At 46.1% G+C, this 288,358-nt stretch overlaps 1 protein-coding gene and 1 long non-coding RNA gene across 4 annotated transcripts; both read left to right on the top strand.

Moving 5' to 3' along the window:
- The first annotated feature begins 52,895 nt into the window (after positions 1–52,895).
- On the top strand, positions 52,896–188,025 carry LOC119399628 (2-Hydroxyacid oxidase 1). Of its 2 annotated transcripts, none has more exons than XM_049417798.1 (10): positions 52,896–53,136; positions 68,606–68,725; positions 69,587–69,764; positions 166,204–166,355; positions 172,276–172,531; positions 176,907–177,070; positions 178,782–178,873; positions 180,598–180,756; positions 182,427–182,496; positions 187,745–188,019. In XM_049417798.1, the coding sequence occupies exons 2-10, from the start codon at positions 68,644–68,646 to the stop codon at positions 187,876–187,878; spliced, it is 1,287 nt and encodes a 428-aa protein (XP_049273755.1). In that variant the 5' UTR covers positions 52,896–53,136; positions 68,606–68,643; the 3' UTR covers positions 187,879–188,019. The 2 variants fall into 2 exon arrangements, with proteins under 2 accessions (XP_049273755.1, XP_037522362.1); XM_037666434.2 differs by lacking the exons at positions 52,896–53,136; positions 68,606–68,725; positions 69,587–69,764 and adding exons at positions 159,500–159,783; positions 163,606–163,722; positions 164,906–165,083 and having other exon boundaries at positions 187,745–188,025.
- A 42,847-nt stretch (positions 188,026–230,872) lies between these two features.
- LOC119400798 (uncharacterized) lies at positions 230,873–261,995 on the top strand. 2 transcript variants are annotated; one of them, XR_005185235.2, is made up of 4 exons: positions 230,873–231,092; positions 239,259–239,368; positions 247,603–247,714; positions 261,737–261,995. It is a non-coding gene; the product is annotated as an uncharacterized LOC119400798 (long non-coding RNA). The 2 variants fall into 2 exon arrangements; XR_005185236.2 differs by having other exon boundaries at positions 239,237–239,368.
- The last annotated feature ends 26,363 nt before the right edge of the window (positions 261,996–288,358 follow it).

Raw genomic sequence — 288,358 nt, 5'->3', positions numbered from 1 at the left:
CTGAATGCATAAGGCAACGTGTGACATTTTTCTTTCGTGGCTAGAGAATGCAGTGTACATATGTATATGTATCGTAAAAAAAAAAGAGCCCCAACGACGGGGGTCAGCTTTGGGCCTTTCAGACAGTTAATAAAACGCACACACACGGTACATTCACACACGCACACACGCACCCACACACGTACAGCACTCACTTGAAACTATTTATTCATCGCACGAATGCTTGCATATGTATGACGTGTGACACATGCGTGCATTGACACCAACGAAAACGTCGCCAACTGCACATTTTATGAGGGACATACTTTTCTCCCGCAGCCTAAAAATGTTCATTTGAATTTCACCGGGAAATAAAGATAGCGATGGTGCGCTTATACAGCGGTGCTCATCCTTTTCTATGAATAAAAGACTCTAAAACTCTACGTGCTGTCTTGTGCTTCCGAGAATCTTCGTCTGAGAAAATTGTGCTTCACCTCCACACAACATGGCTTGCGCAACGGGGTGTACAAACTTCTCGTCTCTTTTACTTAATTGATTTGCTTGATTTGCTTTATTTGCTTCGTCACAGTACAGTGTAACAGGAGGCGGAGGGAAAAGCCGTAATGACGGCTGGAGGGATCCTCCGCCCCCTTTGAGAACAATGGCAGCAGCTGAAGGACATCACAATGTCATACACGTTTTTAAACTGTCACATTGTTTTATATAAAGATCATGCCATAAGGGAAAACTGAAAAGGTGGTTTATACATAGCCTATACAACAAAGAAACCTGCTGCAATCTTCTGCACCTAAATAAATTGCTACATAATTTATACAGCAAAAAGAGCCGTTAATTCTGTGACACTTAAACGAGACACATCTATACCTTTGCTAATGTAATTATTTAGAATTCGCGGAAGAGTATATCGAAGCATCTGAAAACCATAATTAGTACGAAAGTAAGGAACGTTCCACATTTCTGTATTTCTTGTTTCATACGCCTTTTCCTTTAAGCAAAGATTCGCGATCTCCGTAAACAAAGAGTGAGCGTTTGCAGCTGAGAGAGTACTCTCTTAGTAGTGCGTATTTATATAGGTCATTCACTTTGATTATCTTATATTTTTTAAACAGTGGGTCGCTAGGTGCTACAATCATAGCGTTGTCTGTCAACCTTAGTATTTTCTTCTGTATTCTCAGTAATTTTGTTAAGTGTGTTTCTGTAGTTGTTCCCCAAACCAAATAGCAATAGTTAAGATAAGAACTAAACAGCGATTTGTATATCATTAACTTCACCGAGTTGGGGATGAGGTACCGGATGCGGCTGAATATTCCAGTTATCCGGCTTAATTTGATTTGAATATTATTGACGTGGTCATCCCATTGCAAAGAACTGGAGAAATGTACCCCAAGTAGTTTCACTGACTTCACTATTTCTATATCTGAGCCTCTAAATACAATGTTATTTTCCAAGGTCACTTGTTGACCTTTCTAATGAAAAACTACGGCTTTTGTTTTAGTTGCATTTATTTTTAACTTATTGTTACTTGTCCAGTTGTCTAACTTCTGTGAGACGTCATTAGCTTTATTAGAAAGAATAACATCTGATGCTGAGGTGACAAATATACTCGTGTCATCTGCATAGATAATAAACTTAACTTCTGGGGAGATATGGATTATATCATTAATATATAAAGTTAACAATGAAGGGCCAAGAATGCTCCCTTGTGGTACCCCTGAAATTATATTTTTCTTATCTGATACTAAATCATTTATTGAAACAAATTGACATCTATGCGCCAGATAGCTTTTAAGTAACATGAGTGGGAGCCGGCGAATGCCATAATGGTTTAATTTTTCAAATAAAATACCGTAGTGAATGTAGTCAAATGCTTAAGTGAAATCCACGAAAATTCCGACCACTTTATTTTTTTGTTCGAACTGTTGTAGAATATATTCTTTTTGATCCAGTAGGGCGAGTTCTGTAGACTTATGTTTTTTGAAGCCATATTGCGATTTTGCAAGGACATATTTGGTGCAAAAACAGGATAAGCGACTAAAAATTTCTTCGAAACCTTTAGAAAATACGGGGAGAATAGATATCGGTCGATAATTTGCAACGTTACGTTTGTTCCCCTTTTTGTAGAGAGCTATTACACGTGCCGTTTGCTTTTTCGAAGGAAAAACCCCTGTCGAAATAAAGAGATTGAATATGTGTGTTAGTGCTGGACTGATCTGATCGATAACATATTTCACTGGTTTTATTTGTATGCCATCGGCGTCGCAGCTGTGACTGTTTTTTAAGCCATGGAATACTGTGCGGACATATGGTTCAATAGTACCTGCTAGGAAAAACCTGTTTGTAGTTTCTGGACCCAGAGTTCGGCAAGCAGCGGGTGATCTGTCGTTAAAGCCTCGGTAAACGAAGTAATCATTAAAAACATTGACCATAGCCTCTCCACTGACCAAGTTTCCATCATGGAGTACCTCCTTAATTTCTTCTGTTTTCGGAATGCGGCCCATCAAAGAGTTTATTCTATGCGATAAAACATCCGCTCGTTTTGAGCACACAGTAAATGCCTGTATATGATACAGTTACTTTGATTTCTTCATTTCTTTACTTAAGGCATTTCGGAACTGCTTGAAAGCAATTAGGCCCGCCTCGTCGCGCGTACGCATGAATTTCTGAAATAATCTGTCTTTTTTGTCTATTTTACGCAAGAGTTCGCGTGTCATCCAAGGTTTCCGACAACCTTTACGTTTTTTCCGCTGTTTATAAGGGAAGTGTTTTTTGTATATACAGATAAAGGATTCTAAAAAAGCGTCATAGGCTACATTCGCATCATTTGAATGAAAAACATTGTCCCGATGCAAAGTGCCAATCTCTGAACGGAAGGCATCTAATGCAGCTGGCGAGACATGCTGATAACTAAAGGAATGTCATTCTGAATTAACGTAGGTGCACCTGTTTTTACAGAACAATATATCGCCATGTGATCACTAATAGGATACGTAAGGACAGCACAGGTCACACACGACAGATCACAGTTTGTAATAAATAAGTCTATGGTGGTCTCCGAAGACAGAGTAATTCTAGTGGATCTATTTATAATGTTTTCGCAACCGTTATATGCAACAATAGTTTCAAAGTCACACTTTTTCGTGCCTTCATGCCCCATGTCAATATTGAAATCATCACCCAATATAACAGTGTATTGATGTTGATTTACAAATGTCAAGAAAACATCTAAAAATGCAAAAAAATCAGACGAGTTACCATCAGGTGGCCGGTAACTCACAGCAACTATGACATTTTGAAACAACGCATAACATCTCGTAATGAGCAGTAACTGAAGTAAACTTTTCGAGCAATACGGCTGGTAAAGAATTTTCAACTAGCATAGTGAGACCACCCCCTCGACGACTTGGCCGAATAACAGAGAACGTTTTCATATGAGGTAGTTCAAATTCTTCTGAAATACCCGATTGCCAAGTTTTCGTTAGCATAACTACATCAAAACAACCTTTCATTTGATTAAACCGACACTCGAGTTCATTTACTTTGTTTCCCATTGATTGTATATTTAAATGGAAGCATCGGAGAAAACCTCTTTGTACACTTTGAAATCGCTTCGCTAACTCACGAAGGGCGATATATCCGAGGTCATCCATTTTACAGAGCAGTAAAAAAAAGAAACCAAGGAACAGTACAAAAACAAACATCAATTGCTCAACGCTGAGAAGTCATCCTCACACCTGATGACCTGTGCACGTTCTCCACCCTTCCTACGCACCAAGACCTTCCCGGTGGAATGCCATGCAAAGTCATAGCCAACCCTCCTAGCCCACGTTTTAGCTGCTAATAAAAGAGCCCGGGAACGCTTGGTCATATTCTCAGTTATGTAGACATTTTCGTGTTCCTGCCTCAAAGATTTTCTCCTTTCAAGCCATGTATCTCGAAGGTCCTGATGAACAAAGCGAAGGATCACTCCACGCTCTCTACCTGGCCTCGATGCCATTCTGTGAATAGCGGAAATATCAGCCGGAGCAAGTTCCGTCAAATTCAAGGTTTTCGCAAGATCATTGACCTTGTTTAAAAGATTTTCACCTGCAGTCTCAGGAATTCCATGTTTTTCCACATTCAGACGTCGGCTGCGCCACTCGAGGTCATCAAAATCAATCTGAAGCTGTGCGAGACCCTTAGCTGGATCCTCCTTTTCAAGTTTGTCGATCTTGCATTTTATGTTTTTTATTTCCCTGTCTTGCCCACTCAAGCGTTCCTGAATTTTATCAAAGTGATCCGACAGCAACTGAATTGACCTGTCTATTCCCTCTACCTTTTCATTCAAAGTAAGGAGAGAAGTTAATTTCTTGTCTATGTTCATGATCGTAATCTTAAGCTGAGCATCTCCTATTTGATCAGCGGACCGTGTGGTACTCTTGGATACCCCCGGCCTGCAGGCCTCACACTTCCATGCTCTTTTCTTAAACGGCTTTTTCTTTTCAGCATACTCCTGTTCACTCATGCCTGAGCAAATTGAAGCATGAAAACAGAATTCGCACTCACTGCAAGCAATAGCACTCGCGGCATCTTCAATTTCAGCTCTGCAACTGCAGCACTTAGTCATGTTTGAGCCCCAAAGTCATTCGTCCCCAAATCAAATCACTTGGCAGCAGCGACAGCGAAGGAAAAGTCGCAAAAAAAAGAACGATAAGTTTAACCAACCTGTAAAACCCAGCAGAGGTTATCCGACGTGCTTTCCTCGCCGTCGCCGCTGCCAAAGTGCCCTGCCGAAATCACGCCCCTGCGCAAACTCTCTTTCTGTCGTGGTGCCGCTGCTGTTTTCTGATAATCTGCGCTGTAAAACGACGCAGTGGCAGTTACGTCCAGGCAGACAGGTAGCATGGGCGCGGGAAATTTGAAGTTCAGTTCAGTCGATTGTAGGCACAGTCTTGGGTCAAGGCACCACAGGAAGTTTTCGAAGTCAGCGCATGTAAAACACAGCAGAGGTTATCCGACGTGCTTTCCTCGCCGTCGCCGCTGCCAAAGTGCCCTGCCGAAATCACGCCCCTGCGCAAACTCTTTCTGTCGTGGTGCCGGTGCCGCTGCTGTCTGCTGATAATCTGCGCTGTAAAACGACGCAGTTACGTCCAGGCAGACAGGTAGAATGGGCGCGGGAAATTTGAAGTTCAGTCCAGTCGATTGTAGGCACAGTCTTGGGTCAAGGCACCGCAGAAAGTTTTCGAAGTCAGCGCCTGTAAAAAACAGCAGAGGTTATCCGACGTGCTTTCCTCGCCGCAGCCGCTGCCAATTGTTGGGCATGCTCGGTTAACTGGTCATCAACACATCTCTCGGTTTCACCAAAGTACACGTTGCCGGAGGACAAGGGTATGGAGTTTACGACCCCTGTGGAAGATTTCACAAATGGCCTCTCATGCTTCTCTTGTAGCCGTGCTTTTTGCTATTGCAGATTCGTTGACACACCTTCCCGAATTTCTTGGGCGCCGAAATCACCAGCGGTACTCCGTGCCTGCCCGCTACGTCCTTGAGATTATGCGCGAGCTTTTGGATATATGGCACAACTTGTGACCTAATCCTTGAGGACTGGGTAGCATTCATCACTTACCGCGTTCCACTTTCTAACTTCTGCAGGAATGTTTCGGCAACAGCTCACAGTAATGACCGATCGAGAGAAACCAGGAGCCTCCAAAAGGTTCACTGATTATTAAAACTAAGTTGCATGATGTGTGGGCCCGACCTCCTCGGCACCGATTCCAAGCATGTAGAGGCCACACACCCCTTGACAATCTTTGAATGCGCGGAATCGTGTGACAACAACTCCTCCTTAATACGGCGATGAAAAATCCAGTAAAAGCGTTTATCGTTGCGGCGGCTAGGCTTAGTCTGCCCGTCCCAATATAGGAGGAGCCCACTACGCGCTAGTCGCGTCTCTGACCAACAATAAAGTTTTACCAACCAACCAGCACTCAGCTTCGTCTGTTGTCGTGGTTGTGATTTTGAGTACTGCGTTCGACAATACCAGTGAAACGCTACCCCGACTGCTATTGCGACATCCGATAATATCGAAGGAGAGCTTGCCTTTTCCGGGTATCAGCCGTAGCTGAGGCGTAAGGTCGTGCTTTGCTATGTCGAAACCACGTTCGGGGGTTCCGACAAGGAGCCGGTACATGGTGTCCTCTGAGGTTGGCCATTTGCAGCGTTGGATGACAGGTTCGAAAAGCAGGAACAGAAAATAAAAAATAAAAGAGTGTGAGAAGGCAAACAGAACGAGTTAGAGGATTCGTTAAACAACTGCTCTGGATTTGTGTAATGGAATTTGTTCAATGAATATTCAGTGTAAAACAATCAGGTGGGTTCGATATACTAAGCCCATTATCGGCAATGCACAAAGAATGCGAAAGTTACTTGAGCAGTACATGGGAACACAATAAAAAATCTGTGTTTTATTTTGTGTCTGAGCAAGATGGAAACGCATATATGTTCCATTGGTTTAATGTTGTAGATACGGTAACATAACGTCAGGATATCTCGTCACTTTTCACTAGTCGAATAAAAAAGTAATGATATTCTTTTGCAGAATTCATGTCATTTATTCGTGATTACCTTTTTGCAAGGCGAAGCGTTGCACAAGGGTAAGGACAAAACAAGAAGATAGTTAACCTCCTGACGGTGTTTTTGTCGCGCCGCTTGGCGCAAGAGATCGTTAGGAGATTCACAATCGCAATAAACAAACGTCTGGAGATTTGGAAGTAGCAGTTAGATTTTTTTCATAACAATATAAAGTGATAGAGCTCATTCTATTCACAAAAAATCAAATCACAAGCATTAACAATTACGACAGATGGACACAGTTGCCGCAGGGTGTACAATTCTGTTGTGAATAATTGAAAAATAGAAAAGCTGGTCACTTTAAACTGTGCCCATGTTTCAAAGAGCTGGCCAATAAAGAGCAACAACAGCGACGTCCATAGCAACGCCGAAATCCAGGCGTTTGGATCAATGATGAATTAACAAAACAAATATTGGGGTGCACGTGAAAGATAAAAACAAAATGAAGAGGCTTTATGGCGCGGTGAAAGTGAACACCTTTGTTCTTTACAATGAAAGACGGCATGCAAAGTGAGAATTGGACCACTGGGGCTGGCACATACGAGCGCTTGGGGCTGCTGCATCTGCGTGTCATTCTCCTTATTTATAGGGGTTTTCTTAATGCACGGTTACCGGATCTGCACGAGTGATGGCAAGCGCATGCTTCCTTCTAGGGAGGATCACTTGTAAGTCGACACCGTAATGCGCCTTCAGGTAACGTACGTAACGCCAGTGCTTCTTGAAGAAGCAAATGGTGGGTGCTCCAGTATACTGAACTGTTCCATAAATTAAAGAACGAAAGATAGTTGATATTTACACCGTAGGTCTGGTTCACGCTAGAGATATAGCAGGTATTTGTGGGTACTTGTCGCAGCCCTTTATTTTTGCAGCGGAAAAAAAGAAAAAAAGGTAAAAGAAAAACGCCGGCCCTGCGCGGGAAGCGCAGCACAGTCACAGCTAAAGCTGGAAGAGCGGCATTTCTAGAGCCCGTTGTAAACTCTCTTCGGGCTACTAAAACAAGTACACTGGAAACGTACCCATTATGCCATAAATCATAATTTTTGTGATGTTGGGAAACATCCATTGCGCCATTATTCTTCATTCTGTGGAGAAGCGAGGTGCCAGCTACACACCTGTGAGGCATTATGTGCACTTTGTTGAAGCGAAGGCTGATGACGACGAATAATTATGTCTGAGCCCTTTGTAATGAGTTGGCAGATTTAAAGGACCCACTAGTTACATAATTTGCATTGTGTGAAGCCCGGTCGCTATTTCCCTCTCCCACCACGCCATATAACATACGTTAACGTGAGAAAGAGAGAGAGGGGGGGAAGAACATTACTACCCTGAGGAAACGGATAGTGGGGGCCTTATAGGCTTCCTTGGCAACCAATACAAAGGCACTTGCGAGGAATGCACTACGCTATAAATCATTGTAATTTTTGTTAAGTAGGGAAGCAGCCACTATGCCATTTTTCGTCATTCTGCGGAGAACTGTGTACCCGCTAAGCACATCTAAGGCATTATGTGCGTTTTGTTTATGCTATGCGTGATGACGACGAAGAATGGTGGCAGAGCCCTTTGTCAGAGTCCTTTGTGATGGGTTGGAAGCATTGAACAACCCACTCGTTGCGCAATCCGCATTGTGTGACGCCAGGTTACAGAATTCGCGTCGTGTGACCACATGGTTGTTATTCTCTTCTACCACTCTATATTACATATGTTAATGTGGTTCCTTCCGGACATGAAGCCTGAATAGAGTCTTTTTGCAAAGGAATATCAAGCACTGGCATGGTTGTGGTAGAATACTGGGCTCCGGCGCAGAGGGCCCAGGTTCGAACCTCGTTCCATCCTGGATATTTTTTCTTATTTCACGCGATAGCGGTTACGGACACCGTTGGCGGCGGCGGACAACTACGGCGCCAGAGACGGCCGTTGTTGGGATCTCATAACAGCTTTCGCTGCAAGAAAGGACGGGGCAAAAGAAGAGATGCTACAAGACCAGCGCTGATCTCCTTCAGCTTCAGCTGGTCTAGCTTCTCTTCTTTTGTTTCGTCCTGTTTTGCGATGTAAGAATGAACGTGTACAAACTAGCCCGCATCTCCACACTTCTGCAGTCCTTCATGAAAAGAACGTTTACTCCTTTTGATACAAAGAACTTAGGGAGAACTGAAAGCCAAAGGCGTGATGAAAAGCACAGCTCTAAAGTTCTGACACGAACTATTCCTGAGCTTTAGGTTGCTATTACCAGGAATTATGTTAAATATTTTCACTTCTTACCCGGTACTTCTCCACAAATTGGCCCTAAAAATAAAATTAGGAAACACAATGAAACAAGATACTGAGCTAGGAAAGTTGCAACACTTCAGTCGTGATAATATCTATCATCCTAAAACCACTGAATTCTTGTCACACCTTTGTTTCGTTTTGCTGTATCGTTTAATTCGCTAACTGCGATCACAAATAATGAAACAGCAAGTGTTCGAAATGTGCAAAAAGGACACGGCTGTTTTATTCGCGTCATATTGTTGTATCTGTGCACCAGTGCCCGTCAGTGAGTTAGGATATCTCATATTGAAAGGAATGAAGAATTCTCTGATAGTTACATTTTGTTTAACTTCCGGGATTAAAAAAATATAAATTTTTCTTTGGTGAAGAAACTTGGAGCGCTGGATGATGTTATTAAAGTGTTCAGTTCTTTTAACCCTCTTTATGGCAGTTTAGTTGTCATTTGGTCACCTTTAGACTTTTTTGAGATTGTTTTGGCCTTCTTTATTTCTCTAGAACATCGAAGACAAAGGTAGTTCTACTCTTTTAACCACAAAAGAACGGCCCAAAAAAAGCGCAATTGGCTTACGAAAACGGGCTGTTACATAGCCACGCTAGGCTTTCTTAATAATACCTCGAACACTCTTGCCGTCTTTAGCCATAGACGTCAACTTTATATTGTTATCGTTGCTGGATTGGTCGCGTAATTGCCGCTTTAAGACAGGAGCTCAAGATTCGAGACATATGCATACTACTGCAGATATCGCCCAAATGGCCCATATATTACGGCTGCACACGGTACACGCGCTGCGTAGCGCTATCTGCGGTGTGTCTTCGCATCAACTAGCACTGTGAAAGATGTGTGTAAAAGAACAATGTTGGATTGCGGCACACGGTGGTAAAAGCTTATGTCGTAACCACAGACTACACACTACCTAACCACACACTACATCAGCCCTGTTGCTTATATCAGCTCTGGAGCTTTCAATGCCTGTTGGAAGACATCCTGGCTTCTCAGTCGGGAGAATGACTCGGTATTATTTAGTGTAGACTCATACGCACACCGCTTTTATGCTACGTATATTGTTCAGCGAAGTGGGTTATGATTTTTCGACAAGATTTCTAGCTTATAAGTGTATGACTGTAATATTCTAATGCTATGGCTTCTTTGGGGATAAAAAGCCGTGTAGTAAATGTAACGCCAGTGATCAAGGTTGTAACATTGAACTGGACCATCAGGAATTGTGAAACACTAAATAGGGGCAAAGCGGTAACATCAATCATATAGTGGTTTTACTGCTTCAACGATATTTTACACATAAAAAGAATGAAAGAGAACTATATAATAAGCAGAACATCAAATCAACAATAAAATGGGACGAAGTTCGTGGAATGTGATTAAGAAATAATAAGAATGAGGAGTGTACAATGCTAAGTGCGGTACATTGAAAGGCTACTTAAGAAAAATAATGTGACCACTACTTAATTTCTGGCATGTAGTAAAAGGCCGCTTGATTTCACAGCTGTTTCCGCACTTCTCATCGTTTTCATTCTGTCTGTTATAGAACTGCTTTGCCAAAAGTAACTGGAAAGAGGTCGGCAAGGATGGACGAGCAGTAACATGAAGTGGCGGCATTACTCAGCGCGCAATCTGCATCATGGATACACAGTACGGCATAAGCCCGTTTATGCGTGAGTCGCTCGATAAAGGTAAGTGTTCACTTTACGCAGGTGAACAACCTTTAAAACCAGACACTCCAGTGCATTTTCATTCCACATTTTCTGGCGAATGGAACGTCGCAAGTCTTTCGGTAGAATACACCGCTACCCTGCGGCTACACTTAAACATATTACATCTTGTATATATAATCGTCTGTGAATTTGCCACACTCTTTCATTGCATCCTCTGGAATATCAGCGCGGACAGGACGAAGCACATGACGAGAAGCAGCATTCGTACTGTGTCGTTTTCGTCATGTGCTCCGTCCTGTTCGCGCTGATTTTTACAAACATGCATCGTTTCCAACTCGCCCACCTCTCTACCCTACTGCAATTTCTTTGATTGCGTGTGTCATGCGATACGTAACTCGCAAGTTTTGCTAGGTACTGAAGGTTGCTGATTTGAATTTTTTGTACGATATTCAAACCTGTAGTCGCGTAGCTATTGTTGCGAAACATGTTCCTCACTCTCCGTCACGGCCACGAGCAGCGCTGATTAACACTCCCACGTTTAAATGCACAGATATACCTTGTATATAGCTTTGCCTTATAGTTCAGCAGCAGGACAAACTCCATATCAGTAAATCAATATTTCAGGACGCCGCAAACAGTTTGGTAATTAGTAAATTCCTGAGCAGCGTGCCAATGTCAATTTTACCGTGTTCTCTCAGGGCATACTTACAGAAGGATTCATGGTATTGTTCGCTGAGCGGAGCTGACGCAACAAGTGAGAGAGAAGTGAGCAAGTGAATAAAACGGCAACGTAAATGATAATTAGTTGTTGAGAGTAAAAAGGCAAGAAACAAGGTTCCTACTGCCATACAACAAAGTTTAAAAATCACCCAAATATGTCAGTAATGGTGATACACGTAGGAATGACGTCCAGGAAAATAGGGAGGCTTGAAAAGAAGGAAAATTGTCAAGCAAGAAATCGCACCAGTACCAACGTTACCAAAACGAGACGTGTGTGTGTCAGCGCTCAATCCTCTTCTCGAAACGTTGGCTCTAGCGGCCTTCCTTTTTCAACTACTTCTTGTCACAACAATGGTGCAGGAAAATCGTACGCAGAGCTATATCTACCAGACCATTCAATCAATGCAGTGAATATAGATTTCTGGGACATAGGCATAGGAGGTGATGTTCTATCCGCCTATGTGCTGAGCAATGAATTACAAGAATTACAATTACCCCAAAAATGAACCCTTATACTTCCCTTGGTCTGATTGTCTGTTAGTGCTCATTATTAATATGTCCAACAAACACAAACGAGCCCTTAAAATTGCCCCCCTTTCGTTCATTCCTTGCGAGGGTCTCGTTCTGGCAGACTTTATGCGTTCGGGTAGTATGCGAGGGATTATTGGTGAGCTGCCAGTTGGTAAAAAGATCACGTGCTACGTGACGCCAGCATGCAGAAGAAGAGCGTTCCTCACTCGCCGTCACGGCCATGAGCGGCGCTGATTAACACTCCCACGTTTAAATGCACAGATATACCCCATAAAGTTGACGGGAGGATGACCGCCGCCGTAGCTCAATTGGTAGAGCATCGGACGCGTTATTCGATGGTTCCAGGTTCGGTTCCTGCCGGCGGCAAGTTACCTTTTCATTGACGTTAGTTTCTTCACATTTATATTAGAATTGCTACAAATAACATCCCCTACACTTTCCTTGGATTGATAGCCTTTTAGTGCAAATTAAGCATTGACCCTAGCAGCACGAATTGTTGGCGCAATGTTGCCGCAGCGTCGTGAATGTTCCTTTAACCTTGCAGACGTAGCTTCAACGTTATGAAAACAATGCGTATCACTACAGTAGATGTCCGATAGCTTTGTCAGTGCTCGGCTCTTAGACGTCGTTGGCATTTGTGCGCGGTATCGAAATTGTGACGTAATTTACAGTGAAAACTCGCGTAGTTGACCCTCTTCCCGTTCTGCAAACATGCGCTGGAGTAAGGGAAGAGATCTTGATACTCGCTATAGGACTCACGATCACTTATTTCAGGAATAGATGACACGTTGCATGCCAATAGGAACTGTATCTACACCAGAAGAATCTTCTGATATTTTGCAAACAATCATGCGGGACAGATGGTTCAGCAAAGTATTAATTGACTTTAGAGATGCCGGTGTGGCTTTCAGTTTAAATACGGACAACATTTCCCGATGCCTAATTTTCACTTCTGATATTGGATGAGCTTCCTTTTAGCGTAATAGAAATAGGGCTACTACATTAACATGCACCTACTGTGGTATCTCTAAGTCGCCCAAAAATAATACATTTATTTATCACCACGTCGTTCGTAATGAAAGAAGCAGTGAGCAAATCGGATCGACAAAGAGAGGACAGTAAAACAGCACGAGAACGCAAAGAAAATAAAATGCTTGCATTCATGAAAGCTTAAAATTTCGTGAGACTTCAAATATGATGGCCGGACAATTCGCTGTTTTTGGAAGAACAGCGCGTTCGCTTGCTTTCATATTTTCAGCCGCTTTCCAGCGATGCACTGTAGTTTATTACTTCGAATACAGAGAGTATCTTTCGCTGATATCAAACACACTATTTATTGATTCGCTTCGTCTTTATAAGGTCCTGCTTTAATGTGGCAATTGAAAAAGGTGAGCAAAGCATATGGAATTGTTCCTCTATAATAAATCAGTAAGTGAACATGAATGCAGGTAGCAAGACACCGCATGTTATATTATGCTACTGATATACCAAAAATATTTTGCTTAAACAAGATCCTTTTGGCCGGAGACTTGAAATAATTCAGGCTGTGAGCCTGTCAGCTTCTAATCCTCGATAAGTCAATTATGGCATGTTAGATCCTTAATATAAAATGCGGATATGAATAATATAAAATAGAATTACGAGAAAATATTTTGCGGCTACTTACCTGGCTCGTTACCGCACATTGCTTCTGAAGGATAAATCAGCAAATTTAGGAAAACAGTAGATTGAAAACATCAAATTTTATCTGTCAAAGGGGTAGTTGGTTGAGGATTTAGGTAGGGTATGCTGGAGCCTTGCGCGTTTGAATATGGAGGCAGAAGGATGTCAGCCACTGAACAGTGTCCAATATCTTCGGTTATTGCTTGGAATACCACCGTACAGTGGTTCGGCGAAATAAAGCACTGAAGTCAATGTCAGATTCAGAACGGCTTAAAGTACTCAATAAAAGGCTCGGGAATTTGACGAGTAAATAATGGAATGCAGATTCACTGAACAAATAATGTGGCGGTGAAGGGATATCATATAGCGGAGAAGCGTTAAATATCTTCGGTTCTTACCTAGCATACCAGCGCAGAGCAGATATACAGAATGAACTTTAAAATTATTGTCAACTTTATGATACCGAAGTGCACTTAATTCTGCGCTTAGGGCTTTGACGATCTAATTATGGAATGCAGGAGACTTAAACGTTGAATGTGGCAGTGGAAGGATATCATATCAAAGAGTTGTTTTAAATATCATCCGTTCTTACCTGGCATACCGCCGTAGAACGGCTCTGTGAAATAAAGCACTGAAGTGAATGTCAACTTCCAAAAATACTCAGTCGAAGGTCCAGGGCCTTGACCAGTTAGTTATGCTATGCAGGAGCTTTCAAGGTTGAATGTGGTGGTGATATATGACACAACCAAATGGTGCCAAATGGTTTTGGTTCCTACCTTGTGGGCCACCGTAGAATGTTCCTGAAAAATAAAGCACAGAATACAGTGTTAATTTCAAAGTATTGATTCTTTTTTTATGGCACATCTGCTTGATGATCTATGTATTGCACGCAGCGAACCCTGAACATTCAACTAGACGGTGGATATATGCATGATACGGAATACTGTCAAGTATAGTGGGTCCTTACACATTTATCACGTATCTCGATTGAATACATGACTGCAAATTTTGCCACTTCAAGTACGCAGCGGCCTCCACGAGGCTCTTTAGAGAGCAGGGGGTTATCTAGAGGTAATCGCAAACTTACCCCTTCCCAAACTGCGCAATGCTAGCACGCATCTATTCGGCCCTAGTTCCACCAACCGCAAGCTTTGTGGCGACCGATCCACACTCGATACATAATTTGCAATGCACGGCGGATCTCGCTCATGTAGACTTGATCAGGTGCCATCTGCAGGGGCCTTTGGAGGCATTGATTAGTCCTGACCTGGAAGTGCAACTTCGCGCTGTATTGCAGGCAGAAGACGTCGGCGTGAGACACTATACTTCCGACCAGCCAGCTCAGACCACCTAATCTGAATGACTAGGCCTTTGCTGCTCCATAATAAACTTTTTCTCCTTCACTCACTCTCTCTGTAAAGCCCGTTTACGCTCTGTCGATTTTCGGCTAACAGGTAGAGGGACAGTGACCAAAAATTACAGAGGCCATCTTGGACTTCATCAGGACGGCGGTTTGGTTTATTTGCTCTACAGACTCTCTCGGTTTGTTTGCTTTTTCTAAGGAAGAATCAGCCAGCCGAAAATTCTACGAAAAACAAAATAATACCACTGGCATGACAAAGGACACCACGCTGCTAAATGAACTTTCACCCTCTGCATCGCGCACTTGTTGAGACACGACGCTTCTGTTCACGAATAAAAATCTTGCACTTAGTATAGTGTATTACAATGAAGTTATATTTAAAAACATTTGTTTGGCATAAAATGAGGTGAACAAATCTATGAAACACTTGGGGTTACAAGTAAGAACAACTGAACGCCTAATGTTACAGAGTGTCGCCTATATTTTACCGTTATGATGCATATTCTGGTGGCACACGATTCGCTTCAACCGGAAACGTGGAGAAAGTTGCTGTTTCCCGTCATGGTCAAAATCTCTAACTACAGCATGATACATGAAGCTCTCCTTTAGGGTCAGCACTCACTTAATTTGCAAGCAGTTATTTTAGTGTAAGGACTTCACAAGGTTCCTTTCTTTTCATGAACGCATGATAAGTGCGCTCACACTACATAGATATTGTCATTTTGCCGCACTGAGCGGTGCAATGCTGATAGAATGAAAATGGCAAGTCCCCGAGGAGCTCCAAGTCTTTCGCTAAAAAAGACATATATAGCGTTAATTTAGCATAGATGTGCTACTGAACCTGCGAACATGCGTTCGAAAACGCAAAATATACGTTATTGTTTTGACACAGAACTGCCAATCTGGAAATGTCGGACACTCACCCATGACATAGCCCATCCGAGCAGCTTGATCAGATCTTCTTCCTTCTCGAATCGTGCTCTTGCATTCGAACGTCGAGATACGCAAATTGCACGCCAAATAATAAAAGAAAAAGAATAAAGTAAAACGAATAATTTCATGTTCGGCTGACATCGTCCTAAAAAAATCGACGTGTTATCGGTAAATATTGATTCTAATATTTTCTGTGTGATCTTTGGATTGTATTCACAATGAATGTCCCTGTATCGTCCTATGGACGTAATCATGCATAAATGGAAAGGCTTAATTTCATCAATATTTCTAAGAGTTACGTAGACACACGAACGAAGAGTGGATGCCTTAATTAACAGAGCTTTGTATTGTTTTGTGGTCAATCCTATTTCAATGATGTTACCTTTCACTAACCAACCTTACGTATTAGTGATAGACAATAAACGTCTCTGTCTGAGAAGGGAGGTGACAACCCAGCCTTTCATTTATTAATTAGTTTTAATGAGTACACGTTTATAGTACATTTATTTATTCTTTTTGTATTCAATAGTGCTAATAATACAATATACTTATTGTTCGCGGAAATAAATATTATACCTTATCAATGCTTTATGCCCGCCTCTTTTTCATGCTGGTTATACCTCTCAAGCAAGAAGACTTCTCAGAGTCGTCACTTTTAAAAGATTACCGCGAGCACTCCATAGAGATGGTTAACCAGTGACGCTTGAACGGGCAGCCCCCAGGTTTATTACTGGGTACATCCCGATGGCTCATCAAAGTATTTCTCAAATAATAGTTATGTGTGTCACGAAATCTTAGTGCTGGTTGCCCCTATATTCCGTTATTGATATTTAGTGGACCAGTGATGAGTATAATGGGGCTTGCCCAACTTCTGCGGCAAGTACGCGCTACGAGCTTTACAAAAATAACAGCATATCCACGAGGTGAATGATGATGAGTGGGGCGAAGCTCCGGAGGATATCATCGGTAAACCGTGAAACTTTTCCGTGAAATTCCCCCAGTACATCATATAAGTAGTGTGAAACACCGTGTATATATTAAGCATCAAACCTTTATTGTATTGTTGGTTTACGTGGTCCCTTCATTATCACCGCTTTGCGATCGGTGAAATGCAGGGAAAGTGTCCGCTCCCGAGCGAAAGAGAAATCGCGCCAAGAGCGATCGCGATCCCCGCTCGCCCTGTGAGAATTAACGGCAAGGCTAGAGGCAAGACACGACGCGCGTAGCGTTCCTCTTCGCGTTCCACGACGCGAGGTCGGTAGCATGCCCAACGAAAGCCAACGGTGCGCGTTCGTGCAAGTGCTCCGGCTTAGCGAACAATGCACGGCGTTTACTGCACATAAAGCGTGTACATATTCCTCTTGCCGCCGTTCTCGTGCCGCCTCGGCCTCGCGCTCTCGTACGGCAGGGTCCTCGCGCCGTTGTCGTGTCGCTTGGGCCTCTCGTTCTCGAACGCTGGGATCTTGGCGGCGTCGTCGCGCAGCCAGACGACACGCTTCGGCCTCCCGCTCTCGTACGGCAGGATCTTGGCGGCGGCGTTGCACAGCTTCACGACGCGCTTCTGACAGCGCCATCTCGCATCTGTCATAATCAACTACAAGAAAAACATACCGCCATCTAGTGTTGTTATATGCAATTTTGCTCGTATACTCACAGCGCCATCTATTGTAACATTCATAAACTAGTATACTCACAGCGCCATCTATAGAGCAATTCATAAACTAGAGGTGGCTACATACTACTACTACAGAGGAGGGAACGACCCACACCATAAGGAGCTTCGCCCCTAAAATTAACTGGTTCTCGGCCAATCTCCCAGTGTGGGTATGAGCCACGTGCTTCTAGGGTCTACTCTGCTCTACTCTACTGTTCTTGTTCGTGCCTGTCTAAGTGGCGTCTGACGAAATATATAAGTTGTGGTCTCACAGCATCGACGTCTCTCCTGCCTGTTTCCACAAACTGGTGACCTCGACCTCGCCTGATCGTTCTCGCTTCCTGAATTGCGTTTGCCTCAGCCGCTTCGCTTGGCCTCCACCTGCCAGGACCTCGAGCACAGCAGTTTTAGCATTTATTCGCAACGCCAGAAAAGTCATGACATCTCATCAGGCACCGTCATCATCGTCACAACCCCGCGGGCCCGAGGTTTCCGCTTTTCAAGATCCCCGAGTTCTGGTCGCCGGACTCGGAACTTTGGTTTTATCACCGTAGAGTCATCGTTCCGTTGTCATCGGCTAACTTCGCAGTTGAGTATGTATCACCATGTCGTTGGAGCGCTTCCACTTCATACTGCTAGTGTAATTCGCGATGTTCTACTCACTCCTCCAGCCGATCACCCCTATGATAATCTTACGGAGACGCTCATCAAGCGCACTACCGACACCGAACAACATCAATTGCAGCAACTCCTTACATTAGAGCACATAGGACGGAGGAATTTCGGTTTCGCCGAGCCATACAGAGCCTCGCTGTAAAACTCCCAACCATGAATAGAGATTAGTCAATGAAAACGCCCTAATCAATGAGGATGAGAACACCATAAGCAATGGCGATGAATCACTCAAGGGTTGAATGGTTTTATAACAATTGTGAATCGCTTAAAATATTAGTCTGTTTCCATAATAGTGGTATGTGATCAGAGCAGTACTGAATGTACAAAGAAAGAGTTGACAGGTTCCCTATATTCTGTAACATTATTAATTATTAAAAGTACATGAAAGCAGTATTGATAACATCTCCAAGTAATTGATATTGTATGAAGCTGCATGCGCGAAAAATGTAAGGCGCCTCAGTAAAGCGGTGCCACAAGCTCCGAAATGCTGCAGCAAGTTATTCCCCAATTACTCGTAAGACGTTACGCTTTATAAACGCAATATTAGAAAGAGCATCTCATTCGTACTGTATGAATTTATAATGTAAAATTTGACATTCTGAATTTAGATAGCATTTGATTATCTGGGTGTCGAAACGCCATTTCGAAGAAGTGGGTTGGATGTGTGGGAGTCTTTGTGGGTTAGATGTCTGCTTACAGGGGTGGCCAGATTAGTTCATGCTATACACAGTGACACGATCGCGAAGAAAATAACTTTGTTAGAAGGGTCGCGTGTGTGTGTGTGTGTGTGTGTGTGTGTGTGCGCGCGCAGTCTGGTCCTTTTGCGTGCACGTTTTCCTTGCGCTTTTACCTTTCTCGAAAACGAATTTCAAGCCTGCCGAAACTATCACACACGCTCTTTCACCGCAAGGTGGATGTCTCCAACAATCTCGCCAACAGCATTGCTAACCAACGCCCAGGCTTCGTTTTATGCCGAAAGCAACAATCATCCTGATCGTAATATTTTGCCGCCTCATAATGGCCGCCTCATACACTTATAAAGCAATCTTAAAGCAGTTCTGATTGAAAAAACACAGGCATTTCATCAACCATGTTTCTCACGGCACAATGAATGAAATATACTGTAAAGCAGTTTGATCAGATATTTATTGCACTACGTGACATTTATTATGCGTACTATTATAATCATTAATAGATGCGGACGATACATACATCTTTCGAAACTCAGAGTGTTGAACGTTGTCAATTCGCTGTACTAGATATCTGTTTGTTTAGGTTATCAATGTCCTCTACGGCAGGATCGCTCATGCAGTATATGTTGCAGTAACATAATTTAGGACCACGTACACTGGTTTGGATACCACAATACAACGTATAGCAAGCTTTTGCGATAATACATGAGGTAAAACAAACAAAACTGGCATATTATTTTAAATGTCCCACCTTTGAATACAAAATTACTTATTCAAATCGGAAGTTAATATTGAGTAGGGCTTCACTTATTCGAGGCATATACTATACATATGTTTTCGCTCACGCAGTGATACTCACTACTGATACGCAGTCAACAGTAAAGTTGCACTTGCCGGACAATCTGCAAAAATAGTTTGAACGGCAAGTTTGCTGACAGCAAACGGAGATTGTCTTGAAATATTATTTGCAAAGTGAATAACATTTCAACTCATGCGAAATTATCGATATCGCATACTTAAGCATATATAATGAAATTGAATTGTCCTGCATTGTCCATACTTTTAAATTAACGCGCCTAATGGTCTAGGTTACATCCTGTGGACTACACGTAGCCATAAAACCGTTCAGATGAAAATAACAGCACTAGTGTAAAGAAGATTAGAGCGATCAAAAGCTGCTATAATATGCGGTGTATGCACAAATGCCGGCACCATTTTTCGTGTAGTAGCCACCCGTCGATTGTTTCTCTAGTTCACCGAAGATACATTTAGCCATTAACCGATGTATACTTTCCTGTATTGATTTAAGGGGAAATTCTTTCCTGTCCTTAGAAAACTTGTTGCCCTCGCCTTGGGATGGTTACGCCTTGTCTTTTCTTGGTAACAAGACAATGATTCGAACACGTGACATCCCGGCGCCGCGCAGGGCAGTTGTTGTTTGCGAACAAAACGAAAGTCTATTATCTGTCTTGGAGATGTCAACGCGTTCATTTCTTGCTCAAGCAAAAGCGAGTTCATTACAAGCGTATACATAAAAATATCGCTGTTTTCCTTTGTGGTGTCTTCAAAGAACTTGCGTACACCGGAAACGTCATTATTGTTACTTTGACGTTATAATATATGACTATGCGAAGTGCGCTTCCGAGAAGTAATTTCCTCTTCAGAGAAATGCATCTTGATGCAGTGTCAAACCATGGAGCCGCCAATGTTAGATGCACCAAAAATATTTACGTGCCCTTTATTAACTGCAGCCGAAGTCCTAAACATTGTCGCTGTTTGCACCACACAAAAAGCATAACATATGACTCTCGAAGCATTCGACGTCAGAACTTGGGCTGTTGTGTTGCCATTGATGTGACAGAGTGAGGAATGTTTCGAATGAGCTTGAAATTTGTAGAACGTCAAGGCACTATTCTTCATTCACTTGTGATGCCGATCTCTTTCGCAAATGGAACTTTTGCAGGATAGGAATCTTGTTTTTTTTCTTTGGGAATATAATAAATTAATAATGGAAATCAGCATGCTTCTGAGAAAAGTAGGCATCACTGACGTCGTTTTCGTGGTTTAGCAGAAGCAAACATGGTGCGTTTGCATTATGAGGAGTGCTTTCTTGTTCCATTGTAGCCAGGAAGTTTTGACGCCTCTGGCTCGCATGCGAGCAGCTACCTACACACACACACACACACACACACACACACACACACACACACACACACACACCACACACAACACACACACACACACCACACACACACACACACACACACACACACACACACACACACCACACACACACACACACACACACACACACACACACACACACACACACACGCGCGCGCGTTTTATTTATTTTTTCATTTGTGCGACAATGCAAGAGTCTCATGGTGCTTGTAGCAAAAGCTGACGTTGAAAGAAACGTCACCTGACTAGGCCTCCATTTATATATAAGTCAGTGTACATAAAAAGGTCAATGGGCGGTTGCCTTCGGATAGGGCGTTATTGCACAGCGGCTAAGCAACACCTCGTTCCATAAGCTAACTGATACCGATGAGACTGCATTTCAAAAACGCAGTAGGCCAGAGATCGGTGCCGCTTGTCAAACAGAAAGGACTGCTGAAACAAACTGCAGTTTCACTTGAAGCTTTACTGCCAGCTCCTGGAGGATTCTACATGGCACATAACATACACAAAGCAGGCAGTCCTGTCGTCGAGATGGGGGAGAAGCAGCGGCCGGCACGCCGCACCTTCTTTCTCCCCCCCCCCCTAACCACCGTTGTCGAACTTGCCCTCTCGTCCTCTTTTATTTGGGGAACATGGTACGAAGCGTACACATACACAAGCTAAGGTAGGCAGTTGCGGGTTTAAAGAAGACTAGACCGCTTGTCGAAACGCTGGGTCCAGCGACACTGCCTGTTCAAGAATTGTTCATGCGTTGGGGCTCCCATCTTACCCTAAAGTTCTGCCTTATTACGACAGTCTGCTCGTTACACTCGGCGTCGCTTCTCTAAAACTAATGCACCTTCAGAGTGCATCAGATCTGTTGCAGAGGCGTACAAAAGTTCGCCCCAGCAAAATAGAATTAATGGCGCTACCCTCAGTATACTTCTGAAGCTGGTCCCGAAGATGAACAACCTCTAGTTCAAAAACGCGCATTATGTACAACTTCATAAAACTTTAATGGTAATAAAAATATTACTAATGATGCTAATATTTTCATGGGCCCACTATAATATCTATATATATGCAGCACCCCGTTCTGCCCTCTTTTTTTATAGAAGATTCACCGACGACACTTTTCTCATTTGGTGCCACGGATAAGACAAACTTGTAGATTTCATCACCGCTTTCAAGAGCGCTGACAAGAACATTTATTTATCTCGTTCATATTCGGCATCTACCCTTAACTTTCTTGAAGTCTCAGAAAAATATGGGACATCAAGCTGGGGACTTCGGTGTGGAAATTCAGTGTGGCGTCATGGCATGTACACCGTCTCACCATCCGAGTGAGCGTACAACAAGGCTCCTTACCTTCTCCCCCTTTTACCGAGCCTCTCTCTCTCTAGCCACTCTCAGCGAGACGTAGCCCTTTACCCTTCCCACCGAGCCTCACTCTCGCCACACCGCAAGTTCACGTGACCCGGAGGGGAACCTGTGGGGGCACTAGCTGCGTGCTCTGCGTGACAACCATGTACACCCCGCAGATGCGGCAAGCCCCTAAAGAGCTCTGCTGTTGAAATACAAACTCGCAACAACTGAGGGATCGTTGTCCTGAAACTTCCCATGTATGCAGTCACGTGCCCAGTGAACCGCAAATATCGCGTGGACCTTTATGGTATGTTTCTCGTGGACATAGCGAATGCCTTTTAGATATCCATATAAATCCATGTTACCAATATTCGATGTACCCGCAACCATAAAATCCGCCGTGTTAAGTTGCAAGTATGTTGCACTTGGAAGTCGAGTGGACATGTAATGGGGATACATAGATATTGTCATTCAGGAATGTAGCCTTTGTGCATTATAGAGTCACACATTGAATTCAACAAGATAAGGATACACGCAGTTTTCTAAAGGCGCCGTGCACCTAATTCAGGACTAGAGTTGTCAGATTAGGTTTATGTATCCGTCACTAGGCTCGGCTTTTCGGGCACCGGCCACTGAATGTGTGTACACTCAACCTGAACACCTCCACACAAATCTATTATGACAACAACAGCAATCAGGCCAGCTTCAGGACTTCGACGCTTTCTGTAAACTATAGCACAGCGGCAATGAGCAAGACTGCAGTTGGACCGCATGTCTGTATCTAACACACCAACTACATGCAGCAAGTCTGTGAAGTGCATGGCAAAAAGTTCTCATCTACAAATGTATAGGAATGTTTGGAAAAGGAGCCCTAAACAGCCTGGCGTAACCATGAAGCGTAAGCTGTCCAACCTGCATGCTTATGAAGAGCCCTTAAGACCTGCAAGATTTACTGCAGCAGACGCAACGTATTGCTTTCTAACATATTCTCACGGGGTCGTTACGTTGACGAAGGCAGCAGTCGGCGTGTCCAAGATGAAACTCTTTATTTGGCCGTACTTGTGGCCGGGAAACGGAAACTCAAACTACAGCAAGCGATATGCACGCTGTGCACTGATAGCGTGAGCAGAGCGCCCAATCTGATCATCGTTGGGACACGGCGTCTTTTATGCATCGCGCATCAAACTTTCCAGCCTTATCGCTGGTAGTCGCGCAAGCTCTGGAATAATGACTATTCGCGTCCTGCGCGCAATCTTAACATAATGATCTGCTACAATCGCGAAGCTTCCGGCGCAGCCTGTGTCGAGCGTTGCTAATAGTCCTTGCGGTTAAAAACCCGCATACATCAAAATGAAACAAGAGGCGGGGCGTGGCAATATTTATTGAATACTACATTTTTTAGTTCTTTATTACCAAGTGAAAATTTTTTTGAGCATCAATCTTTCAAGAACTTAGAAGTTTAACTGGAGAGGTAGAAAAGTCTTGGTGCTTCCGTCTTTGAATGCTAGGGTAATGATATTAAAGTTATATGCTTAAAAATTTCATGAACAGAAGTTGGTTTTCCAAAATCTTTCCCTTGAAAGCTTCGGTCTCCGGCAGGGCTATTCATCACAGCCACTTGCTTCTAAGCGTACAACCAACAAGAGAGTCAGTACAAGCTATCCAGAAACAGCCAACAAAGATACTAGCAGGCTTCCCAAAACTAAATGCACCAGTGGTACTGTTACTCAACTTTACTAGGAAAAAATGCTTGGCTTGGGTTATAATACTACACTCTTCAACATAACAGAAGAAATTGAGCCAGATTGTATATGCTTCGGAAACATTGCAAATGCAGATGACTAATGCATACATGAGCAATAAAAATGTTACTAATTCAGCATACCGAAGTGTGGCTATTCCGAGCAGCTAAAGCACTGTCGTAGTGGAATCGCCAGAAAAAAATACAAGAGCAGGAGTGTTCACTCTTATCTCTAAAGAATAAGATGCGTTTATAATGCTTCAGCGTACTGAGTGACCAAAGAAATATTTACCCAGGGGTCAATAAAGAATCTTACTTGTATTAGTAATTTACTCTCTAATGCCATTGGGCCTTGAGAGTATAGATAAATAGATACATATACATTCACTAATTTGTGCTCTGCTGTAAATTTTAGTTTCAGAATGTCATACTACAAAAGGTTATGATATACATGCTAAAGTGCAGCAGACAAATGGGCTCGACCAGCTAAACCAGACACACATCTCTGTTTCCAGTCTCTGCCTGATTTGCTCAGGCGCGTTTTCGGGCTTGTTGCTTGGGAATCATAATTAATATGGCGTTGCGCACCACGACAGGGACCGAGAAGAGGGACACACACAACAGTGTGCGAGCGTCGCTCTTCTCTGTCCCTGTCGTGGAGCGCTACGCCTCATGGATTATGCCTAATTGTCTGCCAAAATTGTGTCATAAGGTTATGGGATAACAACTAACTTGCTGGGAATTCCTCAGAGGCAACTTAACGTCAAAGTATGATGTGAAACATAACTATTAAAGGGACCCACAACCATTCAGGGCACGTCACAAGATTATAGTGGAAATGAACAGAATGAATGTTTTCGAGAACGTTGATCATGTCTTTTTTTGTGATTTAAGTAGGAACTATCATTTGAAACTTCCACAGAAAGTTCAAAAGAAACATGCCACGGCTTCCGCAGAGAAGGCTTAGCACTATATAATAGAGAATTGAGATCGCTATGTAATCTCCTCTCATTTAGTACACCGTACGTCTTCCTTAAAGATGTACTCTTTATGTTATGTAGCCATGTGCACTTTATTTATTACATAAGCATTACGAGGTAAAAAAAGAATATTCTAAAAAGCAAAGCTGTCGTCAGGCAAAAAGAGGAACAGCACACCTGCTGAGAGCTGGGGTGTTCCGCATTGCGTGAAGATGCACTGGAGTGCTTTAGTGGGCGCATTTACGAGTGAGTAGGCATAGTTCGTTGGTCTATTAGTAAGACACCAAGGAGCATGTGATAAATTTATCGTAAATGGTTGCTAGCCCTGGATGAGCAGCACTAGTCATGTATCCTCCCACCTCTCGGAAATGCTGGCATATGATCGTGATCATGCTCACAGATCACAGTTTCAGGCTTGTTTTCCAAGCACAACTTAATCCTCACAGCAAAAAGAAAAAGTCTGATAAATGTTCCGCGGTGCTTACCCTTTACAATAGTACAATAACATACTCTAACCAATGTACTTCGATCGTAACAGAAAAAAAACCCGGCTACTGCAGAAACTTGCTGTCAGTCCCTCTAAGTTCATTGTAAAATGCATGCTAGAATTATTGCATTTTGTTGCATTTCTGCGCCGTACTGGGCATGACGCAGTCATTCTCGAACTGCTGCCTCTACGGCAAATTCATTAGCAGCATGAACTTTTCTACGTCTCCTTTAAGAAAGTCAAATCCGTAATTGATACACAACAGGAGACACCAAATGAGTCAGTCGATCAAGCTCGCAGTCTGGTTTTCTTTATAGTGACCGCACTCAAAGGCGGATACAGCATTTTGTCCAAGGAGGAGGGGTCAGCTGATGAAAAGTCCGATACCTAAAGTTTACATTTGTAATAAATTTGTAAACGCGAGGGACTCATTTACTAATATTTTGTGCACTGTGATTAGCTTCCACTTTTTGTTCCTTCATCGGTGTTAGCTCTAATTACATGTTCGAAATGATGTATCTACTGTTAGTATTTTTTAGTTTTTTGAATGGCATGAAATATGCAGTTGTGTCTGCGCTGCCGTGAACCATTGTGGTAACGGCAGCTTTTCTCGCCTTTCGCCGGTCTGTTTTTGAAATAGAGCAAGTAAACTTGATTGAATGATGGTATGGGGTAGCGACACCTATACTGATCTTTCAAAAATGAAGGGGGGGGGTGGTAAGAGTGAGAAAATCTGGACTTCGGAACGTGATCCGAAGGTTGCAAGTTCGGTCCCTGCCGGCGGCAAGTTGTCTTTTCATCCAATTTACTTTCTTCACGTTTGTATCGTAATTACTGCAACATAGTTAAAGTAGTACAATTAACGTCCCTTATACTTTCCTTGGCTTGATTTTCTGCTAGGTTCTCATTAAGGTTGTGTCAAACAAACGAGCCCTTAAAAAATTCTGTTCTTTTGTACATTCATGTGTACATTCACGTTTGTGTACAAAACATTCATATTTTGTACGCAGGGCCTGTGCCCCACCCCCTCCCGAATTTTTTTCGCCATAGCATACAGAGCTCAAATGACACTCGATCACATCTGCCTGCCCGACCCCCACTTCAGATCAAGGAGGTGCACCCCACCGAAAAAAATTTCTGGCTACGACCCTGCCGAGAACCGAAGCCAGGCTAGCAATTGAGAAAGCGATGCGCTTGGGGCCCAATTACGCTATCACGTTCTACTCTTCACGGCGAAGCTAAAACGTCATCCAAGCTTTTTTGTTTATGCAAGTGGTATAAACCTTGAAATATAAAGTTCTGATGAGAGAAGAACTGATAGGAACAAGTGATGATAAAAAGAAAAGTCCATTTGGAGCGGACATTCGCTCGTCCAAAAACAGAGATCAAAGACATGAAGCGCCACCTGCTAGAAAAACAAAAAGACGCTAAATGCTATTGTAAACGTCTTCGACAGAGGACGGAGCCACCTGTGAAATCCTCGGTGGCGGCCAAGGAGGTTGTGGCGGCATACGCAGAGGAATACAATTGTTACATCCTCTTTCATGACTGCCTTATGGCGCCCCTATCTTTCATAGTGCTGTCAACAGCTTGTGAGATGGAGTATAAACGCATGTGCATTTGGAATAGCACATTGGCTCGTGTGAGCCATGGAGCTAATAAATTTATTAGATGCGAAGTATCTTAAGGCGGAGCTCAATCCGGTGGTGGTGGTGTGCGGCGTGACCACCCTTACTGCGCATGCGCATACCCTCTCCGCACACCTCCTCTCCACTTTCCCTCTCCCCTTCCCTTCCTCTACATTCCCTCTCCCCCTCCAATCCCCACTTTCCCTCTCCCCATCCCCTCTCCACTTCTCTCTCCCCTCCCCTTTCCAGCTTCTGAAACGCGGGCTAGACATGCCGAAATTCTCTCCTGCGCAACGCCGCGATCGAGCTCGAGCGCATGCCGTGTCCCGTCGCTTTTCTCTCCTTCTTTTTTCTCGCGCCACGCGGGCACGTGCAGGGAGGCACCTTCCAGATGGTTGAACACTCCTATTCTAGTGCGCGTAGTTGCACGTTTTCGGCGCCGCTTCATCGTCATCTCAACAGGCGTCAGGGCACTTCATCACACATCGCTTCTTTTGCGCTGCTCTAAGTCAGTCGCAAGATGGACTGACCCGCCTAAACCAAGAAGTTTTTGCTAGCACCTGCGCTTGCACCGGTGGTGGCACAACTTTGATATTAGAGAGAGCAAAATTGAAACAAGACGGTATATTTTTACGTTATAGTGCCCCCAATTACTCCGCTGTCGCACTTTTCGCAGTCATTACGCACTGTCCACGCTATCTCACCACTGGCAATGCTTTGTTTTGCTTTTACTGGGCGCTTACAGACCTCAGCTGGTGACTCAGCTGGTTCATGACTGAGGTGATAAGCGCCTACGAGGCTGAGCTCTTCTAATTTTGTTTGTCACTGTCTGAAACAATGACATGTTTCCTTGTCATTGGTTTACACGTTTGTGGTCAGTCCACACTAACACGGCCTCCACACGTCCACTTCACGTGCAACGTTACTGTGCTTGACATCTAGAGTCTATTAGACGTTTCTCGTTTGCATTTTTAACACCCAGAAATTATTTTCTTGTATATGGCACGTTAATCAGACCTGAATATCTTAAAATAAATTATATACTCTGAGCACCCCGTTAGTATATTGTGTGGCATCATGCCCTGTAAATAAGAGAGGAAGGCTTTCGCAGAAAGTGATAAAACCCCAAGGAGAGTTTTGGCCTGGAAGGACACAAATGCCTTTCGAGCTTTCGCTCAGACAGAGTGTACCGGAAAAAAACAAACGCTGAAATACAACTTTGGACCTTTCTCCAATTGCTCTTGCCTTACGGTCAAAACTTCAAGACACGCTGAAACAAGTTAAAACGGTTACTTGGCAAAATGTCAAAATGGCTGAGTGGGCTGTGATTCATTCTGCTTGCTTGAAATACGAGCGCGTAACGTAGACGAGGACTTAATAACACACGGTTATTTGGGCTAGTTAGTTCATACTTTGGAAAGATATAAACAACGCATAAAAAACAGAAAGCCCAGGGAGACACAGACACAGTGCTGACACGTTCCAGTAGATACATGCTAGTTAATTAAGAAAATCGTGTTATTGTGCAGTGTATTCTGTACAGAAATACCTGTCTGTTTGTCAGTGATATTGTCACGTGGTCGTGACGTCGACGAAGACAGCAGTCAGCACGTCCGAGATGAAACTGTTTATTTGGCTGAACTTGTGGCCGAGAAACGGAAAGGTAATTTACAGCAATACACACTGTATTCACTGATAGCGGCGAAGAGAGCGTCGACCGTCGATCAACTGACAAGCAGTCAAGCGCGTCGGCTTTTATACAGGCGCTATCGAACTTTCCAGCAATATCGCTGTTGACGGCGTTATCTCTCGACAAAGCTGGAACATTCTCGTGCGGCGCGGAATCTTAACGGATTGTTCCAAAACAATCGCGAAGCTTCCTACACATCCCGGCGAGGCCTGCGCAGCGCGTTGCCCTCAGTCTTTGTGGGTGAAGCTTCAACTCATGAAATATAAGACTCGCGGCAATATTGTCACGTGGTCGTGACGACGAAGACAGCAGTCAGCACGTTCGAGATGAAACTGTTTATTTGGCCGAACTTGTGGCCGGGAAACTGTAAGTCAATCTACAGCAACACACTGATAGCGGCGGACAGAGCGTCGACCGTCGATCAACTGACAAGCAGTCAAGCGCGTCGGCTTTTATACAGGCGCTATCGAACTTTCCAGCGATATCGCTGTTGGCGGCGTTATCTCTCGACAAAGCTGGAACATTCTCGTGCGGCGCGCAATCTTACGGATTGTTCCAAAACAATCGTGAAGCTTCCTACACATCACGGCGATGCCTGCGCAGCGCGTTGCCCACAGTCTTTGTGGGTGAAGCTTCAACTCATAAATATAAGACTCGCGGCAATGCCCCCTCTGAAAAAGCATCGTCCCGATGCTTAAAAACAGAACATGAATACATGCAATACTAAAGAAAACTAATAAAGAAAGCAAACATTACAGTCCTCAGGTGCGTTAACGAGCATAGTACGGTTTAAGGCGCACCACATGCACGACCTCGGGTCGAGCTCGGCGCCTCTGAGAGTTCGTGATGCCGTCGGGGACAACCTCGTAGTCGAGTGCGCCGAGATGTCGAAGTACCCTGTACGGTCCGAAGTATCGTCGAAGAAGCTTCTCGCTCAGTCCGCGTCGTCGTATTGGCGTCCAGACCCAGACACGGTCGCCGGGCTGGTACTCGACGAAGCGTCGTCGAAGATTGTAGCGACGGCTGTCGGTGTGCTGCTGGGTCTTGATGCGCAAGCGGGCCAGCTGTCGAGCTTCTTCGGCACGTTGTAAGTAAGCGGCGGCGTCGACATTTTCTTCGTCGGTGACGTTGGGTAGCATGGCGTCGAGCGTAGTTGCCGGGCTCCTTCCGTAGACCAACTTGTACGGCGTCATCTGCGTCGTTTCTTGGACGGCCGTGTTGTAAGCGAAGGTCACGTACGGAAGGACGGCGTCCCACGTCTTGTGCTCAACGTCGACGTACATGGCGAGCATGTCGGCGATGGTCTTATTTAGACGCTCGGTGAGGCCATTGGTCTGCGGGTGGTAGGCGGTGGTGCGGCGGTGGCTCGTCTCGCTGTACTTGAAGATCGCCTGAGTTAGGTCCGCAGTAAAGGCGGTACCTCTGTCTGTGATAAGGATCTCTGGGGCGCCATGACGCAAGACGATGTTCTCCACGAAGAACTTGGCTACCTCGGCGGCACTGCCTTTGGGCAAGGCCTTCGTCTCCGCGTAGCGGGTGAGGTAGTCAGTCGCTACGACGATCCACTTGTTGCCGGAAGTCGACGTCGGGAACGGCCCCAGTAGGTCCATCCCGATTTGCTGGAGCGGCCGGTGAGGTGGTTCGATTGGCTGCATAAGTCCCGCTGGCCTAGTCGGCGGTGTCTTCCGTCGCTGGCAATCTCGGCAAGTCTTGACGTAGTGGGCGACGTCGGCAGCAAGGCGTGGCCAGTAGTACTTTTCCTGTATTCTGGCGAGGGTGCGGGAAACACCGAGGTGTCCAGCCGTCGGGTCGTCGTGTAGGGCTTGGAGGACTTCTGGTCGCAATGATGAGGGCACGACAAGAAGGTAGTCCGTTCGAAGTGGCGAGAAGTTCTTTTTCAGGAGAACGCCGTTCCGTAAGAAAAACGACGACAGTCCTCGCTTGAATACCTTCGGAACAACGGCGGTCTTGCACTCGAGGTACTCCATAAGGCCCCCCAGTTCCGCGTCGGCTCGTTGCCTTTCGGCGAAGACGTCGGCACTTATAGTTCCGAGGAAGCAGTCATCGTCGTCGTCTTGCGGCGGCGCGTCGACGGGGGCACGAGAGAGGCAGTCGGCGTCAGAGTGTTTTCGTCCGGACTTGTACACGACGGTAATGTCGAATTCTTGAAGCCTCAAACTCCATCGTGCGAGACGACCTGAAGGGTCCTTCAAGTTAGCTAGCCAGCATAAGGCATGATGGTCACTGACAACTTTGAAGGGCCTGCCATAGAGGTAGGGGCGAAACTTTGACGTAGCCCAGATGATGGCAAGGCATTCCCTTTGTGTTGTGGAATATTTGGCTTCTGCCTTGGATAGTGACCGGCTAGCATAACTGATAACCCTTTCAAGCCCGTCAGTCTTTTGCACAAGGACGGCACCGAGTCCTACGCTGCTAGCGTCGGTGTGTATTTCAGTGTCGGCGCAATCGTCGAAATGCCCAAGTATGGGTGGCGTCTGCAGGCGTCGTTTAAGTTCCTCAAATGCTTGCACTTGCTCCGTTTTCCACCTGAATTCCACGTTAGTCTTCGTGAGAAGCGTCAGTGGTTCGGCGATGCGTGAAAAGTTTTTGACGAAGCGTCTGTAATAGGCGCATAAGCCGAGAAATCGGCGCACGGCCTTCTTGTCGGTGGGAGGCGCGAAGTCGGCGATGGCCGCTGTTTTCCGCGGCTCTGGGCGCACTCCAGACTTGCTGATCACATGGCCCAGAAACAAGAGCTCGTTGTACGCGAATCGGCACTTTTCTGGCTTCAGGGTCAGTCCAGAGGCCTTGATTGCTTGAAGTACTGCCTTGAGCCGCCGGAGATGCTCGTCGAAGGTCGAGGAAAACACGACGACGTCGTCCAAATACACAAGGCACGTCTGCCACTTCAATCCGGCCAGTACAGTGTCCATGACGCGCTGGAACGTCGCAGGTGCCGAGCAAAGACCGAAAGGCATGACCTTGAACTCAAAGAGGCCGTCGGGTGTTATAAAAGCGGTCTTTTCTCGGTCTCTATCGTCTACTTCGATCTGCCAATAGCCGGTCTTGAGGTCCTTCGATGAAAAGTACGTCGCGTTGTGAAGTCGATCCAGGGTGTCGTCTATCCGTGGGAGAGGGTACACGTCCTTCTTCGTGATTTTGTTCAGGCGCCGATAATCAACGCAGAAGCGCAGTGTCCCGTCCTTCTTCCTCACTAACACCACGGGTGACGCCCACGGACTCTTGGACGGCTGGATGATGTTGTCGCGTAGCATCTCGTCGACTTGTTTCTTTATCGCGTCGCGCTCTCGAGTCGAAACTCTGTAGGGGCTCTGACGGAGTGGTCGAGAATTTTCTTCTGTTATAATGCGGTGCTTAACAAGGGGCGTTTGTCGGACCCGCGATGACGACGAGAAACAGTCCTTGTATTGCAGGAGCAGGGTTTTGAGCTGGTCTTGCTTGACCTTCGGAAGGCTCGGGTTGACGTCAAAATCCGGTTCGGGACCTCTATTCGTCGAAGCAGGTTCGGCAGCATCGAAGAGGGCGAAAGCATCGCTGGCGGCTACACATTCGTCGATGTAGGCAACCGTCGTACCAATGTTGAGGTGCCTATATTCGTGGCTGAAGTTTGTCAGCACTACCTTTGCTTTACCGTCACGCAGTTCGGCTATACCTCTTGCGACGCAAATTTGACGGTTCAGGAGTAGTTGCTGATCGCCCTCGATGACGCCTTCAAGGTTCGCAGGTTTTTCTGTGCCGACGGAAATAATGACGCTGGAGCGGGGCGGAACGGTCACCTGCTCTTCTATCACATTCAATGCATGGTTCCCTGGCGTCGCGTGGGGCGGGAGCGCTTTGTCTGAGGTTAGCGTTATCGACTCAGATCTCAGGTCGATGACGGCGCCATGGTCACTTAGGAAGTCCATTCCAAGTATCACATCCCTAGAGCAGTTTTGTAGGATTACAAAGCTCGCAGGATAAGTCCGGTTATTGATGGTGACTCTCGCCGCGCAGACACCAATCGGCGTTATCAGGTGGCCTCCAGCTGTCCGGATTTCGGGTCCACTCCAAGCTGTCTTTACTTTCTTCAGCTTGGTGGCGAACGGTCCACTGAAGACAGAATAGTCGGCTCCGGTGTCGACGAGAGCTGTGACGCTGTGGCCGTCGATAAGAACGTCGAGGTCGCTAGTTCGTCGTCTCGCGTTGCAGTTAGGTCGTGGCGTGGGGTCACGGCTACGTCGGTTTGTTCCGCTGCTTCCCCGTTGCGTCGTCAGGTCTACTTCGGTCTGCGAGGTTTCGTCGTCAGGGGTTCGCGTCGTGTCCTGAAGCCTTCGTCGTGGCGGCGGCGTCGGCGGCGGAGGGTCTTCGGTATTTCGTCGTACAGCAACCGCACCTCCATCGGTTGCTGCCCTTACTTTTCCGGATACGGGCTAGGCGACCGGCCCCGGTTTGGGCCAGTGTACTGCCGGCGGTGCGGTGACATGTAGCGGCCGGGCGACGGCGAGCGGGAAGGTCGTCGTTCTTGCCACTGTGTTCCGGTGAGGTAGTCGTCGATGTCGCGAGGCCGTTCGCCTGGCTGCGGGCGCGGCGCGTTGACGGCGAATCCGCGTAGCCCCATCTGACGGTACTGGCAGCGGCGGTAGGTATGGCCGGCCTCCCCGCAGTGGTAGCAGAGGGGGCGGTTGTCAGGGGCGCGCCAAACGTCGGTCTTCCTTGGGGCGTAGCGCGGGGCATAGCGCTGGGGCGACAGGAGGACGGTAGGGCGTTGGTGGTGGTGGCGGCGGCGGCGTCTGGCGGCCGAACTGCTGCGGCGGCGGCGGCGTCTTGCGGCCGAACTGCTGCGGCGGCGCGGCGTCTTGACGTGGACGAGGAGCGGGGGCGTTGCGTCGGGCTGCTGCAGCATAGTTCATTGCTTGCAGCTGCGGCTGCGCTGCATCGGGGGTGCCCAGCGACTGCTGGATTTCCTCGCGGACCATGTCGGCGATCGAATCCACTTGAGGCTGCGCTGAAGGCAACAGCTTGCGCAGCTCCTCCCGCACTATCGCTCTGATGGTTTCCCGTAGGTCGTCGGTGCCTAGCGAGTGCGCTTCGGTGTAGCCTGTCGACAGGGTTGAGCGGTTGTATTGCTTCGTCCTAATCTCGAGGATTTTTCAATTGTTGTAGCCTCCTTTAGGAATTCGATGACAGTTTTCGGTGGGTTCTGCACCAATCCTGCAAAGAGGTCTTGTTTCACTCCCCGCATAAGGAAGCGGACCTTTTTTTCCTCAGGCATGGCAGCATCAGCCAGGCGGAAAAGTCGCGTCATCTCTTCCGTGTAGATGGTGACCGTCTCATTCGGTAGCTGTGCTCTTGTCTCCAGCAAAGCAGCGGCCTTTTCCTTGCGGACGATGCTCGCGAAGGTATTAAGGAACGTCGTCCGAAAGAGGTCCCAGGATTGAAGGCTCGATTCATGGTTTTCGAACCACGTCTTCGCGGCGTCTTCTAAGTAGAAGTAGACGTGGCGCAGCTTCTCTTCAGTGTCCCAGTAGTTGAAGGCGGCGACTCGCCCGTACGTCTCCAGCCAGCTCTCCGGGTCTTCAAACGACGATCCACGGAAAGTCGGTGGCTCCCTTGGCTGTTGCATCACTACCGTTGTAGGTGGCAGGGGGTCTGTCATCGTCTCGGCGGTCGATATGACGGTCTTCGGCTGCCTGGTGTTTTCGGGAAGGAGCGCGTACTCTGGTTGTAGTCCCTTCTGCCGGCGGCTGGTTCGAGGATCCGGGTTGTCCTTAGCGTCGTCTTCTTCTCGGCTTGGGCTTGGGTCAGCGCCCCGCGGTGGCGTCCGGATCATGAAGCAGCACCTCCACCAGATGTCACGTGGTCGTGACGACGAAGACAGCAGTCAGCACGTTCGAGATGAAACTGTTTATTTGGCCGAACTTGTGGCCGGGAAAGTGTAAGTCAATCTACAGCAACACACTGATAGCGGCGGACAGAGCGTCGACCGTCGATCAACTGACAAGCAGTCAAGCGCGTCGGCTTTTATACAGGCGCTATCGAACTTTCCAGCGATATCGCTGTTGGCGGCGTTATCTCTCGACAAAGCTGGAACATTCTCGTGCGGCGCGCAATCTTACGGATTGTTCCAAAACAATCGTGAAGCTTCCTACACATCACGGCGATGCCTGCGCAGCGCGTTGCCCACAGTCTTTGTGGGTGAAGCTTCAACTCATAAAATATAAGACTCGCGGCAATATACAGTGTAACAAGGTGCTGGGGAGCCAGATAGTTCCTGCAAAGATGGTTAGCTCCAGAACATTGAGACGATCTCTTTTATATGACCCTTGCGTCAAATAATAACAATAATAATATCTGGGGTTTAACGTCTCAAAACCACAATATGATTATGAGAGACGCCGTAGTGGAGGGCTCCGGAAATTTCGACCACCTGGGGTTCTTTGACCTGCACCTAAATCTAAGTACACGAGCCTCAAACATTTTCGCCTCTATCGAAAATGCAGCCGCCGCGGCCGGGATTCGATCCCGCGACCTTCGGGTCACTTGCGTGAAAGGCGAGATCGGTAATACGAAGTTGAGCACAATGAATGAAGATGATTGCATGCAGTAATATCGCAGCATCAGCAAGTATCTTTCATTTGAGTGACCATATTTAATTGTATTCGTTTCTAAGCATTCTTCCATGGATAGTTATTGTACTATGAGGCCTCGAAGTGGTACAATCTCTGTAGTATTTTTTACTTGCAACAGCAGTTTTCTTGCCATTTATGAGTAACTACAAGAGACTGGGTTTTTTGTATGTCGGGTTCCATGAAATGAGTAATGAGAGATTTCCGCGGTGCCCCTAAAGCGTAAAATAGCAGCTTTATATAGAGCATACAGAAACAATAGTACACTAGCGAAAGAAATGGTTTGAACAAAAGAGTAGGGAATTTAAAGGCATGACTTTTGCTTTTGTTCTACCCTGGCTATTCCTTTCGGTTTTTTCTCTTCTCTTTTTTACGTTCTGTCGTACTACGGCCAATCTATTAACGCGTAGCGTTATTTTTTTTCCCCACGTTATCGGCCAGCCTGCGATTCGGTTTGAATTTCCGTACTCTCTTGGCATATTCAACAACAAATTTTTGAACGCGCACATGTTCACGTATGAATGATAGCCTTTCCACATGATCGTTTAGAATAGGTTTGAACGTATTTTTTCTCATTTGAACCTACCTTTCCGAATTACATATGCATATACAATAACTACGCGACGCCGTGCACTTTGTAGTGATAAGGTCCGAACCCCGGGCACCAGTTCCATTTGGTGTTTAATACGCACTTTTATTTCGCAGGTTCACTGTACGTCTGCAAGAACCGATTACAAATGCTTCAATAAAACTGAAAAGCGGGCTAGTTTATTTGGCTGCATAGTGGAAAATTTGCGCACACCACACGAAGACCCAATGAAAAACGTTCACATGTACCAGCCCAGCGTACAAATGCTGGGCTGTTTCGCCAAAAATACTGACATTTTTAAGAGGCCATGATTTTTGAACAGTAGTGCGGGCATGTTTATAACGCTGTGGCATAAACGTATAAAGTTTCGCACAATTTATGACGTGTAATGTGGCCATGGGTTGTGCGCTAAGTTTCGTCAGAAGTTGCATGCAGCACATAAACGTAAACTTAGCCTTTTCTGGCGCATTGTCAGTTAAGCGGGAATACATTACAATGGTCAAGATTGCAACTAGGGAGCTAAAATGCTCACAAATGGAGATATAGCGATTTAATTTACTTAGCTCAGGCAGCATTGAAATGAAAATTGAAGAGTACATCGAAATATTCTAGAAGTTGAGCTAAGTCTACCATCGAAACACCGTTCAAAATCCCTACATCAAAATCCCTCGTGTAGGTAAGTGTCTGAGCTATAGCGTCGCTGAGCGCAAAAAATGCATGTTCGACTTCGGGTTCTAGCGGCCATATTCTGATCGGGTGAACAGTAATGACGACCGTGCAGATAATATACGGGTGCCTTAAGTTACCGCGGGGGTCAAAATTCAACCGGAGCCCTCCACTGCGAGTTTTTTCATGATCATGTCATGGTGATGGCAGCGATATGATTTCATCCAAGTTCAGTCTCTACACAAAAGGAACCTGCCTGCGATCACGGCGTGCGCCTGTAATTTAGTCCTGAAAAAGAGCCTCCGTGTTGCTTATGTTCTGAAGAAGAATGGTGGGTCATCGTGCTGATCTTGATTAATGTTCCGCGCGTGAATGCTTAAAACATTATATCGGTATTGTAGCAGCAGTCATGTTACGCTACTTGATATACCGGCCTGACTGTTATAACATAAAGCTTGATAACACCGAAAGAACAATTATATCATTCGACACCCTATACCCCTTCAACGCAATATGGAGTCAATGGGAACTTACAGTATGGCCCGCATACATTTGTATTGGGTCGATATTTTCGTATGATTGCCGTATTTTTCAATATTACTTCAGAAATGAAGGCGATAACAAAAAACAGATGATATTGTTGCTTATAAATATTTGAGGATAGAGTCCACTTCATGAAGGAGAATTACCAACGAAGATCTGGCATTTCATACGTAGTCAAGAGGGTGCATGCATTTATTTTTGTCGTTCGTAGTGAGAGTGGCAATAGCTTTGGGATTACAGTGAGATACACCCCACTCTAAGGCAAAATGGACTTCAAAGGGTGTGTGGGTAATCTCTTAGGGGACTACTGCGGCTGCTACAGCCACCAATTCCTCTATGGACTCAAAGCACCTGGTTTAGCAATCAATCCCTATGAAGTTACACTTGAGCAACCTAATTTTTTACTCGATAGAAACCAGTGACTACAAAGTGTTTCATTTTTCCACATACACACTTCGACAAGTTGCACAGAAAGCTAAAAGTGGACGGGGAGATGCCGCCGCCGTAGCTCAGCGGTAGAGCATCGGACGCGTTATTCGAAGGTCGCAGGTTCGGTCCCTGCCGGCGGCAAGTTATCTTTTTGTCCACTTTACTTTTTTCACATTTATATTCTAATTACTACAAATAACACCCCATATACTTTCCTTGGCATGGCTGTCTGTTAGTTTTCAATAATTGTGTGTCTAACAAAGAAAAACGAGCCCTTAAAAGTAATCTTCTTTCCTTTATTCATAGCGAGGGTCTCGTTCTGGCAGACTTGATGCCTTCAGGTAGTATGCGAGGGATTATTGGTCAGCTGCCTGTTCGTAAATAGATCACGTGCTACGTGACGCCAAAAAAGGGCAGAAAAAAGAGTGTTCCACACTCGCCGCCATGGCTGCGATCGGCGCTGACTAACAGTCCTACGTTTAAATCCACATATATACCCTATAAAGTGGACGGGGAGATGCCGCCGCCGTAGCTCAGTGGTAGAACATCGGACGCGTTATTCGAAGGTCGCAGGTTCGGTCCCTGCCGGCCGGAAGTTATCTTTTCGTCCACTTTACTTTCTTCACATTTATGTTCTAATTATTACAAATAACACCCCCTATACTTTCCTTGGCATTGCTGTCTGTCAGTTTTCATTAATTGTGTGTCTGACAAAGAAATAACTTTGTATTTTTCATTACATATAGCGTTTCTGCGCTGCTTCTGGGAAGGAACTACGGAAGGTCCAATATAGAGTAAGCCACGTTGTCGTCAAGGTAGCTCACCCTAGCGCTTCTATTTCCGAAGCTGCTCCGGTGAAGCTGCTAGATGACAGGCATTGTGCACGCCACGCACACGCCAGACACATTGTACACTATGGATGTGTCATGCCAAGCACGGGAAGATGGCAAATAATTAGTGACAGATGCGTTGAGAGAAGTGAACGTACATCCGCATGGTAAATATGCGCGAGGTGAAATAATATTATACGTCTCAAATATCTCATACGAACAACCATACTGTAACGTGCATCCTTCTCGAATTACTCGTTTCGAGAGGCACAGCGATGCAGTTCAAGGGCGGCCGTGCCAGCGATAGCACCGAGCAGCCGCTGATAGCGGCAGCCAATTTTCAGCCAGCGGCAGCTACAACGAGGCCACAACTCGCGATATCGTTAAGCGCACCGGCGGTTGCCGCCACCAACGTCGACGAACTTCGAGTGAGCGACAGGGTAGCAAGCGACAAGGAGCCCACTATATACCCAGTTTCGCGCCGAGCACAGCGCCGGCAATTCCGGCCCATTTCAGGGAAGTGATATGGCTTAGTTGATGTGCCTAATCGTGATAAACACCAGGCCGTGTCGGGCTTGTGCTTCTCGTTTCTTCAATTCATTCCTCTTAAAGAGCGTGGTGAGGCATGGGGGGCGATCGGAGGTCTGTTCGTTCCGCTTGTTCATTCTCCTGGGGAAGAACAAGCGCACTGATTCGCTGAAGCGGGAGATGTCACTCAAGGACGGGGGTTGTCGCCATTTCTTTTTTTTTTTTGCTTGATCTTTTCTTTTTTGGTGACGTCATAGCACGTCATAACGAGTAGGGTGATTGGAGATCTCTGTTCTGCGCCGTTCGTTCTGCACCCATTCTGGCGGCGCACGCGAATAGCCGAAGCCGGAAAAAACCACGTCTCTGAGGGGCGTAGCTATTTTTCTTTTTGCTTGATCTTTTATTCTTTGGTGACGTCATCCGCGTCATAACGAGCATGTCAACTGCTACAAACGAACGGATCGCGAGGCCGTTCGCACGCGTTCTCTCGAGTGAACAAACGGCTTCGCACGGCATGATGCGGCGGTTGCGGCTGCCGCAACAGCTGATTTTCAGAAAATGGCGCTTGCGACGTGTGCTTCTCTTGCAGTTGGAGGTGCGAGATGCGTTTGAAGCCATGAGCGAGTGCGGCGTCGCTTTCGATTCTCGAAACGAACAGCGCGAACGAAATGAACGGGTCTGCTACTGGGCTGTGGTCTTACGCGCAGGGACTTCTTAGTTCAAAAGCGCTACCAGCTCTTGTCACGTGTCGTCCCGGTCCTCACTCGTGAACGACGGCCCCAGAGGCGCGACGGCGTAGCTATCTGTGGGTGCTCTTTTATAAAAGCCACCAGAAGCTCCCTTTGACGATCCGACACCCCGGGAGCCAAGCCAGACATTCCGGTGGGACGACATTTTGAAAAACTGCGCCAACCGCTAATTTTTTTTTTTGTTTCGCGTGCGCGACCTAACATAACAAGCACGTGTTTCGCGTGCGCGACCTAACATAACAAGCACGTTAGAAAAAATAACACCAATAAATATCAGCACTCAAAGCTATTGCTGTTTCAGAAACTGCTTCAGCTTGAAAAGAAAAACGATATCTCTTCGTATAACAACTGTATTTATTAGAAGGCGAGAAACACTTCGTTTTGAAATATTCGGTCCCTTTGCCGAGGACAAACGATGCGCGTCTACTTCCGGAAAGCTCGCCGCTCACCGCTTGACGATTGGCTGTCCTCTTCCTCTCGGTGGAAGAGAGCTGCGGACCGCCCACTTTTGTGACGTAACACCGCCAGAACGAACGCGGAACGAACAGAGATCTCCAATCCCCCCCATGGTGTAATTCGCATTTTCTTTTTTTCGTGTGTTGCCTTCAGCCGTTTTGGCAGGGGCCGGGACCACCGGTATCGCCACAACAAATGTCTCCGAGATCAAGAGGTGTTTATTGATTTTTTCGTTAAAGAAAAAGACAGATTTCATGTGGTCCTAGCTCTATTTCATATGGATTAGCACCATTTTTAGAAATTAGGTCACTGATGAACAGAGTGGAACAGAGGGATGAAAATAGATTAGATGCTAGTGAACTTAATTCAAGTTTTTGATTAAACACGTTATGAATCAAGGCATGCACTATTTACAAGACTGGGCAAGAACCGCAGGCTTACACAATAGTTTCCAAGCGAAAAATTACTTTTCTGTTCCTATTTTCTATGCTCGTCTCAACTCGGATGTCTTCTGAGACAATCAAAGTCTGATATTCTTAGCGGCTTGTTTTGCTTCCTCTTCTTAAGCTTCCGAAAGTGTCTGCAAATGATTACAAGGACAATTCAATATCGGATTTTCCTGATTGATGATTTAAGTTCAATATGTTTGTAGCAGAGTTGTCCTCGGCCTTTTAGGCACATAAAAGCACAAAACTAGACAATCAGTTAGTAAATATGTCAGTAAATAAGCAAACACCACCAATGTGTCCCAGAGACAATCATTAGGACTGTAATTTCAATGACGAATTCACATGACAAAAAATGAAATAAACGAACCTAAATAAGGGTTACACGAAGTGCACTGTAAAAGCTACGAAAAGGTCATACATATAAAACAACGACTCAAATAATGGCGACTGAATATTTGAAAGCAAATAAAGAGGGTGAGGTTTTATCATAAAAAAGAAGTATTCCACACCTTCATGGCAGGGAAGGGTATGTTTTTTTTGTGTGCGTAGGCAGCCCTTTTTCTAGGCAGTAATTATTATTTTCGAGGGAGAAACGTGTAATGACCTGGTAGCGTTAAAGAGCTCGTTTCGCAGAAATTTCGGTGTTGGTGTCGGCATCGTTGGATGTTAGCGAAAAATCAACGTTGTCCGTGAGCGAAAATTCGAGATAGATGCAAAAAAATAAATAATAAATATCTCTGGTTCGAGTGGGAATCGAATACAGGACCTCTGCTTGGGAAGAAGGTGTTCTACCACAGAGCTACGCCCGTTCTTGGAACTGTTTCAGGAATCAAAAACCTTATACGAATGTCATGTAGAGCGACGAGTGTCCTTAGCGCATGTAACATTGCGAGGCAGAAGCGTACAATCGCACCACACGTCAAAACATGCGAATTGCGCGACGAGTTGGCGAATTAAAGGCCCGTGAATTACATAGCGCGTGCATATTGTGCCATCACCGTCAGCAAGGGCGTTGTGGGTACTTCGCAACAGTACTTGGAGTAGGCACTCCAGGATTGTTTGGTACGGCCGATGCTACTCACAGGAACGTTGCTCTCCTTGCGGCGCGGTTGAGGTGTCCACCGAGAAGCGAAGCCAGGGTAGCAATGGAGGAGGCGAAGTCAAGGAAGACAGATGTAGCGTCATTCTTGATGGCAGCCACATTTTTACACGTAACATCTGTGAACGCAGTGACTAGGAAATGTCGGTAACGTGTACATCTACTTACACACTTGTCTGACGTGTTTATGTCCCGATTGATTACTATGAAAGCATATACAACAAAGCAGTTATAGCAGCGAGAGCAATACGATTCGGACACAAGCCTTCAAAATGGCGCGGCATCGGTAGCTTCGTCAAATGCCCCAACAGATGGAAGCAATTTCGATTAATTTTTAGTTCAAAGGAAAATAAAGGAACGCTAAATATAGAGAAGGTAGAGTAGGAAGTGTGAAATAATTACGGGCTTTGAGATGAACACGGATGCCATAGGCGGTCTTCCTTTTTATTTGATTAATGTGCAAATGAAAGTTACAAAAATTGTCAAGTTCGACACCGAGAAATGTGCATTTGTCAAATGGGAATATTATATAATTATTGATATACACGTAAGTACGTTACACCGTTTTTTACTCCCAGAGCTGAAGATAGCAAACTTTGTCTTAGATGTACCGATAAGGAGATCCTTTTTATGGCACAAATTAATAAGGCTCTCGACATTTCGCTGTGAAGTGAAGGCTGTAAGTTGTAACGGTATCATGAGCAGTGAAAATGGCGGTGTTATCTACGTAGAGTAAGGATTCTGTGTCAGGCAACAAACAATCTGATTTGATGAAGATGAGGAACAGAATAGGTCCCAATATAGATCCTTGTGGGACCTCTATATTGATAGCTATGGTGTCACAGAATACGCCTGATATAGATATATCCTGAGTACGGTTAAGTAGTTAGAAATTATTTCTCGTAGCGTGCCAGCTATACCAAAAGAAAGCATTTGTCCGAAAGAATGGTGTGATTGGACGAGTCAAAAGCTTGACTAACATCAGTGAAGACTGATCAAAGGAACTTACTGTCGTTAAATGTTTCTTACATTTTCAGTAAGAAGAGGCAATGCGAGATTAGTGGACACCTTTTGACGAAATCCAAATTGCATTTCGTCATTCATTCGTGCTTGCCTCTCGGGTTAATGAAATATGAAATATGTTTCTACTCTCTCATATTAGAGCGCATCTCTTAGCCGTCCGTTCCTGCGCTGAGCGGCGCCGCCATTGGCGTGGGTGGCGTAACCGATAGCGTGAGCAAAGACAAAATCAAATCAAATCAAATCAAATCAATCAAATTTTATTCATTCATAACAAAATGTGCAAGATAAGAATATAGAGAAGGAGGTCCCGTAGTGTAAACTGAAATGGGACCTCCTATGCAATATTAACATAACAGTTTGATTAGCAACGACAGTGGCAAAAATAGTAAGATTACAAAATTCAATAATAATGAGACACAGATAGAACGAAAAGACCATGTTATCACCAACTATGTGTCATCGGTAATATAAAATATAAGTGCAAATAACATAAAAAGAGAAAAAGTAAAACAAAAGTTTGAGGAGAGAATGACAATTCCAAAAACCAGTTATACAGAAGAATGATTGTCACATAACAAGAACTTTTTCAATTCATGGCGAAATTTGTGAGTTTTTTAGATTTTTATTAGAAATCGTAACGTATTCCACAATGATATGGCTGCAAAGTGAACTGTTTGTTTGCCATAATTAGCTCGCACTGTGGGCAGAATGAAGTTATTATGCTGCGCGAAACGAGTTGGGTTAGTATTAAGAGAGCGAACGCGGAGTCTGCCGATATCACGAGCCACTTGCCTCTAACCTCGCTTTCTTCCTCCGTCACGCAAGCTGGCCCCTCGATCGGAGCTCGTGCGCATGCGGGTCTGGCACGAGCAGTGTGGCTAACTTCGCTTGTCGTAACGGGGTTGTCAACGTTTCGCATGGTTCGCGAGGCCTGCAATGCACAGAGTGGTGTGCGCAACACTCGAGGGCTGGCAGTTTCTGTGACATTCTGTAAGGAATGTTACATTGCTACAACTTCGGATAGCCAAAACTTCAAAAACAGTTGGTACGGCCCCAACACGAAACGACGCTCAGAATTCGCAAATAGGCAGTATCGTAATCGTCGGTCAATTTTCTGTCCTTCCTTTTTTACGCGCTCTTACGTTTACCTAACAGCATATATCATAGAGGGCCCGTTTACAGCTCCTACAAAAGCTACGGGGTCCCGCTTATATAACATTCAATGTATACCCCTTCATACAATAGAAAAGTGCAGAAGTTAAAGAAGAAGATGAAGGCTTCAGGGTTTCCAAAATTCATGAGCACGGCACTGGAGACGACGTTTCGGCAGGCGGACTTGCCATCTTCAAGGCTGCAACTACTTCCCTCAGCGCGTGTGTGTATATGCTTCGTACCCTGTCCTCCAAACCAAACAAAAAAGATGAGGAAAGGGCAGGTGCGAAAGAGGGTTTTCCTTTTGACTCACCCAATTCGGCACTTCGGCCCCTTGTCCTGTCTTCTCTAGCTTTTCTTCCTCGTCCTCAGTTATGCCATGAATATTTCGTTAAGCTATGCACCAATTCGCCCAACGCTACGCTCTGCTTAAGGCCCTCCCCGAACTCTCCCACCAGCTTAATAAAACATGTTCTTGGGCTAGTTGGTTGATGCCGAGGAAAAGGTAAGAACGCAACCCAAGGTGAAGAAAAACAACAGGACAGGAAAGAGGCATGGGGGAACCGCTCTTTCGTGTTCTCACTTGCCTCTTTCCTTTTCACTCAACCAGTTAGTTCAGCACGCCGGCCGCTCTTTTCTCCCCCCCCCCCCCACACACACACACACTACTCCTGCTTTTTTTTGTTTGCGTTTGAGGACAGGGTACGAAGCATATACACACACGCGCTAAGGAAAGAAGTTGCAGCCTTGAAGAAGGCAATTCAGCTGGTCTAAACCTCGGCTCCACAGACACCCCGTGCTCACGAATTTTTCATCGCTTCATGCAATGGAGAACTTGTGAACTTGAAAAAGTATTCATGTCCTACACAGAACAATTGAAGTTCTTGAACAATTGAAGGTTATGGGGCGTCAGTGTGTGCTATTCCGGCATTTGCAGCATTCGCTTTATTGTTGGCGATTCCAAACTGACTATACTTAATGGCGGTGGTAATGAAGTATGTGCTGATTTATCGTTGCCAAGTGCGCATTTTTCTCCGGTGAAAAAAAGTTACGCCTCGCCCACACTAAGGAAGCGGGAGAAGAGGGACAATGAGAGAGAGGGAAAACATTTTTTTTCCGTGCTTGTTCATTATGTTAACGTTTGTCCTGCCGCAGCGGCCGCTTTCGCCAATTCATATGCACTGTTCGCAACAAAGGAAGTGAATCCATGACGCTTTGGCTTTTTTTCTAGGAATATGTAGTATTGAATTTTAGTTACGCATGTTCTCTCGACCAGAATAAACTTAATTCAACAAAAACGCACACTGAACACCGAGCAGAAATATTTTTAAGACCTTTTCAACCAGTTTTTTTTCTTGTTTTCTTTTTTAGGGTATGCCCCAGCAGGAGCTACAAATGCGGACACCCCGACAGCGGCGGCGGTGTACTCAGCCGGCTCTGCAAAAGCGAAATATCTCCGGACACACCAATGCACTGCTGCTGCACGTTCTACTAATTCTCGTATCCTCGGCAATCTCCATCTTAACCAGGCTTTTGAGGGACACGTCCTTGCAGAGGGTGAGTTTTGTCGTACAGCGCGCGGTAGTTGTTGATTACGTTGTGGACAATCACTGCAGACTCCATGGCCACTATTTTGAATTTGCGACAGGATGTGGTCTTTACCGATAGGGGTTGTATCTAGTAGTTTCTAGGCTAATGCAACCACATAACGGCTTCCGGTGAAGCGAAAGAAAATAACATTCCCCTATAAGGCCTATAATATACTTGCTAGTGTGCTGAGGACGCGCGCTGGCGTCGTCATCGTGCTGATGCCTTCCAACAGCCGCCGCACAGTGGCGCCTATGATTCGCCAAGCTGCCACCCGCGCGTACCCGGCATACGGCTGCCATTGGCAGACATACGTTCTCGGGGTTTTGTCGGGTATTGCTAAGACAGTCTTCCTGCCGGCATAGATCTGTCCGCAGAAAACTCACAACGGAAGCTGCACTACAAGACGACGAAACGTTCAACGCGTACGTATGTTACCAGATGCAGTCTGCTAGTTTCCATCACTGCGCTCAAGCAAGTGCTGAAGTTGTAAACCAGCAAAGTCAAATGGAATGCTGAATACACCATGAGAGAATCAACCTGCAAATCTCAAACAATGAACGAAGGTTGACGTCGTTTTGCAAACACGAGGCACGTAACTTCTCTGCGTCGGGCTGTTGAAGCCCGGGAAATAGTATGAAGTCTGCTCCGCTCTAGTCGTGCGAAGCTGACAGGATTCCTGAAGGAAGTGCGGAGCTGGGCAGCCTTCTTTGTCTCTCTTTATATTTCTCTTTCTTTCTCTCTCTCTCTCTCTCTATATATATATATATATATATATATTCCTCTTTCTTTCTATCTCTTTCTGTCTATGTACTTCTCTCTCGGTCTTCCTTTATCTTTCTGTTTTTATTCCCTTTTTCTCTATTTTTGTCTTTCTCTTTTATTCTATGCTTTGATTTACTCTCTCCCCTCATCCTTTCACTCATCCTTACGTCTCTCCTCTTCACCCTCACTTCACTTTTCCTCCCCTTTGGTATACTATCCCATACAAGGCTACGTTATGCTCTGCAAGGGTGCCTGGATAGCCGACTGGTTACGATGCTCGCCTTCGTATCGTGGGCACAAGGGTTCGAATCCCGCGTCATCAAGAGCTTTCTTTCACCAAAAATCTCTCTCTTCCTCTACATTTCTGTCTCTCTTTTTCTTTCTTTCACCCACCATAGTTATTTCATCACACGCCGGAGAAATCGACGCACGTGTTCTGGGATCGAAGCAGAAGATGAAGAAGAGGGGAAACAAAGCACGTGCCGGTTCACGAAGATGATAGTTCCCTGTTTGCGGATTGCAACCAACGGCTGGCATAAACAACTCCGCTGTTAAAACGTTATTCAAACGAAATGTGAACTGGCGTGGCTGGCACCATCACCACAATCGGCGCTGCCTGTTCGGCCGCAGTCGGAAGGTATTCCCGACGCTGCCACCTCCTCGCATGGGGAGACCCCTCCGCTCAGCTCATACAGTTCGGCCTTCGGTGTCCTCGTTTTCCGCCTGCTAAGGCGGTAAAGCAAGCAGATTTTTTAAAGACTTTTGTCATTTTCGCCTGCTTCTAGCTCTAGTGCGGATGGGGCCTTACAGTATTAAAAGGGGTCACGAAACACTTTTCCGAGTAATCAGCGAATGACCTCAGAGCCGGAGTTTAATGCCTCACCGATCCATTGCCACGAATATTTCTCAAATCTGTCAGGAACGAGCCGAGTGACAGAGATTTATCTCTCGCTTTAAAGGGGACCAGCAACACTCTTCTGAGTTATAGTGAAATAGTATCGCTAATAGCGTATGACGCTTCACGAATCACACGCCGCGAAAATTTTTAGAATCCGTCAAGTACGAGTGTAGTTACGGGGATTTGTCGCACGTTTCAAGCGCTTCCTCTCTCCTTTCGTACCAGCGAGCGCGCTGAAAGCTACGCAGGGAGGAGGATGACAAGGGGTCAAGAAGATGCGGCCCTTCTTCAGCTTCCGTCACGACCTTGAGCACTTCTTTTTCTTTTTTTTTTCTTCGAACGCGCGGCTGAGTTTCAGTGTGATCGCGAGCGCGCGCGCGGGCACGTGGCGGCATCCCGCGGCGACCACGGTAACTATTCCGCTCAAAATGCTCAAATGAGCCAATGGGGTGGAACTTGAGTACATGACGAAGCGATTTTGAGTATATAGCATCATTTGTTGAGAGAAGATGGAGCTATTTTTAGCTGACTTTGAGAATTAACTGTAAATTTCAGGCCGCATGCTGCGCTATAAGGTTTGGCTCGCGTCTTCTAGGGAGCCTCAACTGCCGACAAGCAGCGTTTTCTGACCATGCTCAAAAATTGCTGCAGGACACCTTTAAGCGCTTTCTTCTCTCGTTATGACCAGCGTGCTGGAAGCTACAAAGGGAGGAATGGCACGGGAAAAAAATGTTCCCGAAGTCCCGTCGAAGTCCCGTCGTCTTGTTGTCCTGTCTTAGGTGCGGCGCTATATATTCTCATTAAGCCCTTCAGTTGTGATTCCTCTAGTGTGGCTACTGTGTAATGTTAACAGACTATGGAGAGCGGCGCTGTCACGTGACGTCACCCCGTGTCAAGAAGCGCGACTGATCGAAACTCTGCTCTTGATTTGTATCAGTTTTTCCAATAGCCTACTATCTGGTGTATGACGTCAAAAAGCATGCGCCCGCAGCTCCGAAGAGAGTGAGCACGTGTCCATATATGAAGAGAGGGTGCCGGCAGAAAATCGCAAATTCGCACTTCGCTTCTAAACGCTCCTTGTCGGGCAAGACTGCAAGATATGGCTGAGCTGTTCATAGCAGTGTCTCCTTTCCGCAGGGTGTGTTGTTTCACCAAGCACGAGGGTTGTTTCATGTTAGCTTTAACGCCCGAAGCAAGATGCGCTTTCGTATATTGCGGCATTCTCTAATGTTATCCGCGATTCCACAGCGCAATGAGGTTGCCTGTGTTAAGATTACATGCACTATACACAAGAGGTGGTGTACAGTGGTCATCACTATATGAGACTAAGCTGAGGCACTTAGTATCGTCCTCCACAGGCAAGTCAGCGCTGACACAAGATCTGAAGCGAGAAGAGCTCAACCGTTCCCTTTATTGCCAGGTCGACCGGGGGAAGCAGGCGGTAAATTATATTTATAGCCTTTAGGAGTGAAGAGTCCAACCATGTGAGGTGGCTAAGGAAGAGTTCTTTACTTGCTTTTTTTGTCAGTTTGGGAAAGCTTCACTGTTTAAATAAATAGTTATAAATTGATTATTTCACTTGCTCTTAAATTTTAAATTAGTTTTTGTGTACCTAGGCGCAGCTGGGAATTCAATAAACCAAATATAGGCAACATTTATGAAACTTACCTGACACCAATGAAAACTGCAATGAATTTCAATTTCCGCCCGAAAAATAACTTATGTAGCGAAGCCTTTGAGATGAGCAATGGGTGGCGCTCTCTATAGCCTTCTAGTGGGACGTCCTCTTTGGCTCTTCGCGCTCGCGCTCTGAGTCCGTGTTTTGCCTTGACTGTCGCCATTGTATATCGTCGTCGACTACCGTCAAATAAACGCCTCAACACTTACACAGTATAGAACCCTACACGATCCTGGGAGAGTTGCACCAGGTTTCCGTTTTCCTTCCTCATTTGTTTGAGTGCCTATAGAAATCGGGCACCAGTTGTTTATTAAGCACGCCTACACCGCAAAATAAAAAAATTGTTTCCTGGGGTGGATTTTCGCGGATCAAATTATGCCAGACATTTTGTTATATTACACTGTGACGTGCGCTTCGATCAACGTGCTTCCCGCCTATGGAAACCCTAGGGTCGTGACCCGTGAGAGGTCCTAATGACGACAGAGGGTAGCGTAGCGTACCTACTGGCAGCAAGCAAGGCTCAATAAAAAAAAAAAAACGATGCTCGTGGTCACGTTTTGGCACTGTCTACTAAATTTTGTTCCGCTAAGGTTCTAAGCACGTAAGCATTTTTTTATGGTGTGTAACTTACGCTACTTCACACGTATACGCCGCATAACCAGCTCAGAACAAAGCTGACGGAGATCCGTAAGGTGTGATGAATGTGTTGAAGAAAGACAGACAGAGCGAGAGAGAGAGAGCAAAACACCCCAAATTGGGTGACGCGCTCACGCATTGTGCATATGCGCTTTCTTGAAAACGAAGCTTTTCTTCTTTGTTTATTGCTTTTCTTCGGCCTTAATCGCGGAATACATGGGTCAGTGATATGAGATTCTTGAAGCGCAATGTCCCCTTCCGTCTTTCTGCGTCCGACCATTCAAGTTGAAAATATATGTGTATGTATACAGGGCGTCCCAACTATCACGCAGCACGATTTAAGAAAAGAGGCACGTCGTTACGTGAAGCACACCTTGTGAATATTGTTCCCGGTATACTGTAGTAGTCAGTACAAATTGTTTCGTTATTGAGGTTTAGGTAACTAGTCCTAATTAGGTTTCTAACTCGACACATACTCACCTAATCAATAAAATCTCAAAGAGGCATTTGTAGGCATGTTCAAATGACATTTAGCAGCGCTATTTTTAACAACGTATTAATTGCGTGATCCCTTTTTCTGGCTAATAAAGCCCAAGAAATCTGAAAATTGACACATTAAACCATACAGACTTTTTGATAAAAATGCTATGACAGACAGGCCCTTGTCGGCACCGCAAACGAACTCTATACGCCAAGGCGGAAACACTTTGCCACACCTAAAGTTACATTCAAATCAGTAATGAACAAAAGTTCTTTAATTAACCTTTTAATTCTTAACTTTAGATCCGTTGTTTATGTGGAAGAGTTGTTGGACGCGACAGTTTATAACATGTCCATTTTTTTTTAAATTGCGAAAAACGCAAGTAAGTTGCGACAATAATCACCAATATCCAAGGCCCTGATCTAGGCGAAACCGGAACTGACCGCACCCGGCACGCAAGAAATCCGTCATCCCTCTTGCGTCAGACCGGAAGCTCACGTGACAACTTTAAAAAAAAGGCGCGTCCCAGCAGAATGTGCGCAAAAAAAAAAAAAAAAACGGCATGTCGTTCTAAATACCCCAATGGACCTCCTATTATTTGCGTTTGGTGTGTAGTGCTTATCCGTTTAGTTAATAATAATAATTGAAAACTGAACTAATTAATTAACAATTTAATTAGCGAACTTTATGTTAATTACTCATTTGAATGTAACTTTAGGGGCGGCAACAGTTTTTCCGCTTTGGCGTAGAGTTCGTTTGCGAAGGCGACAAAGACCCGACTGTCACAGCATTTTTATAAAAGATCTGTATTGTCTAAAAAAAAGCATCCCGTACATGTGCGTGTGTGTGTGCGTGTGTGTGTGCGTGTGTGTGTGTGTTTTTTAGGATCCAGTGCTTTGTAAACTTTGAAAATGGCGGACGAGCGTACGAAAACGTTTATTTCTTGCAATGTTTCGGGAATACAAGGCCTAGGCAAATATACATGAGTGCGACAGGAGGCCCCCAACACCTGCGCAGCTATTATCGTCATATCGTTATAAGTATGGCATACGTCAGGTAACAAGAAATAAACTTAGACACTAATGCGATGTGGTTATAAGATGAGTGTATAAAAAAAAGTTGCCAGAAAGACATACCTTGCGACACCAAAGTGCGGACTATGCGCAGGAACGGGCTCCTGTGTGGACTCGAGAACTAACGTAATAAAGGAATGTAACAAAATTAGCGCTGAAAAGACAAGGTCACAGTAGTGAGTTTGTAGAAGCAAGAAGCGCCAAAAAGCGCCTAAAAAGCCCTACACGGCTGCTTTTCCTGCGCTTCATTTCTTTAAACATTCACGGCCCATTTTAAGCTGCGGTCACCACTTTCTCATTTGTTATGGCTATTTGACATCTGTTTGTTTAGCCTTTTTAGCGCTTTCTGTCGCAACTTCCTTATTGAGCCTGTTCACCCTTATTGACCCTTATTGACCCTTAGAAGAGAAGCTGCTAAGGCAGCTTCTCTGCGCAGTGACTCACAAGAGTGATCGTGACGACGACGATGACCTGAGCACAATTTTCTAAATGGCCGTGGCACATTCTCCGTACTTGCTCCCTATGCACGGGTGTCCAACATTCAAGGAATGAGAACTCTTCAAGTTTAGATTATGGCACACACAATGTCACCATCATTGCCCACCTTCTCTTTTTTTTTATTAAATGTGTTTAAGGAGAGGTTGCTGCCTATACATGGCTCCGGCTACTCCTCTTCCCTTACTTATTAATTAGCGTCACGAACTTATAAATAAAAGTAGACTCACTCGCGGTAATGTCCTTTTAAAAGGAATGTTCACACGTCACGCATAATGTCCACGTGTCGACAACAATGTCCACACACAAGACACACAAGAAACGTTCGCACTTTGCCGAAGAGTTCATCTCACAGTCCTTTGTGTAATGCGATCACCCAACAGTCACTGGGCCCTTGCCCACACTTTAAACACAGCTGCCTTGAATCACAAGAGGCAAAGCGAAACATGTGACCGGAAGTATCTCAATGTGAAGGATAATTACAAATGTGAATCAGTATCTTTTTGACATTTCCGACTCTTCTAAGAACTGTACTAGGGCGCGTGCAGCAATGTTTTGAAAAGTTTCTGTTGGCCATGGACCCAACACTTCTGCTAATAATAGCGGCCGTCTATCCGATCTGTTTAGTTTTTCTAAGAATTTTTTATGGGATTTCTATGTCTTCTTCTCTTGATTGCATCAACTTTTGATTCATTACGCACATTACCTATAGCGCAATATTTAGACGACAAAATATTGTCACAAAGGCTGCGCCGAGCAATGGGTTTTTATAGTCCGTAGGGTCGATTTTATATTTTACACATGCCTCATGCCATAAGCGTCTCGCGTGTGTGCGTGCGTGCGTACGCAAGCACGCACGCGCACATGCGCATAGCTATACTTTAGTTCTTAGACTAAGCATCCAAAGATAACAATTATTATCTCCAAACACTTGACATGAGACACATGGGCGTATTTTTTCTGCTGCGGAGCTCTAACAGTGCCTTCTTCAGCCGCCGTGCTTCGACATTGGCTCCCGCCACAGTGTCGTGTTTCCTCATGAAAATACCTGCTTGCTCCCGCCACTCGCTTTCGACATATATGCGATGACCAACGACCGTTTTGAGTGGAACATAGTTTTCTCTCTAGCATATATGCTTACTGCACGCGCCCGTCAGTTGTGACATCGCAGGCAGTACATGGCCTGAAACGCCGGAGGCATAAATCAGGCGCCTCCGACGGCGTAAACTGCACTGATAGCATTTCTTTCCTAGAAAGGAGGTAGCGCATCACGTCTGCGGTCAGACCTGTCCATAATGAGCCGACCGACGCTTCAGCGCGACGGCTAAGTTGTCCTCTTGTTCTTTGCGGCATTGCACAACGCACTCAACGCGCGAACCACTGGCGGATGCGGCGACCAGCGGCGCCGCACACGCCTGAGGTGAAGGCTTCCGTTCAGCTACTCAAGGCCACGTTTTCCTGTGACCGTGTAACAGAACGCGCGTGCACAACACTCTCTTCTGAACCGCCGCCGACAGGGCAGTGGTCTACGAAGGTCACGGCAGCATCGCTAGTGGTAAGTGGGAGCGCTTTTCCTACGCGCGCTTGTTGATTATACGGTTCACGCTCGTTTTGATTTCTCTCTGAGATATGGATTTTGAGTCGTGTGCATTGCGCAATTCACATTTGAAAGCGACTGCATTCGATCAAAAGTCAATCAGGTTTCTGACCGCGTTTGTCGCTACACCATGTTCTCCTTTCGTTTGCACAAATCAGCGTCTCTTCCGAACTGCTAACTAGCATCATCATCGATATGTTTCTTTAAGTGTATATCTTGAGGCACGGAAAGTCTGGATTTATTATAATTAAGAAAGTTATCTCGTTAGCAGAAGAGATAAAATAGGCAGTTTATTATCAGCTTGGTTCAGGCATCCGCACCGTTTAGTTCGAGAGTAACTTCTTCCAAAACGAGATTTATTTTACGGCTTCCTCAGCACCGGAACTTTTCTTTTTTGTTTTGGTAACACATTTTCATTTTATATGCCCTTTTGCCAATTTTAAAATAATTTTTAGTTGCCCTTGAAACAGTATTCAAGAAAAATATATATGTGTTTCCCGGTAAGCTGACGCCACGACTTCAGCAGGGGTTTGTTCATTCGGAGCCTAAAAACAAACGAACAATTCTCAGATCTATTTACTATAAAGAAACAGAATTGTAGCGTGATGCACCGATCTATGTGGACACGTGTATAAAGATTGCTTGTTTAGAGTTAATATCGCAGTACCCTTGCTTATGTGCTAAAACAGAGGCACATAAGCAACAGAGTTGTACGTAACGCGTTACAAGTAATCAATTCCACGTTGTTGTGATTTTGTATAATAATCCGTTACTGTTTCGAAACTGCAACATTCTGGGTAATTAAGTTACATTTTCTTGTAATTGATTACCGGCAATCAATTACTTATTTTTCCAAAATCAAGTTGTAGCCAGTCTTCTACAGCAGTTCTCGCCCCGAAAAAATTGCGACCGCTCTGTTAGGGCCCCCCGTCCTGTCAGAAGCGGGGTCCCTACAGAGCCTATTTTTTCACGTTTTCCTTGGCCTGACCTGCAACGACTTATGCGAGCGCCGGCACCAGCGAATCGCGACGCTTCATACAGGACATGGACACTAGCATCGAAGCACTTCGCAACTACGAGCTGGTGCGCAAGGTGTTCCTACGTTATAATACAGCCCTTCCCTCCAGCGCTTGCACTGGGAGAGTGCTCAGTGTAGCAGCTGACCTCTTAACGAGGAAACGTGAAAGAATGAGCGACGACAACTCTGAAAAACAGCTCGTGTTCAAAGTTAACAACGTGTAACGCTTCATCAAAAAAGCCACGGTAAGCCTGCTCTCTACCATGCAAGCCGCGGTAGTTTGTTGTAGTTTCATTGAACTTGTGTTATGGTGCTATGGCAAGAAAATTTTGCAGGGAATTAAGTAACGCAAAAGTAAGCGATTGCATTCCTGTAATTGCTCAGTTACTTTTCTGGGGCTGTAATTGATCGCTGTAAGCAATTACATTTGGAAGGAAGTCATTGTGATTGCAATTGGTTACATATTTACTGTAACGTGTGCAAATCCGATAACAACATTCCGAAACGTGTCAGTACGTGAAAACGGGCATGTTAATTGCACGTTAAAGACAAGAATTTCTTTTATACGGTACGAAGGCAACCACCTTACTAAAGTTAGGGTTTGGCTATTCTCACTTGCATGGCTTGTTTGTTCCTATTATTCAAAATTTTCAATAGTTAAATGACATTAGAATTTTAAACACTTATAATATACAGCACTGCTTTTAGAGGAGCGCTAATACAAAAATTTTCCATCTTCCTTTTTCTGTTGCAATAAGTAGCTAACGACCCACTTATCACGGCTTGATAGCTCGTGTGCTGGAGCGCGCGAAGGTTAATTATTTTGGTGAGAGTTCTATGGCACTCAGGCGCCCTTTCGTTTTCCGACAGCGCCGAGTGAAACGGAACTCGGAGTGGTTTTCATGTAAACATAGTTGGCTACGGGAGCACGCAAAACCGCGTGCACATGAGCACCGCGTTGGCAACTCCTTTAAACGAAGGCTTCGTAGGTGCAGCTATAATCCCCTCTGAGACATTGTAAATATGCGGTACCCCACAAAATGCACTGCCGAGGCGAGGCATCAGACTTTCTGCTCCTTTGCAAGTCTGCCCCTTCACTTGAAAATGTATGCTAGGAGACAGCGTTCGAAAGGGTCATGGCAAACAACACAAACTCGTGACGCAGGTGGCTCTTGGTTGTTAACAAGAAAAACAAAGGCACGTTTCGCGTGCAGTGGCGCGACACGCACTTTACAAAATTTATTTTAAATAGGTTCTGGGCTATATTATCCGTTGATAGTTCGTAGATGGTGCGTATGTGTCCACACAAATCCATCCCACAGGTTATCCTTGAGCATACGCGCTAATATAGGTCATGTAATAATAATAATATCTGGGATTTAGCGTCCCAAAACCACGATATGATTATGAGAGACGTCGTAGTGGAGGGCTCCGGAAATTTCGACCACCTGGGGTTCTTCAACGTCCACCTAAATCTAAGTACACGGGCTTCATTTTCGGCTGCATCGAAAATGCAGCCGCCGCGGCCGGGATTCGATCCCGCAACCTTCGGCTCAGCAGTCGAGTGCCATAACCACTAGATCACCGTGGCGGGGCAATATAGGTCACGTATTCCGTCTTTCTCGCAGGTAACGATAAACGTGATCTACATTAAGAGGACAACCTTTTGTGATTGTTCAGTTCTAATCTTTAAGGGCCTAACTATCCTTGATTGATACCGCGGTGAACGCGCGTAACATGTATACGGAGGGCGCACCTGTTTCCTCTGTATAAACAAACCGTTATTCACAAGTGTAAAGCGCACATAAAATATAGAGCCCCCGGAGTGTCCATAAAGCACATGTGACTCCTGGATCAATAAAGCTTGTAAATGGATGTCTCGATTGCTTTTCTTATGTCGCATTCAGTCACAGATTATGTCGGACAGTTTCGACATATCAGAGTGACTGATTTTCAGTAAAATACCATGGAGACACATAAGAAGAAAGGATTGTTGGATTTTCCTTTTCAGACCTTTCACTAAAGCCTCGTAAGCCTCGTTCTTGAAAAGCGATTACTTATTGGGGAAATTTGTTTTACATAAGTTCATAAAATGCATTATGATTTTGAGGTACCGCTTACTCAGAAAACATCTAAACGTCAAGCATTTTAAACTGTTTCACAGACTCAAAACGAAGCCATAGCTAAAGTAAGTTTTTAGCAGCTGCTCTTGGTCGAGCCTATCATTTCTGGGATCCGTAGTAACGCTTGTGGGCATCATAAACGGGTATGCGCCACACAAATTGGGTTAATCCCCCTACTCACCATATATCCAATAAAAATGAAGGCAACAGTTAGTCTGACAAACGGGTTTGTGAAACAGAAATCTGTGTGGCCTATCAGAAGACTATCATCATCATAAACGCATATGTGCCGGAGAAATTGGGTAAATTCTGCTACACACAACTTCCACTAAAAAGAAAGAAGGCGACACTTAGCCAGCCCAACAAATGGTGCGCGCGCTACCACAGTCACAGCACTGTCACGTGATATGTTATGGTTATAAAAGGTGGTGGCTGTACCTACTACCTCAAGGTTTAAAAAGAGTGTTTATAGAGAGAAGAGGTGCAACATATCGGAGCATCTTAACCGAAGGCTTCTTGTAAACCTGTGTATGAGAGTGGTATGGTCAAGATGTATAAAACTATACTACCACCTTACAGCTTAACAAGAGTTTAATGAAGAGCAGTGATACAACATATATGAAAGATTTGAAATACCTAGAAATGCGTTAGCCTGGCGAAGGGAACGCCACCAGCTTTGCTGTTATTGGTGTCCGCGAAGCGGAGCTGGTTCAGATCAGATCAAATAACTTTATTGAGTGCCCTGCAAATTGGTGGGATGGGCCTGGATCCCGCCTAGGCTTCGGCCAGGGATTGCTGGCCCTTGGCGGCTTCCTCGGCTCGCTGGACGGCCCAGAATCGCAGTGTTGAGAACATCACGCATACGCAGCCGTCTCTGACGCCTCAATGAAAAAAAAATCAAATTTTATGGTCTTAGCGCAGGAGTTTCCGAACAAAATTATGTTAGTACTAAAAAACCCTCACTAAACAATGCTGCACTTGAAGATCGCTAAGAAAGCGTAGACGCGCATACTGTCGCTTACTCTGAACCATGCTGAGACTGACTGAACGCTGTCTTAGCTCACCAGCCATGTTATTTACATTTACTGTTAATGAAAGCTGAACATATATCATCACACGTTGACATACCAGGACAAATGTCAATGTGTTTAGATCTCCGTGGTGTAAAAAAAGATCGGCGGAGCTGGTTGAATTCTTTTTATTCGAAGTTTTATTTTATTTCATTTCTTCTCCTGCTCCTATCCACTTCTCGTCTCTTCTCCTCCTCCTTTTCTTCCTCAGACGCGTTGCTAGGTGGCGCACGATGACGTCATCACTGAGCGAAGTTTTTCTGCAAACACCTCCGGCTTAAACAGCTTCGGTGTTTAAGAAAACTTAACTGACTTCCTGCAATGATGCGCGTCAGCAGTTCTTGGGCTTCCACGCTGGGACTGGGAGGCCAAGCCTGTCGGCCGCGTCGTGGGCTTTCTGGGCTACCCAAAGATGGTCGACCAGGCATGGGCTGCGAAGTGGAGCCTCCCACTTGGCCGAGGCAGCATTCAGGTTAATGCTCGTGCACATGGCCTCACACTTTCAGAGCATGTGTTCGAGTGTAGCGCTGTTTCCGTTACATCTGGGCCACGTGGCATTGGAATAAATGTCCGGATAATGACGTGCAGCGAGTGCGGGTGGGGATATATATGTCAGTAACAGCCTTAATATGAGCTTGTGGTCTGTTGAGTTTAAGGTCTGGAGGCGGGTATACCTTTCTCGACGGCAAAAGCGTTTAGTAATCCTCGTCGTGCCCGGTGCGTGTGTCCCATTCTCCGGCGCCTCAGGTCGCTCTGGGCTTGAAAACTAACTAACCCACTGGGGTCGTCGGCTAGTTAGTTTTTGCGGAAATCGGACCGACGAAATTTGGTTTCGCCTAGCCTACATTCAGCTTCACTATAAAAGGCAAATAAAATGCAATAAAATACATTTTGCGGCATACATCAGCAGGGGAAGAAGGAAGAGCAGTGCGTACTTTCAGGGAATATTATATGCCTTCTCCACCCCCAAGACATCAGTGTAATCAGATGTTGACACGAAATTTCCAGACATGTTTCGGGCTTTTTCTTCAGGCCGGTGTGGAAGTATGGTTAGGTGTGTACATTTCCGCTCACGCTCTAAACCTCGCATTGACCTACGGCATATTCAGCAAGCAAACATCACTGCGGTTTCAAAAGCGAATTGTCATCGTACCTACGAGGTGTTCGTGGCGACCTGCTTCCATATGTTACATTACCAGCGCTCAAATTTGGTGTACCTATGTCTCGTTGTGTCGCCATAGGGAGGCCCAGCAAACTTCTGCATGTTCAGACAGGTGAGGACGAGATGACAGTCTTGAAAATAACCTTGAATGGAAACGTATACGCACTGCTGCATAACATTTGTACGCACTACGACAGATTATCGTAATTAATGTGGGCTCTGACAGATTTCAGCAGTTCGATGTGCTTAGATTCGGCTTTGTTAGAAGTTCACTTATGACTACATTTAGAACATACACGGTCTTATCAGATAACACATCATATCGGGAAAGATTTGTGCGTTCCTTTTGAAATAATACCTGTCACTTATCGGAATTACTGCAATTAAATGCTCTTCTATGCCCTTTGTTGCTGCCGCATAATAGCCACCTTCGTATTTGCTCCATAAAAATCAAAATATCTAGCTATTGACAAGCTTAATAGCAGAAGCAGTTTGTGGTAATTTAGAACAAATAGACATGACTTTTCTCTCATTTGCTTTCTTTTTTTTTTGGGGGGGGGGGGGGTTAACATACGAAAACCACGATATGATTATGAGGGACGTGTAGTAGAGGGCTTGGGTGCTTTACGTGCACCTGTGTCCAAGTACACGGGCCTCAGACATTTCCACCTCCATCGAAAATGCGCCCGCCGCGGCCGGAAATCGATCCCGCGGCCTTCGGGTCAGCAGTCCAGCACCATAACCACTAGACCATCGTGACGGGTCGCTAAATTCCTTCAGGTTTTAAAAATGTACGGCATATGTAATATACCGACTCTGTACGCTAGAACAATAAACGAGATAAGTTTGTAATAACGGGAAATCAATAGAGAAGTACATCTTTCTTTTGTTACGATGATTATTTCAAAGATTCCGTTTGAAGTAACTCGATTGGGCGTAAAGCAAACGACCTATTCTCCGGTCATTTTGCTAACACCAAGAGTATTCGTTCGTCATTTCCACTCTTAAGTACTTGAAACTCTCATCATGCCTCAAATGTAGACAAGCACACGTCATATCCATGCCTGATTGTCGCACATCTTGGCCTTGTCTAGGCAATCGAAAAAGAGCCTTCTCGGTGTTATAATAACTTTCACGAAATTTATACACCACATGGGGAAATTAGTCACATTGCACCTGAACTTAACTTCATCAGGATCATTTGCGCTTTTGACAAAATACTGAATTCCCTTACAAGTATTGTATCTCAACCAAAAGATTTACTACGTTCACAATGTCGATTATATGCAGTAGAGACGGCAAGAGTATCAGTATCCTTTATTGAGCAGACATCCCAGGATGACAAACGAAATCGCTATTATCACTTGAAGGAACGTGTGGTGAGTTATGCAGATATTCTTTCAATGCCGGAAGAAACCCGTCAGCCCTTCCTGCTTTGTGTCTTCAATCTACGCGTACCCAGTCAAGCCCTATAGCATCTCTTCCCTGTCGCTTTGCACATCATCGGTCGTTTGCCAACACCTGCTTCAGGAAACAGGCGCGCCGCCATAGCTGCCGCTTCCGCGAAGGAAGCTCAATGAAATGACAGGATAGCCGGCAACCGACTTCGCGGTCTTTAAGCAAAGCTTTTAGAACTCACCGATTTCGGTGCCGGCGTCGTTGCGAAATGCCCGGATCCGGCTAACATAGAGGAATCCGGCCCTCGACTGTGCGCTGCTCACGTATTTGTATGTACCAATTTTCAATAATGGATGCTCCCTCTATCGTGGGCTCTAGGCGATCAACCGTTTCTCATATGACAATGTGATATCTTTTTCGAGGTCACTTGTCATTTCACGTTGCGGCATTTCATTGTAGCCTCGATATGAACGCAGGACTGTCGTTGTTGCCTGTAGCAACTGAAGCGTGTGTGGCGCTGCTAAGCACGTGGATGAATGTGGAATTCCCATCATGGGGGAAGGAAACAGTTAGGAGAAAGCATTGCGCTATGTGAAAGAAAGAAAGAAAGAAAGAAAGAAAGAAGAAAGAAGGAAGGAAGGAAGGAAGGAAGGAAGGAAGGAAGAAGGAAGGAAGGAAGGAGGAGGAAGGAAGGAAGGAAAGGAAGGAAACGTTGTACGTTAGGCATGCTTACTCGAAGTTTTTGCTTGCTCCCATTTTTGACGATAAGACAAGGCGCTCCTGACTTTCTTTTTTTTACTTAACGTCTCCTATCTCAACTGCAGATCGACGAAGACCGTACGTTCTTCTAAAGTCATTAACTACACTCTGCGATGCTGCTCCAGGCAGCGTAAGCTCACCCATTTCGAGCCACCCACACACAAACGGGCTCACGCAGCTCCTGAACCGGGCCCTGACAGACACGCTTTCCAAATAGATATCAGCTGCACAATTGCGGCTACGACCATGAATTGCCATACGGGTCATTCGCGTATAATTACTCCCGCCAAGAACGCACTGGGTACTTACCGTTTGACATCTTTTTTGGACGTTGATGAACATTTCGGTGTGATGCGTTTCTCATTTATTTGCGGGTTCATGTGTCTTACTTGTCACATATACTGAGTGTCCGTCCGCGTGTAGCCGGCTTGCCTGTCATGAACGTGATGGCGGTAATTAAGAATGCTTTGGCGGATATGATCTATTCTTTAAACCGAATACGTAAGATCCCTGAATTCTGTGCAATATATGATCGTTGCGAATTATACGTTGTGTTCCTGACTTTTAGAAATAACATTTCTGAAAGGCACTGTAAACGGTTGGAAATTATTCGTCGACAAGTCCACTAATATTATTGCTTGAGTAGAACGAGTAAACTTCAGTAAATAACTCTGTAGCTGAATATTTACCTGTCCTAAACACATATTGCAATGTTCTTACTAACACTTTTCCAACACGAATTGCATTCAGTAGGTGTTGGCTATAATATTATCCACTGCGTTATCTCATGACGATCTGAACGACAATGGGCGGAAATCTCACATTATGAAATGGATGGCATTTTTAAGAGATCGGCATAACTTCAACTGCTTTCCAATCACAGGCAATTGTTAACATTGTACTGCGAACCACTATTATTAGATTAAATTTAGCAATAAGTTTGGCATATTGGTGAAAAATGTATTTCGTAAACTGTCGGGAATAGAATTCTGTGTTCGCGGTTGATAACATCACGAGCAAACTGTGCTAGTAAACAGAATGAAAAATTATTGCTTGAAATACCCCATATTGAAGGCGCACCAGGGTCTTGGCACACCACCTCGCTGTATACTTACCTGGCTATATATATCTAATCTATCTGTGCTTATCACACTTTAACCTGCAGATAAATTATCTGATCACATAGCATTATTTAGAACACTTATTCAACGCACTTGTACCAGTTGAGCTAGCTACATTAATTACACATTATATACTTTAGCGCACATCTTTTCGTACGATGCCTGGCGCTTCTGCCTGAGATAAGATCTACGGGGTGTTTGTGAAGTCAATACTTAGTTGTAACATTGATTAGCCCAGAAATCAAACAAGCAAGCAAATGCTTAATGGCCATTGAATACCTATTAGGTTGTACCATTTGGTGGCTACATTACATTTCGACGTATGCACCCGCATTTTTCCGTACACTACCTGAATCTTTAAAAATAGGCTCCATGGCTCTTCGTAGCATCCAAATTGCGACATCTGCAAGCACCTCGCGGATCGTGTGTTCAGGACTATTAAGCTCTCTTGGTTTTCAGCTTATAACTTGATCCTTAGGTTATCCCCAAGCTTAGCACGTCACGATAGTTGGAGCGCCTGTGCCTCTTGTGGGCCCTAAAGCAGTACAGGAAGCTGTATGGAAGAATAAAAAAAACCTTCTGGTAGTGGACATCCCGAGTAAGGCGCAGGAAAAGCTGCGACTTGATATCCATGTGTTCCCATGTTTTGGGTGCGTAGTGCTCGAGCAAATCATAGACCAACATGGCCGCCATAATGTTTATATAGTCACATATCCCCATTTCCAAGTTCATTTCTATATAGCTATTAGTCAAAATTATTCTCCTCATATACACTACTCTTACCGCTGAAGCGTCGTAACATAAATCGACAGGATGCCCGATCACAGACTTATATGCGATAAGACATGCGCATATGTGTTTCGCCTTTGTCCCCGATATCTCTCGATCAATCATTTTCGGGCCGTTCCAACATCGTCTGTCCTTCACGTGAAATCATAAAACCTTGGAATTTCACCACGCGAACTTGACTTCAGTTCACTACACAGTTCACGAATATGACGAAATAAAATTTTAAAGTGTCGCTGAACGTCCGGTGGGGCGAGCTATTCCGGCATTATTGGAATACGGCTGCCCGTCGATTGCTCTTGCACAGGCTGCTCTTGGTTGCGCAGGATAATGCATTTTGTTCAATCTTTTTCTGTTTAGTTCTCGATACTGCGGGTCTTTTGAAATGAAAAGTAGAAGGCAGCATTGTGCATTCACTAAAACGAAACTATTGAATAATTGAGCCGTCGCCGGTAGGTCAACCGTTTGTCGCATAGGCTGGAAAAGATAAACTTCTCTGTACTGCGCGCAAGTCGTTATCGGCGAAGGACAAGCTTGCTAACGGCTTTGAGCAAGCATAGTGGTCAATTTATCAGCTGCACTGCAGATGTAAATAACTGGTCATGTGTTAACCATCTTAGCAGTTTCTTTTCTTGGTCAACTTCCGAGCGCATTCGGTGCCTTTCTCGTACGGGTGGGTAACTTCGCCAAACCGGCAGGTACCTCAGCATCAGGTTGAATAATTATTTGAACTGCAAAAAAGCGACTGCGTTGAAACATATGGCAATGTATGTAGAAAACCACAAATAGCATGGTCAATGCACACGAAAGTTCGATAAAGCAACTGTTTTACATGTGCACCAAGGTCAAACGACAGAAGTGGTTTGACGTTTTTCGGAGAGTCCTGACTTGCCACGTTTAAGACTTTCTTTAAAGAGGTAGTCGATGGTTTGACGATGAATCATGTGGTCGGGAAAGGCATGATGAAAAAGCGAACAGAATAACGCCGACCAAAATGAAAAGGCTTAAAATACTAAAAAACTACGTTTCGGCTTCGGAGCCTTGTTCCCATAAAAGTGGCATTTTTTACTTTTTTTAGTACGTGGCCGAGACACCTGGCGTACGCTAGGTGGAGTTTGCCATCATTCCTATTCAGCGTTTTTTTTTTTTTTTCGTAGCCTGGATAAGAAGAGATTCGAGATATTAACGCAAACACCAGTTACTTTCCTTTGCCACTTATGGTACTTTTATGTATATTAGGCCACGTTTATGTGAACAAGGCTTCCGTACGGAAGCCGAAGTCGACTTACGTACGTCCGTAGGAAGCCGACTTCCGTACGGAAGTCGTTTTTAGTGTTTTAGACGTCTTCGTTTAGGTCCTCGTTTATTCTTTTTGTTTTTTCATCTTTAAAGAGGCACGTCAACTCTCTTTCGAGATCATCGCACTCTCCTACTAGAGGTCATGACATCTACATGAGAGTTACCTTCTTAATGACAGTCATATACGTGGCAAGTCAGGACACTCTGAAAGAAGTCAGAGGACTGTTTTTTTTTTCTCGGAGTATAGAAGTACACGAGGTGGAAAAAAAAAGGACTAGGTATGCTTGCAACTCATTTCACATCCGTTCATGATACAGAAGTGGCTTTTACAGATTCGACATAACATGTAACATAGTTTTGAAGGGTGCGTGTAACACCAAAATTTTTCTGCCTTTTCTACGGGCTCTGAATGATGGCGTATCACCAGCCTGATCTGAGGCACTTTCTCCTGTTTTGAAATCTATAACGTGTATCCATCCGTCGGCTCCCTTCTTGATCTTTGACGCGTTTAATATTATTCGAAATCTGATATATCAGCTGAGCATGCATCGCTCCGCCGTAGCCTCTAACCAACCACTGCAAGCTTTTATGCACCAATGCACCATTGTTTCATGAGTTAGCTCGTGAAAAGAACAATCAGTATTTTCGCAAGTACCTATCATGTTCAACCTGTGTGTGTTCGGGTAATTATGAGCAAATATTTAGAAACTGCTTATAAGCTAACGACATGGACACTTAGGAAAGAGATGGGTATTCGAAAACCTATTTTATGAAGATTTTTGAGTAAATTCTAACACAAGCATTGCGTGAGGTAAATGCCTGCCGCTGCTGAAAACTTTTGCGACCCTAGTACCTACTGAAGGGTTTAGCGATTTCCCAGCTGCAGACACAAACCTACGCCAGCCTCACCATCAACCATCCTGTTTACTATATCATCAAAACAAAACAATGATGGGAGAGACCACAGGACACAGCCCGTATTTTCCCGGATCAATGATCGCTGCACTTGCCAAAAACGCACAGCTGGATTCGGCGCTTTACCCCCCGTCCTATCGTTCGCCTGCTTCGCAGTCAGCAGTTGTTACCGTTGACGTGCGTATTTGGAAATTGCTTTGTCTACATTCAGGTGAGAGATTTACACCGCTCCTCTGGGTCATTTGAAATAACTCCCAATATTGATCAACTTGTTATCTGTGATGCATAAAACAGTGGGTGGGCTCAGCCGCTGAGTGTGAAAAGCCTCAGTGCGGCTGGCCAGTCGCCGGTACAGCCAGTGTTTGGAATAACGTTAAAAGAAGAAAAAGAACGCTAAAAAAGGGCAGGTGGAATGTACTCCTTTGGGTGCTCGAAATATCAGAACAATTGATACTTTTTGAAATTGTTGAGCTGTCTGAGAGAGTCTGCTTATAAATAATTCCCGCTTGTCCGCAGCGTCTGAGACTACCTGCCGACGTCACCATTGTTGTAATCTAGTGGAATTTATTGTCTTGTCTTTGCCGCGTCATGATCGTGCCATAGCAAGCCGTGATTAAGGGGACCGCCGTGCTTTGCCCGTACTATTATTGGTGTTCGTCACATCCGTATCACATCACACCAAATTAGCTGCGCTGTCGCTAACTTTACCACTGTTCCCTACGAACTGATTATGAACTGAGCAACCATTTTCACGCAGTTAGGTATTGCAGCTTTTTATTCATATGATGTGAGGAGCTGTGGGCGCACAAGTAGACGCCTGCTCCTCCTTGGCCCTTGAAGAGATCGGGCATACAACACATAAATTTTTCGTGATGACGCAAGGAACAACAGAAAAGGTGATTAAAACGGTCAAACAGCGTTCCCGCCGTAAAACGAGGTCATGGGTAAAAAATCCACACACATTTCAATCAACGCTTTGGCAGTAACACAGGAACCCAAATGACGCGTCGCACACACAACAGACAAGCTAAGTAACACAATGATAGTGTAAAAATGTCCAAAATGCAAATAATGATGTGCCTAAAATGTATTTGGTAATCATGGAGATGAATCCTCACATGTGGCCAACATAACAAGCAGCACGTCATAAGGACCATGACATACTCATAACTAGTGACCATAAAGTAATAGGAAGTCTGAATATATACCTGTACTTAGGCGCTATAGAACGGAACCAGATTCAAGAAATATAGCCGAAATAAATGACAATAATACATTAAACAATGTACTTACTAGAAAGCTCAGAAATACAAAACGTGAAACTGATATTTCTTTGTGAGTGTCTTTGTACATTACTCCGAATGGCGAAAAACTTCTAATCACGCTATAATCGTTATTGTAATCATTGTTTTGGTGCCAGTTGGTGAGAATTGTATGATCTGAGATTATTTTTTGTACTATGTAAGGATTACTGCTGCGTAGTCTTGTAATATGTGAAGTATACCTACATGTTTCACATAGAATGTTCGATTAGCACGTACACCCGCCCACACAAGGTTTCCGAACACGGGCTCCACTGAAAATGCGAATTTCTGTTCTGTTGGTGCACGGCGATTCTAACCTAGTGGGTAGCTGTCTAGGTCGCAGGTACTACTACAGGCTGGAACATTGATTTGGAGGCTATGTTGTCAGACAAAGCGCGAATATAGCTTTCTCAGAAATTTCACGTTCCGCAAACTTTTGGGTGCGGGGGTATGTTCACTTACACTTGCGTAATGACATTGATTGTCACATCCTCCCCCAATGTAATGCCAAAACAAGGCCCAGAGAGTAAATAAATTAAAAAAGGAACTCCATCAGCGTTACCTTTGTCATAGTGAGTCATCGCTCTTCTTGTATTCGAAGTAGCGAATGATGCGCGTGGTGCTCCTTCATATCTCGTGAAGGTACCATTCCAAGGTTCAACGAGAACCTATACGGGCAAAGAAAAGGCACTGACTTCTAATTTAACGGGAATTCTTAAAACGAAGGGTAGCGTCCATTCAATAAATATTAGCTACCGGCGATAGCAGCAATACCCTGGAATGTACTGTGTTCCATATCCAGAATAAACAAAACAGCTTGTTCACTTTTAGTTCTGGCTGCGAACAGCATATTAGCAGAGTACAATTAGAATGATATGCTACTAGATCTTCAACCACCCAGCAACCAAACAAGTACTTACTGATTTCCTGAGCTACCTGCAAAAAAAATTTCTCTCCAGCTCATCAAAAGGGCTGCTTACAGACTATGCTTTCGTTTCCCATGTTCCTGTGTAAAGTCTGAATTTAACGGTTTCAAAACAACGTCGCGTCTATAAAAAAGATTGGGCTTCACATGGTTAAAAAATAGTCGAGTTGCTACTAAAATAATAAATGCCACAAAACAGGTTATCACCACAGCTGCAAAAAAAAAAAACAAAAAAAAAACGAATAAATGGTAGAAAAACTAAGCTCATCTTCAAAACTTTTCTTCAAAGTTGAATTTTCGCTTTGTCTTTAGATGTGGCTCCTACCGACTATTGGGGATGGTGGCACGGGGAGTTGCCAGTTCCGCTTATAATAAGCGGACTTGGGCTTCTTTTCTCGCCGAGTCGCTTGTAGAATTTTCCAGTCGCTTGTCGCGTTTTTTTGGGCTTATTTTCATTTTTCTAGCGGATATAGTTATTTTAGTGATCACCACGTTCCCCAATAGCTCGTTTGTCGTTCACTAATAGCACGTTTGTCGATAACTTTCTCTAGTTGAGTGTTGAAGTGAAACATACGTTGGGGGAGTAAGCAAGTGAAGTTAAGCATGCACTGGCAAACGTGCATTCAACCTCCATTACCTTGGGGACATTATTAAAAGTAAATATGTACTTTCCCGCAGTTGCGCATATTTTCGCTGCACAAAATAATTAAGCTGATTTTTTCAATCTCCTTCGTATTTGAGGACTATTTTTATTATATTTAAAAATATTTTCGAGAATGAGAAAATTTAATAAACATCCGCTTCTTTTGGGCTTCTTTTGTGATGATTATTTGCTTGTTAGCAACCCTCTAAAACAGAAGAAAGACGAAAAGAATAGTCGCACTTTTTTATAATACGCTTTATAGGTACAGTGGGTAACCTACGCTGTGATACACGAGTGACTAGCACATTAAATGAATTAATATCTGCTTGATAATTCCGGAACCTTATACTGCCACAGCTGTGCAGCTCTCTCATCATGCACGTTTACTTTAGTATAGGCCCGGGACAACTGCACAGCTGCTGCAGTGTGCTAGGAGGTAAGTGAATATGTATTAAGGTATTTTTTTTACTTTGACCGTGCGTGCAAAGTATACATTTGAATTGACAGGTTCTATAGTCTAATTCCGTGCCTTTTGTTTTAAAAAATGCACGAGCCGTAGCTCTTTTAATGCCTTTAACAGCGAGAAGTTTGTTCGTTGATCAAATGCAGAGCGGCGTTCGAGTCGGTGCTCTTACCGTAGTGAACGTTTGCAATACCGGACGACGTTTTGTAATTGTGAAAGAATCTCGCTTACAGCTTATGGTTGGAAAAGCGTTCAAACGCCTCAGTGAAGGCCATACTTGTCTAAAAAGTTAGTGTAGGAGCACAGCACGGTATAGCATAGCGCTGTTTTGTGGAACAGGCCTCATAAACACTCTAATAATGCAGAATACGTGCTGACAATATTCCTGCACTCCGCCACCTTCTTTAGTTTGATTACTTCGCTTCCTGCTTTTTTTCTTAGAGCCTGTGCGACGCTATCAACATCACGCCTAGGGTGGTATGCATGGTTCAAGAAACATGTTGCACGACGTTTCAAATCGTGTTGTCATACTTCTACTCGTTGCCCTCAGCCTATCACAAGGTGAGTGCACAGGCTCGTGGATTTGAAAGAATAAGTTCACTGGTTTCTTCTATAAGGGTTTAGTACTGATATATGCCGTTGCTCTATGCAGGCAGCACCTAGTGATCAATCAAACGTCTGCAGCAGAAAGATACCATTAACAACCGTTAAAAATGGTGCACTCTCGTTTCTATACATCATAACCTCATAATGATTATAACCTCATAGAAACCTATTCAGGTCTGTGGTGATTATTGTGCCTCATAAAAATAGTACATACTGGTTTATATGCAGATAAATATACATACTTCATACAAGAGCTGCTGTTGGAAATAGAGTAATAAACATCAGAAATGCATCATCAATGCTGGGGGTTACCGTAAAGATAAAAAAAACATAGCATAGAAAAGACAAACTATTCTCGCATGCATTAAGACAATATTCCACAACGAAATATTTTCAATTCAATGAGGGCACAAATAAACGCCCAGGTAGAGGGTTGAAAAACAACCGAAAGTCGCTAAAGTAATTCAACGAACTTGGTTGGTTGAACTACTCGCTCGAGCACAGAATCCATGAGGTGTGTGTAATGAGACACGGGGATGAAACATCTATTGCTTAGCAGCCTGACATATTTGCGAAATTGTGCTTTAGAGTGTTCGTATACATCTACAGCTTTTTTACTACACGTGAGATACTACGGAGTGTGTGCCACAAGTATTGCCAGTAAGCGACCCATGGACTAGCCTTAGCTGCATTGCTGAAATGTTAGTTGACATTTGTGGCTGCACAAAATTTCTTCTCTTTATTTGTAGTATGTGAAACAAACAGCTTTATGAATGTTCCGCGACAAAAAACGCTGAACAAACATAATTATTGCAGTAAACATCAAGTGTGTCAACGCAAAGCCCAGGCAAGAGGAGCAAGATGACACAGTCGTTACCATAGACGACATTCAGCGCTTAGGCGAGGCCCGCCTGGATGATGCCACCAGAAGCTACATCGCCAGCGGAGCAGATCGGGAGCAGACCCTGAAAGAAAACACCGCTGCGTTCTCAAGGTGCCTGTCGAAAAAACTAAAAAAATCACATTCATAGTACGCCTCCACCAATGCGGCTATTATTTAACTTAGATAATCATATGCGTAGGATAATTGAAGAATTCAGATAATAAGTCCAAAACCATTCACAAGTGAGTAGTTGGTGAATATAGTGAAGCCTGTATTTATCCTATATTAAACACCTGGCAATGTGAAGTCTGCAAGATAGAAACAAACATTACTCACTCCTGCTGGTGTGGCTTGGAAGAAAATACGTATCTGTATTCCTCAAAACTCTTCAGAGGAATCCTGCATCTGTAGAGAAAAGTTCGCAAATATTATATATTATTGTATATCGCTTGTCATGGTAAAGCAACAGTGTTTGTGCGAGGCGAACCACCCTAGAATGTTTGATTCATTCTACGCAGGCTCCGCTTCAGGCCAAGGTCCCTTGTGGACGTATCGAAGATTCACACGGCCACTACAGTGTTAGGCCGAAGAATATCCTTTCCTGTTGGCTTCTCCCCTTCCGCTGCACATATGATTGCACACGCTGACGGAGAGTTTGGTACTGCACAAGGTGAGTGCACTACGATGGCTCATTGTCTTAATGGGCAATTGTGAAAAAAAATTCCAGACAGTGACTATGCTGCGGATATCGCGACTATCACCGCATTTAAAGAGCAACAGAACAACTTGCAACTTTCGAAGGAGTTTAAGTGGAAGGGGAAACAATACCGCCACCTGAGACGCTGATGTTGGCAGTATAGGCGAAATTTCAGCAGATATTTTCTCTAACAGGTGGTACCTTTTTCGTGTGCGGCTAAACTGTATTCTAGGCTTGTTTTACAGCGAAAGCTGTTATGAGATCATTTCACCGGCCGTTTTTGGCGCCGTAGTTGTCCGCCGCCGCCGCCGCCGGTGTCCGTAACCAGTATCGCTCGAAATAAGAAAAAAAACGAAATAAGAAAAAAATTCCAGGATGGAACGAGGTTCGAACCTGGGCCCTCTGCGTGGGAGCCCAGTATTCAACCTCTGAGCCATACCGGTGCTTGAAACTGCCTTGCAAAAAGGTCCTGTACAGGCTTCATGTCGGGAAGGAACCACATTAGCATATGCAATATAGCGTGGTAGAAGAGTAAAATAAGCACCAAGCGTCGCACAACGCGAATTCTGTAACCAGGCGTCACACAATGCGAATTGCGCAACGAGTAGGTTATTGAATGCTTCCAACCCATGACAAAGGGCTCAGCCATAATTCTTCATCGTCATCAGGCACAACATCAACAAAGTGCGCATAATGCCTTACATGCGTTTAGCAGGTACCAACGCTCTCCGTAGAATGACGAAAAATGGCACAGTGCCTGCTGCCCTACTTCTAAAAATTACAATGATTTATAGCGTAGTGGGTTCCTCGCAAGTGCACTTGTATTATTTGCCAAGGAAGCCCATAAGCGCATGATCCACTTCTTCGGGGTCTCAGTAAAATTACAATGATTTATAGCGTAGTGGGTTCCTCGCAAGTGCGCTTGTATTGGTTGCCAAGGAAGCCCATAAGCGCATGATTCATTTCCTCGGGGTCTCAGAAAAGTTCTTCGCCCCCCCCCCCCCGTCTCTCTCCCAGGTCAACGTATGTTATACAGCATGACGGGAGAGGGAAATAGCGACCGGGCGTCACCCAATGCAAATTATATAACTGGTGGGCCGTTTAAAGATACCAACCCATTACAAAGGGCTGAGGCATAATTCTTCATCGTCATCAGTCGTCGCGTCAACAAAGTGCACATAATGCCTTACAGACGTGTACTTGGTGCCTCGCTTCTCCGCAGAATGAAGAATAATGGCTTCCCAACTGCACAAAAATTGTGATTTATAGCGTAGTGGGTACCTTTCTAGTGTACTTGTATTGTAGCCCCAAGAGAGCTTAACGGGCTCCAGAAACGCTGCTCTTCCAGCTTTCGCTGTGGCTGTGCTGCGGTTTCAGCGCAGGCCTGGCGTTTTTTTTCTTTTCGCGATGTCGCTGCTGGGGTTGCTCTTGACAGAAATGGTTGCCGAGCCTACTGCCCATCTTAATCCAACCCCCAGAAACTCAAATGCTTTAAGCTTGGTAAAACTGCTCTTTGTGGCTTCAAGAATTTAGCTACAAACAGCTCATGCCGTAGAAAATTTTTGTACTTGCCTCCTACTGTGTGTTACTAAAGGTTTACCGCTATTACCGCTATTACCGTACCACAGTGATAATACAGCACAACGATGACAGGAACCATACGTCAGACACTCTATTTATAATTGCGGAGAGAGAATACTTTGTTGGGTATTGATACTCTGCAGCATGCATGAATCAGGAGAAAGGAAACAAAAGTGGAGATTGTTCCAGCAGCCAGCATTTTACTTTCGAAAATGCCCTGCCGCCCGGTTTAAAAGAAGGCAGGAGTTAGGGTAAGATGTAAGCTCGTGATGAAAAATTCGCAAACAGGGAATGTTCTGGAGCTGACATTTCGATAAGCAGTTTCGTTTTTTTTTTTTCAAAGCTGTCTTCTTTAAGGCTGAAATTTGAAGAAGACAGCCTTGAAGAAGACAAGTCCGTTTGTCGAAACGTCGGCTCCAGCACACCCCCTCTTTACGAACTTCTTTTTGTTTTGTTTTTATTTTATCTCACTCTCTCTCTGTCCCCTTTCCAACCCCTATATCCCCACCCCTGTGCAGGGAAGCAAACCGGTCACTCGCACCAGGTTAACCTCCCTGCCTCTCCCATTTTCATCTATTTCTCTCTCTCTCATCACAGTTTGCAGGTTGCATTTTACCGGTGTATACAGCAGGAAAGCAAATGCTATGTGGCATCAGTTGTCAGACCTTGTCGTCCACATCCAACCCCGCGTTAGAGAAAACACTGCTTCGCGGTGCGCCTCCGGCCCCCTTCACTATTTTACCAGCATACTACTGACAGTGAAGGGGTAACAGTTGGGAATAGAGTTGGGAGTAAAAGCTACCCTATGAACACGCACGTGCACACACCCAGAGGAGAGAAGACGCGGACACACAAGCACGCGCTTGTGTGCCCGTGTCTCGCCCAAAAAGAAGTCTTGGTGAAGATTCTACTCACAGTGCAAGGGTAATACTAGACTGGCACTGGTGCACTCACCTCCTAAACAACCCGCGTTATAAAACGATGTTACTATCACGAACAAAGCGTTATTTGCTGTCAGAAGTTGTACCGTGAAAGTTGGACATGCGGAAATTTAGACTACCGCTTCTTGGTGCACCATGGGCGCTCTCACTGTGTTGCCAGCGTCAATAGAGCGAGTGTCAGGGCTGTGGACAAGCTTAGCTAGTGGGTCCACCGTCGATAAGTGTTTCAAACTACATGACGGCACTTTCAAACTGAGCAGTAGCAAAGAAAAAAAAATTCACAATGCAGCAATACTCGAAACAAACACATGCTAGGGATGAGAAACGTACATATGACCTCCCAGTCGTGAGCGCAGTGCTTTCCCGGTGACCCACGAAATATGGAGGTGACGAGTATAGGCTATGAATAATTTATTAATTACCGGTTGCAAAGTATCTCTCACGTGACTTCAGTCAGCTACTTATGGCAAACTGCTGACATCATATACACTACCTAAAGAAGTTGACCGCAAGTCAAATGTAAGCTAAAGACCAGACTTGCAAGCTTTAATACAATTTGTTCATGCTTTCAGGATAACAGATGCGTGTTATCTTTTATGTCCGGGCATAGCTGAACGTGGGAGATGGCAATTTAGTCAGCGCTAAACATCGCGTCCTGTAAAAAAAAAAAACGCCATTTTGGTTATATACGCGCAGTATAGCATTATAGCGTAAATTCAATGCGATATTATACGAATTCCTGATTGCACTGCGATACAGGCAGTAGAAGTGTTAATCAGTAAAACTGCTCCAATGAAAGATTAGAAGGCGTCGCAGGACAAAAGATCCAGAAGCCAGTCCATTGCGACTTCATATCCTGCAGCGGCTCGGGACGCGGGCACCGTGATGATTGTGAGTGCCATGAGCACAGCATCGCTTGAAGATATCAGAGCCAGTGCACCAGACTGCCTTCTATGGCAGCAGATGTACATCTTCAGAAACCACTCCCTGACCGAGTCCATGATCAGGAGGGCGGAGTATCAAGGCTTTGGTGCCATTGTGGTCACCGTGGACTCACCGTAGCTGGGCAGGCTGTAAGCCTCAGCAAGAACATGTTCGTCCTTCCTCAAGGCCTCAGGTGAGACCTTTCTGTGCGACGTCAAAAGGTGAAACTTTTCGTACGAATATGTTTCCTGATTCCTTGTACAATAATATGTGAAGCGTCAAGAGCGCTCCAATCAGAAGATGCTAGAAATAGTTCTAGTAGAGGTGTACTGACCTAAGGGACTCATTTATTAGGCATGTGTAGCTGATGAAGCTGCGAAACTAAAGTGGAGAACCTCTTCTGCTAGGAGAAAAAGCAAGTCTAGGTGCTGCGTTATCTCAACGTGTAGAGCGGAGCTAAAGCCTAGGATAGTGAGAGTGCTACGGGTTTCAGTTAACCTGCACGGCAGTATCCATTTTAGACACTTGTGAAAATAATGCCTAGTAGTGTGGCTAACCGTCTAAAACATAGAGCGTCCGGAATAGTAAACAATGTATTTGGAAATTTCTATCCTTTTCTTTTCTTTTCTTTTCTTTTCTTTTCTTTTCTTTTCAGTGCTCGTGATATTAGAGCCGAGGAAGATTTTCTCCTATTTACGTACTTGTAGATGTACGAGAACTATTATAAGTACCTGCTTACGTGAAATTAATCATGTAGATGAAGTGAAAGTTCTTGTTCTATACACTGCCTGAGGGTTATTTGAGAAGGCAAACCGTTATAGAAGAAAGAGTTTTTATATTGAGAGTCCTTAGGAAATAACTATCGAGCGTGTTGAGAAATTCAGAAAGTTACCATAAATAGCAGATGGAAACTCTATATTCTGAACAAAATTATGTACAAGGGGTGTTCAAATGGAAAGCTACGAAACGTCGTAACAACATGACCGTTAGCATATATGCTACGCCACTATGGGAGAACGTTGCGAGGCATTTAGGAATGCGATTAGAGTCTCCTCCGTGGATCAGAGCATGCGGGGGCGCCCGCATGCGTAGCAGAGAGCAAAGACTCTTATAAAGAGCTCCATCCAGTTGGCATGGCACTGCGTGTGAGGACAGGACGGTGTTCACATTGCAAAATTCGACGGTTGAGCAGTAACGAGGCGTTGTCGGATTTCTGACAGCGGGTGTTAAACCAGCCGCCATTCATCGCCTGCGATTTCCATGTGTTGGGTTCCCTGAAAAAACATCTGGAAGGGAAGCGCTTCAACTCAGACGACGAACCCAAGGACGCTATGAAGGACTGGGTCTTTTCACTGCAACAGGAATTCTGGGAACAAAGAATCCTTCGGGTCGTGCATGAATGGCATCGTTGTGCTCAGGCCTATTGGGTACACTTTGAATAAGGTCTTCATTTATGCCCACAGTGTTGTTTCGTACCTTTTCATTTGAGTAACCCTTGTAATTAAGTTCTAATATCAGCACAAATAAATTATCCACTCAAGAGCATCTTCGCTAAAACTGCAGAATTCCGCTAGTTTATAATAACCTATGCAACGATCAGACAATTAAAGGGGATTCTGCAGGCCATAAAAAAATTCTAATCAAGGCTTATCGGGTTTTCAATCGCTTGGTCGTTTCTTTTCGAAAGTTCCTGCGCGATTACTTGTTCGCGACCTCAACCATGCTCCTATTCTCACATGACAGCCACATGACTGTGTAGCTTCTCATTTACGCCCCAGTTATTATTTCACGTATCCCATCACGGTTCGTGCAGGCGGTTGGAACTGATAATATTTTATTGCAATTTGCCCTGCTGAATGTGTCACTGGTCCAATCCTCGAGTTTCTCATACTTCTTGCAGCTTTTTCGGTAACGCTAGAAGCATTGGCGCATCTCAGTATCTAAAGCGAATATAAGCGTAACCACGCAAATTGTTTTGCTTATATTGGCTATGAATCCTTACCCACTTGCCCAGTTCTCAATCCGGTTCAGGGTCTGAAGATACCATCATTGCTATAGACATCACTGCTATGTGATACAGACAATGATGCTGTCGATGAAATAAGATGGCCGTTATTTTCTGCAGATTTGCGAATCTGGAAGCCTCGGCGCCTGGTAGATCATTCACATTCGATCCTTCCAAGGAAGACTTCATAGGAAACCTGCTCTCACCATCGGCGACGTGGGAGGATTTCCGATGGTTGCGCACCATTACGACACTTCCACTTGTGGCAAAGGGTATCCTGACTGGTAAGGAGGATAACAACCAGCAACTTCCGCGCTGAGGTAGCCTCCGATGTCGGCACGTCATTAGTGGCAGAAAATATTTGCACATAACGTTCCAAGCGTAAGGTGTGTATACCAGTGCGCACACAAACTGAACAACAATATAGATCCCTCAACAAATATATTGCCTGACGGTGGGCTTGCCATCAGTTTCGATTTTTCAAGGTGTTCTGGGATAGAAGCAGACATGTTTTAGGAAAGGAGGTCTTCGTGCGCCCATGCAGTGCGTTTCGTGCATCGGGCCAGCCGGCTGCATTTTACTGTCTTCGAAATCCCTGAGAATTAATGATACCCTGCCTTGCTTTGCAAAAGCAGTGCAATTGACTTCGGCGTCGAAGTTAGCGGCCCGCCGACCGGATACACGAAAGATTTGGCGGGGCTGTTAAAATCCTAATCGGATCCGCTTGCGTCCACGTCGGGGACGAGGGACAATTCTCGTCGGAGCTACAAGCTCCGACGGAAAGATTTCTCAACGTAATTGTAGCAATACCACCGACAAAGAAGAGAACAGCAGTGCGCCTGCGCAACAAAGCGTGCGCGCGAGACTGGAAGTCTCGATCGGCCTGTGCCGTGCGCTTTTGTGACCTTCATTTCATACATTAGATGAAACATTGTAGAGGCAAGCCAGGCTTCTCTCTCAGAGGAAATGCGTTTGTGCGAACAGAGCGATGCCCAGTGCCAACAAAGCAATGTTTTTTTAGCGCAGAGAATGCGATTTTTTTTGGGCTGAGTAATACATGAAGATCGTTTGTGTCTTAGAAATAAACAAATTCCTTTACACGGCTTGTAGTATGTTGATCCACATTGCTTAGCGTTTCATCGTTTAGGGTTTCTAGCGTTCCATTTGTAGCCGGTCGCGACGCGTGGCGCGCATGCTCGTGCTCGACTAGCACGAGCATTTAAAACGACAATAAGCGACGCAAGCAGACGCGTGGAGTTATACATTTTGCTGACCAAGCTCTTCCATTGCTTCAACACCATTGCATCTGATGTGTGAAGTTGAGTTCAGTCAGGGTTGCCAAGGCATCATTACAAACAGACTGCCAGCCGCGGCCTTCTGTTCGGCAAAATGCACTTATTACTGTGGCTCAGCGTCATCACTGTCCTTCCGTTTCATTACGATGCCCTGACCCTGCCGACTACATCACCAGACTGCGAGCTTGATTTCACACGCTTCGTGCCCCTGAACCACGCTACGTGCAACGTACTCTCCATACTCCCACATAGCTGGCGATGTCGGAAGCCACGTCGCCAGCGTCGAGTGCGGAAGCCACTGCAACGTGCTTACAACGATCCAAACCGTGTCATCCATCGCGCGAGCAAGCATTTTACATACTAAAACCTACAGCATGTCTACGCAGTCTATAGCGCTGCATGACCACAATGCATGACCATAGCATGACCACAATGACATTGACACATCACTTGTGCCAGGTGCGGAATGTGTGCCTATTTACATGCGTAATTTTTGAATACCTGTGGCTTACGTTTCCGTTCTCGTGGCGGTAGCCTCGATGACCGCACAACATTACACCGCACCTGTCGACCATCCATAGCAACACGTTTCCGTCACATTTCATAACGCGTGAGCTGGCTGCCGCGCTAGCGAAACGTGACGCACCGGCATTCGCAGACAGCGTCGTCTACTGTGGCGATCTTACCATGACGTCTTGTAGTAGACGTTTCGGACACCATCTTACGGAAACGGTCGATTTCACACTGGTTCGTCTGAAAGCAGTAACCTACCTATTTTTTTTTTAAATCCTTATCTCGCGCAGGCGCGGTGTCTTCAAGGCATTGACAGTCTAGCATATTCCTCGATCTCTACTTTCTTGTTTGAAATCCCACATCCTACATCTGTGGATGGCGAGATTGCTGAGACATCTACACGTGATTTGGCGAAATGCTACAATTAGGAACACGCCCGCCGCGTCTACAAACACCTTAAATGTGTGCTATCCCTGCCTTTAATAGCCAGGAGCCCACCCTGAGAGATTAAGCCATCAGATTCTAGGTCTACTAGTATTATCCAGTGACGCAGACTCAGTGCATCAAATTAGTGGGAAAGAAGTACGTTGAAAAGCTCCTCCTCATCCGTTGCTATATACTCAGTGACCCAACTTGGTGGAGCAGAGGGGCTATTTTTTACGAGTTCTGTGACAAAATGGAACGAAACGTCACGAAACGACGAGAGGGAGTAGCGCGGGATCGATCGAGGCTCGTCTGACGGTCAGACATAAGAATATCAAGTGGAGACGGCAGTGCTGTCAATCATTTTGACAAAGAACGAGCCCAGAACGGACGGAGGCACTGTTCCGTCCGATAGAACGGATGCAGAATGGTATCCGAAGGACTTGGACTGGATCGAAACGTAAGCGCTGGGGCCGAATAATCAAATTAGCCCGCTTTTTGTCTGGCTTACTCCAATCCCCGCGCCGACAGTTTGGGAAACTCGCAACCAGTCCCCCACCACCGCGACTCGTCAAATTGCGACACCATCTAGCGTCCACTCAAGAAATTAACACAAATAAATTGGTAGTCATTGCGCTCTTCAATTTCAAGCTTTGAAAAACCATGCAGACCAATATTGGTGTTCAGCTATATTAATTATATATTTCTTCATGCATTGAAAACATTTCTGAATTCTCTCAGCTCGCCCATTGGCTGTTTGCTCTCTCTCTCAACCTCTCGTGACGTTTCGATCCGTGCTGTCACAGAACGCGTAGAAAAAGCACCCCCCCCCCCCCCCCCAGTTCACCTCGTACATGGTTCCTTCAGGTACATATAGCAAGTACCCAAGTTGGTGTGAAAAATGCCCACGGAAAAGCGGGTTATAATTCCATGTTGAACAATCAGTGTCAAGAATATGCACCACATAAGGTGTCCTTCCGTCGGCTATGTGGAAGAAATCCGCAGTCATGGACCGATTTCATTGATCACACAGTGCATGGGATATGTGGTACATAGCAAGTGACATACGCTCTGCATTCTGATTTGGTAGAACGGCTGCTTTTGAACATGATTCGCCCAGTGACACCTAATAACCAAGGTTGATGTCAAAAAGTTCAACAAAAAGTGGACACACCTCCAGTGTCCTATACCGAGTGTGGACAGGGAGGGTATAAGAGAAAGAAAGGAAGGTTAATCAGAGCTGAGCCCGGTTGGCTACTGTTATGTTTTGCCGCTGATAAGTCGATCGTGCAGAAGGGACGGCGCGGCACTGTACGCTATACAAAGCTTCTTTCTCGGCTCCCTCTCTGCATGGTCTTTGACTGTGCAGTTATCAATGGAAAGCAAACGGCTTCCTTTGAGCAGCTTGTCTCCCCCGCTGGCCCTCAGGCGTTGCGGTCACGCGACCGTTCTCTTCTCAGAGACCGGCTTGGGAAGGAGCGGCCCGAACGCGTGGGAAGATGAGGCGGGCAAACATCTCCTGCTCTCCGCCGTCGCTCGAGGGGACACTTTAACGACCGACATGTGCTTTCGCAGCAATGCAAGGTCCGAATGCGAGGGAGGAAAGGACACGCAAATCCTTTTGTTTCCCGGAACCGTTTAACGACCGGCCCCGTGGGTTCAATTCGATGAGTGTGGGAAAATGGCATGAATGCACCAGGGCTACAATACCGATGTATTTCGACCGTGAGAATTCCTGAAAGCGTGAGATAAGGAGAGGGGAGCCATGATGGAAAAAGAGTGCCAAAAGGCCTGTCTACACTGTAAAGACACTGCTGTCGAGATTAGAGACAGCCCAGTAGGGAGTGGCTTAATCTGAGGGTAAACGGATTGGATAAGGAAATGTTGAGGCGGACCACAAGTGGCCACCTCCCCTTTTCTTTGTTTACCGCAAGGTACTTAAGACTGGACGGAATTCGTTTCCCTTCAGTCTAGGCTGTAATCACTTAACCGATCGATCAGTAAGACTCCGTGCGATGCAACTTTTGTCTGGGCCGTAACCATTTGGTGGTCGAACAGTGAGTCTCGGTTCTTCGTATGTTGTAACAGTGTTCTAGGCTCTAACTTAAGAAAAGTTAAGTAGAAGAGTAAGACGCTGTTGATGTCTATGTTATCATCAGTGTGCTTCGACAAGATGTACATATGACTGTAAATATTCCGCTGTAATTTACCTTCAAGTTTTTATTACCTCCAACCTGCCTCCTGCTTCATCGACGTCGATCATCTCCTTGACGGGACTTCAACCCACGTCAAGGAGAAAACGAACAAGGAAAAACATAACTGCTACCTTGCACTGGGAAGGGCGAATGGAATGAAGAATGTGAGAGAGAACAGAAGGACACAGCGCTGTGGTGCAGCCAATGCTAAAACAGTTCGGTGGTCTACGTCACAGATGGTCAGTAGCCTTACAAAAAATTGCAGCAGCGCTTTCATTGGCTTTTAGTCACTGTGATGAGCACTCCATAGTCCCAAGCGCTTGTTGACAAACGCCTGAAAATGGAGTGAAAAATTAGGATCTCTTCCCTTGTCGGTAAAAGAGGGGCAAGTGAAGTTTGGCGTCTGCATGCCTGACATACTACTTCCTTTCTTCCTTTTTTTTTTCGTTTCGTTTCTTTCTTTCTTTCTTTCTTTCTTTCTTTCTTTCTTTCTTTCTTTCTTTCTTTCTTTCTTTCTTTCTTTCTTTCTTTCTTTCTTTCTTTCTTTCTTTCTTTCTTTCTGTCGCATTGCACAACTCTCCCTCCTTACCTTTTGTTTCTTCCCTGACGGGAATTGGACCTTTACCTACGTGCTTAGCAGCTCAATACATCTATTGCTACAGGCAGGAACGATGGTCCATGCGTGAAACAATGAAGGACAGCAATGAAAGCAACAATGAATGTGGCAACGTGAAACTACAGCTGACCTCTATAAATGATCAGATTTCTATATGACATGCGGCTGACGGCCGACAAGCACACGATCCAAATAGCGTCAGTTATTGGAAAAAGGGGCATGCATATACGCATGTGACCGACGCATGTTCGAGGGCCTCTTTGTATAAGGAGACACGTTTAAACTGCGCGAAGAAGAAAACAAGTTAGCAACATGGAACACGCACAGACACGGAGCGCTTCGTTTGTGTGCGTGCTCTATGTTTTTAACGTGTTGGCTTCTTCGCGCAGTTTAAACATGTTTTCTTATTCAAAGAACCAACTAGTCCAACAACAGGTCTCTTTATGTACAAACCCGCATTTCTGTACACTCGTCGGTGCTAGGTTTGTCGCGAATTATGCCGCCGCAACCCCCGAAATCTGTAGCTCACAGACGCTTCGCAGTATCTAGCGTGATGCACAAACCTTTCGTTAAAGCTGCATCCCGGTAAGCCATACTCAAAGTTTTTCTCCGTAGGATGAATGTCTTTTTTCTCTTTTTACTGCGCTTTGCGTTTCAGCTCGAGAAGTTGTTACGAACACTGCCAATAAAGACTAAAATCATTTACGTTTTGCCAGCTGAATCGGCGCTAGCGGCTTACCAGAACGGTGCGTCGGCAGTTCTGGTTTCAAATCACGGAGCAAGGCAGCTCGACGGAGACCCCGCAACGGTGAGTGCTTGGTTGTACTTAAGTTCTGATTGTCGGCCTTGGTGTTCAATCGGAAGGGCCCCTCGTAGCGCGAGCTTGATGTAAGCGGCGGAAGACCACGTTTTCTACGAAAAAAAATTCACAGAGCATAAAAACCCGACAGAAAAAAAATCCCAGTCAGTTGCACGCCGTGAAAACCATCGAACAACGACGCCACTAACGCGCTAGTGTATGTGATTGGCTAGCGAGATCACATGGTGTCGTAAATCCACCGCTTGATTTGACATAGGCGCGCTTACACTTGATTTGGCTAAACGAGATCACGCGACCTGTCGTCGTCCCAGGCAATGGCGTTTCAACGAACGCTTCGGTGCGCACCATTTTCCGCCGGCGCAGCTGGAATCCTGCCATGAGTTCGCTACCTGTTATCTACATGACACCCTTACTCGACCAGGTGCATTGCCTAGGTTTGTTACAAATAATGTAGGTGTCTAATAAATGTAAACAATGGAAATACGAATTGCTTTTCCGGTATTTTGTAACGAAAATCATCAGCATCATGATAAAAATTACTGAGTTCAAGAAAAGACGCAACACACGAAGAAGATGGGCAAAGGACGAGTGCTTATACACAAGGGCAAGCGTTCGTCCCTTGTGTATCTTCCTTGTGTGTTGCATCTTTTCTTGCGCTCAGTAATTTTCTTATCAATATGCACCAAGTAGGCCCTCAAAAAGTCATCTTAAGTCATATTTTACGTCATCATCACCATCAATCGTTTTCGCCATTTCGTTTTATTTATTTCTTTATTCACTGCTCCTCTTTGTCACGTGACCTGCGTGACGCTACTACTACCACTACGACGAGACTAAGACGGCCTCGCTGTAAAACAGCACATTCCGCTGTATACGTGCACTGTTATGGCCCGTAATGATTTCCGTGTAGTAATAACCGAGCAAGTGGCGCAGAGGAAGGTATGTAGAACGAGGTGATGCTGCAAGAAGGAACAAAAGTTAATATTTGGCAGAGTATACTTACCTAAGTATTCAAATATTTCCCACAAAAGCTTTGTCGTGTTTACTCTTGGAAGTCTCCATACTTGCCTGCTCTGGGACATTCCTGCCAAGGCACTGCGAAAAGAGAAATCAAGCCAATTAATCTTGATCCGCCTGCATTTAAAGCAAGAATAACTGCACCGGCTCAATGTTCATGGGAGTTTATGTTCACGGAAGTTTGTTCACAGAAGTTTATGAAGGTCCCCTTTTCAACACCTTCGTATTGGAAAAACGAATAGCTTGTAAAGCAGCGAAATTGTGAAAATTAGTCTACAAAGTCGCAAATTTTTCTTGTTTTTTCCTTGTCAGATTAACAGCTGTCTCGTATAAATACTCGTAGATAGTGCTGAGTATTACTAAATTTTAATTGAAACTACAATGGACAACATGGTTGATCCCTCCGTCATATGAATCGGTATAACACGAAGGTTAAACGTCTGTTCGCAGAAGTAGTTGATTGTTTGTTGTAAATTGATATAGGAGAGCTTCCACATGTCAAGTGGTGTTTGGCAGCTGTAGCACCGTTTGGCGTGTATGCATACACGTTGACGCCCAGCGGTGGATCTAGATTCTGACAACGAACGTCTGTGTGCAGTTTACTAACACCATATGCGTCAGTGAAATCGTATACTGTTCGTGTGCATTTCGCCGATGTCATATCCGTGACGGAAATGACGTTGGTGAAATCTCGGTGGACACTGGTATAGAAGACTTTCTTGCTAAAAGAAATACTTGTTTCGGTATATTGCACGTGAATGTCAATTTTCGTGATCAGGTTTGTTACAGCGGCAGAGAAACGGGCTACAAGGAGTGGGAAACTTGTAACGTCATTTTAAAGTAATGTCTTTTAGGCTGCTATAGGCTTTCCGAACTTTGACGATGCGATGGTAGTCACAGTGAAGTGCCGCTTGCGTTTTATCGAGCAGCGCGTCCACGAGATGAAAAGCAGAGGCTAATGTGCAAGAATTTTAGGCAAGGTTAAATGGGGCGCGATTCACCTTCGCATACTTCAACACAAATGCGTAGCGGCAGCAAGACTCCGCGACAATGAATTAACAGAGTTCGCACAGAAAACGTAGCAGCGTAATGAATCATACAGAATGCATTACCGCAAATTTATGTCCCTGCTTAGAAACAATAACAAGAATATTGCGCTGTCCATACGAATTTCCAGGTTAGCATTTGCGCTGAGATCCCATTATTTTGTGTTGGCAAAACTTGTGCCAACACTGTCTTAGCAAAACTTGTGCCGTCGTCGTAGCCGTCGTAGTCGTGGAACTGGCTGGCATTTTCTGAGGGGTGAAGCACCTTGGGGTCTAGGCTTGTCGGCGTTGCATCGTCGTCTGCTGTCGCCGCGCGCATCGTCGTGATCCATATGCTTGCATGCATTTGCTAGAGCGCAAGAGAGGGCGCCACTGCCTTAGCGCTCGCCTTGTGGCGAGAGAGAGCGAACGACGCGCGTTGACCATAGAAACGCTCTTGCTGCGATAAACGCTGAACTACCAGCTCGCGAGGAACAAGGACGTGCCCTCGCCCACGAGGAGACAACGCTGACGCAGGCAGTGTCTGCTAGCGAGTTTCTTGAAAAAATCGACTGCTCACTCTGCACAACCGTTCACCCCGTATATATGGTACTGGATCTTGACCTGCAATCTAGTGCCACTGGGAGATTTTTTCTTGTGCGTAGTTGAAAAATAAAGATTCGCAGCGTGCACGTTAACTAAAAGCGGACTGCAGGTCTCTGTGCCTAATCTTCTTTCTGTTTCTCATTGCCCATTAGCAGTAATTTTTGCTATAGAAAACACCGGCGCACACTGCATGCTTCGCCCCTCCAAAGGTTTCACGTTAGTGGATCTGAAACACCCTTCCCTACATGCTTCGCCTCTCCCCATTTTTTTAGGGGCGAAGCTCCTTATAGCATCACCTGGTCGGTCGTCGTTCCATCCGGCGTTCCCCCGCCGTCGCGTCTCCCGTATCATTTAATAGATGGCGCTGTCTTATAGAGAAGCATGCAAACTGCAGTTGGGTGACGATATACTAGATGGCACTGTCCCATAGAGATGTGTGCAATATGGCGGTTGGGTGAATGCATGCTAGATGGCGTTATACGTGCCGCTGCTCTTAGATTGGCTGCTGCGCCCGTTATCTGTCATTCTCCTTATCGTCGCCGTACGTGGAGGAGTGCGCTTGCCGGATCGTGCTGCTTGGCGGACCATGGACGACGAGGAGCGCCGGGTGCGGGAGGCCGCTGCGTCTCGTGCTCGTCGGCAGGATCCCGAGGTGCGAGCTCGAGAGGCAGCCGCCAAGCGAGAGCGGCGCCAGGCGGGTCTCGGGGCAGTGCGCGCCCGCGAAGCCGCCGCCAAGCGAGCGCGGCGCCAGGTGGATCCCATGATGGTGCGCGGCAAGGACGCCGCTGCGAAACGGGCTCAACGAGAAGCGGATCCCGAGACCATGATTGCTTCAGGAGCTTCCCCAAGCTCTTCATCATTCACCCGTGGATATATGCTGTAATATTTTTATTACAGAGGTAGCTGAGAGCTGTCCTTCCTGCCTTTTGAGTATGATGTATTTTTTTTAGGGGCGAAGCTCCTTAAAGCGGCACCCGTTCGTCCCTCGTAGTGCGTGCGTAACCAGTCTTAACGCTAGTACCAGATATTGACCTCCAAGGTGGTGCCGGTGGGAGATTTCTCCTGTGCGTTGTTGAACAATAAAAAATTCGCAGCGTGCGCGTTAACTAAAAGCGGAATTCTTCTGTCTCTCATTCCCCATTAGCAGCCATTGGCATCTTCCAGTAGGAAACGTTAGTAGAAGTAGAAGTGTAAGTGTTAGCTAAAAGCCGACTTCTTCTGTCTCTCATTCCCATTAGCAGCCATTGTTTACCTCCAAGGTAGTGCCTGGTGAGATTTCTCCTGTGCGTGATTAAACAATAAAAATTTTGTTCAAAACGCCGTTGATTGATGAAATAAACCAACGAAAGACGCCAGATGTCTTCTAAAAGCAAAACGAAAAGACGCCAGATGTTTCTAAAGCAAAACGAAAAGATGTCAGGTGCTTAACGAAAGACGCCAGATGTTTTCTAAAGCAATGGTTTTCTAAACAATGAAAATTCACAGCGTACATGTAAAATTAAAGTGAGCTGCAAGTCGTCATAACTCTCATCGAACCTTTAGTATAAACGCGCCCGATCTCACGTCGGTGATGATGTACTGGGCAGAATTCACGGAAGATTCACGGTTTACCGATGAACCTCCGCAGCTTCGCCCACTCATCATCATTCACTCCGTGGATATGCTGTAATTTTTTATCACCTTGCACGCTCTATACTGATCATGTAAGCAACTGAGCTTCGTCCATCTGCCTTATTCACAGATCGAGGCATTGCCAGAGGTGGTTGCCGCTGTTGGTGACCGTATGGAAATCTACATGGACGGCGGCGTGCGATCTGGAGCCGATGCTGTGAAAGCAGTGAGCATTGGTGCCCGGGCAGTGTTCGTCGGCAGGCCTGTGCTTTGGGGGCTCGCTTACAACGTATGCATTTTAATTTCCTGTTTTCAAGTGTTTCCACCGGTGGCAGGAGTGTCTGTCGCTCGCCAAGGATACACACATGTGCGGAACAGGTTGGCGCTATCCCAGCTGTTCCTACGAAAACACTACCTTTGATCTGTCGCCTAAATCGACAGGAAACGACTCATAATTCACATTTGCGTAACATATCTGAAGTAGGGGGGGACGCATGTTGGCATTGCGGAAATATAACCCATATCAAAATAGCAATAAGGTCGAGAGTTTGGCCGATTTGGAAGCGATGCATGTTTCCAAAAATAAGCGCGAAGAGGACGAAGCGCAAGACGAGATGTACACAGCGCTCGTACTGTGTCCTTCTTATCTTGTGCTCCGTTTCGCTCACGCTGATTTTGGCGGACGCATAAAAATAGAACTTTTTAAAAAGGCGGAAATACCCTGTGATGTTGTAAACACTCGAAAATGCGGAGCAAATATAAAAAAGGAAAAAAAAAGAAACGTGGCAATTATTGCATGGGCACCAAGACCATGCGAGTCAGCTCGGCAAGGCATTGATGCTGCGCTGTCACACACACACACACACACACACACACACACACACACACACACACACACACACACACACACACACACACACACACACACACACACACACACACACACACACACACACACACACACACACACACACACACACACACACACACACACACACACCGATTAATACACAGAGAGTTTAGATAATTATGTCCGAAAGTCCTCAAAACTAAGGAAAGTGGAATATTTGCTCGCTGATTTCATAATTGCTTTTTTTTCTGTAGTGGCAGACATCTCAAGAATATTAGGTCACAAAATACGGCAATAAAATAAAATTTACTAATTAACTTTTTAATCGGTGAATACAGGTGGTCGGATAAAATGGCAGAATTGAAGGCCTTCCTGCGAAGAGCCCATTGCCGCGTCGAGATTCCGAGAAAGCGGCCTCTGGTAATTGCACAATAATAAAATTCGAACAATTTCACCCGCAAAACCGAAACCAGAGCGCAGATGAGCGCAACTAGCTGACCAGTAGAATGGCGTCATTGTTCATGACAACGAGTGCAGAGGTTTTATATAGTTCATATGTATTCGTTAACGTATGGGCACCGTGCGTGCATAATCGCGAGCACAGCCGTCACACCCACCAAGCGAAGTCGATCGATGGTTGATTTTGAATGCTTCTTATGATTACGAAACTGCCGCCTCAGTTTTATATGGAGCCAGCGGCCGCCGGCAGAGGCGCAGCTGTGCATAAGAGGATATGCGAACGCTGCTGTCGCCGTGTTTTTGTGTGGGACAGGCTCCGTGTTCTAGCTTTCTAAATTTCTGCGACGGTCGCTTTACCTTCACGGTGTTACTTTTAACACACATCATGCGTAGATGAGTGCGTGAGTGCGTCGTATGACTTGAAATGAGCGCCCGGGCGAAAAGAGTTGCCGCACAAAACGTGCAGCTCCCGTTGGTTTCGGCCTAAAAGACACAGCAATTCTGGATTTGAAGCGCCATATTCATGATATAATTATGAGGCACGGTGGACTGGGAGACTCCTCCAGATCCATTTTTGATCATCTAAGGCCTTTAACCAAATGAAACTAGAAGGTCAATTTTTCTTCTTTTTTTTTCGACCCGAGCGAAATGCGGCCGCCGTTAGTCTCGGCGCTTTAATAGGTTCCGCTTTTTAACACGTGCCGAAATTTAAATGCTACGCACTTGCAACAATGCCCTAATGGTGCCATTTGTAAAAAGAAGCAAATAGCTGCGTTGTTGCACCCAATTCACTCGTAAGAAATGGCGATTTATTCATTGCCCAGAGAGCTGATGCTCACGGCTGTTCAATCATCTCTTAAACTGTGAGAAATATTTTAACAGGAGATCAATCTATCATTACTACAAGGGCTGCTTCTGTAGAATGACTTCGTCTAGTGACCGAGAAAATGAAACTGAGTTGCTTCGAGAGCTATAAATTTTTCGCCGACGCGATGAGACTCCTGGAGAAGACTTAGGCCATTGAATTTGGAATCGCAGGCAGCGACAATGTCCGAGTCATCAATGTGTTTCGTGCACATGTGCGTACACATCGGCAGGGCCCGCTTTCATACCTGGTACTGCTCCTTGTTACTCCGTAAACCAAACGTGCCTTTTGGTTGCTCTCTTGTAAAGGGAACCGGCTGCCGGCTCGCAAAACGCGTTCGGCATCGTCGTCCCGCACCCACACTTCATCTGTCTCAAAAGACGCAGCAGATGCACAGAAAGTACCACAACCATCAGCTCGGTTCGCACCCACGTACAGCGTTGCGCCAAGCGAACGACGCCCTCTGTGGCCTAGTGGCGCCGCGTTGCGGCAGCTTTGAGCAGCGTATGAAGCTGCCCCATATCGTGAGGGCGAACTTTCATGACCATAATAAGCATTGAAGAACTCTGGTTTATGGTGACCCTCCATTCTGGACGTCTCGAAAAGAATATGACACTAGCACTCTTTAGCGTTTCGGTTTCCATTTCACGGTCGAAATCATCGAACTTTCATTACTGCGGCACAATTACCAGAACCGGCTTTTTTGGAAATCGCGCTACGCGCTCGGCACGTTATGGTGAAGCGCTAAACAGAGCAGGGTTACTGCTGGCCTGCTGCGCAACTTTCGGTTTCGAGGATAACATGCATTCGCCGAACAAAAGAAACGACGCAAGCACTTGTGGTTGGTTCGGATTTGCAAGACGCGAAAGCTTGGTCGAGCCGAGGTAATGCTCGAATCGCTTTCATTCGCGACAACACAGTTGCGGCACAATTAAGAAAGACTTCGCTGTTGCTGCGGGCTTCCAGATATCACAAGCGCGCCGCCACCGGCGTTCCGATTTTTGGAATCCGGCGGCATCGCAAAGTGGCAATGGGCTTTTCCGGCGGATCTCGCTGCCGCCGAAGCGGATTGGCCGCCGCAGTGTGAAGTAGGGGTCTCAGTTCTCCGATTTGTTTGAATCGCCTGTCTATACTAAATAAAAATTATTTAGCTTCTATATTACAGGCGTACTTGATATGTGCAGTCTTCCTAATATGTCTGCCTCTACAGAAAATATAATTATGATGGCAGCGAGCAAAGATTGCAAACCCCTTAGTTTTGAGGACTTTTCGGATACATCTCGTGCAACACCCCGTATACGTTCGTTGCGCCTAGCTTGTTCACGAATTGTCAGGCCCCCCCTTTTAGGATAGCATTGTAAAAAATTTATGAGATTACAGTAACATTTAGACAAACTGCGTTTACTTTGACAGACAGCTGTGAACGTCTTTACAGGATATGCATAAGGCAATTTATTCTGCATCCTGCTGGTCATTTTTTAGAATCACCGGATTTCCTCATCCCCTACTTCAGAAAGAGAAACGTACAGTCGAATTTACGCGCACTACTAGGGAGCTCCGCTTTTCATTAAGTATGTATATCTTTGTATATGAGCGTGATTCCAATATTGCAGCTGCAGCCATTGCAACATTCCAATTGTAGGAATGTGTTTTGGTGTAAGACCCCCAGACTGATATTTTGCCAACATCTAAGCGAAGGGCTCCCTGTGTACCGAAGACATAAAATGGGCATGCTACCAACATTTCGGAAGTGTATAGTGTACTGAGGTCAGGGAGAGAGTTTTAGCGATGACGACACAAACAATCGTAGTAATCGATCACTTCGCAGAAAACGCGAGTTGATGGTGGCTTGACTAAAGCCCAAATCAAATGTGTGTTGCCAGGGTGGGAGGAAATGCCCTGCTCAAGCGCCTACACGTGACCAGTTGACACAAGGGCAACAAAACACGCGCGAGCCCGGTGATACGGTTCAGACGGATATGTGCCGCCTGCGCTGCCTAGGCGGGGTTGCAAAGAAAGCGATGGAGGTAATCGAGTAGCGTAATGTTAGCGTTCCGCAGCTTAAATTTCTTAGGCTTATATAGGTTACCCTCTTTCGTCTGTGTTGCGCCATTGTTTTCGAAGTATTAAAGATTTGGAAATCTTCCGCCCTTACATGTTCCAGGAAAAGAGAAAAGTCAATAAGCGAGGCATATTTCATCTTGAAAATGTAACATAGTTTAGTTGTCTCGATGCACTGCAACCTGCAAGTAAAGCAACAAACATACGTTATGGAGGTAAGCGCTGCGACGTGTGTTTGCTCGTCCTTAAGTTCCGTTTAACCCACCACGGCGGTCTAGTGGTTTCGGTGCTCGACTGCTGACCCAAGGGTAGCGGAATCGAATCCCGGCCAAGGCGGCCGCATTTTTAATGGAGGCGAAAATGCTTGAGTCCCGTGTACTTAGATTTATGTGCACGTTAAAGAACCCCAGGTGGTCGAAATTTTCGGAGCCCTCCACTACAGCGTCTCTGATAATCATATCGTGATTTTCGGACGTTAAACCTCGACAATTAATATTAAGGTCTGCTTACTAAAAATTCAATTCGCATGAAAGCTAACGATCGAGATATGCAAAGCTTTTTTCACTTAATTGGTGAGCTCATAACGTGTTAAGTTTGATTCTCGCATCGGTACTGGGTTCTTTTGCATGGGACCAGAAATCTTAAAGAAATTTTGGAGATTTAGTTGATTACGCTGTTTCATATTGAACACAAACCTACTTTCCACATCCAATTAAGCAATTGTGGGGGTTTCCCATCTTAAAACTGTGATATGATTATGGGACACGCCGCTGTGGAGGGCTGCGGAAGTTTTGCCTACCTGGGCTTCTTCAACTCTAAATATAGAAAGAGTATGCTTAAAGATAACTAGGGCTCCACGTTTTCGGTGTTTATTTTTCTTGAAAATCGACGGGTGTTTATCGGAGTTTATATTTTTTTGGGCGGAAATTCGGCGTTCATCGGAGGTTATTTCTCGTAAAGCACCAAATTTCCGAAATTCGGAGTTTTGCATTATTCTCAAAGGCCCAAAATCTTAGGTCAATTCATATCTGAATACTAAAACATCAAAACACACGAAGCACATTTTTTCTAGAAGGCTTCAATGCACAAAAACATATACGCAACAAGCGAAATACTTGAACACACAATACCAGTATTTGTGCGTATACAACTTTATGCTTAACACTTATTGTAAAAGACGCAAGCATACTTTGCGAGGTTGCTGTCAGTGATCGATTCGCGCTCCTTTCGATTGACGATTCTCAGTTTTGAAAATGCTCTTTCAACGTTAGCGCTAGAAACAGAAAGCACCAGAAGAGGCAGCGCGCAGCGAGAAAGCACTGGCCACTGGACATTGTGAAGTCTCCAAAACGACAGGGGTTCAACAATGTTACATATTTCATAGCACTGATTGTTCGCAAGATCACTCAGGAGCTGGCCCATGTCGTCAGTTTCAAGAAGCAATAAATGAAAAATAGGCGCATAGGGTTTCGAAGGCAAAGGGCAGCTCATGCTTCACATTTCGATTCACAATTTGGAAACAGTACCAAAACGACTCTTTGGTGTACTGGAGTTGATCGCACAGGTTCCTCTCAGATGTCCACTTTCGGCAACAGCAGCGTAGTATTCATGAAAGTCTGCGACGGTCGTTAAGCGGTCAGTGTCGTCAAGGAGGTCCAACAGACTCGTCACATCTGCTGCGAAGACCTCGGTTGGATCACGCCATTGACTAATGGGTGCGTGCAAACGAACCCCCATTGCGAGGTTTATCCCCAGTACGGGATAAAGTTGGTGTATCAGACTGCCTGCATGTAGGGAGTTGAGTCGGAGCACAATACACCTACTTTGCCTAATACAGCTACGCGCAGTAAAATTTAAATCAGTCAAACCAGAAGATATATCAATGACCGCAGAGAACATTCCCTTTCGATAAAGAACGGAACCAGGTCATATTGGCCCTTGAAATCGGAGTTTATCGGATAAATCCGAATTGCCAAAAATTTTACCGGCGAATGTTTATCGTTTCTTTTTTTTCGGATAAAACCGAAAACACGGAGCTCTAAAGATAACTAACCATATTCTGGAACTATACAGATGCTCGGAGTTTCCCGCGTGGCTGGAGCTTATATAGCCCAGCAGCCGCGCAGCTGCGATGGTGTTTTGCAGCCACGCAGATTGATAGCCTATTTCAAACATGGAAGTGGAAAGCCGTGGATGGCAATTATTTCAAACAAGGTACCAGTATCTGTACAAAGCAGCTGGCATTCGGACTATAAAGCGATAAACATTGCTTTAATAATTCAATCACCGTAAGTCCTCACAAAGAAGCTTTGTGTGCAATCTGTGGGGAAAAGCATTGCCACTTTTCCTGGTGTGAACAGACCAGGTTGACAGCACCCACCATACCTTTCGAAAAGCGGAGCGGCATTAATGCCTCAGTAGCGCAGGTGTTATTACCACACGCTAACCTATTTCGTCGCATCTGCATGCACTTCCCGTATCTGTCGTCGTGCGCTGCATGTGCATATGTGGGCTTGTATGCAAGATCACCAGTTCAACGAACTTTTGTTCGCCACACATGTTGCCATAAAGCGATCCGTACGAGATAATGCAATTTGTACATTGTAATAAGAGAGATGAGCCTGCATTCGGGTTTTATAATCGGTGCCACTTGAAAGTAATACCACGTCGCTTTATTGTTTCTGCGCGATTAATAATAAAAATCTGTGGGGTTTAACGTCCCAAAACCACGCTTTGATTATGAGAGACGCCGTAGTGGAGGGCTCCTGAAATTTTGACGATCTGATGTTTTTTTTTCTGCTGGATTCCTAAATATTACGCTTGCGCGTTTGACATTGCGATGGATAAAGCAATCGTATAAAAACACATAGTCGTATATAAGCGGGAGGAGTCATTTTATATGCATTGTTCATCTCGTGCTAAAATATAAAGTTTTATCACTGATTTGTACTCTTTGTATATACAGTCAATGTACACAGAGGCGTTAATATGTTTCGCCTAAGGTCCTAGAAAAATATTTCGCACTTGCCGCTACTATGTTGTTGGTGAAATTTGACAGAAATTCGGCAATTTATTCGCGCTAATTTTTCATGTACCACTCCTCAAGGTTGCTTGTCTCGAATAAAAAAATAAATGTAAATATACATAAAAGAAATCAAGGTTGTGCGAAGAATTTCATGTGCAGGGGATTGTACAATTGTGTGCAATTTGAAAATATTCATGCGCTCCGATGAATTTTTGTGGCTGCCTGCCGGCAGCTCTGAAAGCTACCGCTGAGTGTGTTGCTGCGCGGGCAAGTTGATTCCCAAAATACCGTTTCGTATGCTTTGGATAAAGACAGACGAGGTGAGCACTATTTTGTTAGTAACACAACGAGTGAGCTTTTGTTCGTATAATCCTGAGAAGGAAACAAATTGACATCATTATGAGACCGCTTTTTAATATTTTAAGCGAAATATACCCGTACCTGTACGTGAAAGTGGAGAATGCGAAGTGTGTGCAAAGATACTGGCTTTGAAAGTGTAGTGAAGATACATCAAAGACCTCTACTAACGTCTGTCCACACGTTTTAATGAATTGAAACCCACTCATATCAAACAATGACTCATTAGCGGAACTGGAAGAATCTGTACCACATTTTTAAGCTTCGAAACAAACCAACTCCTCTGGTTGCAAAACGACAAATTTTTTGGGGGAAATTAGTCTTTCGGTAAGAAGACAAGCTGCTGACAAATGTAACAGTGCGGAAACCACCTACCGAAACACACAATGTTAGTGATGAATGTGCTTGTCCTACGCAGTATAAGCTCACGCACAAACGTCTCCAGGACGTGAAAGTACCACCTTCTTGAGTTCTTCATAACGCAACTAAAGCGTTCGTTGCTTTATAAAGGGACACCTTAACAGTTTTCAAGCCCGCATTTTTTACTTGCGCGTTATTTCGACTGTAGCTTCGATATACTAAAGAGAGCAAGAACGACCGTAATAAGACCACGGAATCCGAAATTATCCATCCTGGAAAAATACGCCGTCTGACGCCGCCACCGATATATGTCACTCATAAAAGCTTGGCAAAAAAGAAAGAAATCCACGTGGGGCCGTGTTGAAAGGAATAAGGTAAGACAACACTATGTCGAGGTGAGAACCTCACAACAATGCTCACGAGTGTGCAGGGAATACAAAATGAGGCTTCTAACAAGCGTACACAAGCATGAAAAGAAGCTTTCGCAAAAATTCTCTACTCCTGCGCGTATATTTTCATTAGGGAAGTGCGAATATTCGAAAGTTTCGAGTATTCGTCGAATATTACATTCGAAATATTCGGATTCGATTCGAAAATTGTGTATTCGAAAAGTTCCGAATATTCGATAACTTCGAATATTCAAAAAATCAAATATGCGATTCGAATATCATGCATAAAATAACTCGTCTTCCAAATTTCTGCTGCGTTCGTATCGCTAAAAACGTTGCCGAGAGGAGCGATAAACATCGTAAGTACACGGAGGCACGATATCTGCCTGCGACGAGCGCCTCAATACGTATGATCTATTGCTGGTGCATCTCCGACATGCAGCGCTGCTGGCGATCATGTAACCGTACATTTTCAATATTATGCGGCCGTAACGTGCCGCACTATACCACTCGTTCACTATGCCGGACCACTTCTGAAGAAAGACAGTGACCCACGTGACTGGTGATGGACTGTTCAGATACCCCAGTCTGGCAAAGCTTTGCCCCATGTAACTTTCTATACACGCCACTTCCGTTCCAAGCGAGCGTGCCTTTTCAGTGGCAGGGGGGGGGGGGGTGTCTCTGTTACAAGGGAGCGCCTGCTGCCTGATCATGTGGAGCAACTCATATTTCTTGATGACAACATGTATTCATTACTTTCATTGTGCCGTGATATTTGCTTGTGTTGTGATGTGCATTGTGCTAGCCTGGACATTGTGTTCTGGATATAGCAGTGTATGTTGTGTTCAATGTGTTGCCAGTCAGGCTGTTAATGTTTTTTTTTTTCAAATAGCTACATGTTAAATAAAATATTGTTACTGTGGAGGCATTTTTCCTTTGATATTCGATATTCGATTCGATATTCGAAGGTGGATATTCGTATTCGATTCGTATTCGAAAAATTTGATATTCGCACACCCCTAATTTTCATGCTTCGAGGCCCCAGATCAGCCAGCACCTCTACCGTCGTTCTTTACTTTGTGCCGCCTTTCTACTGCTGCAACTTCGCGCTAATGTAAAAAGCGCAACAAACAAAAGTAAAACGAAATCTCAAGCATTTGTTTGAGGCAATCAAATTGTTATGAGCACCTTTGTTTTCATCCAGTGATGAATGAGCCAGTGGGAGATAGTTTCCATTAGAAGTGCTTCTGGCGAGTGCCACTATACATCACTGATACAGTCGGCAGCAATTTAGTGATCTTCCTGAATAACTAAAATATTAGGCGTTTTTATGGATCATTTTGCCTACGTTAAAGACATGCTGTGCACCATGAGTATACGCAACACGAAAATAAAAACATGGGACGTTCAGATGTGTTAGAGGGGCACTTTCGGTGTTCAACGTGAACTTTGAAGAGAATTACATTCTCGTGACCTTTATTTTTCCGCTTGTGCTGGTGTTGGCTCACTCTACCGCTGCAAAAGTTGAGTGGTTTCATGCATCTGAGATGCGGGGAGCATACGTGGACGCGCCATAAGTATAACCTGCCCCAGAATTGGTTGACACTTTAGTCGTCACTACGAGTGTCAGCACGCCGTTCGGGGCTACGCATTGTGATGTAGTTTAGGTGTATCCTGAAATGTTAGTCCTAAAAACTCACAGGGTCCCTTATGCATTTGTGTAAGATGCCTCAAAGGCGAAATATTTTTCTGTTGCTTCTTCATCTTCCTCCCAGTCAATGGTATTGATCCTTCCTTCCCCCACGAAAGTACCTGAGAATGGCTTTACCGTGCCTCCGCCATCAGAAGCATCGCAGCCTTCTGCACCTGACGTGGTTTTGTAGCACTGACTCCGAGAATGGCCCACGATTGACCAAAAGGCAATGCCATGTGATGATGCCATGATGTGACGCCATGTTATGTGACGTCATAGTGACGCCATTAGGACGCCACGCGATGACGTGACTAGGTTGCAATCTCTGACCACGTGACTTTTTGCATCGTTTGTGTTGACGTGACGCCCTTGATGGTCACTTTCGGGTTCGATAAGGCATCCAAAGTTTCCGCCTTAATATTGTTGCGCAAGTGGGCAAGGACAACGAAGACCACAGTGAACGTGCGTGCCGCTCCGGGTTTTAGAGGAAGAAGACAACGAGGTGAAAATCTCGTCGGTGAAAACTATTCGATTAATGGCATATCCCCGAAAGTGGGTAGCGCCATATGTCTGAAGAATAATAATAAGAACAACAGCAACAACGACAAAAGTCGGCCGCTCCTGAGTTCACCCTCACGACATAATAAACGACCCCTTTCAGCCTTGACGGTCTCCTTCAAGCGTAACAATATTTTAAGGTAATGCTTGTATTTCTCTTAAATATATGTAATAAAGCTTCCAACACAAAGCATTAGCGAACATGGTGCGCCGTTTTCTAAACACATTCTCGATTTCTGTGTCCTTAGTGTTAGATGTGGAGCGTTCTGCGGTTGTATACGCAGGCAAACGATTGCTGCTGATATAAAAAGCGCGGTTGCGTGACCGTTGTTATGTCATAGCGGTGATGATCTCGAGGTTATGTTTACATCATGCCAATGCGTTCGCGCTTTCATCTTGCTACAGTCATCATTTGAAAATTATCACGCTGTCTTAACAATACAGTCTGCCCATCCTGCGATGATCTTGACCCTCTTCGTGATTTCTTCGTTTTAAAGCCGCAGTCGCTCTAATGGCTTCTAACAAAACATTCCGACACCAATTTATTTTGTTTTCATCAATCATTATTGGTGAGGTCAGCAGTACACTTTATATTATGTCCAGCTCTCTTCTGAGTCACCTAGACTTGAAATATTTTAGTTTGAGAAATAAAGTGGAGCTCAACGCTTGACTATAGTCATTCACCACAAGCGTAATTCAACATTATAGCTCCTAGAATTGATAACCGTCGTCCAACTGAAATTCTGTTTTGTTCTTTTAATACAGGGCAAAAAAGGTGTCGACAAGGTGCTGGATATTTTCAGGAGTGAATTTAACCGCACGATTCAGCTACTTGGTGAGTGATCTTCGTATCATATAAATTAAACAATCGCCGTTTTTCTTTTTATCCAGAAGAACCTTTTCGCTGCTCCGAGATTACGTTACACTCGTGATGTGCTATTACTTTAAGTGTTGGGGATAAGCTGGTTCACTTAAAGAGGTAATGACACTCAATTAAGGCTGTACACGATGGCAAGCATTGCACCAACTACTCTTTGCAAGTATATGGGGATACTTGGAGGAACTTCAAAACATCAATGTATAAACCTCCGCGAAGACAGAGGCTAATTGTTTTTATGACCACTCTGCAATTGCAAGGTTGCTCCCTGCTACTCTCTGCTGCTCCTGGTAATACCAGCCATTCTTTCTTGTAGGATGATATAGCGTATATCAAATATTATAGTTCTATGTGAATTTTTACACTAATGTACAGTGTTAACATGGTCGGTTTCGTGGACATGGATAGGCTTTTAGGAAGACATACATGACGTTATTGTTGTACATGTGCTTGCGCTAGCGGTCATGTCGGCACGGCCGAATTACCAGTACCTCCGCTCTATATGAGTAGAATTCAAAATGTGGCATATGAATGGATCGACAATGAAGATATAATGGGAGCGAGGGACATGACGGAATGCCACACAAAAAAATGAAGCATGAAACCGGCGAAGCGTACCAGTAGCACTGCCACTTCGTCACAAGGTTCAACCGAAACTTGTAGAATGAGTGCAAGAAAAATTGGAGGCGCAAACAAGCCGTTGTTTCAATTACTAAAGGTTCGAATCTCAGATCCAAGCATTGTTGTAATTATGGAAGAAAATGCTGCCCTGTGAATGTTGTGCGTTTATTAGAACACCAAGGAAAAACTTTGGCAGTCCCTCGTTCCGCTAATGGCCTTCATTTTTACTTGTTTTATGCTATTATATGTATAGTCTTATTTTCGTGTCTTTGAAAATACTTGCCTCGATAATGTTCTAAAAGCTGAATAATGTTCTGTGCGTTACTGTTCGCACGGCGATGCGCCTTCACTCTTCGGTATATTTGAAAAAAAACGATACAAATGCTGTGCTCTTTTGAAATGATGCCCTCTTGATGGGTAGCGGAGTATTCCTGATAGCATCAGAGAAAATAGGAACTTTTACTTCTGAAAAGAAATGAATCAGAGAAAAGAGGTATTTTTCGTGTAAGTTCGTGCGTGCTACCCAACAATGTGGAAACCAACCCGACACAAGAGCCTTTAGTCTTTAGTGCTTTAAATAATGTGGTATAGGCGTATTGACACACCTAAAATTTCAATTCATTTTTAAAATAGTCCTGGCGTTAGCAATATGGCAGAATGATAAATAAACATGAAACCGATAAGCTTTTTCATCACCGATGATCGTTACATTTACAGCCTATAAGCAGAATACTACACAAATTGGTTGTCTGAACATAGTAATTCAGAGTGCTGTCAGAACGATGCAATTCTGGCTGTGATAGGGTCCGGTTTCGCATTGGGGATTTTTGTTTGTGGCATTGGTTTTTCTACAAAAATGTTTCGTTCTTCTTTTCAGGAGTGCCAGATGCCAGTAATTTGTGCACCGATTTTGTTGTCCGTGAAACCACCTACTCTCAGCCACTGCACCAAAACTGCGCACCGAGACAACCCTGGGGTGTTTGGGTGCCGTACAAGATTACTAAGTAGCGTGGACGAGGAATTTCGAGACTATCACTCACGTAACATGAAATCAGTCGCCTGCACTTTCAGCCTTTTTCATTGTCACTCATACAATAAAAGTGATTTACACTTTCTTATTGCGTAGAGTATTGATGCCTTTGACGTACATGACCATGTTTTCACACTGTGAGCATGCTGCTGCGCTGTTGGTACTTTTTCCTGTTTGATTGATTTAGTAAACGTCATACGACTCCTTGCATTGTACTCAATAACATTTGGTATACTCCGAATGTGACAGAAATAGAAGTTATTCGCCTAGGAAAGTTGACAGGCAAGTGTCATAGACTTCTGCCATGATGCCATATCAACGCAACATTTTCACAGGTAATGCACGTAGACAATAAACGCGTAAGGAATTTCGCAACTGGACAGCCGCCATCTTGTGTAGGTGTGAACATATTTCAAGTAGCCTAGCGCCTCAGCTACCCATTACTATTTTATTGTATGTTGTTTAGGCAATTTTAGTGCTTTCATATAGGACCGGCTACTCCTTTTTGCAGATAAAAAACCGCTAAATCAAAGCAATAACGAATTACTTAAGAGAGCATGTAGACAGAGTTATTGTAAGCCAGTCATTTCATAAAGGTTGTGCAATATTCACCAAGTACGTTCACTTAGCGGCACAAAAAACAACACTAAATGCAGTCCAGTTGTAAGGACCGAGTGGTGGTTCGTCACGTTTGCGAGTGCGTGGCTCAACGGGACGGGCGACAAGAGAATACGCACGAATGAGTTTCAATAAACATTTATGGGGACAAGGGATTCTAGGGACGATGACGGAGAACAAGCACAGAGATAAACACACATAAATTAAGCTGAAAGTCCTACCCGCGGAATGTCCGATCTAGCAAGAAAACGAAGTCTCACGACTCGTAGACGACGTTGCCTTGACGAGGGTCAGTCCTCATGCGGCGGCGAGTGTCGTTGAAGGCGAGCCCAGGCACGCAGGTGACACGTACCATGTGCCTTATAGCAGGAAGACAAGGCCTCCGGAAGGCCTCCCGTTTGATCACGGCCTTGCGCCGTCCCAGGTGGCGACGGTGTTCTGGAACTCGTGACGCCTGCCCGCCGACACAGCAGGAGCCGCGCCCTGTACCGGTAGCCTCAGGCAGGTAGCTCGGCCCCCCAGGTCTCACCGAGAACAGGCCGGAGGAGCTCCCCGGACAGCGCCCTGGTCCGGCACGTCCTCGCTGGAGCCACCGCCAACGCCCGCAACACCAGGCAAGCACCAGTCCTCGCTGAGCACGGCCACGACAAACTTCTCGGACAGCGCCCTGGTCCGGCGTGTCCTTCGGCTTGCTTCGCTCAGCCCTCTGCGCGTTCCACACGCGCCTCTCTTCTTTTAAAGACGATAGTCTTTCTTGGGGAACTTAAACGCAGAAATTTTGGTCTGTCTTTCTGTCTGTCTGTCTTTCTGTTTGTCGGCACGTCCCTCGATTCAGCCACTCGGCCAAAGTTGAACCACTTGCCCAAGAGCCAGCCGTCTTGAACTGGTACGGCTGTTCATACTTGTGAACGTTGTCGATCAAAAAGTAAATATCATGCATATCTGAGGTGCAACATCACTAGGTAAGTATTAGGTGGCGTGTTCCTTTATTAGAAAATGCATACATACGTAATTTTAAGGACCCTAGTTTCTTAAGCTGCGCTGAAAATGCATAAGAATGGAAGCTTGTGCGAGTTGGTATGCGTTCATCTTTGTTGAAACAGCGCTCACTAGACGACGACGAAGTAAAAGAAGGCACAGGACAGGCGCTGCCTGTCCTGTGCCTTCTTTTACTTCGTCGTCGTCTAGTGAGCGCTGTTTCAACAAAGCTGAAAATGCGACTGCGCTGAAATTTGCCTTCCCCCGTGCCCTTCGCACGAGCTCATTGTTGTGTTTCGGTTTCGGTTCTGTATTGCACTGTACGAATGCCATTGGTTGGTGTTGAAAAACTTTAGTTTTCAGAAGGCCAGGAAGGTGAAAAAAATATTTAAAAAATGAAAAAGCAGCGTTGTGGGCGGCCTTCAGGCTGCCGGTTGTGGGCGCCGCTCTGGCGTTCCTGTTTTACCCAGGCGACGTGTAAATAAAAGAGTGTTTGGAGGGTACTCGTTGAGTGCGGACGTTTCTCTGCAAAGGTCTTCGCCTGCTCCTGCGCCGGGACTACCAGCACGAAACACAGCACTCATGTTTCCCGACGTATTGCCAGATGGCGTCCATATCTCACACAGCGCCTCTTCTATCGTCTTTACACGACATTTGCAGCGAAGCACGCAGATACGCGGCCAATTTTTTTTCGTCTTCCTTTCTCTTGTGCCGCCGCCGCGCGTGCCACCTGCCCCTGGCTCGCCTTCATGTCTCCGTCGTCTTCATAGTCACATCCGCACAAAATTTCTCAAAATTCACTTGAAGGTTTCCAAACACACAAATGTCCCCTACAAATTTCGTCCATTCATTACACCAGTCACGCAGCACTATACATAAGAGTCATGACGCAAGAACACCGTTTATGCTGAAAATAACACTGCACAACGTCCAGTCATGTAACAACCCATTCTGCCCTTACATACTGTTCGACCGGATGTTTTCGATACGACTTGCTTCTCTTTTCTGGCCCTATTTGTCGGCATCAAGTACGTTGAAGGGGCATTGAATTTCATCGCCTCCCGCCTGTATCTGACAGACATCAAACCACACATGATCATCTGGTTTCCTGCTCACATGGGAGAAACCAACGGTGCTGCCGCCCACAATGCTGCTCGAGGACTTTCCAACCGTGCACCCACAACGCAAGAAGATGCTGAGGTTTCAAGATGCAGGGATCACCTCCTCTCTTACAACGAGCTAACCAAGCACTTTTACCTAGGACGCAGGGTCTTCCCCCCTACGCACAGTAAGCTAATAGAGCACAGGTCATTACGCTACGTCTCTTACAAACAAGAACCCATCCGAACCCGCTGGTAATTAACAGGATTTATCCGGAGTTCTCTACTCCTACACCATGCCACAAATGCCAAGAAACCATAGGTCTCACTCATATGCTCTGGCGCAAGGAAAACACTGAAGAGCGTTGGGACGCATCTCTGCGCAGTCCGACATTAGAGAGACAATTATGGGCAGTCCAACGAGCCCGCAAAGCGGCCGGAAGGCTAGGTCTTTCGGTCCCAACGTGGGAGCGGCCCGCTTCGGGCTGGGAAACTAGCACGACCTATTGGACCTCAATAAAGTTCTTTCATCCATCCATCCATCGACTTGCTCTCCAGGCAAGCTATAGTTGACAGATTACATGCTTGCGCATATTCCTTTAGAATAACTGCAAGTTGGGCGTGTTGGTATACATTCATGATGGCGAAGCGCTAAAAGAAACAGAGACCTAAGAAGAACACAGGACACGCCATTACTAGCAACTGAGCTTATTTTGAAAAAAACGCCCTCATATATATAAAACCTACATCATCAGTAAAGCGAAACATTTAAGACGTGATCCAAAAAGAAACAATCAGGCAAGAGATAAAAACCGCATAGCAGAGCTTCTGCTCCCGCGCACTACACGAAATGTGGCTTTCTAGAGAAAGTCGTTACGGACAAAATTTGTGCAGAACTAAAGCATGGTATTGATATGCAAGACCGTAGGTAATGGTAAACATTTCCACGAAGTATTGTATGCAGAAGTATGTAGTGATAATTAGGGGAAATGTAAAACATGTATTAATAAACCTCCAGGCAGGTACAAACGAGATTTTTGATGCCCACTCTGTAATTTCAAATTATTCTATTCAGTACTCCCTGCTGCATTTATCGTCGGCAATTCCTTCTTGTCTGATACTAAACTGCATATGTGAGATCACAGCACGAGGAATCAAGTATTTGAGGAGGAGAATCTGCTGGGCCGCCGCAGCGTGCAATGGCGACCCGGTAGCGTCACGGTAGAAATACGGTTTTCACCTCGCGACAGATGATGCTACCGGCGTGTTGCCATGGCTTGCATGTTCTTCTATGGACTCGACGAAAAAATCGCGATAGTGTCGTGTACATTGTAAATTTTCCCGGATTTTCGTTTCTGACGTCGATAAGTGAATGTGACAGATATTGTAGCTGCAGTAATTAATAAATACTGCCTTAATTACATGCCGTAGAGCGCTTGAAACGAGCAAATAGCAGTGGTCGCTGAGCAGACGACGTCTGCCGCGTCCACTGGTCCCAGGCTACCCTGTTGCTCGAACGCGTCCATTGGCTGCCTTGGGAGGAAACGCATTTGCTGCTTTCGTGATCTGCAGGCGTTCTGTCTCAATGTAGTGCTATCGGGGGCTTCCATGTTGCACCGGCGGCGCTGGCTTTTCGCTCTCTGCGCGCGTTTTCACGCCTTCACAGATGCTATCCATTAATGATTTTTTATAAAGGGGCGGAAATGTGTCGACTTGAATAGGGACAGTGGTTACAAATCCTGCTAAAAGAAGGCGCCGTGTCCGACTCCCGTGACTTTATTGGGACGCCGGACCTTCAAAGTTCCGAGTGACCCAGTGAGGCTTGATGTATAGGCTCATGCGTTGGCAAGAAAAGATCGAGAGGTCACGACTCCTGACTACGTTTGCAAGAAGCACTTATCGGAGAGTGACATAAAAAGATGGCGGTATAGTGGCGAGCTTGAAAAGTGGCCCACAGGATGCAGAAGTAGACAAAATGCATTCAGTGCACTTCGTAATCTAGAAGCGACTTACAGATAGCGTTACGCCTGAACCGATACTATCGTAGGAACGAGTGGCTATTCGTCGAAGCTTGAAGAAAAATCAATGACAAGAACAACCTAAATATAAACTGATGGCAAGTAGAGGCCGTCAGTATCATTCGTTGGAACAAATGATGCTGACGCTATGGACTTCACGTACTAAAAATATTACAGCTTTCTCGTTCTAGAAAATACCTCACGCAAGTAATTTTCTATTATGCGACACCTTTTTCTCTCGTTAATTTATCGAATTTGGAGACAGCGAAGACGCCCAAGATACACACTCATTTGGTGCGAAACGCAAGCGGTGAATCAGTACCATGTTGCCTTGAACCAGCGAGCTTCATCAAAGGGTGCGAAGCGAGCCCTTTTTTCTTCTCGGCTAGCATACTCAGACGACAGAGGGCGCGTCGCTGCAGTCACCGTTTCCGTGACTTTAATGGGGCGCAAGCAGGAGCGCATTTTCGACTCCTCAAGAATTCTTACTTTGTGGAAAGTTGAAAATAATGTAGAGTATTCAAAATAATCACTTTGTGGACACGGATACAAGTATACAAAACAGACAACGGGGCGCAATTTGAGCTCGTGTTCCTGCACTTGTGGAAATTTCGGCACGGGCAACCTTTTTTTATAACATAAATCATTACCATGTACCTCTGCTCGGTGTTACTTTGACGTTTAATATGACACATCATTGGAAGGAAAATGTAGGGCACAGTGTGGGCGTGAGACACCAAGCAAAAGGAATAAAAAAAATCACTAATGGAATCAACGAAGAAGAGAAGATTACGTTTAAGGGCTCGATTTTCTTTGTTAGACACAATAATAATATATTAATGAGAACAAGCAAACAATAATGCCACGGAAAGTATTGGGGGTGGTATTTGTAGCAATTAGGATATAAATGTGAAGAAAGTAAGGTGGACGAAAAGCTAACTTGCCGCCGGCAGAAACCGAACCTGCGACCTTCGAATAACGCGTCCGATGCTCTACCACTGAGCTACGGCGGTGGTCATCCTCTCACCCACTTTATGGGTCATATACGCGCATTTAAACCTAGGAGTGTTAGTCAGAGCTGACTAACGCTCACTAACAGTCATAGGTTTAAATCAGCATATACGCCCCATAAAATGGACAAGAGGATGACCGCCGCCGTAGCTCAGTGGTAGAGCATCGGACGCGTTATTCGAAGGTCGCAGGTTCGGTCCCTGCTGGCGGCAAGTTGGCTTTTCGTCCACCTTACTTTCTTCACATTTATATCCTAATTGCTACAAATACCACCCCCAATACTTTCCGTGGCATTCTTTTCTGTTAGTTCTCATTAACAATGGAATCAATGAGGCATAATTTACTAGCACTGATACTCGATCTCTCTCAAACCTGTGCACTGGAAACGTCACTTGCAGCCCGAGTGCAAGTTAAAGGGGAGGAGCAAGCTGGTATACGCGTCATTAATTCAGAGATCGAAGTAAAGCATTGTTAGAATTTGATAAGAAAACATTGCGCTGTGCTTGTTGTGTATTTGTTACACCACCAAGAACATCCGCAGCCGATGATACAGCAACTGGCTTGAAACATTTTGTACTGTTTTTTTACTATTAGATTAATAGTCATACTTTCTCGCGGTTAAAAAGAACTATTCATAATATCCTTAAAATTTTTATTTTCAGGTGCACCAGATACCAATGATTTGTGCACTGAATTTGTCGTCCGTGAGCCCTACTACTCTCAGCCGCTGTACCGAAACTGGGTACCGAGATATCCCTGGGGTAATTGGGTCGAGTACAAAGTTACCAAGTAGCATTGATGAGGGGTTATGAGGCTATCACACACGTAAAACAAAATCATTCTTCAACAGCTTCAGTCTTTTCATTGTCAACAATGCAATAAACGCCACTGACATTTCTGCTGCGTTGCGTAACGATGTTTTGATATTGTGAGCACACTACTCCACTGTCGGTAGTTCTTTTCTTGTAAATTGTTAGAAAACACCGCTTTAAAACGAGTTTTTGCATTGCACTTAACGTCACTTTCTAGACCATAATATTGCGAAACAGCTCATAATTCCGTATCTGAGAAACTTGACGGGCAATTGCCGTAGTAATTTTGGCCACGAGGATAGACTAACACGACGTTTTTACATTACTGCGCACAGGTAATACGCGCGCAAAATAGTTGACAGCTTGGCTCGATTTCCGATACAACAGCTGCGAAAGTGTTTATTTCACCCATGTCCCATTCGGTTATGGCAGGACGTTTTTGCTACCGCCAAGAGGTGGCGCCACACACAACTGTCCCCACATTGCACGTGCTGCGAGGAAGATAAGACAACGGCGAATCATGTTCTGATTGAATGTGGAGACATCCACCCAGGTGTACGTTTGGGCACGAGCCTACACGACGCCTTGGGTTTTAGAGACAATGGAAAGCTGAACACACCCGCGATTGAAATAAGTAAGAGACGGTTAGAGTATTGGTGGCAGAAAACTAGAGAGAAAGGACAAAAATAAATATTTTAAAAAAATATGGACATTCTGCCGTAAAGGGCAGAGGACGGAGCTGAAAACTTTTTCTTTTTTGGAGTAAAATAGTTTTAATTGAAGTAAAGACACTGGGACAACGCTAAGAAAAAGAAGAGTATAGGGGTTTTTTTTTGTCGAGCCTGGTGGCACACTTGTCACTGCCCTGTTATAAAGGGGACGCTCATAGCATCCATCCATCCATCCTAAATTCTGGGAATACCTCGGCTTAACATTCTGTTTCGTCACGCTGCCGATGCAGATCTCAGAGGAGGAAGGTGGCCTCCACGACTAGCTTCGTGAACGCGCCGTGAAATGCTAATCGCAGAGGCCACAGTTCCTGACCCATTACTGACAAGTGATCCTCCATGTGCCGCAACGATCCCTATTGCTCAGAAGAAACCTATGGGAGCATTTTCGATTGAACGGATCCAACAATTTTCATTAATTATCCTGACAGTTGATTGTGATTGTCTTATTTTCCTATCTCTAATTCTTTTCGGTTATTTACCCTAAGGGCCCGAAATCGGAGTTCCATAGGGGGAGGGGGGTAACAATTCATATGAACACCCAAAACGCGTTATGGAAGCAAGTACAGGTGAGTACAATTCTTCACATGATGTAGTACGACCTCACGTGAAGTTACAAGCATGCTGATTAGGAAAGAGATATGGAAATTGCTGGTAGTGCACTGCTTCTGAACTTACATTATCGTACGCCAACATATGCTACGCCACACAGAAAAAAACTTGCATCATGTGACCTGCATATTCAGGCATCGTAACAACCTGGCAAGGTCAGAATTTTTTTAGGTGTTACTAATAATCATTAGCGCTTCAAGATTCTACTTTTCCGAGACCCTCAATAAGAATGTCCTTGAATACAGCACGGTCACTTATTTCAACTATATTACTTGGGAGCCGATTCCATTCTGAAATAGCTAGATGTATGCATGGAAACTGTAATACGTTAGTACGTAGTTGCACGTTAAATTTGTGACTGATACGTGAAAAAATCTTGTTGGCGGCTAAGATGTGTGCTTCAGAGAAAGTACTTGGTACAAATCCGTCAACTTGAACCGGAACTGTAGATTTAGTGCTAGGTTTATTTTTTTAAAGACTCTTCTCTGGATACCTAAAAAAAACGGAGTTAAGTGTTCGACCGGAAGAGCTTGAAAGAGTCAGGAGGGTCACTCGGTGGTCGTGCCACTCCAAAGTGGAAGGTGTATCAGCAAGCATGTGGCTGGCAGTGCAAGCGATTGGGTAACAACTAACGCAAAGCTAGACAAGTGGGGAAGATTGAGGCGAAGTTCCGTGCGTCGTGGCAGCGTGCCCTTAAACGAAAAGCCGCCGTACAAAACAAATCACAGTTTCCCTTAAGGGCAAGGAATGAGTGCGATAGCCATAAATTGTAATGGTATATGAAGTAAGGCTAGCATCTAACTATTTGAAATAAAAAATGAAAATAAATGAAACGAATAAAAAACAAAGGAACAGGGGAGTAATCCCACAAAGATTATTTCGAGGAGTAAGCCAATTTTAGAGCGCAGCTCTCAGGCGCCCGCTCCTGCATAGAGTGGCGTCACCGCTGGCGTCGGCGTAAGCGATAGAGCGAACGAGGACGAAAGAGAGCGAACGCGCAGTCTCTCGATATCACGGGCCGCTGCCGTCTAACCTGGCTTTCTTCCTCCGTCGCTCGGTCGGAGCTCGTGCCAATGCAGGGTTGGCACGTGCACTGCGGCTGGCTTCGCTTCTCATAACGGGGCTTCGGCGTTTCGCTTGGTTCGCGACGCGTGCAATGCGCAGAGTGGTGTGCGTAGCACTCGAGCGCTGGCAGCTTCTGTGGCAATATGGAACGAAGGTTACGTTGCTACAACTGCGAATAGCCAGCACTTCAAACACAGTTGGCGTTGCCCCAACACGGAGCTGAGCCCAGAATTCGCATTGGACAGTGTTGTAATCATCGGTGATTTTTTAGGAACAAAAGATATTCGGAGTGGTGAGAAATCGCACGTTTACCAGGAAATGGGTTGTTACCGAATTAGAAGTGTAGTTGTAGTCGAAATATGAGGCGCAACTCCCGCCAGCTGGCGCCTTCTTATTGACTGCTGCGTGGGAGCGCTCCTAGCGGCGAAACCTTTTGAAACTTTCCGATGATAGGACTGTGGTAGGGTGGCTAGAATGGGAGGTGTGAAAAGCGGCCGCGAAAACCGGTCCCCAAATCGCGCCGATGCCGCAAGGGGCGCTGTACGCAGAGGCGCGGGGAGTCGAGCAGACGACGTGCCGCGTAGCGCCGCTCATGTACGGCAAACCTGTCTCGCGCTATTAGCTTGCAACAGTTTGCTGCGTTAATCGTCTTTTTCCTTTTCTCTTTCAGCGGGTGCAGTAAAAAAGGGCACACTGTAACATATTCCTCTCCTAGTAAAAAACAGCGCGAAACTACGAAGACGAGACAGATGAAACAGGACTAGCGCTGTCTCGTCCTTGTAGTTTTCGCGCTGTTTTTTACTATGAATGTGTACCAACAAGCTCAAGTTCGTACGCTTCTCATCTTCCTCTCCTTCTTTACTGATTTTCATAAAGGAATGCACGCGAGAAAGAATATATCGGAGTGACATGCGGTGCGCACCAACCAGCAAATGTCGATTGGTGTTACTTCCTTGAAAGAAAAAAATTCGTTACACACAATATGGATAATTTAAAAAAACACATATGAAGCCAAGGGTAACTAGAAAGTTAGATTAAAAAGTAAACATCGAGTAAATGAAAATGATAAATGAGCAAGCGGTCACACTGTCAGATGGAATTTATGAAAGAGACGCGGTAGTAAATATCTAGATCTGAAGTAATGCGAAAGATCGATCTAGACAAAATGGATTTGGAACAAAGAAAAGGGAAAGAAAAATAAACAATCGCGGTAATCTTTTCGTCATATTTATATAACCGAATGCAGCATAACAGATATCCCTCTGAATATAAGAACAGTAACTTATTGTTAATCATACTTCTGAAGTGGAGCTACGAGGTACCTTCTTTTCTAATTGTAATATCGGTGACAGAATAAAAGGATGTGGTCCGTTGTTTCAATTGACTGCAAAATTTGCACAACGGCCGGGGACGCCATGAGACCAGCATTATATAAATAAAATTCACTCGTGGAATTTGGCCGCGTAATCTGCTGTAAGAAACACACCGCTGTTTATTTCAGCAATACCTTACATGTACGAAGTTTTTAAGTTCATTCATTGATAATTTGCCAGTGTCGCTTTGCAAACAAGCATTTCTATACCTTAAAGCTGTTGCATAAGCCGTATCTGGTAAATTATGAATCAGAGCTCCACATAGAGATACTGAGGCTCATGAATCCACCATTTCATTTAGATACAAGCCGCGGTGGCCCAGTACCCTCAGCAACTAAATTTTTTGTAAGTTTGCAGGTATTAGATAACGAAACATGCTCAGGAGTGTTGAATTCGCTGCCGTATATAGGAAGTGCTGAACACACCAAAAGATTATCTGTAACTATAACTGCTGTTGATTCACTTGACGGGAGCTTGCTAAAACAACAGCCAGTATTTCTGTAATTAATATAGGTGTATATATAGGATGATAAGAGGAAGACAGAAAAAAAAGCGCTAATTTCTGCAACCCAATAGGGAGCACGGCTAAGCGCCTTAGGTGTATGATTGGGAAGTCGAATTGAAAAAGACCACTGAAAAGAGCGAGAGATCATGCCTAACCCAACGTTACTAGACTAGGTTAGCAAACTAGTCTAGTGACGTTGTCCTAACCTTACCCTCTACCGATGCATAAGTCGCGGTTTTTTATTGACATAATGAGTTGTATTGCTAATTTTCATGTGAGCAAAGTAACTGTGTACTGGTAATGTAAATACAGAAATGGCATTTCTTTAGCATTAGGAGAAAAAAAATATCACGACATTGTGTGCGAAGGATCGAACTGAGCTTACTTCATAGCATCAGAGCCAATATGTTATACTTTTACATTGAGTAGTTCTAGCAGCGCTAATGCGAATCTGACGGGTGTTCACTCACGACCAATGTGCTTCAAGAATAAACTAGGTTTTTAAATGAAAACGTATAACGATTGTCTCTGATGCGAACTGTATATCTTTAAAAATGTACGTCTTAACTGTTGGTGTCTCTGATCTAATTACCGACCATGGTAATCGCGCTTCCATATCTGACACGTTCTTTGCAACGAACATTAGAGGTCCAAGGCACAAGCGCAAATCATTTCTTTCTAATAGTATTAGAGGTTTCATTTTTTAAGCTGCATTGCCGGAGAAAAAAAACAACAACAAGAAAACGGCGCCCTATACCCGGATAGGGCGAACATACATTTTGTTAATCATTATCATTGCATTTCTTCTAAATTCAGTTCTTTGGTTTCAGAGTTTTCGTAGCAGCCAGGAACGAAGCACCAGCGTTCAGTTCTCTTCGTTTTATAGAGCATTTTCACCACAGCTCACTAATGCATGACTCGTGTACAATAAAGAACGCGTAAATGGTGAAAAGAAAAAAAATCACGTCGCGTTTCCTTGTAATAGCCTTCCAACGGGCAATCTGCGACAGCGGCGGCTGTACCCGCGCCCCCTGCAGCAGCGCCCCTGGCGGCATCGGCGCGCAGAGGGACCCTCTCTGGCAAGGGAAACGTGCGGCGCTCAGCACACCTCCCCATTCTAGCCACCTTAACTGTGGCGCCCTCTCTCGGCCTAGCGGCGAAGGTCGGTGGCTGTTTCGCTTGCGACTGCGTGGTCACAAATGGACGCCGTTCGCCTTCGGTCTATAGGTTGACTGCACTTAAAACGCTTCGATAGTGTCGATATAATTCCTATCACAAGATAATCATGTGACCAGCGCTGCGCCTCTTTGATTGTAGAGCGCGAGCTGCGCGTTCGCGTCGTCTTTGCGGCATTCGAGTGGCTTGGCCTACTGACGGCTACGGTGTAACACTCAAAGCGCGATGGAACGCGATGGCTGAGCGCGATGGAACGCGCTCAGCCAAGGCCTAGTATGCCATGCTAAAGGAGGTTCGACAGGCGCCAATTGAGAATGGACGGCCCAAACGAAGGTAACACGCAAAAAAAAAAGCATGAAATTGTATAATGAACTGCAAAGGTCACTTTCTCTGCATGTTTTAGGGGCGAAGCTCCTTAAAGCGGCACCCGTTCGTCCCTCGTAGTTGTCGTAGTCGTAGTGCGTAACTAGTCGTAACGCTAGTACCAGATCTTGACCTCCAAGGTGGTGCCGGTGGGGGATTTTTCTTGTGCGTTGTTGAACAATAAAAAATTCGCAGCGTGCGCGTTAACTAAAAGCCGAATTCTTCTGTCTCTCATTCGCCATTAGCAGCCATTGGCATGTTCCTGTAGGAAACGTTAGTAGAAGTAGAAGTGTAAGTGTTAGCTAAAAGCCGACTTCTTCTGTCTCTCATTCCCATTAGCAGCCATTGTTTACCTCCAAGGTAGTGCCTGGTGAGATTTCTCCTGTGCGTGATTAAACAATAAAAATTTTGTTCAAAACGCCGTTGATTGATGACATAAACCAACGAAAGACGCCAGATGTTTTCTAAAAGCAAAACGAAGGAACGCCAGATGTTTCTAAAGCAAAACGAAAAGACGCCAGCTGCTTAACGAAAGACGCCAGATGTTTTCTAAAGCAATGGTTTTCTAAACAATGAAAATTCACAGCGTACATGTAAAATTAAAGTGTGCTGCAAGTCGTCATATCTCATCGAACTTTTAGTATAAACGCGCCCGATATCACGTGGGTGATGATGTACTGGGCAGAATTCACGGAAGATTCACGGTTTACCGATGAACCTCCGCAGCTTCGCCCACTCATCATCATTCACTCCGTGGATATGCTGTGATTTTTCTTTTTCTACACAGGAAGACGCATATATGTTTTCGCTTTCGAATCTTCTTGAGCAAGTGCGTAAGGGACACCTGAAATGTTGTGATTTGCAGCGTTGAAAAAAAAAAAGAAAAAAGAACAGCTTTCAGTAACTGCCGCAAAAGTGAACAAGAAATAAGGAGGGAAGTATTTTATTATCATGAAGAGGGAAACGCTCTATCGCTTCAATGAAAGGCGTGTTGATTTACTGCAATAGTGATTCAGAAAAAAAAATAATGCGTTTCCTGAGGGAAAGCTGGAGAAACAATGGAACATCTATTTATTGAATGTAAACATATGAACCGATGCTTGTATTTCGGCGGTAGTTCTCTTCAAACTGTGGTTTTCCATCGCGGGAAAAGTGAACATGTACACTATAGACATCAGTAAAAGGGCATTGAAGGATTGGCGGCAGAAAGTAGGGTGAAGGGAGAAAAACAAAGTAGGATTGAAACGGAGCATACACTTAACGAGCAGAAATCTAAGCTATGAAAGTACAAGTTTATTTGTTTAAGGAGAAAAAAAAAGTCACAGTTTCGCCGAAACGGCGAAGCAATGAATGCGATAGCAATAAATTTGAATGTAACGCGAAGAATGGAAAGCAGCTCGAAATTACCAGCGCGTCGCTCGAGCCCAAAGGACGCACGAAAAGAATGCGCAGAGGACGAGCGCGAACTATCATGCGTCACAGCTCGACACTTGAAGCTCACTGCTCAAACATAAAGCCTGACGCACGAAACGAACGAACAGGTACACACAGGACGAGCGCGAACTAACTGCCCCAGTTGTTACTTATTTCTGTTTGAACAGCGCGCTCCTTTCGCAAACGCGACCGCTGCAGTGAGCGAAGTTACCTTCGTACGCTGTGACTTCAGCGCGGACATTGCAGGGAAAGCACAACACATACAACCTCCCGCTTCACCTCCCCGGCCGCCCCCTTCTTTCCTCGAGATAAGCGCACGAAGGCGACCACGCCCTGTAGGGCGAAGAGCAACGGCGTTCGCAGGAGCGGGGCGACGATCTTTAAAGCGCGCCACGCGCGCACTTCACGCCATCTATGTGGCCACTAAGAAAGCATGCTGAAGTAAATGGTGTATATAAATAGCTCGCCGTTAGCAGGGTGAAAGACGGTACTGTTCGTGGCCTAACCGTCTAACGACGCGCGCTGCGAAGCGAGAGGTCGGCCTTGCGATTCCGCGCGTCGGAAAGTTTTTCTCAGTTATTTTTTTTGTGGATTTTATATATATAAATATACATATATATATATATATATATATATATATATATATATATATATATATATATATATATATATATATATATAAAGTCAGCCGAGACTGTCCATATAATTGCTATCGCAATACTATTTCAGGTAGGAAGACATCAGACCGAATTACAAATGATGGTTGTTTGGGTCGATGGTCACCTGCTACAGTGGTCTTGTGGCTATGGTGCTCGACAGCTGGGTCGATGTTCGGGGGATCGAATCCCGGCCGTGGCGGCCGAATTATGATAGAGGCGAAATGCTAGACGCTCTTGTACTTGCATTTTGGGTACACGTTAAAGAACACCAGACGGTGAAACCTTCCGGAGCCCTTCGCGACGGCGTCTCTCATCCTCAAATCGTGGTTTTAGGTCGTTAACGCCAAAAATTATTACTTGGCTTGCAGGTCAGAGCCCCGTTATAAAGGCATCCTTTCGTCCATGAGAGCGGTGCTTAAAAATTCCTAGATCATGTATTTACTGAGGAATTTTTATCGTAGTGACAACGATATCGGAGGTCATGGTTAAAGCGTCTCGTTAACAGCGGGGACACTGGCCGCGCTGGCGTCGCCGAGACAACCTAGACGCAGTTACGTTCTTTGCCTTTCGCTTCGTGTGAGCGTGCACCGGCTCATCGGAGTAGTGCAGCTTCCACATGCACCAACGGTATTTCTCCACCACCGACTACTTCGATTGCGAGAGCACCCACTAACAAAACTGCTGCAATACGCGTTGCAGAAAAGACACGATTTCGACGAGCGAATGTCGTGCCTCGGTGGAGCGAGACAGAGGCCAGCGGGACGCATGCGTTTGCGGCACAAGTTAAAAATTTGCAGTCGCTTAGCTCGGCTATTCTGGATATACGTAGCGTTAGCAAAGGTTCAGCTGATTATTCTTTGCTTTCCTGACTTTCTAGGATTTTTAGCCTTCTTCTGTGCATTCTTCGTACGCTGAACCGCTAATTGCCAGGCAACTACTTCGGGATCCGATGAGATAAGCTTGTCGGCTCTTCTGCTCCGTCGAGCAGCCTTTGCGCTCTCCTTCTCCATGGCGTTACCTACCTGCAAACGCCAGTCAGAGGCGCTATCAACTGGTCCCAGCGCATTGTCAGACGGCGGCAGCACAGCGAAGGTAAATAGCTGCGCGCGCGCCGGCGCCAGCCTGTGTGCCGCGCCTACGACGCCACTCCTCCCGAACGCGCAGACCAGCAGCGGCGAGCCGCGCGCTGCGGTGTCGGAGAGCGCGTTAGATGCCAGCTCCGGTGACCCAGTTGTGGGACATCACTGATCCTCGCGCATGCGCAGCACGGCTCATGACCCTCCGCGCGAAATTGGCTCTTGCTAGGCAAGTGTAGCTAACGCTACAAAAATCTCTACGAACTAGGCGTCAACATGGGTGCATCCACGCCAATCGGCGCTATAGCTGCCAAACACGAATACACATTGTACAAGCTCTCATATATCACTACACGATAAGCACGAGTTCTTTGTATACACGTTTCACTTTCGTGTTATACCGATTCCTATGACGAAGGGATCAGCCATGTTCTTTTTTCGTATAACTAAAAGTCATCGAAAAACTCATGCTTTTGAGAAGGGTATGACAGATAAATGTTGACTTATGATTTAAATGAGGTTTATTGAGGTTGAAATGATTCAATTCCAATGCGCAAGTCAAGTCAACCCGCGTAGCAGAGCTTTTTACTATTTAGAATCTCGGTTCAGAACAAGTTTCGAGTTGGGATACGCGTAGTTGTTCCAGCCAGGTGTAACGTTTTGCGAATTGACGATAAAGTTTCCAAGCAACAGCATCGCATTGTTGGCACATTTTGCTTATTTTGACCACATTTACAACTATTGAATGATGCGATTTTCGCTGAATTTCGAACAGGTGCTAAATAAGCGAGCTTGAAGTGATAAAAGCAGCTACAATAGATCAGATAAATTTGGTGTGAGCGTTCACGTCTGTTCAGCCGTCCCTGCCGTAGCACATTTTTTTTACGGCACGCATTCTGTTCAGAGCGATGTGACCTAAATGAGTATGTTTAGTGGAATATGCCACGGGCGCTAAACGAAAGCGGGTCAACAGTTCGTCGCTGTTTACGAACAAGAACAGTAAGGCTGTCATTACAGTTACTGAACAGCGCTAGCAGGTATACGATAAAACAGTGTGCCTGCTTTTGAGCTTTAATATTCATGTACGAACTGCATGACTGCTGCTGGCCGTTGCCATTACTGACTCCAGGTTCGCTTGCCTTTCTCTCATTATATTTAGTTCAATGCATTCGGCATGATAACTACTCTGTTGTTTCATGGAAACGCATACTTTGACCCGATAAGTAGTTATATTGCATGGTTCGTGCGCTATTTAGAGATACTTCGGAAGAACACACATAATGTGCAGATTTCACTCTACAATGTGTTTTCCGACAATATGACACTATTTAAGAGGTCGCAATGGCAATGTCTCATTGTTTTAAATTATCCTAAAGACTATCTTCACTTCATTCTTTGCATTTGATGTAGTTTCATGGCTGGTGTACTCTCCATCGCGCTTATATATTTGACTGTGCAGCTGGCAAATCTGTCTACGCTTCCAATAACATATAATTAACTGGTTAGTCCTCGGAGCTGGACATATCCTTCAACGTGAGACAAGGAGTTGTGAAAAACACGCGGCGTACGTCTATGTAAATGTTTTTGATGGTAGACACTGCATGATGATCACGCAAAAATACAGCTGTCGTAGGCAGCGGACTGAATGTCCCTCCGCCGCACGCTGAGGAATGCGGAATATCCAGTACTGTGACGAAACGACTGCTGGGGCGAAGATAAGATGCCGACGTAACACAAACATGCAGTAATGAAGCTGTCTGCGCCTGAAAAGCAATTGAATTACCGCAAGTCCTGCAAAACCGAGCAGGTTTCTAATTCAGCTGAACTGAACGCACGAGACAGGTTGAATGCATACGAACAGTTAATTCATTTGCCTTGCTCATCCGATTGTCTAAACGAGACCTCGTGCGATCCTCCAAACGGGGATGATAGAAGTGCCCAACATGACACAAGGTCGGCACCTCAATTGTTCCGCTCAGGGAATTAGATGTAGATGAAAAGTCGCAAATGACAGGCATGTATGGTACAGCGTACGTCGTGTCCATTTTCTTGCTTCACATTCCTGTCAAAGTCAACTATGTTGAAATGAAAGTCCTCGTTGACAGTGGAGCATCTGTGTCGATATTGAATAAGAGGCTAGTGAACGTCAGACGCCTGCATGCTGGCAGGACCCTGCAGTTTCAGAGATGCGATGGGTCTGCGAGCTCACGCAATGTGTGGCCATCTGTAGTTCTCAAAATTCAAGTCCACAGACTTACAACGGACGTGTAACATGGCCGACTGGAGAGAAACTAATATTAATTTTGGGGGTTTCAATTGCCAAAACTACAATACGATTATGAGGCACGCCGCAGTGGAGGGCTCCAGATATTTCGACCATCTGGAGTTCTTTGACGTGCACCTAGATATAAGTGCACGGGTCTCTAGCATGTCGCCTCTATCGAAGTGCGACCTCCGCTGCTGGGATTGCACCCCCATCTTTCGGGGCAGCTCGCGGTCACTGTAACCACTGAGCCACCGTGGCGGCGATGGCAGCGAAACTCACAGGGCATCTCGTTTCTAGCGCCTAAGCCCCACCATTCACTCCGTAAGAATGGTTAGTTCTCAAGGCAACAGTAAAAGAAAATATTCAATCAAATGCTCTAAACGCACTTTGGTAGCATTTTGGACCGCGTCAGCCAGCTGGGGCACCCGGTATATATAAGTTCAAACGTAGATAGGGGGGGGGGGGTTCCTAAATCAACTGTTTATGTCATGGACGTTTCCACGGGAACCCCGTTATGACAGCAAAGCTCTTGTCGTCGCACACGAAGACCACGTCGGCGCGGAAAAACTTTGCCGCAGTGAAAATGACACTCTTGCCACTAATTAGCAACAACCCGTTAATTAACTTCTAATTAATAACTTGCGGGCCGGTGTTTATATTACAAAGTTGGAGTGCGTACCAATCCTAGGATTTTTATAAAATATCTTTGTTGTCTACAAAACACCCTGTATATATATTTTTTTAAAGAATATTCCTGGCTATCAGTGAAAATATATACGAGAAAGTCAGAGTGAAAAACATAACATTTACTCTGAGCTTTCAGCCGCGGACAAGCCTTTATCAAAGATGACATTATGACATTGCGTTCGGATTAAGTACAGCTAGGTTCTCGCAATACAGACACAGATGCACATACCGTCGCGATTCGTTGGAACGGGACAAGGGAAGTGGCCAGAACAGCAAAAAAAGAAAATACAGAGAGAGAGGGAGAGACATACATATTGACATACACAGTGTCGCAATTTGTCAGAACTTGACAAGAGGCGGGGTCAGAACACACAAACAAATAAGAAATAAATAGCAAATAGACAGGGCGAAAGAAAGAGGGCTATGAGTGTGGTTGGGGAAAAAAAAAGGTTAACGAGTGACAAAAGCAAGAACGCGATTACCGCGCTAAAAGGGGATATCCATGCATTTTGGGATGAAAGGGAAATATGGTCACGGACGCCGGATGTCAACGCACAGCGCGTGTGTCTTTGTTAAGCGTGTTACCTTGTAGAAGCGCGTCGAAAGTCGTTAGGTGCGTGCCCACCCGTGCACCTGAGGGATGGAGTTCGGTGTGGCTATTGAAATCGACCGCTTACCTCGCAGGCCTTGCTTTTTTTGTTGTTTCCGCGAACCAGAAACGTAGCCCTGTTTTTTGCGCCCTGTCTAATTGCTATTTATTTCTTGTTTGTTTGTGTGTCCTAACCCCACCTCTTGTCAAGTTCTAACAAATTGCGACACTGTGCATGTCAGCATGTATGTCTCTCAGTTTCTTTTTTTGTTGTTGTTGTTGTTGTTCTGGCCCCTCCCCTTCTGGCGTTCCAACGAATCACGACGGTGTGTGCGTCTCTGTCTGTATTGCGAAAATCCCTGTACTTAAACCCGAACGCAATGTCATACTTTGATAAAGGCCGGTCCCCGGCCGAATATATATATATATATATGTGTGTGTGTGTGTGTGTGTGTGTGTGTGTGTGTGTGTGTGTGTGTGTGTGTGTGTGTGTGTGTGTGTGTGTGTGTGTTGTGTGTGTGTTCACTGCTCCATCTACACGAAATCCCTCCAAGAGCGAATGTGAGGGTAAAAAATTCTCGCTGCTCATAAACCTCGGTGATAGGCTACATATGTCTTTTTGTACTGGAGGTGATACTTTGCGAGGCCATGCAATACGAAGTGCCCTTAAGCAGTCGTACAACTTTCTAACACAATTAGCACTTACAGGTTTTCAGAAGCTTGTCCCCAATCCACGCTTTTGCTTTTTGCTTTTTGGCTAGGAGCTGAGTGAAGCCATCGAAAGCACGATCAGGGCTTCTGGCATCGTCGAACAAACATGATGCAAAATACTTGGGATATCAATGTTCTGCTTGTACTCGCCGGCCTAAGCCTATCCTTACGTAAGTGGATGAGTGTTTGAACGTATCGAGGAATGCGCTGATTGAACATAAAATTTCGTGCGCTCATGATTGACGTAGATAGATTGGGTGCATTATAGGCTCTTATAATAAAAGCAATAACAAAGGCCCAACAAAATGCTCGACCATCAAGCGTAAACACGTCGTTGAAGGTTGTACCGACGCGATAAATGCAGCTTTCGTGGCGTAGTCCATATTCTGGAAACATGAAGGTCCTGAAAGTTTTGCCACCTAGGTAAAGCGAATGGCCTAAGACTGCTGGGCGTAACCAGGCCCATCGAGCCCTGCTAACCTCGACGAGCAATGGTGATTTGGCCACATGTTTATAGGCAATTTTCCATGCGAATACTTGTTTGTGTAAAGTCTGTGTTTTTTTTTCTTTCCTCTTTTACAGCGAAAGCTGTTATGTGATCATTTCAAGGGCCGTTTTTGGCGCCGTAGTTGGCCGCCGGCGCCGCCGCCGGTGTCCGTAACCACTATCGCTCGAAATAAGAAAAAAAAAACGAAATAAGAAAAAATTTCGAACGATGGAACGGGGTTCGAAGCTGGGCCCTCTGCGTGGGAGCCCACTGTGTGTACCTCAGAGCCATGCCGGTGCTTAGAACTGCCTTGCAAGAAGACGCTATACAGGCTTCACGTCTAGAAGGAACCACATTAACATATGTAATTTAGGGTGGTAGAAGAGCGAAATAACAACCACGCACCACACAACGCGAATTCTGCAACTAGGCGTCACACAATGTGAATTGTGCAACGAGTGGGCCGTTGGATGCTTCCAACCCATTACAAGGGGCTCTGCAATAATTCTTGATCGTCATCAGGCACACCACGAACAAAGTGCGCATAACGCCTTACATGTTTTTAGCGGGTACCACGGCTCTCCGTTGAATGACGAAAAATGGCATAGTGGCTGCTTCCCTACTTCACAGAAATTATGATGAGTTATAGCGTAATGGGTTCCTCGCAAGTGCACTTGCATTAGTTGCCAAGGAAGCCCATAAGCCCATCATCCATTTCCTCAGGGTCTCAATAAAGTTCTTCCCTCCTCTCTCTGTCTCTCTTTCTCACGTCAACGTATGTTCTATTGCATGGTGGGAGAGTGAAATAGCGACCGGGCGTCACACAATGCGAATTACATAACTGGTGAGCCGTTTAAAGCTTCCAACCCATTACAAAGGGCTGAGCCACAATTCTTCATCGTCATCAGTGGTCACGTAAACAAAGTGCACATAATGCCTTACATACGTGTAATGGCGTTGTAGGTGCTTCCCAACTTCACAAATATTGTGATTTATGCCGTAGTGGGTACCTTGCTAGTGTACTTGTATTAGTAGCCCCAAGAGAGTTCACAACGGGCTCTAGTAATGCCGCTCTTCCAGCTTTCGCTGTGACTGCGCTGCGCTTTTCGCACAGGCCTGGCGTTTTTTTAGTGACCTATTTCCGGAGACTTTACTGACGTGTTCCCGTCAAGAATATGACGTTGATAAAACGGACGCTTACGCATGATAAAGAAAAAACTGTAAGAAAAAAATTTGCAGTGACTTAGCTCGGCTATGCCAGGATATACGTAGCGTTAGCAAAGGTTCAGCTGATTATTCTGAGCTTTCCAGATTGTCTAGGATTATTAGCCTTCTTCTGTTCATTCTTCGTACGCAGAACCGCTAATTGCCAGGCAACTACTTTGGGATCCGATGAGATAAGCTTCTCGGGTCTTCTGCGCCGTTGAGCGGCATTTGCGCTCTCCTTCTCCATGGCGTTACCAACCTGCAAACGCCAGTCAGAGGCGCTATCAAGCGGCTCCAGCGCAGTATCAGGCGCCGACTGCACAGCGAAGGCGTATAGCTGCGCGCACGCCGGCGCCAGTGGGTCTACCATGGCTACGACGTCACTCCTCTCGAATGCGCAGACCAGCAGCGGCGAGCCGCGCGCGGCGGTGGCGGAGAGCGCTTGAGATGCCGGCTTCGGTGAGCCAGCTGTGTGACATCACTGATCCTCGCGCATATGCAGCACGGCTCATGAGGATCCACGCGAAGTCGGCTCCGGCTAGGCAAGTGTAGCTAACGCTACAAAATTTCCCCCGCCGGGAATAGAACCTACGAATTCATGGCCGCGACGATAATCGCCCGGTGCTCGACCGACAAAGCTATCGAGGCAGATGCACGCCACTCCACGAACGTCCACGAGCCTTATGTCTCTCACACATACACTCTCTCCAGGTGCTCTCTATGGGCGTGGCTAGGCGGGGCGGGGTGGTGCCACCGTCTGTCAGCGGGGAACTGAAATATTGCGGTGTGACACTTACTAGCGCCGATAGAGTACGATCTGGGGCGACCAAGTTAAAGCACGGCCTCGGATATTGCGCGCGCGCTGTCTCGAAGGCCATGGTTGAAGCGTCTCGATGCCAGTGAAAAATTACAGGGGAGGGGGTGAGTGGAGAGAGGAAAGGGGAGAGGGGAGGGGAGAGGGGGAATGGTGAGCATGCGCAGTAAGGGTGGTCACGCCGCACACCACCACCACCACCACCACCGGATTGAGCTCCGCCTTAAGATACTTCGCATCTAAAAAAATCACAGCATATCCGAGCGAGAATGTGCACGTTCTGCTTGGACAACAGACTGGCACCACTGGAGGTGCAGGCTGTCTTCGCTCCGTTCCAGGTGTCTGAAAGATATTCCAGGAGAATCACCAAGATGTTGCGCTCCGAACTGTGGCAACAGGTCAGGTTTCTTCAAGTGTGTTTACGCGTGTCCGTTTCTTCGGGTGGTACTGGTGGACGAGAAAGAGACTTTGCGTTTGGTGTTCTTTCTCGCGAAGCTGCTTATGAGACCGAACTTCTCTGGAAGGCGTATCTACCGGTGTTATGTGCGTGGAAAATGTCGCGCCAGAAAGGGAGGACAACCACGGGAAAAGTAGAATACCTTGATGTAGAGCCACTCCCCCAGGATGTGGAATCTGTACTCAAACATGGTCCGAAATTCGCGAGTGAGCCAAACGAATCCCCTGTAGAAATGCTGTCGCTAGTCAGGAAGGTAGCCGTTAGTGCAAATGAGCAAGATAAGGGTAGGTGTATAGCTGAGGGTGTGGATTGTTTGAATTCTAGGCCTGAAGGCAAGAACAGAAAGCGGCTTCCGGTGCGTAGGTGTGTTGATTATTTGCGAGAAAGTAATCTTGCGCTGTTGATAAGCGATAAAGAGGGAGCGTTCGTCCTTACTTCTATGTCAATGTACGGTAAAAAGGCACAAGAAGCGATCACAAAGAATTTCAAAGCTGCAAAAGTTGTTCCAGCTAAAGCTAACAGACAGGCGCTAGCACTATGCGAAAAGTTGAATTTGTGTCGCCTACGAAAGAGTGTACTTGCGGCTAAGAAAGGGTCACTTGAGATTTTTTTCACGGCAAAAACTCATAAAGATGGTGTTCCCTTTCGCGCAATAATCAGAGAGAAGGGCACGTGGCAGGTTGAGATTTCGAAGTACCTCCAGCGAAATCTGTCGGGTCTGAAGGTCACAGATCCCTTTTTGGTAAAGAATTCTGATGAAGTGATAGAATTTTTCCGGAAATTAGAAAGTCCTTTGGAGGAAGTTTTTGCCTTTTCCGTCGATGCCGAGGATCTTTTTTATTCTATTCCTCAGCAAGAAATTCTCAGGGTGGTAGGAGATGCCATCGAGGAGTCGGACCCTTTGAGCTTTCACAGCTCCTCCGGGCTATCGACTGAGAGTTTTTTAGAATTACTATCCTTTTATCTTGCGAACACATATGTATCTTTTAATGACCGGGTTTTTATACAGAGGGAGGGTGGTTGTATTGGATCGAGCATAGCTCCGATTTTAAGTACTTTGTTTTTAGCCGATTGTGACAGACGCATTGCTGCGCACATTGACCAGGCTCCCAGAGCAGTAATTTTTAGATATGTTGACGATTACCTGGTGGTGATAAGGGGGTTAGAACCTATTGCACGAGAAAAATGTGTCTGAAGTATTCTAAATGTGTTTAGTGCATGTGCAAAAGGCCTCAAGTTTACGCATCAAATGCCGGAATGGGGGGAGTATACAATTTCTCGATGTGTGTTTTGAGATGCTTGAGAAGCACGTGTGCTGGAGCTACAAACCACGTTCAAAAAAGGAAATGCTCAGGTATGATTCGGCACATTCGAAACTAATAAAAAGGGGAATTGCTGTCAGCTGCCTTAGGGCGGCCCTCGCAAAGTCATGTGACCACCTTGTTGGTCAAAGTTTGCAGCGCCAAGTAGAACGCCTCGAGAGGGCGGGTTTTTCCAAGGCAATCATCAGTTCTGTGGCAGAAGTCCTCCTAAATGAGGCGAAGACTGAAGGGCGGGCTCGATCCAGGCCCTCTGGCAAGCCAAGTGCGTGGCCTGTAGCCTTGCCATACATTCACCGTTTCTCCCATCGTCTAAAGAAGGTGGCAGCAAAATGCGGTGCGTCGGTGGCTTTCTCTGCTCCAGAGAAGCTGGCCCGTATGTGCCCTGTGGTGAATGGTCGCAAAGAAAAAAGTGCGTGCTCCAAAAAGCACGCGACACCGTTTGTACCTTGCGAGACGGGTGTCGTGTACAAGATACCCCTTACTTGTGGCAGATGCTACATAGGACAAACCGGGCGCTGTCTTAATGACAGATTGCGAGAGCACCCTGCGGCAGTTGATGCGCAGGCAGCGGGGGTACATTTGGCGGACCATTGCCGCCGGTGTGGCTGTGCTCCAGAACTCACCACTACACGTGTGCTTAAGAAAGGGAAGGACCAGGCAACGCTGAGAAATTATAGAAGCGTTTGCTATAAGTGAGAATGAAAGAAAATGTGTCAGTGTTGCGTCGATAGCCTTGTCTCGTAAAGAGCTTGACTAACAAAAGGAAATCTTGCGCATGTAAGGTGGTAAAACGTGGTGACGCAGGTATAAGGAAGCACCTCGGAGTGTGATGGTGCGCATGCGCCCATGTCCGACGGTTTTTTGGCTTTTTATGTTGTCTGTAGTAATAAATCAGTTCATTTCTATCGCCCGCCCTGTGTATGTGTTCTTTACTTGTGTCTACGTCTGGTTTTTTTGCGCTACAAATATGGTTACTAGTATATCCACGGAGTGAATGATGATGAGTGGGCGAAGCTGCGGAGGTTCATCGGTAAACCGTGAACCTTCCGTGAATTCTGCCCAGTACATCATCACCGACGTGAGATCGGGCGCGTTTATACTAAAGGTTTGATGAGAGTTATGACGACTTGCAGCTCACTTTAATTTTACAATGTACGCTGTGAATTTTCATTGTTTAATCAGGCACAGGAGAAATCGCACACACGCACTACCTTGGAGGTCCAAATCCAGTGCCTGTATATACGGGGTGGTCAGTGAACGGTTGTGCAGCGCGAGCGGTCGGTTTTTTTCAATCAAGACGCCGCCTCGCAGCGCTGCCCGCGTCGGCGCCGCTGCGCCGCGAGGCAAGAATGGGGGGGGGGGGTACCGTAGGAGAGGAGAAAGAGGGGAAAGCGTAGGAGAGGAGAGGGCGATACATATCACGTACTGTCGCAGCGCATTGTCTTTAGGGAGCCTTCATGTGTGCACGCCCCCTCCGTTTTTAAGACTGGTTACACACTACTACGACGGGGACGAACGGGTGCCGCTATAAGGAGCTTCGCCCCTAAAACGGTGTCCGCGCTAGCATGGGGGAGGCGCCCTAGACGCAGTTAAGTTCTTCGCCTTTCGCTAAGTGATAGCGTGACAGCTCGTTGTCGGATTAGAGCAGCTTCCACATGCACTAACGGTGTTTCCTCGCTGGCAGCTTCGAGTGCGATAGCACCGACTAATAATATTGCTGCAGTAAGCGTTGCAGAAAGGCAGCGATGTTGATGGGCGAATGTCGTGCCTAGGTGGAGCGAGACAGAGGCTAACGGGAGGTGGAACGCCTGCGCGTGTTCGCGGCTCAAGCTACGAACCTCTGCCCCACCGTGTTGCTGTTGCGCAATGTGGTAGTGTATGAATGAGAGCAGGCGTAGGTTACCCTATTACTCGGGGGCGCACACCGTGTCGTTTCTCTCTTTAATTGGCGACGCTTTGAAGAAGTGCATATTGAGTACCTGTGCTTTAAGGTGAAAGCTTTTTTGTGTTATGCTTGCGGAGTCCGACCGTCCGTCCCATAGAGTTGCTTACTATAGCACCTAGAGCCGAATATGGCGCTAGCGTCGGCACTTGTGCCACCATGAGAATGATGGGAAGTACAGGCTTCGGATCAGCTTCGGATGGCTTTCGTTCTTGAGATTGGTGACACTTGTTTGCCGAGTGTAGAACAAAGTGATCTGAAGTTATTTCCAATTGAAACTTGCTCCATTCTCTTGTACGTAACACTTATTGCAGAAGGTCACAGTTTCACCGCAACGGTAAAGCAATGAATGCGATAGCAAGAAATTGGAATGTCACACGAAGAACGATAAGCAGCTGGATATTTGCAGCGCCGCTGAAGCACAAAGAAGGACGCCTGAAAAGACTGCACAGGCATGTACAGGGCAAGCATGAACTCAGAACTGTCGCAGTTGCTACGACTTTGTGATTGATCAACGCGCTGCAAGTGTCGACATTAGAGAATCAGATGCTCTTAGATATTTGTTTTAGTATTGCGATAGCAATTATATGGACAGTATTTACGGGTTTTTGCCGTCGCCCCCACCGTCATTTCCTTTCGGCATGATGTACAAATTGATAAGATCCCTCCGCGCATTGTACGTTTTACCGCGGGTAAAAGCGCGCGAGCGGGGACGACGAACGCGGCCGAAGTAGAGTTGAAATGAGCCGGCTCATTTTCGTCGCTCGGAGGGTGCACGCGATAGCATCACCCCGCTCGGGAGGCCTGCTGTCGAAGCAGACAGGAAACGCCCCGCCTATGTTTAACGAGCCTTAAAAGACGTGAAGACGTGAGGGGGGGGGGGTGGTGTCACGCGAGGTGCAGCTTTGAATCTAAGGGCGCGGTCGCGATCGCTGGCGCGCGCGCTATCTCGAAAGCCATCACAGCGGGCGTCTCGTATACCGTTCTGCTAGCTGCGCTCTCAAGGCGAAGTGATTATGAGGAAAGCATCTCTCCCTGGAGCGACCAGGGAGTGGACGTATTTACGTACACCAGCGTTTTGTAGTTACGCGAGATCGGATAAAAAACAGTTACCTGCCAGCCTCAGTTTGTGTAACACTACACTTTGTTGCTATCGCATTCATTGCTTCGCCCGTGCGGTGAAACTGTGACCTTTTTTTTTTAAAACTGCGGCGCGTAGAGTGGCCTCCTGCGATGCCTGCCTTACGGGGGCGTCTGATGCAAGGTGTGCCCGGTGGTGTTTTTTTTTATTACGATAGCAATTATATGGACAGTCTCGGCTGTCCATATAATTGCTATCACCGTCGCCGCCGGCATGCACCATATATGTGCATATATATAAAAAAGCCACAAAGAAAAAAACACAGCATATCCACGGAGTGAATGATGATGAGTGGGCGAAGCTGCGGAGGTTCATCGGTAAACCGTGAATCTTCCGTGAATTCTGCCCAGTACATCATCACCGACGTGAGATAGGGCGCGTTTATACTAAAGGTTCGATGAGTTATGACGACTTGCAGCTCACTTTAATTTTACATGTACGCTGTGAATTTTCATTGTTTAGAAAACCATTGCTTTAGAAAACATCTGGCGTCTTTCGTTAAGCAGCTGGCGTCTTTTCCTCTTGCTTTAGAGACATCTGGCGTTCTTCCGTTTTGCTTTTACAAAACATCTGGCGTCTTTCGTTGGTTTATTTCATCAATCAACAGCGTTTTGAACAAAATTGTTATTGATTAATCACGCACAGGAGAAATCTCACCAGGCACTACCTTGGAGGTAAAGAATGGCTGCTAATGGGAATGAGAGACAGAAGAAGTCGGCTTTTAGCTACCGCTGCGAATTTTTTATTGTTCAACAACGCACAGGGAAAAATCTCCCACCGGCACCACCTTGGAGGTCAAAGCGTAAGACTGGTTACGGACTACGACTACGACTGCGAGGGACGAACGGGTGCCGCCTTAAGGAGCTTCGCCCCTAAAATTCAGAAATAATTTCCGACGCGCGGAATCGAACGAGCGACGTCCTGCTTTCCAACGCGCGGCGTTAGACAGTTAGGCCACCAATAGCACCGTCTTTCAGGCTGCCAACGGCGAGTTATTATATGCACCACTTACATCAGCATGCTTTCTTAGTTACCACATAGATGTGCACGCGTGGCGCGCTTTAAAGATCGTCGCCCCGCTCCTGCGAACACCGTTGCTCTTCTACCTACAGGGCAGTCGTCGCCTTTGTGCGCTTATCTCGAGGAAAGAAGGGGCGGCTGGCGGATGGGGGGGGGGGGGGCGAAGCGGTGGCTTGTATGTCTTGTGCTTTGCCCGCGATGTCCGCGCTGAAGTCACAGAGCGTACGATGGTCGCTTCGCTTGCTAATAAGTAACAAGTTACTTAAATAAGTAACACATCTTACTTAAGTAACACAACTTACTTAAATAAGTAACAACACCAGAAATAAGTAACAACTGGAACAGTTAGTTCGCGCTTGTCCCGTGTGTACCTGTTCTTTTGTTTCGTGCATCCTGCTTTATGTTTGAGCAGTGCGCTTCCAGTGTCGAGCTGTGACGCATGATGGTTCGCGCTCGTCCTGTGTGCGTTCTTTTCGTATGTCCTTTGGACTCTCGCGACGGCGCTGGCAATTTCGAGCTGCTTTCTGTTCTTCGCGTTACATTCCAATTTATTTCTATCGCATTCATTGCTTCGCCGTTACGGCGAAACTGTGACTTTTTCCTTCCACGTCATGAGTGGGTACAGGAAAGGGGCACTTGTCGTGCGCGTCTCAATGACAGTTTTCAAACTTAAAGAAAATTAGGAGCGTTGCGTGATAGAAAACAGGCTCAAGCTCCTCCTAAGTTTGCTTAAACACCTGGCGGTAAATGGTGTATATAAATAGGCCGCCGTTATTTCACCGGTGCATGCATGGACATGGTTGTCTGATGCAGCGGTCGGGTGCTTCGGATGCCTTTTCTTCTGCTTTATTTTTCTTTGTGCCTTGTTACATACGTACGTATACATACATATCCGCGACATGACGGCGATGGCAAAAATCAGCCGAGAGTGTCCATATAATACAAGTTTGCGTGACCGTAAGATGGAAGTGAAACCTGGACAAATTCAACCACCAGAGTATGCGTTGTTCTGCAATTGTGTTCCAGATTTGGCACCGATCATACAATGAATGATTTTTTACGACATTGGAACAAACACGCTTGTTATTCCCTCGAAAGTATGCATTATCTATTTATGGAAGTCACAGTACTGTAGTGAGTGAGAAACACTTAACGTATCGTCTTCTGCGACGCCAGGTGCGTCTGTCCAAGTGGCCTTCCCCTACCGCATCTCTCGTTTTGTTGTGAAGTCGAGTCAGAGGAGGGTGACGGTGCGCCGACTTAGCTTCGCCGTCGTTTTGCAGTCGATTTGAAAAATGTGCTGACAAGTAGCGCTTATCAAAAATCCGGCAGATCCCACGCACTGTGGGAATCGATGTAATGCGAAGAAGCCAGCAAGGATTTGCATACATTGGCTTGTTTGTCTTTGTGGCAAATGAAATCATTCATGCCATATTATCTAGTTCACTATATATCGCATGTTTGCCATGCATGCATGCATGGGCAATGTAATATATACCATGGTAATCAAACGTATGTTCTGGTATACACAATGCATGATCTGCCATTTACGTTCATCAGGTACTCGTGTCATGCCATACCAGTTTTGGTCCACATCAAACGAGCGAAGCGGCCGCGAATGCACCATCAATGTGGCAAGCAAATCATGTTGTACATGACGTGCATGCCATGGTTATCATGTTACCACCTCTCATTTACGTTCGTCCTAGAATCGCATCGCACAATAATAATTTTGATGTATATCAAGCTAGAGAAACGACCGCGAATGCACCATGAGTGTGGTGTGTTAATGTCGTACATGACTTGCATGCCGTGGTTTTCATGTTACCATTTTCATTTACGATCGTATTACAGTTGCGTCGCGGAATACCAATTTTGGTGTATATCCAGCTAGCGAAACACGCGCGATCGGACAATGAGCTTTTCAAGTAAATAATGCGGTAAATGACATACATAAAATGATTTTCAAGTAACCAGCTGTCATTTATGTTTGTCATACAGTCACGCCGCGCAATACTAATTTTGGTGTATATAAAACTAGCGAAACGGCCGCGAGCGCACCACGAGCATGGCATGTAAATCATGCCATATGTGACAGCTTGTCATGATTTTCATGTTACCACGCATCAGTTATGTTCATTAAAGAGAAAGGTCTCGTCATACCAGTTTTGGGATATATCCATTCTTTTAAATGGCCGCTACCGCCCCGAGACAATGCCATGCAAATCATGCTGTATATGACCTGCGTATCATGATTTGCACCTTAGGACCTGTCGCTTATGTTTGTCATGAACTGTTTTCGCACATTACCAATTTTGGTACGTAAACTTTGCAAAAACTGGTGCTTGGGCGAGTTCGTTTATGATTAAGATAGATTTACCAGCGCAAAAAGAAGAAACGTTCAAGAAGGAGCAAACACACACAGCGCTGGTATACATTAAGTTAACAAAACGGCCGCAAGATTCTCAAGACCATGGCATGTAAATAATGCTGTTCATGACATGCATATCATGAACTTCATGTTATGACCAATCACTTTATGTTCGTAATACGGTCATGTGATACCATACTAATTTCGGTATATATCCCGTTAACGAAACGGCCAGGAGAGCACAAAGTCGTAGGCGTCTAGAGATAGATAGATAGATAGATAGATAGATAGATAGATAGATAGATAGATAGATAGATAGATAGATAGATAGATAGATAGATAGATAGATAGATAGATAGATAGATAGATAGATAGATAGATAGATAGATAGATAGACAGACAGACAGACAGACAGACAGACAGATAGATAGATAGATAGATAGATAGATAGATAGATAGATAGATAGATAGATAGATAGATAGATAGATAGATAGATAGATAGATAGATAGATAGATAGATAGATAGATAGATAGATAGATAGATAGATAGATAGATAAATAGATAGATAGATAGATAGATAGATAGATAGATAGATAGATAGATAGATAGATAGATAGATAGATAGATAGATAGATAGATAGATAGATAGATAGATAGATAGATAGATAGATAGACAGACAGACAGACAGACAGACAGACAGATAGATAGATAGATAGATAGATAGATAGATAGATAGATAGATAGATAGATAGATAGATAGATAGATAGATAGATAGATAGATAGATAGATAGATAGATAGATAGATAGATAGATGAACATGAACATGAAACATGAACTTTATGCAATTTCCTGCACTAGGATATATGCGCATCGGTGAGTGCACGACGCTCTGCTAAAACTATCAAATACAACTTGTAAAGGTGCAATTTAAGTCGAACCCTCTTTGTAAGTCTCCAGGTTTCTGCTCCGTAGGTAAGTACCGGTAAGATGCAGCTGTTATATACCTTCCTCTTGAGGGATAGTGGTAGACTACTATTCATGATTTGATAATGCTTGCCGAATGAGCCCCATCCCATCCTTATTCTTCTAGTTATTTCACTCTCATGGCTCGGCTCCGCGGTGACTACCTGTCCTAAGTAGACGTACTCCTTTACAACTTCCACTAGTCTCGCCACCTATCGCAAAGCGCTGTTCTCTGCCAAGATTGTTCCACATTACTTTAGTTTTATGCATATTAATTTTCAGGCCTACTCTTCTACTTTCCGTATCCAGTTCAGCAATCATGAGCTGTAATTCGTCTCCCGCGCTACTCATCAATGCAATGTCATCAGCGAAGCGCAGGTTACTGAGATACTCTCCATTAACTCTTATCCCTAATTCTTCCCAATCTAGGGCCCTGAAAACCTCCTGTAAACACGCGGTGAATAGCATTGGAGAGATCGTGTCTCCCTGCCGTACGCCCTTCTTTATTGGGATTCTCGTCGCTTTCTTTATGGAGGACTATATTGGCTGTGGATCCGCTGTAAATTTCTTCGATTATGTTTATATAGGCTTCGTCGATGCCCTGATTCCTCAGTGCCGGCATGACTGCTGATGTCTCCATCGAATCAAATGCCTTCTCGTAATCTATGAAGGCTATATATAGGGGTTGGTTGTATTCCGCGCATTTCTCTATCACCTGATTGATAGTATGAATATGGTCTATTGTTGAGAACCCTGTACGAAATCCTGCCTGGTCCTTTGGTTGATTGAACTCTAATGTATTAATTCTGTTAGCAATTACTTTTGTAAATAGCTTGTAGACAACGGGCAGTAAGCTGATGGGCCTGCAATTTTCAGGTCCTTGACGCCCCTTTCTTATGGAGCAAGGTGATGTTGGCATTCTTCCAAGATTCTGGTATTCTCCCCGTCGAGAGACACTTCGTTTACAGGGTGGCCAGTTTTTCTAACATAATCTCTCCACCGTCTTTCAACAGGTCTGATGTTACCTGATCATCACCAGCGGTTTTGCCTCTTGACAGGAATAGAGCAGAGCGGGTCAGAAAACAAAGGGGGGTTAAGGATATAGTTGAAATCAAGAAGAAGAAATGGATATGGGCCGGGCACGTAGCACGTCGGCAGGATAACCGGTGGTCATTAAGGTTAACTGACTGTATTCTAAGAGATGGCAAACGCTTGAGGGGGAGACAGAAAATTAGGTGTGCAGATGAGATTAAGTTTGTAGGTATAACGTGGCAGCAGAAAGCACAGGACCGGGTTTATTGGCGGAACATGGGAGAGGCCTTTGTCCTGCAGTGGGCGTAGACAGGCTGACGGTGATAATGAAAGGTGCAATGTCGCAGCAAACCAAGAGTGGTCCTCAGCCTCTTTGAACAACAGAGGCACCGTTTGAGTGCTTTGCAACGCACTCCTCTACCCACGCTGCGCGAAGACGAAACTCAACTGTAGAAAAATATCCGTCGATTATTCGCTAGCTAACGCAATCCACTCCGAAGCCTGCACATACCATCATTCCCATGGTGGATCAACGATCGCTGCGCCACTTTCCTCTCTAGGTTATTGTATGAAACTTTATGGTCCGTCCGTCCCTGCCCTGGAACGATGCCAGTTTTGGGCTCTCCCTCTCATACTCTTTCAGTAATCACGTGATGGCACAGCGGCGCATAGCCACAGTTGCGCAACGCGGTAGCGTCCAGTAGTGGCGTCCCTCGGCGGAGTCGATTGGCCACAGGCTTTCTCCGAACACTCTTTGGAATTTGAAACTCTCCTTCAAATTTATTATCTGTCCCCGCCAAGGTGGTCTAGTGGTTATGGCGCTGGACAGCTGACCCGATGGTCACGGGATCGATTGCTGGTCACGGCGGCTGCATTTTCGATGGAGGCGAAAATGTTTGAGGCCCGTGTACTTAGATTTAGGTGCACGTTAAAGAACCCCAGGTGGTCGAAATTTCAGGAGCCCTCCACTACGGCGTCCCTCATAATCATATCATGGTTTTCGGACGTTAAACCCCGGATATTATTATTAATTTTATTATGTGCTTGTTTATGTCATCTTTGCAGGGGATTCACGATGCACTGTGTACAGGTATATGGGACTGTGTCCAGCTACCACAACGGTTAAATCATGATCATGGGCGTTAGTCGTTGCGATGGAGATATCCCACTAGGCGTCAACGTGGGTGCGTCCACGTCAAACGGCGCTATTGTTGCCAAAACACTACTAGACGTTGTAGAAGCTCTCATATATCACTACACAATAAGCACTATTTCTGTGAAGACACATTTCACTTTCGTCCTATACAAATTCCTATGACGGAGGGATCAGCCATGTTTTTCTTCCCCCTCCTTTTCCTCTATGCTTTTCCTTCCCGAAAAAGCGGACAGGTGTATTGCCCCTTTAGTTGTCAGTTCACCTATTCACTCCCTATTTTCTTTGTGTCTGTGTTTTTTGTCTATTCGAGCCAGTAATAATGTGCAGGCACGACAGCGTAGCTACTGCTGATGTTATGAATTTGCGCATGAACTTATTGTTCGCATGCTGAGACATTGGGCCGACTGCCCACAGCTCACGTCCACGTCACGAGGCGTAGTGGCCCCTACTGCCCACTAAAATCTGTCCAGACTTGCTGTGAACGCGCGTACGCATTCCTATAGCCCCCACTCTACCGTGTGCACGCTGTCTGATCATTCGTTCGGCGAAGCGATTCCAGGAAGCTGTCGACTGCCCCTCGTATACTCAGTACAGTTTTACTGAAAGGGTAACTTATCTGTACAGTCCCACCAAAATCGGAGCAGGTTCAAAAAAGGAAAAACCTCAATACAAACGTAACAACAGTATTAATGCGATTTCTGTAAGGAATGGGCTTCGATTTTTTAGTCACGCTAAATGAAGGTGTTGTTGAATTTCTTTTTTTTTTCGTTGGTCGTTTTATTCAAATTACGCACATAAATTTTCCAAACGAACGCATATGGCTTCATAACCCTAAAGGAACCCTAACCTCTTCAAGTTCAAATGCAGGGGAGCGGTTTCGTTCACGCCGTCACTACTCTTTCTACAGGCGCTGCCTTCTCCTCGTTACCTATTTCTTCATAGAGCACGTGTACAATGTCATCACTAAGCGTTGAGCCTATCAGGACTTCACGCTTGTCGGCTACACGGTGTTATCTTCGTTTGCGCAGTCTGAAACGCACAAACTGAAGTGAAATCACTTGATCGCGCACGACACTCATGCGAGACGAAAAAGAACAGGTGGGCGACAGCATGACAAAACAGTGTAGGGGACAATTCACAACTCATATTTCTCGTATATGAACCAATCAAAAGTACGCACCCTAATGGCCTCATGTTAATAACTGTTCTAGCATCACGAAGTGCGCAGCGAAGAGCAGAAACGCCAAGAGAGAATAAAGCGCTCGTTTTTTTAAGAGGCTATTAGGGGTCCTTTAAGGAAGTTTAGCACATAGTTTCTTTCATATGCGACAGAACAAACGTTTTCGATAGGCTGAAAATTGAGTCAAACAATGATTGCCTTTAACATACAATAACGCCCCGCTGAATAGCAGTCGAAAGGTCGTTTTCTGTCTTGCTAAGTGATGACAGTTTCGGAAGCTATGCATTGCCCCATTTTCCCTCGATCAAAAACTCCGGGGTCAGTTCTCGTTCACAGTATAGAGAGGATACATAGGCAAATGAATTCCCAAAGCCTGTGCTTCAGACTCAACAGCACGAAGCGATAAGCTACTCCATGTATGTGCTTATTTATAACATCAGCTTGAATGCGAATAGTCGCCATAGGTTGCAAAAGACGGTCAGAGCACTGATATGCTGTTGTAGAGCGCTGCGGTATCATCTACCTACCATGTCCATAGGTGTCCGAAAACCCATAGTCTATGTGATCGGATACCAAGTACACCGAAAAAGTAAGAACATGCCACTTCTTAAATGGTAAATTCCCAATTCGTGCTACAGAAGGGCGTTACTGAGCAAAAATTCGAAGTAAATCAGCTGTGTAAACGTAGCCACCTCCTTGTCACTGTCGATGGCTTTGTTTTAGCCAACCTGTTCTTATGCGTATCAAGAATAGGCTCTCGTAGTAACAGTGATCCGAGCTCTTATTTTTGAGACAAGAACTTCAAGGAGGAATCGCAAAGCAGTACACTGCACAAAAGGCAGTGTTCAAGATAAAGTACTGCTTAAGTACTACATAACTGACGCAAAGCGTTGGTACAGGAAGACGAAACTCGTGCGATTGGCTACTGACCTGCCCTACCAACACCTGGGAAACGGGCCAACGCCGCTTTCTCTGGCTTCATTTCATTCAAGCTCTTTCGGCTACGCTTGTAACGTTACAAAAAAGCAAGGCTACGCCGGAAATGCATTTGACGGCTGCTTCACTACAACAGGCGCAATACTGAAAATAATTCCCAAGGGGGTATTTAGGAATTCTCTTGAGACAGATGTTCCAGATAATACATAATCTTAGTCCTTCAAGCCACTAAATGACGACAGGATGTAATCATTCTGCTGACCTATTTTATTTTCGCTCTTTATCAGTGCTCGGGGCAGTCCGCCGCTTAATTTATCAACAAGACCGGCAGATCAGATGCATCGTATTAAAATAGATGCACCGTAAAGAAAACAGGACCGCCCACTTATGCAATTGAAAGTTTCTTTTGGGTACTTAAGACGATAGATATCAGTCCGTCACACTAGTACCCCTTGCAGAATTTTTGTTTGGTAGATGTACCCATTGGTTTACTTTGATATGTTAAATTTTCATTGCATAGCCCTGTTATTTCGGCAGGTAGAAAACACTGGCACCTCAGTTATCATACTGCCGAAAAGTTTTATGAGCGTTATCGCCTATAATAAATATGCAATGACAGTTGTATACGACCGCAACATTGTGTACTCTCTAAATAAACACGATCGGCGCAGTGTCCTGCGATTGGGTGCAAGCACAGTCCCGTCAAGATGAACAGGACGACAGTGTAACTACCATCGAAGACATTCAGCGCTTGGGTGAAGCCAACATGGACAAAGCTACGAAAAGCTACATCTCCGGTGGAGCGGAGCAGGAACAGACCCTGAGAGAAAACACTGCAGCGTTCATGAGGTGCCTATATTTCAAACGAATGAATACTCACAATCTACCTGCGCTTGCTCAGTATTGCTTGCATGCATTGTACGATATATAGGTATTTCCTAGCACGAATGCAGAAGTGATGACTTATTGCTTGCGCCCAAGTCCAACATTGGATATTCAGCGTAGCTGAATACACGTTGCGGCACACAGGTTACAAATGTGTTGGAGTCATGGTTCTTACAGAGGCTTGCATTAAAATGTGAGGTTGTACTCGTGGATACGATTTGTTTAAGTAAAAAGGAATTCATGGTACGCAGAAGCATCCCCGACCCGCAAGCGTTCACGTACAAAACGTTTCAGAAAGGAACTTGGTGTTTATATTGCAAATAGTTTCACTGTTATGCATCTATGTCAGTTGCAAATTGCATAGTTCCGTCGCTTCCTCCGCGTTCACTACTTCATTGTCATTGCTTGTGCCCACATGTCACGCATTGAATCAGAAATGGCTGTGAAATCAAGTTAAATTAGAGCTAGGTGTTATTGGCCAAGTTTTTCTTAAAACAAAAACTTGGCCACTAGCACGTAACGCTTTTCTTGTTTTTTTTTGCTGTTTTCTAGATTTTTTTATTCGCATAAGAATGCTGTCGTCTCGTGTAGCGACCAGCCTCACGCATTTCATCCCTTGCAAGGACTCAGTTTTTCAATGTTAGGGCCATTTCATAATCCAAATTGCCTTCGCGCATTATATAAAGCCTTGTTTGATTTCGCTCAACATCACTATTTTTCTTGTTGTACAAGGGGCGTAAACTTCCGGTGATATTACACAAAAATGAGAAAAAATGTTGACTTCAAAGATTGTACTGCAGCCATCAAAAGTGCACATATAAAACGGCGTTCAATATTTATTTTAGTTTTACAAAAAAATGCCACATTTTGATCATTTGGACTCTGAAAACTGTCTGAAAAGGATTTTTAAAATACAATAAATGTTTCAAAACGCTTTACGCAGGCTACGCTTCAGGCCCAAGGCCCTTGTTGACGTATCAAAGAGTAATATGGCTACTACCATCTTAGGCCACAAGATATCTTTTCCTGTTGGCTTTTCTCCTTCAGCTGCACATATGATATCAAACCCGGCAGGAGAGTACGGCACCGCAAAGGGTAAATTGACTCAACTCTCAACCCCTAGAAATTTCAGTGGCTTTGACGTCAGAAATTTCTTGATTGCAGCCAGTTGGGATAACTCAGGAACCAGGGCAATGTGTTTCGAAGAAAGCATTACCTGATGAAAGCAACCAGGTGCACTACGAGGGGCTCCTAAGTTTTATTCATGAGTATTTTTGATGAACCACGGCTTTCGGATAGGCAGTCCTGAGTAATCGCTTAGATCCTCTCCGACTCAAATGCCATGAACACAATGAAGTTACTTATCGTAACTCGAAATCGTGTTCTATATAAAGTTGGCATTGTAAGAAACTCTGGAAACTGACATTATTCTATTAAGGCCATATGTTCCGACAACTTCGCAATATCTTGGGCATATGTCCACCATGCAGTCCCGCCGAGGAAGCCGTGGAATTACACACCTCAAAATGCGTGACCTTTTTTTATTGCGATAGCAATTATATGGACAGTCTCGGCTAGATTTTGCCGTCGCCGTCGCCGTCGCCGCCGTCATGCACCGTATATGTATAAGTATGTATATATATATAAAAGCCCCAAAGAAAAATAACTCAGAAAAATGCTTCCGAAGCGCGGAACCGAACCAGGGACCTCTTGCTCCACAGCGAGCGGCGCTATCCACTACGCCACGAAACGCAGATCCTCCGCGTAGCTAACGGCGAGCGTTATATACACACCATTTAGCGCTGGACGGACTCGGAGACAGCAGGCGATAATAAGCGTTTCTTCATTACCAGCGAGGTGGCGCTAGGAGCCCGCCGGGCGCAGGGGCGCATTTAAAAGTCGTCGTCGGCGAGCTCGCTCGCTTCTTCTCATATTTGCGCATGGGAGAAGCTTGCCCTTCCGCTGTCTGCTCGCGCGGTTTTCTCGTGGCGAGGGGTAGAGGAATGTTTCACGCTTTCCCCGTGATGTCCGCGCTCATGTTACGGCGCGTACGAATGTCACTCGAGCCCAGGGACGCCGCCAAACGAACAAATAGAAGATGAGCGCGAACTATCAAGTGTCACAGCTCGACACTTGAAGCACGCTAGTTTCCTTCGCTGCTTCGGCCGCCTTTGCAACAGAAGCGCTGTTCAAACTGAGAGTATCCATTGGCGAGCCTCACTTCGTATAGCATTAGTTTCTTGCTATCGCATTCATTGCTTCGCCCTTGCGGCGAAACTGTGACTTTTTTTACATTCAAATACAGTTGTTATGGATTCAACCATAATTGAAAACAAAGATGGCATTTAAAAATCTAATGGGAAATATACGATACACTAGCACACAGAAGGACAGGATTAATGAAATGTTCAATATTAGGACTAGTAGAATTTTCAATCTGTTTATTCACGCCGAAGAGAGGCGGCGCTAGAAGTTAGGAGGAGCTGGACACGTGGGCTTACCATCGTGCCAGTCACCACATTTCTGCTGTACACACCCGTTTTGCGTATCTGCACCATGCCAGGCAAAGCGACATTTGAGTGCAATTCTGCAACTCGCAGATGTGTTTTGATGCTGCGACAAAAGCAACAGAAGTCTCGTTCGATCCTACCGGGCTCACATAGGTACTGTCATGCAAGTTGCGGCAATAGTGAAGGGATGGTGAGTTGCATAGTGAATGCAACTTGTTCTGGCTTCGTCTCTTGCAGCTGCGCGGGATGCAGGCACGGTGATGATATTGAGCGCTATGAGCAGCGTGACGCTGGAAGACGTGAGAGCGAGCGTGCCAAACGCCCTGCTGTGGCAACACACGTATATCTTCCGTAACCGCTCTCTGACCGAATCCATCGTCAAGAGGGCTTTGCTTCACAACTACACTGCTATTGTGGTCACTGTGGACTCACCCATCACTGGAACCACCGAGGGCCTCAGAAAGAACCCGATCGTTCTCCCGGAAGGCGTTGGGTAATCCAACCTTTTATTGCGATAGCAATTATATGGACAGTCTCGGCTGGATTTTGCCGTCGCCGTCGCCGTCGCCGCCGTCATGCACCGTATATGTATAAGTATGTATATATATATAAAAGCCCCAAAGAAAAATAACTCAGAAAAATGCTTCCGAAGCGCGGAATCGAACCAGGGACCTCTTGCTCCACAGCGAGCGGCGCTATCCACTACGCCACGAAACGCAAATCCTCCGCGTAGCTAACGGCGAGCGTTATATACACACCATTTAGCGCTGGACGGACTCAGAGACAGCAGGCGATAATAAGCGTTTCTTCATTACCAGCGAGGTGGCGCTAGGAGCCCGCCGGGCGCAGGGGCGCATTTAAAAGTCGTCGTCGGCGAGCTCGCTCGCTTCTTCTCATATTTGCGCATGGGAGAAGCTTGTCCTTCCGCTGTCTGCTCGCGCGGTTTTCTCGTGGCGAGGGGTAGAGGAATGTTTCACGCTTTCCCCGTGATGTCCGCGCTCATGTTACGGCGCGTACGAATGTCACTCGAGCCCAGGGACGCCGCCAAACGAACAAATAGAAGATGAGCGCGAACTATCAAGTGTCACAGCTCGACACTTGAAGCACGCTAGTTTCCTTCGCTGCTTCGGCCGCCTTTGCAACAGAAGCGCTGTTCAAACTGAGAGTATCCATTGGCGAGCCTCACTTCGTATAGCATTAGTTTCTTGCTATCGCATTCATTGCTTCGCCCTTGCGGCGAAACTGTGACTTTTTTGCAACATACGATGGAGATGCGGTTCGTGAAATAACTATTTTTTCTGTAAACATATGTTTGCGTAACAAATGCAATATTAAGGTTTGACTTTTTTCATTCATAAGAACGAAGCGGCTTTTCCAACAGGAAGACTGTAAATTTAAATCAAGTGGAATGAGGGAGGTTGTAAAGGTGTTGCTATGTCATTTTCTTTCATGTTCGATTTGTGAGGCACGCAATATGAAGGCGGTATTTATAAGTACAATTTCTGGGAGCAATGTGAATCTAGCACTGTCACTCTCGATATAACCACAATTTCATATTCCACTCTTGAAATGTGTAGGCTGGCACAAACTGTTATCAGAATGGCCGCTCTTCTCGCCTTAAGCGGTGGTTCTAAAGCCATCGCCAAGACTATCAACGTCCTCCAGAAGTTGGGTGCATTTGCAACCCTGGAATGGACCTTTTTGAGGAACCATAAAGGCGAACCAATTAACGGCTGCAAGACAGACAGCCAGAGCTAAGATTCTTCGCGAATAATTACTTTTTAATGCCCAGCTACAGGGAGAAAATCCCAAGGGTTTGCGCGGTGTCAGCAAAGAAGCAGCAAACTACAAAAAGTTGCAATTACTACAAAGGGTTTCTGAAATTTCATGTCCACCTAAACATGTCTAGAAAGCTTGAACATTGTAAACACATTTTTTCGAAAATGAAGCTGTTCCAGAGTAGTTGTAGTGCTGCATATTTGGCGATACCAGTGATACTCATAGTGCAACTTGTACGTGAACCACTAATTTCTTGATAAATGAGACAGCCAGTGCTGATGAAATGAAATAATTTGGATGCATATCAGCTCGAATAAAAATGCTTAATGCGCTGTTTTCGACGAATAATAAAAGGTAGTCGCATAGCGTAACAAGTACTTCATTCTTGTGCTTAGCTACGAGTTTGTATGACGATCGAACTGAAAACTGACGGCATTTACTACTGCGATACACACGCTTCAACCGTCATGAGCATGGTGTTCATGTACGGCCTTTTAACGTGGAAGCGTTTGGCTGTTTCTGGGGATGCACATATTTGTATAAAAATTGTTTTTGAGTCTCCTCTACCCATTGCCTGTAACTCAGTACTATGGCGATAATTTCTTTACTTGTCTTGACGGAAGGCCTTCCTCAGATGGCCAGCTTACATAGGTCAAAGCTAAGTGGGTGCACATTGTACGTACAAACGAAGGTATTACGCGATGTTCTACTGATTCTTTTTTGTAGTTACAGCTTTAGTCGAGCTTTTTCTGAAACAGCGCCCAGTTTATTCAAACCGAGACAAAATTTAGTATTGATTTCAACGGTTCTCAATCCAGAGATTGATCTCTGCATCACTGTATGAGTGATATAACTATCCGAACTCGCCCACAATTTGTGATCACAACGTAAAGCACGCTAAACAGCCTTCAGTTTCCCCTAGTACGGAACGTAGCGATAGATATAGCAGGTTTTTCTATTGTACTTGCACGCCTCTGTCAATACTCGAAGCATATGCGGTCAAAAAAAAAGAACAGGTGTGGCAGCCTTATCAGCTATAGCTCTCCTGGTATAGCCACTAATGGCATGGCACCTGGGTCACGTACTGCGCTGCCGGCTAGCAAAAACTGTGGGATGACTGCGAAGTGCCGGGACAGCGGGGAATTTTTCGTCGCGTATGAAGCAAATACCGCTGCTCTCAACTATAACCAGGTTAAAGAAGTTGCCCGTTCTCACGCGCAGGTTTGCAAACCTCGAAGCTTCATGGCCTAGTAGGACATTCAATTTTGACCCCTCAAGCAAGGACTTCATGGGCTACTTAATGTCCCCATCCGCTACATGGGAAGACTTCCGATGGCTGCGTAGCATTACGAAACTTCCACTTGTAGCGAAGGGTATCCTCACTGGTAAGGAGCATATCCTAGCTCATACACAGGATGCAAATCACACCATGTGTAGCCTTAATTTAGTAGCACAACGAAGAGTTTTATCCTGAGTGGCCAAGGACTCACAGATATATGCGCCCATTGAGGCATAGCACTCTAGCGTTTCCCTCATTAACACTTACATACGAACTTAACTTTAAAAATATCTTTCTAGGTAACAATATTCTTTAAAGAAGTTTCTGAATTGTCAGTATTGTGTGGCATAATGTCCTTCCTCAATTCGCTATCTAAGAGCAAAATCATTGTACAGCGTGGAAGCCTGCAAAGCTAATGTGTGATTAAAAAAATTAGCAATCTAACCAAGCGGACCATTTCGTGTGTGTTTTTTAGCTACTGTGGGTCTGTTTGTGCGTGCGCGTGTACAGCTATCACGTTTCCGAGTTTTGAATACTGCGCTTAGTAGGCTATGTTCTACATAGTCTACCTGTCGAGAACAAAATTATTTGCTCTGGTGCAGCTGAATCAGCACTAAAGGCCTACGAGAATGGTGCTTCGGCAATTTTGGTCTCAAATCACGGTGGGCGGCAGCTTGACGGAGACCCAGCGACGGTGAGGAGCCTGGAAGCGCTTTAGATTTTCTTGCTTGCCCTGTCAGCGTAGTGAGATCTTCCTGGTGGCGGAGGTAGTCGCTTGCTCATGAGCACATTTTATTTTTGCGACAAACCCGTAAGGTATACGCACCAACCTATTATTTCTTTTTTTTTTTGCGCTGCTACATCACAGACACGCGCAAGCTGGGTCACACTAGCCCGCTTTCAGCAATACGCGTTTTAGCCGCGCCCACAAAATCATGGTGGGGATTTCATCGGTCGTGATGTGCTCTTCCCTCACAACACCTTATTAAGTCTTGCATACTTGTGCTATCTTTTATTCACTGCTATCTACTTTTAATTTTCCTTGTTAGCAGTGTTAATCAAGTATGCATAATACGTGTGTATTAAAGTAATGTGCTTTGATAGCGATCATGTTGAGTTCCTTCATTAAATGGTTGAGGTCCAGCAGCGTGCCAATATTGGGCAACACGGCCAATGACTGACGTGGCTGTCGAACATGTAGAATGCGAGATGCATGGCTCCCTGCAATTCTTAAACGGTTGTCTGGAAAATATTTCGGCAGCTGCGCACTCGTGGCGCGAAGACTGAGGAAGCAGCATTGCCCTCCTTCTTTTCTTCCTCCTCACCCTTAGTTCCCTTTCCCTCCCCTTGCTGTACTATGCTATACATGGCTTTACTTGTCACTCTTCTGTCTTTTCGTGTCTTTTTCTTTGTATCTATTACTCAATCTGCCTATTTCTTTCTCTGTCTTTCTCTGTTGTTCTTTCTTTCCCTTTTTTCTCTCTTTTTCTCTCTGTCTCTGCGAACTCCTTATCTCGTCCATCAGAGTTATTGCATCCCACACCGGACCCATCGGTGCACGCGCTCTGTGAGCGAAGCAGATGAAGTAGATGAAGAGGAGGTTGAAAATAACGCGTGCCGGTACATAATGGTGATAGTTTCCTGGTCCCGCCATACGGCATAAGGAAAACCTTAACAGCTTCGCTGCAAAATATATACACCAATATTTTTTTAATAATCAAGTCAGCTAAAAATAACTTGACGAAAGGAAAAGTTGCCATCAAACCATTTGTATCGCAAGGCAACAAAAATTCTATACAGAATTATCAAGAAGAAAAGGTTCTTAGCTGAGGACAAGTTCGTCCGGTTCCACTGTTGTACTGCGGGACCAACACATTTCCGGGGTGGTCGCTCTACCTAATGAGCAAACCATAAAGCTAGCGGTTGGCAGCGCGAGGTCGAATTGATCGAAAACTAGAAGTACATGGACACTGAGTGTGGTAAATCATTTATGGGTAGTTTCGCAGGACCGATTTACCAGAAAGGTTGTGCCTGCAATGTTGTTACGTCTGCAAATGGCATTATTTCACCACAGGCGTATAGGGCCCGTCGGCTGGGCATTCGCGAGTATCTCTTCGGACAGTAATTAGTTTCTTCGGCTTGAGTGTTTTTCAGTTTTCATGAATGTTGTGTACAACGAAGAAAAACGAGCCCTTGAAATTCCTCTTCATTCCTTAATTCATAGCAAGAGACTCGTTCTGGCAGACTTCATGCCTTCAGGTAGTATGCGAGAGATTATTGATCAGATGCCAGCTCCTAAAAGATCAAGGGCTGCGTGACGCCAGCAGGAAGGAAAGGAGTGTTCCGCATTGGCCGTCATGGCTACGAGTGGCGCTGAAGAACACTTCCAGCTTTGAAATGCTCAGATACACCTAATAAAATAGATCGTAGGACGACCGGCGCCGTTGCGCAAATGGTAGAGCATCAGATGCGTTATTCGAAGGTTGGGGGCTCAGTTCCTGTCAGCGGCCAGTTATCTTTTCGTCCACTTTAAATTTCTTATTTATATTACAATTACTACAGATAACAACGCCTGTACTTTCCCTGGCTTGATTGCCTGTTAGTTCTCAATAATGCCGTGTCTAACAAAAAATATACAAGCCCTTAAAATTCCCCATTTTTTGTTCATAAAATAATCAATGCTATTCTTCCCACCACGATGATTAGTAAAATTATCTGCTGCTATTTTTTTATCTCTTGTGTCTGTCATGCCTTGTTAAGTCCCGCTTCCTCTTTGAAGTTCAAGTGGTTCTACTCTTTATCAGTGGCAAGCGCTCTCACCTGACGACTTTTTAACATACGCCCTGCGTGGGTCTGTCGCTTTTACAGATCGAAGTCTTGCCAGAAGTGGTTGCGTCTGTGGGTAAACTCATGGAGGTCTACATGGACAGTGGCGTGCGTCGGGGAGCCGACGTTGCGAAAGCATTAAGCTTTGGTGCCCGTGCGGTATTCGTCGGGAGGGCTGTACCTTGGGGACTCGCCTACAATGTATGCATTGTCTTTCATAATTTTCGATTTCGCACCCATTACATTAGAATTTATATCTGGCCTCGGAAGCACTCTCTAGAGAGGTTTGTAGTGCGGGGCCACCTTACTTTCTCGTGTCCCCTGATTTCTCGCATAGTTCTGCTGCTTTATGAATCCGGCTTTCCCGCATAGCACAGGACGCTCCAGAAGTTCACCAATGCAGACGCGGCTGTCATTTAGCGGGCTTACTAGGGGGCCTGAAATTATCGCTTCTGCCTCTTGGACTACGACGACGTTGGCAAGCGTTTTTCTCAAAGTTCCCTTAAGTGCACAACCCTTGATGATTACGTGTTCTCCGTTGTATGTGCTGCTCGGCGTGACCATGCCCATAGAGCCATGCTAACTTTTTACGTATAAATAGTATCTCGTTAACGTCGCCGTCGTTGCAATTTTATAAACCTCAATGTTTTCTCGCAGTCCTCCTCTCGTTGCCTCTCGAGTCACAAACCGTGTATTCAACTTTTGGAACCAATGTCGCAGTGCCCCACCCACGTCAGTTGTATGTGTTAAGCGTTACGGCTTTATAATACGATTAGTACTGTCTTAAATGACATTACCACTTCGTCAATAAGCGCCGACGGTCTAGGCAACGATGTTTTGCCTAAACAAACAACAGAACTGTTGCTTATAATCTCCGCTGCGCGCGAGCTGTCGTCATTCAAACGATCAAAGTACTGATCACCTTGGAAATGATAAATATGTTCCTTATACTGCTGCAGGGAAAAGAAGGTGTCGACAAGGTCTTGGAAATTCTAAGGAGTGAATTCAATCGCACCATTCAGCTACTGGGTAAGTCACGGTCGACTTGTAGCAACACAAGCCGGTGCATGCCTGCAGCCAATGGATGCATCAACCGAACGAGTGTCAGATGCAAGTGTACTTCTGACGATGCCAGTGCAGTTTTCGTGGAGCCTATCTTGATCTTTCGAGAAAGGCACGAAAGCTTAACTTAAGACTGAAATTCTTTCAGGGAAGGAATGTTTCTGTATAACGTCGAAAATGTGCCTATAGATGCTCACCGACCGCAACGTAGCGATACGGAACAAAAGTGCTCCAACAGCCGACGGGCTTAAAGGCTATTTGACAATATTTCACAAATGATCTTTGAAACACTACGCACAGGGAAAGTGTCCACTTGTGGCGAAGAGGTAAACACAGTAGAACGCGGGACTTGGCTTCTCTATTGAAGGACAATATAGTAGAGATGCCGTCAACTAGGGCTTGCTAACTATATTTTGAAGTTCTATCGCGATACAATTCAATATACTACCGCAACTCCTGTATCTCATACGGTACTTTCCAATCGTGTCTTAAGATAATTCTACACATTTGCAAGCTTGTTATAGATCCACACAATATAACAGCAAACGCCTATGCAGAAAAACACTTGTTTGAAGATATCTTATCTGCGTGAAACTTCTTTTTATTTGAAGGAAATGACTTCTAGTTCCTCAAAAGTTGTGTATTTGTTACATGTGCGCACCACTCTTGGCAGCGCTGACATGTTTACCGGGCGCGCTCATGCGCAGGTCACACGCGGTACTTCGCCATTGCAAAGCTTTTTGCGTGTAGCGGAATACCGAACACACTAAAACGCTCTAGTTGCGTTTGGGCTGTTCAGAAGAGAGAAGCAGGTACATTATTTAATCATTGACATCGAAACAGACAATATAGGCAACAGCAAGGGTCCTCTCGCCCTCATTTGACCAACCAATGGCTGTGATCTTCCTGTCGTCTACGTAGTTGGTCCTTTCATCTACGTGGTTTGACGAGAGGAGAGGGAGTAATATTTTGTCTGTTTCTGAAACGAAACTTCGAATTCCCTATTGCGTGCAGAGCAATATGATATTCGGCTCACATGTTGACAGAAGCCTTTAATTACTGATCGGTAGCATTTTATCATCATGCTAAAAAAGTGTTGCAGAACATCTGTAAGTATCGTGCACTGTTGTTGAAGAGGTGTGCGACATAACAAGAACAACATCAAAATGCATCAAAATTGAAGGGTCCCCTCCACAACCAGCAAATTTTAGTGTCAATTTTTGGAGGTGCAATTTATAATGGTGCACTACTGTTAGGAATACGTCTACGTCATATTTTTTATTGTTGTTGTTGTGAGCGCTGCGCATGCCCTGTGAACTTTCTTCGTCTTTCACGTTCTGCATGTGACGTCGTCTTGTCGAATGACAGTAAATACGCATAAATTATCTATGTTTTCATCAAAAGAATGTACTGTTAGGAAAGTTGGTATGGCAAAGCCGTGTAAATGAAACGAATGCGAAAGGTCACTGACAGGCAAGCACACGACGTATTAAACAACTGGGGGCTTACACGGGCCTCTAGTATTTCGCCTCCATTTAAATCCGACCGCCATGGCCGATCTCGCACCCTTGTCTTTCGAACCAGCAGCTGACTCATCAGAAAAAAAACATAAAAAAACTCAAACAAAGCTCAAGCTCCATCTGTCACAGACGGCTTTTACGAAAGTAACATAATTTATGTATTTATTTATTTAAATACTTTCAATGCCACTTGTGCTTCAGAAACGAGTGGTGTTAGAAAAAAAGACAGTAATACATTATGCATTATCAGGCTTACCGGCGATGGAAGCAGGCAGGTGATGTCCCTGTGATGACGTCTTCGGCAAGTAGCAGCGGAAACGCGTGTTGGCGTGGTAGGCGGCACTTGAACATTGAATTTGTGGTCGACTGATGCAAACGTTGTAAACCAACAAATCGTTAATTGTTTGACTGATTTACAAGCGATTCACGATTTCTATAGTTGTTTCTTAACTTTTGTTTTTCTGTTACGTTCATTTTATGCACAAACGGACCACTTGTATAGCAGTACTTTGGTTTAGCTCTTGTAATAAAATATTGATTTCGTTTCAGGCGTTCCAGATGCCAATAATTTGTGCACGAGTTCCGTTGTCCGCGAGGAGTACTACTCAACCACTCCGTTGAAACTTCGCACCATGACATCGCGGGGGCGACTTGGTTGACAATACAGTGCCTTTACAGCGTCAGAGCTTGAGTATCCGGCCTGTTTCGTGCGGAAAGCTAAATTTGCAATCTAAGACTTCTTTCATTTAGCACGATCACGAAAACAATTAAAGTTGTATTTTTTATTAAAATATATAAGGAGACGTTTGTACCAGTGCGCGGCGCCTGCTATTCCTCTACTCTTGCATAATAGTTGTCACAGGCACAAAACTTTACAAGGGCACTGAGCAGCTACCAGTGTGTCATGAGAATTCGAAAGTATGCAACTTTTCTAGTAGGACTGCGTTAGCATTCTATAAAAGCTGTATCCTTTAGAACTCGCTTGGCATACTTGAACCTCGCAGTGCACAGGACGTTCCCTGAAAAATGTTAGCGCAACGTGCTCATCAATATTTTGTTTGATGCAAAAAAAATTCAATAATTTTTCGGCCGCTCAATCCTGTTGTGTTCTTCAAAATTGCTAGAAATATTATACTGCTGACAAACGTGTGGGATATTCTGGTGTCAGAAGCTTCTGGGGCATTTGTTATAAAAGTTTCATACGATGACGAGCAAAACTCTTATGTTCACTATATTTACAGAGGTGATAGGCAGCCGCAAATGATGGCTATAGAGACGGAAGTGAGGTCAGTGTTGGTGCTGTCTTTGCCCAACGCAAGCTCGGCTACTCCGAACTGGTCGTCACGCATGCAAATCAGCTGCTTAGAAAAGCAGAGGCCAATTAAAATTGTCGACAGAACTGTCAACAAAGCAAATAACTATTATCCATTGATGACACCTTATTTCTGATGTAACATAAAAGCGATGTTGTCACATCGTATCTGTATAAGTGGAAATTCAGCCGAGGATCACTGCATTGTAGCCACAGTGTTCTTTACAATAAGTTCTGGAGGGAAGCCTGGCGCCATTGTCGATGCAAGTTTCCTAAACAGTGCTGCGCCGTCATAGGATTGATGGTATGCGTTTGAAAGGCTTGTGTTGGCTGGCGTTGAGAGAGGCTTGGCTGATAACGAGGATACGGCTGCACAAATAGTGCTTGTTTCGTACGCAACCTCTGTATACTTATCTCAGCCACCCATTTTACATTTAATCACATTGACATGCAGGGCATAATCAAACGGCAAAACGAAAAAAAAAGTAGGAGACGAAATGCCGCAGAATGAATATTGGCCTTGTCGTCTGTCTACCAACTTCAGAGACCGGTTGCCACTTTTCGCGTTTCATAAAATTGCACAGCAAAGCTGAAGTTCTCAAAGTTCAATAGAAGTGGTTTCGCACAACGCTAGAAAAAAGATAGGCCAGTACTTGCCGCTTCGGTATAAAATTAGGCATTATGATGCAAGGAACGCTTGCATCCAGACGCGTCTCCGTGGTGTTCGGACACATTTTCAAGAATTTCGACGCGAATCCGACATATCTCAGCATTCCCATGCATACGATAGCGTCGCAAAGACAGTTTTCCCACTGGGCAATAGTAGGAACTTTTATGATCAGAGCTTCGTAATCAAGGTGGACGAGGTCACACCCGTACCACTGATGTTGTCTCCCTCGACACCGGTTCTTGTTTTCCGATACGGGAACGCAACACTACAATAACATCACATGGTCCCTTGGGCATTCGCCCAGTAGTCGACGGCTGTTCTTTTTCTTTGCCGACATTCGCGTTGATCACGTGCAGTCGGCATTCCATATTAAGGGTAAGCATTACTTTTACCTTTCTTTCAAGTACTAGAACGCGTTTCGTGCACTTCGCAAATGTGACTGAGAAATAATGTGTTTTCACAAAAGAAAAAGTTACTCGCAGAAAATGACAGATAAAGAGAGAATCCATTTGTATATTGCTTTAAGTACTCTTTTTTTTCCAAGCGTTGTCGAAATTTGGAACAGCTTAGATGGCTCCTTGCGGGAAAGGCCAAATAAACAGTTTGTGGAAGAACTGCCGAACCACATTTCCTGATGCTTTTATCATGCCTTGTATGCCGTGTATCATGCATTGTAACTGGTGTCCCCTCTTCTTCTTTGTATGATTCAATGTTTTGTATGCTTGTAGTTTGATTTACTAACTCATGTACCCACTCCTGCTATGTCTCCTTCTATCGAGATAGCAGTATTTGTAAATAAATAAGTAAATAAATAAATAAATAAATAAATAAATAAATTGTCGATAGGTTTTTGACCACTCTACAAAGACCGTTTTGCGTTCGTATCACTTCATTAGATATACGTATATACACTGCTATAAAATAAGGGGAGGTGGGTTCCGGACTTAAAGAGTTGGAGGTACAAATATCTGGTAGAGGATACTCTCGCAATGTTTCTCACGGTGAGTTCATGTACCCTCGAAATTGATCTTCCATCGATAAGCGCGACATCTAAGGAGCTATGAAACACATTAGTAGCCTCTAAACTTTTACTTGGCTGCAAGTTGTGGCGCAGTGAAGCATGATAAATTATGGGGGGGGGGGGAGGTGATTCTTAAAAGGAAGAAGGAAATGAAAATGGAAATTGGGTGTGGAGTGCACGATAACTGTCTCTCAAGTGAGGACACCTCAACCGATACACTCACGGGGGATTGGGGATTAAAGGGACAGTGAGAGTGAAAAGAGTATGGTAAAAGAAGAAAAAGAAAGGTATGAGTGAAAAAAAAAAACAGTGAGGGGGTGGGGGGGGCAGGAGAACGGGCGTCCGAGTCACCGTGGTGAGCGGCTAGAAAATTCGTTCGACTAGGCCGGCATCCTCGAGAAAAGCTAGTAGGGCCGCAAGGGCTGATCGGCGACGGTGTACGTGGCCGGTGGGATGGAGCAAGTCCTGTAGGGTCGCACACGGCAGTCCGACGAGGCGGTACTTCATGGCGAGCCGCTTCCGCGCAGTGTTGAGAGACGGACAGTCAAACAATAGGTGGCACAGGGTTTCGATCACGCCGCAATCGGTGCAGTTTGGTGCAGCGGCGCCGCGAAGACGATGCCTGCGTTCCGCGGGCCACACAGAACCGGTCCTCAGGGCAAGAAGAAGCGCGCGCTCGCGGCGAGTGAAACCAGTGGCTGGGATGGGAGGAGGGGGGTGTCCGGAGGCGACCCGTGCGTCAGGATGCTCGCGCACCAGCTCCCGGCGAAGGTTGTTGCGTGCCGAGTCGAACGAGCTGGCGTAATCCGTCAGCGAAGTCTCGGCGGAGTGTGCTCGTTTTGCGAGTTCGTCTGCAGCCTCGTTGCCTGCGATGCCGACGTGTGAAGGGAGCCACTGAAGGACCACATCACAGCCTCGTTCCTGGAGGGCCAGCAGGCTGAGAGCGGCACGCTGAGCAAGAAGGGGGCCTCGTTCCTCCCTCGCGAGCTGGCGGAGTGCAGGTTTCGAGTCGCAGAAGATTGCTGCGCTCGTGACGGCCGGCGAATTGCGCAGGAGGTCTGCAGCCAGCTGGAGCCCGACTAGCTCAGCTGTTGTTGAGGATGCACAGTATCGCAAGCGGCACTGTCGTTCCGAGCTGAGCTGAGGGGCTATGCAGGCGGCCGCGGCTGAGCGATCCTGCAGGACGGACCCATCGGTGAACACCTGCGTCCTCCCGGCCAGGTCCTCATACATCCGCGCCGCGGCCTCCTGAGCAATGGCACTGATGGGGGTGTGGCGTTTGGATCGAATGCCCGGCAGGTGCAAGTTCACTCGAAGGGGCACTCGACGGTGAGGGGGTGGCCAGCGCGAAAGGCGTGCGGGGTCGTCAGCCACAACACCGTCGTACACGTCGATAAGTTGGCCGACACGTGAGTTTGGCACAGCACGTAACCGCGAGAGGAGGGGACCTGCATCAGGCGCTCGGTGGAGACGCTGCAAGTGGCACAATGCGCGCAGGTCCGCCGTGAGCGACGCAGGCCACGCACGAGCCTCCGCGAGGGTCTCGGCCACACGAGAGCCACGAGGCATTCCGTGACACATGCGGATGACTCGGCGGTGGTCCTGGTCAATCAGTCGCCACTGTGGCGCCTGGAGTTTGCAGATCGGCAGTGCGTAGTGGATGGCAGACAGAGCCATCGCCTCGTAGATGGTGCAGGCGAAGGCAGCGGGGCAGCCGTTGCCGCCTGCGAGTAGTTGGCGCACGGCCGATTCCACGCGACGCGTCGTCTGTCGTACACGTCGCACCGCCGGGAACCATCGGAGGCGATTGTCTATCGTCAGGCCGAGGTAGCGGACGTTGCTACTCCAAACAATTGGTGCACCATCCAGCTGAAGGCACGGAAGACGTCGTCGGGCTTCAGCACGAGGGTAGCCGACGAGGGCCTCGGTTTTCGGCGCCGAGATCGCGAGTCCGATGTTTCTCACGAAGGCGGCCACACATTGGAGGGCCTCCTGCATGCAAGCGCGCACCACCGAGCACTTTCGGGTCGGACCACGCACATACAATGCGACGTCATCAGCGTACACCACTGCGCGAACAGGGAACACAGCCGTTTCTGGTAGGCACTTGACGAGCGGCGCGAGCACCAGATTAAACAAAAACGGGCTGAGGACGCTGCCTTGTGGGACGCCACAGCTGACAGATCGCGGCGCACTTGTCGCCCCGCCCACGCGCACAGTAAACGTTCGGTCAGTGAGGAAGGCCTGAACGTAGTTCAAGAGTTTGCCCTCAACACCTAGCGCGCGCACAGCACTGATGATAGACGAGTGGGGGAGCGAGTCGAATGCCGACTTTGTGTCAAGGAGGAGTAGGATGGCCATTTCTCCATCGTGAAGGGCCTGCTCGAGGGTGCTCACGACTGCAGCAATGCAGTCGATGGTCGCGCGATGTGGCCGGAATCCACACTGCTCTGGTGGGAAAGCGTTGCGCACCTCCGCGATCCACTGTAGCCGGTAAAGAGCCATCTCCTCCATAGTTTTGCCCGCCACAGAAGTGAGAAAGATGGGCCTGTATGACGTCACCGATCGCGGCGGTTTGCCTTGTTTGAGGACAGGAATCACAGTCGCGGAACGCCATTCTTCCGGGAGGACAGCACTGGAGAAAACTCTGTTGAATGCATCCAACAAGAGTGGGCGCTGGGAGGCATCCAGGTTTCTCAACAGCTGATGAGTGATTTTGTCCGCTCCAGGGGCGCTGCGCTTGCGCTTTCTGAGGAGAACCCGTTCCAGTTCGTAGAGGGAGAAGTCCTCCTTGCAGAGAGAGCGAATGTCAGCTGAGGTGATGGGATCCACGGGAGGGAGCGGGGGTGCGGCGTTTGTCGTGACACCGCCAGCGCTCCCCGCTCTAGGAGGGGAAGGAGGCGCGAAAGAGGCGGCAAGCAGTTCAGCAAGCTCCCTTTCAGTGATGCCCTGCGCAACGGCTATGGCGAGCACTGGGTAGCGCGACACTTTCGGGTTTATCAGGACGCGCATGATGTGCCAGCCGCGGCGACGTCCTCGTGGATCACTCAGAGAGGAACAGACGCCCGTCCAGCTGCGGTCGCGTAGCCGCTGGGCGTGCCGCCGGCACACAGCGTCGAGTCGGTTGTACTCTGTCCATGCGCCGGGGGCCGAGGAGCGCAGCGCCCGCCGCTGTGCTCGCTGGCGAACTGAGCGGAGGTTGAGCAGCTTGATGTCAGGGCAGGGTGTGCCGGCGGGAACAACACAGCGCGTTGTGGCACGCTCAGCACAGTCCGCGATGCGCGAAAAGAAATCAACACTGCTCTGCACGCTCGCGCACAGGTCACGGAAAAGTGGCCACCGGCGGCATCGCGCTAATGGTGCCAAGCCTGAGAGAAGGGCGCAGCTGGTTGCCTTCCCGTTTCTATTTTTTTTTTCTTTTTGTTCTTCCTTTTCTCTCTGTTTATTGCACCTTTATTGCGTTTGTTTTTATCTATTACCTTTTTGCAAGCTTGCGACCGGCTCCCACATGACTGCTCTTCGTTCCAATTTAAAAAATGCTTTCTTAATAAGTATGTTCGTGAGCTACGCAGCATACCTGGTCTAAACCATTGTTTTTGTGAGGTACCCCTGCGGTCACCATTTCTTGATAGATAACAGTGAAACATCAACTCTGTATTTTAGAATCGGCGTCCGGATTTAAGACACATAGGAGATCGGTATCGACATATTGTTGGAATCCTGGCGCTTAATCTCCTTCAGAAACGGCCCATACATGAGATATGGGAGGTGTTTACTTTCAAATGACAACGTTCGCTGAGAACTCGTACGAACTACCCCCTTCCTCCCCTCCTACTCCCTTCACTGTCCCGGTTCGGTTGAATAAATTGCGTCCTGAGGTGAGCTTGAGACCCCTGATCTACGTGAACAAGAGTTCGACGCTTAAATTCTTACGGATTCACGCCTTCCTTGCATATTGCAGAGTATCATGACGTGCTTCGTTCGATCAGCGCTGAGTGATACGGTTGTATTGGGACATGATGATAAGCAAACTTCGGGGTGCTTTCGAAATACACCATGTAAGTCAAAATTGCCTAAGTTCCCATTCTGTAGCCTGTGGGAATTCAGGCGTCCGCGCCAGTGGCTCGACGCCATCTTCCCTTGGAGAATTCCCGTGTCTCTCTCCTCTCGACCGGACGGGTGGCAGCTGGCCATAAATCGCCGTCACTTTGCTGCCACCCCGCCCTCGAAGGTTCAACACGGTGGCCGATTGGCCCCATTTTGGCGGGATTTGGACCTTGCTCGCGCTCGCCGAGAAGCGGGTGCGCGCGCGACGAGGTTCGACAGAGACCACTTGGGGACCTCGAAGGGTGCGTACGCGTTTTGGCCGCTCCAACCGGCGGCAATCCTTTGTTCTTTGTTCTTCGCCGCCGGCCGGCGGTTACGTCGTTTTGTCGGGGCTCCGGCCTCAGCAGGCGCGCGCACCCTCCGCGGTCTCGAAGTCCCGAGGCAGCGCCTCGCGATCGTGCACCGTGTGTTTCTTTCAAGTGTCCGTATGTCTGTTCCGTTTCTTAGGGGTGCGAGATCGCGGGAGCGCTGGCCGAAGGGTAGGTCGGCTCTCCAAACCGGGTTCTTTGTTTGCTTGTTCTGTGGGTGTGCCATTTGCGGCCACATTTGGTAACAATTGTATTAGCTAATTGGTGTTCTGTGTAACTATCTTACGTGCGATTGGTTGTAACGAATTATTGTTCTCTTGTATTAAAATCCCCCGTAATAAATCACTGATTTGGAGAGTGTCGCCTAGGGTCTCCCTCTAGCTGCGCGCGACGGCTCGCCGTCCCTTCGCGGTGATGGGCCGAGTTCTCGCGCGCAGCAGTTCGAACAGTACACGGGCGCGGGACGAACGAGGACGCGGCGCCCTGCATGAAGCTCCCAGTGCTCGAACCCGCGGTGGTGTTTGGCGCGTACGGCGCCGGGAGCGACGACGACACCACCATATCTGGCGCCCAACGTGGGGCCAGGGGCCTAATGAGCCTCTGGTCGCTGAAAATCCGAGCTTTTGCGCTTAGTGCGGTTGTCGCGTCAAGTTCAGTGCGTCCCGTGTACGTTCGTATCTCTTTCTTCATCTCTCTCTTTTCATCCATCCGCCGCTTTCTTGAGAGCTGCCTGACGTATGAATTGTTTGAGCGTAAATTACTCTAGGCCTGGTCTCTGTTGAGGTAACGTGGTACGGAAAGAGGCAAGTGCCACTTTCAAGAAGTATTGAGCACCCGCTTCAAAGTTTCTGCTGCGAAGCGCGGACGAGGAAAGGAGTGCTGCAAGTGGCCACCAAGATACATTTGTTCTTGGCGGCGGGAGTTCGTTGGATAAGCTGAGACCTTCGTCATGCCGTTCCGGAGAGACTGACCTCCCCTGCTCTGCCTTTGATTCAGCGATTCGGTGAGTCCAACGGATTTTCTCTGAGCCCCTACGCGTTTCTAGCCTAATTCTGTAATAGTTGACGCACTATTTCGTGCCCCGTGTTGCTGCTGGTCACGATTTCGGCACATGCCAGGAAAAGGGCGAAAATGGCGGAACACCCGCCGAGTGGACAAAGACGGGTCATAAAACGAGCCCGGTCCGCGAAGAGGCGAGCGCCTCAGGCACCCCCCGTCGCGTGCGCAGAAGGGGACGCATCCCTGCAACCCCGTGACGATGACGAGGAGGCTGTACTGACGGAAAGCCGGCCGGGGGGAGACAAGGCAGACCATCCCCATCTGGGCTCTGGAGCTGTCTCTTTTTGTTTTTTCTAGTGGCCCGAAGAGCTGCGAACGGACAGCGGAGTAACCCAGTTGTATATATTTGTAAATAGTTTCTTCGTATGTCGCTGGTGATGCGACGGCCTCCGGGAGGCGATGCGCCGGGACGTGCTGGTATTGCACGGGCGCGGGCGCTGTACGTTGCTGGTATTGCAACGAGCGCGTGGGGTCCGAAGCAGCGCCGGGCGCTGCTGCCCCAAGGGTAGGGGGGAAGGGTTCACTTCGCATGGTCCAGACGAGCTCGGCCCAAGTTCGCATGCCACCTCTTTTACCGCTGTCGACGACCGACGCGTGTAAACAGATTGGCAACTCCCGGCGCAGAGGTACGAGGTTTCGCACCACTGCATTTCTTATATTTCATTGGCCAGTCTTCAGAGTGGTAATGCTTACACTAAGGTAATTCCGCTCTGGGATTCGGCGCGCGGCATGGTGTGAATGTTTGATTATCGCCGCCCCTTCCGCGTCTGTCCATTTCGTAGACAGCTCGTCATGGACGCCCATTTCGGTCGGTGTCGCGAATGGGCAGTGTGCGTCCGTGGGAGGATTATTCCGCTAGTGTCGAAGTCATACATCAACGCGCTAGTGAAGACCACGCTTACTATCCGGATGAACTGATCAGACGGAGAAACAATGACAAGAGACCGGCCGGCCAGATATATGCACGTTAATTTGATTTACGGTGGCGAATAGGGACTCATAGATAAGGCTTTCGTTCACTTCTTCAGGTTATGGATTTCGATATTCGGCTAGTGACTTCCTTGCAGGCAACTTCTCTTTCCTTGGTTCTTCCCATTCTTGATTTCCCGTTTATGCAACCAATGTTTAGATTCTGTTGAGCCTTCACCTTTTGCTTTTACGTATGTGTTTGCTTGAATGTTTCGTTATTTGATGTCACGTAGTTCATTTATCTAGTGTTTTGTGCTCCGCGAGTGCTTTGATGTGTTCTCTGCCGCGTTGCGTCGTCGAGTGAAGTCTGCGTGGCCGGAGGCAGCGACGGCAGGGCGGTGGATCGGGTTGCGTTTGCGGCGCCTGTCGCCGTCAAGGCGTCGACGTGGCGGCCGGCGACCGACGCCTGCTGCGGTCCGTGTCCGTGAGGACGGGCCTGAGACGAGCGGCACCACTCATCTATGAGACTTTTCGCGATCGTTCTGACTTTTATGTCTTCTTCACCGTTTGTACTGTTGCCTATTGCTACCTCGGCGGATGTTAGTTCTTGTATTTCTTCGTTTCGAGTGCTAAGTTTTTAATTGTGGTTTCTGTGCACGTCGGATGTACGCGTTTCGATTAGATGTTAACATTTTTTTCTTTGGGAGAGCTTTAGAGCTATTATTCAGTTTTCTTTGGGAGGATTTTCGCCGCGGTTAGTTTAATTGAACGCCCCGGTGTCGCGCCGTTGCGACATTGTTGTGTATGTTCTTCTTGGCCGACACCGGAGCTCCGGTTAGTAGGGGGCATTTAAGGAGGGAGGGATGTGGGAATTCAGGCGTCCGCGCCAGTGGCTCGACGCCATCTTCCCTTGGAGAATTCCCGTGTCTCTCTCCTCTCGACCGGACGGGTGGCAGCTGGCCATAAATCGCCGTCACTTTGCTGCCACCCCGCCCTCGAAGGTTCAACACGGTGGCCGATTGGCCCAATTTTGGCGGGATTTGGACCTTGCTCGCGCTCGCCGAGAAGCGGGTGCGCGCGCGACGAGGTTCGACAGAGACCACTTGGGGACCTCGAAGGGTGCGTACGCGTTTTGGCCGCTCCGGCCGGCGGCAATCCTTTGTTCTTTGTTCTTCGCCACCGGCCGGCGGTTACGTCGTTTTGTCGGGGCTCCGGCCTCAGCAGGCGCGCACCCTCCGCGGTCTCGAAGTCCCGAGGCAGCGCCTCGCGATCGTGCACCGTGTGTTTCTTTCAAGTGTCCGTATGTCTGTTCCGTTTCTTAGGGGTGCGAGATCGCGGGAGCGCTGGCCGAAGGGTAGGTCGGCTCTCCAAACCGGGTTCTTTGTTTGCTTGTTCTGTGGGTGTGCCATTTGCGGCCACATTTGGTAACAATTGTATTAGCTAATTGGTGTTCTGTGTAACTATCTTACGTGCGATTGGTTGTAACGAATTATTGTTCTCTTGTATTAAAATCCCCCGTAATAAATCACTGATTTGGAGAGTGTCGCCTAGGGTCTCCCTCTAGCTGCGCGCGACGGCTCGCCGTCCCTTCGCGGTGATGGGCCGAGTTCTCGCGCGCAGCAGTTCGAACAGTACACGGGCGCGGGACGAACGAGGACGCGGCGCCCTGCATGAAGCTCCCAGTGCTCGAACCCGCGGTGGTGTTTGGCGCGTACGGCGCCGGGAGCGACGACGACACCACCATAAGCCTTTGCACGTAAGGGAATCGCTTTTCTCGGGTGCCAAATGCGATTGCAATTGTTCTAGTGATAGAACTGGTGATGGAGGCATGTCGCCTGGCGTATCATATTTGATACGCCAAGTTAGAAGCTACACCCGCTGCTACCAACCGAGCCTGAAAGCACGAGGGCCGGTTGATGGCGCTTACGGAACGTTGAAGAGTGTTTTCGAGTCTCGATATCTCTTGTTACTACCACCGCTACTTCAGTTTGGAAGATGGCAGCCTCGGCTACTACACGTCGCGGTATTTCACCTGGATCCTTTTACTCCAGAAAAGGTAAATACTGCTCATATTTTCCAATAGTTGATGTCAGTTTTAATCCTCGTATATTTTCTGACAACGCGTCAAAATTTTTTAGGATGTTAGGTATCTTCGGACTTTACAGCAGCGTTGGAATTTCACCCGTATCGAATTTGATACAGTGGGCGTTACTTGAACGCGCCCTATATGCCTTTTTGTGTGAGCTGCATAAATTAAACGAGTGTAAAAGCGTTGTGACCTAAAGCAGGGAATGAAATCGGTTGTGCATTTAAAACACAAGTTACTGAGCCATTGTTTGATGCTTCTTGCTTGACTTTCACTATAAATATATTGTTTTCTTTACTTGACGTGCATCTGCGAGGTGTATACTTACGCGTTGTTTTTTGTGACGGAAAAGTCTTAAACAAACTTGGACAAGGCTTCCATGAATACCGTGTAGAGAACAAGAATAGCCTTCGTGTGCCGCAGGATTTTCATCCTTGCAGTAAATCCGTGCAATCTTCATAGGCACCAATCGGGCGAACAGTTCTTTAAGCCAATGAATCTGCGTGGATGTATTGCGGCGCTGTCACAGAACCTGATGCTGCGTGTGAAAAAGAAAACGGACGGCCGCCTAACTTACCATCACATCTTAAAAAAGAAAAGAGAACGTTCCACCGAAAGAGCCCAATGCCGAAGTAGGGAAAGTTGGTATTAGACATTTCCTACTGTTAACAAACCAGAGGCTGCGCTGCAAAAAGTGCGTGGCGAGAGAGAATGAGTTCAGCTCCATCACTTGTTCACATATGTGGCATCACACTTTGCCTGGAGAAGAAAAGAAATGTGTTTTTTAACATCACAAGTCCGGAAGAACGACTTGGACGAGCCTTCAGTATCATTCAATGAACACCCAATGTATAAAATTTGATACAAACTATGTACCACACATAAGAACGATACAAACTATACAAACGAAACAAACGAATATGCACCATTCTTTCCATTCTGACTTTTTGTGATTAGGTTCGTTTGTGCCCCAAGAACCAATAAACGCGATATTTTATTTTTTCTACAGCCGTTTCTCAAGGCCGGCTTTGTGGAGGTATTCTGAAGCGATAATCAAACGGATGGCAGCGGCGGTGGTGAAAGGACGTCCGCCTTATCTGCTTCTTCTTGCCTACATAGACTACCTGAAAACTGCTGCAGTGACTGCGAAACGGCATCCTTACGTAACTGAACCCGCGGAAGCGTTGTCGTGCTTCCGGCGCCATTATCGTACCTGGATACACGTGTAGAAGCGGCGATGGAGAAAGAACGTTCGCCTTATCTGCTCTCTTTTTCCGACCCAGGTTCGTATCCTGCATCTGGGCGGGCGGTGCTTGACGGATTCTGCCTTGCTGGAATCGACGCGCCGGGTCCTATTTTCTAAAGCGGCGCTCTTTCTCAACGGTCAATTTTTGTTCACCCATCAGACTACGTACTAATTGCTGCCGTGGCTGCGGAACTGCATCTAGACGTCACTGACCACGCAGAAGAGTTGTCGTGTTCCCGAGGTCCTCATATCGCACCTGGACTTACGGGCGGCCGCTGCGGTGGTGAAAGGACGTTCGGTGAATCTGCTTTTTTTTCCTAACCAGGTTGGTGAGTTTGCTTTTTTTTTTAATATCGCTGCTGTACCGCTACCACCATAGCCACCGCGTTTTAGTGATTTGTTCAGTGCTGAGTGAGTGGTAAATGTGTCCTTTGCAAAACTGAATGCTGCCTAATTGAGTGCGAAATGAGTGCTACTCTGAGTCGCTGGACCACGTATCACGGCAACCACATGCGAGTCCTGGGATGAGCCCCGCCCTTGTGATTGATGCGTCCTGAAGTGCAACAAATTTGAATCCCCTTACCTTTTGGCATTACACTCAACTAATGAAACCGACAAATAATTAGGCCAACGAAATATTAGGGGACATTCTTTTGCGGTTTGTTAATGGTAGTGCAACGATTCTCACTAAAATGGAAAGAATTAAAGGGAACGAAGATTCACCCTTTCCGCCGGTGGAATCCGAGCCCGCAACCTTTGTATTGCGCGTCCTATGCTCTACCATTTGAGCTACGACGGAGGGCCCTCACTCGTCGACTTATTTGCAGGACATTTATGTGTACCTAATACCTAGGATTGTTAGCCAGCGCCACTTGTAGCCCATGCGGCTAGTGTGGAAGACTCTTTTTTGCCAGAGGGCGTCACGGGGCGCATGATCTTCGCACAAGGTGGCGGCTGACCAGTAAACCTCGCATGCTACCGAGGGCATCAAGTCTGCCAGCACGAAGCCCACGCTATGAAAGTACGAAAGAACGGGAAGTGTCTCAGGGGCTCGTTTTCTGTATTATGCACTACTAACACCGACAGACAATTAAGCCAAGGAAATCATAGGGGACATTGTTTTGTGGTTTGTTAACTGTAGTGCAATGATTCTGACTTAAGTTGAAAGCAATTTAAGTGTACAAAGAACCGCTCTTTACGACGGTGTGATCCGAACCAACATCCTTCGAATTACACGTCCGATGCTCTACTATTTGAGTCTGGGCTACGAGTGGCGCTGGCTAACACTCCTTAGGTAAGAAGCACACATAAATACCCTATAAAATGTGGACGAGGGAGTGCCCTCCATCGGTAGGTCAAATGGTAGAGCATCGGACGCTTAATTGGAAGGTGGTGGATTCGGATGCGACCAACGGAAAGGGTGATTCTTCTTCCGTTCTAATTCTTATCAGTTTAAGTGAGAATGATCCCACTAGTAGAATAGAAACCGCACAATCATGTCCCCCTTGATTTCCTTGCCTTAACTGTCTGTCGGTTTCTTTGCTTGTTATAATACAGAAAAGAGTCCCTCGGACCATTCCGCTTCTTTCGTAGTTGGTAGTTGTTCAGGCTGGTCGGAGTCAACGTACAAAACTAACGGCGAGAGTGGCCGCAGGGTATGGCGATGCACTGCTTGCCGTTCATTAAAAGCGAAAGGTGTACGGGGAGATTAAGGACTGCTCATGCTGGGGAAATTAAGGACTCAATCCAGCTATTGTCCCAGAAGTATGACGACGCCTTTTAGTTAAGCAGGGAAAAGATGTTAGTAGTTCAAGGAGACGCTTAGGGATATTAGAGGGGGAACTGCACATCAGATGACATTCATCAACTGAAAGCGACCGTGAATGCCCTCGAGTTTCGCAGTAGAATAACAAATATGAAAGATAAGCCTAGCGAGGATTTACAGTGTAATTTGAATGATGTGGCAAAGATGGCTAATCCGCTAGAGTTGATGGGGAGTTACATCAAAGGCAAAACATCACCATGGAATTATAGTCCGACTTGCCCAGCAATCTACGCGTGACCAGTGGCTGGAAGAACGGAAAACCCTAAGGAATGCTTTATCGGGCGTTGCAGTTACTGAGAACAGGACCCAACAAAACCGAGAGCTGCTGCTGCTGCGCAAAAGACTGGACAGAGAAGAATGGCTGTCGTTTTCCATGACATTGTAAGGGCAGACTGTAGTCGGGAAAAGAGAGGGTTATTTGGCTGTCCTTGATGATCTATGATACACGGTTACGCTGCATTGCATTGTTGCTCTACTGATATTCATTTGATATTCTCCTTATGCTTCACTCAACTGCATGGAGATACCTTCTACAGCTTAGAAACTTTTATTGACTGTATCACACTTGTTGCAAGGTAAACCTTACTTGCGTCCATTTAAACCTTAGGTCGGGTATAAAGAAACAGCATGAACTGGAATCATCTTTCATTCAACCGCAAGTATTCTTTAACGTAGAGATGTTTTCAGAAACGTGGTTTGCTTTGGAAGTGGCTGTATTTACATTTCCAACTGATAAATAGTTCTACATGAACCCCACAGGCAAAAAGGGGTGATGGCGTAGCTATGCTTATCTCATATTCAATGGACTCTGAGTAGCAGCCAATCATGTCACTAAAATCACAACATCACGTGACACCGACTGGTGGGCTAGTTGGTACTGCATGTCTATGTTTCAGCGCAAGGAAACAAGAGGATGAAAAGGAGGACACAAGGCATACTTGGGCATACTTAGTGCTGCATACTTAGGTGGACACGAGGCATACTTAGTACTGCTGGCGTTTTTGGTTTCCTTTTCGAGTAGATGTTTTTTCATTAAACTGTTGTGAGTCCCAGCGTGTGTGGTCGTATTTCTTCTCTTCTTGTGTACGTGTCTGTTGAAGGCTGGGTTCGTCGTTTTCATGCTAGGAAAAACTTAGCCTCTCTGCAAAAGGAAGAAAAAAAACAAGAAAAAACAACAACTCAACACTGTTCTGCAGGTGAAGAAACAACAAGGCTTAAATTTCCTTGGAGATTGATTGCTTGCCTTGCCTCTATGTGTGATTGCTACGTACTGCCACGCGCACCACGCTCATTTTTTTTTCTATTTTTCATGTAACCGACCCCTTACGTGTGTATTCATTGCCTTGTGCAGGCCGAGCCGGAATGTCTGCGAACCTTCCCGATTACTTTAGACTCTTCTGATTATATTGCGCTCAGAATGCGAACACTGTAGTTGATTCTGAAACTAACGCGGCCACCAACACTAGCAGTGGCATCGTAAATGTTACATCTTTAAATGTCGACGCGCTTCACAGATAAGTATATGACAGACGACCGACGCCTGCGCTGGTCGCTTTCGGGGCACTCTGAGTGTTAGTTATTGATCTGGGAATAGGTTCGACCAAGAAAGCTTGCCAGCTTTGTCGACTGCGTTTGCCTTTCTTCACCATCACAACCATGCAACAATATTTACTATTGGGGATGCCCAGCTACCGTATGAGAAAAGAGAACAAATTACACAGCCTTCTTCGCCTACATTGTAGTTACTGCAACTACTGCCATCCTGTTATACACAATTAAAAGGTAGAGCAACCTTCTACAATAAAATAATGTCCTCATAAGTTGTAATCCGCAAGATCATACTGATTTAGCTGTACAGCTGCCACATCCGCTTTGGTAAGCCAAGAACAACCGCACAGCTGCTGCATTGTGTCATCAGGTCGGCGAATAAGCAGGAAGATACTTTTTTTCTGCTTTAATTTCACGTGATGATCGCCCTTGCGTGGTATATATTTAAAATCTTGCGTAATGTATATAACATTACTACTGCACCTTCTTTTCCTGGAATACACCAAATACTGTTCACTTACCAGCATTCCAGTAAAAAGCAAGCCTGAAAGCGTTTCGCAGGCAGCGTGTGAATAGAAAAGCCTGCAAACGTCACGATCAATGCTGCACTGTCTTGAAGAGCTTGTGTAAAAGTGCCGCACTCTTTAGTGCAGTGCTTCCTCATCGTACACCCCAGTGAAGCAGTTCTGATGATAGAAAAGGCGTACTGATAATTCTCCAGTGCTCCGCCTTCATTGTACATTCATTGTTTCGCCAGTTTCTTTCTTTTCGTAGAACCTGTGTGGCGACAAGGACGCCTAGAGCACCCTGCGTGGTTGAAGAACCATGTTGCCAGTACTCCTTAATTCGTGACTGTCATCGCTCTCCTCCTTTTCCTCAGCCTATTACAACGTGAGTGTACGGACTCCTGCATTTGAAAGCATGCGCTTATTGCAGCCCTGTGATAGTGCCCAGTGTTAATATGTGCCGTTAAATTATGAAGACTAGTGCCTAGCAATCAATTAAGCGGCTACGAATGAATAAATATAACTATCACGATTTGTAACTGCGACTGCATTATTCAAGCGAACCGGAATAGATCTCGGAGATGCCGCGTCAGTCACTTTCTGTCCCTGTGCATGTTCAATTACCATCAAGGAAACAGTATATTCTTGGTTGCTTGCAACTATTAACTGAGAGTTTCCAAGGACTTCATATCACTGAACCTTTATTTACCACAACAAATGGTACATGGTGGTATACAAGCAGCTCGATTGACTTATTTCATGAAAGCTCTGGCATTTGATATGATGATAAACATCAGAAATATACATGCAGTTCTCGTAGTTAGTGCAAGAAACCGTGAAATATAGGCGAACAAGAACTGAGCCCCGCCTCGGTAGTCTAGTGGTTATATCGCTCGACTGCTCACCCGACGGTCGCGGGATCGAATCCCGGCCGCGGTGGCTGCATTTTCGATGGAGGCGGAAATGTTTGAGGCCCGTGTGCTTAGATTAAGGCGCACGTTACAGAAACCCAGGTGATTGAAATTGCCGGAGCCGCCCACTACGGCATCCCTCATAATCATATCGTGGTTTCGGGACGTTAAACCCCAGATATTATTATTGAACAAGACCTGATACAACATGCTCAGATACATTAAGAGTGCATGCAAAATCAAGGGATCTTACAACCCACGAATACATGAATAAACGTCAACGTATAAGGCTGAAAAACAAACTAAAGTTGTTAAAGCAATAGGAAAAGGTAATGTGGCGGCAGTATTTGCTGATGCACCCAGGCTGCGAGGTGTGTTTTAATAGATATGCTTTTCAGACTTTCATACCTTATTAGTTTCAAACATAAATGAACTTGTATTATGCAATGTTCCCATAGTTCCCGAAGAACGCAAGCTTTTCGTTAGACATAGTAAACTACGGGACATTACAAAAATGTTAGCAGCAAGAAAGGCGTTGACTCGAATCAGCCATGTTCCTAAATTGTGATTTAACAATCCCAACTACACATTTTTCTTGCTCAATCTTACGAACACTTTTTGGGGGGCTGTCACTCGATACAAATACGATTATTGCAGTGGAGTTCAACAGCGTCAACGCAATGCCCAGACAAGACGACCAAGACGAAACAGTGGTTACCATAGACGACATTGAGCGCTTGGGTGAGGCCAATCTGGATGATGCCACCAGAAGCTACATCGCCAGCGGAGCGGGCCGAGGGCAGACGCTGAAAGAAAACACCAATGCGTTTATGAGGTACCTGGTAAAAAAAAAAGCAATGAATTTCATACCGTACTGTATTTTCACGACGTGGGCTACGAATGTTTAGCTCAGATAAGTACGAGAAATGAAGAATTACTTAGCAAGTTGAGAACTCAGAATTTTTTTTATCTTTTGCCACCTAAAGCACTTAGCATAAATTATATTGGGACATTAGTGATCCCTTAATCTCAATGTGGCAAAATCATTACTGAACGAGGGCAACAAATATGAGCCCCAACAGATAATATGTACGTCTACGCTGAAAAGTCTGTTGACAGCAAGGTGATGGTAGTAACGCTTAGGGCTACGTGGACGCAGTGGGCTCTGCGAGGGGTTGCGGAAGCAATATATTAGCACCGTAGCATGCCTTTGCCTATGTTACAAGTCATACGAGCGTAATATGTACTACATTGCAGTTGCATACTTCCCTCCATCTTTTATGAAGTTTCAGCTGTGTTGCGTAGAAAAATCCCTCACCTGCTCTTCTCTGCGCAGCTACACGTGTGAGCTAAAGTATGCGCACTACGGAAGCGCGAGTCGAAATCGAATCTACGCCGTCTAGTCGGGATGCCTCTGATGTCAGCAGCATTGCTTGGGCGGAATATCTGTTGATAGCATTACTCTGACGGAATTTGTCAGAGAAATGCTCTCGACAGCAGACGTCTCGCCACCAGACGGCGCAAACGGCAAAAGTATACGGATGGCAATGGTCCGGATACTTTTGATCACGGGCGCACATGCATGATTGCATGAGGTGCGATTGAATAAGAAGTAAAAATTCTTGCAGAAGCCGCTTCTTCCCTACCAAAGAAATTCGTAACTTCTGCGTAAGCTTATGCAAATGATTAAAGTGCAATCTGTAGCACAACCGCCTTACATTGGCCTTCTAGCGCCCTAAAATAAACAAACTTTCTTCATTTCGACACTGGTGTTGCCATTGTTTCTGATGATACCATTACCATGCAGTAAAACGCCGAGCAGAACTTGCCAAACAAAGAAAACATACAGCTATGAATGAAAGACAACGAATAAAATATTTTAGAGCACTTTTTGTTCTTGTGATGTGAAAATAACTGTTGTGACAGGAAATACGTCTCTAATTCTTTCTACGCAGGCTCCGCTTCAGACCAAGGTCCCTTGTGGACGTATCGAAGATTCACACTGCTACTACAGTGTTAGGTCGAAAAATATCGTTTCCGCTAGGCTTCTCCCCTTCCGCTGCACATATGATAGCACATGAGGACGGAGAATTTGGAACTGCAAGAGGTAAGTGCACCAAAAAGCATACCAATCCTTGTAGGCAAGTGCGAGAAAATTCTAGGAAGAAACTGTGCTACTGATATCAGGAATATTGCCAGTTTGAACGGGCGGCAAAATAACTTGAACTCACTAAGATGTTCAGCGACGGGATAAAACGCTGCCATCTTTTGTCATAAAAATCCGGCAGATCACACGCACTGTGGGAATCGATGTAATGCGAAGCAGCCAGCAAAGAGCTGCATATATCGCCTTGTGTGTATTTGAGCCAAATAAGACCATTCATGCCATGGCATCTCGTTCATATATCGCATGTTTGCCATGCACGCATGCATGTACAATCTGGTATATACCGTGCCTATGAAACGTGTATTCTAGTATATACAATGAAGGGCCTGTCATTCATGATCATTCTGCACTCGTGTCATGCCATACCAATTTTGCTATATATATCCAGTTAACAAAACCGCCGGAAGCGCACCATGACAGCGCCATGTAAATCATACCGTACATGACATGCATAACATGATTCGCACGTTAACCCCTGTCATTTATGTTCGTCATGCAGTCACATCGCGCAGTACCAATTTTGGTGTATATCAAACGAGCAAAACGGCCGCTAGCGCACCATGAGCGTGGCCTTTAAATCATGTCGTACATGACTTGCATGTCATGATTTTTATGTTGCCACCTCTCATTTACGTTCGTCATACAGTCGTGTCGCGCACTTCCAATTTTGGTGTACATCAATCGAGCGAAACGGCCGCGAATGCACCATGAGTGAGGCATGTAAATCATGACATACATGACATGTATGTCATGGTTTTCATGTTACCACCTGTTATTCATGTCCTTTATACAGTCACATCGCACAACACCAATTCTGGTGTATATCAATTTAACGAAACGGCCGCGAGTGCGCTATGAGCATGGCATGTAAACAATGTCGTACATGACATGCATGTCATGATTTCCACGTTCTCACGTGTCAGTTATGTTCGTCATACAGAGATGTCTCGTCATACCAGTTTACGTATATATCCATTCATCTAAACGGCCGCGAGCACCCCAAGACCATGTCATGTAAATCATGCTGCACATGACATGCGTGTCATGATTTGCACGTTAGGACTTGTCATTATGTTTGTCATGAACTCCTGTCACGTCATACCAATTTTGGTATATATGAAAAAAACGGAACAGCCGCAAGAGCCCAAAGGCCGTGGAATGTAAATCGTGCTGTTCATGAGATGCATGTCATGATTTTCATGTTATGACCTGTCATTTATGTTCGTAATAAGGTCATGTTATGCCACACCAGTTTTGGTATACATCCGATTAACGAGACGGCCAGGAGAGCACAAAGTCGTAGGCGGCTAGCTAGCTAGCTAGCTAGCTAGCTAGCTAGCTAGATAGATAGATAGATAGATAGATAGATAGATAGATAGATAGATAGATAGATAGATAGATAGATAGATAGATAGATAGATAGATAGATAGATAGATAGATAGATAGATAGATAGATAGATAGATAGATAGATAGATAGATAGATACGCTCAAAGTCGCAGAAATTCGCTAAAAAATGCTTCGCATTTAAAACGTTGCTATGTCGGACATAGGCGAAAAGTTCGGTATATACTCAGTGAGCAGTGGTACCTTATCAGAAATGACTAAGCAGAATATCAGAAATGGCTAAGCTCAAGCAGCCATTGTCCTGTGCGCTCTTTTCTTCAGATCTCGTGTTTTAGTGCTGCATCAATCATGCAAGTATTCCAACCAGCCCAATTTCCCATTCTGCTGCTGAATATAATGCTTGTCATTAAGACAAAACTTCATGCGTATCTTTATATAGATCTCTTAAGAGCCCGCATCCTCCGTTTATGCAGCCCCAAGACATTCAAATGCTTTAAACATGACGAAACTGCTTTTTGTGACTCCTGTCGGCAGTTGATAGCGTAAGATATCTTTATACGCACCTGCTACTCTTTTAAATGCGAATCATTTCTTAGCGAACCTCAGGCACTTTGGCAGTTTCTATCTATCTATCTATCTATCTATCTATCTATCTATCTATCTATCTATCTATCTATCTATCTATCTATCTATCTATCTATCTATCTATCTATCTATCTATCTATCTATCTATCTATCTATCTAGCCGCCTACGTCTGGGTGCTCGCCTGATCGTCTCCATAACTTGTAATATACCAAAATTGGCATAGCAGGGGATCAGTGTATGACAAACACGATTCACTGGTCATGACATGAATAACGTAAAATACGTGTCGACTACGTCATGAAACCCTTTCTCTCAGTCACGTGTGGCACATACCCGTAAACCAGAGTTAATGTTATGCGGGCATGTGCCACAGGTGATAAAGTCTCAACCAACACAGTAACCGCGAACACACACACATCGACACGCAAGGAAAGTGATAATAATAATAATTGTTTGGGTATTACGCCCCAGTACCACGATATGTTTTTGAGGGGCACCGTAGCGAAGTGCTCCAAAAATTCTGACCATCGGTTATTCTTTAACGTGTACCGAGATCGCACAGAACATGGGCATCTAGCATTTTGCCGCCACGAAATACGACCGCCGCGGCCGGTATCGAACCCGCGACCTACGGGTCAGCAGCCGAGCACCTTAACCACTACGCCACCGCGGCGGACGCAAGAAAACTGAGGAAGCTGAAGACAGAACACCCCTCGAAGGTGCTCAACTACCATCCACTCATCCACGTGGTCCGCAACGTGGACCACGTTGATTACGCAAAACCCGGAGTCAATGTTTCCTACAATAAATCTGCCGAGAGAACCAAGCCTGTCATCATTGCCGGTGACTTTAACATTGATTTATCAAGACCCAACAACGCTTGGTCTTTATACTCTGTGAAAGACAGCTTGGTTGTGGAGAGGGCATCAAAACACCTTGCTTCCACGTCCACGACAGGAGTCATCATAGACCATTTCATCGTAAGAGGCATACAAGATTTCTACCATCTGCACTATACCTCGCCCTTCACTACATTTAGACTCCTCATAGCAGCGATCACGAATGGATCCGATTAACAATACCGGTCCAGCTGCTGATGCTTACTTATCAGGGTGATGATGACCTTGTTCAAGAACTGTCAAGACTCCCTTCTACACATACACACAGGTTCGTGAAACGTGCGTGCGTTCTCCGTCATAAGGGACAAGTATAAGCATAACAACTGTAACTATGACTACTACGTACGTGCAGTGCGTCTGCGCGTGCCCCTAGGCTGTGTAGATATTTAGGGAAACTTTTCCTGATTGAAACTTAGGTGCGAGTAACGCCTGTCCTGTGCATCTGTGTTCCTTCTTTGTCCTGTTTAGATTCGCGCTATCCAGTATTGTAGAATATAAGCACTACATATCAGCATACGAGACTGGTGTTGGTAACACCCATGTTGCTGTTGGCATCGTTACGCAACTGTAAACGACTGGTATATAATAAATATGCAACTCTTCAACATATGCGTGTGCGTATACCTCTTCCATATTTCTCTTGCGTCATTCTGTAACGTTTCGTTCAATGTGAAAAATTACGCCAGTCACAATCCCGCGCATGCTTCGCATAACATCGAGTCCCACGGTACATGGGATCTGCAGAATTTTTTTGTTTCTACCAGTTTACCAACATTAACTTTCTGATAATGCCAATTAAGTACCACAAAAGTGCTAACCATACGTTAGATTAACTATTTATAAGTGTCGTAACGGTACATAGTGTTGGAAAATAATTAATTATTGTCTACATGAAACAGAAGAAATAAAACAAACGGAAATGGCTGTTTAAAACGATGACTCTCCAGACGATGCTGCCAGACTCAACTCCGTAAGATGGATACAATGTAAAATATACTTTTATATAAGTAAGATTGAGACTGCTGTGCATCCAGTTCAGAGCGTCCCCGCCTCTCGTGCATTCGCGCTCGTCTTCTTTCTGGATTCCTTGACCCAGCCTTGACCCAGCCTCGAATAAGCCAACAGGGAATCGTGATGGAGTCAGCATTTTACTGTCCGGAGATATTCCGCAAAGGCGGCATTAAACCGGTGCATTTCATCACGAAGGAAGTGCCATGTGCCATCCATGGTCAGCGCGTGTGTCTGCGGGGTGTGTATCTGACGGATCCCCGCTTCGCAATGCCTCTTTGGCCTTGTGACTACTTCGCTGGCGTCCTTACTGATACTGCAAAGTTTCGTCCTCGACGGCCTCTAGCACGCTTGCGACCTGCATTTAGGAGTTTGAAAAGGCTGAATACCATCGATAAGGAATAAAAGCTTGTTGAAGCTTAACGTTGTCGCATGTCGTTCTCGTCGCGCTACTAGCCACCACGAAGGATGAAGCGCCATTCTCTCTGAGTGGTCAAACCGTGTAATTGAGACGCACGGAAAATAAGGTCAGTTGGTTACCGGCGCACCTTTCGCATTCACCTTATTTTGATAGCGTCAGCGATGCTAGTGGGGGGTGGGGGGGGGGGGGGGGAGGCGTAAACGCTTTACGCTAGCGCACCAATGATCGTGGCCTACGCGTTACAAACGAAGTTACGTCCCATTTAACATTACCAATACAAAAGGCGAAAATTTTACAATTGAGCAATAATAAATGGAAGAAAAAGGTCAAGAAAATGGCGAAGCTTGCATTAACTCGCGCCAGTATTGAAACAGAGAAGCCGGACGATTCTGAAGTCTAATCTGGTTGTTTCTAGGTTATTGCTAGGCTTTAGCTAGGGGATGCTAGGTTGTTTCTAGGTTGCCTCTCAGCGCAGGGAGGTTCGAGATAAACCAGAGACAGTCACAGACACGACACGGATGTCCAAACTCCAGAGACAGAAACTCGCGCTGAAACGGAGCGTTAGCATCTCCCATAGATCTACGGCCACGTCATCGTTCGCGCAGGTCTTCCATCACTTCGGGGTCTTCCCCAGCCGCCATTGCCTTTCCCGTTGCCTGGTATTCTCTCGTTGTACGTACGGCACTCCGTACAGACTGAATGAAAAAGACGTACAGAAACTTCAAACGTGCAGCCGCGGTGTTTGTCACTGAATTGATCTTCACAGTTTATTAGAACTTTTCTCAATTACTGGTTGCGTCTGTCTACAAATTGTTGTGTGCCGTCCGTCTGTTACCGTCTTCATTTTTAGTGAACCAGCGGTGAGCAGTGGAATTTGCCCCATTTCTGTGGCACATGACCGTTGATGACGATGATAGTTTTTGCACACATACGTAGACACAAAGGTTTCTACGGCCGGCTTAACAACTTCGTTCTTAACGGCTTCGTCATTAAAATTGAATTGGACATAAGGTGTCACCGTTAACCACGAGTGAAGGGATTTCTGGGTGAGCCACAATAAAAAAACAAAAAAAGTAATGTATAGCTTAGTAAGTAATAATATGTCACCAACCATTCTTCCCCACGAGAGCTGTTGCCAAATTATTGGAAACTGCTTGGAGAGTACGCATTACCACATATGACATTATATACATACGCCCGTATCTCAAAGAACTTCTAAGGACAGGGTATGCTAGCTTTAAAATAGTTTCTTTCATTTTCGAGTGGAGTCTACGAGTGAGTTAGGTCCTTTAGGTTTAGGTAAAGCTAAAAATTGGTGGCGGCAGATTTGTTAGCGCTGATTCTCGCCGTTTGTTAGAGAAGGCATTTTGAGTGAAAATGAGTAGTATGCACTACAGTGAAAATAATTAGTATGCACTACAGTGAAAATGAGTAGTATGCACTACAGTAAATTCCATGCGCTGTTCTTCGAACTCGTCATGGCATTGTGATTCGAACACTAGAAGAGTCCATTGATAAAACTTTTTTGTAAGAAAGATCTTCTGCAAGGCAAGTGCCGAAAGGTCCCGAAGCCAGCTGATCTCGAGTTTACAACCTGCAGCTGCACAGGACGCGGGTACCGTGATGGTTGTGAGCGCCATGAGCACAGCGTCGATCGAAGATATCAGAGCCAGTGCACCGGGCTGCCTTCTATGGCAGCAGATGTACATCTTCAGGAACCGCTCTTTGACAGAGTCCATGATCAGGAGGGCGGAGCATCAAGGCATTGCTGCCATAGTGGTCACCGTTGATTCACCCGTCTATGGACAGGCCATATTCATCAACAAGAATATGTTCGTCCTTCCGAGAGGCCTCAGGTGAGAACTTCCTGCGCGACACACGTGCGCTGAAGTGAAAGGCACAAGCAAAAAAATTCTTTCAAAAATAATTTTATGGCCTTAGTTTCAAAAAATTCGGCAGATGCCACGCATTGTGGGAATTGGTTTCATGCGAACCTATCAGAGAGTACTTCAATGCTGCATTTATGGCTTTGAGTCAAGCGTTATGAGGTGGATCGACGTGTTTTTGTAAGTGTAGTAGCTGTGTGCACGAGGTGGGCTTACCAGACACGTCGACAACATTGGCGTTTTAAGGGTAACTTCTGGTGCGACGTAACGCCAGCCGTCACTTTAGAGCAGATACGTCAGTATTATCGAAACTAAGTGCACTTTATAGTGTAATCACGTGAATATCATATGTTACTTTCGTTTATGTATTCCTCCGGGGTCCAGCAATGCTTCAATATAGCTTGCTGAATCATAGGCATACAAACACAATGTTTATTAGACTGCTATAAAAGCGGAGCCAATACTGGAACCACAGCCGTTAATTTGATATGACGCCTGCATCAATAGGGTACATATGTACTGTTTATTGCGTTCTTGTAAAATTAGATAGCCAGCACCACAATTGACGCTGCACTGACATTACGCCTGCATAAGCTGTATCTCCAAACCAGTTTATAGATCTGGCGTGACTCTGTGGTAGAATACCTGATTGCCACGCAAAATGCTTGGGTTCGATTCCTGCTGGTATACTAACCTTTATTCCTTCAATGCGTCGGGTGAAAGCTACCGACGTCGGTTTTTCTAAACCTTGTCGCATTTAAATTACCAATGTCTGTTCTCGCCATTCCTCGGTCGATATAAACTGTCAATCACCTGTAGCGCATACCCGTACACCGCGGCCTGTGGTAAACGGGTATGTGTCAAACGTGTCTGGAGAAAAGCGTTTGACAACCTATGCGACAGGATTTTCATGTTAGTCATGGCATGACCCGACAGTCGTATTCGTCAAATCATCTCACCCTCCCATGCCAATTTTGGTCTACACCAAGTTAAGGAGGCGATCATGAGAGCACCCAGACATAGGCGGCTAGATAGATAGATAGATAGATAGATAGATAGATAGATAGATAGATAGATAGATAGATAGATAGATAGATAGATAGATAGATAGATAGATAGATAGATAGATAGATAGATGAATGGATGGACGGACGGACGGATGGATGGATGGATGGATGGATGGAAACGCTCAAAGTGCCACAGGTTCGCAAAGAAATGCTTCGCATTTAAAACATGACACGATTCCATATACGTTTGCCTAAGGCGACTCAAAGGCGAAAGCCATGCTCTCTTTTCCTTCTCAGTAAATTGTATTGATCCCCATACATGCCCGAAAAATTTCTGCGCCCAACGTATTTTTTCACAGTATCCGGGATCGGCGCACCTTCGACCAAGCGACGCTGTTATGTTATGAGGCTATCATGTGACATCAAGTTATGCGACATCATAGCGACGTAACCATGACGTCACAAATTATGGCCACCTGTGACGTCATTGATTGGGGTCCTCACACGCTGTCGCCGTCGCGGCCGACGGTCACTTTTCGCGTTCGTTGAGGCGTCCAGGGCATTGAGCTTAATAATTAAATTTGTATTTATATCATACGTAGATTCTCTCAACAAACAACTTCCAGGGACGATTCTAAATGCCGAGCTTAGCTTTGAGGGCCTAATTTGTTAATTATGGTTGCCTCACGAGGTTGGCAAGCTCAAGATGATGTGTCAGCGGCATGCAGTCTTATCAATGCACGTCACTGCCACGTCACATGCGTTTCGTATAAAAGCAAGCTGCTCAATAAATCAGCCCTCTTGTTTCGTTATCTGGCTTCCGTGTCGTATCTCGATAGCGACGTAACAAAGCGCTTACCAAATATGCAGCGTTTGTGGTAGAAAAGGAGCGACTCTTGTTAGTGGACTTATGCTGAAGTGTTCAAAAGAAAGCCCGCTTAGAACAGTAAGTGTTCTACGGCTTTCAGCTATGCTTCGCGAGAGTGCCCAATGTTACATGCGTGAAAATACCTTACTCAGTGTTTTGTCTTACCTTCGCAAGTATGAATCACCTGAAATAGTAATTAAGATGTTTAGAAGCTTGAAAATTTTTATTTTTTGTGTTCATGATAATACATCCCAGCAAAACATTCCTTTTGTTTACATACTTGCGTATGTGTCAAAGGATGCAGTGCTTGCTTACACGAAATTTGTCTTCTAAATAAAAAGTGCCCGACTATTTTATGTAAAACACCCAAAGGCTAGTAAAAAGGCGAGCCACTCCAGAAATTCTTATATTTCATTAAGGCGAAAGCCTACGATGCCTCGTAAAACGCGAAAATTGACCGTCGGCGTCCCGCGGCGTCGGGGGCCACACGAATAATGCAAAACATCATCACGTGATAACGTTACCATATGGCGCCGTATGATGCCTCCATCATACGGCATCGTAGCTTGGTCAAAAGTGGGCAGATCACGGAGGCAGTGCAACACCAGGTGAGCTGCCTCCGAAAGTGGAGGCAATGCAAAACCACGCTTGGCGCACTTAGCTTTCGGAGGGAGGCGAGGGAGGAGCAATACATCGGCTGAGAAGAAAAAGATGGATTTCGCCTTCGAGGCATCTTAAGTGAATGCACAAGGGACCCTGCGAGTTTTTTAGCGAAAGATATCGAGAAAATGTGAAAGAAACATAAAATAGAAGGTGAAAAACTGTGAATTTCGAATAAAGATAGGTACTTCCGCTTTTTTATCAAGCCGATCATTATCTCAAAATAATCTGCCATTAGGGGTTATAATAGCAATAATAACTGTTGGGATTTTACGAGCCGAAACCATAACATGATTATGAGGGACGCCGTAGTGAAGGGCTCCGGAAGTTTCAGCCACCTGGGAAGTTTAACATGCACCTAAATCTCGGTACACGGGCCATCGAAATTCGGGCCATTAACGATGAGTGTTCAACTAGGTGATCATAACCCACGTAGTGAAAATATTACACCCTTTTTCACTAAAGGGGACCATGAGGCGATGCAAAGCGGGAGCACTTGCACAATCGCGTTCCGTTGGCGTTCGTTGGGCATGCTACCGACCTCGCGTCGTGGAACGCGAAGAGGAACGCTACGCGCCTCGTGTTTTCCTCTAGCCTGGCCGTTAATTCTCACAGGGCGAGCGGGGACCGCGGTCGACAGGCGCGCGAGAGGAGGGCAGAGTAGGAGAGGAAAGAGGGGGAGGGGACGCGCATGCGCTGGCGCTCATCGCGGCGTTGCGCAGGAGAGAATTTCGGCATGTCTATCCCGCGTTTCAGAGGAAGAGTGGAGAGGGGGAGGGGAAGGGGGAGGGGATGTGGTGAGGAGGAAATGGGACAGAGGAAGTGGTGAAGAGGTAGGGAGAGAGGGGAAGTGGAGTGGAGAGGGGTGGAGAGGAGGTGTGTGGAGAGAGTATGCGCATGGGCAGTAAGGGTGGTCACGCCGCACACCACCACCACCACCACCACCGGTTTGAACTCCGCCATAAGATGCTTCGCATCTAAAAATAACTCGAAACAATTCTACAGGGCGGAAGGAAAACGATGAAAGAAAAGAAGGTGTCCCAGCTACATAACTACTTCTTATTTTGTCAGTTCGCGTCACATAGCACATTTATGTGCTACTGCCCTTCGGAGACCGGAAGGGCGAGCGCTTGAAAGCGAGCACAACCGTATTTTCTCAAAGCAAGCGAGTCTCATGACAAGATCACTTCTCATCATTTCAACACTTATTAATTCATGCACGACGTTCGTTTCACCCGGGTGAATGGAGCCCTCGCAATGTTATCGGAATTTATAGAGTTCCACATGTCACTTTTAAAATCTTCTCGACTTCCTCACCGGAAAACTTGTATAATAAACAGTGCATAAAACATGGCGCAGGCCTTCTTGCAGCTTCCCTTGTAATGTTTGATGTAGTGGTGCAGCTCTTGGCGTAATCTCACCCGGGGGCAGATTATTATTTCACTTGTAATCGTGACGGCCTGCGTATGAAAATAGGTACGTATATTTTTTCGAGTGTTCTAATCACAGCTGTGCACTGTGAATTTTGAAATAACTTGTACATCATATTTAAACTTTCATCTTGGTGAATGTAACTGAGCAGCAGTAAGCATTGAAGGCATCACATAGCTATAACCGATTACGATAATCGGTGTCATGCAAAACATTTACAGAGCACTGGTGATGCAACATTGTGCAAGAGCGTCTTGGAGTTTATCTTGTAGTGATTGAAATACTGACGCGAGTCTTGGTCTAGAGTTACATAGCAGCAGATTATTCTGTCACTTACTGCGCATTGTCGATGAAACGAGTTGCCCGTTGTATTGCGCAGGTTTGCAAACCTGGAAGCATCATGGCCCGGAAGATCATTCACATTCGATCCTTCCAAGGAAGGCTCTATAGGACACCTGCTGTCATCATCGGTGACGTGGGAGGATTTCCGATGGTTGCGTTCTATCACGACACTTCCACTTGTGGCAAAGGGTATCCTGACCGGTAAGGATCATCTCGAGGAGCAACTGCCATGTTTGGATAGCATTCGGTGTCAGCCCTCACATCATTTATGGCAGAAAAAAAATTTCCCATATTGCTGAAAGCGTAATGCGCATTCCAGTGGGCATGAAATAGGAAATGTGGTAAAGTGGTTCGTCTGAAAGCAGTAGACCGCCTTTTTTTATGTTCCATCTTGCGCACACGCAGTGGCTGCAAGATAATGGCAGTACAGCACGATCGAAAGCCAACAACCTATTTCGCTGAATGTCCACATCTTTAAGGCATTGAGACCAAATTCAGTGCAATGCTACAGTACAGGATACGCCCGCTACCTGTACGACTACTTTACACAAGCCCCACACTGCCTCATACAGAGAGAATCTCGGTCTGCGAGATTAAATCCTCGGCTTACACGCCTAATGGCAGATATTAAGTGAGACATACTCAGGAGATCAAGCTCGTGTGAAGGGGGTTCATTGAAAGCGTCATCATCACCCATTGTGATATACTCAGTGACCAAACTTTGGCAGAAAAACAGGCCTCGAACATGGTTCCTTCAGTGACATATACAAAGTACCCAAATTGATGCGAACAAGGCCCACCGAAAAGACTGTTACCCCAAATGTTAAATGCTGGCCTCTACCTTATCGATAAAAATTGGGGGACGCTTAAGCTTCGCCGTTAAGAGTTGAACGCGATAGCGATATCCGGCCCCATCTTCATGCTGCTCTGTTCCGCTTGTCATTATGTTCAGTCGCCCGGTCTCATACAGTTTCACACACTCGACATGCCTATAGTAAAGGTAAAGGTTTCCGCCCTCTTCAACAGCACTCTTATGACAATAGTGTACCCACTACGTGTATGTAAGAGAATTCGCGCACTAATGTGCATGCCCTCTGTTATGGGTGGCATGCTTTAAACCAGCAGCAATTACGCGCGTGATACGTTTCCGAAGTTGCGATGCACCCACTACGTCTTCGTAAGGGAATACGCGCAGTAATGTGTGTGCCTTTTGTAATGGGTGGCCGGCTTTGAACCACCGACTCGTTATGCACTTCACATGGTGTGATGCCCGATGGCAATATACGCATGTACCCCGTTTTACTGCGATATTACATCTCCTACTGTGACACCTGTACACAGGACGCGTATGTTTGTGAAGCATTAAAGTTATTTCAGTGCAGTTTCAAGCAATGGAGTGGCTAGGTGGTAGAATACCTGCTTGCCGCGCAGACGGCCTGGGTTCCGATCCTCACTCGTACCTAAGATTTTTTCATTATTTATGTTATACAAGATGGTGATTTTTCGCTCACAACCAACGACGGAATTTCTGCGGAACGAGCTCTTTACCGCTATCGCGTTAACACCACGTGGCGAAGCACACCAAATATGGATATTGAAAGTATCAAAAGTTATGGGCCATGCTCTGTTGGCGCATTCAGTGTCTTCCCGCTGCAATGGTTGTATTTTTGATATTGTGCGGTCTAGTTTGCTACGACAGTGAAAAACATTTTTTGATGTAGTCTCAAACTGAAGAATTTCCATCGGTTAATGTGTCTGCTTCCGTTAAATGAGCATCAGGACCGGCCAGAGTAAAAGTTTCACTCCGTGCTTTCAATTTCGTTCTGTTTTTACTGGGATTTGTATTTGAGGACGAGGGGTCATTCACGCAAACTTCAAATAAACAACTGAAATCACATGGTTTTTTTTCCAGCTGAATCGGCCCTCGCGGCTTACGAGAATGGCGCGTCGGCAGTTGTGGTCTCAAACCACGGAGGAAGGCTGCTCGACGGAAACCGCGCGACGGTGAGAGCCTGGTTAGGCTTAATATTGAATCTCGTACTACGTGTTGTAAGACAACGACACGATCCTGCGTCAGCTGGATGTTAGTTGCGCAACACTGCGTTTTATGTCTAAAAAACAAAAAGAAACATATCGGCACAGAAAAAAATGCAGATTCCGATGTACTTTTATGTCCCCCTGTTACGGCGTGTAATGGTTTCGATCGATCAATAACCGAGAAAGCAATATACAGGATAGTTTGTGTGCAATAATAAGAGTATGTGTGGTCTTACGAGCCAAAACCACCACACGATCGTGAGGCATGCCGTAGTGGAGGGCTTCGGAAACTTCGACCATCTGGCGTTCTTTAAAGTGCACTGGCACCGCACAGTACACGAGCCTCTAGCATTTCGCCTCCATCGAAAGACGAACGCCGTGGCCGGGATCGAACCCGCGGGCTTCGGGTCAGCAGCCGAGCAGCATGACCACTGTTGTTCTGCGGCGGACAGCGTTTATGCGCATGGTGATGTGAATGATGCAAGGAGGACGGATAGTAAAACTTGAGCATAATATATTACATAACTTCGAATACTTGCGGATGAAGGAGCCGTTTTGATTAGGTTTTGAAGTCTGTTTACTTGCCTGCTCTGTAATATTCCTGAACAACGCCACGCGTAGCAAACACAAATGAATCCAATGAATTGGTTTGGCCAAGAATATCTAATCAGAATATTTACTCCGAGCCAGTGTTCTCGGAAGTTTATGCACTGGACCGTCCGGTCAACACCCTTGAAGTAGTTGTTGGGCAGTAATAGTTTTTGGGCAGAAAAATGACTAGGTTGTACAAAAAACAAAATTGCGAGCAATCTCTGACATAGTTACAAATATTTCAAAGTTTCTTCCTTGTCCTCAGATTAACAGCTGTCCTATATAAATAGCTGTAGATAGTCGCAAATATTCGTAAACGTTAAGTGAAGTGAAACTATGATCAAATAAATAATCTTTGTTTCAGTGTACAATGTGTAAACGTGCATTTGCAGGTTCGGATTTGTTACAGCGACAGGGAAGCGCGTTAAAGAAGTAAGAAACATAAAAAGTAATTTTAAGGTAACGCCTTTTTCGGTGCTATAAGCTTGTCCAACTTTGACGCGGCGGTGACGGCTACAGGCAAGTGCCGCCTTCGTTTCATTTAGTGGCACAGCCGCTCGATGAAAAGGTTAATGACGAAGAATTCTAGACAATAGATTGGACTCGTGTCATGAAATGCGCATCAGCAGCGAGATGCCTTGACAATGGATTCATGGACGTTGCGCACAGGAAATGCAACTGGATAGAGCGTGTTAGTCATTCGGTATTCAGATGACTGCGCCGAGCCAGTTGAGCGAGGACTATGGCGAGCAGACATCACAGACGCTGACTTTTAGAAAATACAAGTGTCCGTGATGTGCCATCACCAATTTCTTCGTTTAATTCGCGCTCTGTAAATATGTCGATATTAAATGTAACAGCGGAACGATACATTATGCAAGGTATAACGACAAATTTATATTACTGCCTGAAAAATATAACACAAAGGCTTTGCATAAACATGGCCTACTTAGCACACGCGCTGATGTTCACTTGTTTTTCCCGATAGAGGTAGATGAGCGCCTTCAGCGTTTCCCTTTGAACTCGACATATTTCTATGACCTTGCACACTATAATGACCATGTAAGCCAGCGCCCTTTGTCCACCTGCTTTATTCACAGATCGAGGTATTGCCAGAGGTGGTTGCCGCTGTTGGTGACCGTATGGAAATCTACTTGGATGGCGGCGTCCGATCTGGAGCCGATGCTGTGAAGGCAGTGAGCTTTGGTGCCCGGGCAGTGTTCGTCGGCAGGCCTGCGCTTTGGGGGCTCGCTTACAACGTATGCATTCTAACTCCTTGTGTTCAAGTACTTGCGCAAGTCGCATGAGTCGCTCGCCCGCTGTAGACATGTGCGGAACGAGTTGGAGCTACCACAGTTGTTCCTACCAAACAGTCATTGCGTTGGATCGGTGGAATCCACCGGAAATGAAAAGATAACTCATATCTGCGGCATATCTACCTAGCAGGCGGATTGAAAGTTAGAACTAAGTAAATAAGATTCCCCCCAAAAAAGCTTTGAAAAGAAATACTACGCTATGCAGTAGTAAAGATTGCAAGGAATTCATTTGTATGAATACTCGGGCTGTCTCTTGCGGCCTCACGCGTGTTGAGCCGTGTATCTGCGCAGCTATGACGTGGCTTTTCGCTTAACGGTATCGTTGCGCATGCAGTACTGAACTGAGATTGCTATTTATTTTTGCTCTACTTTAACAACGTTTAACAGAATACACCGCCGTATGTCTAAAAATTTTGAAGAAAAAACTTGTGGACGCTAGGACTATTTCACAGTGCCTGTAGCTGCGTAACCGCAGTATGGCTTCCTGCCTCACGTTCTTCATGGCTTACGTGTAGTAGTCAATACAGATAGCTTTGCATATTTTCTGCTTATTTAACAACGTTAAATGTAGGATAGGTATGCTAGGCGAGATTTAACCATATTGAATAACTGTTTGAACGCTCGGGCTTTCTCACGCCATGACTTCATAACTTCTGTAAGCGCGAAAGACACGTAAGACCAGAAAGAACACAGGACAAGCGCTACTTTCAACTGTGATTTTATTGGGTAGTAACACCAAATATATACGTGTAGCCACCAGAAAAGAAAGGGAGAAAAACTAGACGACAACAACAACAACAAAAAAGATAAATCGAGGAGAGACATACTATCGCAGTGCGGCGTCTACCCGTGCTAACACGCGTCAAGCGCGTATGCGCAAGCAAGAGTCTATGTGATGAAAACCTTATTGCACATCACCCAGAAAGCATCAGGAAAAGAAGTGCCAAGGCACGCGCTACGTGACTGCACCATGCGCAGATTCCAAAAAGTGAAGCTCCTTGCTTGTCAACGTAATCGAAGGAGCGCTAATCGCGATTAAATCATCCCTCTTCATATCAGCGGCCTCGACAATTAATCTGGAGTCAATATCCGAGTCCCGATACAAGACCGCTCGTTTATTCTCCTTATTGCGATGCTCACTTGAGCACTAATACAACGCTCCGTCTGCCCTACATAAACTCCGCCATCGAACCTATGGCGGAGCGACGCAGCTCTAAAAGCGTTTCGCAGGTACGCAGACTGATTGCCTATTTAAAACACGTAATGGGAAAGCTGTGGATGACGATGATTTCAAACAATTTACTAGCTTTTGTACCAGGCTGTTTGCACCCAGACCCAGTATCATAGTCACTATCATGCCATGTAACAAAACGATCATTTGTGCCGTTTTCAGCAAACGTTTTTGTTGAGGTCAGCCCTATATTTTGGAATTGTTATGTTTGCTTCCTTTTGTATCTCAATTTCCTAGGACATCTTTTGCAAGAGATTTATCTCAGGAAGACAGTGGAGTTGAACGCTTAACCACAACCATTTAGCAGAAGATTTAATATTAATATGAATTCTAGCATTGATAACCTGAATTCTATTGAAACCTCTTTATTTGTTGTTTATAGGGGAAACACGGTGTGGACAAGGTGTTGGAAATCTTCAGAAGTGAATTCAACCACACGATTCAGCTACTTGGTGAGTGACCCTGCAACGAGATAACTTAAAAAATTGCTCTGTACTTTTTGTAATCAGAAGGCAGTTCTTGTTGTTGCGTAGGTTATGCACATATTATTTACTGAGTTTTGTTTAAGTTTGTTGATTCAGTTGGGCCCTTTGGCCCTTTCTATCACTGCTTGCGATGCGTCCGCATTGGAATCACGTACGTAAGAACGCCATGTTTTGCTTAGACCGCGTGCGCAGAATTTCTGTTCATGCGCATTACGCGAAACGCGGCGTTCTTACGTACACGACCCGTTACGGACACAGCGTTCGCAGAACAAAGACTTCCTATTGATATGAAAGACTGTATGCAATAGCAAACCCTGCACTAAATATTTTAAGCATAAGTATGTACTTATACCTAATGTACTGTAAGACACCTACGCATGAACGCTGGCAAAAAGACTTTTTTTTTGTGAACACTCTGTTTTGCAAGTCCTCTTTTAGTACTCTCCTGCTTTTATCTTCGGCAATTTCTTCTTCATTCCTTCCTGTCTGATCCTAAAGTGTATATGTAACATGACAGTTACATAATAAAGTAGAAAATAATGTACAGTAATAAAAATGTTGCGCTTGCGGACATAGATACAAATACCGAAAAAAAAAACAACGCGGAATAACTGCTGCACGTGTTTCTCTACTTGTGGAAATGTCGGCACGGGCAACATCTTTATAACATAAATCAATACCATGTTCCCCTGCATGGTATCATCCTAATGCAGAATACGGCACGTGATTGTAAGGAGAATCTAGCCGTGAGATGTGAAGCAACACGAGTAAAAAGTATAGCATGCTATCAATGAAGGATACTTCACTAGTGCTGATACTTTGTCGTAAATCTGTGAGCTGCAACCAACACTTTCAACCTGAGTACAAGAAAAACGGGAGGAGGAAATTGGTGTATGCTTCATTTATTAAGGCGAAAGCCTTAGATGCCCCATCAAATGCGAAAATTGACCATCGGCGTTGGCGTCCCGCGGAGTTGGGCACAGCACGAGTGATGCTAAAAATCACCATCACGTGATGACGTCACGGTATGAAGTAATATTGACGTCACAAATCGAAAAAAAACGTCTCGCGTCATCGTGGCGTCACATATTCTGGCGTGGCATCATGTGACGTAACGTCACATGATGCCGTCCATAGAGTTTCCTAAAATGAACTAGAGGGGACTCTGGTGCTGCGATCGTTCAGCCACCATGGGAATGATGGGTAGGTACACGGATTTGCCTAGTCTTTGTGCTTGCGGGCTTCGAACGCACTTGTGGCTTTGTTTATTGTTGTGTTTTGGTTTTCTTTCGTATAAAAGAATGGATCATTGTGAACTCCGTGACCAGATTTGAATCGGTGAGCCTAAAAAAGTTAAAGTAGCCAAGTGAAACTGCTGACTTTTGCTGAACTTCGTTTTGCGACAAAGCGGATGCAGGCGACGTGGAGCCAAACGGAGCCGAAATAACGAAGTTTAGACAAATCCGTGCACTACCCATGATTCTCATGCTGGCTTAAGCGCCAAACGACGTTGCAGCTCCCATAGACACTAGCGCCAGAGTTCCCTCTAGTAAGTATTGTAGGAAACTCTATGATGCCTTCATCCCATGGCATCGTAGCCTGGTGAAAGGTGGACCGATCACGGAGGCAGTGCAAAACCACGCTACGTGCAGAAAGCTTTCGGAGGGTGCCGGGGCAGCATGGAACGTATCGACTGAGAAGAAAAACAAGATGGCTTTCGCCTTCGAGTCGTCTTAGCTGAAGACACAAGGAACCCTGTGAGTTTTTTTCAGGCTTCGAAGTGAAGCATCGTTAGAAATTGGCAAGAAAACATTCGCCCGTTAATGCACTGTATTTATTACCCCACCAAGAACATTCGTAGTCGATGACACAGCGACAATCTCGAAAGTTTTACACCTGCGATATCTGAGAAACCAGCGGAGCCGGCAAGCAAATGCCACCACCTGGCGAATGCAGATTCAGTTGTTTCTTCTTCTTCGTCTTTTTTCCTCTTTCTTTCATCTTTCTTTCTCCGTCTATTTTTACCTTTCTTCCTCTCCTTTTTTCTTCTGGCTTTCTTGATCTCTGTCTATATTCTTTCTCTCCTCCTTTCCCTCCTCTTAACCCATTACATCATTCCTCCTCACCACCACTTCTCTTTCCCACAACTTGAAATTCTTAACTATTCACGGTTAACTATGCTATGGTATATCCTGTCACCTCCTCCTTTTCTTCCTCGCTTCCCTACTCCTCAACCTAGCGTTGGTCCTCCTTACCCTTACTTCCCTTCCTTCCCCTTTCTAAAGTATGCTATGCAAGACTATGTTATCCTTTAACCTCTCCCCTCGTCCTTTCCTTCCTCCTTACCATCGCATCACTCCTCGTCAGCCTCACTTCTCTTTTTCATCTCCTTGCTGAACTATAAGATACGTGGCTATGATATGTTAGGAGCTAATTGGCCAATGCCCTCTCTCTTTGGTGGATAAACTATACTATACAAGGCTGTGCCATGCTTTACCCCATCCTCCTTTCCTTCCTCCTCACTATCATATAACTCCTTCTCACTCTCACTTCCTTTTCCCACGCCCTTGCTATAATATGGCACACATGGCCATGTAGTTCTTTTCTGTTCAGCATAACCGCTGAGTTTCCTGTCAACGACACCGGCCTTATACCGAGCCTCCTTTAAAAAGAATCTTAGGAGCCCTTCCCAATCGTAGCTTAGCGTGTGAGTGCCTCGCCCACTATATTTCTTCCTTTATTTTCTTCTAGCGCACTGCACAATGCGCCATCTTAGCGATTTCCTTCCTTCTCGTAGAGAATTCGACCTTCACTCACGTGCTTATCAGCACAACGCGTCTGTTGCCACAGGCAAGAACGACAGTGATGGGTGAAACAGTGAAGCGCTACTGTGAAAGGCGACAATGAAATGTGGCAACGTGAAACGAAAAGTGCACCCCAGTAAATTATCTGATTTGCATATCATAAACGGTTTATCGACTACAAGTCCACAATCGAGAGAGAGCATCAGCTACTGCAAAACGGCGCCTACAAACAGTGACGTGACCAGCACACCTCCGATAGCCTACTTGAGCGCACCCGCGTTTGCGTACGCTTGCCGCCGCCACCACCAAAATCTGAGACTCATTGAAGCTTCGATTCAGAAGCGGCCGTAGGGATGCAGGCAGACCTCAAGCGCCAGTTGGCGAAGTCGGGCGAACTGCTTGGCGTGACTGCTACCCTGAGAGTAATAAGAAATATGAACATATCGCAACTCCGCGAAAAGTTGCCGAGACAACACTTACCAGCTTAACAGAAAACCCCCACCAGTTATGTGCCACAGAAATTGAACGAAACCTACCGTTCAGCACTGGTCTACTAAAAGTAAACAAAATTTGAAGTAAATAAATAAATAAACAACAAATAGTAAATGAATAAGTGAAAGTAATAAGCCAGTACAGTAATTAATAAATAAAGACACCCATAAGTAAATTGCGCTGCACTTCTGGCTCACGCGAATCGAGGTGGAAGTGGTTTAATGGAACACACGCTAAATTAAAAAAAAAACATAGCTGATCCCTCTGTCATAGGAATCGGTATAACATGAAAGTGAAATCTCTTTTCACAAACGTAAAGAGCGTTTTTTGTGCATTGTTTCGCCCCAAGGGAGAAGGAATGAATGCTATAGCAACAAATTGATAGCAACAAACAACAGCAGAGTCACACGTGCTGCAATGAAATGATAAGTGCCTGCTGTTCATTTGCCGAACATTGTCGCTATGTTCGGGAATAGGGGTTTGCACTCTGCTGAGTGCAACCCCTATTCGAGAGGTGCCAAGTGGTGGGGCGATGTGCTTCTCAAATAACGCGTGAAATAAGTGAGGCTGCAGAAATCGCGAAACTTGGCGATAAGTGCGTGAGCGTCCCGTCCATTGCCTTGATAGAAAAAGAAGTTCGGTACATGTCCCATGCGCATGACCACCGCAAGTGATGTGGGCTTAAACACTGTTTCGCTTTTTTGCAAGTAGTGCTTTGCAATCTTTTTTTTTTGTTCACGTGCAGTTTCGTTATATTGTGTCTCGTTTCGGAAATAAACTTGAGTTGTAAGTCAGCGCTCGTCCGTGTTTCTTCCCGGTCCCTTGTCCTTTTTTGCGCTGTTAGTCACATAATGGATCCCCAACTTGCCCAAAGATTTGCTCTCCTAAGTCAATCTATGGTTGATGGTAGCAGCACAGACGACTTCGATTCATCAGACTTCAGTACGGACCGCGATAGTGCGTCAAACTGCCCCGGAACATCAACAGATATCGGCCATTAAGTTCCGCTCTCTCCTTGGGCCGTTTTTATCTCTCTCGCGCGTTCATGTAAACGGATCTGGTGCGCACCAAAGGTCACAGCTCGTATCTGCAAGGTGTCCACTTTGTTCGGGCGGGAGCATTTGGCGTCGGCTGCACAAAGAACGGAGTTCTCTCCGCGAAGACGGCGCGGAGTGGACCTTGACATAACGCTCCGGAGGGCCGCGTGGAAGCTTCTTCGTATTGTTCTTCACCGCAGAAGTCGTCAGAGAGGCATGCAACCACACAAATAAGTATGCGTGGATTATCTTCGACGAGCCAACGTTCAGTGGGCCAGCCTTTGTTTCAACGCGTCGAGAACCTGCTTCGCGCGGTGGCATGTTAAGCACCAGTGCTTGTATTTTTGTATGGATGTGAATAACTTTTGTACTTTCAGAGCTTATATTTAGAGTATAATTCTATAAGGGCTTTGTGTTCAAAACGTATATTACAATTTTTTACTGTTTATCTTGTGCAGAGTAGCACTGATGTTCTTATGAACTTGTTTCTGTTGCATTTCTCTTTGATTTGATAATTTGTTGACAATATTCCAAATAGATCTGTTGTTTGAAATTAAAACTGTTAGAAAGACGAATTTTTCTTCCATCGTTTGATATTCTACACTTAAGCATCAAGTAATTTCTCTAGCAGGAAAAAAATATTTCCTCGACAACCAAAAAACAACCGATTTTTCCGCGGTCAGGAAAGCGTTAATTGGTGTTTGCCACCCGTCTCTTGTCTCCATCTTTCTTAGTGGACCAGAGATGAGCGTTGGGATTTGCCCGATTTCTGTGGCACATAGCCGTTCATGATGACGATAGTTTTTTGTACGCGTTGCACACACCAATGTGTTTACGACCGTCCTAAAGAGCGTCACTGATAAAAATCTTTCTCATTTCCAGGAGTGCCAGATGCCAAGAATTTGGGCACTGACTTTGTCGTCCGTGAACCGTACTACTCACAGCCACTGCAGCCAAACGGCGCACCGAGACATCCTTGGGGTGATTTGTTCGATTACAAGATTGCCGTAAGGTAGCACTGACAAGGCGTTACGAAGTTATCCCATATGTAACATGAAATAATTTTTCAACTGCTTCAGCCTTTCCCATTGCCAATGATACAATAAATGCGAATGAAATTTGTGTTGCTTTGGCTTTTGATGGCCTCACCGAATAAAACGATGTTTTGATATTTTGAGCACACGTACGGTCGGTGCATTTTCGTATTCGAAAGTGTTAGAATGCCTACTTGAAAATGACATTTTGCATAGTATTCTGCAACAATCACCAGACGCAAATCATATGGCGTGACCGCTGGTGAAATTCTACTCTTGTGCCACGTAATATTACATGTGCTGACGTGATTCCTCGTCATGCATAACACATGCATAATCTTTTACCGGCAAGTTGCAGGTAGTCGCGTGGCTCTGTGTTAGCTAGAGCACTTGCGTGCCACGATTTTCATATACGCCTCAAACCCTCTTATTTTTTCTCTGATCGTACGCGATAGCAGCGACGGACGCCTGCGGCGGCGGACAACTACGCCACCAAAATTGGTTCATGTTGCGATCTCATAACAGCTTAAGCTGTAAAACTCTCGTGTTCCTTGTTTATACTTTGGTATTGAGCTTTATAATAAACTCGGGTGATATTAATTAAGTCATACGCTAAATTATGAAGGAACAGGAGTTTTAAATATTCTTGCCCTGTGATAGCAAAACCTTGATTACAAACTACGGGTCCAGAGTGTCAGTCCTGGGGTTTTACTGGTCAAATAATTACGAGAAATTTTAATCCCATTATAAGTTTGAAAAGTCAGTGGAGACAGAGCTGGAAGACCATACAGCCGGCCACTCTATTAATGGATAAAATAAACCAGCCAGAAAGCAAACAATATCTGCTTTACAAAATTCTGCAGCACCAGCTATATTATCGTGCAGGCTTTGGACAAATGACAAAGTGGCATTAGGCAGCCGAGAGCATGCCCTTAACAACATTTTAACGGAGGAAACAAGACCGTATGACCCAAGCAATCTCAGTCTCAGAGAAACATTATTTGAAAAGGATGGTAAAGTACTTTGGACCGCTTATAGGGCACCACCGCCTTTTTTTTTCTACTTGGTAACAACGGTAAACATACTTACTCTTATGTGAGAGCAATACTGCATTTGTGACATCACAATAAAGTCATGTTTCGGTCAGTATCAAAATGCTCGGTCTACTATAATCTAGGCACGTGGACACGTTGTCACATCTCGGCAGCAAGCTTCGACAGTCAGTCAACGATACTCTGAACGAAGGCGCAGAGCGCTCTGTCTGTGCTTTCACTGTTGCATGCGGGATTCCTTTCTGATGCTATGTGATTGACAACACCGCGCCATTAGCCGTATGGTAAAACATGGGCGTCTTATTACCTATACCTATCCTACTGAGCGATAACATGAAGTGGTTCTCGTTAGAATTAGTAAATTCGATTAGTTTACGCCTAGCTTGCCGTGTTTCAAGGAGAAATGTCTTCACGTATCAAGAACGTGGTTCCCTTGGGCTTGTGCGCAGCGCACAGAAGACCTTGTCTGTCTTTTATTCAACTGCACTTTGTAATAAGTGTTCCACATTTCTGGCCTTTAAATTGCCCGAACTTATGAACAAGTTCAAATTGTGAACTCCCTGCCGCTAAGCTTAGATGGTAAGAGCAGAAAAGATTCGCGCCGACGCGGACCAAACTTTACCTGGACTATCGCCTATGTCAAAAAATCACAGCATATCCACGGAGTGAATGATGATGAGTGGGCGAAGCTGCGGAAGTTCATCGGTAAACCGTGAATCTTCCGTGAATTCTGCTCAGTACATCATCACCGACGTGAGATCGGGCGCGTTTTTACTAAAGGTTCGATGAGTTATGACGACTTGCAGCTCACTTTAATTTTACATGCACGCTGTGAATTTTCATTGTTTAGAAAACCATTGCTTTAGAAAACATCTGGCGTCTTTCGTTAAGCAGCTGGCGTCCTTTTCGTTTTGCTTTAGAAACATCTGGCGTTCTTTCGTTTTGCTTTTAGAAAACATCTGGCGTCTTTCGTTGGTTTATTTCATCAATCAACGGCGTTTTGAGCAAAATTTTTATTGTTTAATCACGCGCAGGAGAAATCTCACCAGGCACTACCTTGGAGGTAAACAGTGGCTGCTAATGGGAATGAGAGACAGAAGAAGTCGGCTTTTAGCTAACACTTACACTTCTACTTCTACTAACGTTTCCTACTGGAATATGCCAATGGCTGCTAATGGGGAATGAGAGACAGAAGAATTCGGCTTTTAGTTAACGCGCACGCTGCGAATTTTTTATTGTTCAACAACGCACAGGAAAAATCTCCCACCGGCACCACCTTAGAGGTCAAGATCTGGTACTAGCGTTACGACTGGTTACGCACTACGACTACGACAACTACGAGGGACGAACGGCTGCCGCTTTAAGGAGCTTCGCCCCTAAAAAAAGAAAGACGTCCCGTCGGAGACGTTTTACCGCATCGTTACACTTCAGTGTAGCTGAGTGCGGGAATGCGCCCATTTCACATTACTAAGTATTGGGCGTAGCAAATTCGTGGGAATGACTGAAGCGGCATTTCTTTCAAGCGTTTCCACCCTTTCAGAAGGTTGAGTACGTTTGCTTTCAGTAGCTTCTTTTTAAAGACGGTAGTCTTTCTTGGGGAACTTAAACGCAGAAATTTTGGTCTGTCTTTCTGTCGGTCTGTCTTTCTGATTGTCGGCACGTCACCCGATTCATCCAACCGGCCAAAGTTGAACCACTTGCTTACCGCCCACCCATCTTGAACTGGTACGACTGTTCCTACTTGTGAATGTTGTCGATCAAAAAGTAAATATTACGCATAATCTGAGGCGTAACATCATTAGGTAAGTATTAGGTGGTGTGTTCCTTTAATAGAAAATACATAGATACGCAATTTTAAAGACCTTGATGATATGCGTTTAACGTTGAGACAGTAACGCGTTTATTAAAAGATTGCCACAGCTGAAGCGATCAGCGGTCCAAGCCGAGCAAGCGCGAGCGCCAACAACAACCGACTTCGTCTTCTTCTTTCGCAGGCGTTCTTGTCTGCGCCCTACCATGTTACAAATCACTCCCCCGCGGAAAAGGAGCCATCCTGGCGACCTAAGGAACAGGTACAACTGGTGGGTCATAATGCGGCTTCAGTCGATCGACGTGAACAGTCTCGCGGCCGCGACGACGGCGGTCCGTAGATGATTGAACAGGCTCAATAATATAGTTAACTGGGGATGCTTGACGTAGGACGTGGTAGGGACCTTCGTACTTAGGCAGTAGCTTTGTGGAAAGGCCAGGAGCGGAGGAGGGAACGCGAAGCCACACCAACGTTCCAGGCGAATACGACTGAGGAGGCAGGTTTTCGTCGTGACGGTCCTTCTGGCCCTACTCGCCCTACCATGTTACAACCCTAGTTTCTTAAGGTGCGCTGAAAATGCGACTGCGCTGAAACTTGTCTTCCTCCGTGCCCCCTGAACAAGCTCATGTTGTGTTTCATTTCGGTTCAGTATTGCATTGTACGAATGACAGGGGGCGCCGCTCTGGCATTCCTGTTTTACCCAGGCGACGTGTAAATAAGAGAGTTTGTGGAGAGTACTCGTTGAGTGCGGACGTTTCTTCTCCTTCGGCGCATTGCGCCAAACAGCGTGTGCGGGCTGGCCGGCGTCCCCACCGGTCGCGTTGGTCACCGCCGGTCTTCGCCAGCCGCTGCGCCGGGACTACCAGCCCGCAACACAGCACTCATGTTTCCCGACGTATTGCCAGATGGCGTCCATATCTCACGCAGCGCCTCTTCTATCGTCTTTAGACAACATTTGCAGCGAAGCACGCAGATACGCGGCCAATTTTTTTATTTATGATACTTCCGTTCGGTAAGCATGGGTGCCTTTTCATTTAAGTCTACGTGTTGCTTGTGATACTCAAGGGATGACGTAGCGTTTCGTGTTTAAGTCAGGGATTTTTCGCCGCATTAAAAAAAGGAGATAAGCGTACGCTTTTTAGACGACAACAAGCACTAGACAAAAGCAAAGAGCCAGACCACAGTTTTTAACGGAAATCGCGCGGGCACGACAACGCAAGCGCATCATAATTTTTAATTTATAAACAAGAAGCATCGTGCAGGTAACTAACCTCTAAGCAGTACAGTGGTGAATTTACCATGCTAGCAGTGGTGTCGTGCCCACCGTGGGCGGCCGTAGCTTGCCGACTGAAGCCTGTGAATAACACCTTGATTGTTCACATCGAATATCCGTATGGCCAGCCGTTTTCGGGAATGGCATTTAAACACGGCAGGCTTTGGTGAGGCACCGGAAGTAGTATGGCCGATCCACGTGCTCCAAGAATCGGAATGACCAACACATTCGCATGAAAGGCGGCATATATTGTAGCAGCCTGTACGCACCACAGTAAGTATCTGTTGGTAACGTTGAATGAAACATTTTTATTCAGAGGTGTGCAGCATGCTGCCGCGCACAATGCTGCATGCAGTGCGGCACTGGCATATACAGACACCAGTATCTTCCAGTAAAATTCAGTGAACCTTCCAGCCTTTCAGCGCTTTCCAGTCAACCGCAGTGCCACAGAACCTGAACCAACGTCCCTACCAGTGCGTCTGAACTCTTTACCAGTGACCTCAGCGAAGTGCTAGCGTATCCGAGTGTGTACCAGTTTTCTCAGTGCGATCTAGTGTATGAAAAAGTATTGGCTTCCCTATGAAGGCACTTGGACGGCGTCAGATATTGCAATAGCGTTTGCGCGGTTTACTGTGCAATTCTACCTTGAGAACGCATTGCACTGACTGCCCATGGCTGTCCATGTGGGCTGATTGCTATAATAAACTCAGTAGTAAGGACTCAAGCACATTTTCGCAGCCGTAAAGGCTCAAACAACAACACGCTTTGTGCTGTCGAATACCTACAGTTAAATTGACAAATGCGCAGAAGTATTAGCATGCAGCGCAACCTCGTTTATTCAAAAAACATTGCCCCGGGGCTTCAATAAACTCGTGCCGCTTGTGAGACAATCCTCACTGGTGTTGTTTGAAGATAGCGTTTTCCTCCCGCCCAAACACACTACAGACTGTATTCATGGTTTGCTTGGCTATTTCGCAGGCCTCTCCTTCTGCCACGAAGAAGGCCACTGAAATGAAGAAAGAAACGAGGCAACGATAGTCACGCCTTGCCATTTCTACATCAAGAAGTGCAGGCAAATACGTGATACATTAGATAGCCGGCAATACGCAACCTTTATGACATTTGACTTCATCAATTAAAGAATATATTGTGAAGATGTTTATTACTTGCACCACTTGGCAACCCTAGCATTTCATACTTAATTTCTTGTTTAGTTAGTCGCTGAGGACACAATAGATACTTCATTATTTTACTTCTCACCTAATATAAGGAACCACAGAGACATACTTAAACACATGAGATGCAAGAAGAGCTTTTACTGATTTAGATTCTCGTAGGGAGGTCAGGCAAGGCTAATCAACTAGTATAGGGTCGATTGGCTGAGACCCAGTCTATCGAGTATTTTTGAGCTTGCGGGTAATCACCCTGCATTAAATTTTTTAGACAAGTTCATATCAGTTTGTCGTTTAGGGCTGCGCAATGGCCCAACATGAATGACATACTACTTAGTTCTCCACTGCACTACAAAGGCTTCTCGGAGGGACCTGATGGAGGTCCGCGTAATAAGGCCGCTGAAATAAAGTCACCTGTCCGTACTGCCCAAGGTTTTAAGTATATACGGTAGGAATTCTATCTACCGAAACCCGATTTTACAAAGTTCCCGATCATTTTCATGGAGGCGAAATGCTAAAGGCCCGTGTACTGGGAGGCGTCAGTGCGCGTTAAGGAGCACCAGATGGTCAAAATTACCGGAGCTCTCCACTATGGGGTTCCTCATGATCATTTCATGGTTTTGGCACGTAAAATCCCTACGTACTGTTAATATAACTACGATGTTCCCGATCGAAAAAAGAAATTTTCATTCCTCAGCGGGTAAGCATAGGGTTCAGTGTTTCCATCAAACCGAATGAACGAAGTAACTTGCTCACTGAACTCGTATTTAACGAAGCATTTCGTTAAAAAAACCCGCTAAAACCTCTCGGCGCCCTAGGCAAAGGCGTGCGCAGGGTTCCCCATTAGGGGGGGGGGGGCAAAGGTTCGTCGCAGCGCCCCCCACCTTACTAAGTCAATGTATGGGGCAGATTTTGCGCCCCCCCCCCCTTCTTAGGGGACTAGAAGGGGCAATGTACGGGGCAGGTTTTGCGCCCCCCCCTCTTAGGTGATTAGGGGGGGCGGCCGCCCCCCCTGCCCCCCCCTGTGCGCACGCCTATGGCCCTAGGCTCTACTTTGACGAGACTGCACACCAAACACATCTGTGGCACAATGTACCCAACAGTCCGTAGCGTTTTTACGTACCGAACGGCGCTAGGGCAGGTGCTGGTTGATTTCGTTAGTGCATGGCTTACGCGACGGGAACCGCTGCTCGCTGTCCTCGCATTTTTCTCGCCTCAGCCTCCTCGCGCAATCACTACGTTTATTCGCCGTGTCTTTCGGTAGCCTATCACAGCTTCACGTGACCGTCTACATGGCACGCATCATACGGAGATGCAGCCACATGGGAAGCTCCATGTCCGGGACGCCTTTGTCTGCCCTCACGGGTTTTTCACATGCGTATGCGTGGTCTTGCGACGAAAACATTGCCGTGGTAGCTTTTCCGTTGTCGCTATGTAAAAAGTTTAAAAAATTAGAGGGCAGAGAAATTCAATTCTCGATTTTACGAAGTTCCCAGTTTAACAGGAATATTTCGCACATGGTCATCTCTTCGTTAAATCGAAATTCAACTATTCAACTTCCCTACCAAGATTGCTGAAGCCTGCTCTGTTTTCGAAATTAAGGTACTGCTATGAGTCTGTGTTGTCTACTCGCTCCTCATTTCTGGATGTTGTAAACGAAATATTATAGCTGCAAACGGCGATATCTGGTTAAAAAATTGATGCGTTCTACATACCAATATTTTTGTCTGCTACAGTCATGGCCTTTGCAGCAAGGAAAGACGTGCACATGCTAGACTACTTTCTGAGGGCACAGCATATACAATTTATAATTAAGCACTGATGTGCGCTACCTTAGTGGCAAGCGGGGTACATGCTGAGCGAATGCGATGAAGACAGAACACACAAGAATATTGTAGCGGAGCGCACCTTTCGCACATAAACAGTTCTCGTCAAATACCTTCTCGCCCTGTGTCCCACTTATTTCGGCAGACGATCTATATATATCAGACTGCCAGACATGCACCTATACAGTGTAGCCGATGTGCTACTTCAGTGGCATGCGTGTCATTTCCAAAACTATATCTGCTTGCACATTTGGGTTCCAAGTGCGATACGAAGTAATCCTACTTTAATCTAACACAGCATAGCAAAGAGCAAATAGCAAGAAAAATGAAACATTCAGTGCACAAGAAATAATCAGAGGGCCGATAAAAAACAAAAGAAGAAAATATAAAAAAAATAAATGGGTTCCACCTCACAGGTGAGGTTTAAATTGGCGCAGGAGAAGAATACGCGCCATTCTGACATACTTTTCGAGAAACCCAATATTTGTTTGACATAGGTTTTCGTGCAGAGTTCAATAAGTCAGAAGAGTACACACATCCCTCCTCGCTTAGCGACTTCACCTTAGGATCACAACGTCACCCCGTTGTGATCATATGTCAATCAATGGTGAACATAGATCACTTAGTTGATCATCCTTCTTCTTTTTGCAAATCTTACGATATGTGCGAATTAGCTCATGTGTTATATCTTAGACTGTGATTCTTGTTCACTGTATAGTGTAGGTTATAAAAGTGCTTTACGCATCATGGCTTACCTATAAGAAGCACAACAATGTGAAATCCGTTGACGGGAGACATTTTTATATGGGCTGCAAAAGGGTGGTGCTATCCGCAAGAAATGCCTGGAACGATCACTGTAAAGCATGCAAAAGCAACTTGTGTCACTATGCAGTGCAAAACAAGAATTAGTGCTGCTAGCCCATATTACACACTTTCAAAATTATCATCCTCGAATCGCTATATTCGATGGTTGGAAAGGTAAGCGACATAAGGTAATGGAGAGCGGGGCATGAAAATGGGGCCTTTGTTTACGCAGATAAGCATGAAAAGTACTCTTAGAGTGAGCGCGCCTGGGTACATTACTCATAATTAGCAGTGACATGTCAAAGTGGAGAGTGCACTAGGAAACTTTTAGGATTCGTCGTGGAACACTACGTGTCCTTGAAACAACTACTTGTGTTGTGTCTCTGTGATCACCACTTTTTTGCAGAAGGAAATGGAGAAAAGCGCTAGGAACAGTGTATACAACTGCGATGAAAGTGCCGTCCTTATTCAAACAACTAACCAGGGTTCGTCAAGGCTGCTACTTTACTTTCAGTGTCAACGTTACTGGTACGGCGCGGGTCGCCAAACCGTGTGCCGAAATACACAGATAATTTCGGCACTTCTCTGCCTAAGCAGAGAAACCGAAACCCAAGCGGCGTAACCTAAACGAGAGCGCCTACCCGATGCACTTGACTGCGTTCGATTTTTGGGCGACCCAACTGTCGCCTTTGTTAGAGCAAAGAATGCCGGCCACCCGGCAGTTTGACCACACCATTTGAATAGCTCAGACGCAGTCTCACAAAAAAATGACAAAGCCTTGGCAACGCGGGAGACACGCGGAATTACTTCGCTGGATGCCTTTAGGTGGCAATGGAGTCCTTCGAATTTTTTGCAGCCTCGCTGGTCTTCAGTTTTCTCAGTAAACGTTTGCGGACGATAACATGGTGCCGCAGCTATCTTTGGCGAGAGTTTCAAAGGATGCCACGAACTGTAAGACGACGCCAGCAAAGAGATTCTCTGAGTACTGCATAAGTAAGCCAGTGTGTTTTCGTTCGGCTTACTTGCTTGATTAGGAGAAAATAATTAACCAACTTCTGAAGCAAAAATGTTCGAAAAAGAACAGGGCAGCTTGCAGAAGTGGTGCAAGGCTTCATTAGCAGTGGAGACCGTGATAGCAAAGGCTTAATTAGCAAAGTTTTCATTAGGAAGGACCTAATTAGCATGATCTCAAATAAGATCGTCCTATTAGCATGGTTCAGAAAGCCAAGTCTTAATTTGTATAGTCTTAATTAGCAAGACCTTAATTAACATACTCTTCAGTAGCAAGGGGTAATTAGCTCGCTCTCGATTAGCACTGTGCTAATTAAGGCAGTCTGAATAAGTAACTTGTTAATAACAATTGTATAAATAGCATGGCCAACTGTTAGGCGATGCGAAATGCCGCATAAAGTAGAGGCCATTCATGATAATTTTCTGGTGACGCGAAGCGGCATAACGAAAAGCTTTGAGAGCTCGGCTACTGAAAATCCAATTAAATGCTTAAAGAGCAGTTACAAAGCCGTCTGATTAGAGAATTTGTATACTGCTGTCTATTAGGCACTTGTGTACTCCTGCTTAATGCCGATGCCAGCGAAATACAAAAGAAATTCCACGTGAGAAGCCCGCTTCCGCGCCTTGAATGCAGTACTTCTAAACGTTTCGTGGAAAAAACGAACCCTGCTTTTGGCAGTGTGTGCGAGGCAAATGCAAGCGGTGGCTCTGCTACGACGCACCTTGCGGGACCACATGCGACAGGTGCTGCGCCTGCTTGACGCTGTCGTGAATAGCACAGCTACAACTTGCCTCGCTTGCATATCGACTTTTAACCGGCAGCGCAGGAGACCAAACCGTATGTTATGTACGCGTAGCGTTGGAAACCACTGCAATGACAGCACGCACATGGCCATCTTATGTGGTACATTTACGTATTAAGTGGACATCTGCTATAAGCAGAAACAAACTGATATTTGAGTACGGGCTAGTTGTTATTCCATTTCAAATGTGATTACAGCGCAAGGGAAGACACGGGACAAAGAGACCAACGAAGACGAGCGCTTACTTCCAGCTAGAGTTTTATTGACAAGAAGCAATTCATGAAAAACACAGCAAGCGGTAAAAAACCAGAGCATGCGATAAATAACGCCCCCCTCCGAAAAACGAAGCAAACATGAGCAAGCACATGAGTATCACATTTAAATGGTTTATTATTCTTGTCTAGCTAAGCAGTTAAGAACACTGGAATTTACAGTGCCACTGATTCTATGCTATATTCGTCAGAATCCATTTGTTGCGTTCATCGGAGAGTGCGGTGTCATATGTTTGGGCACTGGCTAAAGTAAGCGGAGGCACCCTGCATATGTGAGCTGGTTCAATAAAAGTTAGTTCCTTCCTGATCTTTTTCGCTTGACTTTAAGTTGCAAAGATTGTTCTTGTACACAAAGAATTATTTCCGCCTGTTGCCGCTGTGCCTGCTGAAATGGTGGGTTTATCCATTAGAATATTTGCTTAGCCTAATGAATGTCTGTGTTTCACAGAAAGAGCACTGTGAGTTGCGCTTCTATCATACTTATTTTGGACAACAGTGCCCGCGTCTTCTTTTTATGGAAGTGTAAACAGCAAGATTCGTGCCCTGACGAAGACAAATTGCTTCGTCAGAACCTTTGATTTATGAGCATTGCTTGTTTGACAATATTTCAGCTTTTCAAGCCTCTTTCCTCCGGTTAACTTCTGTCTTGTTCCAAATGTTATATATTTCGATAGAAATGTTGGCCTTATGGCGGTGCATTTGTTCATACCGAATTGCGTGGTCCGAGGAGCGCATTAAATGGAAAGATCACTGGAAGAGGGACAAAGCAGACAAATCTCTTGACGTCATTGTCTTATACAGTGCACCGTAGCGAAATATACGCGTTCAACCTGGAAGTTTTTCCGTAGATGAATAACTAAAGTACCGCTAATAGTGACAAAGCTACTGAAATGTTCCAAGTGGAACCTACAGGTACCGAACAATATGTTGGCATAACTGATTTGCATGGAACACAATTGTAAGGACATTTTTTTGGTTTCTAAGGTGCCCAGTTTCAAACATCACACTGCAAATATTTTATCTGCAGAAGGGCGCAGACGTTCTTGACGCAGAATATGTTTGGCGTTCTTTTTTCCTAAAAGAGCCAAGTCCACTGCAGCTGAAACGCCAAAAAAACACAATGTTTTGCTACTGAGAATACGGTAGGTCGTGCTCCAACAATTTCTTGCCAGTGTGCTTCTTATGTCACATACATATCTCACATCTATATGGCGGCTAAAATCTGTATAGCCTACTATCGTAGGTATTCAAGAGTAAAGTTTGAATTTGGTTTTACAGATTGGAACATTTATTCTGGGCATTAATTAGCTGGTAAAAGAAGTCTAAATTCCAGCGAATGGACGATATAGCAATATTTTGCGACGAAATTAGCACCATCCTTTGCTTTCGTCGGTGCCGCTGCTTGTTGCATGGGCGTTATGTCAATGACCAGACTTGTAGAGCGAGTGGTCCATCCACGGAAACAGCGCATCATTTGGGACTGTCGGCAGCGTTTTCTTGTTCTTGGCATCAATTGAAGGCCTACAAAATGATTCAGCTCTTCTTCTTCCTTTTAGTTCGTTTTATGCCGCCCCGTTTCAAATGATGATGATGAAATGAACTTTATTTGGTCCTGGAGAACCCCGATCAGACAACTCCCGAAGGGGGGTCCGCCGCAGTTGCTGGCCGCGCCCACGCCGGGTACTGGAAGACCGTGGCCCTCCGCCCGTTCGCAGGCCTCCTGGTCTGCCGACAGCTGGACTGAGAGCTCGTTGCTTTTAAGAGCCCTCTCCCAGTCCTCTTCTGTGCTGAACTTTGCGCTAAGTAACGCCGGGCACTGCCAGAGCATATGATCGAGTGTGCAATTATCCGCCCCGCCAGCTAGGACATCCTGGATTTATGCCTTCAGCAAAGTTGGCTAAAGCGTGCTGCAGGACGCGAAGGACCTGCCTGCAAGCATCCGGAGAACCGACGACTGCGGTCTAGTAAGCTTGGAAGAACGCTCCTTTCTTTTTCAGGGAAGTAGAGCAGATGCCCAATATCTTCATCTCACTGGTCTTCTATTTCAAATATGCCATATTGGAGCGAAAGAAAGGACATGATACTGTAGCATGAAACTCAAAAAGAAACACTAAAAGGCAGAAAGAAGTCGTGAAGTGGGCCTCCTAATCTCTGAAATTGAGTTTTGCCCTACAACATCATGTCCTTCAGTAAGTACCAACTCTCCCGAGAAAGCTAATTGTGGAACGAAATCACGATAGCAAAGCAACTAGGACACAAATGAAACACATTTTATGCGGCCATGTTGGTTGTTTTGGTCATGTTTGTTGACACAGCGCTGGTATAATGGATCTGGCTCAGTTTGATTCGAACAGGTTAGAATTCGGTTGATTTTTTAAATTCAAAACTGCCTTTTTGAGTCCACGTTGCAGTCAGGAATTGCCTTCGTTTTGATTACAATTGTTTTGAAAGGGATGGATACTTAGGCGCGCTTACGCTCCTGTAATATTTAGCCCAGGTTCGGTTGTTCTAGATTTGGCTCTTTTAGAAGAAAAAAAAAACGCCACGTATTTACTGGAGGTGGTCAGAATGTAACAAAATAGGCATGATATGAAAAATTTACCTCTATTCCCCGAAGAAAGCACAGCAGTCGTCGAAGCAATGTGAACGTATTCTCACACCATTGACTGCCGCTTTATATAGCATGCACCGTGGTCACTGCACGACGCAAGAACAAAAAAAAAATGACGGCGTAATGCGCAGGGTGTAGTATTACTTTCTGTAGTTGCTCTAGAAACTTACAGAAAAAAATTTAACACGCTTCATGACAGCAAATTGGTATGGGGAACAGAAGATAACAATAACGGGCCGGCGTGGCACGATAGCAAGTAATTAGCGCAAATGTCAACCACTTATCTCCGTCCTCGAGTCGTTTTGAAATATTCGCAGTCTTTCAGTTGACATGACAAAAGCAATTCGTCTAGAGCCCTACACTGACACATTAAAATAATACCTTCTCATATGCGGTTGTTCAGGAATTACCAAAAGATATAGAAGAACGGTAATTAATGCTTTCAGTATTATCTAGCTTCGCTAAAAATTCGCCGCACATCATGGCAGCAAACTAATATAAGAAAACAAAATATAGCAAGGACATAGTCGTATGACCTAATGGCAAGCAATTACAGCGAACATCACCCACTCATTTCTTATCTCGGGTTATTTTGAAATCTTTGCCGTCATTTAGTTGACATAAAATAATGTTTCAAGTACCCAGCATGGCTATAGAAAAAATACCTTCCCCAATGTGGTCGTCCGTGATGTAGAAACAGATATTTATGAACGAATGTTGCCATAAAACTTTAAAATAAAGCTAATTACTATGCTCAATGCACAAGCAAATATATAACTATTTAATCAGATCATCTGTCTATCCGTGCACCGCCCGAGATGCATTGTTGCAAAAAAAATTGTGTCAAACCCAACAGCATTGAAAAGAGTGGTGCTAGTGGAATTCCGACCTACCACGCCGCACTCAGATGCCTAGTGTCTTACCAACTGGGCTGAATACTCACATCACTTCTTCTTTCATAGCATTTATTCGCACTGAAATACTCTTAACTACACACAAAGAGCTAATATATCTCATCTTGTTGAATGCCTTCAGAGTCACATGCAAAATGCAATATATCGTTCGCGGAGATATAGGAAGTGCGCGCATTACTGATAATAGCCGGCGGCTTTTCACAATAAACCATAGAACTGTGGTCAGTATTAGCACCTTGCCAATGAAAAATACCAGTCTGGCTGAATTCGCATTTTCTGATATACCGGATGTCCCAGCTAACTTGTGCCAAGGGGTTAAAAGTGCATTAGAGGCAGGCGAGTGAAATCAGTTGCATATCGCTGACAACCACTTTGCGCACTACGGACAACTTTTTGTTTCGTAATGAATTAATTTGCTAGTTAGTATAATTAAACGAGTTTGCTATATATCACCTTTAGACAAGAAATGGCATTTTTCAATGTTCGAAAGCGTCTTGAAAAACCGCCATTGCATTTTTGCGATAAAGAAAGCCTCACGTGTGCAACTTTTTCCAAGCTGCAGAGAAAGCTGCCCAAGAAATACAAAACAAAATTTCACGTGACTAGCGCATTCGCGCACCGCGATCATGCTGCTCTCAGTCGTGGTTTGAGCGAACGAAATCAGCTGCGGCCGCGACTCGCCGGTTTCGTTGCAGCGGTAGGCCGAATTGTTGGCGGTGGTTATTGGCGCGCGCTCGCTACAACTTTCCCCGTCACGCGCGCCAACTGGCTGACGCGGGCCAAGAAACCACCGCCCGCTCATGGGCCTACCGCTTCGACGTAGCTGGCGTGTCGCGGCCGCAGCTGATTTCCTTCGCTCAAACCAGGACTGAGAGCAGCATGATCGCGGTGCGCGAATGCGCTTGTCACGTCTTTCTTTTTTATATTTCACGGGCTTTCATTGCAGCTTGGAAAAAATAGTACACGTGAGACTTTCTTTATAGCAAATAATACAATGGGGGTTTTCAGAAGACGCTCTCGAACTTTGAAAATCCCATTTCTTGCCTAAAGTCAATATTTAGCCAGTTAGTTCAGTTACCCTAATTAACCAATTAATTGTTTACAAAACAAAAAATTCTCTGTAGTGCGCAAGGTGGTTGTCAGGAATATGCTACTGATGTCACTCGTCTTCCTCTAATATTGCAATTTTTAACCCCTTGGCCCAAGTTAGCTGCGACACCCGGTGTGTCTTCTATATCGCTGAGACTTCTCATGAAAAGAATTGCTAGGAAAGTTATTGGCTCTGCTTTGCACTGCAACATGCACATCTTGCCCCAGCAATGTATTTCAGTATGAACAAGCAAGAAAACGCAACGTCGTTAGAACTAGACGACGATAGATATCGCAAGGACAAGTAGTTTAAAACCCAGTCTTTGTTGAGATTTCGTTGGAGCACGTCCAAAATAAACTCGCATTTCTGCAGCTTATACAAAGTAATGTTCTGATTTGTCGGACATTGCGATAGGGGGAAAAAGATAGAATACACGAAAGTGTGTTTCCAGGCGTTATACTTTAATTTATTTTGGCAGGCTAGGCTCAACACCAACGAATCGTATTTAAATTGCGCGTGGATGTACATACATGCAAACAAAAAACATGCAAGCGGGTGGTAATTCATTTTATGATCGATAAGCTCATTTCTGCGTACACAACCACTGTGAATTGCCCCGAAGAATGGCTTTCATTACTGGGATGGCCCCCTAATTCCGCGTGGCATTTAAATTCACTAAGCGGTACTGTTCACAGTCTGCGAAAGGGTAGTCGATTTAAATTTAAAAAAGAACTGAACAGATGCCAACTTTTTCCCGCGTGCTGCAAGATGATTCTATACTTCTTTTTGGAAACTGTTATTTATAATAATCGTTGACCAGGTACAACTCGCAATTCCAGCTAAATATATTTCATCCCTAGAGCCAACTCAATAGCTATAACAGAACGCCGCATTGTGCTCTAACCAATTCGACTGTCTCCTAGTTCTATTGCTTCGTAATCCACGATCATGAAATGCTAATTGTGACTCAAGTCAGCGCTACTGCACGACACAATTCACCGCTATGTTTCAATGTTATATTTAGGTGATTTAGATTCTACCGCTGATAAACTATTAACAGATACTTCAGTCCAGTCGGTTAAGCACTCACTGTTATCTAGACAATGCTCCATGGTTTCACTTTCGATGTTGGGCTGATTTTGATACCTTAGCTAAACTACATCCAGTAAATATACCTTAAAACAATGAACCTATTGAATGGAACTAGCAGGTATACATGCACTGTATGCGTGGTGCTCTTTCGCGCTGCTTAGTTGTATCAAACGAAGATGCAATATCGATGTAGTAGCTGCCCGCAAGGTTTGGTCAATGTTGCCGTATATACCAGTGATTCGGAAATGCACGGCATCTTCACTATGTGATGCAATCCTCTTTGCTATAAGTTATTCAAGCTACCGGTACAAGCATTTAAAGCTCCTCACGTCAGCACCTCAGCACATTCCCACCAGCGTCTCAACGTTACACTGTGCGCTTCTTGGTAAACGCCGGCGGGAACCACATTTAAGGCCATGGTGGCAGCCGTTCGAGTAACGTTAGTGGTCCCCTAACGGCGTCCTTTCAGACCTCTCTTGGGCTTCGGTACCTCAGTTGCATGTAAATGTCTACGACGGCCACGAAAGGCATTAACCAGGCTGAAGGACATGAGGGGCGTCGCCCAGTTGTTTACCAGGAACAAACTCCTTGATACGCAAACATGTATGGCTGGGGGCTTTGTGGTGGTAAACCACCAAGGTATTCACGATTGCTTTTCGCGCTCGCAAGCGCGCTCCATCCCATCTTTAGTCTTCAGTATCGGCATTAAAAGATCACTGACAATGACAGGACGCTGACATGCGACGATGTCCATTGAGTGGATCGGAACTGCTTGTGCATTAGGCGGCATGCATTTACTTCAGGCGAGTAGAGCATATAGGCAATACAGGTCTTAGGTGGCGTACGATTGCATGAATTAAGTTGACGTGTAGTGTAGTAAAACACGCTATAGTAAGAGAAAACGGCTGGAGTCTCAATCTTCACGAAAGTACCGCAGTTGCCTATTGATTGACTGATTTTGCTTGCTGTTCTCGACCAACAAGCGCAAGTTCCCTATTGATTGAGTTTGCGTGCCATTCTTGCTCAAGGAGCGTAAATTTCTTATTGAATGAGTGTGCTTGCTGTCCTCGCCCAAGCCGCATAAGTTGCCTATTGATGGAGTTTTGAACACTGATCTTGGCCAACAGGCGCAAGTTGCCCCTTGATTGAATTTGCTTGCTGTTCTCGGCAAAGAAACGCATATTGATGTTTCAGAAAGAACCACCCTTGAGAAGAATATAATTTAGAGCAAAGTATTTGAAAGCTTGCTTTCATCATGTCAACAAAAGATGTGATGATTTCTAAAAAAAAAGAAAACTCGAGGCCGCGGATATCCGGGTGACATTAGCTCTAATTGCTTACTATGAGTTCATGCGAGTCGTTATTGTTATCGAAAATTCTGTGGTACGGATTTACACCCGTGAAAGATGCATGCGCTGCGGTGCACATATATGGAAGAGTGAGGACGTGTGCGAGAGACATGAATTTTTTTTTTGTATTAAGCTGCAGTGCTTTTCATTGCAACATGGGAATTCAACATCGTGACAAGGCCCGTTTTCTGTCAAACAATGTCTTTAGCACACGGCTTGGTATGTCTTCCCACCATTTGACGTCACACATGCTGCATTTTTGGTGGCTGTTGGTTGTAGTTGCTTCGAGGTCATAGCTACAATGTGAAATTCTGGTTTTGACTGTCGAATATTATAACTCTTACGAATAATAAAAAGAGGCGCTCATGACTTGAGAATTTACTACAATGGCATTTATCTTTCGTTGATACATTCGGCAATGGTTATTTATTAGAAGGTTTCCAATTCAGGGATCACCGCATGTAGAATATAATTTTCTGATATGTCTTTGTCGGGTATTTGGAACCTTGCTTTTATGATATCAGCTAAAATTTTGCTAGATTTAAAACAACCAGAGGTCACAGATAACTGGCTGACACTTGCTATAATTATTTTCCACCAAGGCATACACGTCTGTCACTTGTATCATTTCTTTTCTGATGGAATTTTCTGTTTTGAAGGATGTACTTTTTATACCCAGTTCATCCTTCTAGCGAAGAATATAAAAACTCTTTTCATTACTCGGACATTTACTTTTTTGTGTCGTTGTGTTTCACCATAGATAATTACATGTGAAAGTGAGGGGGGACAGTGCTGAAATAACATCACAATATGCTAGTTGGCTGCTCACTTTTCTTGAATATTGTAGAAATATTCTTACACGCAGAACCATTACGTTTTACTGCGAACCCAAGGAGCACAAAGCGTCGGACCAGTACTGGTGTTACGGCGGCTGTGCGAGGCCCAACCACGGCCCAATTTTGCCGGCAGGCAACCAATATCTGCTGAGCCGTTGATTTTGGCCTGGAGTATTGGACCAGTTAGGCATCCTGCTGCCAATAATCGGCTTTCACCGGCAACAATAGGCTAAACGGATTCGCCGCCGCCCGACAGATACCGACTATGCCATTTACTTTCACCGGCTACGCTGGGCCAAGCTTGGTGCCTGTCAGCCGATACCGGCTGAGCCGATGGCGTTCTCTGGCAAATATTTGGCCTTCTTGCCGTTCTTCAGAATATGTCGGCTCGTCCTCTGGCTTTTATTGGCGAATATGGGGTCACTTTAGCAGCCCTTCAGACAATCTCGGCTAAGCCGCAGTCTTTACCGGCAATATTCAGCCCTTTTTCTCACCGTTCTGCGCTTGAGTTGATAATTAGGATCTGATCAGGGATAAGCGTTACCGAAATTTCATTTATTTACTCGATGCATGAATCGGATGTCGAGCGTGCTACATACGTGTTTCAATGCCGGAAGATCACAGGTGTGCGCTTTTGAGCAGTTTTGTTCGTGTGCTTAATTTCTTCACAAACACGAGATATAATAAACATATATCGAAATGACTGATACCTTTACATATGAAAAGTATCCACACTTTTCATGTAACAGAGCATTAGGCAATAGACTGTTGGTCACGTGAGCTACAGAAAGCTGCTGCATGGATTCGTGTACTACCACAAGTACGAAAGTGCATGCACCGTATAGTGCTAATGCCGTAGGTAGAATTCGAGGCGCTAAATATCGCTGAGTGAATAGGTTTTTTTTCTTCAGTTTTGCGCTATGACAACGGCACAGTGCTCACTAGCGCTTATCTATTAACATTTATCACTGATCTACCAAAAAAATGTGGCCCTCAAAATTAGTGGCACATATCTCGCGTTATTTCAAAACATGCTCTGCCCTTTGTTAGGCCGAAGAAAAGACAAAGACAATTCGTGCAAAAAACTTCATTGTCATGTTGTAGCCATGTAGTCTGCAATGGGCCGCGTTGGCAGAATCAGCCGCCTTTTGGAAGTTCGACTTGCTCTTTGCTAGGGGTTTTCCCGGACAAAGTGTAGCCTCTTTGATGGCTGATACCACGCAACTTCGTTTTCACTTTGTCTCATCCTGCTTCGTCGGTTAAGGCAAGAGGGTTGTAGCGAAACTTGGATGATCTCCATATATTAGAGTATTTTCCACAGGAAACTGCAAAGAAACATTTAGGTTCAAGGTATCCTACTTCACCGTGCCTCACCGTATCTCACCGGCTGAGCACTCTTACATCTGCAAGTACTGCGATCTGACGGACACTCTATGCCATATGCTATGGGGATGCATGCAAAACCCTAGCGCCCACTAACCAAACAGGAGTGGGAAGCCAAGCTAGCGCACCCAGACGTAAAGAATCAGTGAAGCCTGGTTCAACGGGCACGAGAGATGGCAAGGGCCAGCGGCTACCTGAAATAAGGAGGCCCTTAGGCGCACTATGCGCTTGTTATCCGTAAACGTTTATTTTGTATTTACGCCGTTTCTGTAGGGAGAGAAGTTCGGTTTCACAATAGTGTCGTGGTCACTATCGGAGAGCTGAATGTCCGACGTGTTTCATTCAACAATTCTTCGCAAATAAATGTCAGCCTTGGCATTTGGCAGGCTAGGCTAGTCTCCGAAAGACAAGTGAGGCGCTATTTCATCCATAAGCGGCAAAATACCTACAGAACTCGTTTGATGTTCCTAACATACCCCGCCACGGTGGTCTAGTGGTTATGGCGCTCGACTGCTGACCCGAAGGTCGCGGGATCGAATCCCGGCCGCGGCGGCTGCATTTTCGATGGAGGTGAAAATGTTCCTAACATGGTCATCGCAGATGCACAGTTAAAATAACATGGTTGAGTCCTAGTTTTCAACGTATTATACACGCGAAATTATAGGAAGAGTAGATCAAAGCAAGCGCATGAACAGTTCAAATAACGTATTTTGCTAGTTTGCTGTTGTAGTGACTCGATTATAAAATTGAAGGTATGCGCTGGAAGTAGATTGAAAGCAGAGAAAGAGTAGTTACGTCTCCGGCACGTGCCACAAAGCGCCGCTCCACTGAATGCCGCTAATTTGGAACAATTCTGGCGGAAACAATAAGGATGTATTTTCCCCAATGCTGCATATACGGTGCTAGTAGGTTTCTAACAGCTCGGACCAAAGCCCATAGCGGGTTCTCATCGAAATATACATACATATATGTGGCGTTTTTTTTCTGAAAGAGCCAAATGCACTTTAACTCAAACTGAGAAAAACGCATTTTTTGCTACTGCAGATATGGTCGGGCCTGCTCCAACAGTTTTTTACCAGTGTGTTCCTGTGCCCTAAATAAGTCAAATATATATTGTGGCTAAAATCTATATATCCCACTATCGTCGGTATTCAGGAGTAAACTTTGTGTTTGGCTCTTATAGATTGGAACATTTCCTTTGTGCTTGAATTAACTCGTAAAAGAAGTCTAAAACGATTCCAGTGTACGATATTACAATACTTTGCGAAAAAATTAACATCCTCCTTGTGCTTCCGTCGGTGCCGTCCTTCGTCGCATGCGCGTAATGGCGATGACTAGACTTGAAGAGCGAGTGGTGCTTTGTGGCAAAAGGCGCCCTGTTTTGGTCTGGCGGCATCGTTTTCTTGTTCTTGGCATCTAGTTGGGGCATTGAAAAGTGCTCCAGCTTCTTCTTCTTCTGAGCTCCTTTTTAGTCGTGCCGTTTCGGATCACTTCCTTTTCTTCAAGGAATAGATCGGTGCTTAATATCTTCATTTCATATATCTTTTATTTCAAATATACCGTCTTGAAGCGCAAGAACGACATGATACTGTGGCGCTAAACATGAAAAGAAACATTAAGAGGCGAAAAGAAGCAGTAAATTCGGCCTCTTACTCTTTATATTCGAGCCTTGCCGTACAGCATCATGTCCTTCAGTAAGTGCCAACTCGCCCTAAAATATACTAATTGTGGAACGTAAACACGATAGCAAATCAACGAGGACACAAATGGAACAGATTAGATGACACCATATTGGTTGTTTTGGTCAGGATTGTTGACGCAGCGCTGGTTTAATGAATGTGGTTCAGTTTGATTGAAACAGATGCAGCATTTGGCTCATTTTCGATTAGAAACTGCCTTTTTGAGTTCACGTTACAATCAGGAATTGCCCCATTTTAATTCCACCTGTTTTAGAAGTTAAAGATACTTAGGCGCGCTTTACGCTCCCGCGAAATTTAGCATAGTTTCGGTTTCTGCATCTGGCTCTTTTGAAAAAAAAAAACGCCATATATATATATATATAAGGCGCAACTGGACCGTACAACGGCCCAGTTGCATGAATACATGCTTTCGCTTTCCATACAAGCAACACAATTTATTTCCAATACCGACATTGAAATTACATAGTGCAGATTTACGCGGATTCTCAGAAACGTCAAAGAAATTCAGAAATTCCCTCACAAATACGCCACAAAAAGGGATGCGTGTACAGTAAATCTGTGTCAATGTTATATGTTTTGTTCACGTATATTTTACGCATTTAACCAGCGATTTATTTTTGTCATCCTTAGAGCCTTGTAACATAGCTTTGTAACACAAAGTCATTTATTGCCATGTGGGTGTGGTGTATAGGGTCCTTACTCATGTAGGCCAAACAGGCCGATGCATAAATAAAAGGCTGAGAGAGCATCGCGCAGCTGTCAATACATTGGTGGGGGTGGACATTTGGCAGATCACTGCTGAAGGTGTTCCGGCACGCCTGGCTTTGAGGGCACCCGTATCTTGCGCAGCATTGCTGCTCAGCATGTGCGCGAAATCTATGAAGCCTGTTGTATCAGCTTAGAAGCTGACAAGTGCGTGCGTTCGCCGTCACTGGCGTTGCATGCAAAAGAGATAGCGTATCTGAAGCGATACTGCAGATATCAGTGTGAGTAGCACCGTCTGCTCCTATTTCAAGCTTTTGCGCATGTCTGTACAATTTCATCGTTTTTGTGTTAGGAAATTTTCAGTTGATGTCAAGCGCCCATCCTGTCTACGTCTCTTTCTCTTGTGTTTGTTCCGCTGCGCTTGCTAATGCACAAGTTCGATTATTCATTTGCTGTCTGATTTAACGAAAGAATTTGAATACTGTTTTCCAATCTACACGTGCGCAAACTCAGTTAAACATGTGCTGAAAAGAACTCTTCCATAATGTGCTCTTTCAAATTCCTATTTCTTGAGATATCTCTTATCAACTTGTTCTAACGATGTAAATTTGATCTGCTTGCGCGCATTGAAATACAAGGCAAGCGTTTTGCCGCACAACGCTGAGCGTAAATTTTCCCAGCAATCAATTTCATCCGAATAATTACTATGCGAAGCAACACTTGTGGTCACGTGGATGTGACGGCGAAGGCTACAGCATGACTGGTAAATACGGAACTCTTTATTGGACGAACTTCTGCCCTCATAATGAAAACACAAAGCTGAAAGTCCGTGCAGCACTCACCCTGGGTAACATTGAATCCGCAGCAAGTCGAGTTTACAAGTATGAACCAACTAGTCTGCAAAGAAGTATTGAATCCATACTGACGAATATTCTCGGCAGCTACAACAGCAGCGTTACGGAGCTTGAGTGATGTGCTCGTTGATCTCGCTCACACACGCATCAGAAGCCTTACGGGTGCATATTCATATTATCGTCATATTATCAACGGCGAAGCGACTCCATGCACAGGACGCGCGCTATTATGACGCTAGACCTCACCAAGGCATTTCACAATGTGCTGCATATATCCATCTTTGACGTCCTCTCAGAGTTCAATGTAGGCGACCGAACATAATTTTAGATAAGATCCACTGCTGTGGCTGCCCTGTCCACGCGAAGGCGCAGCCGCACCTCATAATCCTCTCAGACAACGGTTTACCTTACTGTCCAGCACTGTTTGTGGAAGAGGGACACCCCAGGGGTCAGTCGTCTTCGCATTGCTCTTCAACTTGGCCATCCATAACCTTACACCATTTCTAGAAGATATCCCCCATCTCCACCACAACATATACGCGGAAGACATCACGCTGTGTATTGCCCGATAACGCGACGGAGGTCATCTCATGATGCAATGCAACTGGCTATTGACAGAACGACAACTTATGACTAACTCATTCAGCCATCGCATTGGCATGGCAGATTCATCCATGTGCGAAAGCTGCAATTGTATAGAGACCATTGAACATCTCTTGTGCCACTGTGCCCAGTTTGATGAAGATCGCCGGACTCTCCAGTGTGCCTTCAATAGACTGGATTACCGGCCCTTTAATGAAGCAAAGATCTTAGAGCCTGGTCGCGCAGCATATCAGCCCAGAAAGCCACACGAGCCCTCCTACGGTACTTGAAAAGAACCCTATTGAGCGACCACCTGTGAAACTCGGCACTGTGTGTGATGTGACATGTGTCTATCCTTCTCTCTCTCTCTCTCTCTTTTACTCCTCTATTCCTCCTCCCAATGTGTAGGGTAGCAAACTGGACGCATTGTCTAGTTAACCTCCCTGCATTTCCTATATTCCTTCTCTCTCTATGCCGAACAGCGAGGACTGTCCTGTTCCCCCCAGAAGTCAGAGGTACGCATATATCCACCTAGAGCTCCCCACAACAGAGATCCTTCCTCGATAAATCTTCATGGGCGATATGTCCCCATCCAAACAGTTCCTACATTTTTCATTCAGCAAAACGGCGGCGATGTGTACACGATGCGACTACTGCATCACAATGTCTACCAGACCATAGAGTTTCCTAAAATTAACTAGAGGGGACTCTGGCGCTGCGATCGTTCAGCTACCATGGGAATGATGGGTAGTACACAAATTTGCCTAGTCTTCGTGGTTGCGGCTTCAAACGTACTTGTGGCTTTGTTTATGCTGTGTTTTGGCGTTCGCTTCGGATAAAAGAATAGACAGTTGTGAACTTCGTAACCAGGTTTGATTTGGTGAGCCTAAAAAAGTTAAAGTGGTGAAGTTGAACTGCCGACTTTTGCTGAACTTTGTTTTGTGACAAAGCGGATGCAGGCGACGCGCAGCCAAACGGAGCCGAAAGAACGAAGCTTAGACAAATTTGTGTACTACCCATCATTCCCATGCTGGCTGAAGCGTCATGCGTTGCAGCTCCCATAGACATTAGCGCCAGAGTTCCCTCTAGTAAGTATTGTAGGAAACTTTATGTACCAGACCACCAGGCTCGCCTTCCGCACTGCCAATAAACATCACGGCATGAAAGAGGCCAAGCTCGTTCGCCTTCTCCATAAGCAGAGTACTTTACATTCCCCCGTTTATGAAATCTACGCTTACAGAGGGAACGTATATATCTCACTACGAACGATTGTCTCAAACTTCTACAGGAGGCCATCTCATGTGCGCTCTCGGTATACCTTAACTACGTCTCACAATTTGGCAAGAAGGTCCCACACCTCTACGCAATCGCGAAAGTTTCGTGGTTGCCCCATGCCATGCAACCTGCACCCTGAAAATAGTACGGAAAAACGCATCAACCACTCCCAGCAACTCGCTAAGCGCTACGCGCAAGCCACACACGTCGGGAGTGTACACGCTGTGGAGTACCCCACGCATCGAGCCGTGGTTCTCGATGTGGCGACCGGGCAGCAGCAGATTATTATTGCAACTGGCTCCGTTCGAACAACCAAATCCTAAGAAGGCGAAGAAGCAGCCGTCGCTCTAGTCTACGACACATGGCAAACACCCTGCATTATCAGTGGCTATACTGTCATCCACGACGTCATCAAAGGCCTGAAGCCCCTGATCCCACAGCGGGCGCATCGAAATCTCAAAAGAACGCACCTGTCGCATCGCCTTCGCGTTGAGGTTGTCTAGGCTCTTTGGGATGAAAAGCTCATGACGCCGCCGAGGTCACATCCCCAGGAGGCGTCAATCAAGTGAGCGCGACCCCTTGTGACCAGACCAGGCCGAGAAAGAGAGATGATGGTCTTGTTTTTTTCGCGATTATGCGAGAGACTGAATAATAACTCTCGAAGAAATCATCGTGTACTACCGTGAAGCCCGACTCAAATACCCACCACCAGACAAATCTCTCTGTGAGCAAGAATCCACGATCTCGCGTTTATTACAGCTACGCGTTCACCGGTCCTTCACTGTCTAGCCGTCTTACCCCGCAGTCAACACACGACAATGCAAGGCGTGTGGTGCGTGTCGCGCCGAGCTAGACCATACGATATGGGACTGTCCCGCAGTTGCTCACAAAACAACACATAACACCAACTCTACAGTTACAATCAGCTCTACCAAGCAGTAATAGGCTATCCCGATAAGCACGTGCCCCGAAGACCAGCTGTGAACTGTCCGGCTGGCCGAGGACACCACCAGGATTCAAGGTCTGGCCGCCGCTTCAGGAAAGGGCATTACGGAGGGGCTCGTCTCCTGCCCCCACTGCACTTGACCTCAGCAAAGACAATTAAAGTTTACGCCTCTCCCTCTGACATCGGCTAGCACAATCGTAGGCCGTCGGTAACCTGATCGTCGGCGGAACCTGTAGTCTTTCCTACTTCCCTGATCAAACCTTCCAGTGTCAGCGCTGTTGCTCGCTTAAGCTCCCGATTAAACATATGTGTGCGAAGCGGCAGCGTACTGTGGCTGCCTGAAGTCGGTCCTATCTTTTGGGAGAAATAAAGTTTTGATCATTATCATCTCGATAAAACTTGACTACCCATGCCTTGCGCGTGATCTTAAATGAACAATCTGAAGCAATCGCGAAGATTCGCAAACATCGGCGCATCCTGCGCCCAGCGGTTCTCAGTTTTTGTCGGTGAGTGAGTGAGTGAAACAACTTTATTCGGTCCACAATAGACGCGAGTAAACTCAACGTCACCTGGCTGAAATTTTATGACATAAATTAAAGAACTTCGCGGGGGTGGCAATGTGATGAAATTAAAATCGAGCCTGTCGGGTATTTTGTATTGGTCGGGTATTTATCTTCACTACAATTTTTATCGTTTATTGTGAACAGCACGTTACCGAGAGGGATGAGCGGATTTCAGATATCCCCGGGAACTCTAAAGTTTGTGCATATGACTGTGTCGCCTCTCGAGGAGAAGACTGATTAGCTCTGTATGTGCATTTAAGATACTTGCAAGAGGCATTTCTCCTTCGAATAAGTATTGTAAAAGAAGAATAAATGTGGGTGGTCATCCCAGTGGGTAAAACATCATGTTTCGGAGCGCGCTTTGGCAGATTGGAGTGCCACCACTACCAAACTCTTTTTGACATTCTTATTCATTATTTTTAATAACAATTAAACAAATATTACGCATTGAGGCACCTAAATATTTTACGGGGATATAATTTGTTTTTAAATTTTTATCAATAAAAAGATGTTTCTACTATGCATAGGAAAGCAATCATTAGTATCTCCATGTCGGGCCCTTCAAACTTTGGTTTTATCATCGCCACTAAAAGTTTCAAAGATTCAAAGCAACTCGGGTTCAGAGATAAGGGAGTGACATTTGCTTTAATTGCTCGCCATCAGGCGATGCGATACTGTTTTCGCGAATTGCAAGGATTTCAAAGCAAATCGAGCTGAGAGATGACTGGGTGACATTTGCGTTAATTGCTTGCCAGGACACCATGCGAGTCGGTCATTGTTATCTGTTCTTTTCGCGAGCGAATTCGCTGGCATTAAACATGTTGAATGTTTCTTTTTAGTGCGACAAGCGAACATATTACGACATGTTTTCTTTTACACTAGCATTCCTTTTATTTCTTGTGTCATTCAGAGGTCATGGGGTGTGCAATATAAAGCGGGGTTCGACCGTGCCGAAATAACTCCACATTGCCTAGGCAGCTGCTGTCCCTTGTTCGGGAAAATAGAGGTATATTTTTTTATATTTTCCCATTATGTTCCTTCTTAGGGCTTTTAGCAAAGAAATATCCTGCACAATATCAAAGAACCATTATCCGCTCTTCAGCAGAGAAAACCTTTGCACCATTATATTTCATGCTAAACACTTCTGTAACCAAAATAGAATCCATTGTTCGCTTCAATTCTGGGCAGTTCTGCAAATATAGTAGTGCCGTGTACACGTATGGTCCTTGATTTAGTTCTTCAGGGTCGGAAGAAGTTTTCTTGAGATGTGAAAATGTCTGTATCGCTATTCAATATTAGGCAAGTTTAAACAGACCTTGCAAGTCAAGCAAAAAAAGACTGCAGCACTATGTTTCATACAGTCTTAACACTTCCCATGAATTCATTAGGTACTAGGCTGCGAAGACCATGAACTTTCTTATCATCATGTGCATATCCATGTACTTAGAGAAAGTGGGAGCACTGGGATGTGCGTGAAAACCACCTTTGCAGATAAGTTATGTATCCATAGGGACACACAAAAGTGAGACAATGATTATCGCTGTGAGCCACCAAATTACCTAAGGTTGAATAATAAACGTTTTAGTGACTGCAGGAAGAGGCCTTATTTGCATTGGAAATTGGAGGCAGTCGTGTTTCTACACAGTGGCACTTGGAAGAATTCTTTTAGCATGTCTGCGCTCCGAGATATCTCGCTGCAAAGTTTAATTGTGGTTTGCATGATTGCGCATGCAAGACGGTGAGCATTGGCGCAAAGCTCTTCCCCGATGTCCTGCGGTAGTAGCGTGCGGCGTTTTATCTGACAACGGGTAGAATGCATAGGGAAATATGATAATGGTTACCCTTTTACTACCGGCTGGCGATAGGAAGCAATCACTGCTCGTCACATCAGGGAGTAATAATACGTCCATCCCCACCGCCTTACATGCTTAATCATGCAAACCGCAATCAATCTTTGCAGCCGGATATCTTGGAGCACAGAAACGCTAGACTTCTTCCAAGTGGAACTGAGTGGAAACGCGACCTACCTACAACTTTTCAGTACAAACATGCCCGCTTACAGCAGCCACTAAAAAGTTCATTATTAAATCTTTGTAAATTGGGCGGCTGACAGTGATAATTATTGTATCACTTTGTGTCCCCCGGGATACATAAATTTTCTGCTAAGGTGGTTTTCATGTGCTTGAAGTGAGAGTGAGGAGGAGAAAAAAGAGGAGTGGAGAGGCTATAAAACAGCTTTTAGAAGTTGTTTTCGCTTTCACAATCATCATGAACTCGCAAACCCAAGCTTCAACCCTAGCATAGCATATCATAGCCATGTATAGTACAGTATAACAAGGGCGTGGGAACTGTAAGTGAGGGTAAGGAGAATAATGAGGAGAAGGAGACGTTAAAGCATAGAATAGCCATGTGTAGTATAGTATAGCAAGGTGGATGGGAAGGCTAATGAGGGCAAGGAGGATTGATCTGAGGGGGGTGAGGAGGGAAACAGGAGGAGAGAGGGTATAGCATAGCATACCCATGTGCACTATAGTAAAGTAAGGTGCTGGGAAATGGATACGGGGGTGATGAAGAGTGATGTCAGTGTAAGGAAGGGCGACAGCAGAAAGTGTCATAGTATTTTCAAGCATAGTATACAAGGGAGTGGGAAAGAGAAGTGAGGGCTCGAATGATTGATCTGAGCGTGAGGAGGAGAGAAGACGGTATAGAGTAGCATAGTCATGCATGGTATAGTATAGGAAGGGGAGGGCAATAGGAGGGAGAATGAGGAGGAGCGATTCGAGGGTGAGGAAGATGAAAGGAGGAGGGAAAGGCCACCCGCTCCGCTGTTTCATCAGTGTTCTCACTACTTGTACATACCTGCCCCAATCTTTCTTGGTACTTCGTTGGCATCTACTACAAGGAGAAAAACACTAATACTTAATAATAGGGGATGTGCGAATAGTGAATATTAGAACCGTATCAAATACAAATCGAATATGAATAGAATTCGAACACTGTTCGAATATTTTTTCGAATAGTAAGGAAATCATTTTCAAAAGTGCCGTCGAATTGTAAAGTAACAATTTTGAAGACCATCCAAGAATGCCACAATATTTCCTTTGAAACAAATAATCAGAGGCTTTAACAAAGGATCATCACGATTACTTTACACGACAAAAAATACCGCTGTTATTTAAACTTACGCAATCCTCGTATACCGCAGCAACTTGGAAATATTTTGTAACTGCAGGAGTAAATGTAGCAGTGACTACAGTATACAAGGTGGTACTTTGTGAACAGTTTTTCAATAAAGCTGATTCATTATTATTAAGGACCTTTTATTACTAGCATCATCATGAATGTCATGGTGCAAATCGGGGGTTTATGAACTCTACTGTCGCTCCACTGTGGATTTAAAACACCACTGTCGTTCTGGCGACACTGCAGTTTTAAGCGGAAACACCGTTATCCTCAGATCAATATAGCGTCGATAGTGCCGCAAGTAGATAGGCTACACGCATCTGGGCAATTCAATAATGAAAACGAGAAAAGTTGCCTCTCGCTGTTCCTTCGAGCATTTCTCGTCGTCGCTCAATAGTCGAAAATTATTTAAAAATATTCGGTATGTCAAATATGCACTGTTTGGTCCGAGTACCGAATTGAATAGAACGCTATTCGATTCGTCATTCGAATTTGTCGAATATTTGCACATGCCTACTTAATACGTAAAACTTTAGAGCATGTCAAATCGCGCGCCCTGCAAATCGCTCTGAAGCTTTCTAGTTGCCAAATGTTGTCCTGTTTTTTGCTACAAATGTTGGTTAATTAATCGGGCCTAATTGGCAATTAAGCAGAACAAAAGTATGCGCCTTACTCGATGCAGTAGGCAGGGACGTGCTTATAATTTTGTTATGCTACTGTGCGTCCAAGCAACTGTAAACCCCGGCTAAAGTTTGCGGGTCACCCTGTTAAGCCTGCGCGAAAATTTTACTCTGAAAACTCGAAACCAAGAACACTGTGGAAAAGTGGCTGCCTCCAATGCCACCTAATGGAGATTAGCCAAATAACATAGCAAGAGTCCTCGACAGCATTATCTTTTGGGGGGCCGCACGCAGGTATGTTTGGCAAGTAGTTATAGTGCTCTCATTCAGATGTGGTAGTCGGAATGCGTTGTACACTGCACGTGTTACGCTAACGACGAGGGCAGTGGCATCGATCAAAGGTCGGTTGTACTCACAAAACATTGCATTGCCAATCGCCATGATTTTGTGCCCCATGAACTTTGGCTGTCCAGGTTGAGCAGTTAGGTGCTGCATTTATCTATAAGGTTCTGTACATGGTTTTCGAAGTCGCGCGGTATTAGCCGCGTTGATAATGGATACTAGCAGTATTACACTAGCGGTATTAATACTAGATACTAGCGGTATTAAGCGTGTTGATACTAAGTATTAGCCATGTTGAAGCCCTACTTCTTCGTATAAATGCGGAACCATCAGCACCAACATGTTTCCCTCTTTCTTAGAATGCATCATTTGCAGTTCTCCTGTTCCTTTACTTACGTAGCAAATGCAAATGAAACGAGAACAGCTGAACGCCTCGTTTCCAGGAGACGGAGCACGGGCGTTGCGCGAGCAATTCTACGTTTTTGCTGGAAATTGAACTCCGAACTCTTCAAGTCATCGCTCGGGCATGTGTAATGCTCCCAAGCGCTCGTAGTGCATAATTTTATACTTTTTTATAAATGAATAAAGGCTTTTGTGACCTTTCCTGCGCTTCCTTGGCATTTATACCTTATGTCGCCAGCCAACAAAGGTAGTGAGTTCAGCACGATAATTTTCAAAGTGCAAAGCCTCGGTTAGCGCTCGGTAATTCTTTTTTTCGTACTGAATATTGACACAATATCTTTTTGCATGCTTTTCTCTGATCTTTCCAGAATATCCTTCGGCATAGCGCCACCTTTTGCAGCCCATACGAAAATGTCTCCCCAGAACGCATTTACCATTTTTGGGCTCCTTATAGGTGAGCTACCACGCGCAAAACACCTTTATAATATCTGCGATATAGTGTACAATAATCCCTGCTTAGTGTGGAACTTGTAAGCTAACTGTCGCACTTGGTAATACTTCCATTATGAGAAGACGGGATCTACTGCATAGCCTGTATTTGTCCCGGACAAATCCGGGACAAATACCGCACCGTCCCAACAGGGAAGGTGCAGGACTCCGGACGCTGTATGAAAAGTTGGGACAGTCTCGCAAAATCTGGGACGGTTGGTAACCCTACAAACATCTACAAATGCATTCAATTTTGCAAATGTCGCGCACGCCACTCAAATAAAAGCTCTACTTGATGTTTTATTCATTTTTAGGTGGATGTGTGAGTGGCTGATAAATACACGCCTGCCAAATATTTGTGGGGCAGCTCGATAAAGTAATTCACGGAAACTCTTGCTGTACAGTCACTGCATTCCGCTAGCACATTTTTAAGTATTCTGTCTTCATTGCATTCGCGCTGAGTGTACCCCGTTTACTATTCAGATTTTATGCAACAGCAGTGCATAAATACTAAAGGATCTATGCTTTACACTTCGAAAAAAGTCAAGTATGTGCTCACATTTCTCAGCTGCCAAGAGCGCTACCGAAGCAGATAAAAGTAGCGGTACGTATCAAGCATGAACATTTCGCAGGGTAAGCTGTCATCAGCCACCCTACCCAAAAAGGTTCACTTTTGATCCGAAAGTTGCAGTGATATTTTGGTCCTGCAACGGACTAATAAAGTATTATGAAAAAGGTATCCAAAACACACAAAAAATGTTTTGTAATATTAAAAATTTGCAGAAATGCGGGTGTTGCGCGAATAGCTGTAGCAAAAAAAAAAACAGATGGCGAAAATTAAAAGTAGCCTTGTAGGTACGTAAATCACAGAATGAGCACTGCAATGATCTAGGATAATAACAATACATGTTAGCTAAATTGATGTATTATAAAAACAATCACAAACATTATATCCCACCCATTTAGTTTTTAAACATTACCAATTAAACAAACACTGATTTGTGCCCATATGTTACCGCTGTGAGAACTCGTTAAATACTAGGACTGTCAGAATAAAATTATGCTAAATATTTTCGCAATTTATTAAGGCGAAAGGCGTAGACACATGATCAAACGCGAAAATTGAACGTCGGCGTCCCTCAGCCTGGGCATTAACACGGGTGATGGAAACACCATGACTGCTTGATGATGTCACAATATCGTGTCATCATGACGTAATCACGCAGTCATATGTCGTGACTCGTGACGTCACATAATGACGACATCAACTGGAATCATCACTTGGTCACAAGTGGGCTGATCACGGAGACAGAGAAAACCACGTTAGGCCAGATAGGTTTTGGAGGGGGGCGGGACTATAATTAATACCGCGACTGAGGCAAAAAATAAGATGGCTTGCGCCATCGAGTCGTCTTAGGCAGATGCATAAGGGACCCTGTGAGTTTCTTTTAATCAAATGATTTGTCATCAAGATTGCCTTTCTGGGTCATCTGTGTTCTATCCCTATCGAAGGTTCACGAAATCCTGTTTTGTAAAAATCGTGAGATGTGACGATCGTTCCCCCGTCCTACTGTCTATTTCAGTGGCCATGTTCGCGGCAGAAGGAGAGGCCTGCGAAGTGGCTAAAGAACTTGTGAAGCAAGCCTGCAATCTAATTGGGCGGGAGGAAGACGCTGGCCTTAAACAAGAGCAGTGAGGAAAACCTCAACTGCGGGACCTGTTCGGCAGACTTCCGACGCAATGTCCATTGAATAAAGGAGGGTGCGCTGTGATTTAATGCTTGTGCACCTTTATGACTATATGAGGCGATATGAAAGCCCACCAGGTTATCTTTCACACTTGTTTCAGCCCTTACTAAACATTAGAATGGAGTAACCGCTGGTCGCGCACAGCCATCGCAACTCAATTCAATGAGTTTCTTATGTCGAATTTCTCAGAAACCCATGCAACTATCAGTTCTACTTAATATGACTGAGATAAAGTCAATGAAAATTTGAGGACCTGTCTCTTTCGTGTCCAAAAAATCTCTAGGATTACTTGTGACACTCAGCATGAAGTAATGCGAGCCATTACATGCACGTGAAGGTGGCTCTCAGTAATTGGGGCGAAACCATTAGATGCCTAACTTTTTTTTATTTCGAGAGTTTGCCCAACGGTATACATAGTTAAATATACAGATAGAAGCCGGTTTCCGCTATATGCCTAATGAAACGCGAGCATTGGCCGTCGGCGTAGACCACCACCCCGCGGCTCCGGCGTCAACACGAGTGATGCGAAACGTTATCATCATGTAAAGACCATGTGACGTAATCATGACGTCTCAGTTCGCCTGGATATGTCACGTGAGCGCACGATATCGCCACTTGGGCAAAAGTAGGCCGATGCTGGAGGTATAGCAAAATTAGGTGAGTTGAAGAAAGTTTAAATGCCTCTGACGTTTGAGGTAGTGCAAAACCACGCTAGGTGAAGAAAGCTTCCGGAGTGGGTGGGCAGGTGGTGAGGGCATGAAATCACCTGCAGAAATATTTACAAAGAAAACTGTATGTTGTCCGCCGCGGTGGTATAGTGGTTACGGTCCTCGGCTGCTGACCGCGAAGGTCGCGGGTTCGATCCCGGCCGCGGCGGTCGCATTTCGATGGAGGCGAAATGATAGATGCCCGTGTACTTAGATTTAGGTGCACGTTAAAGAACACCCGAGGGTCGAAATTTCCGGAGCACTCCACTACGGCGTCTCTCATAATCATATCGTGGTTCTGGGGACGTCAAACCCCAGATATTATTATTATGAAAACTGTATGTTATGCCGAAATGGTGTTGGGTAGCAGGTGCCATTTAGCTGTAGAAAATCATACGTCCGGCAAAGTTGCAGGCGAGCCAGCACTAGACTTAGAGAACACGACTTGGCTCTTTGTAATTCCACACGTACACACCTTGCAGACCATTGTGATTCCGGCACATACACTCCTTCTTTTTTGAGCACACGCATTTTGTCGACATTGAGAGAGAGAGAAATGAACGTTTATTTGCGAAACAGTGTTCCGAGCGATGCTCGGTATCACCCATTGAGACAACAAAATAACAGGGAATTAATTGAGGTGTTTCATATAAGAAACATGCCTGATACGTGCCACTGGCACGCACCCGGAATAAGATTGCCCGCATCTCGCTGCACCTAGGGTGCTCTCACGCTTTCGCTAGTATATCTACATACAGTGCCATAGCCGTAAGCGACATAAGCACCGGAGTTCGACTCCCACGCGCTTCGAATGACATTACGCCATGTTCGACGTAAACAGCAGCAAAGAGGAAAGATTTACAATGCAGTAATATTTCAAAGAAAAAAGTGCGAGAAAAGTGATGATGATGATATGTGGGGTTTAATGGCGCAAGGGCCAATTGATGGCCAAAGAGCGCCAGTTCATGAGACAAAGGATGTGAGCAATGGTTGCGGTAAGTAGCTGTAAAGGGGCCTTAAAATTCCTCGCGCTAAAGGCGGGTAAAACATATATATATATATATATAAAATCATGACAGTGACGTGAAATATGTGTAGTGGAATGAATGGCAAGTGGTCGCAAGAATAAGACTATGAAGATATGACATCAGCACGAATGCCTCGTCAATGCCCTTGAGTCCAAGGGCCGCGAGGCAAGTGCTGTCTTTAACGTATTCACCGCAGCAGCGACCTCTGTTTAGAGGCCGTGCTACGGATCACCTTGATATATGACATGAAAACTCTGTACGTCGTTTAAGAAAGCAGACAGTGACTGATATGTATAAAGCGGGTCCCTACCGATGAACATTGAAGGATGAAATGGAAATTGCTGCCGGTAGGGTAATAAAAGTGCTTTTTTCTGATAGCATCGAGTTCCTTGCACTGAATGAGGACGTGAAGGACAGTGAGTGGCTGACCACATCTATCACACAAAGGTGGCTCGCCACCGGACAGAAGGTGTGTGTGTGTACTGTATGTGTGACCGATCCTAAGTCTGCAGAGTGTAACTTCTGTGTGGCGTGATTTTGATACTGGCGGCCAGTTACCGAGATGCGGTTTGACAACGTGTAGCTTATTTCGTGTATGCATATCCCATGTGGTCTGCCAAAAGGCTCTGAGCTTTCTTTTCAGGAAGTGTTTTAGGTCTAGTGGGGGAATAGCTAAGGATGTATTGTGACTGTTTTCGTGGGCGGATGCTGCTAGCTGGTCCGCCAACACGTTGCCTTGAATCTTGCGGTGCCCTGGCACCCAGCACACTACGACATGTTGTTAGAGTGCGTAGATCGTGCTTAAAAGAGAATACAGCGAGACAAAGACGGGGTTTTTGTGTCTTTTCAGACTTTTTAAAGCTTTTACCACGCTTAGAGAATCTGTGTAAATAACTGCCTTTTGTAGTTTTACTTTTTGAATGTGTTTAACGGCCGCAAGTATCGCGTAAGCTTCTGCCGTGAAGATACTTGATTCAGGGTGTAGAGTACCGGAATCTGTAAAGGATGGCCCCACGGCTGCGTAAGACACAGAAGTATTGGACTTTGAGGCGTCCGTAAAGAATTCTGCACAAGTGTATTTGTGTTGTAGTTCAAGGAAGTATGTACGGATATGTGCAATAGGCGCGTGTTTCGTTACTTCCATGAAAGAAAGGTCGCAGTCTATAAGCTGCCACCGCCACGGCGGTAGTTGTGCAGCGGGAGCCAATAGACAGTGTTCGAAAAGTGGCACACCCGTTTCCTCAGCCAAGCCCCTCACACGAAGTGAGTAGCGCTGTCGCACCGAAGGACGGCGGTCGAAAAGGGCAGAACTAGATAAATCATTTATTGTGGGGTGTGAGGGGTGTTCTTTGTCTGCGTTCACTTTGAGATAGTATAGAAACGACATGTAGGATCGCTGCAGGTGGAGCGACCACTCGTTCGATTCGACGTAGAGGCTCTGCACGGGGCTGGTGCGAAAAGCACCCGTAGAAAGACGAATACCCGAGTGGTGGACAGGGTCAAGCATCTTCAACGCGCTTGGTGTCGCAGACTGATATATTATCGCCCCATAATCCAGGCGCGTGCGTATGAGGCTTTTATAAAGATTCATCAGACACTTCTTGTCACTACCCCAAGTAGTGCGTGACAACACCTTTAGAATATTCATGGTTTTTAAGCACTTGTTCTTTATATACTTTATGTGTATTATGAAGCTTAGTTTCATGTCTAGAATTACGCCGAGGAATTTATGCTCCGTTTTCACAGGCAGCCGCTGACCATGCAGATTAATGTCCGGATCGGGATGGAGGCCTCTCTTTCTTGAGAATAATACGCAAGTACTTTTTTGCGGGTTAAGGCTGAACCCGTTCTCGTCTGCCCATTTGGTTACCTTGTTTAAACCAAGTTGCACCTGCCGCTCGCACATTGAAAGGTTGCAGGATTTATAACCGATCTGCACGTCGTCGACATATGTGCAATAAAACATATTCCGTGGAATACACAGACGTAGGGAATTCATTTTTATAATAAAAAGTGTGCAACTCAGGACACCACCTTGCGGCACTCCAGTTTCCTGGACAAATATTCGGGACAAGGCATTGCCCACTCGAACACGAAATGTTCGATTGGACAAGTAACTCTCTATTATATGTAACATTCTCCCGCGTACACCTAAGTGGGACAGGTCTCTTAATATTCCAAAGCGCCATGTGTTGTCGTAGGCCTTTTCCATATCGAGGAACACCGAAAGGAAGAATTGCTTGTGGACAAAAGCGTCGCGAATTTGTGCCTCGATACGGATAAGGTGGTCAGTGGTAGATCTACCCTCTCGAAAACCGCACTGGTATGGGTCAAGTGATTTGTTTGTTTCGAGGAAATGTATAAGTCGGTGGTTTATCATCTTTTCAAAAAGTTTACACAGGCAGCTCGTTAGTGCAATGGGCCTGTAGCTCGCAACGGAGGATGGGTCCTTGCCCCGTTTTAGAATAGGAATAATAATGGCTTCTTTCCAGGCCGCGGGGATCTCGCCTGAAAACCAAACAGCATTATACAGGGAAAGGAGGGTTTTATGTGTTTCAGATGGCAGGTGTTTCAACATTTCATATACAATACGGTCGGAGCCTGGGGCAGAATTATTGCAGCAATTAAGCGATGCTTGTAGCTCAGCTATGCAGAAAGGTTCATTGTATGCTTCGTGTTTTGTGGATTTACGCTCTAGTTTCTCGTTTTCGATTCTTGTTTTGTATCGTTGGAAAGCTTCAGAACAGTGCGACGAGCTCGAGACCTGTTCGAAGTGTGCGCCTAGGAAGTTCGCCTGGTCTTCCAAGCTGTCGCCTTGTGTGTTTACTAGAGGAAGTGAGTGTGCTTGTCGGCCTGCTACCCTACTAACCATGTTCCAGACTATAGCCTCCTGTGTATATGAGTTAATTCCGGATAAAAATTTCTGCCAACTTTGTCTTCTTGCCTGTCGGCGAGTTCTCCTGCCTTGTGACTTTATGTTTTTAAAACTGTCCAGATTCTCGGCTGTCGGCGAGTCCCGAAGCAGCCTCCATGCTTTATTTTGTTTTTTGCGCGCGTTTCGACACTCAGTGTTCCACCATGGCACTCGTCGTTTGCCGGGCAGTCCAGCTGTTTGTGGGATACACTTCATTGCAGCATCAATCAAAAAAGCTGTAAAGTAGTCTACAGCTTCATCTATGCTTAAAACACGCATGTTAGTCCAACTTAAGAGAGCCATTTTACGAAACTGTTCCCAATCGGCTTTGTCAATTTGCCATTTGGGAACCTGTGGAGGACATTCATTAGCTATCGGGGTGCTCAGAACTATAGGAAAATGGTCACTTCCATAGGGATTATTAATGACTTTCCATGTTAGTAGGGGCAGAAGTGATGGAGATGTGATGCTGAGGTCTATGGACGAGTAGGTATTGTTCGCGAGGCTATATGTGAGTATGTTGGCTCTTTTTTATTCAAGAGACATGCGCCGGAAGAGAAAAGGAACTGTTCAATGAGACGTCCTCGCGCGTCGCAGCGAGGGTCACCCCATAGACCACTATGTGCATTGAAGTCCCCAAGTACCAGATAAGGATCTGGAAGTTGATCTATTAATGACTGGAATTCATGTTTTTGGAGGTGGTAGTGTGGAGGTATGTAGAGAGAGCAAATGGTGACGAGTTTGTTCGATAGAACTGCTCGAACAGCCACTGCCTCGAGGGACGTTCGAAGTGGTAGATGTGTGCATGCTACTCCTTGATTAACTACAACAGCTACACCACCGGATGACGCCACAGCGTCATCTCGGTCCTTCCGGAAAATAATGTAGCTGCGTAGAAAGTTGGTGTGTTTGGATTTTAAGTGTGTTTCCTGTACACACAGCACCTTTGGTGTATGATTTGTGTAAAAGTTCTTGGACATCGTCGAGATTTCTAAGGAGTCCTCTGACGTTCCATTGTATAATTTGTGCTTCCATATTGGAAGTTAGGTAGTGCTGTGTGTACAAAAAGGAAGTGAGTGTTGTTTAGGTCGAAAGTTAAAGCTCAAGTAGCAGGGCCGTCGTCGGGCCCCATTATAGGCTTTTTGGTTTTCTTGGCGCGCTCCAGGGAGCTACGCCGCTCTTTCGGTGCCAAGGGCACCGGAGTTGTGTCCATTGCCTCGTGTGAGGCACTGGACGCCCGCGTACGCGAGCTGCAGGCGTGTTTTTCCGACCTCGCCTGGCGAGGCGTGGTCGTGAGACCAGACGACTCTGGAGTCGCCGGGATCTCTGGCTTGGCAGGTGGATACTTCGTCTGGTGTGACGAAGTCTTGGACGCCACCGCGCCGGAGAGCGATGTGCTCTCCTTTGTCTCAATGGTACCGGAGCTTGTAGTGGCCACCGGTGTGGTCAGATTCAAAGTAGGTGGGGCAGCCTTCGCTGCTCCCACCATAGGGGCTGGTGGCGTTTGCCTCGGCACGCTGCGCGTGGTCCGGGCAACCGCGATAGGCCGTTGTGGTGCTGCCCCCCGTCGCACCACTTCGGCAAATGATGTTCTTGGTGGAAATGACGTTGAAACCCGCTGTCGTGCTTCGCGGAACGTTATGTTTTCTTTTACTTTTACGGTGAGTACTTCTTTCTCTTTCTTCCAGGCCGGGCAGGCCCTGGAGTACGCAGGGTGATCACCTTCACAGTTCGCGCAGCGAGTCTCATCGCCAGCGCAGTCATCAACAGAATGACCCGTCGTTCCGCATTTTCCACAGGTAAGCTGTCCTCGGCAGCTCTGAGACGCGTGACCAAACCTTTGGCATTTAAAGCATCGCCGCGGGTTTGGAATGAAAGGCCTTACAGGGAGTTTGACGTAGCCGGTTTCAATGTTCTCGGGTAGTGTGTTGCAGGCAAAAGTAAGGATCAAATGCTTGGTCAGTATTTCTGTGTTGTCGCGCCTTATCTTGATTCGTTGGACATGAGTGACACTTGTGTCTTTCCATCCATCTAGTAATTCTTCATCGCTGAGGCCAATCAGGTCCTCATCGGACACTACACCTTTGACAGTGTTCATACTCCGGTGTGCGCTCACAGAGATCGGGAAATTTCCGAACGCAACAAGGTGTGCCAGTTTGTCGTACTGCTGCTTATCTCGTACTTCTAGGAGTAAATCGCCAGCTGCCATTCTTGTGACTTTGTAACCAGTTCCAATGGTTTCTCTGAGACATTTCGCAACCAGGAATGGCGACATCCCTCGTGCCGACTTAGTTTCATGTTGACTGTGTATGACATGGTATTTGGGAAATGATTGTTTCTGTTGCTGAGGTAAGGTTAGCGTGTCATCGGTGCGCCACCGTTTGAGGGAGCGATCAGTTGGTGAAGGGACAATATGTGCCATATATGACTTGAAAATTTCGGCAGCGATGGTGGCCACCCACCACCGAGCCCAACAAGGGGACGCTACAAGGTTGGATAACGCTTGGAGACGCCAGCCATGCATCGCTGCTATAACCTAATATATCTAACCAAGGTTGGTTATTTACACCAGGTTAACCCTTGCCGCCCAGAAAGATGGAAGTCAAAAGAAGTAAGGAGAAGACAGGACAGATCAAAAGTGAGAGAGAAAGACGAAGATGTGAGGAGGGAGAGAGACAGGAAAAGGCGACTGCCGATTTCTCCTGGGTGGGTCAGCCCAGGGGTGCCGTCTACGTGAAGCTGGGGCCAAAGGGGTGTGTTGCGTCTGCCGGGGGGCCTTAAAGGTCCAATCACCCGGCGTCGGCTCAACCCCCAGGATCCCCTTTTCCCCGGACACGGCAAGGCCACGCACGGCTAGGCGTGGGAGGGGGTCGAAACCCCCCCGTTAGCTCGGGTCCGTGGTGTCGCTACACACCAAACGCCTGCTTCCACAGACGCCCCTGCGGGGACGAGAAAAGTGAAATGAACGAATGACTTCGCAGCTACGAGGGCAGCGCTTTCCTGGTGACTCGGGAAATGCGAAGAGAGAATGAGAGTTATCCGTGAGTGAGTAAATAACCACCGGATGGAAGCCATCTTGTCACTTGACCACCATCAGTCAATGATGATTAACTGCTGGCAGAATGTCCACTACGTGGAGCAATTGTCTGAATGTCAAAGGCAAGCTAAGGAACACGATTTCCGAGTATTGAATGAGTTTGCTTCATGTTGAGAACAGTGTCCCTCGAAATTTCTCTTGGATGTCCACATCTTGTTACATTTTCAGTAGCGTGGTTGTGAAGCCTGTTTTGTAGTTCTACCGGAACCGCAATGCGCTCATTAGAGAGGTTGCCGAAGGTTTCTACATTCGAAAGAATGGTCGCGTATTCGTCAGCGATCCTTCCTTGAGTCTGCATCCCTGTGAATTTGGTTTTCTTGAAGATGGCCTGACATCTTTCGGGTCCTCATGGTAAAGACTTGAATCTGAGTATGCATCATGCAATCTGAAGCTTTCAGATTTTAGCAATTTTTAAGTGCGTTACATCACTACCTGTTAAATAATCAATTGGGGAGGGGGAGGACAAAAAGTGCATCACGGGTTAAGGGGTTACCCCGTGATGCACTTTCTGTGACCCGAGTTGGTTGATTAATAACTTTAGTTACGTTCGTTTGTTGCGAATTAAATTTACTTTGATATTAGCGCTCATATCTTGTCCTGTTCATTCTTGTGTAGTTTTATTGTACTCGTTCTTCGAGTACGAACCCCTACAAACTCACCCTTAAGATTCACGCGCCCAACTCACCCGTAAGGTTCACGATTCACTGCTCCTGCCGATAATCTTCCCGTTATCAAATCGCGGTTCACGCTTCTAAGTTTTCAAGTGCACTGGCAAATGCGCGAATTATGCACGAATACAAAGAGCTCGTGAGTTTTCCGAAGGGTCTCGCATTCAGAAATTCCGTGAGGCGTGCATTAGTGAAGCTTCGTTACAACTGAAATCTTCATGGATTACATTTTTTGAGCGTTGGTTGCCGTGTTACATATGTTTGTGGTTTTAGGCGCATGCGCTGTATTTCAGTATGCGTTCTCTGTATTGTGGTACAAATAAATTTATTTCGAAGTGCCACCTGGCGTCGGCATCCTCGTCTTCTTCTGTGCGCGTCTTTTTAGCGGCCAATATGCGTTCTGCCTTCCTCGGCTTGAATTTCAGTTGGCATCGTTAGCTTGTGTGTAACAAAGAAAACGAGGCATTGATCGATTGCCTTTCATACAGAAATATAGTAATGTAAAATTGTGAGCGATTTTATCCTTTGAAGATCGATGCCAAACGAAGCTGTTAAGCGCACGACACATAATGGAGGTGGTTAGGCCAGCTTATATATAGACCTCTTAGCTAACATAACCATTGTCAATTTTATGTGCTAGGAGTACGTTGTTATAAAGCAGTAAATGAGTGCATATTTTCGAACCATCGATATAGGGAAGTCGCATACAGCGGCTGAAGCTAATGCGATAACTTTGTGTCCATTGTAACATTATTATTCACATGAGCTTGAAGAGTATGCAGAGATACACAGCTCTCATGCTCACTATTCCCAGGTCCTTCCGATCCAGCACATTTCCCACCTTGTTCATGAACACCTTCGTCAGCGTGGTGTATGAGCCTGCAACCACATCGCATGATCCTAATTATCCACCATTCTTTAAAAATTTTCGTACGTATTTGTCTCGTTGTGACTGTTCAGTGACGTAGTCGTGTGCGTCCTGAAGGGCACGTTTGCTAAGTTATGCAGGCGTATAGAGCTAAATAATAATAATATAATAATAATAATAATAATAATAATAATAATAATAATAATAATAATAATAATAATAATAATAATAATAATAATAATAATAATCAATCATTTATTTAACGTGCCCAGGAACGACCGTAAGGCCTTTGTGCAGGCGCGCGCAAAAATAAAACAATAAAAATAAACAATACAATTCAGACAGTCTTCAGAAATAACAAGAGCAAAAACGCGTAGACAAAGAGAAATGAACCCAAAAGGGGAGGAGTAAAATAAGACAACACGAGAAATATGGAAGGGCAATGAAAAATAATATTGCATATATATACAACTATGCGGAAAGACGGAGAAGGGAAGCGTTTTTACATTGCGCCATAATATGCTTGAAAGGCAATAAGCGTTATTCCTGCATTCCTTCTGATGAATGCATTGGATATGTTCTTTGTCCATGCAACCTAATAAATATATACATGGCAATGAAATAACGGAGTATATGTGCAAGACGTAAATACCAGGAAGCAGACGTATCTAGAAGCGCATATTCCCTGAATATTTGGGGAGGTTATTTCATGTCCTTTTTAATTTATTTCTTCATTGAGCAAGCATGACATGAAGGAGCCATCAGCATAGTGTGTTTCAGGTTTTTTGCTGGTGGTAGCAGTCAAGCATCATAAAGGAATGAATTCTGCTTCAGAAGATACTGAAATTCGTTTAGTTGTTGCGATAACGAATGACATATTGTATGTAACACAATGACGCGACAATGACAACCTCCCCCCTCTGCAACACGCACTTGTTTCATATGCATCACCTTTCGTTCGCAGCTGAAATACTGGCTCCAATTCTGCCTTATGTGATACGAGCGCTCCCGTCATGCTAATGCCACAAGCCGCGGCTTTTCTCGGTTCTACATCGCACGCTCCGTGCCACGTTGCCAGTTTTGCATCATTCCATAGTATCTATTTTCCTGCAAATCTATTGTCTCTTGGTGTTACGCACATCTCACTTTACCGGGCGATAACTTCCACCTACCAGGCGTTCCAGTGCCGAAGACATCTCAGCGAAAGGTACAAAAGCTTCTCTAAAAAGGCCCACCCTTTATATTCCTAGCAAAACTAAACGAAAGACGAGGTTTTTTTTTTCCAGTGTCTCATTCCTTCGTTAGAGACAGTCAAATAAACCCAACATACAATTAGGTCAGGAAAAGCATAGGGGAGGATAATTGTTGTCTTTACCTGTAGTGTAGTAATTAGGACGGAAACCAAAGTGAATTAAACCCACAACCTTCGAATTACGCGTTCGATTCTCTACCAAGTGAGCTATTACAGAAAGCACTTCCTCATTTGCTTTGTCGGGCATTTCCGTATACTGTTAATCCCTCGGAATATCAGCCAGCGTCAGTCCTGGCCAAAGCGGCTAAAGTGGAACACGTTTTGCCACAGGTCGTCACGTATACCGTGATCCTCGCACGAGGCGGCGGCTGCCCAATAAACCCTCGTATGCTAAATCTAAGGCGCTAAATCTGCTCAGGCGAGGCCCTCGCTATGAAATAACGAAAAAAGAGAATTTTATTTCGAGGAGCTCCTTTCATTGTTAGACACTACAAAATGAATCCAACAGACAATTAGGTCAAGCAAAGCGTAAGGGATATCAGTTGTTGTCTTTAAGTGTGTCGCAGTAATTAGGACTAAGTTTAAGTAAATCAAAGTAGATGAAAAATCACCCTTTCCGTTAGTGGGATCCGAACCGCCTACCTTCAAATTACGCGTCCGATACTCCACCAATTCGACAACGATGGAAGACATTCGCCGGGCACTTCGATTTATATTCCTGTACTGTTTTTCCCTGGGAATATCAGCCAGCGCCACTATAACCAAGGCGGCTGATGTGGAATAAGTTTTGCCACAAGTCGTCACGTACCCTGCGATCCCTGCACGAGGCGGCAGCTGACCAATAAAGCTATCTATGCTAACACAAGGCGCTAAATACACTGGCGCGAGGCCCTCGCTATGAATGAAGAAGGGGAATTTTTTCGAGGTCTCGTATTTTGTTAGGCACAACCAAATGAATTCAACATACATTTAGGTAGAGGACAGCATAGCGGAAAATAATTGATATATGTAACTGCGGTGTAGTAATTAGGACGTAAATCGAAGTGATCTGGGAGATTTTAGTAGAGGTTATCGAACAGGCATTCGAGGCGCTTCGAGAACTCAGAACTCACCGAAATTGGCAACACGAATAAGCCAACGCCAGCAAATCTGAGGATAGGGCCAGACTAATCACGGCACCAACAACAGCCAGCAAGATCACGCTAGCGATAACGTTAAATGGCGTGAAAAAAGAAAGTACGAACAGTTCTATATATATTCGCGGTGCAGTCGACATTGTGTGCTGAAATTCTTACCGGCAGTATTCTTTCTTTCATTATACCACAAGCATGGAAATATTTTACTCTATGGAATTTTTTTTTGTTTAAAGAAAGAGCCACATAACAAAAGGCTGCCGTGCCGCTTCAGTTTTACAGAAATGTTGCTGTATAGACTTGTTAAAGCAAACAGTCCGCACAAAACATGTCAGGGGCCGCCACAGGGGCGCCATCATTTAAACCATTGTGCATCGCAAACCAGCAGTCATTAGAAATTATATGTCTGCATTACGAATTGTACGCTAAGAAGCTGGAAATTGTTGAATTTACATTGAAAATTCATGCGAATTGAAAGATTTGGTCAGGGCGAATCGCAATAAGCGAGTCTGAAGAATAAGGATGAGACGGTGCGTGGGCTCTATCAAATACGTTGCTCTATCAATATTAGGTATCATTGTATAATAAGATAAGTATTGCATTGCCTATCTCCTGCTATGTGATTCTTACTCTTATCTTTTCCCACGTTTATCACACTCCTCTGTACTACTCTTGGACCTTGACTGTACTAATAATAACTACCCATATCAGCCACACAATGAGAGCGTGCTTACAACTATATGTAGCGACCTTCAAAGGAGGAAACCGGGGAAGGAGGGGGCAGGGCATTGCCTGCATATCTTGCGAGGCGAGATCTGCCGGTAGCCTGCAACATCCTCCTCCTTAAAGGGCACATGGTGAAACAGAAGAGGAAGTCAGCTTACGGCCGCTTTCAACAAGGAAGCTCTGACAGACAAGTTACGAAGCAGAGAAAATATCCGAAAGCCAGCTGCCAAGCTGCGGCGTGTGCTACGTACGCGTTGGCTTATCGCGAGCAAGAAAGGGATAAAAACTACACGCATATCCACCAAGTGAATGATTATGAGTGGGCGAAGCACTGGGGATCATTCGGTAATCGTATATCTCCCGTACATTGCCCACTAGCGCATGTAAATGAGTGACAATGCGTGTGTACAGTTATATACAATGTGTTTTATTGGTCATAACTCGTATGTCGTGTTCAGTTGTGGATTCCGTTTTGCCTTAATTATTACTGCTTTGTGGTCCGTGAAACGTAGAGCCAATGTTTCATCGATCGGATCAAGCCTGAAATTGTCAAAGATGAGGTCGCGGGGCGCCGCGCCCGAGAACGGCCTATTTTGGAACCATGTGCGCGCTATGTGCGCTCTGTACACAGTTTTGCGCATGTTGTCACCTGTTAATCGATGCGCTTGTTTTCGAGCAGCTTTCGAGCGCAGCCGCGCCGAGTACGGTCTGTCCTTAAACCATATGCTCGCTATGCTCGCTATGCTCGCTCTGTAGACGGTTTATGCACAGCTGTTTTGCACCTGCAGTTCGACTGCAGACTACGGCGGACGGACGGACATTGTGAGGTCTTAAGGTGTTTCGCCCCTAATAAGTTTGCAAGATTTCGAGTCCCTACGATATGCCATGAATGATTAATGATTTGTCGGCGCTTGGCGTCAATGAAGTTCTCTGTGTTAGTGGAAACGTGCGAAGGATCGTGGTCAGTGGACCAATTTGACGAAAGCAATGACCTCGGCGGTCGTCGGCAAGATTTGAAGGTTTACAGCAAAACACTGTGTGCTCTAAGGTGCGTATTTGGGCCGGTTGGTACATGTTCAACGATACTCGATCGATCTTTCACTGTCCCGTGTTTCGCGCTGTTTCTCGTATCGTTGAACTGTGTGCTCACACTTCCGTTGAAAGAAGTGCTCTTATCTTCTCTCTGCACATGATTGTCGCGTGACACACCCTACTGATGAAGGATGATGCTCTAATGATTGGTCCAAGGATGATTTATTTGGCATACCTGCCTTTGTTAAAGGGGCCACGACACGGTCACCTAACAATTTGCAGTTTTGAGGGAAAAATAAGATTAAAGGCTTCTATTATGCCTATACACATATCAAAAATGGATACTCCAGTGAAAATATGCCTAGAAGCCGCCGTCTCTAAGCCCGGCCCACAGTCGGCGACCGCCATACTATCACAGTGTCTGTGACGTCAAGTGCGACGTGGAGCGGATCCGTCGCATATGTTGTCACACACGCCATGGTACCAACGTTTCTGCTGTCTCAAGGCATTCGATGCCAAACTCTTAAATATCTCGAATGCAAGAGCAGCTGAGCACAGAACAAGATCGTTCGTCGAAATGCAGACGCTCGTACAGCAAGCAGCTTTTCACGTTATAGCTCGCGAGTGCGCCAGTGTCACCCGACTCTCAGGCCCCTCGACGTGTTTATAAAATTATTTACCTAATTATAAGTTAAGGGCTGAACCAAATGCGCTAAAATCTCGCCAGCTTGCTTGTGAACGCACAATGGTTTAAGCACATAGAGATTACGATCTAGAATTGCGTGCCATGGACACTAGCACTAACATCTTTTCAGCAGGTGGCAGTGGGTGGTCAAACTTTCCACAGTTAGCTCTTGACATCATTAACTGAGAAACTTTGAAGACCAAAACTATCTACAACAAGCGCCTAGGCGCGCACACACCAGAGTCGATGACGTTCTCTAGTCGAAGAGTGTTCCGCGCTCTAAGACGTGATGTGACCCAATAAAATGACCGACGCTCGGCTGTACATGCAATACCTCAAGATTACTCCGACGAACCACCCACCTGTGTACAGTTCGGCATAAGCTCTGAGATTCTTTATTAGACTGCCATACCTGCATGTTCCTTTTCAAGCAAATTAAATAGAGGACAATGTACTGGCATAGCTTTCTTTGCAACTATCCAGAGTTCCACCTGTCTGTGTAGCACGCTTTGCTCTATGGTTTCTCTAATTCGCTATAGCTAGTTTTACCGGCCTATAATGCCTGTATAGCGTCACATGTGTCGTAACAGTTTTGTTTACATTGTATTTTCTATTGAATTTACGGTGTCCCCGCACCTTGTCTTCATTCTCCCGCAGTTATGACACGGTCCGGTTTACTTGAGGTGTACGAGTGACGCGGCACTCGCACACCTCAAGTAATTCGAATCGTAAGGCTGTTTATGTCATCACAATTCGTCAGGTACACCATAACTTGCGCAATTTCAGCAACTGCAACCAGCAGAGCTTGATGGCGGATACGCTGCACGGAATGTTGCAGCTACCACTAGAGTTTCAGCCGGGAAATTGTCTGCATTTTAATAAAGCGAGCAGGTTCGCCGCATCATCATGAAATTCGTAGAAATGGCAGTTGCATGGGGTTACTGCTGCCGCCTCCGAGAGTGTCTACTAAGGAATACTCGCGACTTCTACTCCTTTGGTAACAACAAAGTGACAAAGCAGCTTCGACGATGCGATGCTGCGTGGAAAAATCATAATGGTTTTTCATAAACGCGCTCCACAGAGCGTTTTTTTTATTTTGTACACAAGAATGAATTTAAAGCCTTCCGCTACAATAGTGTACCTGCCACAGTGGCCTAGTGGTTATGGTGCTCGACTGCTGACCCAAATGTCAGGGATCTAATCCTGGCCGCGGCGGCCGCATTTTCCATCGGAGCGAAAATGCTTGAGGCCCGTGTGCTTAGATTTGGGTGCACGTTAAAGAACTCCAGGTAGTCGAAATTTCCGGAGCCCTGCACTACGGCCTCCCTCATAATGGTATTCTGGTTTTGGGACGTTAAACCACAACAGTTATTATTATTGCTAATATAGTGTGCCGGCGATAGTCGGGTGTATAGGAGAACGCAGCGCATGCGCGAATAATCAGTACCTGAATCTACTCTGACAATGCGAAGGAGAACGATAAGCTAAGAAAGCCCATTTTACTTTGTTCAAGCAAGTGATAAAAAAACTGAAATGTTTCACAGCAATTATTGCGATCCATACTTATTTTAGAAAATAAGAATTTATACGTTGCGTGTAAAAGTCGCTTGAGAATAATGGTAAGCTGATGCACTGTGTAGGCAACGTTGCAGAATATACACACCAATATTTTTGTTCGTTTATACTTACCATTTGATCTGACAACAAAAAAATTACAGCATATCCACGAGGTGAATGATGATGAGTGGGGCGAAGCTCCGGAGGGCATCATCGGTGAACCGTGAATACGAGTAATTCGCCCCACTAATGTAAACACGTGAGAAACGTTAAACATCAAACTTTTATTGCTGGTTTCCGTGGTCCCTTCATTATCACCGCTTTGTGATCGGTGAAATGCAGGGAAAGCGGTTCTTGTATGGGTGTTACCTTGAAGTTGGCAAACACTACATTGATGCAGGTCAACATCTTTTCACACATCTTTTCATCATATTTCATCATACTACAAGTATAGTTTTATAACGTCTCGCATCGGCTGCTCAACAGTCACCAGTGAAGCGCCGGCGGCGGCCATTTCTCCTGATGTAGGGCTTGGCTGGAGAAGTTACAGAGGGATGGCCTCGGGACTAAGGCCCCGCAGTCGGCGACTGTAGCGGTGGACAGGAGTATCCACTGGAGGAACGGGTTGCAGGATCGGACTGGCAGAACCGCTTCGTGAAGGGGTGGTGAGCATCAGGCGTTGAAGTCCGAAGAACCGAAGACCCGAGCGTCGCATTCCTCAGAGAAACCGTGCTTGCTGCTCGAGCTTCCCACTTCCTCGTCCTCAGTTATCTAGCCGGCCTTGAACACGTCCGAAGAACCGAAGACCCGAGCGTTGTCTTCCTCAGAGAAATCGTGGCTGCTGCTCGAGCTTCCCACTTCGTCGTCCTCAGTTATCTAGCTGGCCTTGAGCCGTGTTTTCATCATATACAAGTACCGCCATCTAGCGGACACTCCACGAACTAAACAAGAGGTGGCTACTATATACATCGGGGACGCACGACCCACGGCTTAAGGAGTTTCGCCCCTAAAACATCGGAATATAATTGCACAACAATGGGTTTTTACTTGTAAATTGCAACTTTCCATTGGTATATTGTGTCGGCTTCCCTTACTTTTTAGTTTCTTGCAGCAATTTAGTGTAGTAAAACAGGTGCGATGCGTATTGTCTAGGATCACTCGTAGTTTGTAGAAGAAATACATTATTTGTCAATTTGCGCATCTTTATAATCTCTTTTCGGAAATAAATGTCACTTCTGTCACCATACTTCTTTCCCTTTTGAAATGTCTTTTTCATTATATTTTTTATTGATTATACTTCGTGCCTCTTGACAGCTCATCCGCCCATATTTTTCTTAATTTAAACATGAAATTTGTCTGTAAGAAAGTATATAATATTAAGATGGTGCAACACATTCATAAACATAAACTACAGGATTCCTTACCACGCACTGAATTCAACAAAATGCGGCTTCACAAATTCAACCCGCAAAACCAACAAAATACGCACGAACTGTGGCAAGGAGGCTATTGATTATAAGATTATACAATTGCTAAACCTTCACAAATCGAATATGGACTTTGCACTGGAAACTACGCAATTTAAATATCATCATAAATCATTTCTACTGTCGAACAACATCACAGTAGATCCATATTGGCATTTCCATTTAGCAATACATTGTATAGTTACTTGATTTTTTGTTTATTTTCCTTGCCATTAACAATAATGCTAAAGCAGAATTGTTGGATTCCAACAAAGCTTTCTCTTTTGTGCACAATGTATTCTGAATGCATATCATGTACAAAGAAGCTTGTTTTAAAATGTAACACATTTTGTCCATGTATGCCGAAATAAGCATATTCTGAGTGTATTTAGTCATATTGAATGTGTATGTATGAAAAAAAAGAAAGAAAACACAGCATATCCAGGAAGTGAATGATGATGAGTGGGCGAAGCTGTGGAGGTTCATCGGTAAACCGTGAATCTTCCGTGAATTCTGCCCAGTACATCATCACCGACGTGAGATCGGGCGCGTTTATACTAAAGGTTCGATGAGTTATGACGACTTGCAGCTCACTTTAATTTTACATGTACGCTGTGAATTTTCATTGTTTATAAAACCATTGCTTTAGAAAACATCTGGCGTCTTTCGTAAAGCAGCTGGCGTCTTTTCGTTTTGCTTTAGAAACATCTCGCGTTCTTTCGTTTTGCTTTTAGAAACATCTGGCGTATTTCGTTGGTTTATTTCATCAATCAACGGCGTTTTGAACAAAATTTTATTGTTTAATCACGCACAGGAGAAATCTCACCAGACACTACCTTGGAGGTAAACAATGGCTGCTAATGGGAATGAGAGACAGAAGTCGGCTTTTAGCTAACACTTACACTTCTACTTCTACCAACATTTCCTACTGGAACATGCCAATGGCTGCTAATGGGGAATGAGAGACAGAAGAATTCGGCTTTTAGTTAACGCGCACGCTGCGAATTTTTTATTGTTCAACAACGCACAGGAAAAATCTCCCACCGGCACCACCTTGGAGGTCAAGATCTGGTACTAGCGTTACGACTGGTTACGCACTACGACTACGACAACTACGAGGGACGAACGGGTGCCGCCTTAAGGAGCTTCGCCCCTAATATGAATATGATAGCTTGTTAACCCCAATAACTCAGAATTATGAAATGTGTATAACATGTGTATAATATGGCACCGACGCCGCCTATATCAGTTATCACGAAATCAAAAGCGCGTCAGGCTAGTTAGCCTTTAGTCTTTGCATCCGGCAGGGCAATTTTTCTAATTTTTTTTCCTGCAGATGAACAATGTTCAATGTCCCACATCTTACAGCATACGAAGCTTAAGTCTATCCGCAACCGCGAAATTGTTGCTATTGTCATTTTAGAATGATATATTGTGTACTGTACTTAGTTACTCCCAGTGTTAACAATGTATATACTTGTGTCACATGAATATGCCCAGATTATGAACATCTCTCCGACAGGAACTAAGGACTGACAATGAAGACTTTAGGAATGGTGATCACACTAACAGCCCATATTATGTTAGCCTCATGCGCACCTCAAGACTGTGATACCAGAAATGGTGGACCATGTAAGAACGCTACGGATTTCTTTTCTACATAGTTACCTTGTAATTTACAGAGCAATATTCAGATTGGTGTTTATGTTCGAACGTACCAGTTCGACTACTCCATGCACATACTAGTCCAACTACTCTCTCTCTCTCTCTCTCTATTATATATATATATATATATATATATATGTCGGAGGGCAATTGGACAAATAACCAGTTCTTTTAGAAGCGTATACCCTTTTCCTATTTGTCTTACGGCAACCGAAGACGTCCTTTTCATACTCTGAGTGTATATATGTATCTGTATGGTAACGTTTGTTGAAGTTGTATGCCGTGCAGGTACCTTTTAACATAGAGGTTTCCATAGCTTTCAGGTGTGCTGTGCAGCATACACCTTCGTACAGTCATATAGCACGTCTTCTGACGGCCCGTCCTTCTTCGCATGCTTAAACTTTCTGTATTTCGCTATTCAGCTGCCGCTGAACTTCAGCGCAGTGCGAAAAGACGAGGGGTAGGATAACTCACTGTCTAGAAAGCGCAATTTCGCACTGTTAGTTACTCTTCGACTGCACTTGCTAGTGCAGTCAACGGCGGTTTCAGTCGCCTAAATGTCGGCTAATGTTGATCATTGTTAGTTACAGTCACGTAGTGTTGCTTTCTACTCTTACAACAACAAAATAGGTATTACACGCATTCAGCAATGAACCTGCCACGTAAAGTCTGGTATTGCTGAATCCTGCAGTACACAAACAAAGGCTGCTCAGGATACGCACTTCAGGATACAGTAGGGTGGCTTTAAACTAAAAAAGTTGAACGACTCAGCTCTGGACTGCTGTTTGGGCATCACAGTGTGATCAACGCACCATATAAGGTAGCAGAACCTTTCACATTAGAAAAATGACGTCAATCCTCTTAGGAATATCCGTTGTAACACGAAATAATTTGTTTTTTCGTAAATATGCTGAAATACTATCAAAGTTCATTTGTTAATATTTCGTGCTTCCGATTTGTCGGAGTTACGAAGCGACTCCAGGACAGCCTGAATTTCTCCATTTCATCAGAACGGAGACCATCTAAGGGAGCAAAGGTTACCTGCCTTTTTCATTATGTAGTTTTTAAAGGAAGTAAACGCAGAAATTTTGGTCTGTCTTTCTGTCTTTCTGTTTCATCACCCGATTCCACTACTTGCTTACGTGAAACCTGTTCATACTTGGATGCGATCAAAAATAAATATTACGATCTGAGCCATAATTAGGGTGTTGGTTCCTTTAATAAAATACATAGATAGCAATTTTAAAAATCACTGCTAGCGTTTATGGACAATGAGAGAGAGAACAAAGAGGCGTTCTTGTCTTAGTTACAAATCACTCCCCCGCGGAAGATCCTGGCGACCTAAGGAACGCAGTCCGTTTCAGCTCGCGGCCGCGACGAACGTAGATGTGAACAGGCTCAATCATAATTTAACTGGGGATGCTGCGACGCGGTAGGGGCCTTCCTAGGCAGTATTGGAAAGGCCAGGAGCGGAGGAGGAAACGCGAAGCCACACCAACGTTCAGCTACGCAGGTTTTCGTCACGGTCCTTCTGGCCCTAGCCCTACCAGTTACACCCTAAATCTCCCACTTGTCTTCCTCCGTGCCCCGGCATGTTGTGTTTCGGTTTCTAATTGCAGGGGGGCCGCTCTGGCAGTACCCAGGCGACGTGTAAGTAAGAGGTTTGTGGAGATCGAGTGCGGACGTTTCTTCTCCTATCGCGCCAAATCCCCAACGGTCGCGTGGTACCGCCGGTCTTCGCCTGCCGCGGCCGGTACCAGCCGCAACACAGCACTCATGCCGGTGAACTCACGCAGCGCCTCTTCTTGTGCAGCGCGAACAATTTTTTCAACCAAGAAACACGCTAGCAGACGCTGCCTCCGTCGGCGTTGTCTCTCGCGGACGACGACGCGTTCTCGTTCTTGGCGAGCTGGTAGCTCAGCGTTCATCACAGAAGGACACCGTTCGCCCTCTCTCGCCACACGGCGAGCTCTGAGGCGGTGGCGTCCCTATTGCGCTCAAGCAAATTGACCGTCCCAAGGGCAGACGACCATGCACGCCTTGAGAGCAGACGACGATATACGATGCACGCCGACAAGCCAGCACCCTAAGATGCTTCGCCCTAAAAAAATGTGGCACGGACAACTCCTGCGTGGCCGCCTCGCATAACATCGAATTCAAAAGAGCGTGAGATCTGCAGGAACAATTTGATATTCTTTCTTGTACTGAGGGCTACAAGTGCTCGATACACTTTCTTGGAATGTCCGAAAACCTAACTTCCTAGACCACAACTGCCACAGCATTTGCTGACGCCCAAAACGACGGCACATATTCACTCGCCTCACCGCGTGAGGATAAGGAATTGTCGCTATTAGCCATCGATTTGCTTCACTCCAAGGCATTTTACAATCATAATTTTGAGCGGCCGCGCCCATTCACAGTTCTCGCAGCTTACTGTTCCATCGCCGGTCGGAACGTGAAAGTTCCTAATATTAATATAATTCGGTGTTTTCGTTCCAAAACCCAAGATATGATTACGAGGAATGCCGTAGTGGAGGACTCCGGAAATTTTGACCATCCGGTGTTCATTAACATGCACTGACATAGCACAGTGCCCGGCCCTCTAGTATTTCGCCTCTATCATAATGCGCCCCCCCCCCGTCGATGTACCTCGGTCTTAAAACATCATCTGTTGTAGTAAACTTGGTCCGTTGAACAGACCACGGTCAGCCGCGTAATATCGGCATCCTCTTGAGTGAGCAAGATATCCTCCATTTCTTCCACAATCACGTGTTTTATTAATATTCCATGCCTGCAATCGCCATAGCTTTACCATGTCACCTACCAGAGATTTCCGCAGCTCTTTAAGAACAGCCAATGCCACCCACCAGAGGCGTTCGTGGTGCCCACCAGAAATGTCGCGGAGTCGTTAATACATGAACCCTAAGCGTAGCGGAATGGTATATATATATATATATATATATATATATATATATATATATATATATATATATATATATATCGAGAGCTGAGTCACTGACTTTTCTTTGTCAACTGGACACATCATTCCCGTAAGCTTACCCGCTTCCTCGTACATGGCACCTGCCGCGTCTGCCACCACCGGTCGCGGACGGCGCCTAGGCCTCCTCGGCGGCTCCACACCGATTCACCGACACCGCGACACCAGTTCACGACAAGGGATGCCGTACACGCGTCTTTGGCCATAGGTCCTGCCGCCATGAGCACCGGGACCGCTGCACATTCTGCAGCCACGATTCCTGGCTCGTCGGGCGCTCCACCAGACAAAGGCTCGGAGCTCTTGCATGGCCTGAGGAAACTATCACGTCACCTCAACTGCATGGCGTCGCTGAACTCCGTTTTCTTGCCTGCCACTTCATCATCTTCAGCTATTTGGTCAGTACCGGAGTTTCGCGGCTTCGGGACGAAGTTTTCTTGTGGGTCGACACTATTATTTCTCTCTGCACGCTCCATGCCTGGCTGAACCATCGGAACTGGCTGGTGACCATCAACCACCTTCGCTATGCGGCCAAGGCATGGCAGCCTACGAAGGCATCACGCAGCAATCCTGGCCGCAATGGTGTGCCAGACTCACAAGTCTTTTCGTCCTCTTTAGCACGCCTCTGACCCTATCTCCTCAGTGTAGTGAAATCAGACACAGAGACAGCAACCGTTCTTGGGCGGCTGTTCTCCTCCGGTCGTCGTCTGCCTCTACCTCCCGCTAGAACCCCGATGCCGCTCTTTACTAGGAGGGTGCACTAGCTCTTGTTAGAGAGCTTGTTCCGGAGAACCCCGTCCACACTGCAACGCGGATTGGGGATCTGCGACAACCGTCTCTGGTGGGCGACACTGGCTTCCTCGCGCTGGTCGATCTGGGCCACGCAGCGACGTCATGTGAGCTGTGACAGATGCATCTGGCAGGCCGCGCTCGCTGTGTCGCGACGGAAACGGCAGATGCAGCATACCAGGAAGAGATCGCCGGAACTTTTTTCGAGGGGGCACCGTGGGTGGCATGGTTTTTCGGCGCTTCTTCTCACTTACGTCCGCATCATTACCAACACCGGAAGGATGGTCAGGACGTTTGTCAGCAAAAGAGAATCCTTCGTGGCTTCGACGAAACTGAGAAGCCTTTTCTTTCGGCACTCTCTGTTTTTGTAATGGAGCGCGTACAGTGTACTCCATCAACGTCCTACGGTTCTGGAGCCGGTCCGCGTGGCACATCGGGCACCTTCATTGAGGGGTGCAGCGCAGCATGCTTGAGGATAGATGACAGTACGTCAACCTGCGATGGAATTAGCGACTGGGCAGCACTCGAGCGCTTGTTCCAGAGAACCTTCTCGCCTAACATCAGCGTGTTGGGCACACTGAGCTTCATTCCATCGATCCTTTGCAAGTATCTCATGATGTGCTGCGAGTACTCTCCTTACAGTGCGTCTGGTCTGAGCATTTGAGGCTGCTTCTAGTTCCTTTCGGGTTCCCTTGCTACATTTTCTTTCTCGCTTATCACGAGGTGGCCATCGGCGCCGGCGGCGAATGATTGCGCTTGAAGTCGCGGGTGTAGCTCTGACGAGTCTGACAAGACGTTGCTGATGGCCATGGACTCGTCGGCCTTCTGAACTGGTAGCGTGTCAAGCACGAGGGGAGCCGACACGCCCAAGTCCCAAAGGAAAGATGATATTGGGGCCCGCTTTGCCAACTCCCCTGGATGGAATATAGTCTGAGCTTGTTGTCGCGGTGGCCTGTGTACATAGGCGTGCGCAGGGTTCCTCTTCAGGGGGGGGGGCGAAGGTTCGTCGCAGCGCCCCCCTCTAAATTATGTCATTGTATGGCGCTGACTTTGCGTCCCCCCATGTCGCAGCGGCCCCCCTGTTATGTCAATGTGTGGGGCTGACTGCGCCCCCCTCTTAGGTGAATAGGGGGGAAGGCGCCCCTCCCCTGCCCCCCCTGTGCGCACGCCTATGCCTGTGTAGGACACCGGCGCAGTGCCACAGCACTGCGTGATTCCATTGCGCAGGGAAGGTGGGAAGCTCTCTGTTATGCTGCACTGCGCAGTTACAGTTCCGAAGAGGTGGCCTTCCTCAGCTCCGTCCTTGGTAAAGGTTATGTTGGACTCGTTGGTGGCATGACGAATCCGGCCGAAAGCAGCAATCAGAGCTTCACACCCATTCCGGCCTGACTGTCGCTTGATGCCGTCGTAGTTGTGCCATGCCTTGGTTGCATCTCGGAGATGGTATATGGCAAAGAGCCTTTTATGATCGTCAGGCCAGACATGACGAGAGCAGGGCGCATTGACTGTGTCTATCCAGGCGCCGGCATCGTCTTGGAATCCGCTGACCTCCGGTAGTTCCCAAACAGCGGGCGATGGCAAGGTGGCAGGACGGAACCCGGAGCTAAACGATGCCAAGCAGTCGAGCTGGTGCGACAGTTGCGAGATGGCCCGCGTAAGCTCCTCGACGCTGTCGGGTGAGAAGCCCGAAGAGGCAGGGTTCACGTCCGAGGACTATGTAGCGGTCGCCGACGCATGGCGGCGAGATCCACGAGCAACGAAGCCTGGACGGCGTCCCTTGGCAGCTCGGGTGTTGGTAGAGTACTGGGAACGGGATGTAGGCCATGGGAAGCGTGAACACCGTTCTCAATGGACAGGAGCCCGTGGGCATTCTTGCTGTGAGGTTGTAGCATCGTGTCCGTTAGGTATGCCTTAAACCACGGAGGAGGCATGGATGCCGTCCACTGGTAGTGTGATGGGCAGCTGAAGCGGCGGCCTGGTTGATGACTCCATCGCAAAGAAGCGTGGACGGCGTTCCTTAGCCGGGGAGACCCGAGTAGCCGAGACCAACGACGTCCTGCAGATCCAACTTCGAATTTAGGGTTCCCCAACAATTTGCGGCTGTGCCATTGTAGTGAAATCAGACACAGAGACAGCACCAGTTCCTGATCCGGCTATTCTCTTCTGGTCGTCGCCTTCCTCTACCTCCCTCGCGCTAGAACCCGATGCCGCTCTTAGTAGAGTGTACTAGCTCTTAGTAATCACATCAGACACACTCTACCGCGGATACATACTGAAAGAAATAAAGCACATTGTATATACTTTTTTTCTGGGTATACGTGTTCTGCAGACGGCCCTGTAGCACATTGTGCCAATGACGGCATAGGCTGCTCTCAGGCGTCCGTACTTCCCACTGGGCCCACCAAGCAAGCTGACATTGTAAGGCGAATTCCTTTGCTCGTCGCCCTGAAATCAACGCGACAAGACTTTCGAGCAGTCACGAGCCAATGACATACATCTCGCATCTTGCCGCTGCCTGTGACGAGTGTCAGCTGCAAGGGCGACCACGTGCTTTGCGGCGAAGTGGCAACAAGAAATGCAGGGCGCGTTCGGAGGGCCTAATTCAAAAATTATTTCCGGCCTTAAAACAAAAAATGATTTCATTACACTTTCTTCACTGCTTACCGATGAAGTCTCCTTCAACACTGCATGACGAGGATTTTTACTTGCAACGCAGCAGTATGAAAAATACGGTGAAACATGCTACAAATCGCATATTTCTCTAGTTTCACAATTTTTTTCGGAAAGATTTGAAGTCTATTTTACCCCTAAACATTTTTGTACTAAAATACACTTTCCTGAAAATTACACAATTATTAAGATTGGTTAGGGAGAGCTCAAGAAAAATTCACGAACTTTTAAGAGTTTTCTAGTTTTTGAAGATACGTAGCTGGTAGTAAAACACAAAAATTGTTGAATTAATAACTGGGACAACTAAAGAGAACCTCTGCTATAGCGCAAGTGTGGTTTCGAAGCTAAACGCACAAAAATAGATTTTATACACTTTTTTTCTATTAGACACATTTAACAAATACAAGCGAACATCGAGGGGGCGCTATGATCGTCAAAATGTTTTTCGAGTGAAAATGTTTTACCACAATACTATATGTGGCACAGGAAAAATGCACAAATTTCATCAGCAAGATCTGCGATGTGCGAGCGCCAGGATCTGGGACACTTGCCATGGATTGACATATACAGGGTGTTTCAAGAAATGTGGCCAACCTTCTCAAAAAATCAGAAAAATGTGATATTTGATTGCTGCCTTCAGAATTGGTTTTTCTGTGGTGGCAGGGATTTAAAGATGGTTAACGAGATTATTTGGGACTGTAATTAAAAAAAGTTAACTTAATTAACTTTTTATTTAGTGGAGTTAGGTGGTTGTGTCAAATAGGAGAATTGAAGTTCTTTATGTCAGAAACCCAACCCAACTTTGAGATTTCGAAAAAGTGGCATCTAGTGATAATTACGAAGTAATGAAATTCAACCAAATTCAATGGCGAAACCTAAACAGAAACATGGAAGAACGCACTGCCATACTCTTCTGAGACTGTCAAAAATGAGTGAAAGACTTTTTCTGTAGCGCTAGGCATATTAAGATGTTTAGAGACATGACTTGAGACAGTAATTAAGAAAGTTAAAATAATTAACGTTTTAATTAGTGGAGTTAGGTGACTGTGCCAAATTGGGGAATTCAAGTTCTTCGTACCAGATGCCCATCCCAACATTGAGATTTCGAAAAAGCGGCTTCTAGTAATAATTACGATGTAATGAAGTTCAACGGAATTCCATGGCTTTCGCTGTTGAAAGCCGCTGCATTTGGTTGAATTTCATTACGCCACAACAATTACTAGAAGACGCTTTTTTGAAATCTCAAAGCCCGGATGGGTTGCGCATGAACTTCAATTCTCCCATTTGACACAATCACCTAACTCCACTAATTAAAAAGTTAATTAATGTAACATTCTTAATTACTGTCCTCAATGATGTCCTCAACAATCTCAAGATTCCTGCCGCTACAGAAAAAGCAATACTCAAAGCTCCGAGCAAATATCGCATTTTCCAGATTTTTTAGGTTGGACACATTTCTTGAAACACCCTGTATATATATATATATATATATATATATATATATATATATATATATATATATATATGTGTGTGTGTGTGTGTGTGTGTGTGTGTGTGTGTGTGTGTGTGTGTGTGTGTGTGTGTGTGTGTGTGTGTGTGTGTGCCTGAGACTAGATGCGTGCTAAGCGTTAGTGAAGGCCTACATAGTAAGGTGGCATGTAGGATAATATCCAAGTGCGTTTAACCCTGCAGTCAGTTCGGCGAATGACAGTAATAGTCGTGTTGCATTTTTTATATTCTCTCTTAGTTGGATGCAGGGTTGGCAGAAATCATATTCCTAATGGTGCAACCATGAACCTAAGGCATCCCTGTGTTCGAGCTACGTGTAGCATGGATGGCAACAGTCTAACTGTTATGGGGTAAGGATGTGTGCTCTTTTATTTGTTACCAGCTATTATAGCGAAAAGCAGGTCAGGACGAGGGGGATGTGCAAATATCAGTTACGCGGTACAGAACATTGTTGAGCAACGTGGCTAAAGATATTTTGTCAGTGCAATCGCCTTCAAATAAAATGGGTTGTATAGGTCAAGGAAGGGCAAAAGTAGGACTGCAGAATGACCAAAAGGAGACTCGGAAAAATAAAGTGTAGCACCTGCTAAGTTTTTATATTTCTCCGAGACTGTACTCGTACAGGTTCGCGGTTGTACCGACACCTCTGAATACAATAGCGTACTCTACTTACTAGAAGTTGTACATTTAGAGAAAAATAAATACGATAGAGGACAGCTGTTACTAATCCCGTTAATGGGGATGGCAATCGCCGGGCATATTATAAGGGCGGACATATCGGCCCCCCGAAACGCACCACGAAAGCGCGGAAAATTTAGAATTGGTCCTTTTAGTGCGCCAGCGAACGCCGGTTCTGGTCCAAAGACTGAGTCAGAGCCAGGAGTTGATAACACAAACAAAATATATTCTCAGTTAGGGCAGTACAAGCATCTCACAAACATGCACACCCGGCTCGTACCATTTACAACTTCTCAACATAACTCAGATGGTGTTAACACAACGGGAACTAAACGAACAGGTCACGCGCTACAAATGCAACCTCATGCATTACAACCAATTCAAGAACATTTAAAGTCCTGAATATTCAACAGCGTATCCAGTCCACAATTCTTGGGCGGAACTTGAATGCTTCTCTTCCAAGAAACACTCACGCAAACTCCAGCGCTGATCGTCGTCGTTCCCTCCTTCTGTCGTCGGCACCGAATGTTTCTCTTCCAGAAACACGTAACTTGTCACGGCTCAAATGGCGTCGTCATCCGATTCTTCAGATTGACAGTCGACTGACCGCATAAACACGTCTTCTTTGGCTGGCGGAGCCACACTCAACGTAACTTCACCATCTCCGGACCGACTGACTGACTGACAGACTGACTGACTGACTGACTGGTCGCCGGTGCACGCTTTTATCCCCCCCCCTCCCGGGTCCCAGAAGCGTTCGGAGTGTTCTTCGGCGTGCAGCACAGCTAAAGCTAGGGAAAGGGCAGATTCTTCCCTACGATTCCGCTCGCAGTGGCGTCACTTTGCGTCGCGTCATGCGCTCCATCTAGACGTTTCCAGTCCTTGCCGGGTGTTTGCTCGGGCCGTCTGCAGCGGTTTCGAGTGGATGAGGAGGAGTGCCGCGCCGGCGTGTTTGATACTTCTTTTTTTCGTTGTGTGCGCTTGGTTCGGCGCCGTGAGTTCCCGCTGTCGTATGAAAGCGGCCGAGCGCGCGCGCCTTATTGACGCGCTCGTTTGTGACAACAGCAGTACAAATCGAAGTGAATATTTGCACCGGATGCTGTACCGGATGTACCGGATGCTGCATACGTAGAAGAACTTAATCATTTCAAATATTTAAAAGCGCAGCCTGAGGATCCGGCATTACCAAACAGTGGCGAAAATGTAAAGTTTCGTTGTGAGAAGCGCTGAAGAGTTGGACTTACCGAAACCAATAATTAGCTCTAGATAATAACCGTTTCAGTCATGGTGTGTACAATTGTACACATCAACTTCGAAGTCGCATCACGCACCGCGTGTTTCTTCAAGTCACCTGGAACTTAGTGTGCGCATTCGCGCAGGCTTCCTGAGTGGACAACTAGTGCTTATTTAACTTAATTATGCTGTACCTTGCTGCAGATGATCACTGTAGATGATCGTTCGACGTGCGGCGTTCCAGGACCAACGTCAATAGTTTTCTTTTTCTTCGCTCGAAAAGCATACAACCAAAAAATAAACTGTGCATGCATTTTGGGCCAAATAGTTGATTCCTTTTATGCAAGGATTGAAGCTGACTGATTGCAGAATAATTATATATTTATTTACACGCTAATTAGCATTAATTACTGTAACGCACACAAAACAACACATTCGTTCATTTTATTTCTTGGAATGTAATACTGAGTGCCTTGAAATCATGCAATGGAAATTTGATGCATTTGCAGACAGTGCATCGTAATTCATGACTAAAAGGGATAAAACAGCAACGTAAGAGATGAGCGGCAACCAGTGCACAGATCTTGGTTAACGTCATAGCTCTGGCTCAATGCGCATAGAGAAACCTGAACCCACAATGAACCTTCCAATATGTCTGCGTGAATTGATCAGAGAAAGAATGCACTAAAATAAGCTGAAGTGCCCAATCTGAAGCTGCCACGTTACTTGTGTTAGCCGCGTTGCGGACTGTAGCATTCTCCAAAGATGGCAGCCGCGGTAAACAAAACGGCGGCTTGCAAACGAACTACCTGCAAACTATGTCACATCTATTGTAAAAAGATATGAATTGATGAAACCGCATGAATTTCTTTTAGGAAAGCCAATTCCATGTGACATTGCATTTTTTATTGTAGAGAAAATATTGTTCCAAAATATATTGTACAGGGCACCTTAATTTTCGAAGCAGCAATCGAAGCAGCAAAATCAATCGAAGCAGCAAATTGATTTTTAAGAGCGGAGCTCTTTAGGCTTTTCGTTGCACCAGGTGGTGCGAACAGAAACTATCATCATCATGAATCGGCATGCTCCACCTTCGTCCTCTTCTTCATCTTTTGCTTCGCTTCATAAACACGTGCGCGAATTTCTCCGTTGCGGGAAGGAATAACTCTGACGGGTTATTCCATACCGCACCAAAGAGAGAGAGAGAGAGAGAGAAAAAAAAACACAGGAGGTATTAGCGAAAAAATTTCATGAAGAGGCGGGGTTCGAACCCGCACCCGTTCGAACCTCTTTTTGTAAGTGTAGTAGCTGTGTGCACATCGCGCGCTTACCAGGCACATCACCAGCGCTGGCGTTTACAGGGCAACTTTAGTGAGACGTCACGTCAGTCCTCACGTTACAGCACATATTATCGAAACTAAGTATATTTTATGGTGCAATCATGTGAATATCATATGTAACTTTCGTCAATGTATACCTCGGGCGTCGACCAATGTTTCAATATAGCTTGCAGAATCATAGGAATACAAATGTAATGTTTATTAGGCAGCTATAAAAGCGGAGCCGACACTGGAACCACAGACGTTAATCTGACATGACGTATGTATCGTAGAAGTACACAGGGGTCCACTGTTAAAGGGAACATCGGAGCGTGTGGCGGCAGCTCGGCGCCACCGCTGGCCAGCGGCTGCAACGAGTTTCGCGCAGGCGCAGTGCGCGCTGTGAGTCGTGCTCTTTCGTCATCTGTTGCCGTCTGCTTCCACGCTGCGAATCGTCGCGAAGCGAACCGTTGACGCGACGAAAGAGCATCGGGCACGGTGCTCACTGGGTCTGCGCGAATCTCGTTGCAGCCGACGGCCGGCGGTGGCGCCCAGCTGCCGCCACACGCTCCGACGTTCCCTTTAACAGTGGACCCCTGTGTACATATTGCCACGTGGTCGTGACGTCGATGAAGACAGAAGGTGGCGTGTTCAAGATGGAACTGTTTATTTGGCCGAACTTGTGACCCGGGAAATGAAAAGTCAAACTACAGCAATACACGCTGTACACTGATAGCGGCGAACAGGGCGTCGGCCGTCGATAAACTGCTCATGGCTGGGATGCGCTGCCTTTATACATCATGCATCGAACTTTCCAGTCTTATCACTGGTTGTCGCGCAAGCACTTGAATAATCTAGACTATTTGCGTCCTGCGCGCAATCTTTACAAACCGATCTACTACAATCGCGAAGCTTCTCGAACACTGCCCCACGGTCAGCTTCGCGCATTGGTAACCGTCCTCGCTGGTCATACCCGAATACATCAAAATAAAAGAAAAAGCTGGCGTGGCATTGCCCCCCCCCCCCTGAAAAGCATCGTCCCGATGCTTGCAACAGAACATGAAAGGGGCAAAAAAAAGTGCATACACAAACAAATTACAATAACAAAGGAAAAAGTAGAGTCCCCAGGTTCGCTAACGCGCAATAAACGGCTTAAGGCGCACGACATGGACGACTTCAGGTCGTGCGCGGCGTCGCTGGGAGTTCATAATGCAGTACGGGACGACCTCGTAGTCAAGAGCGCCGAGACGTCGAAGCACATTGTATGGCCCGAAGTATCGCCGAAGAAGTGTTTCAATAAGCCTACGTCGGCGTATCGGCGTCCAGACCCACACACGGTAACCGGGTTGGTACTCCATGTGGCGTCGTCGAAATTTATAGCAACGGCTGTCGGCCCTCTGCTGGTGCTTGATGCGCAGGCGGGCGAGATGTCGAGCTTCTTCGGCGCGTTGCAAATAGGCGGCAACGTCGAGATCGTCTTCGTCGGTGGCGGTTGGTAGCATTGCGTCGTAGTAGTTGCCGGGCTCCTTCCGTAGACGAGCTTGTACGGCGTCATTTGTGTCATTTCTTGCATGGCCGTGTTGTATGCGAAGGTCACATACGGAAGGATGGCATCCACGTCTTGTTTTGGACGTCGACATACATGGCCAGCATGGCGGCGATGGTCTTGTTTAGCCGCTCGGCCGAGGCCATTGGTCTGTGGGTGGTACGCTGTGGTCCGGCGGTGGCTTGTTTGGCTGTATCTCAGTATTGCCTGAGTTAGGTTAGCAGTAAACGCCGTACCTCTGTCGCTGATGAGGACCTCTGGGGCGCCATGACGCAGCACGATGTTCTCAATGATGAACTTCGTTACCTCGGTGCCACTGCCTCTGGGTAGGGCCCTTGTCTCGGCGTAGCTGGTGAGGTAGTCGGTAGGTACGACGATCCATTTGTTTCCGGTATTGGACGTCGGGAACGGCCCCAGTAAGTCCACCCCAATTTGCTGGAACGGCCGTCGAGGTGGCTCGATCGGCTGCAGAAGTCCGGCTGGCCTAGTCGGCGGGTTCTTGCGCCGCTGACAGTCCCGGCAGGTCTTGACGTAGCGAGTTACGTCGGCGGCAAGGCGCGGCCAGTAGTATTTTTCCTGTATTCTTGCGAGCGTGCGAGAAACACCCAGGTGTCCAGACGTCGGGTCAGTCGTACAGAGCCTGGAGATCTGGTCGCAATGTCGAGGGCACTACAGAGAAGGGAATCGGATCGAAGCGTCGAGAAGTTCTTCTTAAGGAGAACACCGTTGCGCAAGAAAAACGACGTCAGTCCTCGCGTGAATACCTTCGGAACAACGGTGTTCCCGCCCTCGAGGTATTCCACAAGGCCCCTGAGTGCTGTGGTCCGCTCGCTGTCGTTCGGCGAAGTTGTCGGCACCTATGCTTCCCAAGAAGCACTCATCCTCCTGGTTGTCCTGCGGCGGTGGGTCGACGGGGGCGCGGGACAGGCAGTCAGCATCGGAGTGTTTTCTTCCGGACTTGTAAACGACGGTAATGTCGAATTCTTGAAGCCTCAGACTCCATCGTGCGAGACGACCTGAAGGGTCCTTCAAGTTAGCTAGCCAACATAAGGCGTGATGGCCACTGTCAAGTTTGAAGGGCCTGCCATAGAGATGAGGTCGAAACTTTGACGTAGCCTAGAGGATGGCAAGGCATTCCTTTTCGGTTGTGGAATAGTTGATTTCTGTCTTTGATAGCGACCGGCTAGCATAACTGATGACCCTTTCCAATCCGTCGGTATTCCGCACAAGGACGGCGCCGACTCTTACGCTGCTTGCGTCGGTGTGAATTTCCGTGTCGGCGTATTCGACGGAATGCGCAAGTATAGGAGGCGTCTGCAGGCGTCGTTTCAATTCTTGAAATGCTTGAACTTGCGAAGTTTCCCACCTGAATTCGACGTCGGCCTTCGTGAGTTGCGTCAGTGGCTCGGCGATCCGTGAAAATTCCTTGACGAAACGTCTGTAACAGGCGCACAAGCTGAGAAAACGGCGTACGGCCTTCTTCTCGGTGGGCGACGGGAAGGCAGCGATGGCAGCTGTTTCATGCGGGTCTGGGCGAACACCATCCTTGCTGATCACGTGACCCAAAAACAAGAGCTCCTCGTACGCGAAGCAGCACTTTTCAGGCTTCAAGGTGAGTCCGGAGGTCTTCATTGCTTAAAGTACAACTTCAAGGCGCCGAGGTGTTCGTCAAAGTTTGAGGAAAACACAACGACGTCGTCCAAGTACACGAGGCACGTCTGCCACTTCAAGCCGGCCAGTACTGTATCCATAACCCGTTAAATAGTCGCAGGTGCCGAGCAAAGACCAAAGGGCAGGACCTTGAACTCGAACGGGCCGTCTGGTGTTAAAAAAGCCGTCTTTTCTCGGTCTCTTCTCGTCGACTTCTACTTGCCAGTAACCGGTCTTGAGGTCCATCGACGAAAAGTACTTTGCGTTGTGCAATCGATTCAGGGTGCCGTCTATCCGGGGAAAGGGATGCACGTCCTTCTTCGTGACTTTGTTCAGGCGAGGATAATCGAAGCAAAAACGTAGAGTCCCATCCTTCTTCACTAGCACCACCTAGGATGCCCACGGACTCTTCGACGGCTGGATGATGTCGTCGCGTAGCATTTCGTCGACCTGTTTCTTCACGGCCTCGCGCCCTCGCGTCGAAACTCAGTACGGGCTCTCACGGAGTGGTCTGGCACTTTTCTTTGTTATGATGCGATGTTTAGCCACGGGTGTCTGCCGAATTCTTGATGACGACGAAAAGCAGTAGTTGTATTGCAAGAGCAGGGTTTTGAGCTGTTCTTGTTTGCGTTTCCGAAGGCTGGGATTGACGTCGAAAGCTGGTTGCGGCGCTTTATTCGACGGCGTATGCTCGGGAGAATCGGTGAGGCCGGAAGTATTGCTGGCTTCTACGATTTCTTCGATGTAGGCGACCGTCGTGCCTTTGCTCACTTGCTTGTACTCGTTGCTGAAGTTCGTGAGCATAACTGTTGCTTTCCCTGCTCGGAGCTCGGCTACTCCTCTTGCGACGCAAATCTTGCGGTTAATCAAGTGGTGCTGGTCGCCTTCAACGACGCGTTCCAGGTCTGCTGATTTCTGAATGCCGACAGAAATGATGACGCTGGAGCGAGGGGGAATGGTGACCTGGTCTTCCAACACATTCAAGGCGTGCTTTCTTGGTGGAGTGTGCGGCGGTAGTGCCCTTTCCGTGGACAGTGTTATCGACATGGACCTTAGTGCGCTATGAAGGCCTAAGAAGGATGACATAACATAAGAAGGATGACGTCCATAACAAGGATGACATCTCTCGAGCAACGCTGCAGCACTATGAAGTTCGCGGGATAAATCCGGTTGTTAATGGTTAGTCTTGCTGTGCAGGTTCCCTGCGGCGTTACGAGGTGACCTCCAGCTGTCCGGATTTCGGGGCCTTCCCAGGCTGTCCTGACTTTCTTCAGCTTCGTGGCGAACGGTCCACTGATGACAGAATAGTCGGCTCCGGTGTCGACGAGGGCTGTGATGCTGTGGCCGTCGATAAGAACATCGAGGTCGCTAGTTCGTCGTCGTCGTCTTGCGTTGCAGTTATGTCGTGGCATTGAGTCACGGCTACGTCGGTTTGTTCCGCTGCTTCCACGGTCTACTTCGGTCCGCGAGGTTTCATCGTCAGGGCTCTGCCTGGTTCGAGTCATGTCCTGAAGGTTTCGCGTGTCGTCGTCGTCGGCGGCAGAGGATCTTCGGTATTTCGTCGTACAGCAACCGCACTTCCATCGGTTGCTGCCCTTAGTTTTCCGGATGCGGGCTAGGTGACAGGCCCCGGGTTGGGGAGAGGCGACGACGATCGGGAAGGTCCTAGGGGTTTCCACTGCACTCCTGCCAGATATTCGGCGATGTCACGTGGTCGTTCACCCTGCTGTGGACGCGGCGCGTCGATGGCAAACCCGCGCAGTCCCATCTGTCGATAATGGCAGCGGCGGTAGGTGTGGCCGGCTTCTCTGCAGTGGTAGCAGAGCGGACAATGGTCAAGGGCGCGCCGAACGTCGGTCTTCCTCGGCGTGTATCGCTGACCGGCTGCCGGTCTGTATGACATCGGTGGTGGCGGCGGAACTGCTGGGGGGGGGAGGTGATTCTTAAAAGGAAGAAGGAAATGAAAATGGAAATTGGGTGTGGAGTGCACGATAACTGTCTCTCAAGTGAGGACACCTCAACCGATACACTCACGGGGGATTGGGGATTAAAGGGACAGTGAGAGTGAAAAGAGTATGGTAAAAGAAGAAAAAGAAAGGTATGAGTGAAAAAACAGTGAGGGGGTGGGGGCAGGAGAACGGGCGTCCGAGTCACCGTGGTGAGCGGCTAGAAAATTCGTTCGACTAGGCCGGCATCCTCGAGAAAGCTAGTAGGGCCGCAAGGGCTGATCGGCGACGGTGTACGTGGCCGGTGGGATGGAGCAAGTCCTGTAGGGTCGCACACGGCAGTCCGACGAGGCGGTACTTCATGGCGAGCCGCTTCCGCGCAGTGTTGAGAGACGGAACAGTCAACAATAGGTGGCACAGGGTTTCGATCGCGCCGCAATCGGTGCAGTTCGGTGCAGCGGCGCCGCGAAGACGATGCCTGCGTTCCGCGGGCCACACAGAACCGGTCCTCAGGGCAGAAGAAGCGCGCGCTCGCGGCGAGTGAAACCACTGGCTGGGATGGGAGGAGGGGGGTGTCCGGAGGGCGACCCGTGCGTCAGGATGCTCGCGCACCAGCTCCCGGCGAAGGTTGTTGCGTGCCGAGCGAACGAGCTGGCGTAATCCGTCAGCGAAGTCTCGGCGGAGTGGTGCTCGTTTTGCGAGTTCGTCTGCAGCCTCGTTGCCCGCGATGCCGACGTGTGAAGGGAGCCACTGAAGGACCACATCACAGCCTCGTTCCTGGAGGGCCAGCAGGCTGAGAGCGGCACGCTGAGCAAGAAGGGGGCCTCGTTCCTCCCTCGCGAGCTGGCGGAGTGCAGGTTCGAGTCGCAGAAGATTGCTGCGCTCGTGACGGCCGGCGAATTGCGCAGGAGGTCTGCAGCCAGCTGGAGCCCGACTAGCTCAGCTGTTGTTGAGGATGCACAGTATCGCAAGCGGCACTGTCGTTCCGAGCTGAGCTGAGGGGCTATGCAGGCGGCCGCGGCTGAGCGATCCTGCAGGACGGACCCATCGGTGAACACCTGCGTCCTCCCGGCCAAGTCCTCATACATCCGCGCCGCGGCCTCCTGAGCAATGGCACTGATGGGGGTGTGGCGTTTGGATCGAATGCCCGGCAGGTGCAAGTTCACTCGAAGGGGCACTCGACGGTGAGGGGGTGGCCAGCAAGAAAGGCGTGCGGGGTCGTCAGCCACAACACCGTCGTACACGTCGATAAGTTGGCCGACACGTGAGTTTGGCACAGCACGTAACCGCGAGAGGAGGGGACCTGCATCAGGCGCTCGGTGGAGACGCTGCAAGTGGCACAATGCGCGCAGGTCCGCCGTGAGCGACGCAGGCCACGCACGAGCCTCCGCGAGGGTCTCGGCCACACGAGAGCCACGAGGCATTCCGTGACACATGCGGATGACTCGGCGGTGGTCCTGGTCGATCAGTCGCCACTGTGGCGCCTGGAGTTTGCAGATCGGCAGTGCGTAGTGGATGGCAGACAGAGCCATCGCCTCGTAGATGGTGCAGGCGAAGGCAGCGGGGCAGCCGTTGCCGCCTGCGAGTAGTTGGCGCACGGCCGATTCCACGCGACGCGTCGTCTGTCGTATACGTCGCACCGCCGGGAACCATCGGAGGCGATTGTCTATCGTCAGGCCGAGGTAGCGGACGTTGCTACTCCAAACAATTGGTGCACCATCCAGCTGAAGGCACGGAAGACGTCGTCGGGCATCAGCACGAGGGTGGACGACGAGGGCCTCGGTTTTCGGCGCCGAGATCGCGAGTCCGATGTTTCTCACGAAGGCGGCCACACATTGGAGGGCCTCCTGCATGCAAGCGCGCACCACCGAGCACTTTCGGGTTGGACCACGCACATACAATGCGACGTCGTCAGCGTACACCACTGCGCGAACAGGGAACACAGCCGTTTCTGGTAGGCACTTGACGAGCGGCGCGAGCACCAGATTAAACAAAAACGGGCTGAGGACGCTGCCCTGTGGGACGCCACAGCTGACAGATCGCGGCGCACTTGTCGCCCCGCCCACGCGCACAGTAAACGTTCGGTCAGTGAGGAAGGCCTGAACGTAGTTCAAGAGTTTGCCCTCAACACCTAGCGCGCGCACAGCACTGATGATAGACGAGTGGGGGAGCGAGTCGAACGCCGACTTTATGTCAAGGAGGAGTAGGATGGCCATTTCTCCATCGTGAAGGGCCTGCTCGAGGGTGCTCACGACTGCAGCAATGCAGTCGATGGTCGCGCGATGTGGCCGGAATCCACACTGCTCTGGTGGGAAAGCGTTGCGCACCTCCGCGATCCACTGTAGCCGGTAAAGAGCCATCTCCTCCATAGTTTTGCCCGCCACAGAAGTGAGAGAGATGGGCCTGTATGACGTCACCGATCGCGGCGGTTTGCCTTGTTTGAGGACAGGAATCACAGTCGCGGAACGCCATTCTTCCGGGAGGACAGCACTGGAGAAAACTCTGTTGAATGCATCCAACAAGAGTGGGCGCTGGGAGGCATCCAGGTTTCTCAACAGCTGATGAGTGATTTTGTCCGCTCCAGGGGCGCTGCGCTTGCGCTTTCTGAGGAGAACCCGTTCCAGTTCGTAGAGGGAGAAGTCCTCCTTGCAGAGAGAGCGAATGTCAGCTGAGCTGCTGGGTGGCACGGCGTCTTGACTAGGGCGAGGAGAGGGGGGCGTTGCGTCGGGCTGCAGCAGCATAGCTCATTGCTTGCAGCTGCGGCGGTGCCGGCTGAGGAACACCTAGTGACTGTTGGATTTCCTCGCGTACAACGTCCGCACTCGACGTCACTTCGGGCTGTGCAAAAGGTGCGAGCTTTCGCAGCTCCTCTCGCACGATGGCCCGGATTTCCTCGGAGCCGAGCGCATGAACAGCTGTGCTGTCTTGAAATTCTCGGCGATTGTACTGCCGGGTGCGCATCTCGAGCGTGTTCTCGATGGTCGTTGCTTCCGAGACAATTTCTTGAACTGTCGATTGGGTGTTCCGCATCAGCCCGGCGAAGAGCTCCTGTTTGACTCCTCGCAACAGAAAGCGGACCCTCTTGTCCTCGGGCATGACAGGGTCTGCATGACGGAAAAGCCTTGTCATCTCTTCCCTGAAGAGCACCGCGTTTTCGTTCGGAGTCTGCACGCGGGTCTCGAGCAGAGCCTCAGCACGCTCTTTCCGGACGACGCTCGTGAATGTCGCGAGGAACCTGGTGCGAAAGATGTTTCAGGTTGTCAGGGTTCCCTCTTGGTTCTCGAACCAGGTGCGAGCGGCGTCTTCCAAGGCAAAGTAAACATGTCGTAGCTTGCATGAGCCATTAGGGGGTGGCGAAGGTTCATCGCAGCGCCCCGCCACCCTACTAAGTCAATGTATGGAGCAGATTGTGCGCCCCCGTCCCTCTTAGGTGACAAGAAGGGTCAATGTACGGGGCATATTTTCCGCCCCCCCCCTCTTAGGTGATTAGGGGGGCGGCCACCACCTCTGCCCCCCCTGTGCGCACGCCTATGGTTGCTTGTCTTCGCTGGTCCAGCCATTGAAAAGGGCGACTCGGTAGTAGGCTTCGAGCCAACTTTCCGTGTCTTCGATGACGACCCGCGGAAGGTAGGCGGCTCCTTGGGCTGCCGGAGGAGGATCGGCGCAGGCTGTACGGGGTCGGTCATCGTCGCTGCGGTCGATGTTGGGATCTGGGGCTGCCTGGTTTTTTTCAAGAAGGAGCCCGTACTCTGACTGCAGTCCGTTCTGCCTGCGGCTCGTTCGACGATCCGGGTTTTCTTTGCCGTCGTCCTCGTCGCGGCTTGGGCTTCGGTCAGCGCTTCGCGAGGGCGTGCGGATCATGAAAGAAGCAGCACCTCCACCAGATGTCACGTGGTCGTGACGTCGATGAATACAGCAGGCGGCGTGTTCAAGATGGAAATGTTTATTTGGCCGAACTTGTGGCCGGGAAATGAAAAGTCAAACTGTAGCAATACACGCTGTACACTGACAGCGGCGAACAGGGCGTCGGCCGTCGATAAGCTGCTCATGCCTGGGATGCGCCGTCTTTTATACATCATGCATCGAGCTTTCCAGTCTTATCACTGGTTGTCGCGCAAGCACTGGAATAACCGAGACTATTCGCGTCCTGCGCGCAATCTTAACAAAACGATCTACTACAATCGCGAAGCTTCTCGAACACTGCGCCGCGGTCAACTTCGAGCGCTGATAACCGTCCTTGCTGGCCAAACCCGAATACATCAAAATAAAAGAAGAAGCGGGCGTGGCAATATGTAGCGTTTGTTGCTTTCTTGAAAAAATTGGATCGCCAGCACCACAACCACAATCGACGTTGCACCGACATTATGCCTGCATAGGCTGTTTTTCCAAACCAGTTTATAGCCCTGGCTTCGCTCTGTGGTAGAATACATGATTGCCACGCAAAATGCTTCGGTTCGATTCCTGCTGGCTTCCTAATTTCTATTCTTTCCGTTCGTCGGGTCAACACTGCCAATGTTGGTTTTTCTTAACGCTCTCGCACTTAAATTACCAATGTCGGATCTCGCCGATCCTGGGTAGATATATGCGCTGTCAATCACCTGTGGCGCATACCCGTACACAGCACCCTGCGGCAAACAGGTATGTGCCACACGTGTCTGGAGGAAAGGGTTTGACGACGTACGCGACAGGATTTTCACGTTATTTATGTTATGACCCGACAGTCATATTTGTCAAATCCTCTTACCCTCCCATGCCAATTTTGGCCTACACAAAATTAACGAGGCAATCATCAGAGCACCCAGACGTAGGCGGCTAAATAGATAGATAGATAGATAGATAGATAGATAGATAGATAGATAGATAGATAGATAGATAGATAGATAGATAGATAGATAGATAGATAGATAGATAGATAGATAGATAGATAGATAGATAGATAGATAGATAGATAGATAGATAGATAGATAGATAGATAGATAGATAGATAGATAGATAGATAGATAGATAGATAGATAGATAGATAGATAGATAGATAGAAACGCTCAAAGTGCCAATAGTTCGCTAAAAATGCTTCGCATTTAAAAACAGGAAAACAAGATAGACCACGCGCGCGGCCAGACAGGACTGTTGTCACATTAAACAGGGCAGTGCACACACTGAGAAAAAAATGATGTATCACCATGCGCAACCACACCATGAGTGTTTTAAAATCAGGAAGCAACCTAATAAGGGGGTGCAACGCCACCTGGCTGACAATCATTTGTGTACAGGCTTCTAGGCCGTGTTATCTTGCAGGCATTCTTCGCAAGGTCAAAATGCTGAGCCCCTCTTCTTGGGCGTAATAAAGAGTACACTACCGCCACCAACGGAGATGGTTGGCTGCATCATGTTTCCTGTATTTACTACGCGCCATGCGTTCGACGTCAAGTCGCATGGCTGCTTAGGACAGGCGAGGAAGTCAGATGCGACGACTTGTGCCTGCTCGCCTTTCTCTGAGCTCATCACGCCTTGTGACAGCATCGCCTGTCCGCTGACATCGAGTGAGGTCTCTTTATTTCGCTTTGTGCATGCCTACACAGTGATTCTAGTTTAGCTATTAAGTGAATGCCTACTGCCATGTAAAGGGATAATAAAAGTAGGGCCCTATCTTGATTATGTCAATACGCGGTGTTCAATGGCGCATGAAACAATGATAATCAGAGCGCATCACGATAATTTTTTGTGAATAATTCTGCACTATACTGCTTTTACGGGTGTAAAGATTTACGGCTGTACTGATTCGGCTGTAAAGTGAAACTGTGCCTTCTCTTGTGGAAGATTTCCTGCGAATACCTTAAACTTTACTTCTTTAAGCATGTGTGTTTATAAAGGGAAACGAAAATCAGTTTTGCGGAATTGCTTGCGGCACTCTGCAGAACAGATTGGCTGTGTGTTTAAGTATAACTTGACTTGTAACTTTTCTCATTTCCTCATACCTTGCGCTTGCTTACTTTAACGCAGGTGCTCTTTCCAAGGTGGATTTTATCAGCATCCTGGATCGGCAGCAGCTCCTCCAGTAGCTCCTAAGCATTACCCTTACTGCTGTAGACACTGCAGCGCTGTCCGCTGATAAGAGAAGGTATGCTTCAAGCGCGCTCGCAGAGATCACGTGTTCTTAAGCTGTCGCTAATTTTACAGCGGCACATTGCGACAGTTGTGGTACGTTGTGTACGTTGAACTTCCGGCCTTACAAAAAACGTTAATAAACCATTTTGGTATTTTGCGCTGTTTCGTTGTTTTACTTACTCACCTGTTCATGTATTACATAGGTATGCTGTTGTGTTATATCTTTCGCGCTAATTCTGAAAAGCCTACACATTGCAAGCCGTTCACGTTGTTAATTTTAGCTTGCCTTTTTCAATCGCCGAGGTTAAAAGAAGAATGCTTATTCTTCCCAGCATATTTAATTGTCAATATACGCTGCGGACACCAGGCACCTTCAAATGATTAATTTCACATTTGCAACGCTCACAACGTCATCTCTACCAACGTTGCTGCCTCTTTCAATCTTAAAACTACAGATGTAATCAATCATTCATTAGGAATCAGAAGAGCGTGCGAAATCTAGAACCAGTAACCAAGTACCAAAGTTGCACAATAAAGCAGTTACGAGTGCATTGAACTTACGAATGAGTATTTACCGATAGAAATGACTGTGAAGCCCAGACCTAGAGGCGGTAATATCCCTTTGTTGACAACATGGTTCTCTGTGAGCTACGGCTTTTTTCATTGTTTAAAGCGTAGTGTGGTGTATTTAGGGGACACAACATTTTTACACGGCTTAAGCCGGCATGGCTTAAGGTGTGCGTCGCCTGTGTATTTACTAATTATGTACGTTTCTTAATACCTATGGATATTTTGCTATTAGGGGCTTCCAGGCTCTATTATTATAATAATATTTTTTCTAAGCCTCCGACTTGGTCAATTGCAATCGACTTTCAGCACTAGTGCTAAACACAGCCCTCATAACATCATACGGTACGGCACTGAAATTTCGAAGTTCCCAATTCTATTGTCATGGCTGAAGGAAACGTCTCTCTGAAACAACGGCTTGAAACGAACGACATGAATTAAACACGACATACATAATGAGAAATACTGGTCGTGAACTCAAAACGCAGCGACATTACCAGTTTTCAACAACTGATTAAGACTATTCAGTAAAAATCACAAATACAAGTCAATTTGCCTCCACCAATACTTCGAAGAGTCGTGCGCAGGGAACGTAGGAGCATGAGCACTTTCCTATGGCACCTTATATGCCAGTGGCGTTTTCTGCACGAGCGGCCTCTTCATTTTATTTTGCCTGATCATTCATAGAGCTCGCATTTTATTGCGATAGCAATTATATGGACAGTCTTGGCTGAATTTTGCCGTCGCCGTCGCCGTCATTCACCGTATATATATATATATATATATATATATATATATATATATATATATATATATATATATATATATATATATCAAAGTCCCAAAGAAAGATATTTCAGAAAAATACTTCCGAAGCGCGGAATCGAACCACCGACCTTTCGTTCCTCAGCGCGTGACGCTAACCACTACGCCACGAAACGCAGATCCTCCACGTAGCTAACGGCGAGCGTTATATACATACCCTTTACCGCTGGCAGGACTCAAAAACGGCAGGCGCTTATAAGCGTTCCTTCATTACCAGCGAGATGGCGCGAGGAGCGTGACTGGCGGATTTAAAAGTCGTCGGCGAGCTCTCTCGCTTCTTGTATTTGCGCAGAGAGAACCTTGCCCTTCCGCTGTCTGCTCGCGCGGTTTTCTCGTGGTGAGGGGAATAGGGATGTTTCGAGCTTTCACGGTGATGTCCGCGCTCATGTTACGGAGCGTACGAACGTCACTCGAGCTCAAGGGACGACTCTAAACGAACAAACAGAAGATGAGCGTGAACTATCAAGTGTCACATCTCGACACTTGAAGCACGCTAGTTTCCTTCGCTGCTTCGGCAGCCTTTGCAACAGGAGCGCTGTTCAAACTGAGAGTATCCATTGGCGAGCCTCACTTCGTATAGCATTAATTTCTTGCTATTGCATTCATTGCTTCGCCCTTGTGGCGAAACTCTGGCTTTTTTTAGCTTTGTAACGCGTTTTCCAGAGGTCACGTGGGGTATTCCTTCCTTCAGCCAGCACAGCAACAAAATGTCAACATCCTAGGTTTAATAGAGGAGCCCGTTATACGTATAGGGTGCAAAGCCGAACGAGCTCATACAGCGTACCGCTCAACTTTTCGTGACATACAACGTATTATTTTCTTTTCCATTACAATAAATGTTACTGGCCACATCTAGAAAATTTGACATGTACCCTTATCATCCACATATTATTATTTTTTCCGTTACTCCCATTTTTCTTTGGTGCAAACACCCAAAATTTGCAACGCGCTCTACAAACGCGGAAAAATAACGGCTTCAGCCAATTTTGTCCCCTGTTGTGATTGTTCCGGCTTTGGCGCAAAAATGGCATGTCAGCTGCTGAAAACGGCCATATATGGACCAATTTATACATAAAGCTTGGTTGACGGTGGCTGATATGGGATGCTAATTTTCAAAGCTGACACTAGGTGGCACCACTTTCATCGACAACCAAAAACGCACTCATGTGAGGATAGGGATGGTCGATTAAAATTTTTAATCGATTAATCATTAATCGTTAATCGATTTAGCATTTAATCGATTAATTGCTTTCGGTAGAAACTTTTAATCGATTAATCGGTTAATCGACATTTTTAATGGGTGCTTTAAAACCGATATCTCTTTGTTTCAGAGGCATCGTTCGTGTTTAATATGGGCCCAAATCTTTTTATTAGACGCGTTGACGATCCAAAATTCCCACTTTCGAAAGTGTCGACGAAGGGCTCCTTGTGTCCAGTGTGCGAAAATTCACACTTTCGCACACTGGACACAAGAGGCCTGTCGTCGTTGGTTGATGTCGCGGATTCAAGAATCTGTGGCCATCATCCCTGGACTATTCGGCAGCAGGTCGTATTTTCTCGAAGCCTGCCTACTCGAGCTCATCGAAACCGGAGGCGCGCTCGGGGACCACACTGGTTGGAAAGTCGCAGCTGAAACATGCAGTGTGGCGGAGGGTGAGGAAATCCCGAGAGAGGTAAAAGAGACGCGAGGAGAAATTAAATAAGACGCTCGCTCTAGTAAGCAAGGTATCTTTTCTCTGTTTGTCGGTTAGACATTGTGGAAGCCCTACATAATACTATAATTGCGGACTGACGCGATCTTTTTCTTGAGGTCACCTATGCAGAGATTACACAGAAATATACTGGCCGCAAACAGACCATCCGTACTGGCAACTGCGGGAAATAGAAGGAAAGAAGATGACATTTAGGGGCTCGTTTTTCTTTGTTAGACACTATAATAATGAGAACTAACAGATAATATTGCCAAGAAAAAGTATAGAAGGTGTTATTTGTAATAATTGGGATATAAATCTGAAGAAAGTAAAGTGGACGGAAAGATAACTTGTCGCCGGAAGGGACCGAACCTGCGACCTTCGAATAACGCGTCCGATGCTCTACCACTGAGCTACGGCAGCAGTCATCCCCCCGTCCACTTCATAGGGTATACGTGTGCATTTTAACACGAAAGTGTTTTATGCCGGGATCCACCACGGCTCCACTGACGCATTTCCGTCACGGATATGACGTTGTAAAATATAAAGACTAACATATGGCAAAGAAAAAACTAAGAAAAAGTTCCGTCACCGGGAGTCGAACTTACGACGTCTCGATCGCCAGCGCGCAGCGCGAAACGACTCCGCCACAGACGGCATGTTCTCTGCTATGCTAACGGCGGGCTATTTATGTACACCATTTGCCGGTGGCGGTACTCAGAGACCGGCGCTACAGCGTGTTTTCGTTATCACTAGCGAGATGGCGCGAAGGGCTCGAAGAGCGCGCTTTAAAAGTCGTCCCCCACACGGATTAGCGCGCGCCTCAACATGGCGTGGTCGCTCGTGCGGGCGCTTATCTCGCGATCTCGGTGGTTTGTACGTCTTGCGCTCTGCCTGCAAGTTTCCGTTGAGAACCTGAAGGTCACCTCGCTGACTGCAGCGGGCGCTTTTGCGAAAGGAGCGCGCTGCTCACACAGAAATAAGTTACAACTGTGACAGTTCGCGCTCATCCTGTGTATGTTCGTTCCGCGCGTCCTTTCTGCTTGAGCAGCGCATTGCATGTTTCGAGCGGCTTGCCGTTCTTCGCGTAACATGATAATTTGATGCTGTAGCATTCATTCCTTCGCGCTTGGCGCGAAAGAATGCACAACAAACGCTCAACTACGTCTGTGAAGACACGTTTCACTTTCGTATTATACCGATTGTTACGACAGAGGGATCAGCCATGTTTTTTGAAATCTAGGAGTATTAGTCAGCGCCGATCGCAGCCATGGCGGCCAGTGTGGAACACTCTTTTTCTGCCTTTTGGCGTCACGTAGCAAGTAATCTTTTTACGAGCTGGCAGCTGACCAATAATCCCTCGCATACTACCTGAAGGCATCAAGTCTGTGAGAACGAGACCCTCGCTATGAATGAAGGAAAGAAGATTACTTTTAGGGGCTCGTTTATCTTTGTTAGACACAATACTAATTAGAAGTAACAGACAATAATGCGAAGGAAAGTATAGGGGATGTTAAGGGTGTATGACAAAGAAAAACGAGCCCCTAAAAGTCACCTTCTTTCCTTCATTCATAGCGAAGGTCTCGTTCTGGCAGACTTGGTGCCTTCATGTAGTATGCGAGGGATTATTGGTCAGCTGCCAGCTCGTAAAAAAAGGTCACTTGCTACGTGACGCCAAAAGGCAGAAAAAGAGTGTTCCACACTCGCCGCCATTGCTGTGATCGGCGCTGACTAACACTCCTAGGTTTAAATGCACATGTGTACCCCATGAAGTGGACGGGGGGATGACCGTCGCCGTAGCTCAGTGGTCCCATTGACATCCCAATTATTACGAACAAAATCCTCTATACTTCCCTTGACATTATTGTCTGTTAGTTCTAATAAATATTGCGGGAAATAGAGTGACATGAGTTTCTGCCTCCCGGCTAGAAAAAACAGCAGCTGCGCCAGTATACTCCGCAGCATAGGTCGGCAAACTCACTCATGAGTCGACTCACTCACACTCAGATCGTGCCATGAGTCGGAGTCTGAGTGAGTCCACATGAGTAATATTTTGGTGAGCTTCAGTCCGAGTGAGTCCGGTTGAGAAAAATCTTAGTGAATCTGAGTCCGAGTGAGTGCGGTAGCGGAATATTTTGGTGACTCTGAGTCCGAGTGAGCCCTAAGCGCAAAATATATTTCTTTAGTGAGTCTGAGTGAGCTCCACACTTTTTTGCCGACCTATTGTTATATGTACACAACTTCAGCGTCACTAGCACCCTTATGTCGGCTCACGCTTATACTCCCGCTGACTCACACTTCAAAGCACTAGCGTTCATACACCAGCTCTATATTTATTAATTAGAGGCGTGAGTAAAAAAAGGGGGGGGGGGCAGGTTTACCTCCACCCGCAAACTCTTTCACAGGAAGTTCTTGATCAAAAATATCTCGTGTGAGTCACCTCTTTCAATAAGAATGTCCATACTGGATTGCGACCACTCATAACTCATATTTGAAGGTACGAGATCAAAAGGCGCCAAGTCGAGCGCCAATTTACGAGATATTGGTGTTAAAGAGCAGTGACACCATGATAGAAGAAGCCAATTATACGCTAACGGACTCATGAGTCGACTCACTGAGACTCAGATAGAGCCGTGAGTGTGAGTCTGAGTGATGTTGGTGAGTTTGAGCCCGAGTGAGTCCGGCTAAGAACATTTCAGTGAGTCCGAGTCCGAGTGAGTTCGGTTGAGGAAAGTTTTGGTGAGTCTGAGTCCGAGTGAGCTCAAAGGGCAAAATATATTTCATGAGTGAGTCTGAGTGAGCTCCACATTTTTTGCCGACCTATGCTCCGCAGGTTTCACCTGATCTTTGCCGTAACACGGCGCCACTCACACCTTTTCTATCATGCGTACATCCTGAACTGTGAGCGCTATCTAGTGTACCAGACATTACGACATAAATTGCGCGACAGTCCTTTCTTGTCACATCAGAAGACGGGGGCCTCTAGCTGAAAGCTGTATTTCTCCCTAAATACGCGACCATGCAGTATTACTAAGAGCTTCAAGGTCACTTCTTCAGTAATAATGCACTGGATGCTAGACGTTCGGTAAACCGACACGTAAAGTTGCGGATTACATAAAGGATCGATAAGACCCATATCACAATTCGCGAGTGCGCATTCCTGCGCTACATTTTCTCTCAACTAATGGCAGCAACTTTCGTGCTTCAAGTGGAGACGAGGTCGTAGTTGCGCGTGCTGGCGTTTGTCTATTATGCGTGTTCGTGTCAAGAAAGCCGAGTCTACACTTTCCGCGTCCCAGCGCAAGCAAACCGCGCTTGAACACTCTGTTTGAAGAAGTGACTAGCTGCCATTAATTGGGATAACTACATCGTAGGAAAGTTAGCTCAACAATTATGAAAATGGTATATATACCCTATAAGACGGACAGTTGGGCTAGTTGGTATACAGCATAATGAAAGATGGTTACAAGCGTCCTTCTCCTCTTTACGCTAGCAAACGTGTCTTATTATGTATATACGGATTACCTAATCATCTCCCCATCATCGTACTTCATCACTCTTTTTCCCCCGTTGCGTTTTCCCCGGCGCAGAGTAGCAGGCAGGGGCGTACAAGCTCAGACCTCCCTCTCTGCCTTGTAATATCATTTCTCTCTCTCTTTCATTGTTAAACAATATTTTATTTGCTAAAGAGTAAAACAGATCGGCACTACGAACCAGTGAGGAAATAAGTAGCGCATATTACAATGCCGCACTTACACAAGAATCGAGTAATATCTGAGGGTTGAATAAAATACAAAGAAAGTTTCGATTGACACTACAGGTGACGAAAACTACTCGTTTATTAAATGTAAGCAGACATGCGTTTATGCGGCAACACGATGAAACAGTGCGGCAAAAAACAAACACGAACAAAATAAGCAACAAGACGATGCGCTGGCACGTATGAAATTTACAGAAAAGAATAAACTTCTCTTTTGAAAGTTGGCGAATCCACGTGCTGCTTACTTTCTCAACAGTCCCCTTTTTTGTTTTGTTTCATGGGGTTGCTGCTCCGAACCACATGCTTTTTTTCTACTGAGCGAAGAAATGTTAGTTGGCCGAGATGCTCGGGCGACAACCGACACATCCTTTGGGTCGCCACACATCCAGCATGCGAAAAAAGGCGCTCGGATGCTACTGACGTCGCAGGAATTGGCAAATACTCCATTGCAACGTCAAACACATGATCTAGGGCAGTTCGCATGCTGTGCCCAGTCTCAAGTGAATTCGGATTGGTGCGGCGATCGACTACAGGGTTACTATAGTATACCTTAAGAGGGCGATTCGTTGGGCAAGTTGGTGATCCATAATGTTACTAACAGCGCAAAAAAAAGGACGAAGGACCAGGAAGAAACCCAGACAAACGCTGCCTGGTAGCGCTTGTCTGTGTTTCTTCCTGGTCCTTCGTCCTTTTTTTGCGCTGTTAGTAACATTACTACAGTATGTCTTGAACTGAGAAGGCATTTCGTTCATCGGATCCTACTCCAGTGCAACGCAATTGCGTAGAAGTGTGCGATCGACGGCATCCCAAATAGAACCAGAAAAAGTAGTAGTATTCGGCTTTGCAACTTCCTGCTTCTAAGGATAGCGTTCAGGGTCTGAGTCTCTGGATAGCGCGCCTCGCAGTCATGCGCTCCGGCCAAGGGGCGAAGTTGGGGGCGGGAGTGGGGGATGCCGTAATCGATTCATCGAATAGTTTAATCGATTAATTCGATTAATCGAATGGCACAAATCGATTATGATTAATCGATTAATTGTGGACCTTTAATCGATTAATCGATTAATCGTTCGTCGATTTTACCATCCCTATGTGAGGAGTGGTGAGCGAAAAATATATGACATTTTAACTTGATACAGTGCACCTATACTGCATCCATGTGTAAGTAACTACTGACCATAAGCCTTGTCTGAACAGATTCATCTTTCCTGAGGCTGTCGTACAATGCAAAATGATGCGCGCGACTTCGCACTACAGCTGACCCTTCCGCGTTTATTATCCCACCCTAAAGTTGAATTTTCTTTCCCGTTGTGTATTGAATTATTTTGATGTTTCGCGCTACAGGTCGAAGATATATGAACCAGTCTAATATGATGCTTCTGTAGAACCGACTATTGGCCTATTTATTACGTGTGTCACGCCGTAGGTGCTTTCCCACGTTAAATGCGATACGTAGTCGTGCTATGCAGCGTACTACCTATTATTATCTTCAAAACAGCTGATGTAAATATGTTTCTTTATGATAGTATACGCGATATGCGCAGCTAATGCTAAATACGCAGCGTAGTTCTAATAAGAGAGAAACTCTACTTCCCAGGCACCGGCACTGTGCTCAAAGCCTCTCAGAAGGTCTCGTCTGGCGGCTGCTAGCTTCCATTTCTCATGTAGGTGCGAAATACCGGTACGTAACGCAAGGACGGGTAGTGGTAATGTTAAATAAATAGAGCGGGCATCACATTCCAAAAATATTTATTACTAATGATGTAAAGTTTCATATCACGGGGCTGACACAAGGTACCCTTAATAGTCCAAAGTCTCAGAGTAACTGTAGCGCCCTTTCCATGCTGAAAGATTTATAATTTGACCTGGCGCTTAAAGGAACACTGGCACAAACATACTGCATCTCGTTGTTTCCGTTGTAATAAGTAGCTAACGACCCACTTATCATGGCTGGAAAGCTCGTCCGCTTAAGCACGCAACCGTTGATTATTTGGAAAGGGTTTAATACCGCCCAGTCGCAGTTTCGGTTTCAGAGAGTGCTGAGTGAGACAGGACACAGATTGGTTTTCATGTAAACATAGCTGGCTACGGGAGCACAAAAAAAAAAATAAGCGCGGGCACCTGAGCACCGCGTTGGTCGCTCTCTTCAACGAATCTCCCTCCTAGGCGTTGTAAATATGCGCGACCCCCCAAAAATTCACTGCCGAGGCAAGGGCCCCAGCCTTTGTACTCGCGCGCAAGCCTGCCCTCTCTTTCCGTTAAAAAGGTCTGCTATGAGGGAGCTCTCGCAAGGATCGCGGCAGCCAACACAAACTCGTCACGCAGGTGGCGGTTGGTCGTTTACAAGAAAACCAGACGCGCGTTTCACGTGCGGTGCCGCGACACGCACTTTGAACTTGATCTTAAATATGTTCTCGGCTATATTATCTGTTTATAATTCGTAGATGATGCGTTTGTGTCCCGACAAACCTATCCCACAAGTTATCTCGCTTTCAAAATTTTGTGTCAGTACTCCTTGAACGGTCTTTCTTCTTCTTCTTCTTCTTCTTCTTCTTCTTCTTCTTCTTATTATTATTATTATTATTATTATTATTATTATTATTATTATTATTATTATTATTATTATTATTATTATTATCAGATTTACAAGGTACTTGTAATACACAATGAGGTCCAAAAGTAAAATGACTAAAAGGCTTCAGGTTTAGAAGTGTACAAAAGTGTCAAACATACGCTTAGCAGCTGAGTTAAAAGCATTAGGAAACCACAAATGAATATAACATAAGTAAGCAGACAACTCATTATAAGATCTAAGGCTTACATTTAAGAAAAATGCGAAACAGAATTTTATATATCATAATCCCAACAGCTTGTAGTTAAATAATACAGAACTAGAATCATTTAGTTTTCAGTCGCTGACGCATGTAGAAAAAGAACAGTGCCTTCTTAAAGAGACACTGCAGTGAAGCAATGAATCGGTTTAGATTGATAAATTGTACTCTGATAACTATAATCTCGTTAATTTCACCCTCATGTCTTTATAAATACAGGAGAAAATCAAGGAAAAGTTTCATTTTTAAATTGCGCCCCGGAATATCCGCGCGTGACGTCACGGATTTGAAATCGGGAGAGGAAGCCAGCGAAAAAACACGAAGACAGCGAAAGAGAACAGCTAAACAGGACAAGCGCTGGACTTACAAATGAATGTCTATTGCAGAATTCCACATACCTGCACACGTGAACGAACAGCGCATGCTTAAAGGACCATCTGAGCCGTGTCAAAGTTCCACACCTAACAGTACAAAGCATGAAACGTGTAAATGTGATACAAACAGCACACTGCCATGAAGCACAAAAAAAAATCAGCGCAACGTGCACCAGCCATCTAAAAGGGTGAATTATTTATCTGTAAGGAAAACTGAGGGATCACTCACACATGACACCTTACCCTCCTTTTTGATTTCGAAAGCTTGATAAATTTCACGTTCAATCTTGTTTCTCCTTTTGCCAATGACACTCGCTGATTTGAAATCTGAAAAAAGGCAGCTTCGGCAAGCGACCAAGGACCTTTTCTTCGGTCGCTTGCTGAAGCTGCCTTTTTATGCACCCTACGAAGATAAGACGGGCATAACGCGCCCGCCTCGCCCGCCTCCGGCCGCTCTCCGTTTTTCCTCCCGCTGTCCTTTCGCTCCCTCGTTTTGCAGCCGCTGACGAACACCCCAGCAAAGCAATTTTCGCTGTTGCTTGCTTTGTTATTTCTCTCTTTTTTGTATTTTTGTAGCGTTAGCTACACTTGCCTAGCTGGAGACGATTTCGCGTGGAGAGTCAAGAGCCGTGCTGCGCATGCGCGAGGATCAGTGATGTCACACAGCTGGGACACAGCCGCGCGCGGCTCACCGCTGCTCGTCTGCGCGTTCGAGGGGAGTGGCGTCGTAGGCGTGGCAGACACGCTGGCGCCGGCGCGCGTGCAGACTCCGCCACCGCCGCACGCGGCTCGCTGTTGCTGGTCTGCGCCGCATCCGAGAGGAGTGACGTCGTAGCCATAGACACAGTGGCGCCGGCGCGCGCGCAGCTATTCGCCTTCGCTGTGCAGTCGCCGTCTGACACTGCGCTGGGGCCGCTTGATACCGCCTCTGACACGCGTTTGCAGGTGGGTAACGCCATGGAGAAGGAGAGCGCAAATGCTGCTCGACGGCGCAGAAGAGCCGAGAAGCTTATCTCATCGGATCCCGAAGTAGTTGCCTGGCAATTAGCGGTTCAGCGTACGAAGAATGTACAGAAGAAGGCTAACAATCCTAGACAATCTGCAAATCTAAGAATAATCATCTGAACCTTTGCTAACGCTGCGTGTATGCTGGCATAGCCGAGCTAAGCCACTGCAAATATTTTCTCACTTTTTTGCTCTCTCTTTTTTTGAAAGTGTCTTTTGGCCCCCAAACTGGGTAGGCGGCCCTTGTGCAGCGGGTTGGGCCATGACCGTGTCATTTCAATTACATCCTCCGAAGGAGGCTGGACCGCCAGCTGAAACTCTTAGGATAAAATAAACATTTGATTTGTTTTGTTTTCTATATTGTAGTGCGAAGTTTTTCACAATTTTTATTGCGGTAGCCAGAAGTTCTATTTATGATACACACACACACACACACACACACACACACACACACACACACACACACACACACACACACACACACACACACACACACACACACACACATATATATATATATATATATATATATATATATATATATTTCGTACAGGTGCCTTAAAGACCATTTACCTCAATACGTTTAGGCCAATTCGTTTCCATCCAACTTTATTGTCTCTCTGCACTACATCAAGGAGGATTTCTTCACGCTGAAAGAAACAAAACATCTATATTAAAAGCCATGTGTTAAAAAAGTAGTAAGACCACATTGTAACTCTTAGTATTTTTCGGCGGTAAATATTTCTATTCTTATATATACTTCCATTACCACGTAGCCTCATCACTATGATTTATCACTATCATCACTATCATCAAATCAGGAATGTCGCTCTCTTTAATCTGCGCGTGCGCATAGACAGCACTTGCCGCAGACGCCTGGCGGGACTGTGACGTCAAAAAGTCAAATTGACCTAAAAAGAAAGCCTTATCGCTTGTAACGCATCCATCAGTAAGAAATGATTGTCTGTGACATCGGGCAGCGATACATTATATACGTCGGAAACAGAGGCATGGAATTTGTTATGCCGCCTTAGTGCTGGGATGCTGCTGAGGAACCTGCCGGTTTGCAACGCGACGAAAAATGAAATTTTCGAAATGCAGAACTGTTAACATCTTTGTGCGAAGGAACATAACTGGTTAAGGAGAATCTTGATTGTTTTAGTTTCAGATGATTAGTTGGCTCGGGGTGCGATCCATCATCCTCTGTAACCGGAAAGCTGTAGCGGAAACGCGACGCAGAAAATGATCCAATTTTCGTGACCGCGTGTTGGCAATGCTAATGTTAGGAAATCTCACGCTGGAGGGCGACTGACAAGATGGCGCGCATGCAACCGACAACGAGAAATAATGCGCCAGCGGCGGCGGAGGGAACCGAACGAGCTTCAGCGACTGCAGCAAGGCAACGACGCAAAAGAGCAGCAGAATCACCCTGCACACGCTGCCTGAGACCGATGAAACGCGTGCTAGGCACGAGAAAGTGAGGACTCCATAGGACACTACCCGCACGGCTCTGGAGAGCACCATCTACGAGCTCAGCTGCATTTCGATGCGAAAGTAAAGTGGGCCACATGCTGAAAGACAAATTATCATTGAAAAGGTTACACCAACCAACGAATTATAAAAGTAAAAACTTATTTTGCTTTAAAAAACCCGACGTTTCGGATCCAACTCGGATCCTTCCTCAGGGGTGACTGTGGGGGCCAGAGAGCAACAGAGTTTAAAAAGGAAGGGAAGAGCCTTCCTCTCTTTAGGTCGGGGGGTCACGCTTGGTTTGAATGACGTGCCGTAGTCCATTGAAGTACACACTTTGCAGCGCACCTGCAGACCGGTTCACGTTGCCGGGTGTTGCCTGAATGTGCCAGGATTCCACAAAATGTCGTTTGAGATAATTTGCCTCGAAGTCGACGACGCGGGAGTTGTCAAAGGCGATGGGGTGGTCGTTCACCTCGCTATGCACAGACAAAGGAGTGCGCTAGCTGAGCATAGCGAGGTGAACGACCACCGCATCGCCTTTGACAACTCCCGCGTCGTCGACTTCGAGGCAAATTATCTCAAACGACTTTTTGTGGAATCCTGGCACATTCAGGCAACACCCGGCAACGTGAACCGGTCTGCAGGTGCGCTGCCGAGTGTGTACTTCAATGGACTACGGCACGTCATTCAAACCAAGCGTGACCCCCCGACCTAAAGAGAGGAAGGCTCTTCCCTTCCTTTTTAAACTCTGTTGCTCTCTGGCCCCCACAGTCACCCCTGAGGAAGGATCCGAGTTGGATCCGAAACGTCGGGTTTTTTAAAGTAAAAGAAGTTTTTACTTTTATAATTCGTTGGTTGGTGTAACTTTTAAAGACGATAGTCTTTCTTGGGGAACTTAAACGCAGAAATTTTGGTCTGCCTTTCTGTCTGTCTGTCTGTTTGTCGGCACGTTCCTCGATTCAGCCACTCGGCCAAAGTTGAACCACTTGCCCAAGGGCCGGCCGTCTTGAACTGGTGCGGCTGTTCATACTTGTGAACGTTGTCGATCAAAAAGTAAATATTATGCATATCTGAGGTGCAACATCACTAGGTAAGTATTAGGTGGCGTGTTCCTTTAATAGAAAATGCATACATACGCAATTTTAGGACCCTAGTTTCTTAAGCTGCGCTGAAAATGCATAAGAATGGAAGCTTGAGCGAGTTGGTATGCGTTCATCTTTGTTGAAACAGCGCTCACTAGACGACGACGAAGTCAAAGAAGGCACGGGACAGGCAGCGCCTGTCCTGTGCCTTCTTTTACTTCGTCGTCGTCTAGTGAGCGCTGTTTCAACACAGCTGAAAATGCGACTGCGCCACGGTGTAAGAAAAATAATTTAGGTGTGGACACTCCGCCCGACGGCGCGTACACACAATGTTCGCCTCTTTCCTCCTCTCGGCCCCCATGTCGTAGCGCCTCCCACGCAACCGCGGCCGGCGCATGTACTATAGAAGACGAGCTGCGTGCGTAGCGTCCGTAACGGCGTTGCGCACATGAGAAGTCAGCGAGCAGAAAGACTGCTCACGCGCTCTAAGCAAGACGCCGCGCTTTTACGTACGCAACGCTGTTAGGGACGCTATGTGCGTCGGGTGCGCCGTTTACACCGTGGCCGTATGAAAACTCGCCGTGAAAAAATGCAATGAGGCGAAAAAAAAATAAAGAAAAACGCGCGTTCGCCTCGTCGCAATAGGTTTCTTAAGCCCCCACGTCGCAGCGCCCCCCACGGAACTGCGGCCGGCGCATGTATTAAAGGCGAACATTATCTGGACGCGCTCTCCTTCGCGGCGGGCGGAGAGTGTCCACACCTAAATGATTTTTCTTGCACCGTGGACTGCGCTGACATTCGCCTTCCTCCGTGCCCTTCGCACGAGCTCATTGTTGTGTTTCGGTTTCGGTTCTGTATTGCACTGTACGAATGCCATGGGTTGGTGTTGAAAAACTTTAGTTTTGAGAAGGCCAAGAAGGTGAAAAAAATATTTAAAAAATGAAAAAAGCAGCGTTGTGGGCGGCCTTCAGGCTGCCGGTTGTGGGCGCCGCTCTGGCGTTCCTGTTTTACCCAGGCGACGTGTAAATAAAAGAGTGTGTGGAGAGTACTCGTTGAGTGCGGACGTTTCTCTGCTTCAGCGCTTCGCGCCAAACCGCGTTTTCGGGCTGGCTGGCGTCCCCGCCGGTCGCGTTGGTCACCGCCGGTCTTCGCCTGCTGCTGCGCCGGGACTACCAGCACGCAACACAGCACTCATGTTTCCCGACGTATTGCCAGATGGCGTCCATATCTCACACAGCGCCTCTTCTATCGTCTTTACACGACATTTGCAGCGAAGCACGCAGATACGCGGCCAATTTTTTTCAATGATATTTTCTTCCCAACCAGACAGAACGCTGTCAAATGTTCACCTTTAAGAAAGACAAATTACGCTCATGATGCTCTCACATTTAAAAAACTTGAAAAAATGTTTAAGTGCACCGATTGTCTTGTTTTTAGTCTTAGAGAAAGTCCAAATATACCGTGCTGGTCGAGAAAATTGAAGCGATTATTCTCGATTCAGTCGAATACGGAACGACGAGCTCACTGCTGAATCTTGCAAAATTATTTGACTTATGCCATGTTAGCGCGCTCGTTAAAGTGCTGATATAGAACGTCTTGGTAATTGAAAAGCTAGCTTTCTTGCGATGCAATAAGCCCAAGCAATGGCGGCTAGTCACTTCTGCAAACAGTGCGTTCAAGCGCAATATGCTTGTGCTATGACGCGGACAACGTAGATTATGCTGTCTTGATATGAACACGCGTAATACACACGCCCCAGCACGTGCAATCAAGACCTGAATCCACCTGTTGCCCCTGGCAAATACCCGCTGGGAAACTTTCAGCCCTTACGGTCAAGCTGTTATAAGTAACATTTTAAATGATTTCTTAGCGATCCTTTCGCACTTTGAGCGTTTCTATCTATCTATCTATCTATCTATCTATCTATCTATCTATCTATCTATCTATCTATCTATCTATCTATCTATCTATCTATCTATCTATCTATCTATCTATCTATCTATCTAGCCGCCTACGTCCGGGTGCTCTCATGATCGCCTCCTTAAAGGGACACTAAAGGCAAATAACAATTTATGTCAGTGAAAGCTCAATATATGACAACGTCTAAAACGGCAATATTATCAACAGCAGTGCCCTACTTACCGAGAAATTAAGGTAAATGTATCACACGATGAGCGCCACGAGCGGCACATTTTCAAAATGATGCCGATGACGTATGAGCGTCTGCCTACAATTAATGACTAGTAATCAAACTAGCAGCAATAAAAAAGAACCTTTCGTGCATCAAGAGACGTAATAAAATGCTGTTTGTCTTTGTTTGATTCATAGAAAAATTACACCATTTCCCGCTAAAGGGGATCATGAGGCGATGCGAAGCCGGAGCACTTGCACGATCGCGTTCCGTTGGCGTTCTTTGGGCATGCTACCGACCTCGCGTCGTGGAACGCGAAGAGGAACGCTACGCGCGTCTTGTCTTCCCTCTAGCCTGGCCGTTAATTCTCACAGGGCGAGCGGGGAACGCAGTCGGCAGGCGTGCGAGAGTGGAGCAGCGTAAGAAAGGAGAGAGAGGGGGAGGGGACGCGCATGCGCTGGTGCTCATCGCAGCATTGCGCAGGAGAGGAATTTCGGCATGTCTAGCCCGCGTTTCAGAGGAAGAGTGGAAAGGGAAAGTGGAGAGGGGGAGGGTAGAGTGGAAGTGGAGAGGGGGAGAGAGGTAATGTGGAGAGGGGTAGTGGAGAGGGGTGGGAGAGGGTATGCGCATGCGCAGTAAGGGTGGTCACGCCGCACGCTAACTACCACCACCACCGATTGAACTCCACCTTAAGATACTTCGCATCTAAAAAGAACCTCTTTGGCATTGCCATGGGGAACGGCGCGCGTGGTTCAAAGGTACTGTTTTCGCCGAACTGCGCTTCGCCTGGCGCCCTGCTTCGCTGACGCCGTCGTGTCTCAGTGGTAGTTTTGGTATCGCGTACTGCCGCGTGTGTTTGGCGCGCTCGTCAAAAGTCGCTCTGACAGAAAGTTCGGCTAAATGCCGCATGCATGTGATGTTGCCGGATGCCCGAATGGCGCACGCCGCCAGTGCACGCTGCCGCGCAGTAAAGGCGGGCAACGTTGGGCACGGCAGCAGTGACGTGTGAAAGACTGATTTCAGGCGGGTGACTTGAAGTGCGCTAACGCTATGCGGACCACTAAAACGTGATTTTATTGCAAAATGAGAACTTCCTTGGCATAAAAGTAGCACTACGAGGTTTCAGGACCGCTATTTCAACAATCAACGTCGACTTAATATTTGTCTTTAGTGTCCCTTTATCTTGGTGTAGACCAAAATTGGCATGGGAGGGTAAGAGGACTTGCAAGTAAAGCTGCTATAGGGGCTAGTTGGTGCGAATACTTGGCTTGTTCGCGCTGCCAGGGACTGGATGATTGGGTGTTTTAGGGGCGAAGCTCCTTATGCCGTGGGTCTGTCCATCCTCCGTTTGTAGCGTTGTAGTAGCCACCTCTAGCTCGTGAGAAGCGCGCGTTCTAGTATGCAGTAGAAGAAGAAGACGACGTTGACGAGTGAGACTCTCGTGCGTGTTCGCCTCTGTGCCATTCTTTCTTCTTTACTGCGCGCGTTCTGGTATGCAGTAGAAGAAGAAGACGACGTTCACGAGTGGCACTCTCGTGCGTGTTCGCCTGTGTGCCATTCTTTCTTCTTTACTGCGCGCGTTCTGGTATGCAGTAGAAGAAGAAGACGACGTTCACGAGTGGCACTCTCGTGCGTGTTCGCCTGTGTGGCGTTCTTTCTTCTTCACTACGTCTCATGTTTTTAAAGGGGCCCTCCAACACTTTTACAGCGAAAGCTGTTATGAGATCATTTCACCGGCCGTTTTTGGTGGCGTAGTTGTCCGCCGCCGCCGCCGCCGGTGTCCGTAACCAGTATCGCTCGAAATAAGAAAAAAAACTAAATAAGAAAAAAATTCCAGGATGGAACGAGGTTCGAACCTGGGCCCTCTGCGTGGGAGCCCAGTATTTAACCTCTGAGCCATGCCGGTGCTTGAAACTGCCTTGCAAAAAGGTCCTATACAGGCTTCATGTCGGGAAGGAACCACATTAGCATATGCAATATAGCGCGGTAGAAGAGTAAAATAAGCACCAAGCGTCGCACAACGCGAATTCTTTAACCAGGCGTCAAACAATGCGAATTGCGCAACGAGTAGGTTGTTGAATGCTTCTAACCCATTACAAAGGACTCTGCCATAATTCTTCATCGTCATCAGACACAGCATCAACAAAGTGCGCATAATGCCTTACAGGCATTTAGCAGGTACCACGGCTCTCTGTAGAATGACGAAAACTGGCACAGTACCTTCTGCCCTACTTCTCAAAAATTACGATGATTTATAGCGTAGTGGGTTCCTCGCAAGTGCACTTGTATTGGTTGCCAAGGAAGCCCATAAGCGCATGATCCATTTGCTCGGGGTCTCCGTCAAATTACAATGATTTATAGCGTAGTGGGTTCTTCGCAAGTGCACTTGTATTGGTTGCCAAAGAAGCCCATAAGCGCATGATCCATTTCTTCGGGGTCTCAGTAAAGTTCTTCGCCCCCCGCCCCCCCGTCTCTCGCCCACGTCAACGTATGTTATACAGCATGACGGGAGAGGGAAATAGCGACCGGGCGTCACCCAATGCAAACTGCGTAACTGGTGGGCCGTTTAAAGCTTACAACCCATTACAAAGGGCTAAGCCATAATTCTTCATCGTCATCAGTCGTCGCGTCAACAAAGTGCACATAATGCCTTACAGACCTGTAGCTGGTGCCTCGCTTCTCCACCGAATGACGAATAATGGCTTAGTAGGTGCTTCCCAACTTCAGAAAAAGTGTGATTTATGGCGTAGTGGGTACCTTTCTAGTGTACTTGTATTGTAGCCCCGAGAGAGCTTACAACGGGCTCTAGAAACGCCGCTCTTCCAGCTTTCGCTGTGACTGTGCTGCGGTTTCAGCGCAGGCCTGCCGCTTTTTTTTGAAGCGCCTACATCGCTGCTGACCGCATCAACGCGTAGTGGTGCTCGCCAGAACTATTGCGGGCGGAAATGACGAAGATGAGCGCTGGCCTATGATTGGATAAATGTAACGTTAGAAGTAATAGCGGCATTACCTCACAAGAGGGGTTATTATTGGGTTTAGTTTTTCTCGAGCATGCTTTTTTCACTGAACACCAACTAGACAGACGATCTTAGACATTTCAGCTTTAAAACTGCAGCGCCTGGCAAAGAATGCGCCGAACGCCACGGCGCTGGAGGGAAACGCGCTCGGGACGCTCCAGGCGCCGTTGTTTGTAGAAACTGAAGGGAAAAAAACGTAAGAGCGTTGATATAGACGCCGTTGCAACAAGAAACACGACTAAAACGAGAAAACATGATAGAGGCGTTCACGATCTCCCTCGTTTCGCACGCGCAGTTCACTCTTAATGCACCACATTGTTGGTTACTATCGCAACGGCGTCATCAATACGTTGGAAAGACCGGCCAACATTTTATGCAAGTTTCCCTTACGTAGGACCTTTCAGTTCATTTCATTGGGGCGCCATCAGACGTCACAGGGCGAGTGAAACGTGGTCAGGTGACCCCGCGAAAATCGAGTTGAGGGGAAGCCTCCATTTTATTGTATTTTGAGTTTTCTAGGCTGAACAACTTCGCACTGCGTGCCCCTACCGCTGCCGTTCTTGCTGCACTAATCTCTTCAGCCTCCAGTTTACGCAACCCGAAAGTAAAAACTGTAAGACAATGAGGTCAAGAAAAGTGTTAGAGGGTCCCTTTAACGACACCCGAAGACAACATTTCAAGAGTAACGCGCCATGAGGCTCCCTCTTGGCAGGCTTTCTCTTTAGCTCGGAGTCGCCAGATGGAAGACAAGGCTGCGGAACCTGCAGCCTTGTCTGCAGGAGCCTGCAGGAGCCTGCAGCGCAGGCTCCTGCAGTCTGAAGGAGTCTGCAGCGCGCGCTCGCAGACAGAATCCTGAGGTGAGAGCCCGCGAGGCCGAAGCTGCTCGACAAGCTGCACGGCTGCGGCGAGAAGACTCCGCCGTTCGAGCCCGCGAGGCCGAAGCTGCTCGACAAGCTGCACGGCTGCGGCGAGAAGACCCCGCCGTTCGAACCCGCGAGGCCGAAGCTGCTCGACAAGCTCACGGCTGCGGCGCGAAAACCCCGCTGTTCGAGCCCGCGAGGCCGAAGCTGCTCGACAAGCTGCACGGCTACGGCGAGAAGACCCCGCCGTTCGAGCCCGCGAGACCGAAGCTGCTCGACAAGCTCACGGCTGCGGCGCGAAGACCCCGCCGTTCGAGCCCGCGAGGCCGAAGCTGCTCGACAAGCTCACGGCTGCGGCGCGAAGACCCCGCCGTTCGAGCCCGCGAGGCCGAAGCTGCTCGACAAGCTGCACAGCTGCGGCGCGAAGACCCCGCCGTTCGAGCCCGCGAGGCCGAAGCTGCAGGGCTGCGGCGCGAATTGGATCTTCAAAATGTGAAGGACCGTGAAGCGGCAAGAAAGCGCGCGTACCGGCAGGCAGAGCCCAAGGTTGTGCGAGCACGTGAAGTGGCTGCAAAATGCATCAGGCGGGCTCTGGCCGAAGGCGCCGACGCGCGCTTCCAGCGGGACTTCCTTGATAACAGTTTCGACCATAGTTGCGGTGTGTGCAACAGATTGTGGTTCTCAAACAATCTATTCACAATATCTTCGCGCCAATGCCATCGCCGTGCTGCAGCGCGAGTTCGCTCCGCCCCACTCATCATCATTCACCACGTGTAATGCTGTGATTTTTTTTTTCGTTTCAAAATCGTCTAGTTCCTGGCATCGCGAACAAGCCATGTAAGAGGAGTTGACGAATATGACTGTCGGGCCATGACACGAATAACGTGAAAATATGTGGCGTACCTCGTCAAACCCTTCCCTCGAAACACGTGTGGCACATACCCGTTTAACATGGGCCGCATTGTACGGCTATGCGCCACAGGTGAATGACAGTTTATATTTACCCAGGAACGGCGAGAACATACATTCGTAATTTAAGTGCGAGAGCGTTAAGAAATACCGACATCGGCAGTGTTGACCCGACGAATGGAAAGTATGAAAATTAGGATCCCAGCAGGAATCGAACCCAACCATTCTGCGTGGCAATTAGGTATCCTACCACAGAGCCTCGCCAGGTCCATAAACTGGTTTGGAAAAACAGCCTATGCAGGTGTAATGCAGGTGCAACGTCACTTGTGGTTGTAGTGCTTGATATCTAATTTTATAAGAAAGCAATAAACAATACATATGTACTTATACGATACAGGCGTCATGTCAGATTAACGTCCGTGGTTCCAGTGTTGGCTCCGCTTTTATAGCAGCCTAATAAACACTACATTTGTACTCCTATGGTTCAGCAAGCTATAATGAAGCATTGATCTACCCCGGAGGAATACATTAATGAAAGCTACGTATGATATTCACATGACTGCACCATAAAATGCACTTAGTTTCGATAATACTGTACGTATGTATCCTAACGTGAGGGCTGAGATTACGTCGCACCATAAGTTACCCTTTGAACGCCAGTATTGTCGACGTGCCTGGAACGCGCACGATGTTCACACAGCTACTACACTTAAAAAACACGTCGATCCACCTCGTAACGGTTGGTTAAAAGCCCCAAAATACAGCGCAAATGTACTCGCTGACAGCTTCGCATGAAACCGAATCCGACAACGCGTGAGATATGTCGAATTTTTTATTCCATATTTGACAAGAGCTTGGGCTTTTTAGAAATCTAAACAGTAGACACACCGACATGAAAGAAGACGAAACACACGCAGTTGTGTTGAAGTTCAAAAAGACATATCAATATTGTGTCATATTAGAAAAAGCATATATCCTGAATGACAGACAAGAGCCTATGTGTGTCATGCACTAGCAAGATGGTAGAATTCCAATGTAGCACTTCCTCTTATTCAGTGGTAAATATTTCTTTGCAGAACTTTCTTTTCATTAACTCCTGGCTTCCCAGAATGTCGTCGACGAAACGTCATCTGTCATAGAGATGCGAAGGCTTTCTGCCTTGAGTATGATAAGGCATACGCTATTTCAGATGTTTGAAGTATACGACCAGCGTGATTGTGAATTGTGAAAGACAATTTGTAAAAAAAGCAGAAAAACATTCCTTATGGCTCCTATCGTTAATCAGCATTCAAGAAACATATTCTTCGAACTGCGATGCATCCATTGGACTCAAGACACGCCACACGGAATTTATTAGGTGAGCTCACTTCTGAGACATTCATGAAGGAGCTATACAATCGGATGCATGCCCGTGTAGAAGATGACGAACACATGTTTAAATTCCTGCACAGACGTTCATTCTTTGCATTGTAATGAAACATAGCAATGTTAATTTTAATGCGCAAAGGCACTTATAAGAGTGTACGAGGCATGCCTGAAAATTCCCATCTTGTACTTATTACCACTCATGTTTCCTGACCTGATATTGACCGATCTGAATAAAGTTTCTGATAGATGTACGGATTTTATATTATCGATGTACGGACTTTGCATTATAGTGGCAGGGCCAAAGAAACATAGGACACCTGCGACACATATGCATACAAACAGGACAAGTGCTGACGAACATGTGCCAGAGCACAGGGTTTGACGCGAAGGCAGCAGGAGGTAATTTGACAGGCCACTATTGCCGCTGCCGATGCACTTCAGCATTGAAAAATACACGTGTTCGGTGCAATATAGTGAAAATGGCAAGAGCATTATTGTCGAGGCATTCGCGATCAACATTGGAAGAAACATTTCCGAAATGCACTACCAGTGACACTGCGGAACAAATAACAGACAGATCTGTGTATACAATTGACAAGATAACGCAACAGGATAGTAAGAATTCCGTAGGTTTATGTCGCCCCTTTTCGCTTCCCTACGCTAGTGCCACGTGTCCCACTAAGCCTCCTCAGCTGCCAAGAACGCGGTAATAGGCTCCGTGGCAGATGCCGACGTGAGTCAGCAGCACAACGTAAGATGCTCCCGAGCGAAATATTGGGCCGCTATAAATCGCATTTGTTACTGTTACGCTGCTACTTTCAGAGTGTAGTACTGGTACTATGGGCTCAATATACTTTCACTCTGGCATGCTTCACGAAGGAAGAAAATGAAGCGAGGGAAACCTTGTGTACGTGGTTACAAAGGCCAGTAATGGTCAAAAAAACCTTTACGAGCAGTCATTCTAGAGATAATTGTAAACTCTTTTGGGGCGACTACTACACATAGAGTTGCAAGGTACCCGCTACGCCACAGGTCGTCAGAATTTCGCAAAGTAGCGAAGTGCCCACAATGCCTTTATTAATCTTTCTGCGGAGAAGAGAGGTGCGCGCAACACATCCGTAAGGAATTATGTGCACTTTGTTGCTGCCGTAGCTGAAGACGATAAAGAATTATGCCCCAGTCATTTGTCATGGGTTGGGAAGCTTTAAGCCACCCACTCGTTGCGAAATTCACATTGTGTGACGCCTGGTTGTTATATTACTTTTATGCCACGCTATATTACTTCTCCTTACAAGATTCCTTGCTCGACATGACGCTTATATAGGCTGTTGTTTCGAAGTAGTTTCAAGCACCGGTGTGGCTCTGTGGCAGAATACTCGACTGCCACGCAGACGGCCGGGTTTGAAACGCCGCTTGATGCTGGATATTTCTTGGTCCTTGAGCTCATAGCGGTTATGGATACCGGCGACGGCGGCGGAGAACTAAATATACGCCACTAAAATCGGCTTTTGTGATCTCATAACACCTTTCGCTGTAAAAGTTGCAGGCGTTTCACTGTGTGAATCTGGGCGACCAGCGGAGCTTGGGCGCTGCTCCTCGGGAGTTCTCATAATGCGCAGCCACTCCACACTTGATACGAACGACCGTGCCGAGGCAGCGCCTATACTCCACTAACGTGGCGAGCTACGCAGTGGCTGCTTTGCTCCACTTTAATACATTAGTTCTTCCGGCACTGCCTTGTGGGCAACATAATTTCTTACCACTGTTTGATGCTTCAAATATATCTTCTGTAATGAAGACAGCGGCGCTCGGGCACCGGCGCATGCTCGGCTAGGGGAAGACGAGAAGGACGAAGCGGCAGAATAGAACAGCCGGCCTAGTGAACAGGCGTTGTGTCTATTTCTCTCGTCACTAGAATGGCGCAGTCGCCGAAAACGAAGTGTTATGTACCTGCTTCTTCGTTCATGGTACAGCCGCAGTAAGCGCGGGTTGAGGACGGCGTCCAGGCCTCCTCGACACCTGCTCACCTGCCGCCAGTGCCACCACCGTTCAGGGACGGCGTCTAGGCCTCCCGACGACTCCGCACCATTTCAACGACGCCGTGATACCTGTTAACGAGCAGGGACGCTGTCCACGCGTCCATGACCATGAATTCATCCGCTCTGAGGACCGGGACCGCCGCGTACACCATGGACACCACCCATGGCTCTTCGGGCGCCTCAACCGACAACGACGCGGAACTCTTGCGTGTCCTCACGGAACTATGTCGTCAACACCACGGCGTGACGTCGTTGAACTCCGGGTTCTTGCCTGCCGCTTCACCATCTTCGGCTGTTTGGGCAGTGCCGGTGTTCCGCGGCTTCCAGGACGACGTCTTCGGGTGGGTTGAGTCCATCAACTCGCTCGGCACCCACCACGCCTGGTCGGAACCATCAAAAATGGCTGATTGCCACCGACCACCTTCGCGATGCCGCCAAGGCGTGGCATGCCTACGAAGGCGTCCGGCAGCGATCCTGGTCGGAGTGGTGTGCGAAGTTGACGAATCTCTTTCGCCCGCTTTTTGATGCCGGCGACCCCCTGACTACCGACCCACTGTCTACCGCGGATGGGAGCTGTGAGATGCACAATCCCGACGGTGTAGATCGGGCCCCCACCACCCTGCCCTCTCTCGGTGACCGAGATCGTGAAGGGCACGGCGCAGTTGTGCCCGTGGTAAACAACGTGCCCACTCTCGGAGGTAGAGCTCATTTCGGGCGACACGTCGATGATTCATCAGTTCCCTCCAGCCCCATGACAGACTACAACACCAACCTGAAGACACAGCAGTTGGCGATGCCGCCTCCAAGCTCGACAGCACTTGGGCACATGGAGGCGTTGGCCCCTGTCGTGCAGGACGAGCCACGAATCCACGGATCTCTCCAGTCTACGAATGCCTGTAACAGCAAGGCCTACGCTGGACCGCTCCACAAAGTAGACCTCTCCAGTGATGCCAACAAGATCGGCCCTGACCAGTCTGAGCCATATGTCCAAACGCCGCAGTTTTTGGACGAGCACGCGGACGCTCATCCTTTCCTGGACGATGTCTCCTTCGAAGAAATTGAGGTGCCTATTCCGGTTGAGGTGACAGTGATCGATGACGTGTCGGGCCAGACCAGCTCTCTTGCTGGCAGCACTGCTTTCGAGCGGGACAGCTCGAATGCACGCGGCACATCGCCAAGACCTGCCAGCTCGACCACCTCAAAGGGCACTACAGCGACAATGCTGCAAGACCATGAGCTGCGTCGCAGCTCATCTAGGGGACTCACGCACTCATTGACGCAGAATCCTCGCTGTACACCTCGCTGGAGCTCGACCAACCATGAAGCAGGCAAACGACTGCAAATATTCAGACACTCGACTCTACGGCAATTTGCAGATCTTGAGCCTTCAGCAGTTCCGCATGTTCTTTTTTCAGAACGGCGACGGAACAAAGCTCAGCACTTTGGGTTGGCCCTGCGACCATGTCGAAATAGTCAGGGCCGCCCGCCAGAACCGTCGCTGAAGAACTTTCATGCCAAGTATAATCATGACCAGGAACTACGACTACAACGAAGCCGCCAATTACGTCCACCAGAGGGGAATGAGGCAGGTTTCCAAGGAAAGTCACAGCGTGGCCGAGGACGACCGCCGCGGCACAGCCAATGTCGTCCCCCAGAGCCATCATCGGCAAAGAATAATGCAAAGCCCCAGCGTCCACAGCGACAGAGCCAGCACCGACCGCCAGAGACAGTTTCAGCAGCTGTCCATGCAGTGTCGCCGCGTGGCAGTGAACGGCCTCTGCGAGGCAGCCAATGCTGCCCGCCAGAAGCATCAGTGCTACCTATGATGGTTCATCGCCCAGGACCCCTGAATGTTTTCACCAGCTAGGAAACGACCACCGCCAATGAAGGGTGATTTTTGGCAGGGCACCGTGCTCGCAGTGTGGCCGAGTGTAATGAAGACAGCGGCGCTCGGGCACCGGCGCATGCTCGGCTAGGGGAAGACGAGAAGGACGAAGCGGCAGAATAGAACAGCCGGCCTAGTGAACAGGCGTTGTGTCTATTTCTCTCGTCACTACACTTCTTATTCACGCGAATGATAAAGTATTGATTCACGCCGCAATGATAAAGTAGATGCTCAGCTCGCGCGGTAATCCTAAGGCGCGCTAGCGGTTTCTACTAGGTAGAGTCACTGTATATGCTACCTTTAGGTAGCAGAGTAGCGCATAGGTCCGGCTAGCAACCACAGCTATGCGGTGAAATCGCACTTCGTTTTTGCAGGCGACATGCCTACTGTGTCGCCAATTAACCTGCCTGGCGTGTCGAATACCGGCGATAAACATGGGCTGTCGATGGCTAGTGTTAATTCAGTTCGCTGCAGCGGCAGCGTTGAGAAATAAAAAAATTTGCCCAAGCGGCAGCTTCTCCGCAATGCATGATTACTAGCGGCGTTGGAAGACAGATGCGCAACTCTGTTACCTAAAGGTAACATATACAGTAACTCTACTTCCAGGCTGGGATTGACGCCGCAAGACGAAGGTCTGGCATTTGCCGCTCCGCTGCAAGAGGTGTGGGTGTTGTAGTAATGCACTGCAACGTGCGATTCGAGC

Source organism: Rhipicephalus sanguineus, chromosome 7 (genome assembly GCF_013339695.2).
Source record: "Rhipicephalus sanguineus isolate Rsan-2018 chromosome 7, BIME_Rsan_1.4, whole genome shotgun sequence".
Classification (NCBI taxonomy): Eukaryota; Metazoa; Arthropoda; class Arachnida; order Ixodida; family Ixodidae; genus Rhipicephalus; species Rhipicephalus sanguineus.
The sequence above is the reverse complement of the archived record's forward strand: the minus strand, read 5'-3'. Positions and strand labels throughout refer to the sequence as shown.

Excerpts from the sequence above, each read along its gene's own strand:
- LOC119399628 (XM_049417798.1), top strand. The coding sequence starts at position 68,644 with ATGCATGGTTCAAGAAACATGTTGCACGACGTTTCAAATCGTGTTGTC. Across the intron at positions 69,765-166,203 it reads AACACCGCTGCGTTCTCAAG|GCTCCGCTTCAGACCAAGGT; the intron begins GTGCCTGTCGAA and ends CTTTCTACGCAG. Across the intron at positions 182,497-187,744 it reads CCACACGATTCAGCTACTTG|GAGTGCCAGATGCCAAGAAT; the intron begins GTGAGTGACCCT and ends TCTCATTTCCAG.